At 40.5% G+C, this 239,221-nt stretch overlaps 2 protein-coding genes across 6 annotated transcripts; both read left to right on the plus strand.

The window, feature by feature from the left end:
• Positions 1-8,671: 8,671 nt before the first annotated feature.
• SSBP2 (single stranded DNA binding protein 2) lies at positions 8,672-200,226 on the plus strand. Of its 4 annotated transcripts, none has more exons than XM_055698281.1 (17): positions 8,673-8,879; positions 52,283-52,355; positions 56,605-56,666; positions 58,334-58,418; positions 132,415-132,504; positions 150,703-150,762; positions 154,107-154,173; positions 154,365-154,435; positions 158,047-158,138; positions 164,089-164,137; positions 166,082-166,117; positions 170,760-170,814; positions 173,964-174,034; positions 175,223-175,301; positions 178,343-178,371; positions 183,262-183,360; positions 186,190-200,226. In XM_055698281.1, the coding sequence occupies exons 1-17, from the start codon at positions 8,821-8,823 to the stop codon at positions 186,217-186,219; spliced, it is 1,107 nt and encodes a 368-aa protein (XP_055554256.1). In that variant the 5' UTR covers positions 8,673-8,820; the 3' UTR covers positions 186,220-200,226. The 4 variants fall into 4 exon arrangements, with proteins under 4 accessions (XP_055554258.1, XP_055554256.1, XP_055554259.1 ...); XM_055698282.1 differs by having other exon boundaries at positions 8,678-8,879; positions 158,071-158,138; XM_055698283.1 differs by lacking the exon at positions 132,415-132,504 and having other exon boundaries at positions 8,672-8,879.
• A 4,718-nt stretch (positions 200,227-204,944) lies between these two features.
• ACOT12 (acyl-CoA thioesterase 12) lies at positions 204,945-236,373 on the plus strand. Of its 2 annotated transcripts, XM_055699563.1 has the most exons (15): positions 204,946-205,195; positions 207,836-207,905; positions 212,050-212,110; positions 213,150-213,251; positions 215,465-215,597; positions 217,519-217,669; positions 221,038-221,157; positions 222,531-222,681; positions 224,459-224,514; positions 224,907-224,967; positions 226,450-226,533; positions 231,391-231,524; positions 232,909-233,037; positions 234,147-234,273; positions 235,106-236,373. In XM_055699563.1, exons 1-15 carry the CDS (start codon positions 205,060-205,062, stop codon positions 235,238-235,240), a joined length of 1,650 nt encoding a protein of 549 aa, XP_055555538.1. In that variant the 5' UTR covers positions 204,946-205,059; the 3' UTR covers positions 235,241-236,373. The 2 variants fall into 2 exon arrangements, with proteins under 2 accessions (XP_055555539.1, XP_055555538.1); XM_055699564.1 differs by lacking the exon at positions 213,150-213,251 and having other exon boundaries at positions 204,945-205,195.
• Positions 236,374-239,221: the final 2,848 nt, after the last annotated feature.

A 239,221-nucleotide genomic window follows, 5' to 3' on the forward strand; every position in this document is an offset into this window, starting at 1 on the left:
CTACCGCTACACCTGTGCAACCCAAGGCCTGTAGCTCCAGGCCTACAGCCCACAGTATGCAACCTCATCGGTATAACTTCACAAAATTGCGTTTTGACTAATCCTAAAACCACAAGAAACAAATGCTCTAAATAATCCTGTTGAAGTCGACAGCAGACTGCATATGTCAAACCAACTCAGGAATTATCAGCAACTTCATACTGGGTTCAGCCTTTTTCTGTAACATATTGCTGAGTGTAGTGACCCTGAAAATAAAAGCAATTTTGATTCTGCTAACAGCAGTTTTGATTCTGCTAATGTGATTTCTGGGGTGGGTTTTTTTTTTAGCATAGCACTAAATGCTAAAACTGGCAGCTCAGGCACTACAGCAGTAAAGAATTTACTCACAAATCCCTGCACCCACATCACGCGAGGATAGATCTGCCCATGCAGAGCTTTGTGGAGGATCGGGGTCCAATTTAGCCTCACAGCCACCTATATGCCCGGTTGTCAAGCTGGTTTTCTTCTAGTTATTGGCACATACAGCACAAAGAATCACATTCCTGATGTGACACGTCTCTGAACCAGCAATGGTGACTTTCAGCTGTCCTTCAAATGATTAATAACTGAGCTATGTACCATTTTCTTTTCTTCCCCACACCCCCCCCCCCCCAACTGGGTTGTCTGGTAACATAGTGTTTCAGTCAGATGGCTTAAAGCAGCCAGTTCTAGCCATGCTAACCAAAGAACCACATGCTGTGGGTGTTTACGTGTATGTCACTCATCATTTTAACCCAGTTAAAAGTAGCGATTCCAGTTCTAGAAGTGAAAATAAGTGGCTGTGGGAAGAAGGGATACTGTGTCTGAGCTATTCTATATGAGAGGCAACATGAGTTCAGCCCTTAGCCAGTACCAGAGAAGGCATGTACATAAGCATCTGTGGGTGAGAGCTAGCAAGAGATGTTGTGAAAGCCCCGCTGGTGGTAATAGCATCAGGGAGATCTGAAACCACATAAGACACCAGAGAATGATGTTGTAAGAGCTAATATGGAGGAAACCAGTACTCACAAACACATTTTTTTCCATAGTATGAACTAAGATTCAGGCTCTGTGTGGCTGTGTGCCCTTTACAGATAATTTCCAATACTCTGAATTGCAAGTGTACACAAACTGCCAGCCAGACTACTTAAATGTGCAAGCGACTGTATCATTGTCAGTGAGAGCAATAAACTAATGCAAGTTTTATTCTTACCAAGTTTTATTTCTAAGCTGAACATATTCAGGTTCTTCCTGGCCCCTTCATGGATGAACTGTGGAACATGAGGCTGCAAAGCATCCTCGCTTCCTCTCTAAAGAGAGGAGGAGATTGTGGCTCTCACTGGAAAAAGAAAGTGCAAGGGGGTAGCAGGGCCACAACTTAGGTTTCATGGGAGAATGAGAGTGAGAAAGCAAGGACAGACTGTGCTGCAGGAGTAACTTTGGCAGATTGCGAATTCCTCCAGCTGGTTTCAGCGTACAGCAGTGCCTCTCCCTATCCTGTAGCTCTGTGCTGGAACATGTCCCCAGCACTCTTCAGTGAGCTTCTCCGCATCTCACAGGACAAGTGTCCTTTAGCAGGAAACATTCAGGCAACCAAACACTGCAGAGCAGCGTGGGCTCTGTGTGGTGGTGCAAACGCCATCCAGGAGCACTGCAGAAACACTGGTGAAAGGTATCACAGAGGGAAAGAGAGTGCCCTTGCCAGCAGGAGACCTGGGTGACAAACAGGTTATTAGTAAGTCTTTCTTTGAAACTTAGAATCATAGAAGTCATCAAATACCTCAAGTCGGAAGGGACCCATAAGGATCATCCCTCTCTCCCACTGAGGTATAATTACTTTTATTTCCTCCCAACTGGAAAAGAGGGACAATTAAAGCTTTTGTTTCACATTTGTGACCCATACATTCCTCCTGTCTTCATTTTCAAGTAATGACTTAGGGCTCATCTCACTCACCTGAGCAATTCTCACTCATCTGTATGTCACAGGAATCACAGAATCACAGAGGGGCTGGGGTTGGGAGGGACCTCCGGGGATCACCCAGTCCAACCCCTGCTGAAGCAGGTCACCTACAGCAGGTTGCACAGGATCGCATCCGCAGGTTGGAATGTCCCCAGAGAAGGAGCCTGCACGGCCTCTCTGGGCAGCCTGTGCCAGCGCTCTGCCACCGCCAAGGCAAAGAAGTTCTTCCTCGTATTCAGGTGGAACTGCCTGGGCTGCAGTTTGTGCCCGTTGCCCCTTGTCCTGTCACTGGGCACCGCTGAAAAGAGCCTGGCCCTGTCCTACTGACACTCGCCCTTAAGACATCTGTAGACATCGATGAGATCCCCTCTCGGTCTCCTCCAGGCTACACAGGCCCAGCTCTCTCAGCCTGTCCTCGTAAGGGAGATGCTCTGGCCCCTCATCAGCTTCGTAGCTTCTGCTGGACCCTCTCCAGCAGTTCCATGTCTCTGGTGAACTGGGCAGCCCAGCACTGGGCACACGCTCCAGATGCGGCCTCACCAGGGCGGAGCAGAGGGGGAGGGTCACCTCCCTCCACCTGCTGGCCCCGCTCCTCCTCGTGCCCCCCAGGATCCCACTGGCCACCTTGGCCACACGGGCACACTGCTGGCTCATGGGCAACTTGCTGCCCACCAGCACTCCCGGGTCCTGCTCTGCAGAGCTGCCCCCCGGCAGGTCACCCCCAGCCGGTGCTGGTGCACGGGGCTGTCCCTCCCCAGGAGCAGGATCCCTCACTTGCCCCTGTTGAACATCATGAGGTTCCTCCCCACCCAACTCTCCAGCCCGCCCAGGTCTCGCTGAATGGCAGCGCAGGCCCCTGGTGTGTCAGCTGCTCCTCCAGATCTGTGTCATCAGGAACCTGCCGAGGGTGCCTCTGTCCTTTCACCCAGGTCACCGATGGGCAAGTTGAACAGGGCTGGACCCAGCACTGACCCCTCCAGCCAGGCTCTGTGCTGCTGGTCACAGCCCTCGGAGCTCTGCCATTCAGCCAGCTCAACCCACCTCAGTGTCCACTTGTGTAACTGACATGTCGTGAGCTTACCTACGAGGCTGTTGTGGGAGACAGTATCAAAAGCCTTGCTGAGGTCAAGATAGACAACATCCATCTCATCTACCCAGCCAGTCTTTCCATCATAGAAGGCTATCAGGTTGGTCAGGCATTTCCCCTTGGTGAATCCATGTTGATAACTCCTGATGACCTTCTTTTCCTCCACATGCTTAAGAGACGACCCCCAGGATGCACTGATCCATGACCTTTCTGTTTTCTGTTCTGACAGCTTTCCTATATTCCTACCAAGTGGCCTGTCCCTTTTTCCATATTCTGTAAGCTTCCTTCTTGTGTTTGATGTTTGCCAGGAGCTCCTTCCTCATTCATGCAGGCCTCCTTCCCCCTTTGCTTGATTTCTTACTCATAAGGTTGGATCTGTCTTGAGCTTGGAGGAAGTGATGCTTACATATCAGCCAGTCTCAGAGCTCCCTACCTTCTAGAGCCCTGACCTATGGGATTCCTCCAAGTAAGTCCCTGAAGAGGCCAAAGTTAGCTCTCCTGAAGTCCGGGGTTGCAATCGTATTTATTGCCCTGCTTCCTCCACACAGGATCCTGAACTCCACCATCTCACGGTCACTGCAGCAAAGGTGCCCCCACCCTTCACACCCCCAATCCATCCTTCCCTGGTTTTGAGTGCAAGGTCCAGGAGCACACCTTGCCTCGTTGGCTCCTCCACAACCTGTATCAAGAAGTTATCATCAGTGCTCTGCAGGAGCCTCGTTGGCTGTGCATGCCTAGCTGTATTGGCTTTCCAGCAGGTGTCAGGGTGGTTGAAGTCCTGCATGAGAACCATGTGATCAGGAGGCTACATCCACTTATCTGTGGAAGGCTTCATCGACTTCCTGATCAGGTGGCCTGTAGCAAACACCACGACAGTGTCACCCATGCTGGCCTGCCCCTTAATCCTTACCCATAAGCTCGCAACTTGTTCTGCATCCACCCCCAGGCAGAGCTTGATAGACCCCAGTTGCTCCCTCACATGAAGAGTAACTCCACTGCCTCTCCTTGCTGGCCTGCGTTCCCTAAAAAGTGAATAGCCATCCATGACAGTGTTCCAGTCATGCCAGCTATCCCACCATGTCTCTGTAACTGCAATGAGATCATGGCCCTGTGACCAGAATGAAAATCTGCAGAATGAGGTTCATAGTTAGAAACTCCACAGAAAGATTAAACATCCTACAAAAGAAAGAAGGATTCTTCAGAAAGGCTTCAAAGCTGCCTTTGTCACGTATCTGTTGAAAAAGACCAGACAAAAGCGTCTCTTTCCCATGATATCTTGTCCAAAAAATCTTTCCACCTACACAACAATAACTACGTATAAGTAGAATTAAAATAAGGTAGTACCATTTACTGACTCAATTTCCTGAATAGCTCTTTTGTTAAGAGCTGTGTGAAACCTGCCAGTTAGATTAATTGATGATTTTGAAAACCAAGAGAATGGGCAGAACTATACAGTAGTTGTATGTGTTACTGCAAGTGTAAGAGGAAAATCATGATTCTGTAATATGTTACATTGTTTAAGTAAGTCTTACACAGCCACACAAGTAATGTTTCACTGCAGACATTCTTAATGTTAATCCATAACGTAACTAGCTGCAGTAAGAGAGAGGGGAAAAAAAAAACCCCAAAACCACCCAGTTTGTAGCTATCCTATATCTCAGACAGGGTGATATAACATAACATATGTTTTAAAATGATAAAGACTTCCAAGAATAAGATGCAGTTTCCAGAAAAATATTCATACACGCCCAAACAAAAGCAAAATCCTGTAATAACTGAATAATTGCAGCTTTCTGTATCCAAGAAGTTAAAAAAAAAAAAAATCCAGCCCAAACCAGCCCTTTTCAATGGCTTAGCTGGTCAACACTCATACACAAAGCCCAGTGCTCTTCCCTAAAACCTAAGAATTAATCAGCATTATGTAAGAGATTTTTATAACACTCTAAAAATACATTGTGAATTCCTTTCCAGTGTCGGACTGAGAAGCTTTAAAGTACAGCTACCCCTCATCCCCTTTCTTAACAAAGACTGAATCTTCATTTCTGATATTAGAAACTTAAATTTGTCTCAGTATTTGTACCTCAAATCTCATTAATTACACTATTGGCCTCATGAGATATAACTGCTGCTGCTAAGAGCAGTGGTTGTGGTCAAAATGATTGGAGCAAGGGCACAGATACACAGATATTATACGTGTATAAACACTTTAAGAAAGAATTAATAACACATAAAAAATCATGACTATTTGGATGTTTTCCTGTTAATTTATCCACTTACTAAGGGAACTTTTTGTATCAATGTGATAACCTTTTGTTTCTGTGGTGCTGATAGATAATACACCATGATAGCATTCCTGCAAAGGCAGTTGTAACATTAGCCTGGCAAATCTACAGCAGAGTCCTACAAGTACCCTATTCCTTTTTGTGCTCTATTTTTCATATGCATAATAAATAAGTACTAGCACTATTTCTGTATTTTCCACTGAAGGATCTCTAAGCAAAATTACAAAGTCATCACCTGAATGTTAATGGTAGCTTGGGAACCAGACCTGTAAAGAGAATGAGTTTTAACACTGTTACTGGGAACAGAGCCATCCTGCTCATGTCCAAGTGTCCATCCCTACCCTCTCGAAGTTCATTCCACTCTGCCCCAAATCACAATTTGATCTATGAACATGCAAAGCATTTGCAGTCCTTCAGACGAAAATAAATCACAAGACTGCAAATAAATCACATGAAAAAGAGGAACAAAGCATTTTTGGCTGTTAAAATCTTGTCATGGAATGCATATCCAAAGGACACTACAGCAGTCTTATCGTTGCATTTTTGGGAAACACTTCAGCATTGTCCTTTTCCAGAACACAACTTTCCCCGTACAAGACTGACACAACACTGACATAGCCATCTTCTCAAAATAACCCCCCACCCTTTAAACCACAAAGAAACAAACGAAAACTATTGAGGCAATTTTTCTCAGGGGAGAAAAAGAAGAAAATGCAAAGAAGACTGCCTTGCCCAGGAACGATTCCATCGTTACCAGTTTCAAATGAAAGTCATGCTGACGCTAGGGCTGACGGGTGGCAGCACAAAGCCTTAAACAGGAGACAGTCAACGTATCTGATGATAATGGCTCTTCAACAAGGGCAAGTAAATATCTAGGTTAAAACTGTACTCTGGATTACGATGATCCCTGATACCGTACCAAAGTGTTAACTACTCTCTTCCTTCTGTCAGCAACTCTTTTTTTTAACACATTTTACCCACAACCCAAGTTCTTCTTTGTTCTCTTTCTTGATACCTTCTCTGCTGTTCTTTCTTTGTACGATTTTCTGTTACCCGTGTTCACACTGAATGCAGTCAGTCACATGCCTAGCCTCCACCTGAATTCCATGGTACAAGACACATAAGCATTATTCAGTAGGAATGAGGGCAAAATACCTCCCTCTGGTTCACGCTTCATTAACATGCCCTTCTCAGATTTCTCCCTAGTCTTTACCCCGTTTTACCACCCAAATTCACCCCATGTTGTTCTTGTACTTTGTTTCCTTCTTTTATTCTCACCCATGGTCATTTTCACCTCCTTCGTTTCCTCTGTTAGCTTCTCCTACCCTTCCATTCTCCTCCCTCGTTTTCTCCTGCCATTTCCCACTTTGTTTCTTCTCCCACCATAACCCGCTGTTGCCACCTCGCTTGACGTCCTTCCCCTGGTTTCACTGGCGTAACTTGCAAGCTGGAGCCCCGGTCCTGCCTACAATGTGCAGGCCGGGGTGACTGCTGCCAGCAGGCTGCATGGAAAGCCTAATTTACTTCTTTCATTACCCACGCCAACCACTCTTTCCCACTGACCCGTTAATACAAAAAATATAGCGGGGTGAAAGCCCAAGACAGAGAAGCAACTTTGGCACGAAATGGCTTTTTTGTTGTGGTATGCTTTAATCTGATGAATTATTGCAGCAAATTGCAAAAGTGCACATCCCACACGACCCGCGCCGTGATAGGGAATCGCCTATGTGCAGCTACCAGCACCTCGGACTCTTCAGCCTCTTGTTCCTTCCTGTTGTCTCTGCTACTCTGTTGCTAATTTGTTCCAGTTGTTCATTAATACTCTCTTAATCCTCCCCCAACAATTTCACCTCACCAACCGTTCCCTTCACTCTAGCAGCTCGAAATCCAGAGGATGTTTTTTCCCCTGCAGCTCCAGCAATGATAAACAGATGCTGGTGGTCTATGCCTCATACAACTTTCCTCCTCAAATTTTGCGTGGTGCTTATTGTTCCTGGCCTTTGCCTGCCAACACAATGGGGAGATGGGTATATTTACAACCTGGCTGGACCAAAAAAAGCGCTCCGAGGGCTTGACATTAAACACTAAAAGCTCCCTCGGCTTACACACGTGAGTAGGTTTACAAGATTAGTCATAGGTTTGTAGAGATAAGCAGGTATCAACATCTGCAAAATTCAGGATTAGACTTCAGCAGCAAAAAGAAAAAAAACCAAAATCAGAGACCTGGGTATGGGTACTTTACAAAAAGCAAGTAATAAATGTTCCCGGTGGTTGCTCTCTTCCTATCATCTCTCTAGAGCACAGAATTATTTGCAATGTACCTTTAAAAAAATCAAAGCATTTCCTTGAATTTTCTTTAGACGATCCCCCCCCCCCCCTTAAGCTTTTCTAAGGCACACTGTTTTGGCTCAGGAGATGTTTCCTGCCAGCCCCCAATGGCCAAAGGCTGGCCTCAGCGAGGCCCGCGAGGCCCAGGTCGCCCTCCGGCTCCCCCAGCGCGGCCGTGTCCCCGCCGAGGCGCCCCTCCGCCCGGGGCTGGCCCTCCCGTGACCGGGGAGGCTCTGCCGGCCCTGCCCGGCCCTGCCCTCGCTGGCCCTGCCCGGGGGGAACGGTTTGACCTTCGGCGCTGAGGAAACGGGGCCGCCGGGCGGGTCCCCGCGGGAGGTGCCCGGCTAGGGGTGCGGGGCGCTCGGGGGTCCCCGCGGGCCTGGCGGGTGGCCCTGAGGGGGCACGAGGCGGGGAGCGAGGCTTGGGGTCCGAGGTGACTCGTGTTGGCAGCAGCTGAGGAGAGGGCGCCAGCACGGGCGGGAGGGAGCGGGGCCGCGCTGGGGAGCCGGGAGGGTCCGGGGCGGGCGGCGGCGGGGTGTGTGTGTGTGTGTCGGCGGCCCTCAAACCGCGGGGCAGGGCGAGGGGGCGGCTGCCGCCCGACCCCCCCCCCCCGCGAAGGCAGCGGGACGGCGTGGGGCTAGCAGAGGCTACCGCGCACCGGCTGCGCTCCCGGCCCGCGGGGGACGGTAGCGCGGCTCTGCGCTGCGCGGCCGGCTGAGGGGAGCGGGGCGGGCAGCGGGCAGGCCGCGGGCCGGCTGGCGGCGCCGGCTGCCGAAAGAGTCCGGTCCGCAGTTTGCCGCTCGCCGCCGCGCTCTCCCTCGCCGGCAGCGGCGGCGGGCGGGTGGCGGGCGCTCGGAACAGCCGGTTGTTTAAAATCCTTCTAGAACCGTTTCTAATTCCCCCTTGCGCCGGGGAAGGGAGAGCGCGGGGGGGGCGGGGGGGGAGGAGGAGCCGAGGGGGCGGGGGGGCGAGGAGGGAGCAGCCCGTCGGGGTCTCCGGCTGTCGATCACCGCGCGGGGGGCGTGTCCTCCCGCCCGGCCGGCCAATGGGATGTGTGTGTGGCAGCGTCTCCATGGTGACGGGGCTGTTCCCGGGGAGGCTGTGATGGGTTGACAGGTGCGTGACAGTCGGAGCTCTCTGCAGGCATGTACGGCAAAGGCAAGAGCAACAGCAGCGTCCCGTCCGACAGCCAGGCCAGGGAGAAGTGAGTACAGCCCGCCGGCCCGCGCCGGCGGACCGCGCCTTGCGCGGGCACCGACCCTGCGCGCAAAGTAACTTTCCTGCGGGCGGGCGGTGCGGTGCGGGCGCGGGCGCAGCGGGAGGCCGGCCGGCCGGCGGGACCGAGGGGGCCCGGCGCCGCCCGGGCCGGCGTGAGGGGGGCAGGCGGCCGCGGCCGCGCAGCTCGGGCAGGAGGGGGCCGCGGAGGGGGGTCCCCGCGGCGGGACAGCGGCGGCTGGGCGAGGGGGCCGCGGCGGGCGCCCCCCGCCTGCCTTCCGCGCCCGGTCCTCGGCGGGGGCGGGCGGCCGAGCGGCGCCGGGATGCCCGCTCCCCCCGCCCCCAGTTCGCCCCGGTCCCCGGGGCCCTCCGCGGGGCTCGGCGACGCAGGGTGCCGGGACAACTTGGGTAACAAAGAGCCGCGGCCCGGGGACGGGGGGCACGGGGGCTGCCTCCCGCCGCGTCCCAACTCGTCGCCTCGCAACTTTTCCCCGGGACCGCGCAGCCCGGCGGCCCCGACCCCGCGGCGCATTGTTCTCCGGGGCGCACGGCGGAGGGGGGGCGCCGCGCTCCGGCTCCCGCCCCGCCGAACAAAGGTGGTGCCGGGATGGGCGCTCCCCCCCGCTTTTTTTTTTTTTCGGGTGTGTTTTTGTTTTTTTTAGGGTGTACCGGTGTGCGACGGGGCTCCCTCGCACCCCACGGCCTGGAGCCGGCTGGTGCCGAAACAGCCTGCGAAAACTACTTTTTAATTATTATTATTATTGGTTGCTTCATTATTTGCTCGCGGATAAAATGCCCAGCTGCGCGGCGCGGGGTCCCTTTCATCTCCCGCCGCCCTCCCCGTGTCACCGCGCGGCGGCGGGGCGCGGGCGGGGACCCGCGGCGCGGAGCGGACCCCGCTGCTGCGCGGCGGGGTGCGGAGGGGCGGCGGGCGGGCCGGGGGGCGCCGGGTGCCTCCCTCCCGGGGCCCTGCGCTGCCCTTCGGGCGGGCGGGCGGGAAAGAAGCGGGAGGAAAACGAGTTTTTGGAATGGACGGCGTCTCTTTAAGTTGTGCGGTAGTGGCAGCTTTTTGACGTTACCGAGGCCGGTTTAGCACGGGGAGGAGGCGGCGGCGGCGGCGGTGGAGGGGGAGGACAAGCCCGAGTGAGGGGGAGGAGAGGAGGGAGTGTATCGGGGGTGGCTTCGGGCTGGGGAGGGTCGGGGTAAGGCTGCTGAAGGAGTCCGGAGATGGAGACCTCCGGGCAGAAACCAGGTTTGCACCCATCTGCTGCAAAAAATCACATTGCTCCAGAATCGCATCCAACATCAGCCTCAATACTCCGCGCAGGGCTGATGAGTTTACCTTCAGGCGGTTTGTCTTGAATCTTCACCTAAAAGTTTCTTTTTTTGTTGGGTTTGGGTTTTTGGGTCTTGGGTTCATTTTTTTTTTTCTACAGCAATTTAGAGACTTCCTAATTCCAGAGACTGGCACGCATGCTTCCTGGAACAGCAGCAGGCCAGGCATCTCTGTTGCTACAGAAGAGGGAGATGCTAGGGGAAATCTGAAGTGTTATGTTTGGGAGTTTCACACATAACTTTGCAATGGAAGGGTAGAGGAAGACAGGCAGCATGGACATGGAATGTTAGTTGCTAAGATGGAGTGGGAGACACAACTTGGGCACTAAAATCTAATCAACTTGTGGCACTTCTTACTCCCAGGATAGGAATAATTTAAAAAATAATTGCTTAAGGGGTTAGTGGAAGCACTGTTTGTTTCATTTAGCAAGATTATGGAGTTGAAAGATTTTCTTGTGCTATACAGTAGCTGGTGTTTGTCAGTACACTTGGGGAGTTCCTAAAGGGCACAATGGGATCGCAGTGTGGGACTAAATAAAACAAATCTGTAGGGCTGATGTTTGTTCGATCGGATGAGGATCAGGCTCTTTTAATTCTGCTTTAGCAAAAACTACACAACATGAGCCACACACACAACTGCTGTGGTCCTAGCGCTGAAACTTTAAACTGTTTTCAGTCTTCTTTCATTGTAGCTGATTTTTCTTCTGGCTTTGTGGTGCGATAAAGCACATAATATTTCATGCGGTATGAAAATGCTTAATAATTTTCAGGGCAAGCCTGCCAAATTGACCTATTGCCAAGTAGCAACTGCCCTGCTAAGTAAAGTTATGGGGGGCCTGCTAGATGGTGCTGTTCCATTTAAATACACTTTGTCTCCTGCTCATTATAACTAACAGCTGGAAATTTGAATTCCTCATGTAGAGATAGATTATTTCACTCAAAACACTGAAATGGTTTGTTCTTTTAAATCATGGACTTGACAGATGGGTAACTTCTTGGTTAGTTACAGATAAACACAACTGGGAATTTAGAAACACCAGTCGTCTTATTTTCCCTGCCAGCAATTGTCCTTCGATGAGAAAAAAAAAAAAAAAAAGCAGCCTGAAGTCTCGGTTTATGATGTGGAATACCATTATATAGTCTAAATTCCAGGTTTGTTTGTTTGTTTGTTTTTTTTTAATACATCATTTCAAATTTCCTCTTAGTAGATCGGGTCACATCATTGCCATTTTCATATGCTTTCTTTCTGACATCCAAAAAGCTGTGATTACATTTTTTTTCTCTTTCTTATGACACTGTTTTACAACTATGCAGTGCTTCTCCCAAGGTGATGCATGAATTTTTGTTCAGCTCAAAAAAGTTGCCATCAAATTAAATCTCTAAAAAAATACAGGTCTGACTTCTGCATGCGATTGTGTTAATTTGAAAACCACAGAGAAAATATATACATTTGACTGAAACATTAAGTACTTATTTAATCAAGAAGAGCGGGATTATAATTAGGTTTAATTTGAAAGTTTTTAGAACAGAACATGTAATTTAACTCTGTTGTGTCTCCTCAAGGTTTTAAGTATCTAAAATTTGTAGCCAGTAACTGATCTCTGAAATCCACTTGTAATAATTAAGGAAATAAACTGAGAAAAAAAAATACACTACCTCAGGTTTGGATGGCCTAATTATATGGAACATGTGTCTTCCCCATGAGGGTGTGTGCTAGTGACAGGACTAGGGTGTGAAAATGCGTGTTGTTCAGATGTTGTTTGTAATTAAGGATGTGATATATTTTACAGATCAGTCCAGTGCCAGGTATGTTTGTATCTCACTTTAGTGCTTGCCTTTGATATTTATGTGCTTTGAGGTTATGTAATTTCTATTAAAATGAGTAAGTTTGGCAAGTCATTTGTAGTAGCCCTTGGCGATTTTTCAGTTCCAAAGATGTCATTCGTTTTATTGTCTTTCTCTTTGTCCCTTCTGCCTGACCTTGGGTAAATTATCTGTATTATGTAGTTTAACAACACATACGAAGTGTGGATAGGTGGGTTTGGGAAAAATAATATGTACTTTTATGCCAGAGAAGTACAGTATGGAACAGCTAGGTAAAACGCTGAGAATGAAGGCATATGATAACCTGTGAGATGCAAAGAGGACAAAGAGAGAAAAAAAATCTCAAGTGGTGTCGTGCCCCTTCCTCCAGTTCTATAACAGTTGTGACTTAATTTTGGGTGTAGGCCATTCCCATCGCATAAAGGATGGGAAAGTTGTATCAAACAGCAGCAGTCCCACCACTTGTGCTATTCTGGGGCCAAATAAGGCTCATCTACATTGTAAAAGGAAAAAGACCAAAATTTTCTAAACATCCCCTTTTGTTATCTCTTCACAGCAAATAGGTCTCCCCCCCCAATGCCTTAAAATTGGATTAATTCAGATTAGGAGCTTGAACCTGCTGACATTTCATTGAATGGTGAAACTCTGTGAACTTAATCTCGGAGAAAGAAGGACCAGACTGTACAAATCTTACATAGATTCTCAAACAGGACTTTTATAGTAATTTGCAAGTGGAACTCTATATATAATGTTTTCAGTTAGAAAATATGTGTAGAAAAGTAAGTAAAAAGAATGTACATCCTAAGGAAAACTAAATTTTGAAGGGATTTACTTGTTTTGTGTTCAGTTGTGTTAATCCTTCAATGGTCTTCTAAAGTGGTCTTTTTTGCAAGGTGCCGTTGCCTTGGTGGAGCTCAGCAGACCTGCAGATTTTGCTTAAAAACTAACTGGGTGACTAGGGACTGTGATTTACTGTGATATAAAAGGATGCATGATCAAAATAACAACATAGAAGCAAGCATTAGAGTTAGTTATTGATTATTTTTCAGCTTGGTCTGGGAGAGGATGTAGAGCAAGTGAGAATTCTTGATGGCTGCTGTCATGGTATTCTTACTCCTTTTTTTTTTTTTTTGCATGACCCTAGTTGTAAATGCCACCTAAGTTTGATCTTGGCCAGTTGGTCACATGGAGGAAGATGAGCATTTTTCTTTTCCACTTTGCTGTTGCTTTGAAGAAAGAAGAGGTCTCCTTTGCAGTTTCTTCTCAATTCTGTTTTGGGTGGTTGGCCATTTGGATGTACAGCTCCTTTATATGTGGGTGCATAGACATTTCTTCCCAAAGTTGAAAGTGGAGTGAAATTTATACGTCATTTTCTTGTTGATGCCAATAGGGTTCTCTGTAAACAGGAAAAACTCACCAGTGCTTTCTGTATTTGATTCTGCTGCTGTTTAGGAAAACAGATTTCTGAGGACTTCTGAGGATTTGTGGGTTTCTAGACATATTTGTGAGGGTTTTTTTTGTTAGTTGGTGGGTTTTTTTGTGAGGTTTCGTTTTGGTTGTTGGGGGTTTTTTTTCCAAATTTGGAAAGACAGCATTGCATGAGTTGACATAGTTAAGTTACATTTTTCACTGTAATGTTTGTAAACTACATAAAAATAAAAGGCAGATTAAAATTAATTGGCTTCAGTGATCAATTTGCTGCTTATCCCTGGGAAACGGTGAGCTAGCTTTCCAAGTTTCAGGTGGTGAAAGATACTCTGGTGGTAGTGTAATCCAGCGTGTTTTACAGAATTTAGGTTTAATGTTTATACACTGATTTCATCCATCAGGTGTAACTTGTAAAAGTTGCAGGTGTGCTGCTCTGGGAGTCTATGGACATAACACTTTTTAACCATTCTAGAAGAATATACTTTTTATTAAAGAAGAGCACAGAAGGGAACTTTCTGGAGATAGTAAGTATTTATCAGTATTTATTAATGATCACAGTGCTTCAGGTACTCTCTCATACTGCACAGTTATCTTAGACAGCATACGAAGGTGTTTCAGGTAGTGTATATGCTGCAGTTCAGACCACTAAGAATAACTACTGTTGCAGTGGAGATTTAACAGGCACTGACAGACTGAAGGGTAGGTGTGGTGGACCGTAGAAATGTAACTTCAGTATAGCGGTGCCCTGAAATACATATCAAACTTAAAAGTGTACTGCTTATAGCAGGGGTGTTTGTTTCCATACAGTTAAGGACTTCATTGGACTGACAAGAATCAAGGAAAAAAAGAAGCTTCAGTTTCTGCATTGCTTCCTCTACACAGTTGGTCTGCTCACAAAAGGTTTGAGTGTTTTGTCCTGTGCTTTTTTTTCCTGGATGGTGAGCTTCATGAGGTGTCTGATGCTAGCTTTTGTGGGTTCTGTAGTGCTGAGCAGACTTCTGCTGCTAAAGAGCAAGGACTTCTGGAGCCCACTCAGACCCACTGGGTACAGCAGATGCACTCTTGATGACAATGAGCATCATTCGGGCTTGCCTAAGAGGTAATTAAATCTTGCTGGAGGAGACAGTAGTCAACAGAAACCAGCATATATTAATAATTCATTTTGCTTAAATTATAGGCATATGATAGAGTTACAAGTATTAAAGTAGCCAAACCAGATTTTCTTTGCCAAACTTTCAGTGTTTGGGTGGAAAAATTGTAATGGTGTATGTAAGCCTTGTGCTGGTTTATTTAATTTCTTTGTGTTAAACAGTTCAGCTGAAGTGTTTTGGCTCACTCTGAAAATTAGGCAAAGTAAAAAATGCGTTTTCCAATGTTTCAAAAGTTCTCATAACTTTTACCATGGAAGACCAATAGTACTCCTCTCCTTTGAAACACTTGAAATCTAGTTGAGAAGGGATGAGGGATTTTATTCCAGGGTTGTGTCTTTTTCTATTTGCATGACAAAGCATCTGAATTTAGCCAGGATACAAGCCTTTTCAAAAGGATCAATTTGCATATGCTTAGGGCTTACTAACTGTAATCGCTGAATGTTTCATTTTTGCTGGGAGTGCAGTAGTTACTGGGTTCAGAGGAACGGTCTGGGGAGAAGAAACGGGGCTGGGTGTTGTTGGGAAGGAGAGTGCAAGTACAGGCCGAGCCGTTGGAGCTGCAGTTGTGAGATGCCAGGACACAGAGCTAACAGGGGGTTGGCTCTTGAAGGAGGATGAAGCGGAGTGGAAATGGCCAGTCCAGAGAGATGAGACAAAGAATTGCTCCCTGAAGGGACTGGCATTGGGATCAGAGATCTGGATGGGAGCTGGTGCATCGTGACAAGGAAAATAGACCTGGTGCAAAACAGGGAGCAGAGCCAGGACAGTGATTCCTTCAAGGAGACAGGTCAGGAAGCGGAAGATTTTTGTTAAGTTAGGAGGAACATACTGTCCCTCCAAGTGCTAGAAAATGACCGTTCCTTTGCTGGCAGCAAAGGAATGTGTGAGACCAAGGGATAAAATGATAAAACAAGATAAAATGTACAAACACGTATGAAATACTGGACTTGACTGAAATGGCAGAGAGGTTATGGTAGTCCTAGAATCTGTAGCTCAGATGAGGTGTCGGAACTTTAAGAGGGAAGGGTAGGATTTGCTGTTCAGAAGCAGCTGGAATAGCGTGTCTGTATGTGTCAGAGTGCAATGTCTGGGTGTTGTACTTGCTTTCTCAGTAACATTCTCTTGACTTGGAAAATATGGATATATACTAAGCATTGTTCTTACTTTGTCCTCATCTGCATGTTCACTAATATTTTTTTTTTAACTTCCGGAAAAAAACTCTTGGGTTTTTTATTGTGCAGAATAAAGCATTGTTTTCATAATTAGTAGCTATTTGATAATTTGCTATTTTGCTGCCATACGGTATGTGCCTTATGGCTGCCTTGCTGTTTCATAATACAGCTGTTCCTAGAGAAAGAATGTGTTGTTTCTTTGGTGCCCAGCACCACAGTGTCTGAGTTTCACAAACCTCTAAAAATATGCATCAAGCCACTCCTGCCTGCTTGCCAGTTTTGGAAATGGCAGTAACACAAGAAAGGTAAAAAGCAAAAATACTTGCTGATTATTGGGTGCCCAGTTTGAGCTGTGTAGCCCAGGATTTTTTTTGGAGCATTATACAAACCACTGGTGTGTACATAAAACTTCCACCATCTCTTCTTCCACTCATTTTAAGGATGAGATACCATTTTATCATGTTGGGCATCTGGAAGGTTAGGAACAGAAAATGATTCATCTGCTGTGCAAGGTTTGTTTCAGCTGAGTGGCTTACGACACAGAGCCATCCTGTGGCACACTCAGAGATGGAGGACCTTTTCAGGTGGTCTCAGAAGGACCCATCTACAGCACGGTCCCTGCCACCCCAGAGTCTGCCATCTCCCCGCTACAGCACACAGCATCTGCCTCGGACAGACTGTGATTCAGTCCAGAGCAGGATGGAAACAAGCAGTCCCATCAGTTAGAGAACAGCTGGAGCCTCATTTTCTGGACATCTCTGTTCTTGAGGTCTTGCTGCAGTGTTTCTGTGAAAGCAAATAGCTGAAGCGACTTGTAGAAATGTGGGGGGTTTTTTTTGATTTTTGAGACTACTGTCTCTTTTTTGGAGGTGGAAAATGAACTCAGAAGTTATCCAGGGTGGACAGTTGTGTACTTACTGTAACACTCAGCATGACCTCGAAAGCCTGCTTTTCTTAGGGAGGGAGACTACAAATAAATGATTGTATAATTCAGGGTAGCATTGTAACTGGGTAGTGCCACTCCATGAACCCTCAGAGTGCAGAAGAGGGCACAGTCCTGCACTGCCTAGCATGGTACTCTGTGAGTGCACGTAATTAGCAAGTGCTCAAAACAGTTGCTTTTAAGAGTTTTCTGCAAACCTTTTTTTTGGGCACCAGCAAGAACACAGGTAGGTGATGTTTTTTCACCATAGATGTTTGATAGCTACAACTTCAAGGCTTCCCAGCTGTCTTAGCTGATGAGGGCTACTTGGTTCCTGCTATGTTGGTGTACATATAGGCCTGAAAGGAGTGGTGGTCTGGGTTGAGTTGAAGCTCAAGTTTCTTTTTCTGGTGTGTGCTCAGTTGAGATTGTTTAGTCCAGACTGTTGAAGTAGTGGTCAGGTCATACATAGTTGTTGTTTCAACTCTTAAGAGAAGCTCTTCCTCAGATAGCAAGAAACACATTAATTCAGAAAACTTGATGACCTCTGTGCATTCTTCTGGGCTCTAAAGTATTCCTTCCAGTCCCAGGGAAGTAACAGATGAGAACATAAGATGTTCTTTACTAAGGAACTGGAAGGTGGCAGTAGTCAAGACCATAGCGTCCTAGGTTTTTGCTTTCTTGCTTCATTAAATGCAAAAATCTAAACCACAAAAATAAACTGAAATTTTTTGTCATAGGTCATTTTTTCCTTTCAAACCTTCTGTGATTCTTGCCTCTGGACTCGTTTTTTGTTTTTTCCTTATTAGTAGTGTGTCCAGATCAGAGCATGGAACTGCGCAGAATGAAATAATTACTTCTCTTTTGAGATGATATATACTAATTAGGTTTTATTTATAAAATATTGCTGCTAATATTCCCTAGAACACTTGCCTGGGTTTTGTTGCTCTTGGGTTTTGTTGTTTGTTTTTCGTTATTTTTTTTTTAAGTCATCCATTTTGCAGTCAACATGCCTTCCAGGTTCTTTTTACAATACTGTTGCCTAGCCAATTATTCCCCATTTCATATTCGTGTATTTGATTTCTTATTCCTGAGCATAGTACTCTACATTTGTCTGTATTAAATTTTCTCTTATTTACTGCCCTTATTTTGTTTGTGTCCCCAAAAGGGCTTATAATCTTTCCCAGTTTACCATGTACACTTCCGTATTTCTACATACAACTGATTAATGAAGGTCTTTTAATGGAATTGGCTTAGGATAGCAAGAAATTTCTTGAAACGTTCTCTCATTTTTAGAAATATACTCATAATGACTCTTCCATTTTTTTCACGTGACTACACCATTTTTTTGATTTCGTGAAAGCTAACTGTTTACATACACGTCATATGATAGGCTAAGAATCAAAACTCTTGTATCTTAACTTCTAGTAAGCCATCCGTGTGTTCCTCCTTACCTACTGCACAGTCTCCCTTCCAGGTAAACCAAACAGCTGACAGGGTCTTATTCTTGACAGATAATGTTGACTCTTCCTTATCTTTGTATTCTGAAGGTGTTTATAACTTGTTTCTCAAATTGTTTTCTGTATATTTTTTGATAGTCCAGCTGATGTCTGCATGAATTATATTTTTTTTTAATATGTGTTTCATACATGGTATGGCATGCTAAGATTTTTCGGTTTCTTGAGATTTTTTCTAGTTTTGTTTTCTCCAATACCAGACCAATGTAATATGTGTAGACATGCCAAAGTATTGACTCCTGCTCATCATGTGAGTGGTTGGACAGTCAGACAGGGACGTTGCATGGCTCATTTCTGCTTGCCTGTATCTTGGTTGCTTTTCTGTGCAGTTAAACTAACTTACACTGTTGTGGGAGTTTGAGTTTCAACTGAAGAGCTAAGTTCAGGGCCTCTTTTTTTGTGTTTTTTTTTTCTTTTTTTTTTTTTTTCTCAGCAGCCTAACATCTAGTTTACTGTATATCAACTTGACAAACATCTCACAGTGATGCCCTCCTTATGACTGGTCCCCAGAAGCCTTTCCTCTTCCTCTTCCCTTTGTACCTTCATTCCCAGTGACCAGAGCAGCCTGAGCCTCTTGTGTATGAGTCATCGGCTCCTCCAAACCTCAGTTTGCACACAGTTTTGACCACCCACATCTTGTTTTTAGGAAAATCAGCTTCATTTATCATAGAATCATAGAATCATTTAAGTTGGAAAAGGCCTTTAAGATCATCAAGTCCAACCATTAACCCAGGACTTTCAAGTCCATCACTAAAACATGTCGCTAAGCACCACGCCTGCATGTTTTTTAAACACCTCCAGGGACGGTGACCCCAGCACCTCCCCGGGCAGCCTGTTCCAGGGCCTGACCACCCCTGCAGGGAAGACGTTTCCCCGCTACCCGAGCTAACCCCCCCGTGCAGCTTGGGGCCGTTTCCTCTCGCCCTGTCGCTTGTTCTCCGGGAGCAGCGCCCGACCCCCGCTGCCCGCAGCCCCTGCCAGGCAGCTGTAGGGAGCGACCAGGTCCCCCCTGAGCCCCCTCCTGCCCAGGCTGCCCCCCCCAGCCCCCCAGCCGCCCCCCCAGGCCTGGTGCCCCAGCCCCTGCCCCAGCCCCCTGCCCGTCCCTGGACACGCTCCAGCCCCTCCGCGTCCCTCCTGCAGCGAGGGGCCCAGCCCTGAGCCCAGGGCCCGAGGGGCGGCCGCACCAGTGCCCCGCGCAGGGGGACGGGCACTGCCTGGCCCTGCTGGCCACGCTGCTGCTGACACCGGCCGGGGCGCTGCTGGCCGCCTTGGCCACCTGGGCACGCCGGGGGCTCACGCCCAGCCGGCTGCTGCCCAGCCCCCCCAGGCCCTTTTCCCCCGGCCCTTCCCAGCCCCCTGGCCCAGGCCTGCAGCGCTGCCTGGGGCTGCTGTGACCCAGGGGCAGGGCCCGGCACTCGGCCTCCTCGGGCCTCCTACCGGGGGCCTCGGCCCCTGGGCCCGGCCTGCCCAGCCCCCCCTGCAGAGCCCCCTGCCCCCCGCAGGGCAGCACTGCCCCCAGCCCGGTGCCACCCGCACACGGACCGGGGGGCGCTCGGTCCCCTCGCCCAGCCCGTCGGCACAGACATTACCCAGGGCCGGCCCCAGCACGGAGCCCTGGGGACACCCCCTGTGCCCGGCGCCAGCGGGAGGGGGCTCCAGCCACCGCCGCCCCCTGCGCCCGGCCGCCCCCAGCCCCTCACCCAGCGCAGGGCACCCCCGGCCCGGCCCGGGGCAGCCGGGTTCCCCAGGAGATGCTGTGGGAGATGGTGTCAGAGGCTTTACTAGGGTCCACACAGACGGCATCCACAGCCTTTCCGTCACTGCTGGGCAGGTCGCCTTGTGACGGAAGATCGGGTTTCTCAGTCAGGCCCTGCCTTGCACAACCCCACGCTGGCTGGGCCTGATGCCCCACTTGTCCTGCATGTGCCAGGTGATGGAAATCACGACAATCTGCTCCATAACCTCCCCCGGCACCGAGGTGACAGGGCTAACAGGGCTGTAGGGCCCCAGATCCTCCTTCCAGCCCTCCCTGCAGATGGGTGTCACACTGGCCAACCCCTACCCTGCTGGGACCTCCCCGGTGAGCCAGGGCTGATGATAAATGATGGAGAGTGTTTATTGTGATAAAACAGTCAAAATGTAAATGAGCAGAATGTATAGTGTCCATTTATTCTCTGTGGGGTTTCTCAGAATGCTTGTAGTCTTCAGGCAGGTATACTGGAAGTTTTGGGTTTTAAGTTTCAAGCTGGACTGATGCATTGAAGAGCAGTGACTGACTGGATTTCCTTCAGAGTGACTGATAGCATGCTCTTTCCCCACCTTGTTTCCTTTGCAAATATGGTGTAAAAATCTGGATATCGGAAATCACGCTTCTGATGGCAGGTGCGCTTTGTCAGGTGTGGTTGTGGATTGTGAGAGTTGTCTGGCTCCTCAGTGCTTCCTAGCATTGAATTCACAGGCTGCTTGATCCCATCTTTGTCAGGGTTTTCAGTCTGCCTTTGGGCTTGTGTTTCAGTGTGAAGTTCAGTTGTTCAGGCAGAAGCATTTAACTGGGAGCAGACCATGATATAACCAATACTTTTTGCTAAGTTTGTGTGGTTCTTCTTGACGTACAACCCTTGATGGTAACCCCAAACTCTCGATGGGATTGATCAAGCCTAAATTGCCAATGAAAATGCTGGTTTGCTACTTCAGATTGGCTATTTTGTTTCTTTGCTGTCTTCCATTCCTGAATAAAAGACTGTCTTTGAAAGAGGGAATTTCAATCATGAAGAAGAAATTAATGTAAGAAGGTACTGACTACACAGTGTCACGTGTTTTATATTGACTTTCATTTTATTTTCAGTGCCTTGGACACTTGGGAGAGATTTCACCTTAAAACCAAACCCATATAACTTTTCTAGAAAGAAGCCAGTGTTTTGAAAATGCAGCAGCAATAAATTACCAGTATATGTAAATTCCAGTGCATGCAGTATTTTTTTATGTTGATATTGAAAATGCCTTGTCGCTAGTAGATGCGTTTTTAAATCCATCTAGTGAGTTTGGAAAGTTAAGAATGTTCCACTGTTTGGATAAAGTATTTTTGCGTACTTAGAGGAAGGTAAAATAGTTATATTTTCTGTGGTAATCAATTTAATGCTTATTAAAAAGTTGCAGTGCTAGTCTTGGAAGCTGTTTTTATAGGTTAAAAAAAAATTACAGCAATGTCAGTGGCAGCCTGAGGTAGCCTGTGTTGTCACGTTGGTCTTTCCCTGGGAAGGGCTGTACTTTCTGAAGAAAATACTTGAGTGCAGAAATGGAACTATAATTCCTTAATAAATCTGTTATTCTTGACAGTCTCAGGACAAAATGGATCATATGGCTGACAGGCTGTGTGATTGCGTTGTAAATATTAGTGATTTATGAGGCCAGAAGTAAGGATGCCACCTGATGCTTCTGCTATGGAAGTTGTGGTGCTTTATCAGATCCTTGTAATTGCAACAGCAAGTTTTGATAAACCAAAGCCCCTTTGTTTTCTCTGTGCTAAATGTTTTATTTACTGTTCTTGTTTCCCAACTAATCCTCAAATAGTGGGGCCAGTCTTGGATGGCTCCAATTATTCCTGCTTAGGTCAGCCTTGGAATTGAAGTGGTGGTGGTGAGTTGATAGGTGCTATTTATTGGTTGGGAATGTGGGTGAGTTAATGAAATTTTATCAGGTATCGGGAATAATGAAGCTCCCCTGTCTAGTCTGAAACTTCCCTAGAAGTGAAGGTTACAACTCCCATTGACAGTCTTCTGAACTGTTCTGGCCCTTTAATTATTTATTGTTAAAGCCCTCCTAAATCGGTATATATTGTTTAATCTGCCTTGAAATGTGAATTGCAAGTCAAAGGCCTTTGAGTAATGTAGTGAAAAGTTGTCTGAATTTATTGCATTTTCTCTTAAGTGCTTCCTAAACTTTGGTAAACCAGTTTGGTAGTTTGTTCCAGCAGTCAGTCATCTTTGGTGATGGGCAGCAGAGCTGCCAGTGCCTCCTGCCACCGTTCAGATTAGGGGATGCGCTCCCTTCTGCAAGTCAGAAAGACTTTGATGATGCCACTGTATAGAGTATAATAAATGGAGAGGATGTTCTAAAAACTTAAAGGCATATATTTGTGGCCTGAGGCATTAAGTTTTGTTTTCCTGTGTGTTCATACGCATGTTGTAAGGTAACATAAATGAAAGTTGATTTTCTGGGTTGGAATAGGAAAAGTAAGTGATCAACAAATAAACACTTAAAGCTTGAACACAGGACAGTATGTAAAAGAAAAAAAATCTGGAAAAGATAAAGGAGAGCTTCTAGTCAGAAGATGAAGAGCAGTGAGAAATACAGAAATATGCCACTAGTATATGGTAATATGCTTGACAAGCAGATCTGAAAGGTGCAGCATACTGGTGTATCTGACTTCTGCTGCAGCTCCTCAAATTCAGTGTCACTTTTAATGTTACTGTCTGTACATCTGATTTTTTATAAAAGAAAGATATTTACTCTTACAAGACCAGTATCTGTAGGTGTGTAACTGCAGACCTAGTTCTACATATTTTAAAATCTTTTTACAAATGAAATGAGAGACTATAATGCAGCAAAACACAAAGAAAGCTGTATCTTATGCTTTGAAGATGCAAGACTTAAATTGTCCAGCTGTAGTTGGGGAGCCTATAAAGAATGGATGAAAAAGTAATTTTGAAAGACTTTGCAGGACATCTTAAATAGATGATTAAAACCAAAGTCATACTGGAATGCTGAATGCAGGTATATTAGTATTAATTCTAGTAATTGAGAAAGTTCCTTGTAAATCTTTCACAGTATTCCCCAAACAGCCCTGTAACTCTGTAGTTCATTACTCAAAATTAGAGGAAAAAAAGTTTGGAGTTGCCTTGTGTCAGTCTCCAATTCTGTGTCTCCAATTCTCATTTTTAAAAAAATAAAGGTATAATAGGGGGTTTTTGTGTCATAAAACTATTAAGTTTTTTTTCCCTTGTACAACAATACAACTGAATTGAGCAGTATTTCATTACTGTCTAGTAAAACTCTTACGAAGCACTCCAGAAAGTTGAAAAAGGACTCTGCTTTTAATACTTAGACTGAGGCAAACAAACGTATTGAAAATACATAGTCATGCCTACAGCAGATTGTGGGTGTTCCTGTTCCGTATTCCAGCCTCTCCTGCAAACACTTCTGTCAAGCAGCATTGGCCAAAACCTACTGGCTGTGTCAAGGACTACAGGGAGATTGACAGTGATGCAACAGTTAGTCTTGTTTCTCCCTCTTGAATACCATCTCGATCCTTAGTAAGCTGCACTGGTAAAATACTCAAGACATCACCCAAAGCTAAAAATCTTTGTTTCCTACCTTGTTGGAGCAGCCAGCTTTGCCCATGTCGTGTCAGTGCACGGTTACCCACTAGTTACGGAAGCACACTTACACCAATCTTCATTTTCATGGCTGAAGTGCTTGAAAAGCTGAAGTCCTGTAGCTGGATGTCTTTTGGCATGGTCACAGGCTTTGAAACAAGTTGGGAGTGTTTGTTAAAAGATAGCGTGGGCAAAGCAAAAGAGAAGGTAGCACAGAGGGAATTCCTTGCTAGTGCAAGACTAGGGATGATGAAGTGCAGCAGAGAGAAACCACAAAATTTAGGAACATGTTTTGGTGTTAGTTTCTGTTTAATTTCTTCTTCACAGTGTATACATCCAATAGACAAAACATAATTAGAGGCTCTCTCTGGTATAGTGTATTGTTACAGAGAAGAGCTTTGCCTTGTACAAAGGGTTGTGTACTTAAGTGAGCATGCTCTTCAGCACAAAATTGGATTCTGTTCTACGTGGATTGTGTCACTAATTTGGGATACAAGTGGAAAACTAATAGAGGAAAACGAAGAAACCTAACCTATGACAGTGTCATATATGCCCCAGGATTTCCAACACCTTATTTTGAAGCATTCCAATGGGGCTGTAAAGGGAAACAAGAAACCAGATTAAAGAGACCAGTGGTGTAATTTGGCAAAGTTGTTGCTGTATATTCTGCAGCATCAAAATGGAAATGTTTTCATAATCTTTTTGCCTTTGTGATTCAATTATGGATTTCAGCTAAACTTAAAACCACTTCTATGACAGTTACTTTTTAGCATGCCTGTGACTTTCTTCGAATTTCTGGTTTTCCAGTCCAATAGCATATTTAAAGAATTAACATAACTGAAGAAAGAAGACCATTACATTCTCCCAGTCTGAAATTTAGTGTACTGATTTTCCATATTGCGTTGTGTGTGTTGGTGTGTGTTTGTGTGTATAGGTCTATGTACATATGCAAGCTTGGAAGGCAATCTAATATCTTCGTCCTTAGAATGGGCAGCTGCACGCGTTGAATCACAGAAGCAGGTTGATCACAAAAAGACCCAACAACAAACTATTTTGATTCAAATACGGAATAGAATTAGAAGAGGCATTTTCAGAGTTAATAGACTAACTGCACTCTTGGTCCACTTCCAAGCTGATTCAGTGCCATCCTTATGCTCTTGTCCGGTCTCTTGGTATAGAACATGTACTGTGTCCTACCTATGGCCCGCATATGGTCTGTTGTGTAATAACTGCGGTTACCTCACCAAGGCTGACTTTAGATTCAGCAGTTGTGATTTACTTCTCTTTGGGAGCAATGGCAGGAGTACCAACAACCGGACTTCTTAAAGCAAAGTATTTGTTTAGAGCAGTGTGAAGGAGAGCATCTGAAAACAACAAAAGCAGTCTATGTATGTGGCATTTTTTTCTGCCTAGGAATGTACAACTCCCCTGATGCTTATCTGGTAAAACAAGCTTCTGATTCCTCCAGAAAACTTCCATCGCTCTGTCTCTTTGGATAGTCCCCCAGCAACTGACACAAGATTATCCAAAAAAGATTTTTTTCATGGAATAGAATAGAATTTTTGAATAGAACTTTTGAATAAAAAATTTTTTTCTTCCCTTTTGGCAGCCCAGGTGACCTGAAGAAGAAGCTTTTGTGCCCTAAAGGTTTATGCTTCTTTGTTTTTTGTGCTTTTAAGTTAGCAGCAGATATTTTAGCTAAACATAAACACTTGAAGAGGACAGGCCAGATGTTCCACTTTTTGAAACAATAAAGAATCCATCTTTAAGTATTGAGGTTGTCTTCCTTTTTGCTTCACAGCCGTATGGCTGTTAAGGATCATAAGATTAAAGTGCCGTGTATTCTACACTAATACATGTTGTGCCTGGCTACTCAGAAGTGCCCCTTGGACCAGGTTTCCCATCCCCTCTCCAACCAGCTTTTTTGCATAGGAAAATTATCAGCTTCTCTCTGCGTGTTTTTTCATCCAACACATAAAAGTGAGAAATTAGTTCTATAAATTGTTAGAAAAGATCCTGACATTCAGTGTTGTGATTTAACCTGTGAGTTATGCTTCCTTCAGTGAAGATGCTGAGGTATCCTTACAGAATAGTCACGTTTTTGTTCCTTTATGTTCAAAGTTTCAAATTCAGTAAATTCATTTTCCAACCCACAGATGCTCTGCGTCTTAATATTCTGTATTTGTAATTTATGGTCCGAGAATGTCACTGCCTGAAGTGGCTGGGATATGAGTATTTCCTAGTGGCAGTTTGTAAAATTAAGTACATTTCAGTGATTTGGGCATTCATGTAAGTGATGTCAACTGGTGTCTGCTGGAGGTCAGCAGACTTGCCCTGGTATTCTCTTTCTTTTCTGAGTTTCTGTTTCTCCAAGTAGAGACATTAGTGCATGGAAGCATGCTATCCTTCTGTCAGATGCTGCGTAGAAGGAGGTACTTCAGATGGTTCTAAAAATTGCAGAAGCATTTGAGTGTCTTTAGTGTCATATGACCCAACGTGATGTACAAGTTTCAATTGTGTGATTACAAAACGGTAAGACTGTGATATGCTTTAGCAGGATCATTGCTCTTTATGCAGTTCCTCCAGTGTTTTAAGAATTTTCCATCCCGAGTGAAGTAACGTGATACCATTGTGGATTATTTACTGGTTTAGTTGTCCTGAAAGGTTGCTGTGTTTCTTCTATAGTTGACATGAGCCAATTCTTCTGGCTGCCTCTACTCAGAATTCTGAGTGTGGAAGGCTGTTAAATACAGGTGGATTGTGCTTGCTTTTCAATACCCTGCCTGCTCACAGAAATGAAATAACTGAGTGATATCCATGGGCATACCTGCAAACCCCAAAACAAAGCTGGCTCATCTTGTTCTAGGTTTGCTCATTTGACTACGTCACCATCGTTTTGGAAAATAAATAAGAAATAAAGAATACAGCCCGGGTCTGGAAATCTGATTGGTTAAGAGGTTAATTTGAAGTATCTATAGCCTTTCAGCTCCTGCTGTAGGTGTTAGCAGCCTTCTGGAGGAGCATCCCACTTGAGAGGGAGAGTTAACTTCCGCAGAAGGCTCCAGGAGCAGTCATTTACTCCTTCCGTCATTTACCTTGCTCTGAAGACCTTCGAGTGCCACAGGTCATCCTTCAGGGCAGGAGTACTGTGCTGATTACAAAGTTGTTGCAGTCACCCTTTCACATCAGCACTGGGGGCAGGAACTGTGTGTTTCACTGGGGCAGGGAATTGGTGTTTGCATCCAGGATTTAGGTTGCATCCCCATTCCCCCACCCCGCCACTCCCTCCAGTGTGTACTGTATGTTGATAGGGGTGAGTCACCTCTTTTATTATGTTTTGAATACTTTCCTTCTAGATGTAGTTTACTTTCTGCAGGGAAGGGAAAGAATTTATGCTGTCCTGGTTCCTTATTTTTGTCAGGGCTCTGCAAACAGCTTCCAGCTTGAGGGAGTTCTTGATATTTTTAGCCTGAGATATTTAGCCATTTGAGCCTCTTTACATGTTTTCCCCGATATATATTACCTTTGGGGGTGGTGGTGGTGGTGGATGGATCGTTCTTGTGAGTTAACATATTCATGAGCGTGCTTGCCAAATTGCCTGCACTTATTCCCAGGAATCTAAACTCTTAAGAATTGGGGGGAACTTTGAGTCCTGGTCTGAAGTATTTGTATCAGTGTCATTGCTCCATGCTCTGACTGATGCTGCTGAAGCTATGTTCTCACTGAATCTTTCTCTTCATTTTAGGAGGTGGTGTTTGATATTGAAAAATGTATGGAATTGATGTTCTGCTTAAAACCACTCGAAAGTAAATAAACTAAAAAGAGCAGAGAATTGTAAAGTGGGAACTCGCACTAAGAAATATAAATTCTCTGAAATTGCCTTTGTTCCTCTTTTTTCCAAGTATCTTTTAGGCAGTAGAATCCTCTGTCATATTACTAATGTTGCTGTTTCATTGATTGCCTGGCTTATGGTCTGATGAAGTTCTTTAATATTCCGAATATTGAATTTGCTGGCACATCTTGCGTACGCAGCATTTTCAAGTTTCTGAATAACCTTACCCTTCCATGAAATTTACATGAATGTTACTTTGAAAGAAAATATTAAAAATACTTCGTATTGACCTTTTTGCCTTTAAGAACCACTGTAACCATAATTTCACAGATCCTACTATCATAACTCCCCCCCCCGCCTGCCCCCGCTTTCTTAACACAGTTTCAGACTAAAGATGAAAAGCTGTCTTGTTGCTTTGATGGGGCTGTTTCTTTGTATTGAAAATAATAATCTGTCTGAATAGTAATTCTGTTGGGGTCACTGGACTAATACCTTCTTTAGGCAAATAAGTCATCCAGATTTCCTTGAGAATATTGTTACTGTTAAACTTACTGGTTGTACATTGATTTGCCTTGGTGAAATATAGTGAGTCCAGCAAACACTGCAGAGGTGTCTCTGTAGGACTAGGGAAGTGGGGGTGAGAGGGGCAGATGGTGGAAATCATGCTCAGTTTAAAATGAGAATTAAATGGCATTTCTTGTTGGGTATGAATTGTCTGTACTGCCTTTTTCTCCTTATTCCCTCCAAGATGTTTATTTTTAAGTGGCAATGAGTTACATTACCCTACTCCTATCCACTTAGCTATTATCTGATGCAATTCTGCAGAGCAGGGAGATGACTTTGTGCCGTCGATGCAGAGTCTTTGTCTTGAGTTCTCTGGTTGCCAGTCTGGTCTGTGGCATGTTAGAGCCGCTTGAAAGGCTTGCAGGAACCACCAGGATGTATCTTATTAATTGGGACCAGCTGGATACAAGTACGTATTGGCAAGTCTACAGCAGCCCTGTGCAACCCGTTACAGCAGCTCTTCACCACTCCGCTATTCCTTTAGGGACTTCAAATCTTGCAGTAGTTGTTTGCGAAGCTGAAGCCTTAAGTCTGATGTCTAGTGTGGGTTTTGTTTTGGTTTTGGTCATTGTTTTCATTTTGCCTTTTCGGGTTTTTTGTTTTTTCACTCCTCATTCCCCTGCTCCTCCTCAAGATTGGGCAGTCGCCCCTCTGTAGTTAGATTAAATACCTGTTTGAGAATCCAGTTTAATACATGTGCACCATTTTTTTTGTTTTCGCAAAGCACTTGGAGAAATGTTTCTGCCTGTACTTACTAAGCACTGTGGAGATTTTTCCCTTGATAAGCATAACCTTTTTGGAAACTTACCGTTCTGAATCTGTAAATTGTGGGGCCCTTTAAGGACAGAGGTTCTGTGTTGTACCCCTAGGTATCAGCTGCTTTTTGTGCCTTTTTGCATGGACAGTCTCTATGCACCTTTAAAAATGTAATTTTAGGTAAGCTGCTGTTGTTTTCCTCTGTCATTCTGTCTGCTCCAAGGTGACTGATGCTGCTGAGAAGCTGTGGAGCACTACCACCGCCTCAAGTATGTTGTCTAGTCTGTGTCGGGTCTTCTCAGTGGGACTATCAGTTTAACTATATACTAATCTTAAGCTTTTTGACACTTAGTAAGTATAGTCAAAATGTCATTACTTTCAATTGTTTTGTAACAGGCTAGTATAATTACACTGTTGGCATCTTGGTTGGGAATTTCTTGACTTTTTTTTTTGCAAATCCAGTCCTAATAAGGTTTTTTTTATTTTGCTGACTGAATTTCCTGTGCAACTTCTTTTAAACTGCCATGTGAGTTGCAGGGACCCTAAATAAACTGAGCAGCTGACTCATTATTTTTGCTATTTGTACAACTGCTTTTTCCAATGGTCCTTCTTGAATTGAAAAAGCAATACAGTGAAATACTTGGAGGGAAGGAAGATGTTACACAGAGAAGCAGCACTGAGTGACTTCAGCTCAGTGTACAGGAAGTTTCATAGTCTTGTTTCAAGCTTAGATTTGAGATCTCCTATTGTAAAAAAGACCAGGCCAACTTTCGCTTCGCTTATGAGATCTGACAAGATCACCATCCATGTGATTTCGTTTGTTGTACTCATGGCAGCCCTGGGGAGTGAAATAAGTAGAGCAGGAATGAAGCTGTGCTTCCCTGCACAACACAACAGAGCTCTATAGCAACTTGACCACTACAAAAACCAGCAGAGATTTTAAATAGATAAATAAAGTTTTATGACTGTGTGTATGTATTAATGTGAAGTGCACAAATCACATGCAAGCATCGCCCTAACCCTTTAGCCCATGTAGAATAAATAGGAGATAGTCTCCTATCCTGGTACAGGGCAGGTCAAGCTGAACTCAAGTTTGGGGAACTGGAGTGCTTTATAAAACCAAGTGTCTCCTGTTAATACTCAGTTCCAGACCTGAAATTTAGTCTTGATGTTGTAAAGTTTGCACCTACCTGTATGAAAGTTTCTGTGCCTTGTTCAACTTGAATGAAGTGTAAAAAGCACCCAATGGGGGGCTAATACTCCCTTCTTACCTGCAAATGTGGGAGAATGCATGTGGAAGAGAAAGGCAACAGCTTAAAGGGCTGCCAGTTGGCTGTGAAAAGTTGGTTTAGAATTAATGCACAAATACATGGAATAGAAGCGTTAGAGGAACCTGTTTTCTGTTTAGGGTAGCGTGCTGAATCTTTGAGTTTGAGACTGAAATCACAAACACTAATTTGAGAGTTCAATGACAGGATTTTTTTGTTGTTTGATTGTTTTTGTGTATGTATGTATGTGTTAGCTTGATTTGAGGATGGTGGTACCACTTCAGCACGTTACCATCCATGTTATGTTCAAACCCACCTAAGTTTTATAGGTCATCTAGGCATTTGATGTACCATGTATTAAACATAGCAAACTTCAACAGTGCAGTTGTATCAAGCCTCTAACAGAGATTAGTAACTTCATGAAACAAAAATCACATAGATACTTTTAAACATTTTTTTGGGGAAGGCTTGACACATCTTGAAATGAGAAAGTGGTAACATATTCTCTTACTTTTTCTAATGTTTTAAATGAAGTTCTTTTACAGACTTTTGAGTGGGGAAAAAAAAAGCACCTTGAAAGTTTCCAGACAACGGAAAGGATCATTCTGGTCTGAGGTGAATGACGAGAAATTTCAGCCTCTAGATAAATGCTTGCATTCCCTTATAATTATTTCAGTAATGTCTAAGGATGAATATAAAAAGAAATTATTGTTAGCTCTTGTATTTTGCTTGCAGAATAAATGAAAATACTCTTAATATTTCAAAGTTTTAATGAAACTGTCACTGTAGAGGTGTGATCAAACTTTCATAGAGTAGCAAATGCTGCCTTCCTCTTGAATTTCACGTGAAGTTTTTCACAAGCAAGCAATGGCTTATTTTTCTTAATAGGTAAGATTACTAAAATAGAGGTACTGAGAAAACAGTTGTCTCTGTTTCAGTAAGTGATCCTCCCAATGAAGTTGAGAGATGACAGTGATTTTTTTGCATAGATTTTTAAGTGTTGTGTTGAAAATAACCGAATCAAGTACAAGGTTTGGTTTCCTGAATACTTGCGGTCATTGTGCTGACTGAAACAGTGTTCTGAAGTAGTCATAAGAAAATGTCCAGTTTGTCTAAAAGTTGTAACAGGGCATAAGCAAACACAGGGCTGGGGGATGAGCCCCAGGGCTACTGGAGTACAAACACTGAGCCACCTGCAGCAATGGAGGAGAAGGCTTTATGGACAGGGCATGAGGAGCAGGTCCTTTGGCTTTTGTAGTGCTTGGCACAGGAGTGTGTAAATGATAAAAAGGAGATCAAGGCATAGCAAAACTACCAGCAGGTCTTGAGTGTGCTTGCAAAACACAGAAAACCACTTTCTGCAAAAAAAGGAGCCCTACAGCCAGCACTTTTGAAGGAGCTTGTTCCTGGTGGCCCTTGGCAGGTCTGGAAGGGAGATGAAGTGGGGGATGGCCTGTGAGTTCCCCTTCTCTTTTGGGGGAGCATGGTCACCATACTTTGAACTTGGGCAAGGTGTAAGGGTAAGTGGAGCATGACCGATTGGATCTGGGGGATGCAGTTTGAAAGTGAACTGGCTGTGTGCTGTGTGGTTTACAGTGAGCAGCACCCCCCCGCCCCACCCCCAACCACCCACAGGGTGCTGTCAGAGCACTGACCTATAGGAATAAGGATGGGAATCACTCATCTTTAGTATTTGCTTTCCATGGAGCTGGGCTGTACCATCACCACTTAGTGAGTGTGGCACAAATTGTATCCCCTCCGTCAAAACTGCCACACAAGAAACCTGTGGTCCCGGTGACAACAGCCAGGATTATCTTGCTGTGCGCCAGCGGGGTCTTTGCTCCCTGTGTGTGGAGGTGGGGGTTGTGTGGTGTGGGCTTTGTGAGGAGAGCCTTTCTTTCTATTGTTGGCCATAACAGATCCTGTTGATAAAAACGTTTTTTTGTGATTGTAAGGAGGTCTTGGCAAAAAGCCTAGTAGAAGGTAAACGTCAGAAGCTGAAGGTGAAGGGCCATTCAGAGTTTGCTCACCATCAAATTTCAACACTTCGTGGGGCTTAAATCCAGTCTGATGGCTGATGCCAGTAACAAGCTACTTTGGAAAAAAAAAATATTGTATTAAGAATTACCTTTCTGTTCCATGGCTGTTGCATCTGCAGGGAGAGTTAGGGAAATTGCAGGATTCCCATTGGAAGTATTACATAAAGGCAGGCTCTGTAGGGCCACAGACTTCTTTTACTTTAATCCTAGCAAGAACTTGTGTGTCTCCAACTATTTCCTTCCCACCCTCCACCCCACTCTCGATCCCTCTGCCCCATTTCCGCATTTTTAGGGATAAAGAGAGACTTCATAGTCTGGCAGAAAACACTAGAGATTAATGTGTTTCCAAGTGCATCTCTCCATCTGTTGCAGTTTCTTGACTGATGCAGTTACAGGCTTACCTACCTCTTGTCCCTTACACAGTTTTCAAGGGCATATAATTTTAGGTCTTGGCCCTCTGTCGTTTTCTTTGGGGCACAAGACTTCTGAGTCCCTGGGTTTTAACTTGCAGTCTTTTTACCTTTTATTGTGATTATGACAGCAAGGCTTGAGGTCTCTTGGAGAGCGAGAGCAATGAGGAACCACTGAGTAGCCATCTTCTAAAAAGCAAGGACGTTGCTTAGGTCAGAAGCACTGTGAGAGGAACACATTCCAAAATAATGAGCAGCTTTTAACTATGCTGATCTGCTGGGGTTGTCTTGAGTTTCACTTGGACTTGCTTTATCTCAGGTTTGCTTGTTCAGTTATTATTCCCATACATGCAACTTTTTCCCCATGTATGATTGTTGTATTATAATTTAAGGACAATCTTCAAAGCTAGTCAGAGCTGCATACCTCCAGGGACTGATCTTCAAAGGACTGGATAGCTGCATGATCAAGTGCTGGAAAGTTGTATTCATCACCCTGAAGAGTGCTGAAGACCTTTTTAGTGACTCGGAATTCCACCTGGAATTGGCTTGTTGACCAAGCAATAAAAAGATTACATCACCGGTATGGGTATGATCATCTATGAATACACCAGTGTGCTCTGCATACCTGTGTCTGCTGTATTAGCACTGAATTTGCCTTGGTAGAAGGAGATCAGAAGAGGTCAGCAGAGGATGTTGAGTTCCTTGCCTCCCCAGTGTTGTCATGACGTTAGCGCTGCGTTCTTTCCTGCTGCTGTGAGCTCTGTATCTGCTCTTTGAGTTCCCACCTGGTACTGCTGTCCAGCCGGTTTAGGCTGTCTTGACCTGAGGATCTTAAATGCTTCATAATGTTGTGCGTAATCCTGTGGTTATTTCTCAGTGTCTGTACTTCCCTTGTGGTTTTTTTTACCTGAATGTACATGGGTATTGTCGCCTGTGTTGGTGGTTTTCCTTTTCCCTCTCATATCTTATAAAGCAATCATTAGTCTCTCTTTGTTTATGAACTTCAGACTTTACTCTTCTGTTCCAATTATGTAGCTGTTCCTTTGTCAGCTTCCCTGTGAACTTCATATGGGCAAGAACTTGTTTTTATCTGTTTGCTTTCACATTGAGATGGTACATAGAAGGCAGAATTTAGGTCTGAAAAAGACATTATTTAAGACAGACATGTTTCATATGTACAAAGAGCAGCCTTGTGATTCTTATTTTCTCATTGACTTAAAATAGATGAGTAATCTTGAGCTGCATGAATTAATTTTACACTGCCAGCCTTAGTTTTTGTATTTTATTTTCCCTGGTGCAGTGTCTCTTTCCTGAATGAATCCAGACTGCTGGGAACAAGTTAAGAGGCCATGCTGCATTATTCCTGATATCTGGGTTGTTTGTTTGGGGTTTTTTTTGCATGTGGTCTCACTTGCGGCTGGTTGTTGTTCTTCAATAGAATTTGCTTTCAAAGGTGGGCAGCACAAGTGACACCTGTAGCACCACTGACACGTGGATTTGATGTTCCAACAGTTTGCTTAGGTCGCGTTAGATCTACTAGTGTTTTTCAGAAAGGATGTCTTCTGTAATGAAAATTCCAAGTTTAATAAAAAAAAAACATGCTGCAAGTCTAAGCACCGTTACAAAGCTGTGGTTGATTACTCATTTACTGAGTTGCAGAAAAAAAACAGGGAAGGGAGGTGCAAACAGTGATCTTGAAAACTTAAGAAAGTGTTGTTCCTTGTGTCTTGCTATTAAGCAACTTTTCTTGCATTTTGCTATGCTGTATTTGCTTTAAATTCAATGCCATCCTCATGTAAGAATAACAACATTTATAGTAAAAGCAAGTCAGTGCAGTGCCAGGAGTCACAGAATGCTTTATACATACTAAAACTAATAACTGATTTTAATGCTAAAAATATATAGAATGTCAGCTACTCTGAAAGTGAAGATTGACACTCAGTTAACATACAGTCCTATTTCCAAAGTCTGTGTTTAAAACCTAGAGTGGCAAAATACACAGTTTTCCTAAAATTTTCACTCCCTGTTGAGCAAGCAAGAGATCCTAGGCAGCCTCGCTGAGACAATCCTGTTAAAAAGAGTACTGCTAAGACTGTCCAACCTGTATGTGCCTGGAGAAGTAGCAGCGTGGTTGTGCAGGCTTTCCAGCATCTAGCGTTACCTGCATGTGAGCACCCTGGTGCTGAGCCGCTGGTTCTGGAGATGAGTAGTGCCAATGGCAGGTGACCCAGAGAAGCAGGAAAGATGTCTTGAACAGTGTGGAGGAAAACAAAAGATGGTCATAGTCCAGTGTTGGGGCAATGAGGTGTATGCGAGTGTTATAAATGATACATGGGTACCAACCTGTCATTTTAGCTGCCTACCTGAAATGATGCCAATCACAGAGCTGGAGGGTGGGATATTCAGAAGAATTTGGCATATGGACACGCTTTTGCCAGGAATTTGGTATTAAAATTTGCCTTCGGTTCATTGGTGCTGGAGTACGAAGGCAGCCTGCCTGGATAGCACCTCCTGTCCTCACAAAACTGGGTTGTTAGTTGCCCAAGCTGAAAAAATAAATTTATTCAGTAATTGCATGACAGAGGTATAAAAAGTATCTTTTTATTGTGCCTAAACATGATTCTGGTTTCACTTACAGTGGCATTGTAACCAAGTCACATATGTTTTTGGGAAGTCCACTGCATATTACTGAATTCTGAGATAAATGGTAGGATATGCTATTCGGTTGTATTTCTATATCGTAAAATGTGTATCACTGTTAAGTTCTTTGTAAGAATTTACTTCTTAATGCAGCAGTTAAAATACTGCAGACTCTTTTGGTTGTGGAAGTGAAGGCCAGTCCAGTCATGCTTTATAGTAAGGATACATTTATAAATTGTTTATAGAGGGCTAATAAATAATTAATGTCTGTTATTAAACAGGTTACAGGCATGAAGAGTGTGCATTATATATGGCAGTAAGCACACAGTAGAAGGTGTTAAAAGACAGTGTTTTATCTAACTGCTGCACTAAAATCCGTAACAAATGACCTTTTGTTAAAATCTATATTAAACATTTAGTTTACTTAATAAGGATTTATAAATACTTTATATTTAATACTGAATATAATTCCAGGACTCCAGCCCTCTAGTAGAACTCTGCTGAGGAGGGCATGAAGCAGGGTTGGCTTTCTGAGGTGACAGTGAAATCCAGAGCTGTGAATGTCTGGTGCTGTGCTGACAAGCTGTCTTCTTGTAACACACTAATAAAAGGAAATTAAAAAACTTAATTTGTATGTTTTCTAAGTAGACATAGGACCAAGTTGAGCATCAATAATTTGGAAGATAAAGTAGGGTATTGTAACTTGAGTATATTTTGAGTCAGGTTGAGAGTTAAAAATGGTATTCCTAATGAAAATTAATTTCTGTATTTAAATAGGCAGTTTTGTTTATCTTTGGTTTTAATGCAGCCGGCTGCTGATGAAAATGCAAATCTTGCATTTAATGCAGATTTGTGTATATGTGTGCTCTTTTTTGTGAGATCTATTTCTAATTTTTTTCTTTTATTCGAAGGAGGGAATCTCTTGCAGATAAATTTCAGATTGTACTACGTTAACATGACAGAGATATCATGAAGCTTTTTCTTCCCGTCGTGGGGAAGGTGGCTCTTCTTAGTGCTCCTTCCCAGTCCTTTTTTCCTTAATGATAACTGATTTTTTTTCATTCTGATTAGGTGTAGTCTGTCCTTTCTCTGTTTTGGTCTGTCTCTGCTGAGCGTGAGACAGATCTGAAGGATGTTAAGCCCTTAGACTTTTGGGAAACCCTTTTCTAATGTGTGTTTGGGATGAGGTTTCCTCCAGCCATTTGGTGGAAGAGGAGATTTGAGTCTCTTCCCTGATGTAGTCGCACTGCTGTATCCTCCCTTCTGTAAGCTGATTTTTCTTGTCGCTGGAATGGCTCTGTAGAGAAGCATCATGTGTGATCGAAGAGATGTGTGAAGTCAAGACTCAACTGTGAATGATTGGATTTGTCGTGGAGCAGTAGGATACTGAACAAGCTGTATGTGATGAAGTAAGAGGGAAGATGATGCAAAGGCATTCTTGGGAAACAGTTTATAAAAACGTAGAGATGTTGGTCAGAGGAGGCCCGTGGAGGTCCTGTAGTCCAGTTGTTTTCCTTGAGGTGTGTCCATCATGAACAGATTAGGTCAGCCAGAGCTTTACTTAGCTTGTCTTGAAAACCTCCGATGATGGAAGTTCCTCAACCTCTACAGGTGCTACCCAACCTTTTCCGTTTTGCCTATGTTTACAAACAGTCTGTTTTGCAACCATCATTCTGCTATCATGGTACCACAAAAATACAGTGATTTGTAAGCCCACTGATTTAATCTGTTTGGTGGTTGTTTGTTTTTTTTTTTGTGAGAAGTGAAATTTTGGGGGTTTTTTACTCCCATTTAATTTCAAGGGAACAGTTAACACAGAAACAGGAAAGTTCAGTAATGAATCACAAGTGTTGCCTGTCTTTTCCCTTTAATGCTATTCATTGCAAGTTTAATAGAATTTTCTTCACTCATAGTTTTCTTCACAGTAATTCAGAAATCTGAATTAACGTTTATTTGGAAAAAGCATGTACATGCTGAAAGAGGGTATAGTTTGTTGCATATTCTTAATTTACCATTTGAAAGTTTTATGTAACATAAAATTACAGTTTCGTACTAATTTGATCACTATGCATTGTTAAAGTGAAGTGGTTGTGTCTGAAAAATTCTGATGTGTTCAGCCTTATTTTCCGTGTATAAAACATGAAACAGGGAAGCATAAATTGATTTATTTATGTAAGCTGGTAAAAAGAAATACATAGTTGGTAGAAAGAGTGAAAGAATCTCGCTAGATTTTTTCATCACTTGGTACTTGAAGCAACTTACGCAGTATCTTTGGAGGAGTCTTAAAGCTCCCACTCCTCCCTTTTCCCACCCCTGGTAGTACTAACATCTCATTACAGCTTAGTAGAGATAATGCTGCTAGACTGAAGAAGACACAGTAATAAAAAGAAAAGTAAGTCTCTTTTCCCTTGCTTCTTCAGGTAGTGTTGTTTAGGGTAAGGTTCAGCAAGATAGATCTCCTGCTCTCTGCTATTTGTAACTCATATGCTGAGCAGATTACTGCTTTTTACATTGGAATACTCTCTTTAAGAGTTTCTGGAGTAATTCAAGATGTTATTTATTTTTTCCTGGTAACAAACCTAGAGAATAAAGAAAGGATGATGAAGGTAATAAATGAAGCATAGAATATCTTGCAGTGTGTGTGTGTGAGTGTAGCTTTGTGGCTTGAGATTAGATCTGTTTTAAACCATATAAATAGCTCAAGAAAATTTCAAATAGTGTGTAAACAACATCTTAAATATAAATATTTGCTGAATATTAATATTCATATTCAACTGAGAAATAAAAAACACGTGAAAGTTGTGCAAGTTTTTAATCAACTTTTCTGTGTTCTCAAGCAGTTTGATCAGAAATCTTTAAAATGTCACTGAAGAAATTAAAAATGCTGCTCAGGAACTCGGCAATAGGCAAAGTAGTGTTTACATTAAATAAAGCGTTTTTGAGTACCTTTTAAAGGCTAATCTTTTTTTGCACTATTACTACAGAGAATGTGGTAGGTAAAATGCTTTATCACTGACCATATTTTGGAAGATGTCTTCTGAAACTGTCTTTAACAAACTACCATACCTAAAGTTCTTGTGTAAAGCTCATGAGTTCACGAGTATTTTTAAATTGTAAAGCTTTGAGTCCGTTAAGACATCTTCACTATCTTTTTCCTTTTGGTCACAGACTGACAGTTCTACATACTCCTTTGCTACGCTTGGTATGCCACTGATGGTAGTCCCCAAGGATCTTAGTGTTTTGAATTGTGTTCCCATAACTCCCGTCCGTAGCTGGGGTCAGGTGTGGACTCATTCAGCTATGTTAATAGGTGTGCAGTGTTGGGATCCATCAGTTTATTGAAGCATAAGCCTTGATACTCATTTCTGGAAGCTTAAATTGTTCGGCTGCGAAGAACCCATCTGGATTTGGTAGTGTCCCCCACCCCGTGTCCTGATCACGGCCCCCCCCTTTTCTGTTTTTCTTTCCTCCTCATCTTTGTTTTCCTTCCAGTGCCAGCTCCTGGCATCTTGAAACCTTGTCGATGGCGTGTTGAAGCCCCCCTGTTTGACTGTTTACTGTTCTACCACAGCAATTGCATCTTGGTAGTATGACATTGACTTACATTCTGTATTTACTGACTTGCCTGCCTATGAGGTATCAATGAAGTTAACTTAAAAACTGAATCCAGTATGGGTTATCCTATTCTAGTAATACCTACTTAAAAAACTGAGAAAATGGAATTTTCTATTTTCCAGTGTGAGCCAAATGTGAGATAACCTTTTCTGAATTGAATATGTACTGTACAGAAATAATTTGTAATTGGTAAAAGCATTGCAGCCACTGTGTAGAATTGCACGTGGTAGAACTGCGGTCTATTTTATGCTTATGTCCTTTGTATTTTAATTTAGAAATAAGAAGTGCTTAGCTAGAGATTGTATGAGAAGTTGTTTGCTTTTCCCCCCTGTTTTGATTAAGAGGAAAGACAATACTGTATAAATTTTTCCACTAGACATGAGCAGTCAGTATGGAATCAAATACTTTGGATCCCTTTTGTCCAGTGTCTGGTTTCTTCCTTCCAAAGACCAGCAAGTAGAAGCAATTTTGAGATTTGCTACTGAAGTTTATTTAGACTGCTGGTCAAACATTTGGTTGTATAGCTTCACAGCTGCAGGATTTTACTGTTGCTGGGTATTTTTTTGTTGCTGTTTTTTGTTGGTTGGTTGGGGTTTTTTTTTGGTGGAGCAACTCTTTGTTAGCCAGATTTTCAAATCTCTCCCTTCTGTTGATGAAATTCTATCTGTTTGGAAAGTATTTTCACTATAAAAAAATGAGGGAGGATGTTGAAACTATGGGGTTTTTTATGAGCTGCATTTCAAAAGAAAATATTTTGGTAACTTTCAGTTTGGAGTCTAAGCAAATTATCTGTAAAGTTGTAAAATACATGTATTTGGGTAGCAGGCTATCCTCTGGGCAGTTTGAGAGAGGACTTGAAACTCAGCAAACTTGTCATGCATGAACTGTAGCTTGCGGGTGGGTGCTTGAGCTTATCTGGAGTTGTAGCTGAGTGGAAATGTTGAGTAAGCGGAGGGTCTTGGCTAATCCTTCTTGGCCATGATCCAGTTTGGGGAGCAGCAAGAGACTACCTCCAGCTGTCTGCTCAGCATGTCTGTCGGCCAAGGGGAGGAGTAGCAGGCACATGCTTAAACCCTTCTAGCAGGTTAGCCAGATGTGTGAGAATTTAGCGGACAGGTGTTGCAGGGTTGGCAGCCATATGGCAGTTGGTAGGTTTGATATATCAAATTGTGTGCAGTCGTCCTGTGGGTGAACATGGCAGTGATTTGAGAAGGAGTACTGTACATGAAGTTTTGCAGGACTGGTTTATGTGTACTGCAAATTTCTGTACGTACACTTACACCTGTACATACAAAGACTGTCTTTTGGCTGGGGTGGTTGCTGTTGTTTTGTTTTTCTTATTAGAGAAATGCCTTGAGTTCTTCCACCCCAGTCCCCTGTGCAGAACTTCTCACCCAACGTTACTGTCAGTCTTAAAGCCTGCTGTGATTATTACCAGGGACTAGCATCATAGCTGCCATTTTGGAAGGGAAACTTTATGGTTCAGGCGGATATTTAGTTGCCATCTGCTGGACCCCGAAGTTCGGAAGGGGGAAACTAATAGTATACCCTTGAAAGCTGCTTTTCCTGGCGGCCTCAGCTGTTTGATGTGGCTTGAGCCTGTACCATTCAGTGCACTGTTACGCAGGCAGGCAGCCTTCATGACCTCTGCAAAGAAACTGGCTCAGAAGGAATGAAGGAACTGCATAAAAGTTCATGTCATCGTGTCTTCTGCAGCTCTGGAATCACAAAGCATCCGAAGGCAATGACCCATCCCCCAAAACAAATACAGGAAGCCATTCTGAACTGGGCGAGGAGGGGGATGGGCTTTAGAAAAAGCTTACTTTTTTCCCCCCTTCATACCTGCATTGTCAAGGTGTTCAGGAGTACGGGAGTACACGCTTCAGCTTTTGCAGAGCAGTGGCGTTGGAAAAGTAATACACACTGGCGACCCCATGCTGGCAACCCAACGAACACTGCCTGGTACCAGCAGGCTGGTCACGGCCTCTCTCAGTGCTGCACCAAAAGCCGCCGTGCGTGGGGCACCGCGAGGTGCAGGCACTGGATGCCTCTCTTGGCAGAGGGCAGCGCGATTTACCCCGAGGTAGAGCTCTGCTTTCCCCATGTCTCGCAGTGCTGAATCTTCTATCAGAGAAGGGATTGGGATTTTACTGAAGTAGAATTCATGGGATCTGTTCTTGAGAAACAGAGCCAATGTCATGTTCGTGGCTCATCTGGGCCAAAGAAGTGAAATTTATTGGTGATAAGGATTACTTCTGAGTGGGGTGTAAATCCCTGGGCCCTTTCTTTCTTTTCAAAAGACATTTGACTCTTAAGTTCTTCCAAGTTCAGAAAACATTTTGGCTCATTTCTTAGCACTCTTGAGGCCACGTGCTCCAGCCCTCTCCCTGTAGTACAGCTGTCTGGCTAAGCTGATCTTTAACCTTTTGTTTTCTCCTGCTGTGTGTATTCCTGTTGTACTTAAGTAGTAATGATTGCTTCTGCTGTTTTGTGGAGGTAGAAACAAAGCATGCACCAGGACTTCAGACTTCTCTACCTTCTCAGTGCTTTACACACTTCTTGCATTGAATAGTGGAATTCCCGTTCCTTTGCGGTATAGGCTTCATTCTTGCTGCCTTATTAATGTTCTTGCTCACTGAAACTCATTTGGCACTTTGCCTTTCTGCATTTGTCACTTGTGTGGTTGTCTTGTTCCTTAATACTGTTATGTGCCTTTACTTTCTTCATTGTTGTTGCACCTTTTTCTTGGACCAGTGAGGTTTTTTTGATGCAGCTGGAGTAACCTCTTACAATTTCCTGTCTGTCTTCCATTGATATTTGCCATTGAGTTTTTTAATATAGTCTGAATTACCTGATGTTTGTCTTGCACTTTTTTCCTTCAGGTTATCTTTTTTTGAAGAAACTCTACCAGTTCCCAGAATTTTTGACTTTTGAGGTGTGTTAGCTTTACCCTGATGCTTTCAGAACTACATCTCTCCAGAAGGAAATGTTACCATTTCATAGTCAGTCACATTCATTACTTTCCACCATTACTTTTTAGATAGATACTCTGGGAAATTCATCCTCAATTTTCTCATCACATATGATTCCCGTAAGATTCATGAGGTGACTTGTTATTGCTTGTCTCTTCATCCTTGCTTTCTCCCCTTCCTGCATGAGACCAGTTCTCTGCTTCATGTTTGGTTGTGGTTCCTGGAAGTCTACTGTTTTATTCTTTTGTGCTGATGTTCATTATTTCAGCTTGCCACTGAGATAACCTGCCATCCCCGGAATATTAGTTATACTTAGTCTTTGACTGTTTGGCTCCAGCAGGAAACTTGTGATGAAGTTCAGGAAGGATTCTGTGAGTTAAGTCTGACATGGATTTCATCTAATCCAGCCACTAAACTCACATGTCTTCTCTCCAAAACCTTGAGCCTTTTACAGGAGATCTGTGGGCAGTGGAAAGCGCCACAGCTGTATGCTGCTCACTGAAGCCAGATCCTTCAGCTCTTTGTTCTTTGTGGGTTGCCATATGGCTGTGCCAAAAGTCTGGGCAGGATCAGCTCGATGACCTCCCAGGGAGATGACTGGATTCATGTCTGTTACCAGTTGTCAGCCCCATCAGCTTGTGGGGACATTGATACCCATGCTGCTGTATTCGTTCAGTAACACGCCAGTTTGTGAAACCTGGAAGGGAGGTCTTGGAGCGTCCTGCCAACCTCCAAGTACAGAGTTTGTTCTTAACAGAGTTTAAAAACCTAACAGGAGGAGGCAGTGAGTGGGAAGGAGTGATACAATCTTTATTTGACTAATTATCTGCAACTGGGTTTAACTGTGATGTGCTGTAAAAGAAGGGGAGGTGGGGGCGGGTGGGAATCCGGCTGACATTAATCAGGGCTCTCACAAAGGAAACCAGCAGTGTGAGACCTCCAGCCTGTCAGTGGTACTCATCGGGGTCCTCCTCTTCCACTTGTGCACTTCGTATTTCCACAAGTGAGATTCTAATCTAGTGTCTCACCCTGCAGCCTTGAAGAGAGGACTTTAGGTTTCAGTAGCAGTGATTCCTGGTAATCTTCAATGTTCTGGACCCACCCACTGTATTTAATAAGACATTAAATCTATACTCTGTGGGAAGAGCTGGGAAAGCTGCTATTGAAAACGTGGGTTCGTCTGGGAGCCAAATACTCAGAAATACTGTTTTCTTCATATGAATGAAAATCAAATTACATGATGTTTGATTTGTGGGACAGCTGGGCGTTGCATGTCCAGTCAGTGCGGATCTGAGACAAGTCTAACTCATCCTTGGGGAGCTACAGTCGTGCTTCCCCTTCCTTCTCAGCCTTGTCCTGGTGCTGCTGTGATCAGGGGACGTCTTCCTGCCTCAAGGTAGGCAGCTGCTTTAGGAACAGCTGTAATATTTTAAGATACTATTACTCCACTGCATGGAGCTATTACTACAACAGCGCCATGGTAACCCCTCGCTGGCATCTGTGCAAGGTAAGATGTGGCTGCAGTTGCTGCTGGAGCTGATCAGAGGTGGCCTGGCTGGCCCTGCACTGAGGCAGGCTGCCAGCACCTCCAGTACTCTGTAGTGCATCTCACTGTGGGGTGGAGGCACTTAGACACCTGAAAGACCACCACAAACTGCTGAAGCCGGTAGCACCTCTAACTCTTGTAGCTTGAAAAGGTATCATCTGCCTGTGCTGTAGGTGAGCAGTGCTGAAGCACCAGTTGTACAGCAGCAATATTGTCAGCAGCCTGTGCGTGCTACCAAGGCGCTGGATAGGAGCCAGTCACTGTTTTTCTGTTGGTGTATAAAATACAAATGTCTTTTTTTCTTCATACAAGATTTTAAAACATTTCAGTCAGTGGCGGATTTTGCAAATTAAGTTATCTTTCGAGTACAGTGGGTGACAAGTGGCAAATGGTGAGCAGTGGAACCTGGTGTTTGCAGTGCCCTGGGTCAGTGTCAGCCTGGTTTCTGCTGATACAGGGTTTTAAAGCAACCTTTTGTCATATGTAAAAGGAGTTTGAAGTCTACAAGGAAATGTCGTATACTACCTGCTCATGCTGTGGTATAACTTTATATATAAAAATGCTTTAAAGTTTGCATTTTGCTAAGGACCATGTCTGTGCTACGCTCTACCAGTGACTCTCCGTACAGTAATAGCTCTATGCTGCTAGCTCTGCTTACTGTCAGGGCAGGATGCATTGCATTAAACTCATTAACTATAGCAAATTATAAACCGGGGGAAAAAAATAGGTAAAAACCTGTTAATATCCCATTGGAAGCAGCAGGGAAGACCACGGTTAGCACCTTTATTATCAGGAAGAGGTGGAATCTCATGCATTTTTATGAAAGTCTCTATCTTACACTTTAAAGTGTGTTTTGTCATGAAACTATTTTTTTAGCTGCCGTTTAGTATGTTTTATAGTTATGGTAAGTTGGATAGTTTATATGGTTTAAGCCCAAGAAACTACTTAGAGGTTACCTTAAAAAATACATACATTTTCATAAAATACGAAATTCAAGATTCTAGCTGGCAGAAGGAATTGACAGTGCAGGCAGAGCTGTGTTAGCAAGTCCAGGACTGCCAAAATAAGCATTCCAGCTTCTTGCTGCTCCTGTGTGGCTGCTGTTGCCCTTGGTAGGCTGCTTCAGCTCACTCATCGAGCAGAAAACTGTTCACTTTTTTTGGTTGGGTTAATTTTCTAATCCCTTAGCTGGGAAGGGGAGAAGAAATGAGAGAGTACTTAGAAGAGGATGGGTTTGGTCCCCGGTGTCAGTGGGGTGTTGGGTGAATTCAGCCTTCTTTTTCTGTTTTGTTTGGGAGGGAATTGGCGTATTTCAGTGTAAATAGCTTGCCCTCAATGAGGAGCAAAAAGGACAAAGGCCGCATGAGCAGCAGATTGGCTTTGCATTGGACAACCCTGAGAATTACATGATAAAGGCGTTTTACTGCCTCTGTCTCTGCAGGTCGCCAGAGCACGAAAAGAGCTTGTCTTGCTTCCTCTGTCACCAGGTGCAGGGGATAAAGAAGGGGAGACCATCTTTCAGCCCGCATAGACAGCAAAGAACTGTCTGTAATGTGACTTCAAGGAATGATATATCCAAATGGTTCAGCTTTCTAGGCTGGTGACATCAGGCTGGGGGAGGCAGGAAGGGGGAGAGGCGGCTACAGGAACAGGATCTGTTAAGCAGAGGTAAATGGCACCTGAGCAGGCTGGAGGCATAGAGCACAGGGAAGCTCCATAAACACTGAAAATACAAAGTGAATTAATTTCAGGATGTTTCAGTCTTCATTTGTATTTGTCATTTTCAAATGAAAGTAAGGCAATGAAGATTGCAGCTGCTGATACATTTGTGATATTCATCAGCTTTCACATAGGAATATTGTGGGAATAATGCTGTAGCTCTAGTGGCCCAAGAGAACTAAGGTTTGCAGGAGGGTATATTATTTTGTTACACAAGCAAATATGGCTGCAAAAATACAGACAAACTTTCAGGTGCATAATCCTTACTTCTTTCTTAACCATGGCCTAGGAAGGCTGTGAAATTCTACTGAAAATCTTGTGAAGGAATGTATGTGCAGAACACAGGTGCAAGAAGGACAAAAGTGGGTTTTTTTGTAGGCGGGTTTGTTTGTTTGTTTGTTTTAAAACCTAGAGGTCATCAAGAAAATCTACCTTTTGATGAAGTATTTGGAAATCAGTGGAAATTATCCCATTCAAGATGAAGTCTACTGAAGAGTGTTGTAATTTTGCAGTACTTTGAATCAGTAGTAATTTCTACGAGCTGAGACCCAAGACAAAAATTGGTATGAAATTCAACCAGAGTCAAATGAAAGTAAAGTGGGGAACGCTCTGCAGTGTGATGTGTTAGCACAAACCAAGACATCCTTAGCAGATGAAAATATGTAAAATCATACCGTTAAGTATGGTGGTGCACACCACCACAGCACCTATCTGTGATCTTTTGAAAAAGCTCAGTGGATACTGGATAACTCCTAATGTTTGGTTATATACTGGTGCACAAGTTAACGTGTTGTTGGAAGTAGTTATGCTGGTGCTTGAACTCTACAGGAGGTTTGGAAGTAAGAGCATGTGAAATTAGAACACAAAGAATATGTGAGTTGCAAGTGTACAGATAAACTGAAAAAAAAGCCCTGCCATAATTTCTAAAAGAGGCAAAGGGCACTTAACTGGGTTACCACTGTTTTTAACACTTGAGGCAGTATATATAATCAAGAGGATGGTGACCAGACTTAACAAGGCATACTTGCAGCCAGGCAATCAAGTGGAAGAGAGACCAGAGGTGGGTCTACCTGCCCAGAATCACGGTAGGAGAAGGCTTCTGCTATCTGTAAAACTGGAATAAACAAGGGGAAGGATCAATGTATTCAGAAAGTACCGTTAGCCTAAAAGAAGGCACTGAGGCCACTGTTCATTATAGCACCATGTATAAGGTGCAGATATTTAGGTGCATACAAGGAGAATGTTTTCTGCTGTCTACAGCGAGAGGAAGAAATAAATGGACATGAATCATATTGAATACATACCCTTTATGTTGCCTGTGTTTGCAGGGCTGTGATGGGAGCTCTCAGAAAAGGCAGTGCACATAGCTGAACAAACATAGAGTTATCTCCTTTGGGACATACAGTTTCCGCAGACCATGTTTGGGTTTCATTTAATACCCAGGTATTTCTAAGAAAACTGATCACATTGTTGATAGAATACAGAGCACAAACATTAACAAAGATTATGTTTTGAGCTGGAAAAAACCCAGTAGACTGGCATAAAAAGAGCAGTCTGCTGGCCTCAAGCTAAACAAACCAACATGTAAATTATATGTAGGTGAAGCAGCATGCTCGGGAGAGCTGACGTGCTGTGGGTGCACATGCAGATAAATGTAATGTCGAGGCCGTTGTTAAATGTACCTGCCTAAGCAGATGAAAAAAGCATAGCTAAATTCTTGAGTATAGCTCAGGTTTGATGCTGGATCCGGATTGATCTTCCCAGTTTTCCAGGAAGCTGGGCGGAGGTACGCACCAGTTGCCTCGGCCGAGTTTGGCTTTGCGCACCAAAGCACTTCTGCACCTAGCATGGCCCGTGTGGTCTCTTGTCCCGGTCCTCTCTTACCATGAATAACTGACGGCAGATGGAATTACCTAAATCTCAGATGAGATGTATAGGAAACGATTATATGTATGTACATATGTATATATGAAAAAATGTATTAAAATTTACAGGGGAAAATTATATTAGCTTATAAACATATAAGGGAGGGAGAGAGGGACGGAGGGAGGAATATGACTGTCAGTATGATCAGATAGCAGTCAAAGGGTAGTTCGGCATACATGTCTTTTAAAAATATGAAACTTTCTAAAAAAATAGTTAGCTGTCCTTAGTTGAAACTTAGAAAAACTAGCTCGCCGTCAAGAGCTACAGAGCAGTTTTTAAAATACTGATCTGATTGATGGATTCAAGAAAATTTGTTCAAGAAACTTCAAATTTGAGACGCTTTTAGCTGTTGTATTATATTTAAAATATGGATCCAGCACTACTTTCTCCTGTTCCAGAGAATGAGGTTTATATTTTGGATATTAAATTAGTGAGATTCCTAGGAGTCTCTGGATTTGAAGTGAAGTCTATATACCTTTACGAAACAAACAAACAAAAAAAACGCTGCTTCTCTGTATAGGTCTAAGAAGTGATTCTAGAATACTACAAGTCTCCTGAAACAGAGGAACATTTAGGATCTTTTCTATGGAGCTACTTTTACGTGTTGCTCAGCTGTTTTGCTCTTCTTCGCACAAAGTAAAAATTATGTATGGATATTGATTTACTGGGTTTCGTTGTGTTTTTTAGTTATTATTTAAAAAAACAAAAGTTAACTGGATGGTGTGTCATATGCAGAATTTTCCATACATTAATAGTTTTAAAAAATTGAGTCTTAGCAATCCAAAAATGCTAGATCTATATTGGTGATGCTTAGGTCTGGAACATTCCTGTTATAGGTAATTATTTAAAATTTTTTTTATAGCATCTAGCATCAGATGTTAACAGTATAATATCTGTTGCAGGCAGAGGAGGTGGTAGCATCTAGGGACATTTCTGTGATGTGCAGTCGTTCACCATTGTAGATTTTGTGGCGATGAGGCAGCAATTGCTTATCATAGCGGTAGGCTGACTGTCAGTGCTGCAGAAGGCCGGTACGGTACCCAGACTGTGCGTTGACACGCTGCCAGGGCTGGGGAGCTGCAGGCTCTTGCTCCATCACATTGATTTTACAGCTTTCTGGATAATGGTTATACGCCACTGTACCCACAGTGAAATTACATACATTTTTAGTTATGACATGTGGCTAATAAAACAATGAGAGCAACTGCCCTTCTTCTCAACTGCATGAAGCTGTGTGCAATCGTTGCCTGCTTCTGGCAGGTTTACTGGGCAGCTTTCAAGAGAAAGCAGAAGCAATTCCGTACTGTTCTAAGCCCAGCTTTTGAAGTTCATGGAAGAATGTAACCATCCTCCTTTTGCTCTTTGTCTCCTTAGAAATAACAATAAACCAAACTTGGTACTTGAAGTTCAGACTTAGATGAAGAGACAGAAACTTTCTCAGTACATGTTGTCCTATGTAATGGAACAAAGATACTACTCTTTTACCCTGTATAGACAAGTTGTCTTCTGAAAGACTTTTTGATAATAACTTATCTTTAGAAATATCTGTATAAATAAATATCTGTATAAATACAGGCCTGTGTTCATCTGAGCAGAGATTGAGTACCCTGCATACAGTCAGTGAAGCTTGCTGGGGTTCAGCAGGGAGTGTGACTCAGTACCCAAGCTGCTGTGCACCTGGTGCTTTTGCATTTTCACTGCCTTGAATGGGAAGTTGGGTTAAGATTAATCTTTTGACTTGGAACTGGGGAAGTTTACCACCTCGTTTTCATCAGTGGAGATACTGCTGCAAAGCTTTGGTTGCAATTTCTGATTAAGCTAATTTCGTCTTCCCACCTTAACCTGTAAGAAGTTTGTTTCTACAGCACAGTTAGAGTGATTACTGTTTATTACCTGTTAATATTCTGATAACTGGTTGACTAGAACCACTTAAATGGTTCTTCCTTTGGAGTTCAGTAGATACTTGCAGGATATATGAATGCATTGTCCAATTAGAGCAGAAACTTCTGGCAAAATGCACCAGGTTGGCAAAATGAGCACTGTAGCAGTAAGAGCTAGACAGTAACTTTTTTTTAATTTTTATTTTTATTTTTTCAGATAGAGTTAATATATCACGAGGCCATAGGTGAATGTGTGTTGTAATCATCTTGGTGGGGAGGGGGGAACTCCGGCCTGTGGCATATCTTAACAAAAATCACTTCAGCGCTGTCACAAATTGATTTGAAATATTTCTTCCTCACATTACTGATGGGATGTCAACAAGTATGCAAATGTGAAAATTTGACATATGTCTCCTTGCTGCTTTTACATGGTTTCTCACACCAGTTTAATGAGTAAAAACTGTTGCTTAAAATGCCACTTCAGATCCAAGTCCTTTGGTGTTGAAGACCATCTCAGTATTATCTGCTTAATCTTCCGCTGAGATGTTACGTAGTTTATTAATTTGTTGATTTTACGTACTTGTACTGTAGCCTAATTTTTATCTTATTCTAGTCCTAGGCTGTAGTTAAAGTTTGTGTTATCTGTTAATGCTCCTTGTTATACAGTGTCGCTTCTTTTTTGGGTTTCTTTGCTGTCTTTCCTCAGAGCATCAGTTTCCACTTTTGCTGCAATTAACACAGTAAAACATTAGTATCTTCCTTTTGATCTCTGTGGTAAACGCATTTATTTCTGAATGAAGCTATAATGTTGTTAACTTCTGTGAAGACTTCTTGACAGCGTAATAACTAGGGATGGACTAGTGATTTAGATCTAATAAGACCCAATCAGGTTATTTTGTGTTGTGCCTTCTGTTTCACATCTGTTTGTGGAAGGTGGTCCCAGCTTTCCTGTCACAGAAGCCAGGCAGTCCCCCTGCCAGCATGGTCCTGCTCTTCATTTATCACAGCTGGATCAACTTGGAATCCTAAACCAGGGATTTTTAAATTCTTTTTCTGAAATCTGCCATGTTTACCTCCTCCACTTAATAAACACAGTTGTTGCACCATTTCTTTTCACTGCTAGTATGTTTAGACCAAGATGTAATAACGCATGTCAAAGATTTGGAGATCTTGTTACAGTTTTAATTACACTCAATTAACACATCCCGTGCATTTAAGTCAAAATCTGAGGGTTATCTTTTTCACAGCGTTGAAATATCTTTGTTTTCTTGGACCAGCAAAGACAGGCACAGGGTAGCAATGTTGACTTGTGCTGGAGCATGGCTGTGTGTGCCGTGTTTTGCAGGTAGACTCCACGAGTCCTGGGATGAGACTTACAAATCTGTCTCAATATTAAAGTATTGCGCTGTCAGTTTGAGTATCATGGTGCAGTATTTGCTAAAGCTTTCAATAGATGGCAGACCTATGGAGGTTGTGAGCCTGCAGTAAAATCCTGGGTTTTGTGCTGTTTCACTTTCCTTTGTGGGGCAGAAAGGATATGATCACGCAAATCCCTTTATCTGGACGGCAGGCTTCATGTTTTGATAAGAACAAAAATGGGAATCTTGGAAGACAGATGAGATACTTCAGAGTGTTACTGGGTATTCGAGTCATCTAGGCTGCTGTAAAAAAGTCCTTCCTCTCCGTCTTCTGTGTCTTAGTGTCTTAGATTTTGTCTAAAACCATTTATTGCTTAAAAATCAATGATAGTTGAACTGGGAAGAATTAAGTCAACAAGATGTGACTACTTTTTTTTTTTTTTTTTTTTTTTACGTGTGCAATTGTGCAAAAGCACAACTGATGAGAGGATGAGAGGCTAGGGAGTATGTGGTCCTCTCTTTCTCCACAGTACTTAGAAAGGCACATATCCCTGTGTCCTCTCTGAGCTGCTTTCAATTAAGCGCTGGATCATACTGTGCTCCATTAGAAGAAACAAGTGCTTTCTGCTTAGCACACTGAGCTCTTCGTTTGTTGATATGGCACATTACAAACTAGTAAGTAACTTTTGGAAAATACTGGAATTAAAAAGTGCATACAGCCCTTCTCAAGTTTCAAACTAAAACTAGTCACTTGAATGATGCTTGAATATAAATATTTTTTTTTTAATTTAAGGAAAAAAAGTACATTTTTGCTTTAGAAGTTGGAGAGACAGTCAAGTAGTGTGTATTGCATCTACAAACATCTGGTGCAAACGATTTTTATGGAATGCCAGTCCTAGATTTTAAAATCTCACACTTAATAGGTTATTGTAATAATTACTACTCTGTCAGTGCCATGATGACAGTTATCGTGTCTAATATCGCATAACATTTTGAACAGTAACAGGAAAATAGATATTCTTTGCTTCTACATTTTTGAATATGAATAGTAAAATGTTTCAGGTAAAAATAGTGGTGTATTGCTAAATGCATGCAAATACATTTTACTTCTTAAAAACAGCTAGCAAATTTAAAAGAGGCACAGCCTGACTTTCTTTTCTCTTCTTGAACTGAAATGTTTTATAGACAATTTCCAGGCATTATTATTAAATCATCCTTTTAAATGAGCTTTCATTTTGAAAGACTTGAAACACGCAGACAGGCGGGAGCCTCTCTGGAGAGTCAGCTGAGCAGTAGGAAGTGTTACTTCTTTGTTTTTCTAATTCACATCTTGTCTACGTAGCCTGTATCAATAGGAATTGGTTGTTGTCGCTGCTCCCCTGTTTTGGGAAGTGGAACAGGCCTTCCTAGCCCAAGTTGTGGTGGGTAGTCATTTGGGGAATGAGTCCTCTTTCTGCAGTGAGATCCTTATTCCAGCTCTTTGGACTTGGTTGGAGATGTGCCTGGGTGCTGAAGATCAGGTTTTGGGAAGCTCCTTCGGGAGCTGTGACAGTCGTTTGTAGCTCTGTTGTCATCGGAGCTCCTAGATGCACAAGTCTGAATGAATCTGAAAATCTGTTTGCACTCTGCTTGAGAGATGCGGTTGGACTGCATGCCATGGATGGATGCTGGGATTTTCCAGATGCAGCCCAGAGTCTGCATGTTCTTTGAATAAACACAGGCTATTGTTCAAGTGTGCTAACAACTTGACACATTCCACGTGTAAAAAATACCATCTGGAAAAATAATCAGTGTTGCTTTACAAATATGTTGTATGTACAGTATAGAGTGGGCAAATACAGAGCAGCAGTAGGTCGGTTGTTACCTCACTGGGCACTTGTCCAGATATTTAAAATATTGACATTAAGTAATTTTGGGCTTTAATAATACTCAGTTAATTACTATTTAAACACGTCTGCTCAGATTGACCTACATGTCTAGTTTAAAAATTCTGGTATAGGTAATAGATCTGACATGTTCAGTGTATAGTGGTTTGTGAAGGGCGATAGAGTGCACCTCAAATTTCTAATAATCCTTTGTTTCTGAAGAAGAGGACCAAACAAATGCACAATACTAAATATTGTCATTTCTGTTTATTTTTCAGATTAGCACTGTACGTATATGAATATCTGCTCCATGTAGGAGCACAGAAATCAGCCCAGACATTTTTATCAGAGGTATGTTTCCCCATCCTTTTTTTCCTTACACAACTCTCCAGTGTGTGCAAGTGAAATAAATATACATTGGTCTAGAGTAAACAGCAGTGACAACTGTGACTATCTGTTGATCAGCATATATTTCTGATTCTGTGGAAGCCAGTTTGCCATGTTATTTAACATGCCTTTGCGTAACTATTTTTGCTGTGGTTTGTTATTCCTCTTCTGTGATTTACTGCCACACCGGGGAAAGATTAATCTGTTTTCTGTAATAAATGTGCATGTTAGAGAATGCATCAACGGTACTCTTTTTTGATGACCGTCTAACTTATTGTTGATAACTCCAATTGTGAATTATATACTTTTCCAAAATACACAGTGATCATGTATTTTACATCCTACTGTCATATGCTTGCAGTTCTTGTTTTCTTAAGTACTGCTGATCTCCCTTTGTATTCTCATTATGCTTCTAACCACTTCTTTTCATCTGGCTAATCCATTATGACTACAACCATTTAGGTCCTGTTTCTTAAATGCTTTCAACTGCTAGTGGAATTCTTCCCTATACAAAATAGTTACTGTTTTTCATAGTCTTTGAAAGACTTTGTATACCTCTTTTGCAGATTGAGGTAAATTATGTCTCCTCCACCATTTTACATTACTCTGGGATACAAAAATACCTGCATTCCAAACATATTGAAGTCTTTTGGATTTATTATTGTCTTTAGTCTTTCTTTGATGAGAACATTTAAGATAATTGTAACAGTTGAATAGTGAGCAGAAGTGAGGAAAAAAATAGGCAAGATTTGTACTAGGTAAATTTACTGCTTCAATTGATACTCCCTCCAAAACCTAATAATGTTACTATGCTGGTGATGACATTTTGGAGGTGAGAGAGCAGGGTATGAGAACCCGGAGCATTGTTTGTGATGCTTTAGAAAATTCCCATAGTGGAGATATGGAAAAGGGGTAGAATTGCCATAGTATCAGTTTCTGTTTATACTAAAGTATGTTTTTGACAATTGTTTTTTCTCTTTGGTAAAGCAATGGAAAAATAAGAGAAAATAATGGAGAGTATCATTTCGGCTTTCCCAAAACAGCTGTCATTTTAAATAATACACTGCACAAGATTCATTTTGCTTATTTTGTTTTTATGATAAATTTGTAAAATGAGGAGTTGGCAGCAGTATAACTAGTATGACATTTGGGTTTCTAGAAAACATTCGATATAGGGACTTGAAGCTTAGCTTTTAAAACTAATTCAGTCTTGGGTTACAGAGAAACTCTCCGGTCTGAATGAATGTAATATGAGAATACATAAAATCTTTCAAATTGAGACTCATACTAGCCAAAAGTTGGTAAACTCAGACCAAGGACAAAATAATGACTGTTATGAAGTGTCTGTTACATTTCACACAAAGCCGTGAATTTATTTACCTCATTCATTAGCAGTGCAGAAGGGTAAATACTATGCTGACAGTACTTGTGAATGGTTCTATCTGACACCAGAGGCGTTATCACTGATATGGAGAACCCTGAAAAAAATTGTATGTGGGCAGACAGGTTCAGCTTGAGAAAATGGTACAATAATATGGCTTGGAGGAAATAAACTAAGATACACAAGTTAAATGGCAAGGATAAAAGCACAAACAGCTCTTTACAATGGTAAACCACAAACAGCTGTACCCTGACTCTGTACCCAACGTGAATGAAAACAAGAGAACAGCAGTTGAGAGAAGTGCTAAAAATGTCTTCTGGCAAATTTCTGATCTAATGAAAGTTACAACTGGCTCAAGGCTGTTAAGAAACAACTGCCCTGTCACAGTGAGCTTGTTGTGAGAGTACTTAAGGTGGAGGAAACACCCAGGTTACACAGGAGGAAATTTGTGTTGGTGTGGTTGCTCCTTAAGAAGCATGGCTGTTTGGGTTCAGTACCCTCTCTACAGTTTGGGTGGATTTTGTTAAAGATGAAATAGCTGGGAGTGTAGCTCTAAAACTGCATGCTGGGGTGTAAAAGTAGTAAGCATATGTAGTCTGAGCTATATAGCAGTTAGTGGTATCTATATATGTATAAATGACAAAGGTTAGGAGTCCTTCCTTAAAGATTTGCCAGGGAACATGGCTAAGAGTAATGGGACAAAACTAAGAAAAGGAAAATGCAAGCTTTGGATATCATGGAATCCACTCTGCTACTAAATAACTTAGAGGTGGCTGTCCCAAGTATTGCTATTATTTTTGTAATTCTTTGCGTCTAGTTTGAATTTCACAGAACTGATGCACCAGGCAAAGAGCTGGAGAACCTGTGCTGTGAGGAAAGACTGGAGGAGTTCAGGTTTTTTCTTCCTGGGGAAGAGAAGGCTGGGGGTACTCATCACAGTGTTCCAGTACTTAAAGGGTGGCTATAAAGAAGGCAGAGCTTGCCCCTTTGTAAGGGAAAAAAGGGCTTTTGAAACTTTTCAGAGGTGCTGTGTATTCTTGGTGATAACACGAGTCCTTCCAGGCCATTCCCAGTGCATATGAGGAGCAGTCATGCCTCAGAGGAGTCTATTTGAAGAGTCTGTAATAACTTTGTAGTAGCTTTGGCTTTTATTTATGTTTTTAATTTTTATTAATATTTTTACCTGCTAGCAGTTAAGCAGAAGCTTTTTAAAAGATGCTTTTTGTATCTTAACTACTGTTACATCGTGATGGCGTGGTTAAGCGTCGTGCAGTTGGTTCATTCTGCCAGCTTGACCAGAAGTGATAATGCCTCGAGGTTACCTTTTAAAAATAATTTTTAAATAGCAAAACTATTTTTGAGTAGTTGTATTTGTATAATACATCGAAATTATGCTAGGTTACTTTGTATGGAGTGCGAAGAACATTTTTAGGTGTATGAACTACATAGTCTTCTCCTGCAGGCTATTGACAGAACTTGTACCTGCTTAAATTTTTTAAGAATTGGATGTGGAAATCAAGTTGGATTCAAGAATCAACGTTTTAGTCTCTTTTGGAAAATGCCAGCTTTACCAATGCCTCTGGCAGTATGAACACTGTATCTAACTTTTATAGTAAGCTTTTATGTACTTTTATATATATATCTATCTTTAAATGCCTTTTATATTAAGGCTGTTTAAGCATTTCTCTGAAATAATCCTATTTTTGTCAGCCATTGCTTCTGTCTTAAGAGCAGAATATGGTTTGTGTTTAAACATTTTTATTTTTTTTTTAAACAAAATTGGACAGGAAATAGTGCTGTGTGTAGTTGTAACTGGAGGAATTTGGAGTGCATGCAACGCCCTAGTTTCCACCCAGTTTTAACAGGAGACATTCTTCTGTAGTGTTATGTGGATTTCTGCAGTACCTCCAGTTACTTGCAACAGAGCTCCTTAAGCAGTTACACAGGCTTTATTCTAGTCCAAACTGTTTAATTTTGTAGTTAAGGACAAACTAATGACTGTAGCATTAATAAAACAGTTGTGTGATTGTAGTGAAGATACAATATTAGGGAAGTACTGCAGTGAGACAGAACGCCGTCACTGTGCATTATGTTGTCTAACCGGTGATCAACAAGGAAGGTGTGAAGTAGAGGGTAGGAGTTCTTAAACTCTGCATTTCCTTTGAAAAGAGTGTTAAACAAACCAGGCTTCCTAGGTGGGAAAGAAGCCACAGCCAGTGTGGCTGTTCAGGAGAGGCTGCCATCACAGACAAACCGAGCCAAACCAGCATTACGTTTTCACTGCGTGGTGGGAGACTGGGTTATAACTGATGCTGTTTGTAGTTGCCACATCACCTCTAACAGCAAAGCGCTCCTTGAGGATTATAAAACACGGGCTGGCGTTGGTTGGGAAGGAAGACTGCCACCTGCTGAATCAGTAAAATTAGTTCTGTGTCTCCTCTGTTTCCTTCAGTGCAAATTGGAAACTCTTTTAGATCATTTTAAGGGTACTTCTCAACACTTTGATTTTTTGATCATGCATTTTTGACCTTAAAATAATGCATACCTTAGTGGTGAAGTGATACAAAATATGTCGTTTATAAAATTGTATTCAAAATCTAAAAAAATTAATATTCAAAAACATGTGTTTTTAGAATAAGAAAAGCTTACTTTAAGTACCAGCTATATTAATAGGTTTAATAAAGTAATATGGCCACCAAGATTGATGATGATAAAGCCATTCATAACTACAAAATCTTTTCTTCTCTTTTTGCTGTCTGCATGAATTATGTAACACTCTTTACTCACAATGATCACAAAAATACACTCCTCGTTTTTATTGTTTCGTTTTAGATAAGATGGGAAAAAAACATCACACTGGGGGAGCCCCCAGGATTTTTGCATTCCTGGTGGTGGTAAGTATCGATTTTCTTTTCCTCTTATTTTCTTGACACGTTGATTGCTAGTTCCAGCAGCTGGAAGCAAGAAATTCGGGTGAACATTGTAAAGGGATGTTAGAATGAGGATCAAGAACCATTTTCTTGTTAAGGAATGAAAAAAAGGGAAAATTAGATACAGAAAAAGATACCGATATTAGACACAGGAAAACAAATATTGCATAGTGCATTGATAAGAAGACCCCTCTGAGTGAAGGTGGCCCGCATTTTTTCTTCACCATCTTCCAGTAAACTCTGCATTTAAGAGAACATTCTACATATCTTAAATAATTGCATTTGGAAAAAAACAAACCAGTATGTATAGAGACTATAAATGTGAGCATCCTCAGTCTACAGTTGACATTCTAGTCACAGGAACGGCATGTAAAAGTAATTAGCTGAACTCAGGCTACCAGCCTTTTTGAGAGGCAGCATGCATTAGTATGGGCTTGGTGCTGCAGTGTCTACATTTACACAGTTTCTGTCATCTCAGAAGATGGTAAACATGGGCTTGACTTGTAATTTTTTATGCATGATACCATTTGCTTATATATACTGTTGTGCAGAGACACATTTGTGTGTGTAGAATTCCCAAGGAGAAAGGAGTGCTCGAAGTCATTGCTGTTTAACCGTGGTATTTATTAGTTGTCACGTGAGTTGAATAGATCCACTATGGCTGTTTTTGAAAGAATACAAAATCACAGTGGTTATGTCCGACTGTACGAGAGGAGTACAAGAATTTACAGCTTTTGAAGTCCCATCCTAACCCAGGTGATTTGTACAGCTGCATGGAAGGTGACATATTCTTCAGTGACCCTTCTCACATAGCTTTTAGCTATGTGATGGAAGCCTGGCAAGAAGAACATGTCCCTTGTATCTCTTGATGTCTACATTATCCTTAATTTTGATTGTCTGCAGCAGAGTGCTCAAATAGCCCACAATTCCTGATCATGGTGTGGGACTAAGTTACAAAAGGATTAAGTCTAAAACAATGAAGAAACGCTATGAAACTAACACATTTTATTCTTTTGATTGTTCTAGCATACACATAATTTCATTTCAGAAACTTTGTGTTATAACTCTAGTTGAAATGGGCTGGGGGGAAGGCTGATGGGACTACCATAATATATCCTTTCCATCTTTATAACCCAAGAACGTTCCCGTTCTATCCCACTCTTGGCCACACACCTGTTCCTCTGGGAACTTTTGTTTAAAGCACAGTATTGGACCTTGGAAGAACTCCCAGTTTTCTCTCCAGTTTCTTGTCTTTTCATGATACTATGAATTCATCCCTTTCCATGCTTTGTGGAAGTTAATTGCAGCAGCTGCCAGAGGGATGAGGTTAAATCCAGAGCTTCAGTTATATGCTTTATACTCTTAAACCTTGTATGCTAGACTATTTTCTTGGTCTCTACTACAGTGGTATTAAAGGAATACAGCACTGCTTGCCTCAGAGAGTCACATAGTAGGACTTGATTGCTCATAGATGTTTTAATTCTTTCATAGAGGTGTTTTCATCCCTTGGCAAGGAAGTGATATGTCTGTTTCTGTCTATGAATATAGTGTGTGTGGTGTGCACGCACCATAAAATCTGCATGGGTATTACAATGATTTTCTCACCACCTCTGTAACTTCTTAACTTGCAGTGTATTTTGGGATCTCTACTGTGCAGCTCCAGAAAGACGAGAAACATGTGAACATTCAAGTGAAGCAAAAGCCTTTCATGACTATGTAAGTTTTGTATGTACCACGCTTCCATTAGTTGTATGTATAAATGTGACAGAGAAGCATTCCTGCACTACAGTGGCTCAGAAATGCAGATGTCAGTCATATATAGGTAACCTCTCAGTTTTCTGGGGATGCCCTTAGAATTAGGACTTCCTGATTCTTTGATTACCCAGCACCATATGGATAGCTCCTGAAGGCCGCCGTGAAGATCAAAGAGCTGTCCCTTGTGTTAATGCAAAATGAGGAATGTCCTGTCTCCCCTGCCATGAACACATCAGGCTGGTCACAAAGGTGCAGGGCAGGTGGAAGCACAGATATGTCCCGTCCAAATACCCGTATTCTGTAGGTGCTAAAGAAAAGGCTGTTCAGTAGATGGGATTAATCCCCAGGCTTCTGTCGGGGTGATACTGACTTCAAGTGTGATTGTTCTTCGGATGTTTTTGTATCCTGAAGTAGGTATTTTTCATCAGCATAATAAACAATTAGGCATCATAGAATAAGTTAAATGCAAAATCACCTGGTCCAAGAATATGTCAGCTCCTCTCTATCTGGTGGTTTCATTTTTACTGACAAAATCCTTAGGAGGCTGACCACTCTGAGTTTCTTGTTCCTTTGGGATGTTGATGTACTCTAAAGAGGGAGTGTAACTCTCTCACAATACAACTCTGAAACTGTTGAATGTTTTGCACATCTGTCTTGGAAATACTTTCTAGTTCTACAGAAAAATATTTTTACAGGTAAGATTAAAGTTAGACTGCCATAGCCCAATGTTTTTCAAACACAAATTTGGAAAAACAGAAATGAGTTAGCTAAATGCCCATTTTCCATTTTATGTTGTCATAATCTGATAATGGCTTAGTGTCCTGCAGTATATGAGCTAATGGTGATCTTGCCTTATTTCCAGTTAGTGATTTACATTGTACATGCACCATCAACACAGTTAGAACTGTTCAGCATATTTTACTTAAGAGACCAATGTCACTTTAATACCCTGTTCGTGGTGGTTAGATTAGGAGGCTAACTGGTAAAGGAGCCTGGACAATTTTGCACAGTCATGTCTGAGCTACATTGATCACTAGTCGTAATTAATGAAAACAAAAGTGTGTCAGAGAGAGGAGCAAAGTTATAAGGAAGTTTTCCACCCACAGAGGTGTTAGGGTCAACCAACTTGGTAAAGCATAGTCCTCAAATTAAAAGTGATGTAACTTCCAAGTACAATTGCTGCAATATTTTTTACCTGTTCTGTTTTAAATGTACAATTGTTGAAAAATACAATATTTAGCTGTTGTTTTTAATCCTGGGTTTTAGAACAAGGTTTAATTCCCCACTGAAGGAGAAGCAGTTTTACAGGAATAGTTTATGGCTGTAAGGAATGACATCGGTGAATTAAATTGTGGACATCAGAATTCACAGGATGAGAGTTGACTTCAGTGGGGCCATTGTGCTCTCAAAATATAACGTGTATAGCAAAACCCAAGAATTTGGAACCTGAAAATGTTGTGCTGAAATAATTTTGAAACAAAATGATCAGCAAGAGGAAATTTTAGGTGGAAAAGTACTTGGAAGTCTAAAAAGAAGCGGGTTCCACAATTCTACAAACTCATGAATGAGTTTCATTGATCAGTAAGTTCACTCTTGAGTCTAAATTTTGAGGTATACTAAGAATTTGAGTAGATGAATCAAAATAATGTCAAATAAAAAAATTGTCTTAGTATCACCTTAGCATCACATCTTCTGCAAGTCTTGGAATATTACATGGCCTTATTGCTCCGCTCTGTCTGCTTTGTAATGTGTATTGTCATAATTCAAACAACCTGAGAAAATACTCAAATGAGTTCTGTGTGTGATACAATTTTTTAATTGTCTGAACGTTTTAAGTTACTGGATAAAGTTGTGTTTGAGGAAGGAAAAATAAAATCATGGTAGGCTTCTATATGCACATCAATCTTATGTTAAGACAGGATGAATGCTTATTTTAGAAATAAATTGGTTTATTTCAGAAATTAATTCACCAGGTGTTTCTAAAACCCATTCTCTTGATCTTTTAAGATGACAGGAAAAGCTAGCTTTTGCATTTTTGTCACAGTTGAACTCATCTAATATCTAGCAACTCATGATGCTCCTTAGCATTGTGCTTTTTGGGTAGTAAGACAGTCTACGTCATGATAAGTGCATAATTTTTAAATTTTATATGTACTTGATTATTTCATGAGTGTATTGTATGGTCATATTAAAGAACATGACAAATCATTATAAAATACAGCCAAGCATATTTCACAGCAGAGGAAGATGAATATTTATTAAGTGAAATCCTGACCCATGTTGTGCTTTGCCATTGACTCCAGAGGGGTCAGAATTCCATTGTCAGTGAAGCCCATCAGAAGGCTGGTTGCTGGATTCTGGCTCCTCCACCAGCCTGGAGGGGTCTGGTAAATCAAAACCCTGCTGTCACATTTCGGGTCAAGTAATAGAGCATTTGTAGCTGTACTGTCGTATCTGAAAAGTGTAATTGTAAGTACAAAAAGCACACAAGGCTTGTTTATTAATTCATGTTAGCAATTCAGAATTTTTTATTGGGTTTGTTTTCTACCTGACTAAGAAAAACCATTCTTAGTGAAGGTGCGCATGGTCTGGTTGCACCAGGTGTGTCACCTTTCACACTAAGCAGGCTGTATTAGCTGAACCCGTACCTTGTCTGTCTCTGCTTTTGTGAAGAAAGTTTTAAGAACGTCTGATGGAAGAGGAAAGAACTTGCAGATGATTTAATGATTTGTGAAATATTCTTGCCTCAGTCAACATAGTTTTGAGTCGGTCTGGAACACACACAGGTTGACTCATAAAATGGATACAGAAAGATTTGGGTTTTTAAGTTTTACAGTATCTTAACTGCAGTTGCAAAAATAATACCATTTGATTCCCCCAACCTTCTCAGACAATGCTTTTTTGAGAGATGAGGTGTATTTCATTATTTAGTTTGCCATCATATTTCAACATGTGCTCTGCTGGTTGTTCAGTACAATTAATATCTCTGCCTATGAGTCTTACCCTGTGTGTGTGCCTGTCAGTCTGTGCTGCTGAGTCTGTTCGTGACTACTTGTGCAAAACAGGAAACCCAAATTCTTTTAGGTAACTGTTATTTAAGTTTTCTAATACATATGTATATGTGTGTGTGTCTACAGGTTTCTTTATATAGTAGCATCGCTGTTCTTGCAGAGAAAGGGGTTGAAGGTACTGTTTCATTGTGTTCAGATTGTACTCATACAGCTTCTGATTTTTATCGAGCTAGTGAGAGGAGAAGAATCTTTCATGTCTGACAGCAAGAACATGAAGTGACTGTCAAGGTGGAGGCTGTAACTGGTTGCAGTACTAACAGTGCTCATCTTAACTAAATATCCAGCAAATAGAAGACCAAAGGCCTATTCTGTCTTTAAAAAGATTGCCTGTGCTAATCCTGAGGTTAGGTATTTTCAGCGCCTCTGTATTGTCTAAAAGGGATTCTATTTTTATTTTCTATTGAGATTCACAATTGGAATGTTTTCTTCTGAGTCAACAAGGTTTTGAACTCATTGGGTACATTTATATATAACATATTTCAGGCCTGAAAAGACAGATGCATGTCATGAAAGTTTGTGTGCTGGATCAGGGAGATAGCTTCTGGCCTTGAAGTTTTAACATAAATGATTTAGAATTAGGAATTGTTCACATTTTGGGTAACTCAGGAAACAAAACTTGTGCTCGCTTACCTGGCCTATTAGTATGGCAGGTGTTTTGGTAGTAGTAGCTTAGTCTTCACTGTAGAGTGGTTTTTTCTTTGTTCACATTGTCTTAAGGAGAGCTCTTAATCTCTCTAGGTAAGATCCTGTTTCTCTGGGTTTTGAACTGAGGTCCTCTGTTGAGAGAAGTGGGTTCCAATGTGCATCTTGTTCCTGTCTTTCTACTTCTTCACAAGCTGAAAACATACTGGGTCAAAAAGGAAAATAAAATGTAAACTTTGTGATTCCTCAGAGAGGAATGGATTTTTAGCAGCACCCCTATCAGTGAACTTCTGATTGCCACAAGTGACCGTTCTCCTCTTCCTCAGTCTTGACCATTCATTAACATCTCTCGACCCTGGGCTTGGAGGGGTGGCACCTGAAAAGTCCTTTCTTACAAGATGATTTTTGTACGTAACAGCAAAGATCTTTTTACAGTCTAGAACTTCTGTGCCTCTCTCATCCTCCTTACAATGGAAGTTCTTCCAGGTGGTGTTGGTACAAAGAGGGTGTCCATTAATTTTCACAAGCAGCTATAGTAAAATCTTGATTATTTTCCAGGTGAGGTTTTATTAATGTCTTCTCCACAGCTCCACACTTTTGGTATGCATAAGGGTCTCTTGTTGGTTTTTATGGCTCCCAAAAGAATGCCAGGTAATCTACAGGGTGAGAAAAGGGGCACATTCATTGCCCTGGGGACTGTACAGTCTCATAAGCTGGCATCGTGTTTCCACCTGGCTTGTTAGCATGTTTTAATAGTGAGCTGTATGATGCGGAGCTTAGCTTTACCTGTTGAAGGTTGTTAAATCAGTTCTGTCCAGATCACTCCTTTCAAAGATCACGGTGATATAAATGAAGTATTTCTAGAAGTTATTTGGCATAATGTTTGGACATTAAAGATGACTGATCAATCTCTTGGTGAGTCTTTCATTAGAAAAGTTGGATCTCTGCATTTATCGCTATATTTAATGGTAAAAAAATTACTGCTTTCTTCTCTGGACCCATCTTCCTTCAGCAGAACTAGGAGGCACTTGCCTGCTCTTAGTGCCCCACCCCCCCTGATTTAGCGTTAGCCGTACTCAGAATCTGAGGGGTTATGAATATTTTTACATCTTTTTTGGACTGAAAATTACCATGAAAGGCCCGTAGGAAGATGTTCTCTGAAGGTGTCGTTAAATGTTTGTTGGAAGTGGTCATAAATCTCAAGCCTTATGTTCCTATAGCACAGCGAAGCTGTATTCTGCAACTAGAACTGCTTTATTCATTAAATAAAGCAGTTTCATTAAACTGCCTTTTTTTATTTGCAAAACCCACACAGAAGTGTTCTACGCGCAGATTTTTGTTGATCAAAACACATGGAAACTTATTCTGTTTCAGGGTAACTTTTGAAAATGTGTTTTCTTGTATTTCTCAGGTGGTCTGGTTTATGCCTAACAGCAGTCAACGTCTTTTTCAGGCCTCCTTCTCTGCCTTTTGTGTTATCAGGGATGGAAGAACTTGTTTTAGCTGTTGATTTTCTTGCCTTCCCTAGTTCTTGCTACTGTGATCTTCTGCAGGCAGCCTAGCTCTCGGGCAGCTTGTGCCTTCTAGGGCCTGCCAGGTTCCTTGCCGAAAACTGAATTCTAGGTCTGGTTTCCAGCTGTCTGTTTCTGTGGAGAACGCATGTTAACTCCTTCTGCTGAAAAGAGAAATGGAAACAAAAGCTCCCCGTCATCCCCAGGTGTGGAAGAGCAGGAGATGACAAGTACAGCGGGTGGTGTGGGGGGAGGGATCAGACATAATCTACAAAATACTGAATTCATTGTCACTCCTGGGACAAAAGCCAAATTGTATTGCGATGGGATCATGAGATGTGTGGGTCTGTGAATGAGATGAACATGTTACAGATCTCTGAGCAATTGGTAGCCTTCCTCCAAACCCAGGAGAACCTCTCTATTGCTTTCTTCTCTGTTTTTGAGAGTCTTCATGGTCCCATGGGCTGTCATTAAAGGCAGAGGTTCCCAGGCACAGTTCTGTGGGTAGGTGTGATTTCCTTTGGCTGAGGAGCATATGCAGTACCTTGCATAGTTTGTGCTTGGCTTGCTTTGCTCAGTAATGATCAAGGGCTGTTGTACCTAAAACAAAGCTTCTGGTCTGAGTCGCCTATTAATTCCTTACATGAGTTCTGCAGACTTGTGGAAGGCCCTTTACATATTTACTGGTCATCGCTGTGTCTCTAATTTCGCCTCCAGAATACATTCTTCAGACATGTGATTCTTCCTACTAGAGTAGATACTGCCTGTATCCACATGGAGAATAGGTTATTTCTTAAAACTAACAAAACTTTTTTTAAGTGGCTATAGCATTCTTTCCATAAGAAACATGGAAGTGAAAAGCATCTTCTTCCATACCGCCGTTGTTAAAACAATGTCCTTTGCTTTCTGTGTAAATAGTGTTAATTTTAAAGTATGAATGAAATGCCTTTACTGCTTTTTTCATTCCACAGAGGTCATGTCTCACTTCCCGGTGTTCAGGTATAGGCATAGTAAAATGTATTCTTAAGATAGGAAAGCTAAAAGCAGATGAAGGAATCATAGAGTCATTTAGGTTGGAAAAGACATTTAAGATTATCAAGGCCAACTGTTGAAGTCTGGCATTTACTTTGAAATTCCATATCTGAACACATTAAGTAAATCCATATCATTAAGATTGCACTGGTCTATTTGAAGAACAAAATGAACAATTAATAAGTCACATTTTGTGCAGAAAATTCTGTTAATGTGTTTCAGAAGGGGGTGAGTCCTTGGCTTTCTCATATGTGCAACCAAAAACCTGTAAACCTAAAAACCCTGATAAATGTTTAGAATTGTTATCTTTCAGTTGTCAATTGCGTAGGAACACCAGTATCAAATGAGGTGAATGTCTTCATGGGAGGAAGGTTTGGAGAGGACGGTGTGGCTCACAATCTGAGCGTCTTGTACGATGGTATTGGCAGAATTGTACGCCGGCAAGCTTAACTTTTTCAGTCTCTTCAGCTCCTTAATTTTATTGCTTAGTAGATGTTCTTTAATGCAATTGTGTGGAAAGAATTAATTGAAAGCATGCTCCAGCCCCCAGTCAAAGTAGGTATCGCTTTCTACAAAACTGCATTGACTTGTGTCGGGATTTGGTCCACATATTTATAGATGTATCTCAAAGTGTTGCGCTGTTATCTCCAAGCCTGTGGAAGTGTTTTTGTTTGCACTTCAGAAATTTTCAGACTTGAGAAATTGGTACTTTTCTTGGACTGTAGAGACCTCTTTGGCAGGAAAATACAGATTTATTTTCTTTTTGTTTCTGTTAAGAATTCCCCAACAGAATTCTCATTCTCACATTTTCCATGCATAAGGAAGATGTGGTTGTTTCTGCTCCTACCGTCCTCCTTCATTATTCTTTCCCATAAATTATTGGATAATATAATGATTAGATTTGAACTACTGTGTGTCACAAATGCTAATTTTAAGCTCTGATACAGAAATGTGTTGTTGCTTACAGTCAACATAATTTTTCCTCTTTATAGAGGTAATTTCACAGATAAATTTGTGCTGTGCTTCTCTTTTAATGTGTGGACTAAGCCATTTGTTTCAGAGAGAAGAAGCAACATTTCCTCCCCAAAATTTCAACACTTCTCTTTTGAGTGGAGATTTAATTTTCTCAGAATTTAGAAGTAAAATGGTTAATTAGTTAGAGATAAGTGGAAGCTTCTGACAGTGTAAGGAATGGCATCTCCCTTGAAGGCAGTTTAGCTCCTCTTTCATGGTTCCCAGAGGGAGGCAGTGGACATGTTGAAAGAGAGCCTCTTTTCTAAGAACCGTTTTACGCTTCATTTTCATTGAAAACAATAAGAGATAACAGCCTTTCTAATGAGGGGAGGTTTTCTGGGAATGTTCTGTGCAAAAAATAGTATTTATTCAGAATAGAGCACTAAAAAGATTTATATACACTATATGTAAAACCATGCTAAATTTATGAACTGAGACAAACCTTTGTTTTCTTTCGCTTGGAGGACAGGGAGAATATGTAAAGGTTCAACAAGTTGGCAGAGAAGTCAGTGGTTTAAGAGAGAATGTGGAGTGCACAGGATGAGGTAGAGGTCAGGAGACTAAGAGAGGTAGTTGGAATGTTCAGGCTGCTTTGAAACCTTCCCGAGTAGTTTAGTTTTTACAATACACAGGTAAAATAAGGTTATTAGATTATTTTTTTCTTTATGTTGATAGCTGTACCCTTAAATTACTAGATAATTTTGTCCCTCATAGATGTCTCCATGAGTTCACTTCTCTGTCATCTGAAGTCTAGGGCTTTCTTGATAATTAAAATAAAACCAAGGCACATCTGCTCTAAAGTTGTGACATACATTATTGCCCGGAATAAGGCTCCACTGGAAATTTTTGATCAGTTCAATGGAAATCCCAGGATACTGCATTTTCTTTTCCTGCTTGGTTGTCCTGATGAACAGTTACTAACTTCAGCCATTTCTCACAGTGATGTTGTTAAATGTATCTTAGTGTAAAAATTAATGCAACATTCCTGATGTATTTGGAATAGAATACTGCTGATTAAAATTTTAATTTTCTTTTATTCATCTGCTATAATGGATTATTTGTGCTACTGCAGCAAAAGTTGTATTACAGTTTAACTTTCAAACTTATTTTGGAGTGAACTCAAAATCAAGCTTTCAACGGAGAGAGAATATTTTTTTCTTTTACTAATGGAAGCACTTCCTATGCATATACACATTTCATGATGTGTGTTTTAATAATTTTATATTAAAAAAGTGTAAACTTTGTGGATATTCCCTCAAAAGTTGTAGAAACTTTGCTTATTTTGAATGTATTTTGCTTCTTTAGAATGAGAAGATACACCCTACCATGAGTTTTAAGTAGCATGTATTGAGAAATGTCCTGTTTCTAAACTTTTTTCAGTAGTTGTATTTAAAAACATGATATTTACCACTGTTGACATACTGAAGACCATTCTTATTCTTTGCATAGCATACACAGTACGTTTTTACAGTGCTCCAGAAAGTTATTAAAGGAGGTTAAGTTCTAACTTAGTAACATTGGGAATATTAAATTGATGAACAAATGCTCCGAATTTAGAGTTAAAGATCTCCTGACATTAACACTGATTGTGCATAATGATTTAAATCAATAAAGTACTGAACAAAAATTTGATCAATAGGGAACAAATGTTGGATTGAAGCGTTGCAATAGCCCACTTCCTCTGCACGCTTCTCCTCGCCCTTGGTATTCTTTCTTCTGATGCTTTTCCGTATCAGGATTTTGTCTGTTGTTTATAACGCTAAATGATTTGGGTAACCTTCCATTCAGTGTTTGCATTGAGCAGTTCCAATTTAGCTCGTGAGGTTTCTCTCTGAGCTAATTATGAGAGGGTATTTTGAGAACTCTTGAAAGGTGTGTGCTGCCTTCCATGTGTGCATCTGTATGTACTGATGCGTTTGTCTCTAGAATACAGTGCAGAAGAATACAGTGCAAGCCAGTACTACACTGGTCTAAAGCACTTCTCTCTGACACCAGATTTTGGCTAGATTTGATGCACGTTGCCTAAAAGTATTCTTCTTTAGCCTCATAAAAAGTAAAAGTGAAAGCGAGAGTCTTATTTTTGCACAATATGCCAAACACAGATTTTGTAATAAGCTCGACTGCTCTGTTAATACGTCTGAGTGAGTCATTTCAGACTTGCTTAACACATGCCTGGAAAAACCAAAGACTTACAACTTCCATCTGCTCTCTAATATGATGAAAGATGAATCCTGAAGACCACAAATTGTGGGAGGCATGCAGCTCTTAACAGCTGAACAACAAATGCCTTATGAGAGATGGTGAAAAATGAAGTAATGAGGAGGAGAGGCAGGCAGGCCTCTTGAGGGAACATGGATATCCATGGATGACTAGAACTGTCACATCCAAACATTACACTAAATATGAAATGCACATTATATAACACGAGTCACAGGGAACAGATAATAGTCTTTTTGAATTTCCTACTAAATTAATGCCTTAATATTACAAGCAATTGTGCTAACATGGGTTCTTAAGCTTGCACAGAATGTTTTACTTGACAAGAAATGTGCAGATCTGCATGTTACAATATCTGTTTTGCAAATGAGGTTTTGAAATCTTGTTTCTTGTTTTGAAATCTTTGCATTCTAATTGTGTGAACTTCACCACTGAAAATATGAAAACCTTCAATGTATACAAATAGAGCATTTAATTCTAGTGTGTGGTACTGCAGAAAAAACTATATGTGTATACATGTGTACCTAGAGAGAAATGGAGATTCTGGCATAATCAAGGAGACTCAAAACTAAGCTTGCCTCAAGGTGGAAATCTGCTTTGCGCTTTGGCATCGTGGGCTGTTTATCCTGACCTCTCCTTAACTTAAGTGGAATCTCCATAGGGCTGTCACGGTAACATCCACAAACTAGATCTATGCCAGTTAGTGAGGATACCTGTAACAAAACTGAAATGTAGCAGTCTGTAACACATCAGAGGCTAATTTACTCTGCCAAGCAGGTAGTACTCTGCATAATTTACACCGGAAGAGATGAATGACCTGTCTAGTTTACTCTGACATAGGAGGAGGAAGACAAAGCTCTTTATAAGGTAAGGTGTATGATAAATATTATGTTCTGAGCCATACAGAATCTGGAAAACATTTTCCAGTTGTGCTTTTGGATCCAATTTCCATAAATGTATTACGAAACTTACATTTTAGCCTATGAAATGTGCAAAGTGTTTTAACTATAAAATAGGTAAGGGAGTATAATCCATGAGGTGAGTTTTAATATCTTTTCTGTTTTGAGGGAAGCAGAGATGTATACAGATAGGATATATGCATATATTGGAGAATGATGTTATACTTCATAAATCAATTTCACATGAGTAAGATTTGCAGTGAGATTTGTAAAGGCGGACACTTGAATCCCTGTGGAGCATGACCTCACTGACTTTATCACAGGTCTACACAGATGTTGTGATCTGCCTGTACAGATCTGATGGCAGGATCAGAGACTTCAGCCCTAATCCGGAGAATAATTTCATGGTCAAGTAGCATTTTGTATGTGAATACTGTCATCAAACTCACATATATGTTTCCAGTATCAGGAGCATAGGAAATGGTGTGAATACAGTGGGTCATTCTTGTTTACTGTCCAACTTTAGAGTTATTTCTCAATACAGAAACCAGGTATTAATTTTAGTCTGGTTTTCCCTGCATGTTTGTTTGCAGAGAGACCCTTTTCCAGTTCCCTCTGTTCTGTGAAGAAAACCTCAAAACTGCTGTTTGTAGGGACAAAACTGTTGAAGAGAGGTTCCCCGGACAACTTATATATCACTGCAGAAAGCTTTTTACTTCATCATAGTGGTTAATTTAAGTACTTTGTTTATTTTCCCACTGTTTTAATGGTTTTATGCTATTCTGTGTGCAACAACATGGTGTTTTCTGACTGCCATTGTCAATTGCTTTATTTTTTGTGCTTCAGCTGCTTTCCCCCTGTTGTTATATGGTGGACATGTGTTGGATTGGGGACTGATGGATCACAAGGGTATAGCTCCTACCATTCCTGAGTCAGATCCAGCTGCTGCCTTGCCTTTCACGCATTTAGAACAGTTTACTTCCTGCTAGTTGGATAGTTTAATTCAGCATTTGCAGTAACTGTCCTCCTTCCTTGAAAGATAAAATGAAGTTAAAAATAATCAGCCTCCTACCAGCTGTTCTTTCTCAGGCTGTGTGATGGCCGTCCCTTGAGTGCTTATGGGATCTTCTGGCCTCCTGGGTGCTAGACAGAAAGAAGGTTTCCTCTCATTGTCTGCAGGTAGATCTTTTCCTCCAGCTTTAAGAGGGAAGTTACGGATCTGTCAGCACCTTGGGTTTCTGTATTCCCTTTGTTGGTGGCCTTTCTTGGTGCTTGGCTGTGGTGGTCTCTCGAAGCTGGGCTACTTCCAGTACCTAGCTGAATACTATTAATTCTTGGACAGTTAATATGGTGCATCCTGTGTGCCCCCATGAATATTTAGTCATGGCTTTGATGCAAAGCTTCTTCCTGCTCTGTCAAGTTTGAGGTTTAATCCTATGTCTTTTCAACAGCGAGACATAGGGAGAATTGTTATTTCCTTTTCCTTTTAATAGGAGAAAAGGGAGGTCCTTTACATCCCTGTGTCTTTCCTGGTAATTTGCAGAATTTCTTCTTCCTGGAACAAAATCGGTATTGTTAATCCTTTTTGCAGCACTACAGTATGTGGAGGGTTTTGTTGAAGCTTCAGTTCCCTAAATAGTTTTTCTTAAATTGCACAAGGATCTAAGCTTTCATTATTTTTCAGAAATATCTTTTTTAGTCTGCTTGATTGCTTAGAAAACATGACCTGAGTGAATGATGGAAAATTATTAGGTACCAAAAAAAGATATTTCCCTGGTGAAGTTGACATTGCTTATATTCAGTTTCCTGAAATCCAAATTACCACAAGAATATGGTATAGGAGGTGTATCTAAGAGAGTAATTTCAAAAGAGGTCTTTAATAGGTTTTCGGTGTTCTGCCTTGTTACTAGCTGTCATCTCATAGTGGTAGTTCTAGAAACTTTGTAATTAATAAATGTACATTTTTTATTACCACTAAAACACACAAACAAGTGTAACTTCCAGTTTTCTTACAATATGGTAAATATTATATGAAGTGGAATCTCTAGTTTAAGATTTTTTCAAAAAGCCTATTTTTAGTTACTACTTAAAATTTATTTAAACTTTAGCAGTTCCAGCTGAATTGTCTGTCCAAGGTGTTTCAAGGTGTTTGCTTTGGGATGAACTTTTCCCCGCCCCCCCCCCCCCACCCCCCCCACCCCACCCTTCAGCTGAAATGGCTCTCTGAGGGTTTGTAGAGATACCTCTCAATGGATGGGTAGATAGAGTGGAAGTTTGAACAGTACTGTTCCTTTTGGTGGAACTGTTGCGTTTTGTTGAGGGGGACAAAGGAAGGGGTGAGCTAGCTCAACTACCATGGCCAAAGTAATCTTTGACGATGCAGTGCTTCTGCATACTGGAAGCATTATTAGAGGCTGGCACCACTGTTTTGTAAGTAGCCTAAATATTGTATTTGTAAATACCGTGCTTGCACTCATTGTGCTTCTTTCTCCCTTATCATCCTCTTGTCCTACAAAATGGAATGGGAGAAATGGGCAGCCATCTGTGGAGCGAGGTTCCCACAGAAAAAAAACCCTGTGCATGAGCTTGTAGTTACCGAGAGATTCACTGTGCTTTCAGGCCATTTGTAGGGGAAGAGCAGAGATTTGAGATCCCCAGCGGTTGTTTGAGGAAAGTGGTGGTCACCACTACCCTTCCCATGAAGCTGAGTACAAATGTTTGTCTAGTGTAGTTCTGGGAATGACTGGTTTCTGGAGCTGTACCAAGAAAAACTACAGTCCAAGCACCGAACTGCAGAACCCCTAAAACCTGGCGCTTTTAGGAAGAAAAATGAAAGTTAAACAGCTCCAATCTTGAGTTTGAGAAAAGGGGCTGAGTAGCAGTGACACATCTCTCAAGCTATGTGGTGGTAGAGCAAGGTTTTTCTGTAATGTATTTTTAATTAAATACCTATGTTCAAATATATTGTATTTAAATCCCATGATAAGCACACAAATTATGCTGTCTGGAACCTTCACATCCTTCCAGAAGACCCTCTGCAAACTCTGTTGCAGTCTTTGAAGTGGTTGTCCGTGACAGTTTGGGTTAGTCAATGCTGCTGTGGATCAGACAGCCCTAAGAAACTGTGCATTTACTGTTGAAATAAGCCTGTGACTTAAAAACTACAAAATGATTTGAAGAGGAAAAAAACCCATAACTTGATATGTTTATTTTGTGCTTTCTTCTTAATTTGTCAACTACTACGTAATAAGTCAACTGTAAAAAATAAACAAAAAGGTAGTTCAATGACAGTATGTGCATTGCAGTACACTTCAGTTACCCCAGCTATTCTGTTTTTATGAGCTGCAAGGGATTGATGTTAACAAGGTTCCTGTCTCCTGTACGCGGGGAGTGGGATTTTGTGTAAGTCAGGCCCACGCTGGTTAAAAAACAGTGCTGGCAGAAAGAGCAGGGGATGATTTGTTAATAATGTTAGCTGGAAATGGCCCAGTTGACGTTATTACCATAGAGCCTAGATTTGAATGATGGTTAAAACCTCTGTTTTTGTTACGTGCCTTAAAGATATGTTTAAAGAGAGCAGGAGCAGAAAGAGCTAGTAATTTGGATTCTGATTTTGACAAATTTTAATTAAATCTCAGCTATGTGTGCCTAAAGATTGGTGACAAGTTCTTGCTAATAAAGGTAGTTTGTGTGTGTGTGTTCTTTTTTCCCTCCCTTTTCCCAGTCCATCCTTTTTCCTCCCTTCTCTCTCATTTGTCTCCTCCCCCCCTTATTTTTTGTTTTCATGTTCCTTTTATTTCTTTCTCTCCCCCCTTCCCACTCCCGCCCCCCCCCCCCCCCCCTTCAGAATCTCCGCAGTTTATAGCAGCTTTTACTGAAGTGAGATGAACTACAGGGATGCTCCAGCCATTGTAAATCAGGCTGCCTATTTAAGAGACAGAGTGCATGTATAGGCATTACGATATTTATCCTTTTAAAGCTCGGGGCTTACTGTCTGAAGCTATGGCTCAGTCCATACATCTGTCTGTAGTATATCTTAGTTCTTCACAAATAGGTATTTTTTTGATACAGACGTAATAGGGGATTAACCAAAAGGACTCTGTAAACTGGTCATGTAAGAGACATGGTATACCCTGTCTCTTTCAGGAACTTCTTGGTTTGGAAAAGTTACAGTAAACCTGTTCTTTCTTTAGATTACTCACAGTTTTCACAGAATTTCAGGTTGAGATCAAAGGAAATATTTCAAGAAATAGATCATAAAACATTCACATATTGGATTTCCTATTTATTAATGACAAGAAGCTGTGTCAGAACGTGTGTTCCAACTTTACTAAATGGGCCCTGGCAAATGTTGCAGTTGTTTGGATGCTGCCTTGATAATAGCAGAAACTGAATTATTGTTTCTCTGTGTGTTGTAACAGTTACACACAACCATTACCTAAACATGTATATTATGTCTTCTCCTAGAAGAATAATTCTGTCAGTGAAGATTGCATTTTTTATAGTAACTTATTTGTTTTTGCTGAATAAGCAAACCATGGAGCTATTGAAGCTGCAAAACTAAAATGTGTCCATTTTACATGTTTCTTAAAGTTCCTGCCACACCAGATGTATCCTAAAGCCTCAAGTTTTCCCCATAGTTTTAGTGCTTCTTGCATTTGAGAGTGGTTCCTTAGTGTGAAAGAGAAGGAAGTTTTGAACCTGACACTCCTGATAGCCCTGTGGCTCACCAACTCCAGTAAGCATTTGGCTGCTCTGTAAAAAGATGTTTCCATGCTGTTTAATCGGTATCGCACAAATTGCCAGAGTAAAATGGAGTAGCATAATTGTTGACTGTCTAAACTTGATGATACAGGTTTTAAGTCTTCTATGTGTTTACAATATTTTAGAGTAACTTTTCCAGAATCTTACTATGACTATCTTCCAAGACCGTGTGTGGAGCTGACTCACACAGGCCAGCTCCGTGCTCCAGAGGGACTCAGAGGATCTCCTGAGGAACCAGTTTGGATCCCTCCAGAGCTTCACTAGCGAGGCGTTCACCAGTGTGACATCGGGAGGTCTGCACGCAGAGGAGGGGTTACACAGATTGTCACTATTTATCATGATCAGTTTTCTCTCTTTCTACATGCAGGTTTTGTATTTAAAAAAAAATATTTAAAGAAGCTGGAGGGAAAACTTTAGCAATTTACTATTTAAACGTTTCTGAAATGAAGTTGTTTCTTTGGTTATTACCTATTGTGCCGGGCTGTCCCGGCCGCCCCGCGGTGCCCGGCGCTGCCGGCCGCCGGCGCCCCCCGCGCGGTGCCGGGCAGAGCCCCTGTAACCCCCGGCTGGTGGGGCGAGGCCCGGGCAGGGAGAGCGCTCGGCAGTTCCCTCCCGGCACAGCGGGCTCCGCCGGGGGAAGCCGGGGGCCTTTGGGGCCGGCCACAGCAGGGCAGGGCGGGGAGAGATCCCCCCGGCCCTGACACACACCGTGTGCTGCCCTGCCCCGCGGGGCCCTCCCCGGGCGGGGGGCACGGCCTGCCCGGCCCTGGGCTGCCCGCGGGCTGCCCTGCCCGGCCCTGCCCGGCCCTGCCCTGCCCTGCCGGGGGGGCTCTGCTCCGGGCCGGTCCCCCCCGGCCTCCCCCTGCCCGGCCCTGCCCTGCCCTGCCGGGGGGGCTCTGCTCCGGGCCGGTCCCCCCCGGCCTCCCCCTGCCCGGCCCTGCCCTGCCCTGCCCTGCCGGGGGGGCTCTGCTCCGGGCCGGTCCCCCCCGGCCTCCCCCTGCCCGGCCCGGCCCTGCCCTGCCCTGCCCTGCCGGGGGGGCTCTGCTCCGGGCCGGTCCCCCCCGGCCTCCCCCTGCCCGGCCCTGCCCTGCCCTGCCGGGGGGGCTCTGCTCCGGGCCGGTCCCCCCCGGCCTCCCCCTGCCCGGCCCGGCCCTGCCCTGCCCTGCCGGGGGGGCTCTGCTCCGGGCCGGTCCCCCCCGGCCTCCCCCTGCCCGGCCCTGCCCTGCCCTGCCGGGGGGGCTCTGCTCCGGGCCGGTCCCCCCCGGCCTCCCCCTGCCCGGCCCGGCCCTGCCCTGCCCTGCCGGGGGGGCTCTGCTCCGGGCCGGTCCCCCCCGGCCTCCCCCTGCCCGGCCCTGCCCTGCCCTGCCCTGCCGGGGGGGCTCTGCTCCGGGCCGGTCCCCCCCCGGCCTCCCCCTGCCCGGCCCGGGGGCTGCAGGGCCGCTGCTCTCAGGCAGGCTCTCTGCTCTCTCCCGCAGCTCCGTGGGCCATTTCCCCCCCTCCTCAGCCGCGCTGCCCCCCAGGGGCTCCCGCCGGGGCTGCTGGGCCGGGCCGTGGCCAGCGCCGGGCCCGTCTGGCAGCCGGCGGCCACGGGCTCCACCGGGCACGGGGGCAGCGCCCGCGGCGGGGCCCGGCGGCGCCCGGCAGCCCCGGCACCCCTGTTAGTGTAGACCTGGAGGTGTTTCATGATTTAACCTTTCCTTCTGTGAGCTGCTGAGCACATGGCACAGCTCTTTAACCCCTGAACCCCACTGTGCCGGGGCACTTCTGCAGCTGCTGGGCTGTGTACTGCAGCCTACTCTGCCCTTGACTACTGTCACATTGACAACTTGCTTATTTTTGGCAAGCCAGTCAAATGCCTGCTTGTAGAGCTGTAATTTTTATGTTAGTTTATTGATCAAGCAGCAGGAGGTGGTAGAAATCACCTCTTACATTTAAGCTTATGAAATACAGTGTTTCCAGTAACCTAGGTTCTGTCAACTTCTGATCTCTACATGTGTGGAGAAAGAACATACATTATTTGGAAATACCAGTCCATTAGCAGAGTTTTCTACTAACTTTAGCTTGGTTTAGCTTTTCATTGTATCACTTAAGGGGAAAAAAACCCTAAAATACCTAAATATATGCATGCAAATACATTTTAATATTAAAAAATGTTGAGCAATGCAGCAAGAAAAAGTTTTCATGTGTGTTAGTTTACAAGTAGTTCCAAACTTAACTTTAGCAATCTTATTTCGGGTCCATTTTACTTCCAGGAGATTATAATTTTTCACTGAGATGTCCTTTCCAATGTATGGTGGAGGAATACAAAAGAAGGCTCCGTAATCACAAAAAAGCCAGTATTTTTCCTTTTATTTGTTTTAATAATAAATAGAAAGAGATGGACGAAAGTAAAAAATTAGTCTTGCTTAGTATTGACGTTACTGTGAAAGCAACCAGTGGTAGTGTTTAAGCAAGAAGAGTATTTTGTAAAGCTCAGGAATTTAAGCTGGTAGTTCTGATTTAAGTAACTAGCTCGAGTTATACGAGTTGCTCTTGGTTCCCCCTTCCCTGATTCTAGTGCAATGATTTCCTCTACAGATCAGTGAAAAAAGACTTAAAATAATGCTTTGGAATACAAACATGAAGTGACCACTGTGAGCACTTTCCTTTGTGTGTGCACATAATAAATAAGCCAAGGCACAGATTATTCTTTTCCCTGTGTTTTTCTTGCATATTTAATGATGTTAGAGCTCTGCATTTATCTACCTTTGTTTGAGATCTTAATTTTGACTTCTCTGAAACTGTTTTAAGGTAAGTGTAGGTAATACTTTTATGTTAGCTTTGCAGGGTGCAGACAGATGTCTCATCATTGTGTTGAGTGATGTAACCAACCATTTTTTTCATAAGCCGTCCTAGTATCAGCCAGATGATACCAGCTTGCACAGGCGCAACTGACCTAACTCAGATTGAACCTGTGCACATGGGGCTGTGCACAACAGGGTAAATCCCTTCAGCTTGCTGATTCTGCTTTTGAAATTGTATTTTTGCTTTCTGTACAGCTAGTTGGTATTTTGTAAAAAAATGGTAATAAAAAAAGGACTGAAGTGCTGCTTTTTCAAGCATTCTCAAACGACTGAAAACTGGCTATCAGCCTTGACAAAACATGCAGATTTTCTTGCAAGTCTTTTCTCCTCCTTCCTTTTCTCAACCCACTGTCACCATTCTTCTGGTAATCCTCCAAGTGCTAAGTGATTTTACCTTTTGAATTTTTTCCTCTTCTTTTTATTTCCCTTTTTTTTTTTCCCCTCCTTTTAATTGGAAGTTCTTTTATGTTCCCTTTTGGTTCACAACTGCTATAAGGCAAACGTACAGGCCTGTATATTTTTCACCAGAAGCCTCATGGTGTGTTATGCCTTCCCTCCAAACCTTTTCTGGCATTACTGACTGTTTCAGAAAACAACATCAATTCCTGACATGCCAAGACCTCTGCTTTAATTTTTAATCCTGACCTGACAGTCATTTAGATTCATTGCCTGTAACTGCACTAGAATCAACATATTGCGTATGTTTGATGAACCATAGAATTGGTTCAAGTCTCGTTTCCAGTTACTTGGTTTCTAAATGTACTCTTTTGGGAGCTGAACAGCGCTGCCAGTATTCTTTGTTCTAGGTGCCCAGCAGTTTTCAGCTTCATATTGTTGAGGGGCTTTTGTACTGCGGCAGCTGCCGAAGTTAAACCCTTGTTAAGGAATGGAAGAAATTTAGAAATGGGCCCCATATCCAGTGTCAAACTGTGGAAAATGTTTTTCTTCTCATTTCTATGCTAGTTATAGATGAAGTACAACTGTATTGTTCATTGTTTGTTTTCATCTGTGGAGTTCTTGGTAGCTTTTTAATTAAACAGCAAACCCAAAATTTATATGTGCTGCTTAAAGTAGCTGACTTCCTCCCTGCCCCGTATTTGAGTTCTTCAAGTGTTTGTTTTTTTTTTCTCCTTTTATTTCCGAAGATAGGCAGTAAGCACACACTGTGTCTCTACAGTACATTTTAAATTATTTTTTTTAGCTGCAAGGTAAAATGCTGAATTGTACTGAGTAGTTCAGATACTGCATTACTTTTGTACTGATTTCTGGAACAAAGCTTTCATCTGCTGTTTATTATAAACGCCCTTTTTGCTTGTTAAGTTGTACAATAAATGTGCATGGTCTGGTCTTGAAACAGTGTTCATAACATGAAATCTCATTTGTAAAAATGTTTAAATCTATTGCTGTCTAGCCAACTCCAGTGTCCTGTAGTGTGGCAAAATTATTGGGAATTTCAGGTGGGACTAGGAAGTAAATAAGGATGTAAATTGTTAGGATTTGGTTAATTTGCATGCCTGCTAATTTAATACCACTGTAGTGTGTAGTGGAGATTTGGAGAGTCTGCTGCAAGATCGTTTGAGGATTGGGAGGCTGCAGAAAAGACTGCAGTTTAGACTCCCAGAACAATTGATCAAGATCTAAGATAATCTTTTAAACAGGATGAGTAATGGTATTGTATAGATTTCTCCTTCAAAAAAAAATAGCATTGCTGCACCCAAACTTGAATTTTCAAGGTGATTATTGAAAAAATAATGTTGGAGGTAGTTCTAAAGATCTTTTTCAAAAAATCCCACCCCTACACACCACACACACCCCCTAAGCCCAATATTGGCTTGACTACTAGATTGCACTACAGTAAGATTAGAATTAGATTTTCAAGTTGTCTAAACATAGGTATGTAAATATCTTATGAATGCAGGCATTTTTAATCTGTATGTCTCAAAATGGAGCTGTCTCTAATTTCAGTATTTTAATTGGTGAAAGAATGTCGAGTGTATATCTTTCAGTAGTACATGTGTTAAAAACACACATGTAAATTACATGTTGCAGAATTTGTATTACATTACTGCTCCTAATGATCAGTGAAGGAGGAGGTGTGTATTTTAAGCCTGCAACTGTGTGGTTGATGTGAGCTGGAGCTGCTTGAATGTTGGCTTGCTGGTACATGAAACTGAAGACTGAAAAATCACTAGCCTTGTTGAGAACTTGTTGCAATGAGTACTGGATCAAAACCACTTTGAGGTGAAGGGACCAGTATCCTAAGCATGCAGAAACACCTCATAAGCCTCCGGTTCTGCACAGATGTGCTCTACACCATTGAGAAGCTGGGATTCCCCAAATCAAAGGGTGGATTTCCCGGAGATAATTAATATTTTAAGGTAATTAACATTTCAGCGTTCTGCATGCTCACCCATTATTTCCTCCCGGCCCCAGCCCCCCCGCCCCTCAATCTGAGAGCAAGGCAGAGCCTGTCAAATCCCCTGCAGATTCTGCTCGGCGGGAGCAGACACTGCAGACCCTGACCTCTGTTTGTTCTGCCTCCTGGGTTTGTTCTTCTCTAACCGTGTATTTGAGCGGACCCTTTAGGTAAACTGTGCTGTCCTCATTTTTTTCTCTCCCGTCCCCACCCCCCAACTGCTGGCCCTGGAAGTCTCCCAACATCCGCTTCCTCCAGTCCTGCTCTCATGTAGCACAGTATCTCTACTGGAAATCCTGTGACCAGCCCGACTTCCTTTTGCTACAGATTTATCTCCCTTTTTTTTCCAGCTCTGCCATCTTTGCCACTGAACAGCTTTACACTCGGAGATAAACAGATCCCATACTTGCCATCTCACTTGGCTCTTCTCTGCTTTTGGATCCTTGCTGAAGTCTTGATGTCCATGTATCTCACTGACTTCTTGAAAATAATAATAGTGTAATAATGTAGTGACCTTTTCTTTCCTTTAGTTTGCCTTTCCTTGTTCGGTTTTATTCTGTCATGGATTCAGGAAGGCGTTTTAGCTCTCCTCCTGCTTGTTCCAATGTTTCAGTTCTTTTCTCTTGCATCCTTTGTGTAATTCTTTACCTTTCTCTTCTTAATCTCCATTCCCACCTGATTGTTAACTACAGTTTTTCAGTCCCTCTTATCTTTAAGAACACAAAAAAATCTTGATACTCCTTCCCTTCAGCTACATTACTGTCTGCCACCAGCTTTTCATCTCTCACTGCGTGCGGATGGGGTACCTCTCCTTCAAAGGCATGATAGACCTTCTCAGATCTAGATTTCACCTCTTAAGTTAAAGTGAAGGGGAAGTCTTGAACTGCTCGAGTCGATTCAACTGTCCCACCTTCACTGCCATTAATCACTTGGCTATGTATTCACCTCTTTCATCTCCTGTCTTGCCTGATGCGTTTCAGTGTTTTGAATGGTGGCCTTTCCTCATCCTTTTGCCACCTCTTTCTCCTTTTCACCAGCTCTCTGCTCTTTTTCCTCTTGGTATATTCAACCTTCCTTCAGTTCCAAACACAAACTCAGCTACTAGCTTTACAACTCTATACCTATTTATGCCTTTAAATACATTTTTCCCCCAAATCAATATCCTAGCTTTTCCCTTGCACCTTTCCAAGCGTTTTTTGACTGGAGACTTAAGAGTATCTTCTGTTTCTCTCTGCTGTCTTCTTCTTTCACTGCATGGAGCTGTAGACTTTCTGCTTGGCCCCCAGGCTTTTAAAGTTGGTATCCTCTGCCTTGTCTTTCTTATTATGAACAGATACACTTTGAGATCTGCCCTATTTTCAGTTGCTGTATATATTCTCATTCATGTCTTTCTACACAGCTAAAATTGTCTCTGTGCTTAGCCAGTGTATTGGTTATGGAATTGGGCTTTTCTCTGGCCCTGAAAAACTTGCATTTGCTAACCAGTGTTCATCCAGAATACTTGAGTAAAGATCCTTTTTCTAACTTGCTGCTCACTTTCTGTGCTACGTGCTGTTGGTTGCCAATTCTGATTCTTTTCATTCCTTTCAGAGATCACACTCTTCTGTTACCACTTAGTAATCAAAAGTTCATCACCTACCGTAATACTGGTTTTGCCCTTCCCGCACAGATATTCAGACAGGCACTCCAGTGCTTTCACCTTGTGTTGAAGGGAAGCTCTCTGAATGTCCTCAGACTTAGTCTTGTTACCATTCTTCAGATTATTCCCTAGAACTTCAGTGTGAGACCTGTTTTTTGTTTGCCTGGGATGTTTTTGTTTTTGTTTTTTTGTTTGTTTTTTTTTTTCTCAAGGAAATGTACTGCTGATTTGGTTTGTCTGCTGCCTAGGTGTTGATCAGTATTTTCTCATGTTTTTCTTGAGTTCTCCTGGTTCTCTGTATCCATCTGTTTATAGTCCTAGCTATTATGGCAGCTGAAAAACTAATACTAATAATATTTACCTGACAGTGTAATTATTTTTGTCTTCTCAGGAAGACCAGTTTTGGATTTCTTCAGAAGCAGTCGTGCTTGGAGTTGTATAGGAAGAATATGTTCTCTTTGGGGCAGTGTAGTCCTCTTTATACTTGCGATATAAATAGCAAAAAATGTCTGGTCTTGATGTGACATTATAGAGGACGACTTGACATGCAGTACTTGAACAAACTCTTTTCCCAGAACTTCGAGTCTAATTAGCTTCTGTTCCACATCATCTTCTGAGCTGCTGCCACTGTGTCCCCTGGGAACAAGCTGTACACAGATATCTCAACCTTCCCTACCATCAGAGACAGTCCTTTAAGACACTGTGGAGAGGGACAGGACTTGAAAGACAAAGAGACTTAGGATACATGGTGCCCCAAAAAGCAGAGTAAATAGCAAAGTGCTCCCCATTTCACCATCTGAGTTACTGAGCAAGGCACAATAAATTGTTCCTTTTGTTCACTTTCCTTTGTACTTATAAACTGGCAGATAATTTTTTTAAAAAAGCATATCTGGTTTAATTTAGTAAATTTTTCCTTTTTTTCTACTCAAGCTGAAAGAAGATTTAATTACATCTGAGAAATTTGATACCAGCATCAATTCCAGCATTTGTTCTGAGATGCACCATGACTTGCGCACTCATGTATGTTATCTTGATATCTCCCAATTACAGGGCTAGCAAGGTCAGATTTAGTTGCCAGAAATGTTAGAACAACCTCAAGGTTATTCTGTAGTGATGTGTGGGCAATTTTATTATTAAAAGTTATTTTAGTTAGGTTTTTTTCACATCTGAGCTATTCCCTGCCCGCAAAGTCTTTCTTTAACTATTAAGATATGTCGGATGTAGGTCAGATGTATAAACAACAGAGAAAAACTGATTATAGTAAAGAATGATTTAGGTACGGTCAGGCAGTAATAAGGCAAAACCTTTGGACATGAAATAGCTCTTAATATTTAAACCAGGAGAGTGCATACTGTTTTTCCATTTAGGCAGAAAAAGATGGATTTTCCTGGATATATGTAGCTTCTCTACTTGCAAACGTTGCAAACATTCAGACCTTGCAACTGATAACTTCATAGGTAATAGATGGACGGGGGTGGGGTGGGGTGGGGCGGGATAAGATGTGCAGAAAAAGCTGGCAACCCCAGGAGAGAGATTTTTAGACATTAATATTGCAGCTCCTTAGGCTGGAGAATGAATAAGCCTTATGACCAAAGATGGTGCGTGGAAGATGTATGTGCCAGTAAGTTGGTTTACAATAAATCAGAGGACTCAAGGACATACCCCATTATATCAGTATATTTTTTGAAAAAATACTGAATTCCCAAACAAAAAAATTTCTAGAAGTAGAGGTTTGATCAGTAGTGTCTTTAATAATCCAAACAATGGTTTTGCAAATGAGGTAACAGTGCAATGAAAGCTTAAATTGCAGGGGTGGAAGTAGGCAGCTTCGTGGAGAAGGGGTTGAGAGAATGACACAAACCCAAGTGGAGATGACTTTGAAAATATTGTTGTACTTAATGTAACTTGAGTTTGAACAATTCTAGCTGTTACTTAATATGCTGTTTGTGTTAGGAACTTGCTTACCAATTCACTGCTGTGTGGTATGTGCTTCAGATATGGTAGAAAAATTGGTTTGGAATTTTAGATTAATTTCTGTTTGTGATTTAACCACTTTTCTGGTTTTAATACTGTTAAGTATTTTCAGACTTCTCAGAGAAAGCCTTGTTAGCATCATTAACAATGCTATTACAGAATACAAAGTTACTATTTAGTGTATTAGAGGTTTTTTTCTGAAGTTTATTGCATTTGAATTCAGCAGTCTTCTTTCAGTTCATTCTTTGCAGCTGCAAGTGCCCTGATTATAAATCAGTTCAACCAGTCTTACTCTAGAGGAACAAACTGTCCTTTTGTCCTCTGAGACTTTGCCTGCCACTTTTATACCACTTCCACACAAAGGGAGTGAGGTGATCCTGTGTCTCCCAAGAACGCAAACAAACCCCCAGTCAACCTCGGCCATCGCCCTTCAAACACAACTGCAGCGTGTCCAAAACTTTGCTGTGTCATAAGTGCCGGAAAACCTTAAATCTGGTTAGATTTGTCCTTACTTTCCAGCAAGGATATTGATGGGAAGACTAATACTCCTTACTTAAGAGGAGAAGTTGGAAAAGAGTATTTTTTTAAGCAGTGAAATTCCTCCTCAGGCAAGTCCAAAGATCAAAGAAAAATTTAAAAAAATACCAAACCTAAATGCGAAGAAGCAAGAGCATGTGCATCTCCTCCTCTCTCTCATCTGTAGGAGAAACAGAGTTCTCAGGACTGGATCTGGATAGATCTAAGGAAGAAATTCAGGAAGGATTATTCCCCTAGGGTGTACATGTTTGTTTTCTAAAACAATGATTGAGTTATTTTAATACCCTGGATGTTCATCCTCATGTACAGCACAGGAAAAAAAAGAATAAACAAAGAAGAAAATATTTTCCACTCAGCAGCTTTAAAAAATGTTTTTTTTATCCCTCTCTATGTAGATCTGGAAGACCTTGTCTGAGTAGAGTAGCAACACAGTAATAACAGAAAAATCCTAACTTCTGTATCATTAAAAAAAATAAAATTGTTTTAGTGTAGCTTTAACCTCTTCAGTTAACTATGATACAACCTGAAAGTAAATTCTCTCCCAGAGATTCAGCTAGCAGATAGTTGTGTCTGCAAAAATATTACTACATCTAAGTGATAACTTCCATATCCTCTTTGATGGTAATTTCACACTGAACAGAAGATCTCAAGAAAAGCAATTTACCTTCTTCAGGAAGGGAGATTTGAACGTATGTTTTTATTTTGTTTTCTCTTTTCTCATGACTCCCTGTGCACAGTTGCACTAGCCAGCCTGCTGCAGTCAGTTCTGTGTCCTCCTCGAGGTCAAAGGGACCTCAGTATTTAGAAAATCATCCTGTCATAAGTGGTGCCAAGCCTGACGTGTTCAGAACAGCGAAAGAATCCCAAGCAGAACTTATGTGTGGTTTCTAAATACTCAGCTGGAGACCTATGAACTAAGCAGTAGATGGAAATTGAGCTTTTTACTCCCTTTTTTCCTAAACTGTGAAGGAGCAGACAAACAATTGCAATAGATTCTGTGCTTTCTGTTGAACTTTAAAGGTGGGCACATCTTTCTAGAGGTTGTAAAGAATAAGTAGGATGCTTCCCTGGTCCTTTGTGAGCATCCAACAACATGCACAGCTTAAGGCTTGCCATGTCTGAGAACTAAGTAGTCAAGTGAAAAACAGTGTCAGCAGTCTAATATAAAAGTATGGTCCACTGAATAAACTAAATGATAGATCTCAGGTAAAATCATATTATCACTGTATTTCAGATGAGACATTCTCAGATTTTCCTACTTCTGTGGCCATTTCTAGATACCTCTTTCCTCTGCAAAGGGAAGACCTACCTTCTCTTGCTACACTGGAGAGGGAAATAAACTCCTATGTATTCCTCTAATTACCATTCTACAACAGAAAAAAACAGTGGAGCAGCAACATTTCAGTTACATTAGTAGGACTGAATTGTACTTCTCAGTCTTTAGATAAGGCAGCAGTTAACCTGACTGTAGGGGCAGAGATGAAAATCTCTACGTAATGGTGTATATGCATGTGTAAAAGCTTGTATTTATGAATATTTTTAGAGCAAAGAGATGGGGATATCAAAGAGGTTATCTTATATAAATATGCAGATATATATTAAATGCAGTGTGCAGTCTAACAGTACCAGCTTTGCAAGACTGAAGTAGAATTCTACTTCGGAGAATTCATATTGTTGTTTCTTTTACAGTAGTTAGTTCATTGGGAGGTACATCTGCGTTGAGTTACTGATGATTCACATTCCTTCTGGGATACCTGCGTTACACAAAAATATGTAAAGTCCTCTGTGAAGGTATTCTTGGCATTGCCAGCGATACAATCGTTTCCAGTTTCAAAATCGGTGCCTTTGATGTGTATGTGACCAATTCCCTTTGTAATGCACGATCAGGCCTTTAAGAATCAACAATATATGGATTTCGTATATTACAGTACATGTATTTGTCATGCAGCATACAGAATAAAGAACACAAAGTACAATTGCATTTCTAACACGTATTTAATCAAAGAGTGCAGAAATAAATTTAGACAGTAAAAAAAAGGCAGTGAAAGTTGTCTCTGGTCTTTCCAAGTAGTCTGGGTATAAGAGTTTCATTAAGTTCTATGGCAAAATAGTAAATGTTACAAGCCATAAAGGAGGGTACTCAGCTGTTGCTATGCATCATTTTCTGTTCTTGTGTATGTTGGTGAACTCTTTTTCCATCAATAAACTGCTGGTGAGAGACGTATCAATTACTTGCATCAAGGTATCATGCATACCTGTATTCTGTGTGATGATTATGTGTAATTTTTTTATGGCATTTCATTTTTTCTATGTAAAATCAGCATATTAGCAAAATGTTGTAGAAATACCACAAAAAACTGTTCTTGTTTAACAGAGGAGATAAACATGCGTAACTTCCTGCACACAGGCAATCCAGTTTGACTCCTTTTTTATGACAAGTTATTATGGAGCATTAAACCATTCAGTACACAAAAGACGGAGATAGAGGGAAGACTTCCAGTTACTTCATTTTATTCCTTCACTTCCACTCCAGAAAAAAAAGGATATTCTTGTAGGTAAAAATGTATATATCCACATAGGTGCAGAGTGGGGAGAATTGAGGAAAATGCCGAACTTTTGACGAAGAATTTCTGTTTGAAGATAGTTTGATTTCTCTGCCTCAGTTCGTGATCTGTACATTGGGCATAATTGTCCTTTTCTCAGATTTCTTGTCTCTATTTAAGCTGTAAATTATTTGTGGTAAGAAATCTCTCTTGCTTTTTGTTTATATGATGTCTCCCATAGTAAAATTCTGATTTGGTTGAGTATGCTATTAAAGTGCAAACAATGAACAATAGGTAACAGTAAGCACAGGATGTCATTGCAAATTAAAAAAGCCTTAAAGGAGGCTGAAATTTATTAATGAGGCAAAGATTGCCAGTGTATACAGGATTTTGGCCATATTTCCAGTTGTGGTGTGCATTTCTGTGTGGAAGTGAAAGGAGTTGAAATCACTTGTATAGTGCAAGCAATGCTTATTTTATTCAAGTTTTACTTACTTCTTTACAGACGTTGTTAGCTGGTGGATTTAAAGCCACTAGTTTTCGGTTTTTCATCCCCAACTGAAAGAAACTAAATATGCTGCATAATCAGACATAAATCGGAAAAAAGGATACTGATTTACCAGGAGGAAGAGCTGAAGAGTGTGCAGTCTTGTCTGAATTAATGTAATAACGCAGGACTTCAGTTAGAATTAAAGTAGGTGACTAGCACAAAACTTTTGGTAGGCTTTTTAGCACTTGAAAGAACTTCTTCAGAACAGTTAGTTGGAAAGCCAGCATTATTCTAAATTTAATATTAAATAGTGAACTGAAGTTAATTTAAGGTGGAATGGCTGAGCCACCAATTTAATAGTAATTGCAGTGTAATTAAATTCAGCATCCTAGGGGGAGGTACAGAACCAAAAGGCGACACAGAAGGAGACTAAGCTTTAGAGGAAGTGATTTAAACAACATGACATAGATAGTCAGAAGGACCCTGAGTTTAAAAGGTAAAAGGAAAAAAACCCCAAAAACTAGAGACATGGTGTGGATGTTATTTGGGAGAACACCAGCAGTTTCTTAAAAGTAAAAGGTAAGATGGGACGCTTAACCAGTAAAGTGTAAAATGTTCTTCAAACAAAAACATATAGAAATATGACAAATTTTCATGAGGTAAATGGTAAAGAAAGTCAATTTCAGCAAGAACTGTTCAAGGGAAAAGTAGAAGCATGAGAATGGATTTTGAAGATTATGTGGGCAAAAGTAGGAAACTAATAAAAACAATTTAAGTTTACTAAAAACAGACTGCAAACTAATTAGGAGTGTTGGGAAAGCTAAACTGAGAAATATTGCATTGTTTAAAAATTAGGATTAACCAGTAAAATACTTAGCTGTCATAACGAACTATAACAGTAGGGAAGGGGATCTGGGCCATTCCAGGTGGTTCGGTGGGGACCTCTGTACTGTGTGTTGATGTGTAACTGTGATCCAGAACATCGATGAAGGTAAAATTAAAAGCAGAAGGGAAGACTAAAGGTGTCAGTCTGCCTTCCTGGCTGTCTCAGACCATGAAGTGTCACTCACCCCTTCTGCTGGGTCAAAAGCTGGTGTTACTTCAGAGCAGTGGTCATCAGTTCTTGTCACACCCAGCCTCTCCTGCCTCAGTGACAAGGGAAGGACAAAAAGCGTGAGCCCAGCTTGTGTTCTTAATTGCTCCTGGGCTCTGAAAGGCAACCAACAGAAGCCATTAAGGATGATACTGTGTTATGACTGGTGCCACTGTGCAGGCTTACAGGTGTTGCAAGCACATTGAGGGCAACGCAGTCCTCCCTGGGGCAAAAGAAGGAAAGAAGCAGAGGAAATCAGGCTCCAGCGCACACAAGCTCATTTTTTTTTCTCAAAGTGGAAAAGAGCCCAACTTTTTAAAAAAGCCATGGTTTCACCTTAACAGCTGCCAGCCAGTACTAAGCCCATGACCTTTCCTGGTGAGTGAGTTTAGAGTTTAATAATCCTGACTTGTAGACAATGGCATTTAGCGTTGAATACTTCTCAGTTCTAACAATATAACTTTAACCTCCGGCTGTTGGATATTGTTATGCTCCAGTGAGACTGGTAAACCCTTTATGATCAAAGGTTTTCATGTATGTGAGTGCCTGTATCCACAGACTGAATCATTCTAAACATTTACACAGGTAGTTTTATTTCCTTTCTCAACTCGTGCTTTTCCCAAAACTGTCCTATTCCTGTATTTCGGTTTGGAGATCAAGACGACTGCTTTCTTTGCAGAAGTAGTAACTATGTGAAACAGTGTTATCTGTTTCATAACTAATAAACTTTTTGAAAAATCAAGAGTAAGTGGTTAAAATCAAAGATCTAATCTTGGTTACTAGAGTGTTTTCACCTACTGAGTGGTTACTGATAAGGCATAGCACCAGTCCTTCGGGTTCAGAGGGTTTAAATTTGTGAGCTTAGAGGTGGGACGAGCATTAAGTTCATCGTGAATTATAATGAATGGATTTGGTTGCGAGAGGCTGTGGCTTTATGGGAGTGGCACAATGCAATAATCAGTGTTTTTCTATTAAAACTATAATTATTTTCAAGGCTATTCACAACAAAAGACCTAATGAATAAAATTTAAAAATTATGAAAGTAGAACTGATAAAAGGAAAAGATTTCTCACCATGTACATTTAGGCTCTAGGATGCTTTGCCATTTAAAGTCTGAAAGTTAGAGTTCCAGATGCCAAGAGGTTTGACATTTTGGGAGATAATAGCATCATCCGGAATGGTTGGTATAAAAATATTAGAAAGTTATATTTAAGTCTCGTACTTCAGAGATGAGGCAAACATTCAACATTGGAAAACCAGAATGAAGTACAATGCCACGATCAACTTTCCTCACCTCTGCCTTCAGCTTGCTTTCAAATTTTTTGTCGCCTTTAGAGACAGGATAGGTTCTAGAACGTTCTCATGTCCATTCTGTTTCCCCAGCAGCATTGACTGGTGTGCAGCAAAAGACTAACATCTGGCTAAATACTGGGTTTTTATGATCACAGAGATGTAAGCTTTTTGTCCTATAGTCTGTATTTTGAAGGATTCTCTGTGTCTTGATCCAGCTTTTGAAACAGCACTGCTCAGTTATAAGCAAAGAAAATGTTACTTTAACAGATGTGTCTCTTCTTTCCTCTTCTTCTGTTTTCTCTCTTTTTACAGAAGGAGTTATTTCTCCTTTTCCATATTCTTCGTACTTGCTGCTTGACCCTCTGTCACTGTACACGGGCTGTCGTTTCTTTTATCTCCAGCCAGCTGCATCTCTCCTCATCATAGTCCTGTATCATACCATCGTCATATCCCTCAGATGCATTATCAGGCATCCAATACTTGACAAGTATTTTTTTTGGCTATAGTCTTTCAACCACATTTCTAAGACAATGTCACAAGTACTTTGCTGCTCGATTAATTTTTCAGTACTGAAGAGATTTTTTTTTAAAAAGATCTTGGAGTATGGCACCTAAAAAAATTAACAGATACACTGGAGGGCACGTACGTTTTGTACTTCGATTATTCAAACTTAAAATTCTTTAAAAAAGCTGAATCCACTCAACAGGCATTCTGTTAATGTTATCTAAAAGTGGGTGCATGCTAGCTTTGTGTACTGTGGAAGCAGGACCTACTTCAAGATGTATAACTGCACTTGTTTTGTAACAGTTAAGTTAGTTGGGTTATGATCATTGTAGTTTATTTGTGTGAAAGTGTACTGTTTTCAGACTCTCAGTGTTGTAGGTTTGAATTACCAGATATTCTTTTATAGTACAGCGAGCTCTCACTCATGAGAACGGTCTGTTTCATTTGAAAAAGAGGTACAAAACAATTGAATATATATATAAGATCAAATAATAAATATGGAGTTCAACATCAGATTGGAATAGTGTATTTGGTTTTATTTCTATTATTGGTGTCTTACATATGAGGGCTTATTTGATAGTAAAATCAAATTTATGATAATTGTATGTATAGTTTTATTGAAGCAAATTTTAAAGGAGAATGTTGTTTAATTACATGCTAGTATTCCCCACCATTGCTGTCAATTTACATTACTTTTACTACGGAAATAGTTTTTAAAAGTGGAGGAGTAATTTAATTCTGAAAAACCATTGTGGTGGAAGAATATGCCTGTTTAATTTCAAGATACACATTTATTTTTGTTTTTCCCATGCTATTAGATTTTATTTCATTCAAATATTTCATGGTCACGCCATATCAAGTCCTGTTAAAATGTCAAAATCCTAAAAAATTAATTCTGATCTTTTCTAATAAATAGCTTCTAACCTGCCTATCGTACAATGTTTTATAACATGCATAGAAGTGGCATCTCTCTATGAATTCTGTAGAAAAATATGGAAATCAAATACGAAGTTTCTGCAATGAAGTTACTTTGTGGTTAGTTTCTATTCTGACAGATTTACACTAAGTAAGCAATATAAATAGTTTTGTTCACTTGCTTAATAAGCCTTTTCAGAGCTTTCAGGTTTCTCAAGAATTATAATTGGGAAGATGCTTTCTCTTGAAAATACTGGAAAACTGCGATTTCTGGCTGGCATATGGTGTGTACAGTAAGAAATGGTGCAGAATGTGGGGCGAGGGATACCTCAGAGGTCTGTCAGTGGCAGCAGCATGTGCTCTCAGGAGCTCTCTTTTCCTTTCTCCTTCAAGGGAAGAAAAAGCCAGTACAGAGTTTCAGCATGATGAGTTTGAGTGCAAATGTTAGCTTGACATCTGACAGTAGCACTGCCTGTAACCTGCATACGGGAAGCACATTTCCCTTCTTTCAAAATCAACATTTCTGATACGGCTGTTACAAATTTTCATCCTTCCAGCTTCCTTGTACGTACCCGTATGATAACATCAAGTGGGGTTTGGATCATTCATATTTAATACAGAACCAGCTTTAGCTTGGGATTATGTTTTCTGGGAAGGACTCTAAACAGTTGTTCCAAAGAGTGTATTTGTTATGGGAAATAATTACACAGTGAGCTAGATTTCAAATATTACATGTTACAGAGTTTGGGTTTTTTTAAGCGACAGTAATTTTGGTGTTTGTACACTGGAGGAGTAATTGTTTGGATTGTGAGTGGTGAAGGAGGAGGTTAATTTCCTAAAGACTCTACGTGCAGTTGCTTGATAATGGTGGTGGCTTAGCCTATTAAATTATTAATGGTTTGAGGTTTTGAATATGCTCAGAGTTCAAGTCTGCCTGTGTACACACAACAGGATGCTCTTCTGTGGAGAGCCTCAGCTAACAGAAAGCACGGAAAGGTTCTGATACTGGAGTACGGCCACCTAATTTTAGTGTAAAATTCATTTTTAACGTTCACTGTAGAAAATAAATTTTCTAGTTTTACTGTGATACAATTTTTCATTTAAACCCTTCACTGATGGTTTGCGCCAACAGTTGATATCTCTTAAAACTTACTTTTTATAAAGATAAAGTACGGTATTTTCTGATCAAATTCATTCATTGACATAATGCAGCACTGCACCACATTTTTCTTCACTGTCTGAAGAAGTGTCTGATCATTTCGTTTTTCTATGAAAACATTCATATTTTTGCATTTAAAAATACTGCTCTATATTTTGCACTAGCAGCTTGCTTTGAATGGAAAAGAAAGAGATTTCTAGTCAGGGGAAGGAAATTTTTGTTGTGTTTTTTTTTTTTTTTTTTAAAGGCAATATTAATGCACGGACCCTTTGCATAATTACAGTGTAATATTTAAAGTAACTGCAGGCAGCGTATTCAAGAGTAAGTCTGTTTGAGAGCAGAGGTGAGGTGGTGCCTTGTGAGTGAAGGCGAGAAAGAAAAAGTGCTTGATTACGGTTGATCATTTATGGGAAATTTGACTGTAGAACGTGCTTAAATACATTAGTTCACCAGGATTTTACAGCAGGGATTTTTGCTGTTGCTAATCATTCATACATTGTACAGTAATTCTGATATTTTTTTCTTAAAATAGCAGAAGTAGACATAATTTTGTGTTTTGTGTCTCATCTTCGAGAAAGAAGTAACTATTTAATTAGACTTTATTTTCTGATAATATGTAAAATACATTTAATGTAGAATCAGTTTGTTCATGGGATTTCCAGCATTAGCTGTTACTTCTTTTGTTTTTTTTTTTTTTTTTTTTTTTTAAATTAGAAAATAACATCATAGATTTATATTGAAATTCAAGGACATTCTCTGGCTTTTGGAACCTCACAGTTCTTAAGTGACTCCTGTTCTCTGAAGTGGAATTTTCCACTTTTCTATGTACCTTTATTACACAACTAGAAATCCTTTTGTTCTAAAATACCTTCTACTGACCTGCACCATGAGCAATCATCCTAAAATGACCAGATGCCATCTTTTAGCGTTGTGGATGAAATGTGACGTCAAGATAAATTCCTCTCTATTGTTGAACATGATTGCCTTTTTTTTTTTTTTTTTTTTTTCCTCCCCAGTTTTGTTCAAGTATGATTTGTTCGCTTGGGTCCTTGCAACCGAGCAGAGGTTTTCAGGGATGAAAAATAATCAGCTGTCCTACATACAGGCCTGCTGCGGGTCATGACAATAAGCAAGGAGTTTCAGTCTAAAGTTTCAAGTGTTTCTGATCACTCAATCCAGTCCATATTTTGTTGCATTCTACTTCAGCGGGCATCAGCCAGCTTTTATGCATTTGCCTCTGGTGGGCTGCTCGCCAGGGCAGTAGGCACATCTCATGACCCGTGCCCCTCTGCAACACCTTGATGCAATTAATATGCTGTATGCCTTTAGCAACTGAATGTACACAGATGTAGATCTGAAAAATCTGTACGTGACTGTACATGTTTGTTACATCACGAGTGTTCAAAATTAAGTAGGAGAGGATTTGTGTGCGTTACGTAAATACAAAGATGTAACGACACTTCCTTGAACAATGAAGCCAGGAGATTGGCATCTTCCAGTTCTTAGCCTAAAGATACTTGCGTTGTGCACTCAACCTACAGTTTCAGAGGGAGTGTGATAATAAGGGTTGGGTGCGGGGCTGGGACTTCTGGGGTTCCCTCTCAGCACCTTGTGTTGCCGTTGTTCTGCCCTGTGAACTTTTTCCCCCAAACTTGCTCTGTCTTTTTTGTGCTCCTGTAAAATGGTCTGTGTCTGTTACCGCCTCTAAAGGCGCTTTGAATTTTTACTAGTCTTAAATATGAAAGAACATACATCATTAGCATTATATATATGTTATAGGTAAGCACTGAGGGAAGCAATCTAATTTCAATGCTAACTTGCAAGAAAAAGTGCTTAGGCTGTAATTTGCAAAGAAAACCTTACCTTATTTTTTGTCTCTCAGTCTTTTGTTTCTTCTCTGTTCTGCACTACTGGAACCATGATTTAACATTAATGTTTTGGAAAAGTTCTTCTTCAACCAGGGTAGCTCAGTGTAGCCTGATCAAAGTCAAAGGAAGTATAACAATATTTGCCGTTCTGTTTGCTAGGAATTTATTTGGCGTTATTTTGATCATAAGAGCCTATGACCATATTGCACAAGACTGTTACAAAATAGTGCAGTATATGAACACAGGCATGAACACCTTTAACATTTTTTCCAACGTTTTAGGGAAGTGGCAGATACGGAGGAGATAGAATCACTCATTTTACACTTTACTGCGAAAGTATGGGAGCCAGTACAAACCTTTCTGTTAGTATGATTTTATTTCATTTCATTTTAATTGCTGATTTTGTAATACTGTTTGGGTGAACCTGTTGTCAACCCACTACCAGAAAAGAGGCTCCATGTGGAAGACTTTTAATGTTAATTTTAGTTTCATTTTACACAGATGTTTTTCTTCAAAAGATGTCAAAGTAAACAGAATATACTCCATCTGAACATGCAGCATCTTAAATTGGTTCCACCAGTATTCCTAATGTACATTATGAAAATAGTCATGTTCAGTAAATGGCCGTATAAGCCTAATTAGATCCCCACTACCACTTAACAGCCAAACCTTTTCCCACCTTGCAGTTGTCATACCTGTTTTTCTCCAGTTCTGTTCCAGCTCATATTAATTTTATTTAGACTGAATGGTCAGAGTTTTCAGTGACCCAAGTGGGATCTCACCAATGGCTTCTGAATTAGCAGTGTTTTCCTATGATTACCAAAATTAATTAAAATTTTGCATTTATGTTGGCTTTCATGATCTCGTAATCATTCTTTGTTACTATGTATTTATCTTGCTAGAGATTGATAAATTTGATTCCTTAAAAAAGCACATCTTGTAGGTGTGCTATTCATCTTGAGTTTACACTTGTTAAACTTAATCCCTTTGAGGGTCCTCCTATCCATCTGTTTCCCCACCAGTGACACTCCGCTCCTTCTCTTCGCTACTGAGATTTTTCAACTTCATGAAACTGCCGAATTTTACTGGTGCACTCCTATAAGAACATGATGTCCATAAATGCAGTATGAGCCCATGTATTCACAGAAACAAGCTTTAGACCATGTTTATGCACGTGCACTGTAAACCACAATGCAAAAGTTCCGCTGATTTTCCTGTTTATATTTCTTCATATGCAGACAGTGCTTTTCATAGTGGGAAATAATATGTCACTTCCCACTTCTGCCTGTTCTGTGCTGCCTGTTCTGACTTCCAGTTTCCTTGTGTTTTCAAGTTTTCAAATAAAGGGTTTGTGCAGGTTATCTCTGATGGACCTGACATGGGCTTGACCTTGTTAGGCAGGCTTGGGTAGGAAGAGTTGTGACAATTATTTAACCTTCTTTAATTTTTGTTACTTGGAAAACTTTCTGAGTTACAACTTAAATTTTTGTGAGGTGTAGTGAATAAAAGAGATTGTAATTCTGACAGAGGCAGTGCTTAGGGCTTTCTCTCTACAGGGTCACTGAATCAGCAGCAGTTCTTCACAGCGACTTACTGCTACTCTTCAGCTTTGGGGAGCGGGGCACCACTGTCCTGTGTGACAAAGACAGCAATGCAGTGAAAGGTTCTGGTGGCAGATTGCAGTGAAGATCCTGTTAGAATGTAAATTTTTCTTTTTCTAAAATTGCCACGTTCTTCTCCTTTAGAACTCGTGGACAACTCCTAAGTGTCTCGGTAAATGTTATCCTTTAAAGCATGAGTTGTTCATGTTATTCATAAAATATTTCATTTTATGTACTAGGGGAATCTGAATAGTATGACATTAATAATTACATATGTAGATCTATTGCCAGAAAAAAGTTTATTATTGTGAATTTTAATTCAGTTTTGCCTAATATTTACAGATCAGAACAAAAGAAAAGTGCCATATGTAATTAATTTCTTAATTTTACAAAAATGGTAACATTTGAAGCTTCTGACATCTGTCCATCTGTCTACATGTTCATATTCAACTCTAACCTGTTTTATAGTGTCCAACTACAAGATTTTCACTCTAGATGGATTTTAGCACAAAATCAAGAGATGAAGTCTTTGCCAGGCTGACATTGAAACTTGCACTTATGTCTGTGAGGCCAGAATTTGCAAGGAATTTGTACTGAATTCTTACAGTCCTGTTCTTTTGTAATCTTAAGTCCTTAAACAAAACTAGTAAGATTAGGTTTGGAAGCTCTTTACAATAAATTTTCATGTTGGAGCCATTTAATCAGTTCCTTTCGTTTAAAGATGTAAAAAACTAAAAAAACATAAATGTGCCTTTGAAGATGGTAAAAAGAAAATTCCGCTTAATGCTTGCAGATTGTAGGAGGTGTAATGGCTAGCAAGATCCCAGTGTCAGATCAGCTGCACTGACAATAGTTGTTGGGGAACAGCTGCCAAAAATTGGCATATGGTAGGACAAGAGGAATCATTGCAGAGAATTCAGGCTTCTTGGGAGCATAACCACTGGAGATTTTTGTGTGCATTTGTTTTTTCTGGATAGCTTTTGTTCTTAACTTACACAAACATACAATACCCAGAAATTTTATTTCTTTAGTTTTTGTAAAAGAAAATAAGATACTTTGGTTCAACAGTAAGTTTCCTTAAGAAATCTTATTTATTAATTGTTTGATTTGGAGCTGTAAATCTTAATAGATGTTTTTACCTAGCTGTTTTCTTTCCAGTTAAATTAGATTTTAAGTTCAACTCAGATATACCTTGGATGGAATCAGTGCAGTTGAAGCCTTCTGTTAGTTTCATGAAAAACTTGAAATATATGGATGGGTTTGTTATATTTTGCAGTCTGAAACTGTCTGTCCCCTACCGTTGTGGATTAGTAAGTTTGGTATTTTATTCAAATGGCATTTAGGGAATATTAAAAAAAATAAATCAGAATGATCTTAAACATAATTCTGCTGCTTATTCTGCAGCTGAATTTGAGACTGAGATGCACAGAGTGTGGAAGATACTGTATTTTCAGGAAGGGCATCCTGCCCTGAAGGCTGTTGTGCCTGGGTGATACCTACGACACCATCAGGTGCCCGGTCAGCGGTGGTGGTGCCTCCAGCACACTTTGCAGTTGCTGAAACCGCTGAGCTAGCTCCTGTGCTCTTTTCAGACACTTTGATTTGGGGTGTAGCAGGACTACTGAATGGCTTTTTCCTTGTTTATGTTTTCATGTCAGTTTTTTAAACATTTTAGCTACAGCATTGGAAGTTGCATAGGGCTTTTTAAAAGGACAGCAAATAGCAAAGAAAAAAAGCACTCAACTTTTTGTAGTCTTTAGTTTAGCAGTCGGAAGTAGCTGGTTTTTTCTTAAAAACTGAATAATATTGAATAAACAGAGGGAATTGTTTTTCTGCATTTCATTCATTTTTTACCAGGAGTTTATATGACGGTTCCCAGATTCTTCATTGTACACAGCTGACTCTGCGCTCTTTGCTCATACACTTACCTGTCAACTTAAACTTATTCTTAACTTAAACTTAAATTTAAACTCGATGTATTCACCAAGTTTAAGGTTCTAGTACAATAGATCAATTTCCTCTTCTAATTGAAAAAGAAAAAAACCAAAAACATAAATGCAGTACACAGACTACGCTTCATATACTTTCAGGTAGTATAAATAGTGAAAATGAAATGTGAAAATTATTTGAAAAATCATTTCTGCTAGGTGAATTGACTTAAATAAGGTCTTACTGGAACGTACAAAATACTAGGTGAAGAGAAGGAAAATCTTTTTACAGCTGTGATAAGACACCGGCACAGGTTTCCCAGAGTCCCGGCTGTAGTCAGACTGGTTTGAGCAGAAGGTTGAAGTAGATGACCTCCAGAGGTCTCTTCCAAACTAAATTACTTTGTGATATTATAGGAATCTTAAAACGGGGATATTTCTTCTCACTACCAATAACACTACTAGCACTGCAAGCATTGCTAGAATCAACAATTTTATAGATTTTAAGAATAAGAAGAAAAATAATTGAAAGAAACTGGGGACATGGTTTCAAGCTGTATAGAATTTATGGAAGGAAAAGGAAGTAGTTAGGATTTATTTCCTTAAAAATAAATAAATTAAATGTGGGCCGTTCATGAAATATAGTTTGGACTTAGTAACATTCTAACCTAGGAAAAGATACAACTGGATATTGCGTTTCTTTATTTTACTGTATTTTCTTTACAGGAAAGGCAAGACAGGCTGCTTATAAAGCAAGTATGAGTAAGGGGGTGTATCACTGGATAGATACAGTGCAGACACAGGATAATTTTTATAACTCTTTGGTCAAATTAAATATTATCTTTGTTGCTACATGTAGCCTAAAGAAAAGCAGTCCTGAAGAAGGAGCTGGTATATCAGTTCTCATCGATCACTGTTTCTGTGTAATACGTGAAGATCCATGACTCTGTTCCTTCAAGGAAGATTTATGTGGGAGCTGTCTGAGCTGTCTGCTGAATTCAAGTGACTAAATTGTACGTCCACTTTGCACTGCAGACGCAGAGAGAAAAAAAGGGCATATTCTTTCCCCATCCCTGGCCCTAATTAATTTTATTATGATTTCCTTCTGTGTAATACCTTGAAGGTATTACTTTTAGTGTGCCGCATGCTCTCCTATTCTCTCAGGCTGCCTCACACTGACCAAACTACTGTTTCTGGGCTAACCTGCCTGATATTGAGGGATTTTACGTGATGTGCTTGTCAGGAAAACTCGACTGGGCAGCAGCGAGAGTTTGGAGCAGTAGACCTTGAAGGGGCTATCTGTCCTTAGCCCTGGGATAGCCTGCACAGGAGAGCCACTCAGCAGCAGGATAAATGGTGTTTTTGTCAGGCATCGTTCTTTGTTTCCACACAAATCTGCAATTCTTCTTACTTTGGATAAGCTTGCTAAAGAAGTTTTGGGGAATCATATCTCAGAGAGCTCTCCTGTCTTTTTCTTTGCTGTCTTTGAACCAGTCCTTCATCTTTGACTTCCTTACATTTTATCTTACACATTAAAAACAACTACAGTGCTAAAATTCTGCCTCTGAACACTTCACAGCCAGTTGTTACCAGTTTTCAGTGTAGTGTATGCTCCTAGAAGTAAAGCGTAATATTATACTGAACTGTGTCTATATGAGTGAGAGGTGTGTGTTTATAAATATATATGTATATGAAGTCATGTAAATTTTCAGATTATTTTGTTTTGGCTATATAAGTGTAAAGGTATACAGCATAAAGCATGGTTGGATTAAATGAAAATGTGTGCACACAATCATAAAGTAAGGTTTGATATCAGAATAACAAGTCCTAATTGAGATTGCTGCAGATAATTTGCATTAGTATTTCTTGCTGTCATCACTTACAATCTCCAGCTCTCTAAATTATTCCATTTTAGATATGATGTTCTTTACCAGTGTTCTACACAGTTTTGATTCTTACGTTCAACTTGATGAGAAAAATGTAAAATAATGCTATTATTAAAACACTCAACCATTTCAGCAACTCAAGGTAGCTATTTGTGGACATCTGAACTTTGGCAAAGGCTGCCAAAAGTACTGGGATACCTTGGTTTCATTAAAGATTCCTTGTTATAACAAGATCAGTGATGTTCCATCTACTTAAGTAGCGCATTTTAGCAAAAATTTCAGCCTGTTGTGGGTCTGTAGGATTGTAACCATGAAATTTTCTCCTGTACTCCTGTAGAAGTACAGCTGTTTTATTCAACTTGGAGCAGAGGGATTTTTTAGAGCCTTGGAAGTATATGTATTTGTCAAAATCTTGCATTTAGGTAGAAGCAAAGCTGGAGAATTTTTCCTCCAATTTAAATCCATGGAAATTTAGAGGGAGCTTAAGTGACAGCTTAAGTGACAGCATCTGAATGCTGTTTGCGTGAGCAACAGTCAGGTATTTCTGCATCTGTACTAAGTGTATTAGATCCTGCTTGTCTCCCTTGCTCTGCTGTCTAGCTGGTGAAATCAGGCTGACTCGGTTTACTCTGAGATCATGTTGAAAAAAGGTACTTGCTGAGTTTGATGTGAAATCACCTTGGATATCAGAACATCAAGACCTAAGTGGTTAAAAATATCAGCAGGGACCTGCTTGTTGATGCAATCTTGTAGTCACTTGTGAAGGGAACTATTCCTACCATATTTATCTTGGAACAGAATTATAAATCTTGTAAGTAATCATTTATTACGGAAATAAACCTAAAACAGTGGTTGTAAAGCAAAGTGCTGTAACATGGTGTGCTGAAAAATGTGTCAGTTGCTGCTGCATGTTCTGTTGCTTTAGGTGATGATGTTATTTTCATCATGCTTTGTCTCGAGGCAATACCTTAATTTAAAAATACAGACTTTATAGGTGAGATCAACTTGGATTTTTTTGAACCTCACCAGAGGTGGTAATTTTGAAATAAATGGGTGATAGACAGCACAGGTGTAATTAATTTTAACTTCAGAAGACATAGTCTCCAAGTACCATTGAAACACATTATGCTGCCATTATGACAATAACAAACTTTAATTTATTGTCACTTTAAATTTTGGCCATGTTGTCCAGCAACGCTAAAAGAAATCCTCTTGTGTTTAAAAATATTCAGCAGCAGCTGTTACTCTACCAGTGTGGGAAAAAACCCACAAAGCCCCTGACAAGAAGAGGTTTAGGTGCTGGATTTTGGTTTTAAACGTCTTTTGTTCTCTTTGTTGGATGAAGGTGCAAGAAGATTTAGGGTCAATACTTCTGCAAAACAGTGAAGTTTCAACTTAATGCCATAAAGTGTTTTCGATTATTTCTGGTGACTATCACAGTCAAAGAAAATAAACTGTCTAGGAGTAGCATGAATGAATTTAACTTCATGTCTTCACAATATTTTGCTGTTTGTGCCTGCTGACTCTGCTGGGCTAGCTCATAAATGCTTCCATGAGACTGATTGAAAAGAAAATGGTTTGCAGCTTACATTTGAGAAATGTGCGTTTTGGTCCCTCTTTTTGGTTTCTTGACTGGTTCCCCTTTTTGTGTTATCATACATATATTTCTTACCTCTGCTTCCCAAATCCATCCGTTTTTAACCTGCACTCTTGCAGTGCTGTTCTGTACAGTCCAATGTTCTGCTCGTCCCACAGAAATCTACTTTTATTACAAACCTAAATAGATTACAGTGCAAATCTGCAGCACCAACAATTTTTACTGTTTCAAATTCTTCAGAACTAACCTTTTCTGAATGCTGGCAGTAGCAACATGCTAGGAAGGTGATAAGTGCACTAAGAATTATTTAAACCTGGCAGTTATTGTTGGTCTAGGTGCCCCACCCCGTGTTTAAGTCTCTTGTTCAGTTCAGTTGGCTGTTACACATTTTGAAAGTAAGCCACTTTGAACATTTGGACAATTTGAATTCTGATTCAAATAGATCAAGCCTCAAGCCAATAAATATGCAAGGTTGTATGGCACGGATAAAAACGCTTCCCCTTGGAGTGCAAAGATACAAACTTTCTAAAGATGCCACATTTTTTCATGGGTGAAGGTTTCAGCATACAGAAGAGTTTTATGAGGGCAATAAGAAACATACGTAACTGATCACTGGAAACCACAGATGATCAGAAATTTTTAAGATACTCTAGTTGTGTTGAAGTAGAGGACACCCCCCCCAAAAAAAGATGCAGCAGTTGCAGTCTAAATAATTGCAGCTCAGGTTTTTACAAAATGGTCAGAAATGGCCTGCCATTCGTAAGCTAGCAGCCAGTGAAAGAGCAGAAAGCCCTGCTGTGAAGCATAATAGACTGCCATCCCTTGTGTTATCTCCATGGGTCCCTTGCACTTTCTCCCTCTTCCACCCCCCTGCTTTCCCAGGCATGGGAAACAACTTATTAAAAACATATTTAAGTATTGGGACATCCAGGTTGTAGGGAGCATCACAGCTTTCTGCAAAAATACCTAAGCCTTCTGTAAGTGACCCAGACTGTCTTGTTATGAGGCCCATTATCAGCACAAACTATAACAGGACTTCAGGGGAAAGTCACCTGAAGACCAGGAATGCTTAAAATACTTTGGAATATTGAGTAGAATGATTAACTACTTGAATCAGAAAAAAATGAAAGTGACTAGGTTAAAACAGATGTGGAGAAAAGTAGTTCAAATACATCTTCTACCTCTTCTTCTGGCAGACGAAGAGCCAGGCGAAAGTCCTGATGTCAACCGCCTTTGTTCTCCACTAAGCAATGATTTGTTTTCTGATTGCTTTGTCCTCTTCAGGCACTCTAGAGCTTCTGAGGTGGTGCACAAGAGCGTGCAGTATTTGCAGCAGTACCCCTCCCTCATCTTGTTTCTAAGGAAAGTACCAATTAGTGTGGTAATTTAATTCATCGTGAAAGCCTGCTGTGTGCAGGGAGAAGTAGGAGTTCAATCTTTGTTGCTTTCAAACTGCTAAATAGCAAACGTGATATGGCTGCTTTCAAATGAAACACTTCGTGTGCTGAAGTGAAATCTAGGGAACAAAGGGCAACAGCAAAGGCTTCTGCAAGGGGTATCAGCAGCAGAAAGAAGACTGGAAAAGGTAAGCCCACTGCTGGATTGAGCAGGGGCTCCGATGGCAAAGGACAAGGAAATGGCCGAGATACTGAATGCCGCCTTCACCCTGGTCTTTACTGGTATGACTTGCCTTCAGGAGTCTTCAGCCCCTGATGGCCATGGGAAGGTCTGAAGCAACAAAGACGTGTCCTTGGAGGAGAAGGATCGAGTTAGGGAACATTAGATAAACTAGATATCTGGAAGTCTGTGTGACCTGATGGCGTGCACCCACAAACACAGAGTGAGCTGGCCAATCTCATTGCAAGCCACTCTTCAGAAAGGCCATGGGAATCATGGTGGGTTCCTGAGGACAAGAAGAAAGAAAATGCCTCTCCTGTCTATGGGAAGAACAGTAAGGAGGATCCAGGGAACTACAGGCCAGTCAGCCTCACCTCCATTTCTGGGAAGCTGATGAAGTTGCGTACGCATCTTCTTCGGTCATCGGGATGGTGGGACAGAGTGAACCCTCAGCAACTCAGCAAGTGTTAGATGATACAAAAGCAGTAGGAGTGGTTGATACACCAGAAGGTTGTGTTGCATTCAGAGAAACTTTGACAGACTGGAGAAATGGGCCTTTAGGAATGTGGTGGAGATCAACCAAGGGAAATGAAAAGTCCTAATGGTTGAAGAGGAATTAGCCCAGGCACCAGTACAGGCTGGGGACCAGCTAGCTGGGAGGCAGCTTTGCAAAAAGGACCTGGGGATCCTGGTGGACACCAAGCTGACCATAAGCCAGCAGTGTGCCTTTGCAGTGAAGGCAGCCAACTGCAGCCAGGGAGATGTAGCCAGCAGGCTGAGGAAGGTTATCCTCCTTCTCTGCTCAGCCCTGGTGAGGCATACCTGGTGTGCTGTGTCCAGTTCTGGATTTCCCCAGTACAAGAAAAGCACTTACTGGAGTCAGTCCAGCAGTGGGCTAGCTACGAGGGTGGTTAATAAGGGCTTGAAGCATCTGTTGTACAAGGAGTGGCTGAGGGTGCTGGGACAGGTCTGTCTGGAGAAGAGGCGGCTTAAGGGGATCTTGTCCCGTAGCTGATGGGACTAAAGCAGATGGATCAATACTCTTCTCAGTGGTACCCGGTGAAAGAACAAGAGGCAAGAAGTGTGAACTGAAATACAGGAAATTCTTTGTAAACATAAGAAAGACCTCACTGTAAGGGTGATAAGGTAGCTAAGGTTGCTGAGAGGGGCTGTAGAGACCATCCATGGAGATATTCAAAACCCATCTGGACATGGACCTGCGCAGCCTGCTCTCATTGACCCTGCTGTGAGCCCCAGAGTTGGACTGGGTAATCACCAGATGTTCCTTCCAACCTCAACCATTCCATGATTCTGTGACTTTCTGAACAACTTTAATTCTGCCTTAGTTTAGGTGGCACTGAATTGCCTGTGTGTTACTTTGTCTAAGTAATACTGCCTATTCCGAAGTTCTGTTAGCAGCTTAAGGAAATACTACTCGGTATTGCATGCAGGCAAGTAGTATTGATCAGGGATGCTTGAAAATTTCCTGTTCCACTTCTGCGAAGTGGTGAAAGATTTTCTGTACTCTTCCAATTTAGCAGGCACGGTGTGGTGTGGAAATACAGTTAGCCTGGAACAAAAAAGTGCAGCACAAACCAGCTAGGAAGAAAGCTGAAAATGCAGATGGAGTTGAATGCAGAAGACAGAAAAATAAATATGAGACGAGATGTTTCAACCATTTAATTAAAAATAAGGATAACATCAGAGGAAATACAATGTTTCTAAGTGCCATCAGTACTCCTTTGCTCCAGATAATTTGCTTCTCTTCTTACTCTAATTTTCTTTCGTTCACCACTTACCCTGAGTTTATAGGGAAATGGCACAGTTTTTCAGTCACTGTTAATGTTAACTCTGTAGAAGTTACTTTACAATACTTGACATGGAGTTGTCAAGAGTATTGAATATTGTTGCACAAACAATGATGCTGGGATTTTTTTGGCAGTAGTATAAAATTGATAAGACTATTGTATATTCTCCCAAGAACCTGTTATGGCTGGGCCAGTGAGGTGCATGTAGAAGCTTAAATATCAGCAAGTTGTAGACTCTTATCTCTGTAACAAGTTCTGTGTGCTGATTGTTCAAGTCTTGTTATTAATAAAGAAATAGATTATCCATACGTGATTAATGGTTTTGCATGTCTCAGATTGTGGCTGCATAAATACAGAAAAAATAGGTGAGGTTATCTATCTATTCCTTTTACAAAGGGTTAGAGTAATTTATAACTACTAGGAAGTCCTGAGTTGAAGCGGTGTTTTCCACAGTACTAAGTAAGTTATTTTAATAGCCATGAAAGAGAAACAGATGAAGGATTGGGGTGGGGGGGGTGGGGAGAAAGAGATGTCATTTGTTTAGATACCACCCAAAGAACATCCAGTCTGTGTGCTCAGCAACAACAAACGCGTCATGTTCCATTGGTTTTAGTATACCTCTCAAGTCCTAGGATAGACATTCCCATAAGTGAACTTCACAGACTTCAGAAAACCCAGCAGAAATCTTGAGTAAAACTTTTTCCAGTTTTAAGTTGTTCCAAGACAGGCTTACAAAATTGCAGAATGTTTGAAGGGTCAGATTTTTAATTTGTTACCTTTGAAGCATTGTAGTTTACTTGGGAATGATATATCCTACAGTTTAAAATTTTTATTAGTCTCACAAAAGTCAGCTTTCAACAGCAGACCGTGTCAGGTTTTCATCTTTAAATATATTTGAAATTATATTTCTGTACATGTTCTCACAGAGCATCTAAACTATTATTTAAAGAAAAAGTTAAACCAGTTCCACAAAATATGTCATTACATTTACAACGTCATTTGAGGTTTCTTGAGTGTCTGTAAGAAAGGGAGGAAACTGTGGAACAGAAATCCACCATTATCATTTTTCATTTTGATAGTTACAGTTATGTAAAAAAAAATATTTTACGGAGTGTCTATGTCTAGTGAACAACTTCCATAAATTGTTATTTTTTTCTTGCCTTAGAAGTAGTTCTCATGACCTGACATAAGTTTTAAACTTGACACCTAATTTAGAGGGCGATTTTGAGCGTTGTCCTGGTTTTGGTTGAGGTACTGTTGATTTTCTTCCTAGCAGCTGCCACCGTGCTGTGTTTTGGATCTGGTGTGAGAATAATGTTGGTAACACGCTGATGTTCCAGCTGTGGCTAAGCAGTGCCCACCCCGAGCCAGGGACCGTTCAGGATTCCCGTGCTGCGCCAGCGAGGAGGTGCGCAAGGAGCTGGGAGGGGACACAGCCAGGACAGGTGGCCCCAGCTAGCCAAAGGGGTATTCCCAGACCATAGAATGTCCTGTTCAGAATATAAACCGATCTATCAGCTGGCCGGGAGCTGCCAGTCGCTGCTGCGGGGCTGGCTGGGCATGGGTCAGCGGGTGGTGAGCAGCTGTGCTGTGCATCACTTGGTTTTTTTCCCCTTGAGTTGTAGGCCTCTGTCCCTCTCCTCTTCATTACAATTATTGTTGTTATTGATGATGTTGTTATTATTACTTTTACTTTATTTCGGTTATTAAACTGTTCTTATTTCAGCCCATGGGTTTTACCTTTCTTACGTTCTCCTTCCTATCCCATGGCAGTGGAGTGAGCAAGCTGCTGCATGGTACTTAGTTGCTGTCTGGGGTTAAACCAGAACAACAGCCCATTTTAAATTTGACTGGAAGTACCATGAAGGTGTCATTAAATTTTGTGCTTGTGCAATGAAGTCTTAATGAAATACAGCCTTTAACATAGAATTCCTGTGAACATCCTGTGAACAGGGAACTTTCTCTATAGAAATAAGACTGCTATTAAAGCTCTTCAACTTTTGTTTTATTAAGGTTTTGAACTTAGTGTACCAAATGCATAATAGTCAGTAGTAAATACACATCATTTAGGTCCACAAATTAATTGGAATGATTTATCCATTTGAAAGTGTCAGAAGATTAGCCAAAGGCTAGCATGAACACTCAAGATTCTTCTCAAAATACATTTTGCGATACTCAGTTCTTTGGTGTTCTGTGCCGTCTTCTGTGATTCGCCATTCATTTTCATATTTGCTTGAAGATTCTGTAACTTCAGGTATTAGCAAAACTCATATTGTGAATGTATTTCTTAACATCACATAGTAATTTGTTTAAAAAATCAGGCTGGTTTTAGTTTTGTAGAACAGCAGCCGTGCTTAGCGTGATGCGGGACATGGCAAAGAATTTGTCTCTACGATTAAGGGAAATAGGGATACTAGTATAATTTGCACCTAGCAAAATGTAGCATACCTTTGGGATAGATTGGTTTCCATGACAACATGTTGTTTTGTATTTTTGAGGCCAGAAATGATGGGCAGGAGCTTTTTTATTCAGCAGCGATTAGGTCAATGTTTTGTTTTGGTTAATAAAATAATGCAGCCACATCTGAACATTAAAATAAATGTTAACCCTTTCTGGCTGCACTCACCTGGTAGCCTTACAGGTGTACCTCACTATTGTGAATATCGAAGTGGAAGCAGAAATGTTTTGATATTTTAGAAATCTGATTTAAGAGCAATTGAAAAAGCAGCATTATTTGATTTTCATAAAAACTCATGCGCCAACAAAAAATTATGCCTTATTAGAATGCTCAAAACCTGTTTCTAAATTGCATTATGATTTTGTGAAAGAACTATACTGTGAAAAATCTTGAGTTCACCAAATAACCACATAGAATCATAGAATATCACAAGTTGGAAGGGACCCATAAGGATCATCAAGTCCCTGCTTTCTCCTCCTCAGTGGACTACCAGAACGTAGACGTGGTTTGTGTGCATGCCTTTCTTTAAGCTCTTTTAAAAATCCTGCCTGTGCTGGAGAACCACAGTTATCCTTGTAAATTTCCTGTAAGGCACTGGTTGATGAGAAATGTACCGTCTCCATGAGAAATTCTGTCGATCAGAATCATCACCATAATGGTCTTTGTTTTCGGCCATTAGGGCTGCCAATACAAGGGAAATGCTTATCTTGCATCAGAAGGTTAAATCCTAGAAAACCTGAAATTGTTTGCCTGATGGCCTCCTTTTATTGTGGCTGAAGTGGACAGCTAGATTGGAAGGGCCCAATATTAAGAGGAACTGATTAAGTATTGGCACTTCTTTAGCGCTGATTATCATTCAACTTGAAAATAAATAATATTTTTCCAAGTCTGTGCTCCTCTAATCAATTTTTTCAATACAACAGGTAAGTTCAAGCAGCTTCGGGTACTGCAGTTGCCTTAAAGCACAGTGTGAGCCTGGGCTTTTAATTTCAAAAGTCCTAATGAACCGTATTTATTTTTAATCTTTGCTCATCGACTGAGACCTATCGAAACCTATGAATTGTTTCCACAGCCTTTGAAAAGGAGCATGCACAGATACTGTGTAAAAGGAAAAAAAAAAAAAAAGTAACACAAGACATTGTCCCAAATCCTTTTGATTCAATTGATATATTTCTTCCTGTAGATGTGTAGATGTGAAATTCCCATTGTTGTTAATAAGATTTCTGTACATGTATAGAATGGTGATTAAATTAAGTATTTTCTTACATAGCTGTAAAATAGATTAAGTATAACACTGCAAGTGACCTCATTTGGTGGGAGTAGAATAGTAATTTTATATATCAGTTTAGAGGTGGAGAGCTGCTTTTCTGTATTTCAGAAGACTTCCATCTAATTCAGTTTTGTTAAAGATCCCTCATTTCTACAGCTACAGAAAGTGTACATCACATATACAAGCATGACTCTGCAGAGTGTCATTGTACAAGAGTCCTTGGCACAAACCCCAATATTTTCTTGAGTATTCTGTAGCATTATGAAGGTTCTTCAGATATTGTCAAGGGTTGTATGATTTCAGTTTCTTTTTTTAAAATTTATTTGATTGATAAAGATGTGAATTGCAGATTTGGCTTGAACAAGGTAATGCTTGTTCAAGTGAGAAGAGTATCTTGTGGATTCTGTCTTTGATTTTTGTACTTGTTCCTATACAGCAATTAGCACAGTACCTAAGCTGTGAGGAGTTTGTTGTAACTTAAGTTTCAGCATCACTAAAAGCCCTCATTTCGGTTATTTATCAGGGATTCACGTGTTTCACGTACTTTGCAGGCTTGGAAGAGTAAGTGTAGTAGGTGATAACTGGAAGCTCATTTTTAAAATAATCTAAGAATAATGTTTTCTAATTGCGTTTTTAGCACTTGCTTTGCAACTTCATACCTGTTCAGTTAAAGTTTGAACTTGTCTTTAAATTAAACTGCTAAATTAAGCTTAATAATGAAGAAAAGACACTACTGATGATGTAATAATCTTGGGCACACTTACATTTTTCTTTGTCCTTTGTGTTTTACACCTACAGGAGTTCTTCCTACCTTCCTCTCTTTAGAATTGGTTAAGAACTTTCTATTCCATCTTACTTAGAAGCTTATGTAATCTTCATCTCTCCACAATCCTTTTCTGGAAAATGTTTTTAGTTACTGGCTCATTTCTTTCTTCTGTGTTTAGATTGTCATATCATATCATAACATTGTTGAATTGGAACTTTGCTTGGTAAGATTCTTCTTAACAATGGATGTGTTAGTATTTATTTACTTAATTAATTATTTAACTTGAGCTATTGTTCTTCCTTCAGTTAAGTTTTGGGTTTGGTTTGGTTTTTTTTTTAAGTAACTACAACGAATGGACACTAGCTAATAGCTTGCATCCATAGCAATAGGCACACCTTAGCAGTAGATAGAAGTGTTTCTGGGGTACATTAATTACCTCTCTAGCTAAGAGAGTGTCCGAAGTGACATACAGGTTGGCTTAAACCAAGCTAGTTTTATCTGATTAGCCTTGGTCACTTCATGATTGTATCGGTCTGATTAGAATTGCTGTCATTGGGATATGTTAATGCAGAATATCTGTAAACATTGAAAAATCTGGACTATGAGCTTGTGTAGTATTTTCTAGGGATTTACTCAACCCCAGGTGTGGTGGCTCTACAGTCATGCATGTGTCATACTTGAGTGCTGATACATGCATGGCTTGCAAAATGACAGGCTACCTGACACACACGCTGTACTACTGCCTTCTGGCTTTGCTTGAAGCAAAAGTGTACAGGAAAAAACTGAATTCTTCAGTTTTTTCTGATGACAGGGCCAGGTACCTCCTGGTCATTGAAACATCCCACTGTTCAGCCTTCGAGCCCCGATCACCTTGGTTGTTTTCAGAGTGTGTGGTGAGTGGAGTACCAATGAATTCCTTTGAAAAAGAAATAATGAAAGAACAGGCTCTTTAGGATGCAACAGTAAAATAATCTTTTGTAAACAAGTGGCCTCACCTCTGTTTTCGAGCTTGGATTCAGCTTTCTGAGCTGGACAAGCAGCCCTGGAATGTCTCTGTGAGGCCAACAGGCATGCTTTGTGCTCATGGGTCTATTTGGTATATTTCTATTGAAAGTTTGGTGAAAAATCATGACTTTTCAAAAACTGTGCTTGAATTGTACCTATTACCCAGGGAAACTCTTGAAGTACTATTTTTACTAGCATTTACGAGTTTCTTTTACTAGCATTTATTCTTCTGCATAAGATGAAAGTCAATCATGTAGAATTGATTAAATTTTTTAAGTGTTACCACATGGTGAGTGGAGATACCTTTTCGAAACTATTTTGAAGTCATTGTACAGTGCTTAGTTCATTTTAATGCGTATCTATTGTAACTTGAATGTTAATCACAAATTAATCCAAGATCTTGCTAATTGAGATGAGTTAATATACGTGGACACAAACTGAAATACAGGAAACTCCGTGTAGGCATCACAAAAAAAATCTTTTGCTGTGGTGGTAGTCGGCCACTAGAACAGGTTCCCCAGTGAGACTGTGGAGCCTCCATTCTGGGAGGTGGTCAAAACCTGGCTGGACCCAGTCCTGCTGTAGTCAGTTCTGCTGTGAGCAGAGGCATTGGACTAGACCTAGCAAGAACCCACGTTCTTAAGAGTGTTGTAGAGGTTCATGGGATTGCAGTTGTCATTGTGCACTGGCGATGTTGTCATCTTTGCTAGTTCTTTATGCCCTCTTTTTGAGGTAGCGGCAATCACCTTGAGATACTTCACTATGCGAATTATATGTCGCTATGCATGTTTCACCCTAATTTTCTTGTATGGAAATTGGTAAAAATTGAGCATGACTTCAGTGCTGACTGCCTCCACTGAAGTCGGCTGAAGAGCAACGTGTTCATTTATTCTTCTGTGAGTCTCAGTTGAATTGTGGGTTAGCTGACTGCTTCTCCCAGAAGAAGAGAACAGGTATCTGTAGTGTGATGATCAATCAGAGCCAGGTTTTGGTAAAATCCTGCTTCGTTCTTCTGTCTTTTCATCATAATTCTTGAAGTTTATCCCTTAATCCTCTCAAATGAGGTTACTTCCAAGTTTCTTGAACAAAAATCTGGAGAAGATTCTGTGGGATGTGCAGTCTTTTAATGCTCACAAAGACCTTCAAGTCCTCATTGATTCTGCAGAAAGAACCCTTAAGCGTTGGTGGTGCTCAAACCTAGGAACGGCCACGGTTGTCAGCCTATCCAACTGAAGGTGCCTTTGATGGTGTAAAGATAAATGGTACAGAGATTTTATTCTTTCCCGGAACAAAGATTTCAAGCGAATGTCTTTGAAATGAATATGATCTTTAAAGCTGTCTTGAAACCCAGGAGCCTGTTCTGAAAGGAAATCTCTCTGAACTTGCTACGAAACCACCACAGGCAAGAACTGCTGCTTGGGGGCCTGTGGAGGTCTGTCACAGGCAGATTAACATTTGTTAAAACTAGAAGAAAAGTTACACCAAGATGCGAAGCTGCTGAACCAAAAATGTTTCTCTAAGACAATGCAGAGCTGCTCTTTGGATCTTCCTAAAGTTACCTCCTAACCTCTAACTTCATTTACCTACTTCAGTGAAAACAAATGACGTGGAGGATTGGTTATTCTCTGCTGTCAGGTGCGTCGCATAGGACCTGCGACCTCAGTAACTGAGTGACTTCTAAGTCATAAATAATTTTAGAGAAAGAAGTTCGTTTTTCAACATAACTTAATGTTGAATGAAATTGACTTAAATCCCATTAAGTGAGATTTAGCTGGCACAGAGGTAAGCACTGTGGATGGCCGTAAGTGCACTCTATTCCCTCAAATGGTCGGAAGGTTTTAACTTTTAAAAGTTGCTCTGTTTCTTTGGAAGAATTTTATCTTAAGGGATTCCCCACCCCCAGCCCGCTTTGTTACCAGGCTGTACCAAAAGTCCAGCCTTACACACGTGTATTTACACGGTGAGTGCATTTACTCCACTCTCTCCTCATGTGTCAGCCAGCAATACAGTAATTAGAGGGCTTTCATTTTTCTCCCTGCTGCATAAAGGAGATTTGTTTCTGCCCATGGTATAGGGTGTTCTTTTGTTGTTGTCACTGTGATCTGTAGCATTTTTTAATAAGACGCGTAAGTGATGTCCCACCCTTAACACTTCCTTTCCTGCTGCTGAGGGAAGGAGTTGACAGTTAACACACAAGGCCTCCTCCGTCCCCAGAGAGCTTATATCCTGCATGGTCTACTTTTTTTTGTTTTCTTTTTTTCAAGTACAGGCTGCTGATTTATGTTAAGATGCTCCTCATTGTTATTACTACAGCAAAGAAATGGTTATTTATTTAAATACATAATGGATGTGAGAGGTTGTAGCTGTTAGATGCCATGTAATTATGTGGTGACTTCTCAAGGAAGCTTGGTTTACTGTTTCTGAAAACACGTCAGGAAAGCCTTTAATTTCACTTTGATGATACTTTTGGGGTGGGTTTTTTGTTTGGTTTCTTAAACCTCGGATATCTATTGTTATAATAGCCATTGCTATAAACCTGCAGTAGTCATAACCATTACGTGCCACTGCCTCACAGTATTGTAACGGATTTAGAACAACCCTGTAAAAACAGCATATATTTGTTTTAAATATTAGGATTTTCTGTTTCAGTTGTGTTATTTAAAGTCTTAACTGCAGTAGTTAACCTCAGTTTGGCTCAATTTTTCAGGACTGTTAGATGTCTTAGTTCTGGAAATTCAGTTCAAAAGGTTTTTATTGTGTCATATGAACCTCAAACAGTGATTTAGTGCTACATAAATGCTCTGTTTATGCCTTACATAGCAGTTAAAGTGCTACAGAAGAGGTGGGTCTCCCCCTGAGATGGAGTAAAAAGTATGAGGGGGAAATGAACATAATCTTAAATAATGGTTAAAAATATTTTCTGAGCTGTGATGAAGTCATTGTGCAGTCTTTTCTATCTTCTGAAGTAAAAACAGTGCACTCAGAAATTCAGAAATCCAGAACTGCCAGCTCTGGATTTCAAAATATACAATGGGAATGAAACATTACTATCTTTAGGTTTGGTGTGGGAGGCATTTTTGAATATTCGCATCTTAAATTCAAAGATGTTGAATATCTTAAAGATAAACCGATTACTGTGCCCAGCGCTTTGGGGATCTCCAGGTGAAAAGAAACTTGCTCTTCATATGGATATTAAGTGATAGTGTCAGTACAATACACCAAAAATGAAAAATATTACTGAATTCGAATGGATTTTGAAGCAGTTCTGTTTTTTTATAGCATACTGGAGCAATTTTCTGAACAAAAAGCCTGACAGGGCACTTGAAATGAAAGATAATATAAGGGTGTGAGAGTAATTACTGCTTCATTATTTCATCATTAGGAAGTCTTTTCTAGCAAGAGAGGAAAAAAAAAGATCAAAATAACAAAAAGATCAAAATAAAGTTTTCTTGCTGTCTTTGATGCTCATCTTTAAAATAAATTGTAATTTATCTGTATCTGGAGATGCAGAGTTTATGTTTTGGCTCTACAGTTTGTGTTTGCTCACTGCAGCAGAGAACTGAGTGCTTGGGACTGGGGCTGGCAGGCTCAGAGCATCACCTGCAGGGCAGGTGGAAAGGGCTGTCCCCTGGGGGATACGGTAGTTTTAAGATGCCCGTGCTACTTGAATACCTTGCTAATCTTGGGCTGATCTTCAGTCCCTTTTTCTGGCTTTGCAACATGTTATCAGAAAAACCCACACCCAGCCGGACAAATTGAATGATTTAGTATATATTCATGGTTTGAGGTAATGTTTGTTGGCTTTTAAAGGAAGAAAAGATGGTTGTTGAGGAGTGGGTAATGATTTGGGAGTTTGTGTGATGTTTAGGTTTTGTTTTGCTTAGCTACAACTGAGGAGAAAAGTAGCGGGGAAATGTTCTGTGTATTTGCAGTTTACACTGCTTTAAGGACAATATGCTGGTATCAGAAACCACAGATGCAGAGGCTCTGTTATGTAAGAGGCTGCAAACTGCTAGATCTTTGGCAGGTGATTAATGACAGGCTTTATGAGGAGTGTGAAAAAACATGCTCAGCCAGATGTATATGTGCATAACGTTACAGTATATCATGTTTTGAGTGTTGCAAACATAAGAAAAGCAATCAGTTTTGCGGAAAAAATAAGACAGTTTTTGGTTAATTTAGTGTTAATTCCTTGCAGAGTTATTCTGCTTTTCTGTGGAATTAAGTGCTGAAATGGAATCACTCACTAACATTTCATTTATGGAGAGTAAAGGATGTGAAAGTCTTTATGCATGTATGTATTTTTTATTTCGCTGGTGGTGAGTTATTGATTGTTCCTGTCCACACTGCAGTGTCTGAAGGCATTCTGGTCTGCAGGGCTCCAGCTTAGGTGGGGTCACGGTGAACAAAACCTGGTTAAAACTGACTAGTAGTGCTGGCCTCAGTCCAGCTTGTCTTCCTACCTCATGGAGGAATTATCTTCAATAATTTAAACTTGTTTTGCTGTTCAAAACACTTTTGGAGGTGTGTTCAGCATTGTTGTAGTCAAAGGCTGCTAGTTTCGTCTGGAAGTAATAGCTGTACTTCTTGAACAGGTGAACAAACCGGAAAGAAAGGTTTTCTTTTTTTCTCTTAAATGTTGTACACTAGCATCACTAGTAAAGCGTTTTATCTGCAATGAGTAGCAAAGGAATTTCATCAATACAGAGTAAGTGACACATTTTTGTTGTTTTAAACACAGTGTAGGGACTCATGTGATTTCTCATTAAAAAATAAGATCCTGTAATTAAATCTGGAGACTCAACAGGCACTGTGTCATGTTGGCATATTGCCGTGTCTTAATTTCCCTGGAAGACGAAAAGCCAAGTGTCTCAGCTACTGGTGAAATGTTAAGATCCCAGCGTGAAATGCACTCTAAAATGTCTTAGCGTGATTATGAAATGGTCCCATTTTGTAGTATAAGTACAATAAAATAATGCATGTATTGTAACACTAGGAAGAGGATGTGTAAAATTAAAATTATGTAAGTTAAGCTCTTAATTATTTTGTTTTCTACATTTTAGGTGGTGTTGAAATTAAGTCTCGGCATGTAAAATAATTCTAAGCCAGTCTGTAGATGCAGAAGTTACAGAATACAAATACTGGGAGAAGCAGTGGCGAGCAGTTGCTCTTTCCTCATTAACTTTATCTAATTTTTTCTGATGAGGACTATGTGCTGCTGTGCTTATGGCCCAGAGAGCGTACCACTAGGGGCACTTTTATTCCCCATTCATTTTTGCCTGTAAGAGTTAAGCTCAAAAATGTGGTTAATTTTTTTAGCATCATATTATATCTTAGCAACTAAACTAAATCAGAAGAGAATCGAGGAATTGAGAGGAATGTAAAGAAGGCAAGGAAAGAAGCAATTTATTGAAGAGAAAAAAAAGAAGAGGTGAAAACAGAGTAAGCAGAAAAAGTGGATTGTGAAGGTACTGTCTTGAAAATACTGGAAAGATGATAAGACAGGACACAGTGCCATTGTCCCTACCAAGAGGTCATTGTAGATGACATGAAATGCCATACAACACATGGGCATTTATCCTGGAAACACACCCACAGGTTTCACTGGTGGTCACACTGAGGTAGTCAAAAAAGCCCAACACATGCTGAGTAGCTATAAACTCATATTTTATGTGTTTGTGGTCAAACTATTAATGAAAGGATACTCCTCTACAGGGAAGGCTTCTTCCTCTGAAGATTCTGAACAGGTGCAAAACTTCACTTTTTTGTATTTTTATTTCCTTCAAATGGCACTTGCTTACATTTTTGCAGAATCACCCCTTAAATTACCTACAGTAACTCGATTTTAAAATAACAACAACACAGCAAGAATGAGTTAAAGTAATGAGAGTCCAAAATGCGTTACACAGATTAGCTACATGGAAAACTTGACGATTTTTACTTAAGCCTTAATATAATTTCTTTAACATAGGTCGATGCAAAAATATTTACGTTCTGCTCACTGAAAAAGTTACTGCATTTTTTAAAGCTGAATAATGCTGAACTTTAATAACACAGTAGTGTCAGTCACTGAACCTCCATAAATTTGCTGTTTGGTATTTTGTTTATTTTTCAGCCTGTGGATATTTCCCAGATTGGGAAATCCCTCAGTCTAAAGAACATCCAAAATCCACAAACCAAACCAAACAATAAAAGCCCAGATCTGGGGTTTTATCATGCGGCCCTAAATTCAAAACCGTAAAACAGATGAACGGAGTAACTCACAAGTAAGTGCATGGAAAACATGCCTTACAAGGAGTTGTTCTGTCGCCTGGCGTGTTCTCCCAGAGGAAGTGATGGAAGCATCACTGCTTTTGAGTCATTTAAAAGCAGAATGGACAAAACACCCTGGCACAGACATCATGAGCCAGGGTAATGGTGGCGGTGCGTTAGAGTAGCTGACCTGGTAGTCCTTCTCCATCCAGAAACTCTATGTAGCTTTAATCATACAGCAGGCTCAGCTTCTGGTTGCTTGCATACCGCCGTTCTTTATATTAATGTGCTTCTCCTTTATTCAGGAAGTGTCTAATGGCATTTGGGGGAGGGGAAACTCATTAGCTTCCTTCCTGAGCAATATAATTTTTATTTCCTGTGGTAACAGTGGCCTCAGCCAAAAGCAACAGCCTAAAAAGCGTAGGGGGGAGGGTTGCCTGTGCAAAACATTTTCATCTCTGAGGTGAAGTGTTGGTTACAAGATAGTTTTGAGACCAACAAGCAGTTTTAAAATACGCTTTGCAGATGTATTTTGAACTTTCTGCCCTGCATTGCAATTTTCTTTTTCTTAAATTGTGAGGGTTGAGGTGACTCAGAGCTGTACTAGATGGACCATTTGCCTTTACCTCCCCTGCTGTCAGTGCTAGGCTGCCTTGCCATCTTCCACTCTCCTCCTCTCACCTTTGAAGGCCACTCGAAATAAACCTCCTCCCAGGCTCCAGGTGCGGTTTCTGCAGCTGCTGGTGGGTGAAGGGAACACCTCTGTCGGTTCCTTGCAGATGGGTCTCAACAGCATCCCTTGCCATCAGAGGAGAGCTCTGCAGGTGCTGGCAAAGAGTACCCCAGAACTGGAGTTTTGAACATGCTCCAAGCCTTCCCGCAGGCACACACATCTTCCTCCTCCTGCGCCAGCTATGGCACAACTTAAAAAAGTGGAGCAGCGTACCCTTGCCTCTTGTAATTTTGCCTTGGTGCTTTGTGGCAAAACCACTCTTTTTTTCCAATTTTAAAGCCTTTCTTTCCCCACGCACTCAGAAGCAGAGCGTTTCACAGACGTCACAGGAGCAGGTGCTGATAGAGCTCAGGGCTGTTGAGGATGAGAAGGATTTAACAATGGTCACACCGAGTCAAGCAATAAAATGCGAGCTGTTTTTTTACGGTGCGTTATCAAGTGTGCATATATCATTGTCATGCTAAAATTGCATGCTGTTCTGTGCATAAAGGAGGATTTAAAAAAAAATAATTGGAAGGCTGTATAAATTCATCGCTCTGGCTGATAAAAATTGTGACAATGTTACCTCAGGCTGAGAAGTTAAACATTTTGTCCAGGCTCATATTGCATATATTTAAACCCAGGATTTTGTCACCTCTTCACACAATTACAACTGAGTTTTGGCCTGCTTTTCACTTGGGAAATTGCAAGTTGTTTCATTCAGTCTTAGCTGTAGCTAGACATTCAGTGACCTGAAATAGATGCGCTAAATGTGATTCTTGCTATATATACAGTATGCCATGAACGCAAGCCTATGCAGGAATAACACCAAGATGGGGCCACTAAGAGAAAAAAAATAAACATTTGGTTATCATCCTCCTATACAAACTCTGCACCTTTCTCTTGGATTTCAGGGCTGGAGTAGTAACATTTAATTAGAGGGCAGATGAAATATACCTGAGTAGGAATTAGATATTCCTGCACTTGAAACTTTATTGTATAGTATCTCTTGAACCTGCTTCTTACCAAGTCTTCAAAAAAATCCAGTATTGTTTTCTTTGACCAGCTTATCTGTTTTGACAGTGTTAGGTGTCCATGAATATTTGTGATGTTGTCCTTATTCATACCTTAGTGCTGATATGAAGCGGTTAATAGGATGACAGGAATGAGAAAAAAAAACCCAGGATGATATTTGTTGCTTGCAAGCTGTGAGAAGCACTTTCTGTACACTGTGGGCAGCTTTGAGGAGGTGGTGGTCTTGTTATCCATTTTAAAGAGGTAACAAATAGAGCGCTTAGAGAGCAAGAACAGCCTCTATTGCGCATGATCTTGATTAGCAAAATATCAATGCGAGCAGAAAGCACAAAGAATGAGAAAACAGACCTTTTTTTGAGAAAGCAGACCCTGGAAAGTAGCTGTCATGAAGCGAAGACATGATGGTACACTGCATCGTTGGGGAACGGTACTCATAAGGAAAAGAAATTGTGGTAGCTGTTCATTTTGCATGAATCTGGGGGCATGAGGGGCATCAAGCATGCAGGTTAGCAGGTTTAAACTTTGCTGAAGTGATTTGCAAAAGAACCAATGTAACCGTCCCAGAAATCTGCATCCTGTTCCTTTTGTCAGCCCTTGCTATGTTGAGGCTGCTTGGGTAGATTAAGCAGTTAAATGAAGTACTACTTAATTATCTGCTTTTACCTGACACTCAGTTTTGTCAGCTTTTGTACTAAACACGGGTATCCCTCCCGTGGGACCCTCTGCCTGCAGAAACCTGGTTATTTTTGCGAGATGGGCTGAAGTCCCGGGGGAGTGAAAAGCCTCGAGTTGTTTCTAGGGATTCAGAGACTTGGAAGTGAGGAGGAAGAAGAAATTATGAGATAGATGAACTTTATAAAGTTCTGTGCCTTGGCTGTTGCTCAGAGGAAATCCCAACAAATGCTGCATTTCCCTCGTTCTGTTAACAAAACACCACGTGAATGTAAACCTTGTATCTGGCAGGTCAGCTGCTAACTTTTACAAGTGGGTCTTATTTTGTCAAAATTTCCCCCGTTTAAGATTGAAGGAAGAATGTCAGCTCTCCACCACTTACTGATGTGAATCTTAGCAGCAGATAGCAAGAGCTGTATAATTTCCCGTAAAAAGTCTGTATTGCCACTGCCAGCTTCCCCAACATAATATAAGCTATTTACCTGATGGTGAGGAGCACTGTTTGAGTTCTGGTTTTCTTCAGCAATTCGTAGCTCATATTACCTCCTGGTAGCACAGTACTTTGGACCAGCCAGGTCTCTGTAATTAACCAACGTGGCTGAAGAAATGGTTGGGTTTTCTCTATCAGAGAGCAGAGAAACAGTGTCATAGAAAGAGGTGCTGGAGTCAGGGTGGAGAGGGAAAATGTCTCTGACTGTCATAGATTCAGCAGTTTAGGATGGGGAGAAGGCTTCAGGGTTTTTTTTTGATTCTTATTTTCTCTTGTTACCAGCCTGTACATTGCATAGTATTTGGACTACTGTGGTTTAACCTGAGCTTAAACTAACTTCCAGCAGCTTTACAGACTGGGAGGTGTTAGGTAGGACATGGCTGTCCAGCAGCGCTCCTCCACTTCAGATAATTTTCTTCAATGAACAGAGCTAAACTGGATCGATCTGTACGTCCCTTCCTGCAAGCCTCCCTGTGTTTGCTAAGAGGAGGAAACCAGTTTTTTTATGTGTAGTGGAATACGCGTTACTGCAGCCAGTGACTACTAACATTTATCTCTAGTCTTTCAGGTCAGCGTGGGACTGTGCTGGAGCAAAGGTGACCGTGACAGTTGGGTGTACTCTCACACACTTTGTTATGCAGCTTGGGAAAATGCTTCCTTTTGTTTTGGGTTGGTGTTATGTGACCTGGCTTATTTCTGTAAATGATGGGTTTTATACCTGCTTTACTTCATAAAGGTTCCTTCCCCATACTATGTGCATCTTCAGTGAAGATGTGCGTACCCATAACTCACATTTAAAGCCAATCTGTGTCTATATGCAATCTATGCATGTATAGATGTTCATTGCAGGCAAGGTTGGATAGTACTGTTTTTTATGACAGGTGCCTGACTGTTTCCAGCTGCTTACAATCCTGCCGGTTTGTGAAGGGAATTTTTCATACCACATTCCTGGTTTTAGCTGGTATTTCTTTCCTTTCGTGGGGTGCAATGAAGAATTACATGGTAAAGCAGAAGTTTTGGCAGTCAAATCAGCTGGATTTTTGTCTCTCATTCCCTGTATAGCATACGTATTTAAAATGACACTGTGAATGTTGGCATTTTCCGTGTGAGTGACCCGACAGTTTGCAGGAGGGTGGGACTAGCCCGGTGGGATAGCTGGTTGCACAAGTGGAGGGTGGGCGTGAATCCACATCCCTCCAGGAGAGGAGGCGGATTGACTTCACTCCCCATGTCCCGGGCTTGCTGGCAGCATGGAGGAAGGGCCATGCCAGTGTCTGTCTGGGCACTACTTAAGACCATTAATAACAAAATAAGCAAAAGATGGAAATTTCACAGCTATGTTTAAGATCTGTAGGAGCTAGTTAACCCTAAAGAACACAAGTTCTCAGTATCACCGCTATGGATTTTCACACCACAGGGTATAAAATAATTAGTTCTTGGAGGAGAAGCAACCTGAGACAACCACTTGGGCTTCCCCTGTGTGACTTCACAGTGTGACCTGGGGACCCAGCGAGCTCAGTCACGGCTAAAGCCAGGACTTTTCCCAGCGAGGCTGTTTGTTCCCAGCTGAAGCCCTCAGCAAGCCGTGGGGGTGCGTGCTGGGCGCTCAACAGGTTTGTTTTCTAGTGTGAGGCACTGTGTGTAATTCCCAGAGAAAGGGCAGGATTTAGGGTTTGTATTTTCTGTAACCCATTTGTATTTAACTTTATGATCACTGTGGTTCTGCCTGGCTTCCTCAGTGGGGCAGCAGAAGAACTGCTGGGTTTCAAATGCCATTTATGAGGAGGGTTTTTGTTTTAAGTTTTTGTTTCTGGTTGTGTTTTGTCTTTTTATGGGTTTTTTTTACCCATATCCCCAGTTTAAATAAAAGTCTCGGGCATGTGCATCAGACCACCATTCCAGACAGAAAGTGTCTCAGATACAGGTAACGTGTTTCAGGTGCTGAAGCATTTAGGAGAACGCCTAAAAAGCCTTACGCAGGCAGGTCCCCGCAGGACTGAGCCCTCTGCCTCTGCTGTCCCTTGAGTAAGGATGGATGCCTCTTTCTTGAGTTCTGATACCCCATGGGCTAGCAGGTCAGGCTTGTGTTACTGGTAGACTGCCCAAGATAACTGTTACAGCGAATAATCACCCATATGAAAATGTTAGGTCTTCATAAGCCCAGTACTTAATTCTGTTCCGACACTTAGAGATGTTAACTTTGTGCTCAACAAGTTACATTTATCCAAGGATAGATCCTCAAATGACCAGAGAAAAATTATATACTTTACAGGCTGTCTTTCCCCGAGTTTTAACTTTATCGTATTTTCCTTCAAACTGGCGATGTTTTTCTCAGGCTCAAACACTAAAAACTAAACATTCTGTTTGCATAACTGTTCTTGAAAACCCAAGGTACAGGCATGTCTAAAAAGCCCTGTCTAGTGGGCTGTATTTTGTTGTAAGTGGTGTGCACCATACATTGCATGCAGTGCTTCAGTTAAACTCAAAATGCGTGAATGCACAGAGGATTTTCACAAAGGCGAACCTCAGTCTCGGTGAGGCTGATCTCCCTGCACATCCTTTGTGTAGATGTTGGGGAAAGGTAACGCTCTTCCAGTCTTTTAATTAAATTAATTAAAACCCAAGACACTTCTCTGAGTATCTTGGTCTTTGTGGTGGCTGTGGAGGGAGCCTGCGGGGATGAGTCTCACTGAGCTAGTTGCTCCTGCATGGTAGGGAAGTATTCCTAAAGGCTTCACTCAGTGTCAGATGGAAATTGAGATATTCCAGCATATATCTTTAGTTTTCAGGTGCTTGTAACTTTCCTGGAGATATTTGCCTTGTGATGATGTTTCTGCTTATGGAATTAAGTTAAAGATGTTTAGGGAACAGCTTCACTCTTTAAGAAAAAGAGACATCTCTTTAAAAACATAATAATAATGTGTAGTTATTTGTTTTTTTTTTTAATTGCAGGTCTCTCGGCGTCTTAAAATGAACACATACTTGTTGTGGAATTAAGCATTTGTTTTTCAGCACCTGTGTATACAAGAAATGCCACTGGTTTTGAAGTCATGAAGTGCAGGCTAGAGACTCTATAAAGAAAAACCTGTATTGTGTTATATACCGCTAACTCGACCAACAATGGTGCTAATGTTCAAAAAATCCAGTGGCTGCTTCAGTATGTTTTGTCTATGAAAATGTGCTGTCAATATTGCAATATTGTGAGGTCATGTATTTTCATGTTTTAGGACAGAGTGATAACATTTACAGCACAGCCTTGAGAAAGACAGAGATGTTTCTGTAGTTAGTATTTTAGTAGCGGTTATTAATGAGGAATTTCCTGACATGAAGGTCCAGTTAGGAACACCCAAATACACTATTCCTTGTGCAGAGGAGCAGTTTCACCATGAAGAGATACTGCAGTTCAGCTTCTTCTGAAATCAAATTTATTTTTTTGCGCGTATGCTTGCTTTTCCAGCCAGCTGGAATGTGGAGACAAAAATTCATTTTGGATAGTAAAGGAATTACGGGCTTTCCTTTTGTTTTGTTTTATTTTGTTTGGGGTTTTTTGTTTGTTTGTTTGTTTTCTGAAGGTGTGCATATGTTGCCAGGATTGCTGAATCACTCCCAGGTGACACAGGGATAACCCCAGACTGGTCTACTTGGTATTTCATAATCAAAATTTGGTCGTTAAGCTCACAGCATGTTTGTTCATTTGTGTTTTATAACTTGAAAAAGACACAGAGATGAAGAGAAACTTCAATCTTATTATTATTAAACTGTATTCTTAAAATGGGAGAGCACTTGACCGTTGTGTGGAGTACTGGCATGAGAACTGGAATATGATGCTATCGCAATGTTAAAAGCTTTGGAAACCAAAATTGGTTTAACAAGTAGATTAATTAAATGACCAAAAGACAATGTGCCAACCAGCTTAATTACTAGAGAAAGTTACAGTTTTCTAGTATACTTGTCATACTGGCCTAACTAGCAGAATTGTGCCGAATGTGAGTTTTCTGTGGAACATCCACAGACCAAAATGAAGTGTGTTTGAAGCAGGAAGAAAAGACTAGCAGCGACCAGCCCACTTTGTGCATTATGTCACACAGCTTAAGCACAGTGATCATCTGAGTATTGCTCAAACTCATAGGCGGACTAAGCACTGTTACTTCTAAAAATTAGTTTTAGGTACCTATCATTGATGCAGTTGTAGAGGATGCTGTATGATCGGTCACCATTTAAAATTACTCGGAATAATCATTTCAGGAGCTAGCCGTATTTCACTGTGTGTATTAAAAATCTGCAGCAGTATTTCTCTTTTTTTGCAGTCCTGTTACCAGGACCCCAACAACTGTTGGGGAAAATACTGAGAAAAGATGATAGTTGCAGTTTTAAATGTAGCAATTTTAAACGTAAAAGCAATGCTTCGATCTGGTAAGATAGACCTAAAAATTTGGTTGGACACATGTAACGTGTCACAGTCATGTAAGTAAAGCAATTTCCTCTGACCAGTTTCCTGCTGCCTGCTTTTTAGGAGAAGCGTCTTTGCACATCTTCATCCAAACTCCTGTGATGAGGAAGGCAGTAGGTTAAACGTATGGCCTTCAATGTCAGTTACTCAACAAAGATGTGATCTGGAGGTGCAGCGTAGAAAAAATAGCACATCGAGTATTTTGTGGTTGTTAAGCTAGCAGACCGAAGCAGTCTTGGTCTCCAGGGAATCTGGAGGAGGGGTGTAAGTGTCACTTCTGGAAAGAAGTCATTTCATTGAAATATCACTGCAACTTGGCTTCAAGCTGCAGCAACAACGTTTTGTGTCCTCAAGTGCCTTTAACTTGTCAGCAGCATGGTTATTACTGATGAATCCGATAATACTGTTGCATTTTATCAAAAGCGTGACATAACTCAGCTGGCTAGCCTTTGGTGTGTTGATTTTGTACATAGGTGTATGTTACTTAAATAACACAGGGTTTTGAGTTAGGCTGAAACAATGCCCTTACTTTCCTAGAGGACTGTCTGAAAACATTAATTGAAATACTACTATTTTTTTGTGTCTTTATAAAGACATAGGAAAATCCAAGTATTCAGCTTTTAAGTATGGTTCTGTTCAGTTTTGATAAAGTGGACAGGAATTTGATACTTTATCTCCATATTTAAAACACAAATTATTTTCGCACTTTTTTTTTAAGTGAACATTCTGTTGATACCTATGCATAGTAGTGTTTTTACTACCTACGGTGAATAGTAAAGGTTCTTTTTAAAATAACTTTTCTTTATAATCATACTTCAGAGAAATCTTTGACTAGAAATTGTGTTCTAAATAATCCAAGAAACAGCAGCTAAGAGACAGGACTGAAACACTGTCTTTTGGCAAGAGTCGGAAATTGTTTTATTCATCGATAGCAAAGCATTCCTTAAAAATAATTGCTGCTACCCTTAAGAGTGTACTTCCAACCTTATACCTGCTTTTCAGTACTGTAATAGAATTTCACTATCTCAGCTAAGTAGAACGAAACCCCCCCAGACTGAGCACTGGGATACAGTAAAACAGACTGTAATCCTACTTCAGATACGGGGAAGCTTTGCTTACAGTGAGGTTGTTTTTTGAGTAGGATTATTTCTTGGGGAAGGAGGAACGGATGGAGTCCTGGAGCATACTGTCCTTGTCAGCAGGTTTGCTCTTTGCTGGGCAAACAGGTCTGCTGGTGTAAACTGAGCAAACCAATTCCGCACCCCCACAAAAAAATAATTAATGTCTTTTTTTTTTTTTTTCCTGATAACAGATATACAACTTGGCTGTTAATTTATTATTATATGAAACGATGTATTGTTTATCGCTGATAACAATGTATAAGATGGAGTGAACAGAAATACAGTGCCAGAGTCCAGCTCAAACTGTAAGGAGTTGCAGTTTGAGGAAAACTGAGAAGCTAGAAGGAATAGCACTATGACCACCTACAGTTACACTTCTCAGACTACTGCTGTCCTGTGAATGCCTTCCTGTATACAGAACGGGAAAAAAAAAACGTTTTAGACAAATAGATATCAATGGAACTACACCAAGAATTAATTAGGTCTTGCTATCCAGATCTTTCAAATGGCTTGTTTCTGACAGTATCATGAGTCTACCCTTTTGGGCAAGTCTTAAATTCATTTTACATAAGCCATGGCTGCTCAGCCTAGGGGTTATGGTTCTTTTGTGTACAGCTGAGCATTCAAAGGCCCTGTAACAGCTTACTTAATTTTTTTTTAATTTTTTGGTTCAGAGTGGTGAGTAGTATGCTCTATCCTGGCGAAAATGAGGAGGTTTCTACAGGTTAATCAACATAGTTCCTCTTAATATTTCTTTCTCTGATTTATGGTAGGTAAAACAATAATGAAACACTGTTACAGTAACTAGCTAATGGCTTAGAAATACTTCAGAAGTTACAAGCTATAAAGTGTTTACAAATGGGAATTTGCTTGTGGTGTTACAATATTGGCTACAGTATGTGTGACACTTGAAGCTTTCAATGACCAGAAATTAAACTTATGATGAATATGGTTGGAAATAGTAATCATCCATCATTTTTCTCTCCAGAAAAAAACAAACAAGCAAACAAATAAATTTAAATTCCCTGATTTCAGTAATTTCCTAAATTCATCAATTGAAAAAGTAGTACTGAATATTTATCCTTCATCCTCAGGAAAAAAAAGAGAAAGAACAGTTTTTTAAAGTGTTCTCCTAAAGAGGACAACATAGTTTTATCAAAAATACTCAGTAAAATGTGATAAAACACAATACACAATTTTGCTTTGCTGTGTCTGTTCAGTTAGTTTCTTGTTTGTTTGTAGTAAGCTGGAGAAGGCACGAAATGCTGTGAATTAGAAGGTGTTCTTTAAGATAATAACCAGCAAGTCAGTAATAAGTTGTTAGCTTTTTGGTATGTTACATATACTATGCCTTTATTGGAAAGCAACCAGAAAACTGTGCTTAACTTAATAAAATTGCTTGGAAAAGGAGGGTACGAGAAGGTGACAAAAATAGACAGTTGGCTTTTGGATTATTTTTCTCTCAGTATTGCACTTTTGGTGCATCAGGGACTGGTCACAGCTAAACATCATGGCCCCAATGTCATCTGTTCCGGTTTATTTACAGTTTTCTTAATTGGCATCGCTGGGTGTGATGAATTAAGCAATACTGATTTGGAAAGACATTTGACTTTCATATGAACTTAGTTGTACATTCATCTCAGAGCTATCAACTGACTAGCAGAGTCTTATTTATGCTTAGCATCACTGTGAGCTTTCAGCACGGGTTTCAAGGAGATATCTACCAAAAATCAAACATTTTCTGCTTTTTCTGCCAACAGTATGCTGCTGTCATCAGTGTTTCAAACTTGGTACCAGCAGCGGTTGTGGTTTCCCTGTATTGTCCTCCATATCCATCCTCAGGCATTCACTGTTCAGTTTGTTTAAATTACCTGTGCATTAATGTCATGTGAACATACACAAAACTAACCTGAGATGCTGAACATTTCTGCAGTGGTTTTGATTCAACTGATCATATTCATGTACTCCATGACAGAATATTTTTGTCTGGTTAATGCGTATTTTGGTTGCATATATGAATATATGAATACATTCTGTTAGTACTGACACCATAACTTTAAAAAGACAATTAAATTCATTTAGGTTAGAAAGCTCAGTGATTTTAAAATAAAATAATAATTGGTTTTTAATATTTTAATTTTAAAATAAATCTTAAATTTTTTTAAAAATAATGATTTAAAATAAGATAAAATATTACAGGATCAAAATTATCCTTAACACCACATTAAGTGCCAGTTGTATCTGTATTTCAGTACTTGGAACTTGAGGAGTGAATACATCTTAGTCACGTTAAGGTTTAGACGAAATGTAAAGTGATACTGCATGTATAATACAGCTGTTTCTTGGAATTGCTCTGTAGTAGATGTCTTACGAAAATACCACTCATGATAAAAAATCCTGTATTTCAGAGAAACTGATCTAAGTGTTATTGTTTCTTAAAATGTTGCCAAAATTCTCATGACCTAATTTGTCTCTGAGGCAGGATTCAGAAAGAAGGAAGGAAGCTACAGTATGTCTGGCATTGCTTACATTATTTCAGAGTATGTTAGCAGTTTTTTACTGATTGATACATAAAATCAGATAAAAAATTTTTGAATAATCAAGAGCAAAGCTTTCAGTTGTATCATTTAATTAGAGTTTCAGCAAAAGGAGTATGAGAAGTACGAGTTCCTGCACCATAGAGTACTTCCAGCAAGTGCTGCTTAGGCTTCCGACTTCCGAGATCTGGCATAAACACAAAATTTCTTGGGTGTTTTTGGTTGTCTTTTCCTGACCTTGAACCCAGAAAAACAGTGCATCCAACATGCAGTTGCAGTAATTTGCAGCCAGTTCTGCAGTAGGATGTTTCTGCTCAGACTGTACAGCTTGTAGGACTCACAAGGGCAGTTGGAGCTTTGTTCTTCTTGAATGCTCTGGAGACATATTTGCGCTACAAAATTTTACCAGTATGAAAATTTTCAGGTAATGGTACTGATGCTGCTAATTCACTTCCATGTGCTCGCCCTGGCCTGCCTTTACTGCTGCATTCGTGGTACATCGCACACCCACCATGCATCAAGCTGTGCAGCAAAGAAGTGTGAACCTTCTAGGCAGGCATGGCAGTGCCCCTCCAGGTTCTACCCTAATATCAGGGGCGAAGGGCTGTCTTTCAGAGGCTCTGTCAGCCTGGAAATTACCCATGGAAGCATCAACCAGCTGCTGCTCCCAGCAGTATGTGGAAGGGTCACAACTCAGGGTGACAGTAAAGTGTTCGCAGGCACGCGTTGCTTGCCTGTGCTATATGATGGGAGGTGGTGTGGAGGGTGGGAAAGCACAGTGCATCTGCGCACAGAGTGAGAGGAACATCTTTAAGAAGGGAAAAAGACTTTTTAACTGTTTCAGACTCCCAATAGAAATAATTTCTTCTCAAGAGAGAGACTCAGGCTAGCACACTTGACAGCACGGGCAAGCCTCTCTGCCTTACTAGGTCTATCTCCACACTTCCTTCCAAACCAGAGTTATTAATGCCATTCCTTCATCCTGGCACTGTTGCTGTGCTGTCAATAAAGTGTTGCTCTCTCTTCCTCTTTCATGGCCATTTTAGCATCATTAAATTCTAAGACAGGGGTTTCAACTTGCCTGCATCATCGACACCGGTGCCAGTAGTTCAGTGTCATCTGCAGGCACTACCTTGTCCCTGCCTGCAGGTCAGCAGGGACTTCACTTGTGTGGTCTTCACAGCACAACACACCAGTGAAAGGCTCGTGCTTTGCCACAGAAGACAGAACACAAGGACACTGCCTCCGAATAAGCTGGTAGCAGGAGGGATTAGGTTGATGCTTGATGCAGCTGAAGAAGTGGGTAGCCACCACCCCCAGTAATTCAGCAGGAACTAGGACTGTCCAGCTAACTCAACAGGTTTAGGGCTGATGTAGAGGAGGTTGATGGACGAGACTTGGATGATGAGGGAATTGAGTGGCCAAGAATGGCCATGGATCTCTCATATATGTGAGGTCCAACTTCTCTTACCCATCATCAAGTAGACTTCTAAAAAGTTAGAAATATCCTTTTAGTGTCATGATAAACTTCTTACTTTGGCTAAAAGTAAGGATGTCTTGCCCTAAGTAAAATACCTGAAATTAAATGCCTGGGTTAGTGAATGAGCTGGATGAGGATTTTTGTACACAAAGCCAAGTCCTTTCTTTGTAAAATTATTTGACTGCAAATGGAATTCTTCTATGAGCTTCCATCATAAACCACTTCTTGTGTTAGTCTCAAAAAATGACCCATGTGTTGGAGAATTCTCTCTGGATTTTTATATTTCAGATACTGTGCTAATGGAATAACCTTTTTTGTTTGTTTGTTTTTCATTTACTTTGTGATTTCTTTATTGTGAAAACCAGCCTAAATCATGGCTAGTTGTATTTTTTTTTTAGTATGGTCATCTATTTTCACATTGTCATGAGTAGCTTGGGTATAGCAAAGAATGACCACAATAAGTTTCATTCAAGTACACTATTTTAATTGATAATTTTAAAGAGTTACCATAATACAGTATTTTAGCTACAAAAGCAAATACAGTTTTCCGTTTTTAAGGAGGTAACACTGTACAAAATTATTAGGCAGTTCAGATTTTCCTATTTCATCTTTTCATGAAGAGCAGAGGAAGCAAATTGCAAGTATTTAAAATGTCAAACTAATGGAAGTATAAATGACGAACAACTTGTAATACATGCAAAAAGAAGCTATGGTTTGCTGTGGGACTGTGAAAAAAGAATTGAATAATTCATCAGGATAGAATAAGAAAGAATATTTCAGTGCAGCAGTTGCAGGTTTGTTTATTGATCTACCTGGTATAAGTTCTTAAAACATTAATTGGATAGCACAAACTAGAAAATGTAATATACCTAAAACACCAAAATGATTTCTTTCTGGTTTTGGGACTTTGTTGCCCATCAGGGAAGAAAATCCCAAACAAACAAACATGAAAAAAGAAAAAAAAACCCCAAAACCCACAACAGTATATTACATAATGAAAGATAGTGGTTGAAGTTTCTGTAACACCTAAGACTGGACTATTGCAGAATGCCTGTAACTGCAATATTTTTACAGTTATTAAGAGGTACTTCGAATGTCAGTAAACCTGACCTACTGTTATGGCCACTAAAACGTTGCATTGTTCTGTCCCCCTTCCCACTCAGAAGCACAGAGCAGAGAGAGTTTTGCCCAAATGTCTGTGAACTGCATGGTGTAATCAAGTCTGAAATAATTAGGCCAGTTAAAATCAACACATTGAACACTTCCCTGAAACATCATGGCCCACAATCAAAAAATGGCCAGCATTAGTAAAGGAATTTAATTTTGAGTAGCTAGCCTGAAGCAAAGAGCTAGTTCCTTTCTGGTTGCGACCTTTTTCTCCAGAAACCATGAGAACCAAGACCGAGTAAATCAGTCTGGATCACTTGTTGTGTAATCACCTCCACGAGACCTTGCTTTTCTTCCCCACTCATCATCACAAATGATATCCATCTGATAGCACCGCTCAGATCTTTTGGCCACCCTCAGGGCAGCTCTCTGGAATGGGACTTCAGTCCTTCAGCCTTCAGCAGGCTTTCTGAGGCTGTAGAAGCTCTCCAGCCTCACGTGTTGGCTTCATCTGGCTCCTTTCTTCTTCATCAACAAAGTTGCACAAAACTCATTCCTCCTACAAAGTGGTCACTTTGGGGCCATATCCCCTTTCCAGGAATCGGCAGCACCTCTGAAAACAATGCGTTTCATTACACGTGTGAGGTGGACTGACGGTCATTCATTGCTATGTCTATTGCCTGTGCCCATGTCACCGTTCCGGGAGAGCTCTGTGCGCATCTTTGAGGTTCAACGAGGAACAAAGCTGGGTTCCTCTGGTATCAGGGCTAAGTCAGATTTAAAAATAAGGGGGAAAATACATGTTTTTAAAAAATCCCACAAACCACTATTGAGACAATTATGAAAATGTTATCTTTAGGTATATTTCTTACAAAGCCTTGTTAGGAGGTTTAATGGCTAACTTAGATCTTAACAAATACAATTCTAATCCTTTTTTCCCCCTGTTTTAGAATAATCATTATTTCCTTCTCTCTCTCTCTCTTTTTAAAAATGGTTGAGTATATTTTACCATTGGTCTTTTTTGAAGTAATTTTCAGTGTGGGAAACTGAGCTCAGCAGGGCATGAACTCAGCAGGGGCAGATCCCTGTATCCCTACAGGAGCACTGCATCCTGAGAGGTCGTTCCTCCTCCTCTTACAAGCGTCCTTTCATACCTTGGGGGCTCTGGCAGAGGCTGCAGTTGAGAAGGATATCTGAGATGCATTGAGTGCATTAGGGCACTCTGACATGCATTAATGCCTGGTATAGTTTAATTAATATGAGCAGGAGTGGAGGGAACCTGGAATGGGAGGCTTCTGAGGTCATGTATCAGAGGAAGTGCTGCTTAGCTCCTCTTCCAAGATCTTGCAACTTAACAGTATTTTGCCTGTCTGAATTCATACTGTTGAGATGTGTTTGCCCAGTGACTTATTATGATCTGTTCAGATGCTTTCTTCTGTAGCATCAGCTCCACTGGACGTATTACAGTGCGTATTACACGGGCAGTATAGGTGGACACAGCTAAGGTAGCATAGGGGCAATCAGGAATTAGTGTGCAAGGAGGGATGATACTGTATTAAGTGTCATTGTTATTGGTGCCCTTTTAAAGGGCTACTCCTTCTTAGTCAGAGACTGCAGTGCAGGCTGTTTTGGACATTTTAAGATGCTCAGGCTTTTAACATCATTAATTTTCTTCATCAGTGATGCTACTGTTGTCATTCTTCATCTAGAAAACCTGTACCTATGGAAATAAGATCCAGCATACTTCACTCAAACTGTGTTTGCACCTATTCATGAGTTTACTTGACATTGTTACCCGATGCTCAGTTTAAATAAATCAATTTTGATTAAAAAAAAAAAAAAAAAAAGCTGAAAACATTTTCTTCTGTTTTGCATTGGAAATGCAGATAATCTGGAAGTAATTAGCAGACAGTCACAGAAGCCATGCAAGAGAAAGAAAGGGTAACAAAATTATTTTCTTCTTCAGGAGTTACTTCTGTGCATTCACACCACTTGCTTATTTCCCTCTCTGGGAGGCCAAGAGACTGTGACAGACCTGAGGGGAGCACCTGAGACCTTCCAGGGAGTCGCATGGTTTTGCATGCATTAAGCAGCATCGTACTCCGGTGTCGTGAACTTCAGGCAGTGCCCAAAGAATTGCAGTGGCTAGTGGAGAACCGTCTGTATTTGCTGCAGCTTTAGGGATTGGTTTGGCTGGTTTGTGGTAGCCTCTCACAAGAATATATTATGGTTCAGGAGTGTTTGCTATATCCAGCTGACTTGGCTGGCTTTTTCTATCAATTGCATTTAAAGACTATTTTATTTAACACAGGTCCTGCAGAACAGATCTTTGCATAAATAGTGCCCAAGACCCTTTATTTTACAGTGTTTTCTAGTGAGTCAGAAGTCTTGTGCTCAGTTCTGAGGCCAGCACTTTCTGCAGTCTTTGTATTTTGATGATATGTTTTAGACTTTTGTTTGGAAGGAACACAGAGCCTAGATGCTAAATATGCTACCGCGAGTTGTTCAGAAATTTGATTGTACAGCACAGCTTAAGCCTTTGAAAAATCTGTGGTCATGAACTGAATATTTCCTTTCTGCTTGGTTTAAAAAGGTCAGCCTTTCTTTGTGCCAGTTTTCAGATCTTCCCAGCATTATTCTTAATTTCCTAGGTAGTGTGCCAAACACCTGGAAGTGCAGTTTCCAGATCTGCATCTTTTGGATATCAAGTGTGAGCATACAGGAGAGTGATAAGTTAATAAACATAAGCCATTCGTATTCGGTAGGGCAGATATCGGCAGGTCATTAGTAGGCTGCAAGTGTGGCTCTCGGTACATTGTGTGTGCCTGAGTACTTTTGCAGAAGGTTGTGAGCATTTATAGGTGATTCAGCCTTATGCCCTACAGAAACATATTGCAGGAAGGAAGACTGCTAGAAATTAAAAGTGATTGAGGTTCCAATACATGACAACAATAACAGTTTGGCTTCCCTTTTTGTGATGATCTCCTGCTTGTAAATTGCCAGAAGCAATATTCTTCCCTTGCTTCTTCCAGCTGAAGGATTTGCAAAGGTAACTAACTCCATCCTCTGATTCACTTTTTAGAAATCCATTTCTTCTGTTCTCTTCCAAAGACGTAGCTTGAATTCTTCTGATTTGTCACGGTGGTTGTTTTGGGGGTTGGTAAAATCATAAGCGTTACCAGCAGAACCATGAGCTTGCTTTCTTGTACTGTTTGTAACAGAACCCTGTTTTGAAGCTTGATGTAGTTCTGAAAGAATATTAGAGTCTGCTGAAATTATCTTTAAAGTGCTTGGAAACTGCTGATAAGATGCATAAATTCTTTATGCTGTATGTATATCCTTGCGGATGTGTGAGGGTGTTTATACACATAATACAATAAAAAGTGTGCAAGTTACATTCACATCTGTATATAAATAGACAAACTCAGATGCAGTATTTTTTTAAATCTAGTCAAGATTTATCTAATTGATGCATGTTTGTATATCCATGCAATCTCTAGCATCCTTCCCCTCAACATGCATTTATTATTTTAACAAATCATTATAGTTGTTTAAATGAAGACTAAACACTATACAATTTTAATTTACCTTCAGATGGAACAGTGGCATTATGACATATCCAGAGAATTACTTTCTGCATTTCTGTCAGGTTTTGGGGGTTTTTTTGGTTTGGGTTTTTTTTTTGGAGTTTAATGCCTACCATGCAATGACAAAGGTTTATTCTCCCTTTGTTCTTTTCAGAGTGCTGCAGCAGCTCCCAGTCCAGTGCTAGGAAACATTCCCCCAGGAGATGGCATGCCAGTAGGTCCTGTACCACCGGGTTTTTTTCAGGTATTAAGAAAAATTACGGTTACAGGAATTTTAGGATAGAAAATCCTCCATAATACTGTTTACAAGTCTGTAGAAAAGGTCCTGTTCTAATCTCTGTCTCACTGTATGGTGCTATACTTGAGAGTTTATGTTTTTGCAAAAATGAAGAGGTGGAAAGGAAGGGTTCTCTCTGACTGACAGGTATTTCATTTATGAAATAGTACAGCACAACTCATTTCAGAATTTCAAGGATAAGAAGTGGTGCCAGGTAATGAGTGGAAACTGGAAATGCTTGAACATAATTTTATAAAAATTTCTTGTGATGGTATACACACATTGCATTGAAACTTTAAAGTAATATTGTTGGTCATGTTTAGCTTTGTGGTAAAGCCACAGGCCAGATTTTTAAGGCGTTCAGGTTTCAGTGGGAATTAGACCTAGGCAATTAAGAATATCCCACTGAGCATCTCATTGCACACTGAATATCCCAGCCCTAATGCCTAGGAAAACAAGCCAAGGGTTTAGACCGTGTGTTCCTCCTATTAAGTTCTGTCATAAATGAAACTCACTACCCAGTAAGCAGTTTGGACAGTAACAGTACAGAATACTGTGGTGGAAAACCAGCAGCTTTTAGTGCAAGGCCAGCCTAACAGTTGTAATTCAAGACGAGACTGCTCCTGTGGGCGAGCTTGCATCTCCCCTTCACCAAAGCTGGGCTGTTCTTCTCCACACTGCCAAGCTGCGGCAGTGCAGCAGGAGCAAAAAGTAGCAGCATCTCTAGCATTGAAACAGATCTTCAGGAGGAACAGAGATTTCCACTTTGCATACTTGATCTCACGATGTGAAAGAAACAACCTGTATTTCCAGAACTGTGATGTGGCGAGAACATTGTGATGGGACATTCTGTAAGAACCAAGTACTGAAATCCAGGCAGAGACCAGTGTCTTTCTCTTTCTTCCCTGAGATACATAGACAAAAGAAGCATACTTCATCTGGAAAAACAGAACTTTTTTATTTTATCCAGATGGTTTGTACAAAAATGGCAGGATATCAGCAGTCGTTGTTTACACTGTCTGTAAGTGACAGCGATCTTTCTATGGTCTTCCTCTTCCCACCGAGGGAAAAACTGCCATCTGCAGTACTGGTACCTACATAAGGAAACCCTGAACCTGGCATGAGCGTGTTCGTTCCTTCATCAACTCAAAAACTGAGGTGTGGCTTTTAATACGTGAAGGAAGAGGTAATTGGCATGTGAAGTAGAAAATATCTTACTGTTGCCAGTCACAAAATCCTCAGGAGCTGGCAGAACTGATTAATTATTTTATTTCTGTTTTCGGTTTTTTGAACAGCTGGTTAAGTAGATGTTTTTACAAACAATTTTATCTTAATATTTAATGTTGTATAAATATTTCACTTTTTCCTATTTTAGCTGACCACTCCAGTTCTAATGTCAAAGGAATTAAAGTTTAAACTTACTTTCTTCTATTGTGTTTGAAGACAATTAAGAGGGGGAAGGGACACAGATAGGAGAAGTATGTGAAGTATAGAGGAGAAAGTAGCTATTTTAAAGCTTTTGCATGAGGAGGGTGTGGGAGTTTTGTTTTTAGAAGCGTGAAAAGACTTCTAGCCACTCTAGTTCTTTAAAATTAAAAGAAAGACAAGATGATAGGAAGTTAAGTATGGGTAAACCTTCCTTGTCTGTCAGTGTCTGACTTCACTCTTACTTGAAGCCCCACCAACAGCCTGCTTTTTTTGCAAGGCCTGGGATCAAAAATAAACAGGAAAATCCATTTTCCATGTTACAGTTTGTGACATTAATCAGAGCTACCATCAGTTCAACAGCATGGCCAGTGAGTTGCAGCTTTGCAAGGAGCGTTCCCAGAGCACACAGTTTGGTCTGGACTCCTCCAGACATCACCCTTCGGTTCTCCTTGAAACTGCTGGGTCTGTGCCATCGTGTCTCGCTCTGACGTGGTGGTGCTGAAGCTTAGTTCCTTACAGTTAGTTTTAGCTGATAAGAGATCTGCTTTCCTCAGTCGAATGGCCTTGTCAACAGAACAGACATTTTCCGGGAGATCATTAGTTTTTGCTGTAGTCATCTGCTTAAGAATATACGTAAAGACATAACATGCTAGTTAGCAAATCCAACTGCAAGTTCGATAGCAGGTACATTGATATGGTTGGGAGCAATCCCAGCAAGGGGAGCTAAGCCAGAATCCAGTCAATTACATACCCGTGTGCTGAAACTGCAAGGTGTGTATAAAGCACATAGGTACAGACAGTCCATGAGAATGCGTTGTGTTGCTGAAGTGAGTGTTGTCAAGGAGCAGTTAATATGTGGCTGTAACACCTTCAGACAGACCTGAACCTTACCAATGTCAATTTATCTCAGGACAAGAAAACAACACCGGCAGACATAGCCATGTGTATGAACCTTGAAAACTGGGGAGCATCATCTGCTGCCATAAAAGGCAGGTGAAATGACAAGCAAGACAGAGAAACTCATGATCACACTTGCTTCATAGCTGCTTTCTTTTTATTACTTTCTGTATACTCTTCTGCAGTTCCTCTGATCCCAGTTGGTCACAAGAATAAACCAAATCACAGGAAATACGTTCATCTGTCTTGATCCAAATACTGACGAACTTCGGCCTTTCTATGAACTGCTGGTCTTCTTTCAGTGACGGTTTGGAATTTAGACCACTTCTAGATTAAGAAAGTGAAAATTTCTGGTTTTTAAGAGTCAGAAGCTTATAGTAACAGTGGGAGAATAGTGCTTATATCTTTATTTAGTTCACTAAGACTTTGCACTACAAACACACTGTAATATTTGAGCTTTTTGCAACCTAAAATGTATCTAGAAGATCATCCTGGAATGATAAGGGTGCCTTTTGTTGCTTTCTCAAAATGTTTGGATTGGCCTAAGCTAGAACTGTTGACAGCAGCTACCTCCCAGCTCTGCTTGGCTAACTCAGGATTGCTGGACGATTTAAAGTCATTTCATTTCTCATCAGCCCTGGCTCTTGGCTTTGCAGTGCAGCTCCACTTTGGCACGCAGCACTAACCACCAACTGGGATGTAAGTGAAATGGATGCTCTTGCTGCTGCAATTGCTTCTTATCAGACAGGTCAGGGGAAGGTGACAACCTAGGTGGGGACCGTGCTGGGAACCAGGAAACATCACCTGCGTTCCAGATTTATTGGCACTGCTGACCACTAGCATTGTTTCTGTGACCTTTATTTTTTATAAAAGAAAATAAATACACTTTATTTTTCATAAAAGAAAACAATCCAGTATGCTAGTATAGTACATGGAGGTAGAATACTGTGGGAGAAGCATGGTTTCTCAGACAGTATCTGGTAAAACTCCGCACTTGTGAGATGAGGTTTCCACATATGTGTAGGCCACGAGCACTGATGTTAATTAGCAGTCTCTGGCATTCTACGTCTAGTCCACAAAGGTGGAGCTGTGAAGCCAGCAGTTGAATTTGCCTTGTATCTTTCTCTATACTTGTATTTTTATACTTCAGTTCAGGTGATGGATGGTGATCACTACAGTGCTGACAGGCCAGAATGCCTTACAGTGATACAGTGAAAGGAAGGTGGTAGAGTTGTGCACAACTATTATCATCAACTAAATCATACTATTTTTTAAAAAAGAGAATTGTTTACAGTGTCAAAGGTGAAATTTGAAAAGTCAAGAAAACAGCTTTATGTACAGTTAGAATGTGTCTCAATTTCATCGACTGGTGTGCCTGTATTTTCATGTAACTTTAAATTTCATAGCGATGGTTTTTTGTGTGTGTGTCATTTTCTTTCAGTACATAGAATAGGTGATACTCTGGAAATAAACTGGGTTACGTAGTAACTGAATCTGTTCTTGGTGCACTAGCAGCAAAACTTGAGTGTATGGGACTACGGAAGGAACGAAGACAATAGTTCCTGTTATGCAGGACTCTTAAGCTCCAGATAGGAGAACCTAGTCAGGCTTTAGAGTTGATTTTGTCTCAGGCTGAAATAACCAGTCAAGTGCAGTTCAGTGAGGGTGATGTCTTGCTTCTGGTAAATTGCTTTCTTAAATATGGAGCCTGAGAGAAGGATAATGGTTGGGAATCAGACTCCTAGCCTGGATGCTAAAAAGTGATGTGCAATTCCTTCTAAGTTACCCATGGTTTTCCTGGTTAATGCAAGGTAAGTGATCTCAATTCTCTTTCTTCATGTAAAACGGTATTAGACTCTGTAAGGGTAAGATGGCTGTATACATTCCTGAAATGCTTATCTAACTCCAGTCTGGGTCTTGAACTACGTCAACAATTGCCCATTTTCCCCTCTAGACCACGTCCCATACATGGAGCTACCCTGTGAGGAAGGCATCTAGCTACTACGTTAATAAAATAAAAGTCATTTAGGACATTTTCTATGCCATTTTTTAGTATCAGAGTTACTCTGTTGTTAGTTTCTTCATACAGCCATCCACAGAGGTCAACGTGACCTAGTATTTGTCCCTGCTTTTGGAGTCCTGTCTGATACTGAAATAAATAGTAGGGCAGCCAGATCACTGAATAATACTGTAGTAATTATTTACTTTTGTGTCTAGTTGTTAGAGGGTGCATATAATATCAGCAAAGCTTTACAGGAGGTTCTAAAAAACTCACTTATGGTGAGTTAAATTAATCCGCTTTTGAACAAAGAGGGTTAGGTCAAGAATTTAAAGACTCAGATTTTCACATCCAGTCTTACTTCCAGTTTCTGTCCTGAGGACAGCCAGCATTTTTCTCCACAGTTGGTTCTGTGCAGTATGGAAGTGTTGCTTGTTAAAGCCCTCTTAGATACAGGCAGAACAAGGTCTTCAAAGCGTTCAGTACTAGCCGCACTCCTTGAGAACAGTGAGATTGGCAAAAAATCATGTTTCATACTTGCACATCATGGTGCCGTATGCATTTAGAAAATTAATGACATGAACATTTGGAAATACCATCATGGGAATTTTGAAGCCCCGATATGCTTTTGTTCCACGGCCACACACCAGTGTGCCCATGTGAAGTGTGAGGGTTGTGTTCAGGGGCGAACCGCTACTCTTTGGATAGTGAAGTGCTGGCCCATTTCCATCCATCTCTTCACTGATTTTCAACTGGCTAAAAAATTTGATATACTTTACCTTTGTATTTTTGCAGACTACTTATTTGATCGTTGTGGCCAGTATCAGCTTTAGCAAGCAAATAAACAGAGGCAAGGGGGAGGTTTTAGAGCATGTGTTCACTTGAAGTGTTTTTAATTTTTAAACAGAATGAAAGTATTGTTTTCATATTATTTTATTTGCATTTTAGTTACTGTTCTTTTTTTAACACACCTAAACACAGAGTTGGAAGCGTAGGATGGTTTGGGTTGGAAGGGACCTTTAAGGTCACCTGAGTCTAGCCCCCCTGCAGTGAGCAGGGACATCTTCTGTAGACCAGGTTGCTTGGAAGCGCTGAGGTTCTCATCCAGTGGAATTCATGTTATTTCTCCAAGTTAGCGGCAGCTAGCACTGCTGAATATCTGACCCTAGCCGCTTACTTTTGCACTGCAATTACAGGAAACTTTAAAATGTGTATTTACTCTAACCATAGTTATGTTCATCTCTTTTATTACATGGTTGACAAAAGTTTGCCATGTCTGCATCTGCATAAGGAACCTGTCTGTTTTTTAAAGGCACCCAGGCAGGCAACAGCTTGGGGTTTGTACCTCACTCACCTAAGAGACACTGCGGAATAGGTAATTCAACAAGTGCCAACTGAGATTTGGAGGAAGCAGGTTGTTTGCTGATTGACAGTTCACTTGGTAATTTTTTAAAAAGTTAGATTCTGCACTGACTATACCTTTTCACATATAAGTGCTCTTTCTTTTAAGTGCTTTCCTTTTTTCCCCAGCAAATTTGTTAAAAGCTTACTGCTAAACCTTATTTCAATAGTACATGTATATTGTAACGGCATCGTTCAAGTAGCTTGCTTCATTCACCAATTTGTGATCGTCACATGTAGTTGGAACATCAGGGGAAAAATGTGTCGACACCATGTTTGAAATACAAGTGTTACATATTGCTCTTATATAAAGGGAAAAAAACCCAACCCAGCCCAAACCCAGCCCAGCAATGTAATGTAGGGCTGTCTTGCCATCTAGTGGCAATTGTTCATTCGCCTTTTGGCTCAATCCGTGGTCCTCAGAGGTGGTGGTTTGTGCTTTAGTAGAGCTGACCTAATGCTTTAGGAGAGCATCATTACAGTAAGAGACAGGAGCAAAAAGACCTTTTCCATTTCTTTTCCTGCCTAGCGTTACTCTTTGGTATATAAAAAAGTTTAAAGAGCATGTAGATAGTGAAAATAAGCAAAGTAAGGTAGTGACTTAAAAATCAGTAACGACACGCACCGCTCATGTTTTGAAACAGAAATAGTGAATTACTTGTATATAAAAAGAAAATAGATTGGTAAGATTCTGTGTAAGGCTGTAAAATATCTTTATAATGTACTATTTAAATTTATACTTATATTTACAATATTTGTAGTAAAGTCATGGTATGATACATTTTAAAAAATAGACCTTGTACTATGGATTTGATGAATGCAGCATTTGATCAAAACAGTTAAATCTTTGCTATTTATCCCCAAGGAGACTAGCAAGCAAAATGGTAATTGAGCTGTTTCCCAAGGGGCAGTGTAGAATATCTGCTCCTTTTTAGAAGTTACTTGTTGAAGTCTCCCAAAGAAATACAGATGGCACCTTTACATCTCCTCTGATTCCACAACAGCTGTGGTTGAACCAGTGCATTTGTAGTTCCGCTCAGTCCTTGTGGCTCACTTTAATGTAGCTCATATGTACTAGTACCTTTGAAAATATTACTTTGGCCAGGGATCTGCTGGGTACGTGATGCTCTGCTTCAGCCCCTTCATGCTCGCAGAACATCCTCCCTGATTGCTCATTTGAACAGACATCCAGCAGTAAGGAAGATGTGGAAGGAGAAATCCTCCAGCGTCCCTTTAAAGCCATTTTGGAGTGGCTGTGTTGCTTCTACGAATTGTTCACCCAGGGGTTGTTTTTTGTACAAGGAATGAGGATTCCTAATTCCAGCTGCTAAATTACATGACTAAAACTAGAAGATGCAGGCATCTCTCAGGATGGTCTTTGCAGTACCGTAATACGTATCTATATTGATTCAAAAATGTTTTGTTTCTTTTTAAATCCCTTTGAACTGTTTCAACTTTTGTCTTCCCCTAACACCCACGCAGTTGCCTGGTAGCACCTTTCATTGCTGATCCTCATGTTTTCCTCACTTTTTCAGCATTACCTTGTACTTTTTTTAAGAAGTGTACAAATCATTAAGAACCACCTGGAGCTTGACTGCAAAATTAGCTAGATTTGCTACATGTGTACGCCCATCCTAAATTCCAGTGGGGAAAATGAGATAATTGCAGGTGAAGGAGGGAAAAGTTACAGAATTGGGCCCCGAGCAGAGCAGATACAGAAGCTTGGAAAGCCCCATGGGTCGCTGAAGTATTACGGTGAGTGAATGCACTGTCACCAGCGCTACAAATACAGCTTGTGAGTAAAGCTAGCAGCTTTGGCAGCTTTGGTGGGCCTTGAACAGTGTTCAAAATAGAATTTAAAGGGGATCCCCCCCCCCTCCTTTATATATTTAATGTCAGTAAGAAGAATTTTATTGTACTTTTGGAATCTCTGTTGTTTGTTAAATGCGTCCACCCCAGTATAACAGACTGACACTGGGAATACTCAAGTGCATAAAATTACGCATATGTCTAATTCTTCACAGAATTGGGATCTGTGCATTTTTGTCATTGCCAGGATCATACTGTATTTTAAAATGTTTTAATTTTATACCTTATTTTGACTTTTTAGACTCTATGAAAGGAGATTAGCATCTAGAAAGATCTGTAAGTAGTTTGTGTGTGTTCCTCTCTTTTTTGTTCATTTAAATACCAGGAACAAAGTCAAAATCAAAAAAGATGAAGGTGTCCGACATCTGCTGGCTTTGATAATACTGTCCTGCAGTTGTGGTAATGGTTTTACTGCTCATAACTGTTGGAACAAATTAAAACTGCTCAGCTTGAGTAGCTAAATAAGCTCTGAGCCCACGCTTCCCCAGCCTCCTCTTCTACATCTACATCTCAAGCAGCTGCAGACCCACAGCTAGTTACAGAGTGGTGCAAAGGAAGAGCTGGAATTGGGCACAAGTCGTTTACCTAGGAGGTCTGTTTTGAACTTCATAACCTTACCCTGAAAATTCAGGTTATCTGTGAGAGAAACCTCAGAAATGTAAGGGTACTGACCATACGCCAAAACTGTCAATACATTGCTGCTGAAGTGGTGCTAAAGAGTAGCAGAAGGGTTGTCATTTATATATGATGCTTCCTTTTGCTAAGGTTAATTCAGTTCCTGTCGTAGTCTGACTCTCGCTTTTTACATGAGCCACAGGTGCTTGGGTTTGAAGCCAAAATCCTTGGATGATGATAATGCATGTAGCTTTGAAATAATATATTTATTAAAAATAACAGCAGGAATAACAAGCTCCAGCTTGTCATTGTCAAAGTTGTTCCACAAAATCAATCATATATCATAATCAGGGGTAACTAGGTGGTTTACTAAGTGTTAGAAAATGCTTTCTCAAGCTTAGTGATCTGTGTGTATGATGTTGGAATTCTAAAAGCAAAGTTTATCTTTTAAAAATAGGTGATACTTCTTGATGTCTTAGTTTTAGCTTGTCAGGTTTGAAATACTCTTATTTTCTGTAGTATTTACATTTAATAAAAATTAATGTAAAACCTATTTACCTGGTTTAAAATGCATGTGGGTAATAGCCCTTCTAAAATTCTGTTTCTTTCACAATTTCCATTACATACCGTGTGCAGAACTTAGATGCTTTCTCTCCCACTTGCTAAATCTTCTTGAGCATGAGATAATATTTCCCAGCATGTGAGGCAGATGTAATAACAGTACAATTCCTAAAGATCATTGATTCATTGATCATCTGAATGAGTACTACTTACTTTCTCAAACTTCTGGAGAAGTACCCAGGTATGTGGGTAGATCCTGCTTTTAGCATCACAGAGAACTGCTTAGGACAAAAGGTTTTGTGTTTTGTTTTATTTTGCTTTTTAAGAGGTTTTATTTCTTCATTTTCCTATGCAGAGTGTGCAAGGTATATATTGCAATATTCTGTCATATGGTGGAGTAAGTCCTGTAATTCTTGACCAGGGATGTCAGAAATGCTAGTGTTGTTGTAACTTTTGGCATTTTAGATGTGAAAAGATGGATGTCTGGTGGAAGGCTTTTTGATTATTTTAAAAAATCTTTAGTTTTGCTTTATACTCTAAATTAAATCAAACCTCTTACTGTAGCTGTTTAGAGGTTACTGGAGCGTGTTTGGGCTGCTCTTAGGAAACCATAAATACATACATTATTTTTTCAGGTATCTTCGTGTGAAGCGTAGAGAAGAACTTACTCGTGGAAATAGGTTTGATTATCAGGAAGGGCCAATGCAGAGAGAAATCCAGGCTCAGTGCTGAGAGTCCAACACTATTTTATGTGAAATAGTGTAAGTGGAAACAGGTAGTTTGACTCCTGCTAGTAAACTGCGAGATGTGTAGTGTGTAACCCAAATCTCTGAATTACTTTAGCAAAGTATAAAACAAAGACCTCTAGCATTTTGGTAGCCATTTGGGGGTGAAGGAAGACAAGAAAGGTTTGTACTTAACAGTAAAGTGCAGCTGAATAGGGAAATAATTTTTTGTTAAAAATAGATGATAGCCTGTCTGAGCTTCACAGAGGGTAAGTTACATGTTTGTGCTTATCAGCAGGCTGTGCCAGCACAAGTGTTGTTTTGAGAGCTAATTTAGTTTAGTCCTGGTTAGAATTAAAATGTGTTAATGAAGAGTGTCTTACATGCTGTGGTGACTGTTATGGCCATTGATGTCCGCAAAAAAAACATAGAGGAAATTAAATAAATGCAAGTATATGACTTGTAAACTAACTTCGATTAATTCAATTCACACATATGTTATGGTTCACCGCTGGTATTCTTGAAGAGTACAAAACCCCATTTCAGTGAGAGTGGAAGCACACACACCAGCAGTAGTTGTACAGCACCTCTAAACCATTTTATAAAATACAGGAGTCTTGAGGAGATACACTAATGTTACATCCCAGTCATTTTTCAGTACTGCTACCGTAAGAAAGTGAAATAAAAATATCAGGCAGTCTTATTTCTTACCATTTCAACCACAAATACGTTTTTTTTGACACTCCCTTTAACCAGAAATTGTGTTTGAAAACCAAAAAAGAATGAGTATTAATTTATTTTCAGAGGCAGAATATCTCACTTGGCAATTGATTTCATTTTTTAATGGATGAGAGGAGAACAAAGATTTTTGGTTTCCCTTCTTGTCTTTTAAGTGAATAAATGAAGAGATTCGGTCATTATGAGAATTCCCATCTGGCTTATGACCTTGATGCTGGCAGCTTGGACCCTCTCACAATACCTGCTCTTCAAGTAATAGCACAATTAATTTTAAATAATTTGTCATAGTGTGTACAAATTAATTCTGTTGTTCAGTTTTCAGCTCCTAGTGATAAGTAGTGTTTAGAGTTTGTGCTGGTTATGGTGACTGAATTACCCAAAGCAATTAATACCATTTCAGTCCTTTTCTATACTGAGTGCTAAAACTATGTTTCACCTTGTGTTTTTTAATTTGTGGTGTGCTCTCTTTATTCCCCTAAGAGATGTGCTCCAGTTAGGAGCATCATCTGCCTCTCTGGGTATTGAGATACACACTCTAAGGAGATTGCTCTAAATTTGATAATGCAGGTTACAAAAAAAAAAAAAAAAAAAAAAAAAAAGCTGAAGATCAGTTGTCACTTGGTTTTGTTTGCATCTCAACCCATTAATTTAGAGGTGTTTTTTTGGGAGCCCTGCAGATCACTGCCTGGTGCAAGCAGAACCTGTTCCTCTGCTTTTTTAAGCCATGTGAAATGCGGTAAGCGTGCGGCATGGGCATCCTCTTCCAGGTCTGGATAGAGCTGTTGTTGGAGATGATACTGTCTGTCCATCTGATCTCCACCGTCCACCACTGCCCCCGCAGCGGGGTGGTGCTGCCCCAGGCTGGGGCAGAGGAGAGGTGCGCAGCAGGCAGAGGTGTCCAGGTGAGCACACTTGCTGGTGGCTGGTTGAGCGCGTCTGACACTGTGCTGAAGCCCCTGAGACATGTCAAACACCTTCCCCTCTGTGGGATCTCCTGTAGGACTGCCCATCTTGGGCACATCCCTCCTGGGGCTTCCACACATCACGCTTAGCAGGTCACCCAGCTGCAAACCAGTCAGCCTCGGAGGGTCTGTTTTGGCTGGATGACACCTGGTTGAGCTACTGCCCTGCTTTCTGCACCAGCCTTTATTGTAGGCATTTAAACCAGGTGTGCTTGAAAACGTACTCCTGTCCTGCTTTGACCAGACAAATACATATTTTTCTGAGCTGAAGAGTCCTTTTAGTACACCTAGCTGGGAAGCTGTGAACGTGAAGCCCGACGAGCATTGTTATTTTAAGCAACCCTGACTGAGTAAGGTGGGTTTTTTCATGCCAGGATTCTCCTGTTCAAGCAGTATTAATTCCATTTTATTCTCCTCAGCCCGAGCTTTGTTTACTGGCATTTTTGCTCTTGGTATTTTTACAGTTAGCAGATGTGTGCATGCCCACTAACGGCAGTAATTCTTTGTGCACTACATTTATTTGTTTTCCTGGTGGGGGGTGCTCGTTACCTGAGGTTGCGCTGTCCAGTATAATGAGTCACAGGGTATCACGTACTATGTATGTAATGGAACAGGTACGGACATTTATGGTAAACTCAATCTCATTGGGAATTCAGTCTCAATACGAATTGAAATGTCAGCAATATTCAGGATTAGTTGTTTGACTGTGGATTATTGTATATTTGGTAAACGGCAATTTATGTGGGACGTAGTCAATAAATGTAATGGTATGAGTGAAAAAAGAATTAAAATGTCAGTGCGACACACACACACACACAGAGACCCACACCCCGAAAACTAGTCTGGAAGCAAGGAAATTATATTCCCAGCTTTTGGAAGGGAAATAAATTCAAAGAAAAACAAGATTTGTTGAAATCTGTCATACTTAGTAGAACACCATCTTTTACATGTTTTTATTCCACCAGTATTAAGTACAAGAAAACTAAAACACACCGTGTTCTAGAGTCACCCAAACAGCTAAAAACAGACAGAGTAAGAATTGCAGAACTGGCAGAGAAACATGCCACCTTCTGTGCCTTTATGTCACCAGCTTCCTGGTGGGTATTTTCTGTGAAATCACTTGTCCTGAACACTGGAATCAAAATGATGGCAGTGAGACTACTGTGCTTCAATGTTGCTTCTTCAGAGACTTCCCTACAGAGAAATACATTATCTGCTTGTCCCCTTGTGTTCCCAGGGGTTAAGGAAAATCTTATTTTACAAGCTTTTTACGTTGTTACTACTCGCAAAATTATATTAAACACACAGTTTATAAGATACCCTTTACTCTCCCTGCACACAGTTGGATCCTTTCTTCAGGAATATAACAGAAAGTGCTGGAGTGTGTGGCACCATCATTCAGGTTTTTGCACTTCTTTTTAAGTATTTAAGAATGTGACATGATAGGATGGTATAAGGAAGAGCAGGGAGCTTACAAAATTTAACATTTCACACCTTGATTTTGTTTTGTGTAGTCTCTCATAGTTGTTTGGGGGTTTTTTTGTTCTTTTCCTTTTTTAGTACTTTTCTCCTTTTAGATGGGGGCTATTTTTCACTTTTAAAGTTGATAAATACATATATTCTGTGGTGACTTATACACAAAAGGTTTTTCCTCCCTGGCTTCTTTTTGTCACCCAGTTCAGCAGAAGCTTCTGCTGGTATTCCTTTGGTCTCAGCTGTATGACAGCAGCCTTCCAAGATGCTTTTGTGATACCAAATTACTGAATTTTGTTCCTGAAGGCGGTAATTACAATATACTGATGTTCACAGATGTGTTTAGTTGGCTGTTCTCCAAAAGAAAGAGTTACCAGAATCTTCTCCAGTTGCTGCAGTTTGTGTGACATGATTTCAAATGCTGGTGGCATCTCCATCTAAGTTGTGGTTAAATATGACCTTCTTGCCTGTTACTTTGTTTTCTTCATGTTCTTTTTTTCTTTTGCTGATTTTTGTCTTGGTTTCATTTTTTGTTTTGGGGTTGGGTGTTTTGTGGGGGGTGGGTGGGTGTTTGCTTGGTTGGTTTTGGGGTTTTTTTTGTTGTTGTTTCGGGGTTTTTTTTCTTTTCTTAATACGTTAGTATATGTGCCAGTTCCTGAACTCCATTTGAGAAGTTAATTGTAGCTTAGGGTAGTGCACAATAGTGTTGTTTGCACCTCCTCCTACTCAGTGTAATGTCCGTGTTGTGGATTAGCGGGACTTGAAGGCTGCAGTAGTGACTGGAAACCCTTGAGAGCCATTTCAGCACTTGGAAATTACTGTGGGATGGAGCCATGCTGGTCATACCCTTCTTCCTCAGTCAGATCAGCTTCAAGAGACTGGTTTCCCTTAGACAGGCTTTGCAACGTCCTAACCAAGATCTGGCTCCGAAATGCCAGGTGCATGATTTGGAGAGTACTCTACATCCTTTCGCACAGTGAGGGCTCTAGGAGATAATACCACCTGTCTTCTTCCTACCTGATAGCTGAAGTTACTGCTGCATTATTACATCTTAAATAAGATTTAAAAATTGAACCTATCTTTTGGCATGTTTTTCCAGCTTTATTATTTCTTTCTAAATTTACCCTGTTGTTTGAAGAGTCATGTCTGTAAGCCTTGAGTAGAAGAAGGGCTCTTGCGTTCTGCATTGCCGACAGCCCTCTCCCTCCCTGCTACCTGGGGTAAGCAAGGAAGTACTTGATTCATTGGCATGGCATCTGTCCAGTCCCCCTGCTGAACTCTGAGACCAATCAGGAGTCTGTCGTATCCCAGCTGAAACCAGGACCGGGGATCCATTAAAGCTTTTCAACTATCAAGATGCTGAATTTTGAGTTGACACGAGGCTGAAGGAGCAGGCAGATATGTCTGAGTCTTCAACACGCAGAGAATTTATTTTTTGTCTTCAGAAGGCTGGTGCTACGCCAACCAGTTCAAAACTTGTGGTCACTGTTTTTACTTTAGTGCCCGTATTTTGAACCCATTACTTCTGTGAAGTATGTGTTGCAATATCATTAAGAGAAGGGGAAGAAAAAGTTTCCAAGAAGTTAAGGCAAGAGAGCTACTAATTGTAAGAAATATAAGTCTGTGGTGGTTCCTTCCTAAGCCATGGTCAATTCAACAACTCGAACAATAAAGTAAAACTTAGACTGGAGGGTAAATGTCAGTTGTTCTTATTAATTACAAAGGATGTAGTGAAACAACATGTGACAAAACATGCCTACTGCTTGAGTTCATGTCCTCCAGAATGCCTGGTGCTTAATAATGTGAGTGTGTGAGAGGCTTGGGAAAAAATGCTCCCAATGCGGTGAAAAGCTGTTCATATTTGATTTATTTTCATTTGAACGTTTGACTGAATTTCTTTGTAGTCTTGATACATCTCAGTAGAACTTTTTGTGGATAAACGTGACGTTGGTGCAGAGGGAGAAGTTTAGTAACTGGCACAAAGCCAAGAATATTTATGTTTTTCTTTTTAATGGTAGAATTTTTGTGGTAAAACAAAGTACTAAATATTGGTACAAAAGAGCGTAACATTTTTTAGAGTTGTTCTTGAACATCACTGTCTCACCATTTTCTGCAATGCTATATGGACCTTTATTGATACTCACCAAACATTCGTTGTGCTTCCCAGTTGTTTATATATTTTCCTGCCTATAGAACTGTGCAGTGTTTGTATCCATGTGTCATCAAGAACTATAGGAACTATTTGAAATTTACTAGATGTAGTCATTCATTGCAGTTCCACTTGGGTTCAGATGCTTGAGGAATAGGTTTAAACACTTCCTCAAATATGTGTAAGGGGAATACATAGGTATATAAATATTTACAGTATATAAACCTTCCTGTAAGACAGAGTTGTATCAGAGGGGCTCCTGTAGTTAATGAACTAAGAAGTCAGTTAAGGATAGATGGACTGAGTCTCTTAAGTCTGTTTTGATGCCTGCTTAGGGAACAGTGCCTCAGGAAAAAAAAAATCATGACATATATAATTTCAGAGAAGAATCCTAGACTTACTCTGTGAGGCTTTTATTAAGTAGACTTGAGACCTACCTAGATCCAGACCTTCTGTTGCGGTTTAACCCCAGCAACTAAGCACAACACTGCTGCTTGCTCACTCCCTGTGCCGCCAGTGGGTTGGGGAGGAGAATGTGGAAAAGGTAAAACCTGTGGGTTGAAATAAGAATAGTTTAATACACAGTAAAATATAATAGTAATATAATAATTGTTATAGTGATGAAAAGGAAAAAGAGAGGGATAAAACCCAAGAAACGCAAGTGATGCACAGCACAGCTGCTCACCACCCGCTGACCCATGCCCAGCCAGCCCCGCAGCAGCGACTGGCAGCTCCCGGCCAGCTGATAGATCGGTTTATATTCTGAACAGGACATTCTATGGTCTGGGAATACCCCTTTGGCTAGCTGGGGCCACCTGTCCTGGCTGTGTCCCCTCCCAGCTCCTTGCGCACCTCCTCGCTGGCGCAGCACGGGAATCCTGAACGGTCCCTGGCTCGGGGTGGGCACTGCTTAGCCACAGCTGGAACATCAGCGTGTTACCAACATTATTCTCACACCAGATCCAAAACACAGCACGGTGGCAGCTGCTAGGAAGAAAATCAACAGTACCTCAGCCAAAACCAGGACCTGTCAAAAATCTGAAGCAGCTACTGACCTCAGTGGCACAGCATACCCCAAAATATGGTTTGTAATTGTCAAGCATTAGCAACAATGTGAGTCACATTCTGAAAAGTGAAATTGTGACTTTATGAGAGTAAGCCTCTTTCTCTCCTTTTTGCAGTGAAGTATCTGTTTCGGTTTTTTAAATAAAACATACCCAAAAAAGAGATTTTAGGTATTTTTATAACCTACATAGAGAGGTGAACCCACTGGGAAGATAGAGGACAAGCATGTTTCCATCCTACTTAAAAGGCGCAGATGTTGTGCCAATAACACACTATTATATACTAATATTAGTAGTGTGATTCTACATTAAGATGTGGTTGACTTGAGAGACACTGCTGATTTCCCATTTATGAGCTGTACAGCTGTAAATAAAGTTAAGGTCTCGTTTGCTGAATGAGGTAAGCCAAATCCAAGATACTAACTAGAGTGTGCTGCACTCCGTACAATGCACTTGTCTGACCTTTATGGAAGTTGTTGAAATTCTAATTTCCTTGCACTTTTACTGCTTTACAAGGGCCTGCATGTTTACAGCTTTCACCACATGCACAAGCCTTTTTTTCTTTCTTTCATATCAGATAATCTCGCCAGCAGAGAGTGGGCATGTAGAACCCTCACTCTTACACAGCACAGAATTTCAAATACCTTTTTTATTAAAGTAATATTTTCACAAATGTCATTGAACTTTCTTCTGTAGTTTGCAAACCCTCTGTATTTTAAATTGCTTTATAGTACCTGTTTTGAGTGCATGTTTGTGTCGGTAGCATTATTTCAGTTTTGATCTGATTCTAAGATGCGAAGGGTTCCGTTAATTTTTTTAATGCAAGATCATAGGAATATTTCCATCACTAAGTATTAGTAAAATAATTATAATTCTTTTGCTAGATATTGCTACTATTAATACATGGGTTATGAGCATTGATGATCATTGGCATTTTAGTTTATAATGCAGTGCTGCTGATGGAGCTGAAATGTGCCATTCATTAGTAGAACAGTGATGTTGATCATAGAGTTGTGGTGACCTGCCAGTGGTCCTTAGCTACAGCTGACTAGATGATGCCTATGTACGTATAGTTGGTTTTTTTCCAAGGAGTGGGTTTAAACGTACAGCAGCGCATTCGTCACCAGAGGATGCCGCTGGGAAGTCCTGGCACACTCCTTTCCTTATCTCTTGTTGTCTCCATGGCACTGTCATGAACAGAAGCGAGGTCCTCTTTCACAATATAAAGAATCAGTCTCTTTGTCCCTGTGTTCACAGTCAAAGCATACTTTTAACACTTCATTTTCTTCTGGAGTTACAGGTACTGTTGCTTGACAAAATGAGCCTCTTCATCTGTTTAGTCAGATTTTTGTGCCTTTTTCCTGTAGGCTCACACTTGCCACTAATCCGGCTTTTTTGATTTCTAGATAATTGTCATGCTTTTGGGTGGAATAAGTAGAGATGCTAAATGTATTTTCTGGCACTGCCATTTATTGTAATATTTTATATTTTATATATAACAATATTATTATATAATATTATAATAAATAATATAAATAATAATTATTATATATATTGTAACGGACTGACCTTGTTTGTGAGCTATGAAGTAGTATAGTAGTAGCCAAGAGTCACTAGAACCTCACCAGTTGCAGGATGGTATGAGGGATTTGGGTATAAATTTGGTTTTCAGAGAGGATATTTACTGTGTGAGCATGGAGTTAAATACAGAGGGATGGAAGGAGCGCATCACTGAATTATCCTGGTTAATGGAACCACCAAAGTTTGAAATATTTACAAAAGAAACTTGAAATCTGTGCCCTCACAGGTTAAATTTTGTATTGCATTTTACTGTATTATTTTGAAAAAGTGAATGGGAAGTATTTGTGGATTATTAGGCTGTTACTTTACCTCTTGACTCTCCCAAGAACATTTTTGTTTTCTATTCCAGGGTTTCTGTCTTTCCCCCTTCTTCAGTGGAAACTATGGAAGTGTGATTATGTGATCTGAATGGTTTCACTGTTAATGCATTAAGTTGTTCGTAGTCTTCACGATTACTGTAACAAAGTTTTAAGTAATATCTTTTGACAGATGCATGCACTAAGACTCTATTAAGTTTACGTAGTTGTGCTGAACATTGTGGAATAATACACTAAATGCTCTGTAGAAGTATTTAAGCTGGATATCTGAGGTGTGAGCATGGCACAAGCCACACCTCCAGTGACTCAGTGTGGTGTTTCCATGCCAAGTTGAATTATTTAGCAGTATTTCTTTTTTTTTTTTTTTTTTTTTTTTTTCCCCATAGCCTTTCATGTCCCCTCGGTACCCTGGAGGTCCAAGGCCACCTTTAAGAATACCCAATCAGGTAAGATTTTATCACTGGTGTACCATTGTGGTCCAGGGTAATGGTACAGCGGTGGGAACAGGGAATGTTGCCTTGTTGGCTACCAATAGTTCCAATAACCTGTTGGCTACAAAACTCACTCCAGTCCCTCTCCACCCCATTTTATCTGATCGTTAAATAGTTATTTTTGATTAGGTGTGGCCACGCCACTCCCAGCTTGCTTTACTATGCTTGGTTAGTGTTTACAACTCCAAATTTATTCTGCATCGAGCCCGTTTGCAGAGGGAAGAGTCTGCAGAGCTGCCTTGCGTGGTGCTGCATTGCTTTGAGATGAAGGCAGAATGTCCCCATAACTGTTACACCCTCTGAAGTTTCCTAGCCACATCAAGCAGTTAACTCTGGGAGTGTTTTTAGCTAATTCTATGTAAAATGCATCACTCACTCCTATTCTTGGTTGGATATATGAAGTATGTTTATTTAATAGTAAATAGGGAGATTATTTGTGAGAAATGGATACCATGAAGTGCTCTATGGCTGTTACAGACACTCTGAGGACTTTACAAAAGCATCGAATCCCCAGTTTTCTCTCATCCCCATCAAAGGATTTGCATGCCAGCCTAACAGGAATGAGTAATGAGCTGGTGTTCGTCAGCAGAGACCTTTACTGGCCCATCTGTGAAAAGATGGTTCTGGAAGCAGATAGCATTTGTATTTAAAGTTCTCCGTAGTGCAGATCGAGGAGAAGAAAGTGGTTGTCAGCAGATGAAAAGTTAGAGATAAGCAGACAGAAAAATATCAGTGGAGCACTGAAAGAAAAACTGGGCCGTTTACAATATTGGGAAAGGTTGATAGGGTAGATGAAATGGGGGTTTTTGGTCCATTTTATATCTGTATAACATAATGTCAACAAATTCATCTTCAGCTCTGGCACAATGTTGCCAGAAGGTTTGAAGATTAGATTTTAGTGATCTGGATATATTGGGTGGCAGGGCTTCTTCAGATATTCCTCTACATCAAGCACGGTGATGTTTGGGAGCAGGTTAAGTTACCTGTACCATAGCCACTTCCTCACAAGGGAAATGGGTGACTTAATTAACCTTGCCGAAGTGATCGTCAAGGGACAACGTAAGAGTGCAATGTCATTAGCCTTTCAGTTAAATACTTGCTACAGACATACTGTAACTCAGTACAGAGTATCTTCCTGATGTTTGCACCTTTCAGTAGTATCTTAGCCAAGGACGCAGCACTGTTTGGGTTTCACATATTGCTTTGTTTCCGTTTCTGTGTTTCTGAACACTGTAAATACTGGCAGGTATAAAATGGATGTGATGAGTGCTGCGAAAGCATTGCCAACCTGCAGGTTTAGTTATGGAAGCTTTTTTTTGTTACATTGTGATATTTTCAGTTCAGAGCTGTAACATAATCACATAAGCTGGTGAATTAGAGCTCTTGCAATTCATTTACTTTACGCCTCATTCATAAATTCCTGTTCTTAAGAATACTGCCATTATTTAATACTGCCATTATTTAAGTTACAGATTAAGTGGTCAGTGTGTGGAAGCAATAAGCTATTGTAGTGCAGCTTTAAGGCTGAAATTTTCATTAGAAGTCAGTAAAAAACAGGGTTAAAATTCCCACTGCAACTGTTGGCTCTGTTTCTTAATGTCTTGCGATGGGGGTTTTGTCTCTTAGGCAGGGAAGGGTAACGCAGGGCGTGCATGCACAGCACAGTCTGCGTAAGGGTTACTTACACAGTCACTTAACTGCTATGTAGGCATAGCTGAACTACATCTGGGCTTTGTAGCGAGGAAAGTTAGTACCTGCTAAGGGCCACATGAGTCCCCCTAAGCTGCCTCCGGCACTTGATCATGTCCTGTGAGGTCGAGCCCTGTGAGGGTATTTGATGTTGGCAACGCACGGTGCTGTGCATGTGCACGGGCCTTTCTGGAGAAGTCCTATAGTATGTTACAAAGGAGCCGCAGTTTCTTACGTACTGGTCCGCAGAGTAATGACTGCATCAGCGAAGTCTTCGGCTGCATGTGCTCGCAGCAGCAAATGCCTCTGTGTCATTGCGTGTCACCTGCCATTGCTGGTAGTTCCTGCTTTGCTTTTATTTGAGTCTTCTCCATGCATTTCACATATGGTTCTTCTGTATCGTCCAGACCTCATGCCACTGAAGTACATGTAAAACTCAGATTCAAATGACATTGTCTCAGATTATTTGTTTATTCCGTTGCTCTTGCAGTGCAACACCTTTTGAACTGTATTACCTTTGAGGTAACAATGTGCATGTTAATCATTTATTTCCTACCTCTTGCGGAAACAAACCGTATGATACTTGCAGATAGGTTGCCCTTTGTATGTATCCAAGACTGCTGGAGTATTTCCAGGTCAAGAATATCTTATCCATTCCCACAGTAAGCAATAGCTGTATTGCCTGAGTAGATCTCTTTCGTAACAACAGATTTACTCATTCTGGATGTGTTTTCATTCTGGAAATGTGGTGGTGTTTTGAAGTGCTAAACAGCACCTAGTGGATCAGCTACAAAGGTCCATTCATAAAAACATTTTTTGTAGTTGGCTGAACTATAGGTAGAAGACTATAGAAGTTAGCCTTAAACCTCATTCACTTACTATAAACCCAAAGGGCATATTAATGGGGGGGACATAAAAACAAGGTGTTTGATTTGGACCTAGGGTAAAATAACAACACAATATAGTTTTGTGCTTGAAGGCAAGATTTAGGAGCAAGTTTTCTGACTCTTGTTATCTCCCATAGATAACAATAAGCTTATCTTGGCATTGATGCCCTTCAAGAGTAAGGCAGAGGGGAAGATAAAATGTCCCCCACATCACAGCCCTAATTAACCATACTCTGTGAATGCTGTGTGGTTGGCTCAGTTACGGCTCACTCTCAGAGAGTATCAGTGTCTGCATCCTGACCTCTGCAAGGAAATGTTAAAATAATGGTTAAAAGGGAAAACTATAGCAATACAAGCTGGGGATAAATTGCCACATACCCAAGAAAAAGGTGGTGTTTGAAGGTTAAATAATAGGTAAGCTAAAGTGAAAAAAGTACTGGGGGGTGGAAAAGCAAATTAGGCAATTACATTTTGGAGATTATTTATACATAATTCCACAGAAGTCCAAGACTTTGTCCATGCAAATCCATAGTTAGGATTGTAGGATACGCAAGACTTCAGTTTAGTTAGGCACTTAGGACATTTAGTTAGGGCATTTATGAAACACTTCCACATTACTCTTGACTCAGAATAAACATCTGGAAAATAAAAAATCTGCATTATGTCTTTAACATAAATTTCAAAGCATTATATGCTTTTGACATGTGACTTCTATTCCTGCAGGCACTTGGAGGTGTCCCAGGAAGCCAGCCATTATTGCCTAGCGGGATGGACCCAACACGGCAGCAAGGTGAATGAAATAATTTTTTGGACCATTCAAAAGTACTGTCTTCTCAAACCTGCATCTTTCTTCCTCTGTTTCAAAGCTTCCTGCAGCTTTTCAAGCTTTTTGCTAATTATAAGGAAATGATTTGTTAAAGTTGTTCTAGAAGGTGCTTGTGTACTGCATGGTTTTTATAAGTTACATGATTTTATTTGCAGGGCATCCAAACATGGGTGGGCCAATGCAGAGAATGACTCCTCCGAGAGGAATGGTTCCATTAGGACCTCAGGTACCTTCCACAGATCGATACCCATTTTTATTGATGGGCCTATACTTACACTGTCTTGCTCTGGCTTTCCATCGCTTGAAGATGGCCAGGACTTGTTCTTCTAATCCCATCTGAAAATAAACTTCCTGTTATACAAAAATTAATTCAAAGTTGCAGCTGTACAGAGTTTAAAATGAAAAAAACGGTCATTTCAATTAAGATTTGAAATTAAAAGAAGAATCCCTTAACTTGCTTGTTTCAGAAAAGTTTTTGGTCCTGCAGCCACTGTATGCTGTAACCAAAGTGTGACATTTGTAAGGGAGACCAAGGGTCGAGTAGGTGTTTCCTCATCCTCCCAGCCTAATTGATGATGCTGTTAGGGAGGAAAGGATCAGTAGTTCTAACTTAGGCAAACTCTTTCTACCAAAAATACCCCCCCCCAAAATTCCGTAAAGTTTTTCTTTCATCTGATACTGATCTAAATTTTTGGTGTATGCTAGTGTAAAGTGAGAAGTTCGTGCTGCCATCTCTCCCCCTTGTCAATCACAAGCGTCTCTCCAGCTCCATTGTTGAGGAGTGAAGCGACCTTGAGTTGCAAGAATCAGCCTTTTCCATGGTGCTGACTTGGTCATAATTGTTCACAGGCTCTTTCTTCAAAAATGTGAAAGTATGAGTGGATATTTGTCACTACTACATTTCAGCAGTAAACTAAGGTAGAAAACAAATGAATTCTGATGCATACCTGAAATATGAATCCAAAAGATTATTCTGTATTTTTCAGTTCTCTAAGTGAGCGAAAATTTAGGCGGTGGTGTTTCATACTGGTTTTGCCAGTATTTTGTTTTACAGTGTGCTTGTTGTGCCCACACTTTGCATTTTTACTTCCCCATTTCAGATAATCTCTCTAGTGACTTCTTTGTTCCTTGGACTAGCAACTGAATTTTAAATGATTAAACAGCTTTGCCTTTCAAATCTGTTCATAGCTGTCTTCACAATTTTGGGTCTTCTTGGTAGAAACCAGTTGTGCAGTTCTACACAACATCTGCTGTGTGACCAACAAACCGTTATTAAATATTTTTGTTATTTTTCCTGTAGCACTGAAGTATATTTACCACCTGCCTGTTGGAGGTAGAAAGAGAAGCTCTGCAATGCTGCTGTGTGAGGCTGAGCTGATATTTTATGCAGCACCATTAGTCACACAGCAGGCAAATCTCATGCCACTTTTTGTAAGGATAATTTTTTCCATTTTTGCTGTCTCTTAAAATCCAGTGTTTTTGTAAGATTCTTCTCGCTTGTACTGAACCTCCTTTTAAAATGGGGGGAAATGTTGCTTATCTACACAAAATTTAAGTTCGCAAATCAATCTTTTCTATAAATGGATCATCATCTATCTTTGTATCTGGCATTTAGGATCCTCTCAGAACGCAGTTGTAAAAGCAAATTTGATGAATCTTTCACACCTACTTTTAATGCCCTCATGCTACAGTGCTGTAAAGTTGACTTAGGTGTGCCTGTAGTGGGAGGCTCTGCTGCCTTCCTGCACAGGCAGTTGACTTGGCAGAACGCTTAACGTGCTGATACAGAAGTGCTTACATCCAGTATAGCAAGTATAGCATGCATATGCTTGAAAACTTAGGGAAGATTTACCTCCGTTTTGTATTCTATGATTCTAGGCTGTTTCAAACTGAATAGCACGAAGCAAAAAGCAGTGGGTAGTTGTAAATACTTGAATCTCTGAAAAGCTCCAAAGAATTGATTTCAGGCTGTTTTCCAAGCCGTAGCTGAGCTAGGTGAATGGGGTACTACCTCCAGCCTGCGGCCGCTGCTTCCCCCTGCCCTTCCTATCTGCGCACAAGCCTCCCACACGCTCCCGCGGGCCTTCTGGTCAAGAAGAATTGAGTCATCTCAAATACTTCAGGAAAAAAAAAAAAAAAAGCTCTTGTCTAATACGGCTCATTTTGGCCACCTGATATTAGGGAGCACTTTACTGAACAGCTGAACTGTGAGATGAGCAGTGGCAGTGGTGGCTGTGACTAAAGGGCCGTAAGGAAGGCGTTGGGGCACTAACTTCTGCAGGGAGCCTAGCTGCAGCTGAAGGAACATGTCTATTGCTTGTCTTAATGAAAGTACTTTTATTTTAGGATGAAGGAGTAGATTTGATTAGAATTGGCAGTAATTAGAGGTAGAAGTATGTTTGATTAGGATTCTTCCGGTCCTGCAGGTTTCCACAGAGATCTTTAACCCCGTCCCACACAAATGATTCCTGAATTAAAATAAAGAGGGGAGATACCAGGCAGACAGAATAGGGAGAATGACTCGGTCCTTCGCATCAAAATGGGAAAATGAAATAAAATGGATATGGAACCGCTGTCTTATTGCAGTCAGACTGTGTTCCAGTAGCGCCAGTAGTGCCAGCTGGGGACGTTACTGTGCCAGCCTGCTCTAACCACCCACCAGTTACTGCCCTGCAGCTCTGACAGAGGAGCTCCTCAGGCAAAATCATCTGGGATAACCTAGGTTAAACAGGCGGTGTGAGTTAATCTGCCTGACTTCCACCTGAGCACGCGCACCAGTTGGTCTGCTGGCTGCACACGAAAAGGCAGGAATGAGCAGTGGTAGATGGGCGGCAGCTGTGCGTAATAGTGTCTTCAGATGGCACTGCTGGGTCTGGAAGAGGACAAGTTTGCAACCTCTGGCTCTGTTCTTGCAAACCAGGTACTGATGGGACGCTTTCAGGATTGTTAACGACGAAGAAAATTTTAAGTCCGGGCACAGAACTTCCCTTCCTAATTATATAGATCAGTTCTAGATCAGCTCTAGATAACGGATACTTGGTATCAGTCAAAGAGGAAGAGCACCACACACACGCTTTGAATATCACTGTTGGATTTCTCCCACTGGTGACTTATTGTAACTCAGGCCAATACAGAGAACACCCATGTGCCCAAATCATATAGTTTATGCAGTTTTTAGTATACTGTACATGAAGTAGTGTGTTTATTATTGGAAAATAGGCTGCAACAATGACCTAGTGTTTTTTTTTTTAAATAAATAGTTTCTTGGTCCCCTTCTCCTTGCAATACGCACAGCTCTTCATTTTAAAGAATTCACTGTTATCCATACTTTTGAAATATCAGAAAAATATAGTGGGGTTAACACAGAATAGGGAGTGCATTATGATGTGAGAGAGAATGTTCTTGTATTCCTGTGAATAAGAAGAGGTATAATTTATTCTTTCACACAAATAAATACAATTAAACTTTTGTCATAATGTCAGAGCATAAATTCAGATTTTGTAGGCATTGGGCAATTCATTTGTTGACATCACTATGACATTCATTATCTTATTAAATATTTTTTCATATTAGTTACCATAGACTTATTAGAATTGACTGATTCGAAATGTAATAGTTGTGCTGTATGTTATAAAAGTGATATATGTCTGTGTCTATCTATTGTTGTAATTCTTTCTTCTTGGGGTTAACGATATTACTATTTTAAGTCAACAGTGGAAACACCTGAAAGAATGAATTACATTGGCCTGTCCAGTCAGCAGTTACGTAGGGATATCATTAACCTGCTGTCCTTTCTTTCCCCCTCCTCTTTGGTTTTGTTTTTTTGTTTTGTGGTAGTCTGACCCTTGGTTATCATTGCAGAACTATGGAGGTGCAATGAGACCCCCACTGAATGCTTTAGGTGGCCCGGGGATGCCTGGAATGAACATGTAAGCACAACAGTAAAATCTTATAATATTTAGAAAAATCATTATTTCGTTGTAGAAGTAACATTTGGGATACATAAGACAAGGAGAACATGCTTTGATGAGTAACATGCTTTGATGACTAATAACTGCAGTTTAAGAAAGTGAACCCACAGCACTCTCCTCCTGTACAAATACTTTCTTTCACAGGTCAAAGTTCAAGTACTGGGAATATTTTGTCGGTACAGTCACCAACATATCCTTGTATACATTTTTTTAAAAAATGACATTATTTACATTTGTGTTTTTACTTTATTGCTTAAATATTTTGTAGAGAGTGGTACAAGTATCATTCTTTTCTGCAAAATAAAACCAGTATGTAGAACTATTTATAAAAAAAAGACGTAATTCAAAGAAGAAGAGTTGATGATTCTCTTTCTGTTGCTGTTTTTATTTCCATAACTACATTTATTCCCACTCCAGACAGATAGAAGAACATTACAGATAGGAGTGTAAGGTTTTCAGTGTTTCTATGTATTTCTGGGACTGGATCATTATTTGGTAAAACCTTGTGTAGACTGAGTTCAGTTAAGCTATACTGATTTATTCCAGGCATGGATTTAGTCATGGGAGTGTATTATGCCTTTCGTACCTGTCAAAGGAAAACCTTTTATAAGTGTGTAGAAAAATTTCAGATGTAAATTTAGTCTCTCTAATGTAGGTTAGATTTAAGTTGAGGATTTTAGTATAGCAAGTAGCCAAACATGAGCAGTCTTCTGCAGTTTAGGTCAATCTTTCACTTGCTTGGAGTCGCTTACATGATCAGGTAAGCCTGGAAAAAAAGTAAGATACTCCTTGTATTAGATTTCACTCTTAGGAGATGCGCAGATTTTAAGGGGCTGCTATACTAACCTTTAGCATACCACAGACCAGAGATTACCAAGTCATTCTTGTATCACGGCCCTACCTGTACTGAAGTTAGTACATTTTTTCATAACCAGCATTTTGCAAACTCTGGGATGGTCACAGCGGTCACAGAAGACAGCATGGCAGCCCAGCTATCAAGACACTAGAATGATTTTACAACCTAAAGAAGAGAACATGTGCTTTTCGTACTCCTTTTACACCTTTGTCTTTCAGGACTGAGCTTTCATCAGATTGAGACAGATAACACATTGAAAATTTATATATGCTTGTTTTCATTATATCATAGATACCTGGTTTTACTCTTATTTTTGTAGGTAACATAAATGAGAGATGATAATTTTCATTTCAAGTAAAGAGTTACCAACCTGAAAAAGTAAAAGAGGCACTGAGATAGATAATACCATTTAACAAAAACAACTAATCCACCATATCCTTAATTTCTTAAGATTTCCAGCCATACCTTGAATTCTTGTAGCAAATAAAATAAAATAAAATCTAAAGTTGGGTGTTAACACTATCATAGACATCATATATTGGACTCAAGACAATTCTAGGAACCTTCCCAAGGGTAGGAATTTCTTCTTTTAAATAAATTTGATGTAGGAAAAATATTTAGATATTTGAAAATCAATGACAGTATAATATAAGCACTACAATGTTTGTCCTCAGGAGGAGATTAAAATATAAGAAAAGAAATAACTTTCTAAAATAAAATTATGTAGAAGTGAAATTCAGGATAGATAAGGTGTTTGGAGGCTACTTATCCACATAAATGAAAGTTTAAGTAGGAAAAATAAGAAAACAGGTACCTGGATGACTAAAAGCATTTCTGGTCTGCCAGAAAGAGAGGATGTGGGTTGAAATACTAACATTTCCATATTTCAGCATTTAATAAGCACATTTCATCTTGTGTTGAGCCAGTAAACCTACATAGATCATGTTCTTTTAATTCAGTGATGCAAAAAGTACGTTTGCCTTTGAACTGGTATGTCGTCTTGAAGGGGACACCATGAACTGGAGCCCTTCGCTTGGGAAATTAATGAACTTCGGTACAGTATATGATCCTCTGAAAACAAGACGTGAAGCAGTAATTATGAAGTAGGTAGCCGTAGCTGTCGCCATGTCTCACCAGGCATGTACTGCACTCCTGCACATTCCTTACAAACTCTGCTCCAGTTTGGCTGAAAGTGGGGACAGAATACTCTTTCTTGGTTTTAAACCAGACTTTGTACTGTCCTGTTGCTTATTACAATGCACTTTAAAGGCATAAGGGAGGCCAAAGTGCTAGTACTGGAATATTATGCTATATATAGCATATCCTGCCCCGACCGGTGTTACATGCCGAATCGCAGACCATTGGAGGGAGCTCCATTATTGCATGCCTGTCTAAATATTTTTTTTTGCTACTGTTGAAGTTGTCCTTACACAGAAACCTTAGTGAAGACTCGTCTCACCAGTTACAGCATTTAGGTCAGTCTGAGTGCATCCAAGGATAACTGGCAGGCAGTGGCAACAGGTGGACCCAACTAAATGCTTTCTTCATATTATCTCTTACAATTTATCTAATGCAGTTCTAAGAAATAGCAATGTAAGTCGTTTAGTGTACTTACATTTCTAGGAAACAGGGTAACTATACATAAGGCTGTTGGCTCATAGTAATGTACACTTGTCTTTACATCGCCGTATCTTTTTCTTACATGAAAATTTTTCACCGTTCAAAGCTTTCGGATTTTTGGCAATGTGAAAATACAAAAATATGTACTCTGCAAAAAACAGTTGCCATTTAAAATCCAGCTCTTTCTGCTCAGAAAACACAAAGGGAAGCTCTTTTGGTTAAGAGCAGGATATCTGCCAAATAGAATTTTACATTTTTCTGGATGAAAAAGTGTTCTTTATTGTCAAAAATGGCAGCAGTCAGCTTGAGAGCTCATAGACAGTATTTCAGTCCAGGAGCATATACTCCACAAATGTAGTACTGCTAAATAATTGCTTGCTCAATCATTAACTAACCCCTGTTAGAATACTGTTTGAAACAGCTGATGCATAGCCTATGTTCTTCTACAAAACAACTTTATTTTAGCTGCAAGGTTTTAAGTTGAAACTCAGTGTAGCTGTTTTTAGGAAGACTTTATTTCTCTGTGGGGAAAAAGCCCTCTTTGGAACAAAATGGCAAATTTCAGGGGGCAGTGTAAGGTTTCACTGGCACTTCTTAATGGCCCATGTGACCTGCAGTGCTCGGTCAAGTACTAAGAATAAGTACCTCAGTCACGCCTGAAAAGAAAAATAATGTGAGTTTTTTAACTTCAATTCACAAACTCACATCTAGATGTTTTAATTTCCTGATTGAATATATCTGCCCCTTGGGAAACTGAAATTTCAAACTTTGTTTTTTCAAGTACTAGGATCAATGCTATAAGGCTAGCTTTAAGGATCAAATGCAGCTGTAATTATTCATACCAATAGATATGTCACAAATCACTCTTATTTTGGAATCAGTATGTTCATAATGACGTTTTATGACTCTGTTGATGCTTCCAAAATAAACATTTAATAAAGTGCAGAAAAACTGCTTGCATTGCATTGAAAAAAAATGCAGGTAGCTTTTTTTTTTCATGTCTGTTTTATAAGCCGGTAACGTTTGGCTCCACAAAAACCATATGGCTTTCCAGCAGAATCTGCTGCAGTGTTTTCTGAGTCTATACTTAGCGCTGTCCACGGTTTCCAGTAAATCTGCAAATTCCAACAGCTTTTTAGATGAAAGGTGAGTTTCCCAGCCTCCTGATAAGGCTTGTCTGAATTTCCATGTTGCTGTACCTTAACTCAGTCATGTATCTGAGTCAGCTTTTTGATACCTCTGTAGCTCAGAATTAACCTATAGTGTGGTCACAGCTGTTTTCCATTTGATGCTTTCTGCTAGCAGTATATGTGTTACTGGAAGTCACACAAACAAGTGCAGGATTTTTGGTGAAAACAGACTTCCAGTGTTGTTACAGATATTCTTGATGTCTCTGAAAAAGCAGATCCATTAAACCAAATATGATATATAGGAAAAAGAACAACTTTTTAAAGGGGAAGGGGAGGGCAAGAACATCTTATATTTGACTTCGTAATCGTTGGCAGAGGAGAAATTGCTGAATATTTGATGTGAGGAGCGTGAGTACGCTGTGTCCCTTTGCTTGCTTTGCCTCCCCTCCTCCCGGTGAAGAAGACAGAAAAGACCCTCACTTACATTCCTGTTTTCCAACCTTCCAAAAATAATGTCATTGGAAATAAATCCATTTTCACTTGCTATGTTTCAATCGGTTGTTTGAGCTAATTTCTTTATAGTTTCATCAACAATGTAATAAAAAATAAGACTAAATGTTAAATCCCAACATACCTACTTCGTAGTTTTTAGTTTTGCAAGACTTTGAAATAGAAAACTTCCTGAACTCATTAATAAAGCCTGCTTTCTCCTCTGTATTTAAATCGCTCTCCATGTCTGGTATGCTGTGGTGGGTAATGTTGCTTTTCTAAAGTTAATGAGGCCAAAATGCCATTTTATATGGAGAAGTTTTGTCATCCGCTGTGCCTCTCAGTTGTCAGGGCCTTCAAAAAGTGTTTTTGTCTTATTTATAAAAAAACAGGAGTTCTTAATGCTCCCAGGAATAATTACGGTTATTGAGATGTTGTGACTGTAAACATGAAGATTCTACCTCCCATATGGCTTGGTTCCCTCAGGACTGTTAAAAGATGCAGCCTAACCACCAAACTATTTTTCTGAGCTCAACTAAGAGTGAGAATCTTAAAATAACAGCAAGAGTTGTGAGAAGAATATGCTTTCCTTTTCACCTTTCCCAATTCCCTTCTGCTTTTAGTACCCCTGTGATGCTGTGTTGGAGGTGCCTCTATCAAACAGGTCTTCTCCCTGTGAGATGTTCCTGTCCCTCCTGGTGGGGAGCTGCCACTTAGTCATGCACACACCATTTGGGCCAAGTGTAATGAGAATGTCTGAAAAGTTTGAAATTTCCATTTTGCCTGCTGTATGATAAATTTCATGTTTCTGGGTCTTCTGTGGAGATAATGTAGTCAAGTAGAAAACTTTTTAGATGCATGTCTAAACATATGTTGAAACCTTGTGTATAAAATGTCATGTTTTCAATTTTTAATATGTTATTATTTTTAGTATTAATATTTTTAGTATTAACAGGTTATAGCAACATATTATAAGGTACTAGCATCACTTCCACTAATGAAACCTTACTGTACTTGCAGTATTCTAGATCCAATAAATGCATGCATCCTCAGTTCTCCAGGAAGGAATTTTGGTTTTATGACTGAAATTACACTTCTATTGCAGTACCTTTCTGCCTTTGTCTGTACTGTAAGCAGACTTTTGTGGATTGTGTGCTAATTACTCCAAATATTTTAAAAAAGGTTAGCAGAGTACAAGGAAAAACAGTCTCCATGAGAACTTAAATAATTTGGAAACTTACTTTTCACTCTTTGCAAAACTTCTGTGCCGTATTAAAATGTTGCATCTATGTAACGCAGAGGTGAATTCTGTGTGAACAGAAGGAAAGCACTTCAAGAGACCCAAATTTACAATGTCTTTCAAATTGTTCCATTGGGAATACAAAAGGGGAATATCTGGCACTTCCTAAATTTGTACATGCTTGGGACCGGTGCAAAACAGTGCCATCTCCGCTGCAGCCTCTGGGGAAGGGCTCCTTATGGTGCCATTCTGGCAGGTCCTGTCCTGAAGGGTACAGTGCTACCAGAATGAGTCAGGAACTGAAGTGCCTTAAATGTGAGTGGCAGGGTTGTAATAAGAGAAAAAAAAAATCTTCAATCATCTCATAAACTGAATGAATTATAATGGTAGTGCAATGATGAGAATTTTGCTATAGCACTGTAACTTGATGTAGTTATGGTTTATAAATACACTTTAATTTGTAAAAAGCCATCTCCTTCCTTACTCTGGAAACAGAATATTTTGATATGTTCTGTGAGAGCTGGTCAGAAGATGTGAATTGTTCCGTGTCTCATCTTTCATCTTCTGTTACAGGGGTCCTGGGGGTGGTAGACCTTGGCCAAACCCCACCAATGCCAATTCTGTAAGTAGTTATTTTAAAATATATCAGACATCATCTTATATTTAGGGAAACATTTCTCATCCATATTACAGGACAAAAAATTCCACTTCATTCAAAAAATACAATACTGCATGCTTTATATTTTTTCCTGTAACCCTGACGCAGCGCTTGTACAAGTGCAGAGCACATCTGAAGAGAGAGCTCATTGACCTGTGAATATCCAGCTCTGTTCATAATCACACAACACTTCTGCATCTTTACATCAGTTACAACACTTCCGTAACACAAAGGTTATGCTGGGATATACTTAAAAGACATTCAGCTTCCATCCTGCAAGTAGGACAAGTTAGGTCGATGCTGTCTGGCCAGCAAGCTCTACAGAATTCGCAGCCTGCTAAGTTGCAGCTCAACGTGTACTCACCTATTTTATATAACAGAAGCACATCTTCCACTCTTAACTAGGGAATCTGGAATCAGAGAGTAGTTGCTTGCAAAGCATCAGACGTTTTTATATACTTTCTGTAAAAAGCAGTGCACTCCACTGAATTTCTTTGCAACAACTGCAACATGAGGTAGTGTAGTAGCAGCTTGAAGGAAGAGGAGGTCAGTGAGGCATCCCATGTAAACAACAGCATCTGGTAAACAGACACAAAGGTAAAGTTTTCATTTTCATTCAGTGATCATACATCATTGATACAAAAATGTGTCCCTTTTTAGTGCTGGCAGTTGGTTAAGATGGGTCTGGCTTAACAGATTAGCCTCATTCTTTCTGTTGCTATCAATTTTTGATTTTTTAATTCTATTGATGACAGTTGGGGGGAAAAACTAGCTGAAAATACTTTCTCAGTTTTCTTTTCAATGTACTCAGCTAAAATGGGTGTTAGAGTATTTTTGAACTGATAGTTGAAATAATTTCATTCTATGAAATTAATTGAGAAACCCAGTAATAGACATATTTGTAAAAATGAGTTGGCCGAGAAATTGTCTATAATCATGTAAGATGCTTATGCTACAACATAATTTTGTATTTTGTTGGTACAGTTGCTTAATTCTCTACCCTGTCCTCCTATAATAGCACTGGTCTGTGCTCCTGTAGCGAGAATGATTGGAAAGGCTATCATAAAGAAGAAAACCGGATTATTCACAGGCATCTGGATTTCTCCAGGTGTCTTCTGTAACAAATACCACAATTGAATTTTAAATGAAAACAGAACACTGTCCTTTAAAAAAAAAAAAAAAAAGAATAATGCAAAGAAATAAAACTATATCTTCTAGGTTAAAAGATATAAGACAGTTGCTTTTCCTTTTATAGGCAAGATTTTAATCAAGATTATGTATATATAAGAACATACAAATTCAGTCGATGCCTGGGTGATTCTGAAGTCCTACTGACTGAAATGCATGTGCAGCTTAAGTTTATAAACCTTATAAAGCATATTACTTTGGTAATCTTACAGTTTAACCTTTTACTGTAGCCTGCAGTCTTTACAGACCTTACTGTGGCTCTGCAATAAGAATAAGAAGACTCTTGTAGTAGATGCAAGAACTGGATTTGTACTGGACCTTGTAATTTGGTGTCTTAGAAGAGTGATGCTGGCTGTTAAAAAGGCATGCCTCAATTATTATGAAAAAATGGAGAGCAGATATCAGACCTCAGCCTACAGACATTTAAATACGTGAATTATGTTATTCATATTAATTTCATTAGGGGGGGTTCCAGGGCACAGTAATCTTAAATGGAAATGTTTTTATTTGAAATATTGGGAATTAAATTTGGTAGTGTCTATATTGTTAGTTTTGGACTTTAACATACTTAAAATGTCAAGAAGAGGGGTTTGTTTTGACAACAATAGCATGTCGTAGGAATAAACAAATAAGTGTTAACCTGTAGCTCTACATAAGTGTATGTATGGATTCCATCTCATTGCAGAAGAAATTACAATTTTGTTTCTGTTGACATTACAGATACCTTATTCTTCAGCATCTCCTGGGAACTATGTAGTGAGTACACTTGTCTGTGTTTGTATTTTTTTAAGATTTTTAATATCTTATTAGATGTTACATTTTATTCAGGCAAAGAAATAGCTGTCCAGATGTTAAGAAGAACCCTGTGTATTGGTTGAGACTGATCATCTGATCAGCACTTTGGGGGTTTTTTTGCCATCTACTGTGCATACGTTGATGCTCATTACTAAAATCATTATCAGTCTGGTCAAAATTGCCCTGAGTGCTGTTTATTTCAGCGAACATTTATATAACCTATGCAATATAATGCCTTCAATAATGAAAGACAAAAAACCCCCCAGCTTTCTTGGGAACACCATGTTGTCTGTGAGTTTCTGAACTTCTTTAGAAAAAAAGTGTTTGAAGAATTTAGACCAAGCTTTTATCTCCCCAAAGATATACAAATGGGTCCTTATAACTGACATTATAAAGGAAATACTTAGTTTTATAATTAACTTCTGAAGGCTTGAAAATTCTTTTTTTTTCTTTATAGTCCATTATGGCTTCATTTCACAGACATTGTCTTAATTTATTATGGATTAGTTGGTATTGTTTTTTCTTGGTCTGTACTTTAGAATGAAATAGTTAAAACTTTGTAGTAGGTCCAGCATTAAGCTCTGATTCAAAAGAATACAAAATGCTAACCCTCTCCCTAGCATTTAACAAATACACTTTACCTATCAACGAAATGTTTTTTTGTTGGAGTATATACTGCTGATTTTTGTCTCTGTCCCAAGAGATTAACTGTATGTTTTTAGAGTCTTTATTGTTGTTGTTACTGTTGTACTTAGATTATTTGTACTTCTGATGTACTCTGCTAAGGCATGTTGTTTCATCTGTTTCTATCGCATGTTTAGTGCTGGTGTCACAGGGTAGCGAGGGAGAAATATATATGTCTAGAATGTGTCTGTATATATATGTACATGTATATATGTTTATACATATACACACATGTATATGTTGGATGCCAAATTGCTGTGGGTCGGTCAGGTCTCGGTAGATCTCTGTTTTGATATTCCATGTTTTATCACCTGAAGGTTAGGCAACTGCAAGGTGGTGGCTTTAACCGGCACAAAGGCGGAAGCTATTTCAGAATGTGGAAATAGCAGGTGGTTCACCGTGGGGACAGTACACCAGTATTTTTTGATCTGTTTGTGCTGCCTATGGGTTTCTCTTACTTTTGGTCTTTGTAAGAGGGATGTTGCTGCAGAGCTAGAGCTGAAGGTTGGATTAAAGGATGAGTTTGTTTTGTTTAGACAAAAGCAGTTTCTTTTGTCCTTTATTTAGACAATTATCTGTGAAAAAGTTTATGATTCTCAGAAGTGTCCATAACTGTAGGACTCATTTTGCCACACGTTTAGTGGAAACATTCCAAATCTGCTGATCTCCAAACCAGTTCTTTCAATGCAGAACTTCATAGATTTCCTTATGTTGGGAAGAGGCTGTGTTGGTTTTGCCCTAGACATTAGCAATCAGTTATTCTTGCAGATTTTTAAGATGTTTTTTGAATATTTGACTTCATATTCTTGTCTTTAAAAAGTATGAAATCCTAAGAAACTAGAAAAGGAGATACTATAAAAAAAATATTCTAAAGAAGCAAACCTAAGTAAAATACACATTGTAGTAGTGGACTGTTTTGGTGTACTTGCATCAAAGGTCAGCTAGGATAAACGGCTTGGACAAAGAGGGTATTGCCATATTTCAGTGTATAGATAGGAGAAAGAGTAAAGAGGTGATTTAACCTCTTTCAGTGGCAGTGATGAAACTGATGCTGGAATGGTCCATCTAGCTGGCAACGTTGAAGGGAAATCAAGAGATGTGCAAGAGATGCAAGAATGAAATACACAAAAGATTGAGTTATTGGAGAAGATGCCTGAGCCTCTGATCAGATGTGCTCTGTGAACTGCAGCGGCGCTAGTTGGAAGGGTTGCTGCCTGATTCCTTGTCCTCACTCTCCTGCTGAAGGTTACCATTCCTTCAGGTCTGCCTCCAGAGTTCTTTGGATGAGTTACCCTCTTCGTCCAAAACAACTGAGGTTGACTGAAGCATTTAGAGAACCAGGTCCTTGCTGAAGCACTTCAGTTGACCCAAGATCAGTGGGGGGACACTTGCAGAGGGAGCTCCAAGCTGAGCTTGGCTGAGGCAGCCACTGGCGGAGGATAGTGGTGAAGCAGCTGAGGTGGGCCAGGTGTTGAAATCTTCTTCTGCCAGCATAAATGCCTGTGCAGTGCATGTCTTGGCTGATGCTGAGAGACTAGTCGTGCTTCAGAAAGGCTCACTACATTTTGGAAAAGGAACGCATGAACTCCAGCGGACAAACAGCTAAATAAGCAAAACTGGGGGCAGTGGTTTCCAAGAGAGCAGGTGTCTGGGGACTAGGTGTGGGTTGTAGAGCTCTTCAAGCAGCTTTTTAGCCAAAGGGGTTGTGATCTGGAACTACATGCCCTGAGAGCTTAATCTGGTTAGTTTATCGGACAGTTTTTGAGAAATAATTCCATTACATATTAATATATTCTCAGAGTGAAAAGAGTTGATACCAAGAGGCTTTCTGAGAGAACACAATATACAAACAGTGTAAATGCAAATCTGAAATCAGATGCAGAAGTTAGTAGTGAAGATAAGTAACTTTTCTAATAAATGACCAGGTAGTGGATTCTACACCTCTTCATGTGATGCTGAAAAATACATATTTTTATGCAATCAAAAACGAAATCAAGTTAGTGAGCTTAGTGCACAAGTACTTGGGTAAAAAGTCATAGCCTATGATGCCTAGAGGGTCATCGATGTGACCCAAGGTCCCTTTGAATTTGGAGTCTGTAGCTCTTCAGCAGCAACGGGGAGTTTCTCACTGCTGAGGGCTGAGTACGTCTTTCAGACAGCTTTGGCAAGCCTGACCTAACACATTCATTTCTGATTCAGTTGTGATTTGGGCAGGGCAAAAAGCTTATGTGGCTGCTGGCAGTACGAACTGAAGTTGTGGTTATGCCTGGATTTTTATAAGCTGGTCTGTGGGTTTCATGGCGGAGCAAGCCTTTGTTCTAGCGTGCTTTATAAAAGACTCTACTTGGTGACCTTGCTTAGTTCACAACCAAGGGGAGGCACAAGGTGAAGAACTGGTAGGTGAGCTCTGTAACAAGGGCATGAAGTTATATACATGTTGACTTGACTGCAGGGATGTGCTGCTGCCCCTGGGTACAAGATTTGCTGTTTCATCTACAATTAACGGCAGGTTGATCACCAGGTGGCAGGCAGGGATGCGTCCCCATGCAGGTATTTTACTTGTACAAACCTGCAGAGGAGTGGCGTCAATCAGAATGTTACTGCCTTTGATTGTCTGAAAGTGGTGTTTTCTAGTATGTTATTGCTAAACATTTTGTAAGAAATGTTACTAAGTAGGCCATGGAGAAACAGTGTCTGTTGTTTTAAATCCAAGACTTCTCTGCCTCCTTCCAAAATATCTTGGTGAATTATAGCAAATCTCAGCAAAGAGCTTGTCAGCAGACAGGAACAACCAAACCTTTATATTCAGTGCCACTGGAAAAATATTCCTGTCTGGAACAGTATCTGCTATTTTAAAGTGTAACAAAAGGGATAAAAATACAGTAAGTCATATGGCAATGAAAATAATCATCTGTTGGTAGCAATATGTGTAATTTTTCTATGGGAAGTCAGTATCTATTGACTTCTGTTGGCACAGATATTTTTACCAAACTGGATCTTGGTAGTTTTTCACATTACTTAAAAATATTAGTGGATCTACAAACATGGGAAGCAGGATGTTACAGTTCTGTTCTTAGAAAACAATTTGGGTGTTTAGAATAAAATTCTTAGAAAGATTCTTAAAGAACCTTAAAAAGGTTGTTTAAACAACCAGAGCAGCTTATGTGCAGTTCTTAGTCATAAACAGATCTGTAACACAGAAATACTTAAAACTAACAAAATAGATGTTCCTTGATGGGGTTTTTGGGGTGGTTTTTTTTTTTTCAGTCTTTGGTTTAGCAGTCTAGGCAAGGGATACAGCTGTACCCAGCATTATCCTGACTTTTAAAATCCATTTGTCATTAACTTGAGAAGAAATTCTGTGTACAGATGTTTCTTAAAAAAAATGTAGGCTATTATACAGGCAGAATGAAGATGCCTATGGCAAGTCTGCCTAAAAAAGAAAGCTTTCTGAGGGTGGTTAGGCTCTTCTGTCCCCACAGGACACCCCCTTGTTTTGTGCTTAGGAAACATCGGTTAGCCTGCCATTGACTGTGAACAGAGTACAACAAAACAGCAATGCCAGCTGAAAAAAACAGCGGTCATAAAAGGAGGTTGAGGGAATTAAATATAACTGTCTTAAGCCCTGCTCCAAGTAATTTTCTTGTGTGACTCACAGCATGACACAGAATTACTGACGAATGGATATTCGTGAGTCTGTATACCTACATGCATCAGAAGTCTGTGCCGGAGCTTGGTGACCAATTACCTAGTCTTAGTCTGGGACAAGCTGTTCCACTAGCTTATCAGAAAATGTGCATGTTTTTACCAAATAAGTGACTCATGACATTCGCAAGACTTTTTTTTTTTTACTGTGTTTGTTTTTTACCGTAGTATGTTTTTGCCTTCCATGCTAACTGACATTTTCTACTCCCTCTAGGGTCCTCCAGGAGGTGGAGGGCCACCAGGAACACCTATCATGCCTAGCCCTGCAGGTACTGAAATGTACTCAGAATGACAAAATATAATTATAAGGCATTTTAGGAAGTACACAAATTATTTTTCAGACTTTCATTTTGATAAAGAATCAGGTAATGGTAAATTACTGGGTTTATACTTTCAGTATCATTTTTTTCCATGTGCTTTCCCTTCCTCTCTCTTGCAGCTGTGTTGTAGAAATACAAAGCATTGTATCTCTGCAATTCAGGGCAACTGATTTCTTTGGCTTTTGAGCCCATCTTTTCCTGCACAATCTCAGCAATAGCAAGTTAAAGATGAAAGAAGACACAGTCTTTATTTGCTTTTGCTATCATTCTTTGAAACAATTCCACCAGTTTGGAAATAGATTTCTGAATCTGGTGAAACGTCCCTGTAGTATCCTATGGGATAGACCTGACTAACAGGTGGCTTTGAGTGATGAGCTGCTTCCCGTAGCTGTGTCATCTGACAGCAAGGTCGCGCCGGACCAGCTGTCCTCTGTCTTGCAGTGGAGGAGTATGGCCCCACAGGAGCCACCACCATGTCCTACCGGTGATCTGTTCCCAGAACTTCAGCTGCCCCGTTGTTGCCCTAAGTAACACGGTCTGTGTCTCGCAGCTCAGCCCACATGGCGATTTTGGCCGTGCAAAAGATTAGTCACATTCCTACTAATGTTTGAGGAAACAAGGAGGAGGGTGGGAAGATTCAGGATGGCTAGCTAGCTTCCCAAGGCTTAAAGATGGTCAGCTAGATAGATGTCAGCATTTCCCTCCATTGACGTTCTGCAAAGATTCTGATAGGAAGGTGGAACTGCAGGATGTGGAGAATGCTGTCCTCCCCCATGGATGTCATCAGAATTCCACTAAAATGAAGCTAATTACAACTTGTGTAACCCAGTATTCAATAGCTACTTCTTTTGGCCAGTATCTGCTTTTGTAACTTGCTTTCACCAGCTAACAGGGACCCATTCACTCCAGTGATGTTACAGCATCCTTAGTCCTTATGTCCTAATGTCCTTACGTTGTCCTCTACAGCACAAGAGGGTGGGGAGTTCCCTCACTGGCGAGAACTTCTTGCACCAATATAATACCTTCATTAAATACAATTCCAGGGTTTTAAAAAAATGCAACCTAGGATGAGGTGTGGGGCTTCCTTGTTCCTGTCATTGGTAAAAAAAGTTAATTAATGCAAGCTGGCATTTGAAAGTGAGAATCTTTTAACATAAAGGCTATGGACAGCCTGCACTTTCCCAAGCATCCAGCACGCCGCAGTTACGGCACATCAGGCTGTCTGTGTGCAGCGCAGGTAAAGCTTCTGGTGACGGTGGTTCCCATTTTCAGTTAAAGACTCAAAAGATGTTTTAAGGCCCTGTTTTCTTAAGTACAAAAACACTTAGAAATTGGCCACCTGAGGGTTTTATAAAGGTATTTACTTGCCTCTGAGACAGCCAGGCTCCGAGGGTTCCCATGGCCCACCCAGCCCGCATGTATTTTTACATGAGCCAGCAGAACATGCAGAGAGCCAGGGATGTGTGTTGTGAAAGTGTCTGGTGGTTGAAGAACTTTTTGCCTACCTCACTGAATCTAAAAATGACTTTTCTGTAGGCAAAAAGCTTTTTTTCCCTGTCTTTCTCAAACAGTGTATTTGAATGTTCTAGTGATACACAGTGCTCTGTGTATAATGGAATTATTTACTCACCAAGGTAAATTAACGCTTAGAAAACTGTCTCAGAAAGATCAAGGAATGGACAAAACCTTGATTTTAACTTCCCAGTGTACATAGAAGTACGTTCCTGCGGGAGGCCGGGATGCATTCCCAGTTCCAACACATTTCAGGGATCTGGACTTTCTTGTTTTCACTACTTTTGACTCAAAATTCCCCCGTTACCTGGTCTCGGAAAAGGAATCACAGCTTAGCAGTGTTTTTTCTGTTTGTTGTTAATCTCAAAACTCTGGTTCAAAAAGGTGGTATGGTCTTTTGGAGGCTCTAGGTACAGAGTACTAAGCTTTTTATTGTTTCTGCAGATGCTATAGATGTACTGATTTCCCAGAGTTACTCATATTTTTTTTAAATCATGCCTTCCACTTAGGGATGTATTTAGATTTTCCTTAGGTTGTTCCCCTCTCAGGGAACCTTTTCGTTACACAGCCTATCTCTGTCAAGTTCTCTTGGGAAAGGTTTTTGCCTAATTTGTCTACTATATCTGCTGGGGGGGTGAGTGTGTGTGTGTGTGTGTGTGTGCCTTTCATATGAATATTGATGAAAGGTTGTAAGACATATTGTGTCTTAGCAGTGGGGCTGAGCTGCAGATGAGAACGAATAATTTGTATCCACTAGTATTTCTTAGGCATTAGTTTCTTAAGTTCAATCAGAAGAATTATCTGGGTTCACTCCTGCATTTCAGCTCCAGAGGTGATCTCCCTTGAAGTCCCTGTGAATTGATTGCATGAAAAGGACTGAGGTGCAATATAGCTCTGTCAGTGTCTGGCAAGACCGTGAAACTCTTGGCAGAACTTAGCAGCTTGAAGCACCAGGCTGTGCCAGGATGGTTTTGCTGGTTTGGACTCAGTTTTTTCTGAAGCATTGCTCCGCACTGTACCATGAAGATACATCAGCTAAAGCTGTCCTTAGAGTGAGGATCTTTGCACAATGTTCTGCTGAATAGTTAGATATATCCAAAATCAAACAGACTGACATGGATGAGAATAAAAAGTTTTCACGTGCTATACTAACTTGCAGTCTGTATAACGAGAAGCTGTTCATCATTTATTACAGATGGAAAACAAATTACAGGAAGTATTGATAAGAAAGAAACTCCTGTTTTATAGAGAGTATTGAAGATGAGTGAAGTAATTTGGAACTCCAGGAAGAAGGGTTTATGGAATTAAATAGTTACAGATACTTGATGATTTATAAACCTTTTAATAGTCATGCATAAAACTGGAGTCTAGAAGTAGTCACTTAGGGACCATTGCAATTATTTCTTTTCATAGCTCTGTTGTGTGGTAGCAATAGATAGAAAAGGAATGAAGACTTCCATTATATTGCCACTGTGTATCAGTGATTCAGGCACAGGAATAATATGAACAAAATTACAGGAAATGTATTAGGTGAGCAGTTTTATTGAAAGGTATATATTAGTACTTAAAATAATCTCTTATTACAGATTCAACCAACTCTGGAGACAACATGTACACTTTAATGAATGCAGTGCCACCTGGACCCAACAGACCTAATGTAAATATGAATCTAGTTATTTATTTCTTTGAATTATACAGCCTTTTTTAATCCAAACCCTACATTTCCATCACCTATCATTATAGTAATACTAACTTTTCCATTTTTATGGGTGACAGGGGACGACAGAGTTTGTCACACTAGGGTGCAACAGACTTCTGTGTATAGGACGTCATCTTAGGAGATAGCCCTAAGCATTAGCTCCCACAGCATTCAGACTTCGGTTACAAAATAGTATCTAGCCTTGAAAAGGGAGGAGAAAATTCCTGAAAGTGACCCAGTATAATGTTGCCCTGCCGTTCTGTAAAAAAGCTAAAAGTGATGCTTCTGAGAAGAAACAAACTTCCCTGTTTATCTTAATGGATGTTAAGAATGAAACCTATTGATAACAGTTGTCTCATGTGACTAATGTAGCCTAAATTTTAGCAGTTGTAGAGCTGACAAAAGAATGGATTACTGGGCAGAACTTGTTTCTTCTCTGATCTTTCTGTGTGCCTTCAGTTTTGTTATATTTCTCTGTTTACAACCGTATTTCATTTAATATTGATCCATATTAAGCGCCTGTTTGAAAAAAAAGGCAGGTAGAACTTAAAAATACAGATATTTAGATATGCTAAACCATTACACCGTGAATTTTACAAAATTTTATAATAACATTCATGTCTTTAAGTTTTTGAGAACTAAATTTAAGGGTGGTATCTGAAATCGGCAGCAACTGCTCATGCTACAGAGGTATTGCAGAGTAGTCCAGCTGTCAGTATGGATAAGACGGGGTTTGAAAGCTGTTAATCAATCACTTACATATTGAAAAGCATCATAAATTTACCTGTAAGTTCAGTGGGAGTAGAGCTAAGTCGACACTAGCAGGTTTGAAAGTCATACACAAAGTATTCAAGTAAATAATAAATTTTTCCTAAGTTATATTCCAGCCTCCAGAAGTGAGAGTTTCCAAAAAAAATCATGAAGGCAGCATTGGAAAAGGTGAACAAAAGCAGTGATGTTTTTTGCAGTCTTGACATGAAAGACACTTGACTTGTGCACTCAGAGCTGGGACTGTGCATTTTTTCTTCACTTTTGCTTTTTGGTTTTTTTTTGTTTTTTTTTTCCTGAGAAATACTTTCTTCTCATTAGATTATCCACAGAAAATTGTGCAGTAACACCAGGTTTTAATGTCTCATCCTTTTGTAGTTTCCAATGGGGCCAGGATCAGATGGACCTATGAGTGGACTGGGTGGTATGGATTCACATCATATGAATGGATCATTAGGTAATGATAGTAAATATTACAAACATTGTGAATTTTCAATGACTAGTGCCGTTTTCTACAACTAGTTCTCTGACATATGTGGAAGCCTTTATGTAAAAATCTTTCAAAAACTGAAAAAGCTGTATATACATCAATAAGAAGTATTAAGATACTTTTTAAGCATATGAGTCGGCATACATCATGCACCTCTGGAAGAAAAATGCTATCTTCCATTTATATAAGAGAGTATAGTTTTAATCCAGCTGATGAAAACCAGTATAAAAGCATACCATCACAGTAACATAGAGGTGAAAACCATTATTATTTACATCTCTTGTTCTTTGAAAACCTTGGGAAGGTGTCATTGTGACATGCTGTTGCACATTCTTATCAATTACCTGAGAGTAAGTTTCTGCATATTTTGATGTATATGTTCAGCTGGTTTTATCCCAACATTTTGGTATCCTCATTTGTTCTGTACTTAGCCATGTGTCTGTTAAGTGTGAGTATTATTACTCCATCCCCATTGGAAGCTTGAGACAGGTGCCAACTTTTAATGCACCCAAGAGAACACGAATTTTTATCAGGGCATGCAGAGACAGGAGGAACAGCGTGCTGCCTGACGTCTGACACTATGATTTTTGAAGGGCTCATATTAGAGGAGAAGCCTTGCACAACTCTGCAATACACACACGGCTTTATCTCCTGACTATCCCGGCAAACTCTTTGCTCTTACACTTTGCTGGAAGCGTGATAGACACTTGAAAGGGATTTAAGAAACAAGCCACAGCTAAATAAGTTGCATTTATGCCTTCCTCTTCCATACCCACAAGGTGGATAAATACCTTGTTTTTATTTCTGCTCATACGCTAACGCCAGGCCGGTAGCTCTGAATACAATTCTTGTGTTACACTTCACATCTGCCTGCACCAAACACCATCAGTCACTCAGGAAACGATGCAGGGGGAACCTTGGGCTGCGAAGACTTGAGAGCACACTTCTTCTGTCCCCCAGATCCACCAGCAACGTTCTCTTTTAAATCTGGGAGCTGGCCTGATGCTCGCAAGAGGCACCAGCAACACTGCGCAGAGCAGTAGTTTCCTTTATGGGGAGAAGCTCAGGCAAGCTAGACACAGGTCAGGCGGGCAGAAGCCAAGCTGCCAATGTTGCCCCTTGCTTCTGTCCCCAGAGAAAACCTCTGTGAACCTTCCCAGGCATGGACCAACCTAAAGTCCATACCGTTCAAGTCCGTACCACCATCATGGGTGGAGATCTATCGCTCGTAGCCCGAAAGATGGAGGCTGTGAGACAGCAATTATGAATAGGTATGACAAAAGGAAAAATTCAAAGAGGCTATGACGAGATGAGAAAAAGCATTAAGCCATCAAACCTCATTTAGCAAACACGTTTTGAGTGATTACAATTCAGCAGTAGGCATCTATCTCATAATAGATTTATCTTTTTTCCTAGGAAAGCATGTCCCTAAAATTCCTAGATTATTTTGCATAAGGACACTTTGTGATTTTACAGCCTTTCTTTATTATATATTACAATCCTAAAATGGATTTTTGCTTTAATTAATAATGATGCACATTACATTAGATTCAAATAAATGAAAAACTATGTAAAATCTAATCACATCTTTTCCTCTCACTTTCTATAGCCTGAGAATTATTTCTTAGTTAAAAGAAAAAAATAAATTGAAACAGCTGTGGAAGGATTTTACATGTAACCGGCATTTGGCTAGTTACTTTCTCTAGTGACAGTGATGAAGTGCTTAGTCAAATTAATGATGACTGCTTTATAGGGGTAACTTCATACCTAAGCGGGAACCTGAGTTCTTTAAGGGGAGAAGGGCTGGGAGGCATCTGCTATATTTGTTTCCATGCTGCAGTTGGGAGCTGTATCACATAATCAGATGGATAAACTGGTCCCAGTTGATCTTGAACTTCAACTTCTTTGACCACAAGCGTTCTATTGGATATCTGTTCACAGCTGTGATGGTTAGAAAGAAATCGTTTCCTGACTTCCACCAAAATTTATCCTTTGGGCTATGTATGACAAAGTAATTCTTCATAACATTTACATATCTGATGTATTTATAGAGAGAAATCATATTCCTTCTCAGCCTTAATTTGCCTGGCTAAGTATAGTAAGTTATTTCAGTCTCTCCCACAACTCCATTTTCTTGTTTTTTTCTGATACTCTCCTAATTTTGTATTTGCTACTCGTGTAGAATTTATCTTTCCTGAAAATAGGTGACCAGAACTGTTTACTGTTTGTTGCTGCTAAAAATGCTTTTCTTGATACATCCATCCAAAAGTTTTATTTCCTTTATTCTTGGCTTTTTGTGAGTGAGGGCTACAGCATGTAAAAAAAAAAATATTTTTAATAGTCTTGCACTCATTATATTTAATTTTATTTGGTTTCTGTTACTGTGGTCGCAGGATCGTCTGCTTTCTTCTGGAAGATACTGTCACCATCAGTATTGGTAATGCATCAAAACTTGATGCCACTTCAGCCAATTTCAGCAGTAGGCTTCTGCTTCTGGGAGCAAAGACATTGATGAAACCCCTCCAGCTGACCTTAGAGATAGTAGTGCTCTTTTTTTCCCCAGAAATACCAACTTTGACTAGGTAGCCATGATTTTGCTTTTTTTTCTCATGCTGAAGCAACATTTCCCATTGGTGGGTATACCCCAGATTAACGGTGTTACCCATACACTACCATGGCTAAAACGACAGAGAGGCTGGACATACAGTTTCTTGAGTTGTGCTGGGCTGTCTCGTCCTGAAAGGATGCCATCCAGATAACCGATACAGATCAGAAGTGTGTTCCTTCATTCTTTTCTCATTTTTCGCACCAGGTATCTACACAGAGAAGGGGCTAATCATATTCAATACTGACTGTAATTACTTTTGGTTGTTCTGAAATACTGCTGTTATACTATTTTTACTATTTTTATATAATTATATACATAGTTATATACATTTACTATGGAAAAAATTCTGAGATTGACTTCAGCTCAAAATTAACTGAATGATTGTCTGTTTTAATTTAAGGCTCAGGAGACATGGACAGTATTTCCAAAGTGAGTATCTAACCAAATATTTAGAATTTTTAGAATGTTTCACTGCAAACATATTTTCTTTGTCTCTGTTACAAAGCTTTTTGTTATGTGTCTACATATTCTGCTTGTCAACTCTTTGGAGGCTATGCAGACAGAATATAGTATTAACTGAAGATTTTAAAAAGCATATAATCAATAGGGAGTATAAATACACTTATTCCCTACTGTGTAATAATGTATATTAATGAATGTGATTAATTACATCCAATTCACGATCTGATTGATTATGCTATAATCTTCCATACTGTTAAGACAAGTGAATATAGTTCTAATAATCAATTTTAGTTAAATGTAAATTTGGGGAAAATGTCATTAGGATGTAACATTTATGCAGTGTGTGATTGCTTTTGTCACCTCTGTAAGGCAATGTTAATATCTTAATCATTAGTATAAGTTCCTAAAAGATAGCTTAAGAAGTTGTTTCAGAAGAAGCACGATTTTCACATCACAGCTGTTAAAATAGTTGGAAATGATTGTGAGTTTAAACTGCAGGGGGTTTGCATCTATGAAAATAATCCTGTGGTTGAATGTGTCACTTCTTCCCTCGAAATAAAACTACATAAGTTATCATCCTTAATTTAGAAATTAACGAGCTGATGTGGTATTGATAAAGTGACACACATCTGTCCCCTGCAAAACACTGTTTTGTACTCTGCATCTTCAGATGTAACTGACTGACACTAATACATCAGTGCAGTCATCTCCCTGCACTGTCATACTTTTGATCTGTAAATACAGAAATTGATGAAGAGGTTGTTTCAGTTAAAATTTTGTAACTCATTTGTTTGCAGCGAAGTTCTTAACAGTCTTCCAAGAGGGAAGTATGCGTTTGTTTTGAGCGTGTCAGCCACCAGTGCGTGTCGGTTGCCTCAGGAACCGGTACCACGGTGCTGTCACAAGGTCTGTCCCGCTGCAGGCTTTGCCGTTTCCAGTCTGTCAGAGGCAGGTCTGCCCGTGCTGCAGTCATGCTGGGGACCTTGCTGTAGGTCCCTTCTCGGGAGCTATGAGGAGATGCCAACACGTAGGGAACAAAATGCTTGCCCAAATCCCCATGGATTAACACAGAAGTTTATAGTGTGAATTTGCTGAGCATACACTTCCAAGTGTTCAAAATGCAGGAATCATTCTTCACTTAGTGATACATGTTTTTCTATCCAAAGAGGAGGAGGAGGACCCTGTACAGTTCCCCAGTTTGTGGCCTTCTGGCGGTGTGGTATGGCGGAGAGGTAGCCTGACCAGTGTACTTGGTGTATATCTTGCCTAGAGAGAACCTCAGCAAGATGTGTCCAAGACCACTGCTCCTCCTTTGAGGGAGCAGCATCTATAGCAATCCCATATTTTTATACATTTTTAAGGTCCGTAACATTTTTGGGCTCTGCAGAGAGTAAAATGACGGATTGAAATGACCATGTTGCCTTGTTTGCGCCGTGCTTAGATGTGCAGTGAGGGATTCAGTAAAAGCCTCCAATGAGATAATGAGTGTACAGCACTTTTTAAATCAGTGCCCATACTTTTTGTCAGTATTTTTATTGCAAACTGCAGCATTTTTTAAGGAAAAAAACCCCCCACCAAAATATTTCCATGAGCTTGCCACAGAATTATTTTTAAAAGCCCGTATTCAAATCATTGGCATTAAGTATCTGTGTATGCGCTAATACAAGTATTGGGAGCTCTGAAAACTCAGATCCATAAATTTACTTGGAAGTCTTGTAATTTGTTCACCTTAATAAATAACTCATGGAAATCACATTTGATGCATGTTTATTTTTTTTTAATAACTAAAGGAAAAAGCTGCCAACTGTGGAAGTAACAGAGTTGTCCTGTTACACCATTTTATCTTTTTCTGAGTAGCCCTGCCCAATATTGGTAGCATCACTTCATTGGCAGCAGTAAGCGTTTGGGTAGCACTGGTGATTTTGAGTAGGCAGCGGTACATAATGCTTTTGAAACTTGGATGGAAATGTTCTGCTTCTAAGGAATAGTCGATTCCTGGGGTTGATGCATCTTGCTTTCCAACTTTGTACACGGTTACCAGGATTGTTCTTGCTGAGGCAACAGCCTCCCTGCATACATCACCAGCTAGTCTTGCGGCTGGCTTTTTCACAAGTAGATTTGCAGTGATAGAAGTTGTTCACTGACGTTAACACCATTTTGGGGTGCTTGGTGTTCAGGCACAGGTCTTCAGTGGAGTAAAATGCGTTTTAGGGGATCAGGTTATCAGTTCCCAGGAGCTGTAGAAAATTAATCCAGTCTTGGTAGAATCAGCGCAGCTCACAGCATTCAGAACAACGTTTTCTAGAGAAGATTTTAATTTAATTGACTGAATGGCAAAACATGAAGTTTTTATGAAGTAGATTGAAACAAGGGAAATAAGTGAACTGAAATTATGCATATTAAATAAACATTAATAACCAGTGTTTCTTGCAGTGCCCATGGAATCCGTGCAGGCATGAAAGACATACTTGATTTGGAAAAACTCGGCTAGTGCTACAATGCTAGACCCCATACTGGCCATAAAATCAGCCCAGAGGAGTTGCTATAAAACTGTTTATGTCAGGAATTTGAACCTTTGGGGTGGCATACTGTAGTGATTGCAGAATTTCAAAGCTTTGCGCTACATGGAGTGAGATAAAATAGGGGTAAATCCACAGGAATGAAAAAAAGTGTGGGATCGTCATATAAAATAAATGTGACAAGGCCTTAGTGCTTTTAAAACTTCTATATTTGTAGATTTTAAGGCCAGAAGGGACTGGTGCAGTTCCGTAGTATGAACTCCCATGTAACACAGGCAACAGGACTTCCCTGAATTAATTCCTGCTTAAGGTACGGTAGCTGTGGTTGAACGAAAGCAATAGTTTTCAACCTTTTTCAAGCTGTGGATCCCTAGTATTTCCTATACTAACTTCACTGAACACCAGACTTACTTATCTGATGTTAATCACCTAGTTAGGCTTATAGTTCTCTTTGGTGGACATGTTGTCCAGTGATTTCTGGAGATACGGGGATCACAGTTTCAGAAGCAGTGAACTACTCTCATAAAAGCAAAAGGGCTAAGGCAGGGGTTCTGACCCAACTCTATAAGCTACATTTCAGGTGCTAATAAAAGAGTTACGCTTGCATGTTGCTTTTTATATTTACATTTGATTTTATATTTAATCTGTAAGTGCAAATAAATACACCAGGCTGAACCCGTATGCGTACTTGCCCGTTCAGGCTGTGAACGGTGGTCTTCCTTCAAGGACATACGGTGAAAACATAAATGCAGCCTCTCACTAACCATACAAAATACAAAGCGGACGCTATGTCAGTGGTCAGGCATACCAGTCTGTGAATGTTGTAGCAAGAAAGTAACTTGATTTAAGTTGTGGTATTTGGTGAATCTGAGAACAACAATTTTTGTTCTCCTTGGAGGTGAAGTAAATCGGTGGAGCAGAGGAATATGCTGCAATATTTAAATGATGGGCAGTGGTCAACATGGGACTTCATGATTACAAAGAGGAGCATGCAGAAATATAGTATCAAGGGGAAGCAGAAATCATAGCTATCCCATCTTATTTTCTGTTCAGTGAACACTCCAGCGTGCATCTTTAAAGTGCCAGGGTAGGATAGATAGCCTTTGTAGTTCTGAGGAAAGTGCGAAGGAATTAAGGAGACTTTCTCTTTTTTTAATGTTTGCAATTTTTCATTCAAAGTTTGGCCTATTGCAGATTTAATTAAACTAAATGAAGACTGCATGCAGGTATTTTCAAAGTGCAAAATAACTGGGTTTTTTTAAGAAAAAATATGTATGCTAAGAGATATACCATGTCAGGATTTTAATTAAGTAGGAGTCTTAACAGTGATGGAAAGAGAATTGCTCATGCTGCAGGCATGGTAGGGTACCTTAAGTCAGCTTCGCAAAAACACCTAACTAATTGTAGTGTCTACAATAATTACGTATTAGCTGTCGAATCAGAATAATTTCTGTAACAATTACCTCGTTTCACCCTTTCTTTAAGTAACTGAATCTTGAAAGCATTTTCTAAACATTGGAGAGGTGGTTGTGCACTGCTGTGAAAAAAAGGAATTTATTTTCAGAAGCCTTTGTATTATTATTGTTTGTTAGCATTTCAGTTACACCTAGACACTGAAAAGGCTGTTTAAAATGATGTTGCATTGTGCTCTGTGCAAGCAAATAACAAAAGTAAAGCTCGTCCCGAAAGCGCCTGTGAGCCCAGTCTAGTGGCCAGCTGTTACTGGGAGCCCGTCATCTAAAACTCGTCATCTCTTTTACCCATTAACGCTCCCTATTAGCTGCGTTCAGTGAAGGGGTTTAGCACTTGAGCCACGCTTGTGAACTGCTTGTGAAACTGTATTTTAATAAACTGTGAATGCCATGAACCCCAAGGCACAGGTTTTTGCAGAGGTCTGTGTAGACCAGATCTGTCCATATGTCTACCTTTAAGTACATACTCGTAAATCACATATGTCGAGGCACAAGATCATGAACTTCGCTGAATTTGACCGCATGACTTAATGTAGTGACAGTACCTCATACACCTGTGGCAGGCATTTACAGCTTTTCAACTTCAGTAGCAGAAGATGCAGACTGTAACCTGAAAACAAGGATTACAGGCAAATAATTCTTGCTTCAGGGAAGAAAACACTACCTGACAGGTTAAAATTAGTGACTGAATCATGCAGAACCCTGCAGAGGCTTATTTTCCATCTTTGAAAATCCCACTGCATTGCACAGTACATCTTAGTGCACTGCAGTATCGTTTAAAGCGTGTCCTCGGCACACTTGGTGAAGCTGGGAGAAGAACTGAAATCTTCAACACTTAATCTCTATTTTAAAATCTTATTTGACAGAACTCTCCCAGTAATATGAGCATGAGTAATCAGCCTGGCACTCCCAGGGATGACGGTGAGATGGGCGGAAACTTCCTAAACCCTTTTCAGAGTGAGAGCGTAAGTATTTCTTTACCTGTTTGGGGGGGGGGGGGGTGTGGGGTGATGGTGTCTGTTTTCACTTTGTGAATCTTTATCTCTGTCATTGTTTAAAAAAAACAACGAACAAACAGATATTTAGTGTACTTGTAATGCAGTACTGTAACTTACTTGTTTTTTACTAGGTTCTAAAATTATAGTATTGATTTGACAAAAAAAATGTGCAAAAGACTGCTAGAAGTTGAGCTGAAACTGGAAAATCTGGGATGTGTAGACTTACCGCAGAGACTCTAGAATTTTCTAGATTAAGAGGTCCTTTGTCAATGAAAATTAGATCTGTTGAGCCATAAAAATTACACCACACATACTTGGTAACGCGCAGTGGGCATTTGTGAGGCAATATCCGAGCAGCCTAAGTACATACGGTTGGCAGATGCTTACAGCTGAGTGTGTCAGTGTGTGGTTGCCCAACCTTTGACTCCTAAACTACGTGTTTTGCAGGGAATGTCTTGTAGAGGAGGATTTACATTGAAGTACCGTTAGAGTGCTAGTAGATTGCATGTTGCAAAGATGCAGTGCGCTATTAGAGCCAGAAAAAGCAAAGGTTCCCTCTGGTGTTCATTCTGGGGAAAATGATGCTTTTTATAAATGCAGACTGCTTTTCTTGAGGCCACACAACAGGATATAGAATACGTTACAAAGCAAGACTACAGGACTGTCATACTCATATGCCTGAAGCTGGGTTTCTAAATCCACATTTAGGTTCCTAAATAGGAGTGGCCTGGTTTTTCAGAAGTGCTGAGTGGCTTCAACACTTCTGTGCTTATTGGAAATCAGTGCTGCCAGAAGTGAGTGCAACTTCATTAACTATGCCAGTGGTGAACTTCAGCTTAGAAATTATGATGACTGAACGGTTTCTGTTAGATCAGAAACCAGTCAAATTGCGTGGAAAATTTCATGGGAATCAGATTTTCGGGGTTTTGGGGTTTTCTGCTTCAACTAGTAAAAAGGAAGAGCTTCTGCATGTTAGCTGTTGGTGCCTTCATAAACAGGGCACATGTTCAAATCATGTGGAGTACTTGAGAAAGTTGGTGTGTACAACCCAAAAAGGCTGATATTTCACTATCTGACAAAAAAACCCAGTAACTACGGAACCTCCATGAAATGTGATCTGTGGTCATGGTAATCCTTGACTCTCAATTTGGCATGTGTTGCTTTGTACCGAGGGCAGGCAGTCTGACCAGCAGGCAGGCCAGTTTACCAAACTAGGGTCACGGAAAGAAGGGCATCAGTGGTACTCAAAAGCAAATCATTGTTCTCAGACACTTAGTGGATTCTAGGTGCTCCTAGGTGGTGTTTTCCTACCTGGAAGAACCTGTTTCCTTGTTTTCTCAAGGTTGTTCATAAGACGTAGTACACATCCTAGTCTACTTCAGGGTGTCAGTTCCTCTCTAACACAACTCGCATTGTGGTCCTTGGAAAATGTCTTGCCTTCTGATTCATATTGCGTTGCTTGGCTACTTAGAGTAGGCATTATTGTGAAGTCCTCCCTCAGGCAAATTTGCTGTTCACTGGGAGTTTTGGTTGGGAGTGGGGAATAGCGCTTGGCTAATAATAATTTCAAAATCACAAAACACCTTTACATCATCTTTTGATTCCTTGAAGTGATTAGCCAGGTACTTTGGCTCAGATGCAGGAACTCACTTGAATGGATGCTTCGCTTTAAGCGTTTGAGCTGGTCCCTGGCTGTGGCTAAAAATAAGCCTGATCATACCAGCTTTGCTGGCCCACTGTGGGAATGCTCAGCAGAACATGATAGGAGGAAGCCCTAAAGCAAACAAACCATCAGAGACATGACAATGGACAAAATAGACTTTACCCAGGTAGTCCATGTAGTTTACATGACAGGGAAGACCCGTCCAAAATGCTTTTTCTAATATGCTTGGGCACATCGAAATGTCCAGCTTGAAACTTCAGCTTTGGCAGGATTTTTATTACATAACTTTTTTTGCAAAGACAAATTAATCTTTCTGGTTTTCTTACCAGTTTTCGTAATGCCTATACTTCTTGCATTTGAACATTTCCCTCTACTTAAAAGGTTTTAGGCCAAATTAAGTGTTTTTGCAGTCCACAATTTTCGATTTCAAAACAAATAAAGCATACAGATGCGTACTTCTAGGCATTGTGCTGTCCCATTGATTATCGTAATGAAGTACTGCTAACTTGAGGGCAACTATAGCTTGTATAAGGGCTGTAGTTCAATTTGTGTTACAATAATAATGTAAAGGGGTGATTGAATTTTTGGTTCACATAAAGGAGAATGACCACTGATCCTCGCTTCATTCAGCTTGCTTCCTAAAATCAATAATACAGAATAATACAGGCCAAAAGCCTAGTTTAATTCCAGTCACACGTATCTTTACTTCTTTCCTCCCATAAAATAAGAAAAAGCTCTCCAAAATATTTATGTGGTCCGGCTAACCATGAATGCAGCTGGTCTACTTGAGACGAGCCACCTGCCTAGCAAAATTTCCCCCCAGCAGCCAACACTGACCAGGAAAAGGTGTGGAAGGCATAAGCAAAGTGTTGGTTCATCACACCACCCAGGTAATGCCAAAACAGTCTTTGAAGGAGTTGGCTTTATCAGCATTAGCTGTGGTTTTGCATAGTGAGAGAAGCATAACAGGAGTTGTGACACAGCAAACTGAACTACGGGCTGCTACAGTACAAACTCAAGAGGAGGTGCAAAGAGTATGTTGACATTTGAACTTGTTTCCATGGTCCAGAAGCGGTTATAGTTACCTGGGAGAGGGAAAATGGTTGTTAAAATGTGGATTCCTCTTTTTTCAGTACTCCCCTAGCATGACAATGAGTGTGTGATCCATTAACAAGTGTCGCCATGAAGACCACAGTGAGTTGGCCCTCTTCAGAGAGCTACTGCAGAAGAAAATTATTCGTCCCAGTGTACAGTTTAACAAAAGGATCTCAGACACAATCAGACCCACCATTTTTTTTCTACCATCTCCCCCGTTTTGTCAAGAAAGTGGGTCCCAAACATGATTGAGACAACTGTAAAGAGTGACGTAACAGAACTGCCCAAGATGGAACTGCAAACAATTACTTGTGTATGTACATGTGTGGGTTAATGTTTATGTGTGTGTGTGTGATAAAGAAATACACACATACATACATAGACCTGCAGGACATTGTAAAATATTATCACGTGACATCTTAAGTAGAAGTAGGGACTTTTATTCCATCTTTTTTTTTTTTCCACGTTTACATCTTAATTATTAAAATTTGCTTTCCATCTCCCCTCCTGAACTGTCTTATGTTGCATATATCACTGCTTTATAAGTTATTTTTTAAGGTGAACTCAAATGATAAGTTCTTCTGATTTTGTAAATGTCTGCCATTATGGATAGGAATAAAATTGCTTATAAGAGCTTTCATTAGCTTGTGTTTGATACCAGTTACCCTGTGAATCACAAACTGTACTGTCTCAAGAAATAGAAGAAAGCTCATCTTAATTTTTTGGAGAAATTTAATAATTTTCACCTGATATGGGGATTTTTTTTTAATACTTTGCCTTGAAAAAAAGAAGCACTGAAGGTTATTTTTCTTCTTTAATTGAAGCCTAATATCTGCAATATCTATTTTAAATGGAAGCCTGAATTTGATACAAGCTTCTCAGTTTATATAGAGTACTATAAGGTTACTTAAGTGAGCTCCAATTGCTATAGAATTTAGCAATAAAGTGTCAGGGCTTCTTCTGCCCTTTGAAATGAGTTTTCTATTTAGCATGATCTTCTGTAGGGGTGGTAGTTAGTGGAAATACAGTAGAGTCCTTATCACCAAAACCTTTCCTAACAATTTTTCATTATGTTTCCCATTTTCTGTGATTCTCAACTGAATTGTAACAACGCATGGTCCCAATTATAAACAGTAGTTCCCAAGCCCATTCGGAAAATCAGGTCACCCAGCTACTTGGGTGTGTATTTTTCACCACATCTACCACAGTGAATTCCCCCAGAATTTTCCAGTAAACAGTCTGGGGGTTTTGAGCCAAAATGATGGAGTAAACTTTTTATGACTACTAGCCTTGTGAGGGTCTTCTGTTTTGCCATGAACGGAAGAGCAACAAAGGTCTGGGCCAATTTATAAGAAGGTCAGCTTATTAGACCTGATAGATGGGGATAGAATGGAGAAAAGGCATATGGTCTTAAAGGAAATACTTCTGGAAGCAATCCCATATCTCTTCAGGCAAAGCTCTAAAACCAAGATTAGGGTACATTGAGTTCCTAATGCCTTCCAGCTCCCCCAAGACAACAAAAAGTTTTCAGCTGCATAGTGATCAAAAGGCTGGTGATCGGCAATGTGGACACAAAGTGGCCGAACAAAAAAAAAAAAGCCACTTACATAGGAGGAGCAGTTCTGAGATGTGGTATGTCCATGAAGTCTTGCAAGGCAATTTTTTTTTCATGAACTTGTGACAGAGCAGCATATGTAATGAGCCTGTTGTGATGGTAGCTGCACATAACAGGATATATAAGGAATACTACAATCTCCTAACTGATTTTTATTTACATATATTATATATATAATATATGAAAATAAAAATGTGTTACACTTTTTACTCTCTTGCTAGGGGCATTCAAAGATGAAACTCTTGGAGGCTTAAAATTATGTTATGTTTTGGTAGCATTACTTTTCAGTAATAGTAACTACTTTGTTAGTTGTAAAGATAAACTAGTTAGTCATTATATCGTTTTGTGGACTTTATTCCCAGTGATTATGAAGTGTATGTGTTCATTTGCTTATCTTTGGAAAATTGTTGCTGTCTCAAAAGATGCTAGAAGCCCCTACTATTTCAAAACCCAAAATCAGATGTAGACCTTTCACTGTTGTCACTAATACCACTGGTTTCAGTGGCTATGTCCCTAGTGCACCCCGGCTTCTCCCAGAAGCACTGCATAGTCCAGGTGTCCTTGCAGCCCGTGTTTGACATCTGTATTATCCTTGGTAGCCTTCTAAGAAGGACTTTAGAACTCTTTTTCTGCCCAGTTTCAGTCAGATGATATCACTGCTACTGGACTTAAGACAGGTGGATGTCTGGACTGTGCATCAGGTGCCAAAGTCCATTCACACACCAAGTCAGTGTGCCATCAAGTGAGCTCTTGAACTGTTGGGTGCACCTGGGCTCTGTTCTGTATCTCCAGGGGAAACCCCCATACTGTCCACACTGAGCTGGGGCTCCTGCGGGCAAGCATTGTGTCCGCTGACCATGCAGCAGTTGCCCATGGGGGCATCGCTGGGGGCTCTCTTACAGGACAGAGTATGTGCCGCCACTGAAGCTTCACACTGTGGTAAAATTAAGCAGAATCAGGGCTTAGTGTTAATCAGAGACCTTTTTTTTTTCTTTCTGTGTTTGGCATTATCTGCAATATTTTAGCTTACAGGCACCCGTTAAGGATGAAAGTCTGACCATTAAATTGAACCTGCGCAAAGGAACCCCTTAAATGGAACTGCCAACAGATACTGAATATCATTATCAAAATACGTTCTTCTAATTTATATGCAAGAGCACAACATCCTCTCAGGCACGTCATTTTTCTTCTGTAGTTCTATCAAACTCCCTTCTATACAATCTTTCTTACTGCCAGCATATTTTTGTTTCCCCTTTACATTTCTTTTCCAAAACATTTATGTCATTAAACATTGTTGCATTGATCCTGCAGCGTTAATCTCAGTAGATACATTCCTGGCTTCAAAATGAATGGGACCAGGCCCTGCTTCTCATGGCCTGTCATTCTGTGCCCTAACACTGCAAGCTACATGGTGTGTCCAGCACTTCTCGTACCTATGTAGCCCCACAGACTGGTAGAATAAAAGATGTGCAAGCTTGCAGAATTTTAGATCTGGAAGATCTGCTTGAGTGCTCACTGCATATCATATCATAGAATGGTTTGTGTTGGAAGGGACCTTAAAGATCATCTAGTTCCACCCCCCACCCCACCCCCCATATTGTTAGAATTTTAATCAGATAGAAGGAAACCAAATCATTTTGCTTTCTGTAGGGAATGCTTACATGCATGCATGAGTAAAGTTACTTACACATGCATTGGTGCGATCAGGTGATAATAAGCATACAGAGGTTCTGCAGCTGAACCATCAGAAAACAATCTTACATGCTAAATACTCAACTTAATTCAAAGTATCTCTCCTTTTTTTTAATATGCCTAGAGCTTTTTGCTTCTTCATTTGTTTTCTTTCTTTTCCTTATAAATACTTGCAGGATTTTCATCATATCCAGAGTATTAATGTGGAAAGAAAAACTATTTCCAAGGAGTGACTTTTTACTCCTTTTTTACTCATTAGGTTACGAATGCACTAGATACCTGTGTGTAGTGTAACTGCTGCAACAGCATTATTGATAAGGTCAGAACCTGTCCAGCTGTGGCAGGAATTTTATTTTAAGTGGTGCAGGGTAGTTTTTCCACACTGGGTCTTTATATAGATTCCTCCCTTTCATATAGACATATATAGATCGTGCCTCTGTCAATGGGTCTTTCAGGCAAGGTTAAAGTAATGCTTTTTAAAAGCAGAAGTGATGAAATCTTAGAGTAGCAGAAGTAGTGAGTCTCTCATACTGTGAGAACTCTGGCAAATATCCTGGCCTTGTAGAAATCAGCTGAAATTGAGATTCACTTGTTAATTTCATAGTGAAACCCGTATTTTACCTATGAAAACCTATGAAAAGGAGTATTCGTACCCAGATTTTATCTCCATGCCTAAGTCTTGAATAGACAAGAAAAGGGTTTAGGGCAAGGAGGAAGCCGTATGAGTCACGTGTAAAGCATGTGGCCTGATGTGCATTAAAAAATACCTTGATATTTGCATGTACGGGTTGCATTATTTTCTTAATTGCCCAAGCACGAGGAAGAACTGCAGTTGCACTCCGTGTTACCCCTCTCCACAGTGAGTTTGGTGCATGTAAACAGTGTGGCAATAACCTTGAGTCGAGTCTTTTGACACACCGTATGCTGCCCAGTGACATGAGTGTGCCTCAGCTTGACTCGGAGGCATCTGAGAGTGACGGTCCCCAGATCAGAGGGTCATCCGTCAGCCTGTGGCTGAGGCCACGTTTGCCATTTTTGATTTGGAAGCCTTCTGATTGCAGAGCACAGATCACCAATACATCATGTGTTTAGAGACAGTAACAACTCTCAGACTTAGCAGACTTCCCCCCTTAATACAGGATTAAATGCCCTGTGTCCCAAGACATCCAGCTGTTGCTTTCCCTTGCAATGGGAATATGCAATGAGAAATATGTAGGCTAGTTATTTATTTTAAATAATTCAAATTAGGAAGAGGTGAACAGCATCTTGCTTCTTCATGGACAGCAATTCATGCGTCAGAAGGACAGCTTCTTGAGCTGCCTAAAAATCATTTGAATTTTTCCCTGTTCTGTGGCTAGCAAATGAAATACTGGATGTAAAGATGATTTGGAATTAGATGGGTAATTTAATGAGGGACCAGCTGTTACAGTATTCAGTGTTGAACATTTTGTTCTTTTTTCCCTTTACCAGTCAAAATGAATTTTCAGTTGATACATGCTGCACTGATTTCTATTTCTCAGATCAGTCAATTATTTTTAAGTGTTACCTTCTGTTCCTAGTCAGCTTTGATTCTTTGTTGTTGTGGTGGTTGCTAAATGTGGACTGGATTCTTCAAGATTTGACCCTACACATGTGCACTTGGAGAACGCTTAATAGAGCTTAATGATGTAAAAAAGAAAAGGATCAGTACAGGTAAATTTGGTTTTCTTTTATTCACTCTAAGTGGTGATAAAAGCATGACTTCTGTCCCAAACACGCTTGGGTTTGGCTTGACCCTAAGGATGGGAATCCTGGCAAAGGACACCTTCAAACAAAACCCAAAAAAACTTGCTCATTTCTCTTCGAACTGATCACACTAAGGACCTAATTCAGGATTTAATGATACGAAACAACTATAAAAAATCAGTACACTCAGAAATAAATGAGTTAGATTTAAATTTTGGTCTGTGCAACTTCCTCTACTTTCCAGACGTTATTGGCTCAGTCCTATATGCTGCTGCTCCTGCCAGTTGCCCTGCTGAAACTTTGATGAAACCACTCACATGAGTTCATTATTCTGGCAGCATTTCACCCTGATCTGGGTGAAATATTGAAGTTTATCTGTGGTGTGGCATTATTTGGCAGGTGTATAAACTGAGTACATAGAGAAAATACAGAGGATGTGCTGAAATTACCGAAATGATACTTCAACCTGAAAAACAAGAAAGAAGTCCTTATCTAAAATAGCGCTTTGAGTGCATGCATGCAAATTGTCTGCCAGTGTTGTTATCTTAGAAACAAATTAAAGTGACAAATTTAGAGAAAGTAAATGGATCGTCTGCTCAGCACATTAAAACTCTGATCCTGCAAACACACTCACATTTGTTTGAAATTAAGCTTGCACATAGTTAATTTTAAACAGATGTAAGAATACAAGTAGTATCCTTCAGGAAAGTGGGACTGCTAATATGCTAGAACCATGCTTGATCATGGACAGTCTAGAAGCTCAAATTAAGTCTTTCCTAAACAGACATTAAAGATTTTACCAATGCAGGAGCATGTTTATATATCAATAGTTTCTTATATACAGAAAAGATTTGGCTTTCTTCTGTTTCTTAACTTATTAGACCATTGTTCGTTCACTCCTACATGAGCTATTTTTGTGAACTTGTCCTTCCATCTTGTTTTCAACTGTGCAGCCGTAGTTTTCCTCAACATAGCTAACACCTTTGGAATTTTAGTCCAAACTTCTCTTTAGTCACTCTTCTTCATTTAAGCTTAAAATGTGTAAGAAAGCCTCTCATGTAATGGGAAAACTTGCCATAAAAATGTATAAAGGTTTTCTTGGGTACATGTTTTCACATTTAATAAAAATGCAGTTTTCAGTTATAATTTGAAATGGTCACTTTCTAGCCACTGTTTAATTTCTATGTGGAAAAGAAATCGAGAAAACAAATTACCTTTTTTAATTATTTATTAGAGTTCAGCATCATAAATATTTGCTGAAATTTGTGGTTTTGGGGAAATTGGATCAAAACAAGGTTTACTGCCTAGTTGCTGTGAATAATACAGCTGGACTTTATGTTGAAAGCTCCTTCCACATTGCCAAAAGTGGATTGCTTAACATCTGATACATATGACTTTGTAAGAGCCTAATTGACAAACAGTAATTTCATTTGTCTGTTCCATGTTTTCACTGTATCTCATGGATGAATCAAGGTCCTCCCTAGCTGTGCAGGGTTCTGTGGTTGCATCTTTTAAGAAGAGTAACCAAGCGACCCGGCTTCTTCACAGGGTCTGGTAATGAAGGACTGGGTAATATATCTGCCAAGTGTGCACTCAGAAACAAGGTATTGGTACGCTACCTCGCTGTTCTCTTGAGAACTTGCACAGTTCTTCTTGCAGTTAAGCCTGGGGCTCCCTTAAGATTTTACGATGCCGAGACAAGAAGCTTAATTTCGCTAAGAGAAAATTTTGGCACTTTAGCACTAGTTTTCATAGGGAATCAGCACAAAACATGGGGATTTTGAAACATGATGCATTTTCTCAATACCCTGGGTGCACTAGGAAATAGACCATACAATTTAGAAGTTTGGTCTGTTACAGAGATATATACAGGTCCTCAGATTAGGAGGGAATTATAACAATAACCATGACCAAACCTAGGTTTGTCCCTATACAGTGAAATCATCAGTATTTGCTTTTGAAGTGAAGAATTACTGGTGTGGAACAAGTGCTCCAATCCTTGAGGAGCCCAATTATCCACTGGATGAACTGGATATTTGTAGGTTTTATTTCTGTTGTTTAATCTTCATGTTTTCTTCTCTGTTGTTTGGATTTTCCCATTAAATGTACCATGCCAGATCTTTGCACAAAAATAAGAAGAATTTACTTTGTAAACATATGGAGAGTCATTCACATCTGTAAACAGAGCTCTGCTATAGAGAATTTATTTCATTAGAGGCATTGAGCATAACAACAAATAAGGAGTGGCAGTGCAATATCCTGAGAGCTCTTACTGCTGGAGATTAAGAAGGTTAGCATCTCACAGATTCATGATTTCTAACCATGTCATAAAACAGCTCGAAACAAAAGCTGGTGTTTGCCATGCAGATTGGAAGAAGGTAAAATCCACACAGAGGATGTTTCATTGAGGTAGAAATTTACTAAAGCAATAATTTACTAGGAGAGTTTGAAAAGCATGTTACTGGTAACAAGCTTGTTAGCAGCGGAACTGGTAGCTAGGATTCAGTAGCTGCTCTCTTTTAACGCAGAGGCGCGTCCTGCAGCAGAGAGGTTGGGTTTCTTGATCTACGCAGGTTGTGGACAAGGGACTGTGATACCCACGGGCCACACCTTTTGTTACAGATGGTGCAGGTGCCCTTCCAGTGGATGTCAAAAGTCCATCTCTAGCAGGAGCACAGGGCGTGTCCAACAGTTTAGGGGGAAAGAAAAGCAGTACTTGCTAAATTGTTGTCTGTAAACATGATGTTCAAAAGCAGGTATAAGCTGTTCCCCACTCTGTTTTCATCTTTTTGACTAACTCCTAGTTTTGATTTGATTTACATTTACATTAATGGTTAAGGAAGAGAATACAAGTTCCTAAACTTGGACTGAAGTACAGACATGGAAGAGTGGCATGAGTAAAGTGGAAGTTGGAGCTTTCTGTTAGCTGCCAATCAAGGAAATTTTTGCTGGATTTTTTTAAGGATAAAAAGGGTCCATACAATAAACTTTTTTAGGCTTGTAGTGGCTATTTGGTAAGTGTAAATCACAGTGCTGTATATGCTTAGAGACCAATTCTGAGGACTGTTTTTTTGTTTTTTTTGTGGCAGGTATCCCCTTGCAAAAATGTTGCAGTGCGTCTGTTTTGTGCCTGTTTTGCCTAAAACCACAAAACAAACACAGTTCTTTAATGGATTGCTATACATGCAGCTGGCAGACACTTGTTTCTGGTGGGAAGAGGAGGAAGTTTTGATAGCTGGTGGGTTAGCATATTTATGTGAATTATGTAAAGCATTGGTAAACTATTGTCAACTTTGTTCACATTGCACAAGATACTCTGTGTAGTCTACTGCTGGCATTATAACCTCAGTAATCCATGCATATGCTGTAAATTCCTGTAGGTTTTGTGTAAGAAACCTTGTCACCATTGCTTACTACTGTAAATTCTTGTTTTGAAGCAAGAGGTGGCTTTTGATTGTACAGCCATGTGTGTTCTATACTGCAACAGTACTTGTTCTGTCCTCAAAACTTGCTGTTTACATATAGTTAAAGCTTTGTTAAGCACGCTTAGTGGTTTCAGAATTTATTTCAAACAGCAGATATAGAAGCCATTTACAGGAATATTAAATGTAAGAGAATTCGACCCAGTTCATACCCTTTCTGAGAGCTTGGGGTTGGATTTTAGCAGACAACAGGCAGCTGCAGGTTAGCACATTTTGTGGCTCCGTGCTGGGTATGCAGTGTATGCTTTCCAGCTGCAGGTGCCTGCAAGCCTGAGGGATCAGTCCCTGTGCAGGGAACAGGAGGGAAAGTCTCTCCTCTTGCTGTCCCCTGACAATGACAGGCTGCGAGACCTCAGCAGACCACTCCAGAAGGATGACTGCCAGCCTGCAGGCTTCCTTGCACTAAGTGAGCAAAGACACACTAGCTTTTCCTCTGGTGTCTCTTTTTTCACCCCTAAAACTGCATCAGTGCCAGGACAGAAACCCATCTCTAAGGGTATGCAGGGAGTAAAGCACTGCCTCCGTATTGTGGCCTTGCCCCCGGCTGCCACAGGCTTTATATGAGGCAATGTCTTAAGGAGAATTTAATTCTTTGTCTGTTTATCAAGATAGAAAAATAATCTGAATTCTTTTTTTAGTATTTTGTGATATACCACAAAGACCTGAAAATGCGTGTGCGTGTTCTTTGCCTGTTTCTGACATCAGAAATTCAAGTCCTGTCTGGACTGAAAGACAATGATGGGAAATGTGAAAAAGCTGGGAAAGTTGAAGGGGATTCTTACTTGGATTATTGTAAATTCTGTGTTTTTATTGATAGTTCAAATGACTAGGTTAATCTTTTGAATAAAGGCAGTCTTTGTTAGTGACTTTGCACCTTCACCCTTTAATGTAAGACTTTGAGTACTTGCAATAAATGTTCCTCACACTTCCAAGCCAATCTGTAGATAAATTCCCTGTATTTCTAAGGTCAAAGAATGTTTGTACAGATTACTTCAGCCCTTTATAGAGAACAACAGGGCAATTGCAATTCCATAATCCCAAGTATTTGCAGGTTACATTTAAACCATTAGGCAGGTATATTTTAGACAAAGAATGACTTTCAACATCATAAATGAAACTAATGTCCAAAGCCCTGTCTCTGGAAGTTAAGAAAACCTCAGTAATTTTCCAAACCAGCAAGAATTAAATTTGTCAATACAAATATTAATGTAGAAAATACATTCAAAACTTAATACTGCCTCTGACCTTAAGCATTAATATTGGTGATATTGGGGATCTCACAGATTTTGTGTATTTCAGAACAGCTGTATTTCTTCTCAGCCTGTTCTTCATTTTCATTATCTACAGCTACCACCAAGAGCCAATCCATACCGTACTGAAAGAGTTCCAAAGCATGGAGTTACAAAATTCCCCCAGCATCATAAATAGGCAGACATGTACATGTGTTCTGTTAGGATGAGTCACCACTCCAGCTGCAAACTTCTCTGGACCTTGTGTGTAATTTCTAAAAGCAGTTTCAGGGATGGTTTCAGAAGGGCAGTGGTCTGTATGTTGATGAGAGGTCCAACACGCTGCCTGACAGTGACCTCTTCCCAAATGGTATTGGGTCTTGCTTTGGGGGGATCACAACTATGCCAGCTGCAGCCCTTGGAAGGATCTGTACCACAGATGTCAGACCTGCCCCTGAAGGCTTCCCTTCTTTCAAACTCCTTTTTGAAATATACAGCTGTTTTCCGCAGCTGGTGAAGTGCTGAGAGGTGTGGTGGTGTTAGCTCTGTCGCACCAAAATACAACCCTGTGTGCATTTGTGTATCGAGAAAGCCTCCCCTCAGGGAGTGCTTCTGACAGCCAGTACGCCACAGCTCTGGGAACCTGGTGTTTGGAGAAGCTGCCTCGTAGAAGGACCCAGCAAGGGAAACCAGGTCATAAAATCTGGCCTCACTGTTTTCTCTTTAAAGTTCCTTCAAGACTGGGGAGCTGCCTGGAACGTGTGGGTCACTAACCCCAAAGCACAGCTGGGTTGGTGCCTCAGACAAGGCTGTCACAGGCTGTGCATTGTAACGGGAGGGCTGTACCAGTACTGTACCAGGCCTCTTTCTGCTCCGCACTGTGGCCTGATTCATCCTACCCTAATTTTAGCTGCCTAAAAATTACCAGCCAAGGTCTCTTCCTTGTCAGAGGAGGGACAGAAGGCAGATGCCTCTGGAAGACTGTATTACGGCATTAACTGCCCTTTCCACTGATGAATCCTGCATGCTTTTAAAGGCCTACAATTAGGTGGAATGAATCCAGTCGTTTATTTTAGTTTCACATGCCTGTACACAGAGATGTATTCATTTGAGCCTGGTTTGGGTAAGAATAATACATCTCCTAAGAACCTGAATCTGAGTGGCTTCCAAATGAGGTTCAGAATCCTTCAATCTCAAACACAAGACGTCTGCCCCATAGTTGCTATTTTCTTTGTCTTTACTTTCAGTGTAACTTGAAGTAGCTTGTTTAAACATCTCTAGAAGGTTTACGTCTGCCAAGAAATAAATCCTCACCTTTATTTTCCTAAGTGGGCACTCTCTCTCACTCCTCGCCTGCACTGATTCATTCACTGAAAGCAACACATGGAAGAAACCATTGCAGAGATGAATCAACACCAGCAATAGCATATGCTGCTTTTAAATTCAGCTGTTGGGTTGTAACTAAGATACTAATGTTCATACTTTCTAGGGATGGCTAAGGATTCCTTTCCCGAGAGCTTTAAGGAATAAATCTAGGAGCTCCTAATTTAGGATTGAGAATACAGATAGTAATGGCAGTTTATGGGTTGGTTTTTGGCTTTGTTCGTAAACTTGCAGTAAATGCGTATGATTTCACATGCTGGTTTGGAGATGAGGAAAGTGTCCGGTTTTCAGATAGACCAGATCTTCGCAGACAGCAAATGACTGTGAATTAGCAAAGCCCATTTATAGCTGGATCCACCTCAGGCTTGTACCATACACCTGCCTTATTCTAGTTCAACTTGATATCTTCCTCCATTAACTGCCAATACAAAAGAGTAACAGCAGATGTACAGTCCTGTTGGCGAGCTGAGAAACAGCTGAAGTTTAAAAAATGCAAATGTTGTAACTTTTCACCTTCATGAAGTGTCCGCATTCTCACAGCTGAGCCTGAAACAGTAATTGCCTCTGAAGTTGCCGTGTAACTTCACAACACAAAAGTAGGGTAATTTTTTGTGAGTTTAAAGGGAGCAGTACTGATACATTTGCTTTATTTTCCGAGTTGTGAGTCATTCAGTGTTGACAATAATTTGCATCTTGTGTAGCTATGAATAGAAAAATTGAGAATAGTTTTTTATGATGTGCTAGTACAATCCCTGCTCTGCTGTTCAATATTTTGAGTGCCGAATTTAACCAAAATGTTACCTTCACACATTGTCTTTGCCTCATTTCTGCATGAAAATGGGTGTGAATGTCCAGTTACTGTTCGTGGGTTCCCAGTGAGTTCTGGGCCACAGGGAAAACAGTTGCAGTGAGAAAGCTTGCTGTGGCAGCCACTTACTGACAACTTCTCAGATGCATAAAGCCATTCTGTCTGTTGTCTGACACTCATCCAGTTTTCTCGGTGGATCACCGTGTTCTTGGATGTCTTGAGATGGGTACTGTCAGCCAATGGAGGAGAGCTGGACAAGCTCACCACCCAGGAAGGGTAGAAATATAGCAAGTAATGAGCTGTCTTCTCCAGGAGTCATTTATTTTTAGTGCTTAACTTTCAATTAACGTTTGTATCTTCAGTTATTATTTTACCATTTGGTATCTTGAGTGGTATGAAGAAAAATATATGACTATATATAATTTACAAGAAATATAGGCTTGTATTGTGCCTTTGTAATTCTCTTCAGCTTCAGTATCTATAAGCTACAAGCAGACAAACTTCTTCCCTCTTGTGGGATGTTCTTTACTACATAGTAGCTGATGGCTTCATTAATACTGGCTATTTGAGTCTTCTGGGGCTAATGTTTTATGTTTTCCCAGGTGAAAATGCCATAGTATTCTCACCAGACATAAGCACAATGACATATCGCTGCAGTGCATGCTGTCTCTTAGCTTCTCTCTACACGTGCTTGCATGTTGGAAATGTAGATAGGCTGCTGTATAAATTGCTACATTGATTACACAATACAGGTGTTTTTCTGCATCCCTTTTTTTGCTTGAAACTCCCGTTAACTTGGAAGTTAACAATGGCTTGAAAGGGGGTTTTGGAAGCACAAAGGATGCAGGGAGCAACTTTTCAGTAGTTTACAGGCTGCTGTAAATTCAAGTTTTCTCAGCAAAGAAATGTAGCATTTTAGCAGTAACTTCCTAGTGAAAACACTGAGCGTGCTTATCACTTAAGATTTAAGGAAAAAGTGTCAGACTGTGTAATTGTATCTCATCTGATTTTGACACTTAACCAGTAATATTCAGTGAGGTATGAACCTGTTTTATCTGTGTGTTCATGATATACCAACCAACACAGAACTGAAAGGTGAACAGCCATGTTTTAGTATCATAGCTACACAAGAAATCGCAGTTTCCAAGAGGTTCTGTTTTGATTTTGTTTCTTTATCTCGAATACATTTTCACGACAGAAGTATTTTTCTATGTAGTTACCTGAGGCTTCCTTTCACCAACCAAAAGAGTCTGTAGCCTTCTGCACTGTGAAAGGCAAGCCCTGTGGAGAAACGCGGGCTTTGCACTTGCCCAGCAAATCAGCAGAAATTTCATCCAAGCCATAAAAGCCTCTTACGTTAATCTGTGTTTATGTAATTAAAGCAATTAGGGATAGGAGCTTCAGGAATAACAAGGTCTCTCTATCCTCCATTTTACTCTCTCTCTGTACTTCATAGGGGTTTAAGAGTTCTGTTTTCAAGGCTCAGCTGTATTTCTTTAAACCAGTGCAGTCTAAGCATCATGTGAGATTCAGTTTATGGAGACAGCATTGGAGCGCGGAAGATGTAGTTTTGGTAGCAAAGAGTAATGCATGTCCCTGTGGACATGGACATTTGCAAACAAATCTGATACCGAGAATAAAAAAAAATCAAGATGGTACCAGTACATCAGACTCTGTACTACAGTGGGTTTAGCTTTTGTCAATTGTATTTTATTTTGCAGGAGAGGAGTTGGGGAAGCTCAGATCACATGGGGGATTTTAGAAGTATATCACTCAACAATCATTTTATAAAGTCTAACTTCAAAATGCACTATGATTTATTACAAAAATATATTTTCTTCTGTGTGCCGACATGGTTGTTCCATTTTGTGATAAGTTAAACTCAGCAATTAATTTGTTGCACTGCCTAGCTGCATGAATTCATCCAGTGTACATATGTACCTGTGCAGCATTACTTTGGGTTTTGTATTTGAATTTGCAGTATTGATTATTATTTTTGTATTTTACTTTGCCTCTGTTATTGGAATTGTAGTAAACATAATTTATACATATGATTTTACAACTGTTTTGCAACTGAAAAGTCTTCTTTAAATTGTAAAGTTTTATTGATGGATACTCATTAAAATGGTATAAGAATTATATTAACAATTGTTTTGTGTTTTGATGCTCTCTGTACATAAATATATGTCTATTTATCTGTTTAATGGTGCTTGTGTCTTGCAATTTTGGATACATTTTAGAATAAAGTTTCATTTTACAAGAAGTAGTTGTATTTTCACAAGCTGTGTCAAATAACACCCCACCTTTTATTTCCATGAATAACTAGGGTTATGAAAGAAGCATACACATCTCTGAAACATTTATAACTTCAGGCAGCAATGTTTGTTTCAAGAATATAGAAGTACATAGTCAACAAAGATACACAGCAACATTTTGTAGTTCATTTGCTGCCGTAACTGACATGTGTATTTAAAACATTACCAAAAAGATGCATTTTGGAGGTGTGTCCTACAGCTGCTGATTTCATTGGTAAGAAAAGATTTGTGAAAGGGTTAACTATATCACGATTACCACATTAGTTTGTCATTTTCCAAGGAATGCTAAAGCTCTCCAGTCATGCATGCGCATGTTTAAATACAGAAGGAATTTTGGTGGAAACCCAAAACCCAATTCTAGATTACAGGTTTCTGTGGAATTTCAGTTCTTAATCAGACCTCCTTTGCTACCACCTTGTTCTATGGCATTTCTCAGAATAAATCCTAACTTGGATGAAATGCAGGTCTGGAGCAGTTACGCTATTAGCTGAGTGGGCTCCTAGCTGTCTGTATGCTGTGCGATTGAATAGTACTTCTTGCTAGTGCTAATGGCTTTACTTTACAGAAGATTTATTCAGATCTAATATGGAGCTCATCTTTTATTAATAAAATGCCCTACCTCTTCTGGCACAGTTCCTTTACAGGCATCGTGCTGTGTCTTGTTCTTCACAGCGCTCGTGAGATACCCTGTTGTGCTGCACAAAGCTTTTCCAGTTACATTGCTTCAATTACAAATGCATGTTATTGGGAGATGATAACCTAATATCCATTCTGGGTTTTCTTTTTAAATGTATTTAAAACAGTTCTGCCCCTGTTGTTGGTTTCACTAATTCAGTTCAGCAGGAGAAGCCTCAAGCCATTAAGTGTGAATCATTTATTGACAAAAACTTCTAAAACCTGCATTAGCAAGCAACAGTTCTGAAGGGAAGTCAGTTTCTTAGTTGGTTAACCAAAATTTTAAAGTTGAGCTCACTTTAATTCACTACCAGTTCTCATTTCAAGAGAACAGTTTCACCAAAGTCAGTGACTGAGTGATGTATGAATTTGCCTTTGACCATTTCTTCCTCTTGCCACAGTAGGCATCAATAATGAAAAATCTGTTGGTTCACAAAAATGCCTCCCAGACACTGCTTTCATCACATAATGTTGGTCCAGCTACCTTCATCTGGTGGTCATGCCAGAGGTGCTGGTGTAGGCTACTGTGCCACAGAAGGTACTTCTCAGTTGGGAAACTACTGAAAAGCATAGATGTCCTCTGTGATCTTGGGCCAGGAACCTAACTTCTCTAAACTTTCAGCTGTAAAAGGAGAACAATACTGACCTTGCAGGTGTTTTCTGAGGACAAATACACCAAAGGCTGTAAAATACCCGGTTACTCCAGTGGAGACTGTGTAATAAGCCAAAGGAGTATAAGGGACTGCAGAGAAAGTATTCATCGAATCCAAATGGAAGATGGATATTGGAGTCTGTTACCTCAGCAGACAGGGTCCAAGAAGAGGAGCTGGAGGGCAGGAGAAATGCAGCTTACAAAAGCACAGGCTTGTTTGGGAAAAGGGCATTTTAGGCTGTGAGTTCCCTCACCTCACTCTCCAGGTGTGGCTGCCAAGTGTCCAAAGCAGTGGAAGGATGTGCACTGCTCATTTGGATCCTCAGTGGCCATTCTTGTTCCTGGAGGGCATCTCCAGCTTCCCACGGACATATTTCAAATTAACATCCTTCCCTTTGAAATCAGGAGGTATGTACATCTCTGAGGTGTGTATTTCAAATACCAGCTTACCCTTTCCCTAACGGAGATGAGAGAACTCGCCTCTTCTGTTTCCCTACAACTCCTGCATGCACCCTAAGAGAGGTCTGCTGACCACTCACCCCAAGCATGTGATCTTCCACATTCTTAAGAAAGTTTCAGATGTGAGCAGATTTAGATTTTACTTTTACTTCTCTGTGATACTAACAGCTTTGTAGCTCTTAATCTCACAGCAGAAAACTGTGTTATGGGCCAAACACCTGATCAATGGACTATATTTAATGGAGGTGAAAACTACCTGTGAAGAAAAACCAAGTAAGCATTATCTTGGAGAAATCCTGGTCAACAAGTGTGACAAAGTAAACCTGAAAACAAATTAACAAACTACTGGCTTAGGCAAAACACAAAATTAAATATATATTTTTTTTTATTTTATTTTTTTAAGTGGAAAAATGTTCAGTTCTGTTTAAAGACTGTTCCTTCTAAGATCTAGGATACATGGTGTAAGAAGGAGATACCTGAGATTTTGTCGTCTGGATTGAGCAAACAAGGAAGGAGAAAATACTGGCTGCACACTGTTTACAAATCCTGTTCAGATAGCAAGACTCTGGGATGCCACTGCCACTTCCAAGAGAGTCTGTTTCTTCCCTTCACAGAAACCAGTCAAAGAAGGAAAGAGAAATCAGTACAAACCAGAATAGAAATGAATCTAGGGAACAGCACAACATGCTGATTTTCAGAGCCAGCATGCTCTGGAATGGAACAAGTGTAATGGTACAGCCATCCTGTTGCTTGCTAAGAGTAGGTGACGAAACAGAGATCTTGCTATAGTGCAATGATAGTAACAGACCACATGGGAAGAAAATCCCTGCTGCACTGAGAAACTCTAGCTTGGTGAGTCAGGATGCTTAAAATTCAAAATTTCCTGGTTGTTACGAGTTAAAGCTGAATCTTTAACAATGTTTAAATGAGTGACTATTCATGATATAAATTAATTTATGCATGTTTTTAATAAACATGTGAAAACTGTCATTGTAATAGTGGGTAACATGCTGTAGCTAGAGTATAAAGAGGAAAGCCTACAGAAAAGAATCTTGCTGCTCCTGCTCTCTTGAAAACCATGTTATTTACAACACCCTGGAGTGGGGGACAGCACAGCGTCAAGTTTTATGGTCTATCCTTAAAGACCATTTAGAGGTTGCATACTCTTGCTACGTTGAAGCAACGTTTCCTCCACCACCAGCCCTGCTTCAACAGCTGACAAGTGCAACCAGTGAGCATGGATTGACCTTCCTGACTGTTGCGAATGGGTGGTTTAGGTCACTTGCAGAATCATCAACAAAATTATTCGCAGAATACTTTCAATATGGATTTTTAAAAGTGTGACCTAACAAAAGTTTGATGACAAGGTTCACCTTATCACTTACTACATGGATGAAACTTACAAAGGAAAGTAGGAGTTAGAATTGAGCAAGAATGATTTAGACAGACCGAAGAAGATGCAAATGGGTCAGAGACCCTCCTGTTGAGTCATGAGGTTCAGAGCAGACCCCCTTGCTTTTTAAACTCCTGATAGAGTTTAGGTGTGGCTAGATCCAGTCCTAGTGGCAGACTTGGTCAAGGGTTTGTATCTAAAGTGGATCACAAGATTTTAGCGGCACTTAATCACTAAAATTTACAAAGTGAGTCAATAGGATTTACTACAGTCACAACCATGACTTAATTACGGATTCAAGATGGCAACATTCACCCTATACTTGCCATAGGGTAGATAAATCAGTTCACACAGACACTAAGATAGGTATGGCAAGATGGTAGGCTGTAGTCATCCATAAATTTCCATTCTGGCCGCAATCTGGGTCAGTAATTTTTCAAAGTTCCAGTAACAACGGTACCATTCCACTCGGGCTACGATTCAGGTCAGGAACGTTCCAAGGCCGTCGGGGGGTGACTGATGGTTCCCGCTGCCGTTGCCCACCTTGGCCAGGCGACAGGAGCTCCTGGTGCGGCCAGTGCTGCTCCCCACCTGGGCTGTGCAAGAGCTGCTGGTGCGGCCTGACTGGGTGCAGAGGGCTGAGCCCTCACAGGGCTTCCCGAGACCGCAGGGCAGCCCAGGGGAGGGGGGGACGCCCCACCACACTGACTGATTCAAAATCAGTTGCTCTACGCGTCCTCAGCAGTGCCTATATATTCACAGTATGCAGAGCAGCAATGTCCGGCAGGACCTTGCAAGCCATGTGAGGAGGGGGAGGCAAGAGGAAGAGCCCTCTGTGAGGTCTCCAGTTAAGAACTCCTGAGGGAATACGTGACTGGGGCTGCGGCCACCCAGGTAGGTGTCAAAAGGTCCGTACCCTCAGTGACAGTGGCTCACCAGGCCGTGGCAACTTCCTACGGGGCTCACCAGCCTCTGGAGACTGGAGTGTGTCTTCCCTGGGGGCCCATCTGTCGGGCTGTCACGTTGGTGACAACACGAGAGAGCAAGACTTCAAAACGAAAGAAAGAAAGGAAAGAAGAAAAAGGAAAAAAGTGAGCCAGATTATAAATATTTCAGTGGGAATGCACACACCAAACCCCGTCAGTGGCACCGGCACAGGTTCGCAGTGGCCGCGCCAGCGTGGCGGCTGAGGCCGGGCCCCGAGGCGGCCGCAGGTCCCGGGGCAGCAGCCGCGGGGGCGGGAGCGGGGCAGCCACGGCCCGCAGCCACCCTGCCCGCCCCGCGCCCCGGGCCCCGCTCCCCTCAGCCCGGCGGCTCCTTCCCGCCGCCAGAGGCGGCGATTCCCCACCCCAGCCCCGGGCGATGGGGCGGGACCGGCCCGCCCCGGCTCGGTAGGCAGCGGGCAGGCCGGGCCGGGCGGCGCTGCCTCTCCGTGCCCGCGGGAGCCTCGACCGCCGCTGCCCCCCGCACTGGCGGCGCCATGGCGCGGCGCGGGGCGGCGGCGGGCGGCGATGTCTGCATGTGCCAGACCGTCTTCCCGGCCCACGCCAACCAGCGCGGGGAGCTGAGCGCCGGGCAGCTCCTCAAGTGGATGGACGCCACCGCCTGCCTGGCAGGTAGCGGGGCGGCGGCGGGGCAGGGGGCGGCGGCGGGCGGGGGAGCGTCGCCTCAGGGCGGCAGAGGCGCCTCCACCGCCCTGTGCCCCTACCCCCGGTCCCCTCAGAAACGCGCCTTGAACTCGCCGGCTGTGCCCGGCAGCCTCTCATTCCCCGAAAAGCGGTGGCCCTGTCCCCGTATTTCCTGTGAGGGGCGAGGAGGAGGCGACATTTTGCCCTGGGGAGCCGGGGGAGGGGGCGGCTGGCGGGAAGGCGCAGCCGGGGCAGCGTGCGAGGTGCGGGGGCTCACCCCGGGGCAGCCCCGGGGCTGGGGGCGGCGTCTCTCCGGTGAGCGAAGAGGGGGGTGGCGCGGGCGGTTAGGATGAGGAGAATTTAAAAAAGAGGGCAGGGAAGGGGAAAAAGTGATGGGAGACAGAAATACTGGAAGAAAGAAGAGTACTAATTTAAGAATATTGGCGCATGGGTGGGGAAAAAAACCAACCAACGACCACAAACCCCAGCAGCGTGCAGAGCTACCCTGTGTCTGGTGTCACGCAGCTTGGAAAACTTTTTAAAATCTCCTCAGCGAACTTCTGAAAGCAGAAGCTTCATCTAAAGCCCTAAGAAAACCCAAGGCTCTGCCATCTCTGCTGTCGGTGAACTCCGTTTCCAAGTACAGCTGCATACATTAGCAGTCCATAATGAGCCTTGCAGAGAATAGCGGGTATATTTGGGGAACTCATGTCTGGATGGCGTCTCCATGCAACATGGTGACCGTGGTGCGCTTACTGCGTAGGCGCATGCTGCGCTCAGTGCAGCTTTACGTAACCCACTCTTCCTATATAGAAAGAGTTGGGATGCTGCAGAACTTGCCCCACACAATAACCCAGAAACTACCTAGCATGTAGCAACTTCCCAGTATGATCACATTTTTTTTAAGACTTACTTTAGCACAAAGGACTCATTTGATTTCAGCCGGTCAGTGATTTACCCCTTAACACTGCTTTTTGTCAAGAGACCCTGAACTGATCTCTGCAACCCTTGAACTCGAGTCCGTGCTCTGAAGCGGCAGAACCCTGTTGCTACAATGGTTTGTCTTTGGTCCCTGGACTTTGGTTAAGCTGTGATGATCTTCATCAGCTGCGAATCTGCTACTGGAGGTCACTTTCATGGTTGCTTTTACCTGGTTAGGTTTAGAGCAGCAGCAGTCATTCATGACACAGGGCTAATCCTGCTGCACACAAAGGTTTTTTAACATCTTTCCTCGCTTTGCTTTTTGTGTCACAGCAAACTCAAAATACCAGACAGGGATTTCTTTGGCTTTGCCGTCTTTCTCCTGCATTAGTGCCAGCTGGTACCATTGCAACTGCCAAGGCTTTGCACCTTCCTCATTTCATATCCTGCTGCTTTAGGTGTAATCCACCTGGCTAGCTGCTTCCTCGCTTTTGAGGCTATTTATGACTACCACCATCTTACTCATCACTTTGCATTATCTATCACAGTGGTGACTCCAGCCTCTTACTTGTCAGTGACCTCTTCCCTTTCATCACAGTTTGCTGTTTCTGATAAGTGCCTTCATGTGTTTTACCTTCATATTTTCAAAGGGAGCTCCTCAGATACTGATACAACTTCTGCACCATCCTCTAACTCCTTCAAGTTTTTTCTTGTGATGCTCACTAAAAACACTGGGCTGCTTGGGAGTGAGAACTCCTCCCTGCTGCACAGGGCTGTGTTCTAGGTTTCCTGCTAGTCCTGTTTTTTGCCTCTGTCACTCAGGAAATTTTTGGGAGCAGGGGCTCACTGTGTTTAAACAGCTCCTAGTGTGGTGGTGATCTAGCCTTTGACTTGGAATTCCTGGTTCTACGGTCAAATAAATAATAAATCACGATAACTTGCTTTAAAAAGATAACTATTGGACTATTAATTATTAATAGTAAAGATGATTACTTTCTCCAGATTAACTTTCATAATTAGTACTAATAGGGTGCGTTATTTTTCATAAACGATAGGGAGACAAAGGGGGAGATGAGGAACATTGTTAAAATTCTGTTAAAAATGTTTTACAATAAGTAAATACTTGGGTTTTACTTGTTAAATCTTGTTTGTATTTGTTTTTATTTAAGTCCTGTGTTTTAGTACAGTGCTGAGGACATGTATTTACCTGCTTTCCACTGCCGGGACCATGCTAATAAGCCAGTAAATCTTTCTCTCACGTCTGAGAATCCTCAACTGACATGAAACTTCTACACTGGTTTAACATAGCTGATACTCACAACAGCCTGTTTTGAGGGAGATGGCAGAGATTTCTGTAGACTTCTTAACACTGTGACTCCTTTTGTCCTGCAACACGCTTGTTAGTGCTTTCTTACCAGAATGTTCATTTTTAGAGAAAGACCTTAAACAGAGCTTTTCAAACCGAGCAGGATCATTATTGTCATCTAGTCTCATCTCCTGATGTTACCCTTATTTCATGGTAAATACTAACTTTAATCTTACTTAGATTCTTTTTTTCTAAGGGGTCCACTGCAGACTTGCATTAGGGTGATCAAAAGAGGAACTGGGATCTACTGTGTTTCATTTCTGCCTCTGCACAAGTATATAGGTGAATAGCTTGCGGAAAATGCAATGTGGTAATTGTGTGCCCATGTGTCTCTTTTGAAGCTGAGAAACATGCTGGTGTGTCTTGCGTGACAGCGTCTATGGATGACATACAGTTTGAAGAGGCTGCCAGGTACAAAACCAGCTAACAGTCAAGTGTTTACATTCTAGAGATTCTTATTTGGCAGAGATAAACTGAGGCATTATAAAACCTGAGATAGCAGGCCAATAAACCCCAGGGTCACAGAGTTAAGTCTCAGAATTGCTCTTTTCTATCTGTTGATAGCATGACCCACCTAGAAAACAGATCAAATTCACAGGTCAAAAATAAACTGTAGTTACTTTGACTTGGCAACCTAGACGCCAGGTGAGAAACTGATGAGCCAGTGACCTTTGGCTCTAGTTAAAAGTGAATGCTGCAGGCCATTACTTATCTCTGTTAAATAAGGACTACATACCTATAACAGTTATTGTATTTTTCTATTATTGCAAGTGCTCTTTGGGTTTATATTTTACCATCTTTCTCTTTCAGCTCTTCTAGAAAAATGAGTTCTTGTACCAAAACAGAAGTGATTTGCATTGGTGATCACCAAATGCTGACTGACTCTACGAAATCATACAGGACTTAACTTTTCTTTTAACCATTTTTCATTATCTTTCAAGGGATAAAAAACAATGTAAGAGGAAATAGCACATTTATTCCTAAACCGTGTATTTACAGAAACTTAGAGGCATTACTTTGTAGATTTTGTGTGGTTTTACACCTTGCAATGGGGAAATTAATGAGTGCTTAGGTAAGATGGACCTGGTTACAGAGGCCAATGCGCATGCAGTTGTCTTGACTGTGAACCAAGCAACATTGGCTGTTGGGTGTACAGCTGATGTCAGTTTAAAACTTTGTAGTACACAAGTGTAAAATAAGCATCTGCTTTCACTTCTGAACAGCAAATTTGTAGAGTAGTGACCATTAGGATGAGAGCTATAACCAGTAACAAAGAAGTGAACACAGTCGTACTGAATCTAGAACTCAAAAGAATTTCTTGGTCTCTTTTACAAAATTAGTTTTGAAGTGTTTGTCCTGCCTGCAGTTATTACGTGTTTTTAATTTTGTCCTTAGGAGAAAATCCTGTCTGTGAAAACTGTAATCAGAGCGTCCTACAAGTGAAATCAGGGTAATGTTTTTCTTTCAGGCATAATATTTCAGACTTCAGTAGCTTCAGAGCAATTTTCTCTTTTGTTTTCTGAGAGCAGAACAGAGCCTCTAGAATACAATGAAAATACTTTTCCTTCCAAATTTGTTTCCAAATATGTCTCTAGTTCTCCTTCTACTTGTGGTGCCAGTGTTTCATTTTTAACAAGGATTTAGGGTACAAACCTAGTAACCATGAAGTGTTTTCAGTAATTATTTTTCAGCCTCCGGTCATCTTTAACAACCTGTTTGTAGCTCACTGTGTAATTTTCTAAATTTTTCCAGATCTTGTTGAATATACAAACATCTTGCTTAAATAAGAAAGCTCTTGTATCTCACTGTAGTACATTAAAAAGATGTAAGTTGCCTGCTGTAAGGTTTCATTTACCTAACTCAGGTTATAAAATGTTCTGTAAGGATTAACTCTTCTATGCATATTTCTTTTCAGTTGACATGGAAATTTCCACAAATCTGTGTATGGCAAAACTCAGTTTTATGTCATGATAACAAATAAATCCCTCTTCCTTCTCTTTTAATATGCAGCAGTTCAGTGGTAGTAAGAACATCCAATTTTAAATAACATTTATTTAAATTTTGTTAGTTTGAATCATACTCGGTTCATTCTGATATATTTCAAAAGCTTTCTGCCAGTTACGAGTGGAAGCGTGGTGTTCTGTGGCTTCTGCCCTTAGGTATCTATTTAAATACCCAAGCTGATCATCTCTCTTGGCTTAAATAAATCAGTTTGTCCAAAGTCAGAATATATGATACAATGTAAAGCACGTAATTTTGAAGCAGCTCCTGAAAGTATATCAGAAGACATTTCCCCATCATACTGTCTGACCATCTCAGTTCTGACACCTTTATTTTCTGATATGGCCACGGACCCTGGAGGACACTTTTCTACAATGAAATGTGAGTGCAGCTGTATAGACTGCTTGGAGCACAAGCCAATCAGTCAAAGTATCTGATGTCTGTGAAGTCCAAGCCCACCTTATTGCCGTCCTGGCATCTCAGGCTGAGTGAGATCACATCCAGCTTTGTTCTGTTCCCACCCTGCAGTTTCCTCAAAGGTGGACAGACCCAAATTTACCTCTCTCAACCTCTCTTATGCAATGTTCTCACACAGAGGAAGAGAGGTCACCAGGACAGCGTCACTGACAAAGGTGAAATGAACAATCTTTGTACGCAAGAATAGCACCCTGCCAGTAAGCCTGAGATTGAGACCTCTGCAGCCTCTGCTGGGACCTCATGGACAGTCTGGCATCACGATGTTCTTGACAGAGACCATGACGTCCTCTGCAAACATCTGTAGAGTCTCTGAACTCTCCTTCTTTTGAGGAAAGCCTTGCAATCACTATCAGCATGTGTTGTGTTCAATCATATAGTTTATCTAGTGAATATATTCTGTCTTTTTTCACCTTGTATTTGTCATTACCTCTACTGCCATGTTACTGTAATCCTCTTGGGAGTTTTATGACAGATAAGAGAGTCTTCAGAGGTGTTTCAGAATACTTCTGTCTCTAAGCTTTCTAAAGCCTTTTTATGAGACCATAATGTTAACTTCTTTTCCAAACTTAAAGATAAATAATTGTGTACTGTTCTGAACATTTTCTCCTCTTTGTAAATGAGCTGGTGGTTCTCTTAGCTGTGCAGTTTAGAACTATTACATTGATTGTGCTTTTTCTTTGCAATGGATGATGGAAAGACTTCTGAATACGTTCTTCAAAAGCTAATGAGGGCTGTGTATCTGCAGGTGGTCTTAATTCTCTCCTCTAACATTTTTCTCCTCTGTCTACTCAAAAGCTTCCACTTGTGTTCTTGAATGTGAACAAGAAAAGAGAAAGTTTTTGTGTAGTTGGTGGTTCCTGTCTGATACTGTAAAGAAACAGGTTTCCTCTTCTCCATTCTAGTGTTTGGTAACAATTTATTTGAAGTTCTGGCATTGAGAAGCAATTTAAGAAAAGCCTTACCTTTAAGTGTCAAAACTCTATTAATTAAATTAGGAATAAATGGTAAAGATTTTTTTTTTAATAAACTGGGATCATAACTCTGCCAAATCCTGAGCTGTAAATGCCTGTTTCACAGGTGCTCAAGTGGTCTGAGGTATATTTTGCCGTCTCAGATGTAGCTAGCTGTACTTTGCCTGCTCTGGGACTGATCTTTAGCAGCTGTAAGTCAGTTTTAAATTCCCTGAAGGTAGTGGCTGGATGCCCAGTTGTTTTGGCTGTGGTTCTGACTTACCATGCACATCGTGTCCTTTTACTGCTCTGCTCAGTAAGACAACTGTAGGGGAAACAGCCCTCTTTCCACCCTTTCAGCATTTCTGTGTGTTAAAGCATTAGGGGTTTGAAAACAAGGGTTACTCTTGTTAACAATATATGTATTTTATTTAATATATGCAGGTACTTTAGAAATCCCAGAAAGAAAGAATTTATTTTCTCATTTAAAGTTGATGCTGTGTAGGTAAAAAGAAATAACTGTGTTTAGGTATTCTGTGTAGGTAAATGGGGAAGAGTAGTTGTTCATAGGTATGCTATTAGGACAGAAGTGATGTGCTGCAGCCCTGTTCTTGGCCAAAGCTTGGAATGTGAACTCTTTCCCCATCCTTCAAAGATGTTAAAGAGCAGGTTTTGTCCTGGGGTTATTTCCTGATATGCATGTATCTGTATGCTGGAGAAGGCACATGGAGTATATATTGTGTGGTTTTGCAGCTAGATATACTCAGTGATTTAGTGTAATTCCCAGCAAGATACGCCTTTGAGCTAAAGCAGAATCTAGGCCAAAATTTCTTGGAGGACCTGGGGCCTGGAGCACACTTGATGTCATACAGACACCAGCAAGAGGAGGGAATGCTAGTATTAAGCTTATGCAGTTTTCTGAGTGACTAAAATCACTATTGAGCGTGATTGAAGTCTGGCTGATGAATAACAGAGCCAAAGCTTTTACAGTTCATTTTTAGTACAGTTTGGAAGACAGACTGATTAATGAGATTTGCTTCACTACTATCAGGAATACCTGGAGGAGCAGGTTCAAGCCTTTATTAAGCTGCATGATTATATACCATACGATGCTGTTGTCTTGACAGGGTTGGACAAGTTATTACCATCAAAGCAAAGGTGAACAGAGCATTCAAAACCAGCATGGAGGTAAGAGATCATCACTCTTATTCCTAACAATATTTAAATTAGGAGAGAGGTGGGAGGAGTGGAGGAATGCAACATGGGTCCAGTCTTATTTGCTTCAGAAGGAGCTTTGTGCAGCTATCTGAACAATGACACTGCCTAATGAAATTCTGGTTTCATAATAACTGTTATAGTTGCATGTTTCCTGTAAAATCATCCATGTCAAATTAGAACCTGGACACTGAAGACTTAAAATCTCTGGCAGGTGTAATGGACAGGAGTGGTGTTGATCCAGTCCAAAGCTATTGGCCTCTAAGCAGTCTTAGATCAGAGCTTGGGTCCACCGAATAGGTGGAGTTCTAAGTATTTTTGAAACTTCTGATACCAAAATATTTATCTTAGGTGTATGCATATTCTTACTCTTCATATTGTAACAAGTATGCAATGCATTGCCCATTCACTTGAAATCAGATTTGAGCCTTAAAGGTACTTTTCTCTGCATTGCACCCAAGTCCAATTCTCATTAGTACTAGTCGGAGTGATGTATCTCACAGAGAAAGTATTCCAAAAGGTTCTAAAAAGTAGAAAAAATTTTAAAAAATCAGAAGCTTTGATGCACGTCAGGCCTGTTTCCCAGGATCAAATACAGTGTTTCACCTTCAAGTGTTCCACTGTGTTTTACACCTTTATACAGACTTTTCGCTGACACAGATCTTAGAAACGTTCAGATGGGAACTCCAAACGGCACACAAGTAAATGGAAAGAGATATCCATAAACCTAAATCTAAGTGTCTTTCCAATTTTTTATTTTACCTTACAAGTGATGCTAGACAGACATACACAGTTGTACTAAAAAGCTTTTCAGAGCTCAGCAAATCTTGTGATGTTCTTTTGTGGTCAGAGATATATTAGTGATAGCGGAGTAGGATTCCTACCTTTTTTCTTCTAGGTTTAAAAGATTGGATGTGATTAATTTTATAAATACTGCACCATTTTCTTTCAACTCAGCTGACGATGTAAATACCTTTTTTGTCTTCTTCCTCCACTGCCTCCTTCCTTGTAGGTTGGCATCAAGGTTATAGTACAGGACATTTTGACTAATGTTGAAAAAATTGCGAGTGTGGCATATGCAACATACGTAGCCAAACCACTGGGTGCTGGAAAGGTATTCTTTCTGTTTTCTTCTGTGCTTGAAGTTACTGGGACTGAGTTTCTTTGAAATAATCCAACTTTTCTCCTTGTGAAACACATGAAAATGTTCATACCTGTCTACTCTGCTCAGTAATAGGAAAACGGCATGAAGTCCAGACTTCATCGAGCTATTTTTTTCCCCCATATCTCTGCTCTGAAATTGTTAGGCTTTTTTTATTGTTTCTACTTTCTCTTGCACATTTGCTAGTAATAGAACTGGTGTCTTTGTAAGGGCTGCAATATTGTCAGAAGCAAGCACTAGGAGAGAGATCCCTGTGAGTCTGCACTGTCTCTCTCCTTTTCGGAAACTGATCTATATACTTTGAAATCTGCAAGCATATTGGTGTGGGGCTTCTTTATCCTTCATTTCCCCTTTTGAGGAGGTTATTCAGACATCACTATTCAGATAGAAGACATTATTTTTAAGCTAGCTTCCCATCTAAATTAATTCTTTGCCATTTATGTTAATTAGTTTTCATGCCAATTTTATTTCTTCTCCCCAGTGTTTGGCTCCCTGGAGGCATTTAGAAATCAGTCACGGTACTGTTAGCCTAAACACTGCTGTGCCAAACAGGCACAGTTCTTTTCAACTTCTCATACAAGAAAGGCAAAATATTCCTCAGATCCTCTTAATAAAGTTTTTATGTAATATTCTACAGTGTTGAACATGAGTGACTAAAATCATGTATATGAGTTTCCTGTTTCATTCAATGTGTTATGACAATGCATCTGCCCTTTTAACATCCACTGCAGATTGGCAGAGAACAGTCATCCCATGAGCAATTAATACATCCAATAATTTCTCCTTTCTTTTCTGCAATGATATACTACAGTTTGCAGAAGAAACAAATCAGAACAGTTTTACCAAAATTAAAGTCCGGCTTGTCTGTGAAAGTTTAGTGACTAAATTGATTAACCTGAAAGCACTAATATAGTATAAGCTATTGTTTGATATCATATTCATGGCATCAACCTAGTTACCTTTTGCCCACATTTCCAGGGAGGTTAATTCAGGATTAAATTGGTGATGATTAACTAAAATCAGGCTTAAGGCAGGAATGCCCCAGAGGGAGTCTGAGGCTTCAGTTCAAATTCCATCACAAATTAAAGTCCTGGAGAAATTAAAGAACATTTTCCAAATCCACTTTTCTGAACAACTGTTGCTAAAGTTGTGTAGAGAGCCAGAGTACGTACTCCCCATTTTAATCTTTTGGCTGGGCCTTCTGAAAAAAGGAAGCTCTTGAGAAGGGCCAGAAAGGAAGCGAGGAAACTGCAAGAGGGTTTAAGTGAAGACTCAAAGATTGAAAAATATTAGCAGCAACCACTGCAGGATGTAGAATGTTGAATTTGTCTGTTTGTAGGGCTTCTGCATTATTTTAAGGTTTCTGAGGCCAGACCGTGTAGACAAATCACACAAGTGACTGTTCTGTGGCACCTCTGCAGTATTTATCTAAATGTAATAATATTCTTAAGCCAATACAGGTATGGAGTCAGTTTGTCATTGAACTGACGTACATGGGAATTTGCACTTAGGGGAGAAGAAGGTCTGATCTGGGCAAGAGAAGGGTGCGTGTCTGGGCTCAAGTAGCATTTTGGGTGTAAATCTATAGTCTGAAGCTGCACCAAGCGCTGAGTGTTCATGTGTTCCTCCTCACCCACAGAAAACCAGTGCTTCTTGAAAACTGGTCCTCAGATAGATGAATAGGCTGTGTGACTATGGAGTGAATTGTGAAAGCCAGAGTGGACTATTTGTGTTGGGAGGAGGAGTGGGCTCTGGGAAATGATTTCCTGTAGACTACACCACTGATCAGCACAACTGGATTATTTTTCTGATAGAAAAATTCAATACTCAAGGCTTCGTATTAAGACCTCCTTTTTTTTTTTTTTTCTTTTTTCCCCCCTTTTTCTTCTTTAAATGAGAACTGCCTTAAATTGTGTGTGCTGTCATGGATGTTTGTATTTGGAAGCTAAAAGCACTTTGTCATTGAATTTTAACAAATGATTCTGAAAGGATAATGCAGAATCTCTTGCACTTTTAACTCTGCACTTGTGTGTATTAATAGAACTTGTCATCTTAGTTGATAGCAAAAGGTTGTAGAAAACGCTGATGCCATTTTAAGTTCAAAGTGCACTTTGTTATGATTATGGCATTCAGAACCTTTTTTTTTTTTTTTTTCATTTACATAGATTGAATTAGATCCTGTAAAGCTTCTGTCTACGGAAGACCAATTGGAGCACACCCTGGCTATTGAGAGAAGAAGAATCCGACTGGGCTATGAACAGCTCTTTCAGAACCTAATGCGGGAGAGTAATAAGGAAGGTGATTACTGTTGTCAGCATAGAAGATGAAAAAAATTACTTAGGGGCATCTGGAAGGGAGGAAGAAAGCAGACAAAAGATCTGAGTAGAGCTCCTTGGGATTGTGGTATCACGTAGAGAAGTGTGTGCCAGATTTTTGAGGGTATGTAAGGGAGGTATTCTAATAGAGTGGTATTTCTTTGTCTTTTAGAAATTCCAGATTTAAAAATGCAGGATTGAAGGCCAAGCATGCATTAAATAGATGTGAAATGCAGGCCTTCATGCAGGTTGTATGTGTAAGGTTTAACAGTTTACACAGAACTTTGCAGCACTATAATAAAATCCTATGACACTAGTTGCAATGTAGATAGAAGGATAAAATTCACTCAGGTTTATGGCTGTGTCTTTGCAAGAAAGTGCTAAGAACTATGCTTACGCTGTGAGATCATTCCCAACAAGCAGAAGAAACTTCATTACGTGGAGGTCAAAACAGGTAAAAAGAGATTTAAGCTCCTCATGACCAAATCAGAAAAACTGAGAGGGGAAACAGGTTTTTCTTTATTTCTGATACTTATCTTTGTTCTTAAAGACAGTTGTGCTCAAAAGTTTCTGTGTTCCCCTGCAAAAGAAATTATTCACAACAGTTAAGAAATATGCTGGTATTTGGAAGATCTGAGCCGTAACTCCGTGTATAAACAACAGACGTTATGTGGGTTTACTGAAGAAAGATTAAACCTGTTGTAAATATAAATTCTAGTCTTAACAATTTTATAAGACTGTGTAGAACGGAAGAGACTTGTTTGCTACAAGCAAACAAATTATTTGTCTTCATGGTAACTGTCCCACAGGAGACAGCTTAATACCACGAAAGACAAATCGGAGGTTGATGACTTTTGTTTCCACTGCCTTGTCTGGAAACTTCCTCAAAGGATATCATTGTTAGCACTAATTCACCTCCTTAAAGAGGTGAAACAAGCAAAATAGGGGAAAGAGAGAAGAAAATAGTGCATGTAAATTCTGCCAGTTAACAAAATAGGTAGAAATCATATCCAGAAAGGGAAGTTTGTCTCCTGAATGAATCTTACGCAAAAACTTAAGTAGGTCCAAAGTGCGAGTTAGTCAAATGTGCCCACATAGATATATATATAATCATAAAGTTAGTTAATTATGGCAAAAGTCAAAAGTACAATTCAGGTCAAGTAGCTTCTAGTGCAGATGCCCACTTTGAAAATGACTGCTGTCATCTCATGCTTAAATCTGTTCTTGCAAAGTAGAACTGAAAAAACGGGGATTAGCGTGAGGACGTGTGGCTAAACATTTGAAAGTGGAATTGGAAATGCTCAGATAGTGGAAGGTGGTTACTGATTCAGATCCCATATTTCTCTCTTTTGTGTGTTCTATATTGTCTCTGGTAATCACAAGATTTGTAAGAGATTATGAAATAATCGTGTCATACTCTAACCTTAATTAGACACATTTGCACAGATGCCTATCACTCGTGGTAGTCAAAGTCTATGAAAGGCATTTAAATAAGTGATAAACTGCTATGACAGCATCAGTTAGAGGTCATGCATAGCAACAACCATGAATAATCACAAGCATGTGCTGACGCTGCTGGCTGCTTGCATTCACAGCGAGCCAGGTTTCACCGTAACTGCTTCTGACACAGCTTTAAAGGATATAGTGAGAGCTGAGAAGGATCACTCTGCTGTGATCGACTGTGGGGTGCACCATTCCCCACTTCTTAACGTCTTTTGGAAAGCAGAGCAAATCTTCAGCCTCTTGCTTCCCTTGCAAAGAACAGAGGTCTTCTGCATCTTTCTTTCTTTGGTCTTTTTGTTGTGCCTGGAGAAAATTGCACACTTTAGTAACAGGGGTATTTTCTTCTTGGTTATCAGTTACTAGTTGAAATTATTTATTAATACATTGCTGCCGTATTTCAGTTATCTTTGAAGAGGAAGGTGCAGTTTCAACTGACCTTACTTATGTACAGAGTATTGAGCTTGTCCAGCCTCCTCATGCTAACCATCATGGAAACACTTTTGGTGGCCAGATCATGGCTTGGATGGAAGCAGTGGCAAGTATTTCAGCAAGGTACTTTTCTACATCATAGTCTTTGCATATGGTTGTAAATGGATGTAATTTTAATATTATATCACAGGGATTTATTTTATGAAAAAAACAGACCCAAGCCTTTGTGACTTCTTCCTTCTCGGATTGAAGGAGGCTTTTGAACTATTTATGTGGTACAGTTCCCACAGTACCCCACACCACTGTGGGAGTCAAATATTATTCTTCTGTTACACATGCACACCCTAAGGCAAAAGAAGCTGTTATCCTCCTGAGAATCTCTGCAGAAAGTCAGCATTGGACATAGGAATAGAAACTTGGCCTCCCCATAGTTGGTGCAGTGTTTTAAAAGCATAGTTGTTAAGTCAGGATAAAACTGATACTGACCCTGTATCAATTGATATCCAAAAATGAACAGCCTTCTAAATCTTAGTCTGCAGTTCCTTATGCTAGAAGAAAGAATAAGTCAGAGAAGAAGGATCAAAAGAAACAGATCCTGTGTTGTTGGTGTGCACACAGAATGGATGTATAATCATCATCAAGTCACAACTTTTCAGAGTCCCACATACTATGGGTTGTAATATTTTTAGCAGTTTAAAGGGCTCTGACATCTTCAGGTAATAACTATATAAGTAGTTTTGTGACACTGTCTAGTGCTGCTTCTTACTGTGGCCTAGAGATAAACTCATTTAATTTCTCTTCCCCTGAAATTAAGCCGTTGTTTTTCTCCCTCCTTGTTCTTGGACGCTGTACAAAGCTTCTTTGTAAGCAACACTTGAGTTTCATTTTGAATTCTCCTTACATACCAAGTGACCTAATTCACTGCAGGGATGTTAGTAATGTTTTTTTGCCTTTTAACTTTAATAATTAAATGACTTCTCCATTAATTATTCATATAGTTTTGATTTGTAGCCAGTAGTTGTACTGATAACAACAGATTTTTCTTTAGAGGTTGGATAAACAGCTTGTTTTAGTAACATTAGAATGCACTGACCTTACCCTGGTGTGTCATTTCATTGGCTTCAAAGGGATTGTTTCAGATTTTTGCCATAATATTGTCCACAATATTTACCTGTTTTCATTTCATAAATTTTACCTAGTGAGAGTCACATTTAGGTTTAAAAGGAGAAGGAAAATATCAGCAAACCAAGTACTGTAAAAACTGAGAGGTAATAGATGTCAAACATGATTTGTCGTATTGAAATTTTCAGAAATAATAGCTGTTGACAGAGGCTTGTGGAAAACAGAGATTTTGTAGTTTATGCATGAGAAATAGCTAGTCTCGCTACAAACCTTTTGTGAGGTGAATCACAATTAAACCTGACCTTCGAAGGTGCCAGTTAAGAGTTGCTACCTTACAGACCACAAACTCTGATGGAGGAACTGAAGAGGAGGGCTAACCCTCGACAAATGATTCTCTAAGGGCATTTTAAAGGTTACTCACCCTCCTTCTCCCCTCTCCCTTTCCCACCCCCACTTACTTGGCTGGACAGTAAATGAAAATCTTGCAGATAGCAATAAAGCCATTTGAATATGAATAACATTATTTTGATCTGTACCTTCTTACTTCTTACACTTGCAAGTAAAAGCATTCAGGGCATAGTTTTCCAGGAAAAATGGAATATTTAGGCCATATTTCTGTTTTGTTCCTCTTATTTCAATACTCCTGTATTTGCATCTTTATAGTGAACATTGCAAATAACATCACCATTTAACATTTTAGATCAGAAGAGCAAATTATTCTTAATGAAATTACAAAGTCATTTGAATATATTAGTCTGTTAAAAAGATGTACCAGTCAATTAATTAGCTACAGATAATTGTGTGCATTTAACAATACTGGTACATTAGTTTGCGGAGTGCAGCCGAGTTAAAATCTAGGAACACTGCAAAGCTGTATTTCCAAGTTGAAAAACTGCACAATGAAAAATCTGTTCCCAGATGTGTATATGTGATTCTTAGTGAGGAGTTTCGCACACATGCATGCGGAGAGAGAATGTCTTTTCAAAGTCTAAAAATAAATGGCATTATTGTATATTGTTCCCTATTCATGTGATGCACAGAGATTCCAGTAAAGAGTCGGGGGTTGACTATGTTTAGAACTGCTGAAGAAACCTGATTTTTGCCCACTACAGAGAGCTTGCAAACTAGATCCCAATTCCACAAACCCTTAAGCTGTATCTGGACTGCAGGGTTCTTTTTTCTGGAATATCTGTGAAGGTCAGAGAAGTGATGAGTTGTTGAAAGTCCCTAGCGTAGAAGATACAGTATTGCAAAACTTTTCCTTCAGCAGTATAACTGGGTTTGATCAGGTATATATCTGTTTGTCCACTGTACTGGTCCAAAGAGCAGCTTTGCTAGCACACTCATGGGAGGGCTACTTGCCTGTCATGATCTTCTGCACTAGACCTGCAAAGTTTTACCAGAGTGGCTACAGCCTGTTTCCCTAGCAGTTCAAAGAGATCCAGTAGGACAACCCAGCTGTACCTGACTATATGTAATTGAGCACAGTGCAGGATCAGGTCTGAAATAAGAAAAGACAGCTGAGGTGACACACTATGCAATTTGAAGAACAAAAGGAACAGAATTACTAAGATTTGTGTGTTTGTAATACACTGTTGTGCCCTTTGAAATACAGACAACAGTTCTGTGTTTCTGAATTCATGTCATTAGTTCAACATTGTTCTATCCCTTTGTATGTGCAAAGATGAGTTTCCCAGCTCAGCACCAGTAGTGAACTGCACATAATTTAGTAAAACAGAGCAAATTAAAAAAAAAAAAACAACCAAAAACCCAAATCTAACTGTGCATTTGGAAATTATATTAAGATTTTTATTTCATAGAACGCTAGCAGAAAACATCTGACAAACAAGCAAAAAAATACAAATATTAAAAAGACTAGATAGACTGACATTGCTTTGCTTGAACACTGTTTTTGGTGCTCAACATTTCTGCTCAGGTTTCTTTTCATTGTTTAAAAGACTTTATGATCTGGCGTTTTTATGTACTGAGCAATATCCTACTCCCCAAGTGATCATACAGAGATGAATGAAACTCTGTGAAGTAAGTGGTTACTCTGTAGGTAAGGGATTCATGGTCTGGCTCCAAAAGAAAGTAATACCAAACAGCAATAATTAATTACTTGGTGTTTGTAAAGTGTGTTGAGAATGAAACAGCATGACATAGGTGATATTATTATGACTGAGGATTGAATTAATATGCTCTTGGAGCTGAACATAGTAACTGTATTTCAGTGGGTTATGGAATAAGTTGGTGTGACAGAGTGATCTTCTAGGTTGTGCAAACCTTATTGCTCTAAATCACTACTCGCTTCAAGCCTAAGGAGGTTCTTTAACACCTTTGCTTTCCTTCTCTCTTGCTTTCTTTTTCAGCCGCCTTTGTCGTTCATATCCCATCTTGAAATCAGTCAATATGTTTAAATTCTGGGGACCATCCGTCGTGGGTGACCGCCTTGTCTTCAATGCAATTGTGAACAATACATTTCAGAATAGGTAAAGCTCTTCATCTGCTTGTCTTCCCTGACTTCCAGGGAGTTCTGGATAGTTCTAGCTGTCAGTAGGATTTGTGGTATTGAATGATGATTTTTCAGCTGGAGTTTTGAGGAAGATGTCTGTATCTATAACTATCTGTCTATATGTGCTTTTGTTTTACTTTTCTCAGGGAAAGTTTTAAGAAAAAAATATTCTCTGATTTTCACTTTCTATTTTAAGATCATTTGTAATCAAATCCCAGTCGTGCAAACTCAAATTATAAATATCACTCTGAAGTTCAGGGATTTTGAAGGGGTGAATTCATCCTATAGCTTTGATTCTTCAGAATACTCCAGCTTGCTGTCAGGGTCTTCCTGGCTTGGCATGGGTTGACAGATCTGGGTTCTATTTATTGCTCTTTACTGGCAAAATTCATGCTTTGTTTATTTCTTCCCAGTATTCATTTGGGTGTATGCAGAGGTGAGGCTTTGCCAGTTGCATTTTGGGATAAATGGCTACAGCCCATGCTGAAATTTTACCTTTAGTTGAGTATATGGTCACTGTATGCATGAAACATAGCTCTAAACATGCTGAACATGTGCTCCTGGAATTCCACGGTGTGCCTGTTGACCAGTCTTGCACAGATTCTGCCTGCTAATAGTTACTCTCTCTTTCCCTTTTCTATGCATCTGCTGTCTCCTCTGCAGTTTTAGGGCTACTGTTGTGTTTGCCTCACAGAGAACGGCTCTTGTCTGACCTTTGCCAAAGGGGTAGCACCACTCTGCTAGGCTATTTCCTCATGCACAGGAACTGCGCTTTGGATCAACAGACCCTCTGGTTATGCCAGGGGTGTGACGCAACTTAGATGGAGCGCTGTTCCAGCAGGCGGACATAGTCAGAAGTTGCAAGAAGTATAGCAAGACAAACCACAAGAAGGCAGAAGCTAAAGTAATTCCTTTTCCAAATTTTGTACACGGGACAAAAGCTATCCTGGCATTGCTCTTCTGTAGCTGTTTTCTTTGTAGGTGTATTTGGTCTGCGCAGAGTGCTAGCAGGGCATGTATTACCTTCATACTATGCTTCTGCTGCATGTCAAAGCAGTATCATCCTGTTCACTTTTGCTGTCCTCACAGTATGCTTTACTGGTGCTCGTATATTGCTACTTAGCTCAATTTTTGCTCTTTTTGTTAATGCTATTTAACTAGGGCCACCTTTTATTTTATTTCTGAAATGTGTCTGTTCAGACTGAGCAATTTATTTTGTATGGCACAGAAGGTATTTGAGTCAGACTTCCTGCACATAGGAAGGTATACGGCAACTCTTTTTAGTATGTCTCAGGGCTGCTTCTGTATCGCTTGTAGTAGCTCAATAATTAATTTAAACTTTTATTTCAGTGTGGAGGTTGGTGTCCGTGTTGAGGCTTATAACTGTGAAGAATGGATCAAGGACCAAGCACGGCATATTAACAGCGCGTTTCTCATTTTTAACACTGTAAATGACAAAGGAGAGCTGCTCACCTTCCCCAGAATAAAACCTACTACAAAGGTCAGCTCTCATCCTCAGGAGTAGGATGAATGCATACATGAGTTTATGTGGTCCAACCCAGAACACTGCATGTCACACATCCAGCCACTATAACCTTGCTGGGAAAGCAAGGACTAAGCAGGACACTGAAATGCATCTTCTTGCAGAAGAGAAAAACTCTTAACTGAAATGTTTGCCTTTGAGAGATTTGCCATTGTTAACTTCAGCCATCCAAATCTGAGAGGTGTAGTGGAAGGTACTAATCATTAGAAATTCTGTAGTGATTTGATGGACAGGGAAGAAGAATTTGCTTTTTGCAGATTTTTTCACCTGTCTATGTCCATCTTGTGTAATCTCCACTGACTGTAGATGAAACTTCGAAGTGTTCAGTGAACAAAGTTATATTTATAAGCCCTTAATGGAGATAAGAAATAGAGTTAATAAACACGTCTGTAGGAATCAAATCCCATGATGTGGGTGGGCTTTCCAGTTCCTTTGATGTGGAGAACTCTGCAGGTGTTTCCCTGAAAGTGATGCATGAAACAGAGCAGTTTGAATACTATTATTGATTATTTGCTGTGATGTCACCTGTCATTAACATTAATGACGAGATTTTTAGAGAGCCAGCATATAAAGAAATGAAACAAATATTTAACATCAGGGAACTTATGTTTTATAAGATGGCGACAAGTAGATCAAGGTGTCCTATCTGCTAGCTGAGGCAGTAAGGTTCACTGCTGCCCATTTCAGGCCGTTCCTAGGGGAAAAACTGACTATTCCTCTTGAAAAAGAAAAAAAAAAGAAAAAAAAGGAAAAAAAAACCCCCAAACCATAGCAGCTTAGCTCCTGTCAGAAAAACAGTGCTTCCCTTAAAGACCTGCCTAGAGAGGCATCTGCAAGCTAAGCATGAAGACAAGAACATGTATACCCATTCCTTCAGAGTAAAGCAAATGTATCTGGGAAAACTAGTATATGTTCAAGGTAGTTCAAACTTTCTGTGGCCATTTGATTGAAAGTGACAGCTGCTATGGCAGTGCTCTACAAAGCAGGCAAGACATGTCTTTAAAAAATATTAGGTAGTCCTTGGTTTCAAGAAGGCTGAGGTGCACTAATCTGGAGATTCTTCTTATTCTAGAAGCTACATGTCAGCTTTTAAAAGCTGAGGAAGCTTTTCCAAAGTGGCATGTCCTTCAAGATTACAAGCCCTATTGACCTTTAATACAGTGTGGTGTGATGTATGCTCTAGGGTCACTTCTGGGTTTCAAAAAATTCACCCTGGCAGAGTAATAATAAGGGAAGAGAAAGACTTGCCAGCTTGAAAGGCAGATCATCTCTGTTTGCACAGTGCTTGCTCTGTGCCCTAGATCCATGTGCACTAAAACAGGAATTCTTCCATGCTTCCTTCATGCTTTGAACCTCAGATGATGATGAATTTGATTAGTAGTTTATTTGGTGGCTGTCACATTTAGAAATAGTAGAATGTGTGTGGTGCACTGCCCAGCTGCCACTGGTTTAGGACCAAAAAGAGAGGAATATGCTCCTGTGATACAATTTTCTTATCAGATTGTTTTTGCAAACTTAAAGGAATATTGTCACGTCAAAAGTAAACCACTGACTCAGGTTAATCTGGGGAAAGGCCAATGTACAGAGTAAAATTCTTTATTTATTTGTAATACACCTCTGGCATTTGTCCATCTGTAATGGACAATGGACAAAAGAAATAATTTTTAGTTTTCTTTTTTTAGACTGTGTTCTAAAATAATTGGATGCATTACTGTCTGGTTTACTTTTTATAAAGGATGGTTTGAGGCGATATCATGGAGCTATTGCCCGAAGGAGAATTCGATTAACCAGGTATTGTTGGGTTACAATGAGAACGTGGTTTTGAAAACTGAATTTTTAATATATCCTCTAAAAAAGTGATCATTTGTTAAGTAGTCAAAAGTCTCCTCAAACATAACAGTTATGTTGGTTAACTTCGCAAGTAATTTTGCCTGAGTTGCATTGAAATTATTGGAGGCTATTTGTCTCAAAAATACTTTGTTTTGTAGATTGGTTTGTTTCCCTCTCTTTCTTGGAAGAAAAAGGAGTTGTTGCAAACCTGCCTTGCAACAAAAAATGGATTAAATTCCTGTAAAGTATTTAGAAGACACTTGAGCCTATAAAAGTTATTTGGTTTAGCACATATAGAAGAAAGTGTGAAGAACCAATTCATGCTATTATTCTTCTTTTTAATTTTGTTCTAGAAAATGCATGCTGTCCGCTAAACAAGACAAACCTTCTGATCCCTGGGAGAGAAGCAACCAGGTAATCCGTAGACCATGTCCTATTATTTACTTGCATAAAATAGTGTATTTGTACTCTTTTGGGATGTGTAAAAGAGTTGTACAGGCTATATCCTTTTCCAAAGTGGACATTCTGCACTTAAGTGTTATGATAGTTATGGAAGAATGGATAAATATGTAATAAAATGAATGTGGGGTTTTTTCTCCTGAAAAAAAGACAGTAGATTCTTCACTATTGATTTAAGAATAAGTTTCAAACAAAAACTTAAAAGACAGACTCTTTTAGCAAGTGGTCCCTTAAGCAGCTGAGCTATAAAGTCTCCTGCAGATTTATATCCCAGTGTCCCCAGTTTTTTAAAAAGCTGAATACTGCTATAGAGGAATCGGGGGTGTGTGGTGGTGGTGGTGGTGGGTTTTTGTCCTTTATCCAGCCACTGACTTTCTCAAAAATTGCTGTGAGGAGACCATTTAGTAAGTGCTAGAAGTGTGGGGTAAGACGTGGCAATATCAACAGACAGATGAACCGTGAAATAGTGTAAACTTTGTTTCTATGGGAAAGAGAGGCGAAAACATACGTTTGTTCCTAAATACGCTGCATCAAGTGGTATGTGTTTCTGGTTGGGATGTGCTAGGCCATAGAATGTGCCTGTGTCGTGTAATGAATAGTGGTGAATCTGAATTTAGATGGATTTATAGACACCCTAAATTTTGTTCCAGTGTGATTTTTTTGTGGTTAAATTTTCCTTGCATTTAAGATCTCAGTGGCTCCCAGAAATTTTACTGGGTCTTTTCCCGTTGCTTGAAAAAATAAATGAGAATTTTAATGCAGGAAGTGATTTGCTGTTAACAGTGGCATCTTCATTGAAGCAGCATTTCTTTCATGCAAAACAATAAATATAAATATGCACACCATGATAAAAATGGCTTAAAGATTTATTTAATATTAGATTAAAACCTGTCAATAAAGACTAAGGCTGTATTCTCTTTATACAGTGGTTAAATGAGAACTCTATCCACTGTAGTCAAGCATAAATAATGGATAAATTTGCACTTTCTCTGCTCTGACCCTGCTGTGTAAGGCAATTGCCAAGATAGACCACAGCTTGATAGCGATGAAGAGGTTAATTTTCTAGTAGATTTCCATTATTTAGGAGGAAGCTGAACAAAACTGTTAATTTAGTGGTCTGAGAGGTTACCTGTATTATCTGTTGTGGTCACAGTTCTTCCGCGCTCCTTTATAATTGGAGAAGCTGAAAGTAATATTTAGTTGTTGTTTAATTAGGGTTGTTTTGCTGACAACCATGTGAGCACGTAATCTAGCTGTTGAAAGCATTTAATTCAGAGATTACTGGACTGTGTTTTCTGGAAGGAAAACACTTATGGAAAAATACACAATGTTTTAGCGGTTGAGAGGTAATAATAGCAAAAGAGCATCCCATTTCTGCAGTGTTTCATGAAATGTACCTTTACCCCTTTGTTTTCAGAAATGTATCTTATGTTTCAGGCATATGTGAGTTACAGCAATATAGCTGCACTGACACACCTGGCAGCAAAACCTGGATGGGAAATAACCCGTACACTGGATGATGTAAGTGCATATTTGTGGAACAGCTACACAGCCACTTAAGTTATGTTTCACCATAAGAGATGGGTGCAGAAAAGCAGTGTTTTACATCTGTAAATAAATACATTGGCTTGACAGTGTTGGTTTTAGTGTGGCTAGGGCTGAAAACCGAAACTCCGAGGGTCTCCCTGAAATGCTGCAAATCAATCTCTGATTGTCCAGAGTGCTGTGCAACCTGGAAGTTCCATGGTGGAGTTCCAAGATGGTCTGAATGGCTGGTGAACATAGGACTTGGGATCCCAAAAGGACAGGCTTGCCAGCAACTCAGCAGTTGAGCTTGTTAAGCAACACACAGGAGAGTGTTAAAAGAGAAACTTGTACCTCATTTCTGTGAGGTGTTTTCTTTGCCACAACTAACGCGTTTCTGTGGTTTTGCTGAATTGTTTGATTCCAGCAAAACACCAAACTCGGATGTCTTTATTTAGGCGGTACTGTTGATGATCCGTGGTGCGTCAAACATCACTGCGGTAAGCAAAAATGTGCATGGCAGTCTTAATATACTGTTTTTACCAGCTTTGCAGCATGGGAGATGTTTCCCAAGTAGCAGTGATTATCTTGTGGTGGTTCTAAGTGGGCCCTGCCAGCCGGCAGGTGGCAGCAATTTATATGCATTATTTTTCAGTCTCTGTCTTCTTAGAAAACCAGTTGATTCTTTTTTATGTATGTTTTTCCTTTCAGACATTTTCCTTTCTGCCCTTTTTCTATTAAAAAATAAAAAAGCCTGAAAGCAAAGCACCTTTCTGTTCATCGATCAGTGCTACTATAAGCTCAAAACCTTAAGGCTTGTGTAAGCCAGTTTTATGATAGGAAGATGTTGCTAAGAAAACCAATAGCAAGATCATTTAGCTGGGAAAACTCAGTTTTAACCTAGTTGCAGTGCATGTGTTCCAAACTATGGAGAGATATCTCTTAATGTTTGGTTTCTAAAACACAGTTAGTGACTGGCAGATTACTTTAAGATCATGTAGATTGAGAGATGTTTGGGGACAAGAAAAGGCTGTTACTTTTAGTAACTAATCTTTCAGTCTGACTTCCTGCATGTCACAGGCTATGAAAATTCACTTACTGATTCTTGCATCTAATCAGTAAGCTACTTGAGTAAGAGCATATATCAATCATAGGGAAATCCAGTGACAGCAAGTCTGCCAGTTCCAGGTGTAGGTTGTTCCAGTGGTTAATAACTTTCAGTAAACACTGTTGTGCCAAATAAATGACAGACAGCACTCACAGTGGAAAAAGCAAGCCTGAACAATCAAACTGAAACATTGAACATTACTTTCAAGCCTCTGCTAAGACTGTATTAATATCCATATGAAACTTCCTTTCTGCATCCACCGGCACTGCCACAATCTCAGTTTCTTTCTTTACCCTAAATGCTGGAAACCTGTAACAGAACCAGCGCCAAATGTTGTGAAGAAATTACTTCATACAAAAAACCCAAAACCAATCCACATCATGGATGACATTTTAAAACAGCATGATACTATTTCTCTCTCTCAGCAAGCCACCAGGTACATTCTAGTATTACTGGAGTCTGGAACTTTCTCCGCTTTTTGGATATCTTAAAATCATCTTGATAGTAATATCTGCTTCTAAGCCACTTAGACAATACCTGGTGGAAAACAGTAAGTAGCTGTTTTTTAGCTGTTCTTTCATCTAATTTCATCTTAAATCCAGCAAAATCTCGGGCAGGGTATAGAATGCAGATCACACTGATGTTGTCAATGGGTGGAGGATAGCCATCCATTCCCATTGTTATGGAAATTTCTGTAGAATTTGGCATTGCAATCATTAGATGTTCCTCGAAGAAGTGGCAGGGATCCAGGGTAGTACACAGGATTGTGTGCTGCTTCAATTGTTGTGTACCACTTACGCAGTTAGTAAGTCTTCTTTCTTATTTAGCATTTACTTGCAGGCATGAGGTAGGCTGCTGACCAAGTGTGGATGCCAACAGTAGGCAGAGGGCACGCCTGTCTCCATGTGTGACTGTGTGCTTACCTCTAATTTAATGCACTAGGGGAATTAGATTTGCTCTTTGGTAAAGAAACCGAGAGTGAAACTGATCTTGGACTTTACCTATATAGCTCCTCCAGTCAAATTTAGATATGTGCTCAAATCCCTAAGTGGTATAGATGCAGCTCCAAGAAGGCTTTCTGCCAGCTCCAGTTAATAAAGTTTACTATCTTGACAAATATTCGTTTGTTTCACCTGTCACTGTTTCATGCTCACTTTTGTCACTTTTGCAAACATGAGCACAAGGGAGTATCCCTTAAGAAACTGTATCTAGCTCAGAACGTTACGTCATCTTTCCTTAAGCACTGCAGGCCAGCACACGCACATCATACCAGTCTTCTGTTCTCTGTGCACATGCACCAGCTCTTAACCCTTGTGCTTAGGGTACACAGCAGCATAGACACAGAACAGCTACGTAGCCTTCTCTGACAGACATGGGTAGCAGCATCTTCAGTCAAACAGATCTCTCCAGTGCTCATGAAATGGTTTCTTGGGAGAAACTGAAGGAACAAGTAGTAGGAATCAGGTGGTGCTGATCAGTGCTCTGCCTGAAAGCAGTTGTACTATGGGAAAGGAGACCGTCAAAGACATTAGACTGAACTGCATTTTGGGATGAAATATTCTAGTAGGTAGGTTTTGCAAAGCAGCATGTGCTTCTCTATATGCAGAGAATTTGTTCCCTTTTCCCTGGAACTAGAATGACCCCAAGCTGACTGACAGATTTTGAAGGTAGTAAGTGGCACTGTGAGCTCTTTGACATAGAGCCACAAGGCTTGCAGGCCTACAGTAATAACCTAGCCTTGCCAGTGTCCACTTAGCAGAGAGATGATTTGACAGCTGCACCTCCTACTTTGTTTTGTGATTTTTCAAGTCCAGAAGACTCCTAAGACACCATGATTTCTTTTCTATGCCTTACAGCAATATTGATCCATGCATCCTGAAGCTGGTTTCTGAAGCTTTTAGGCCTTTTGTTTTACGCCAAACTTTACTTCAGCAAGATGCTTACTGCATTAAGTTGGCGGTTCTCCCTATTCCAAAACATGAAAATATGAAAGTATACAAAGTTTGTTTTGTCGCACAAATGCGCTGTTAACCAAAAGATTGTTAATTTTCGATATAGCAAAAAAAAAAAAAAAAAAAAAGAGCAACAGAGGTGATGAAGCTTACAAATTTTGTATCACTTAAAAATAAATTCTGTTAAAACTTTCTAGGATTTGAGAAGCGATTTAGCACATCAGATTAAAAGTTGGGAATAAATTCTACTAATTCTAAGCACTCTCTTCTACCCATTTACTTCCATTATATAGGGTTTATGAACACGAACAAGCCCTTCTTTTGCAAGGATTGTGTGTACATTGTTATATACAGGTTATTCCTTTTGAATTCTCTGTGTTAGCATTTAGGCCTATGACTAGAAATAGACCCAAAATAATCAAGACAAGATACTGCAAACGTGGGACAAGAGAGGTAAAAGTAGTAGTTTTGAAACAGTTTTTCAGTATGTTCTGCGTATAACTTTTCAGTATAACTCTGCGTGCTCTGCTTCATAGTAAAGAATAGGGGAGGAAAAAAACCTATAGAAATCTTGGATAGGGAAACGTTGAGTCATATTAGGGGAAGGTGGCATAGGCCAGCTGGTTTGCATGGACAAAGGGAGCTGAAGTAGTTGAACACTGCTAACTACTAATTAAAGACAAGCTACTGGACTGCATGGGTTGGAAAGGTGGATCAAGGAAGTAACCCATATATCATCCAAAATCATGCCTCTTAAATCTTAGAAAGTGCTTTTGTGAAAGTCTGGTCCCCTTTGGATGTCTCTAGATAAGCTCTCCAAAGCTGCAATGTGCAGGATTGCTGTATTTGTTCCAAAATACTTATGGCAGGGAGAGAAGTTGCTTGTTTTGTGTTATTTTGATAGTCTCACACATAGTGCAAGGACACTCGTCTCATCTAGTGCGGCCTCACTCCAGCTTGCTGCTGCTCACTAGTGTCACATTCAATGGATTCTAGTCTGTAGTTTCCAGTTTCTGGAAAGCTTTAAGTAGACATCACCTTTAGATACTTTACATAAACCTACCTCAATAAAGTGTCTTCCACTCCTTACTAATAAATTGTATGTTACCTTTACTTCTTGTCCTGTATTTATGCCATATTTCTGTAACTCAACCAGTTGGAAGGGCTGGGTTAAGAAAATGGTAGAATTCTGGACTGCTGCTGACCTGCCCAGGTTTAAAAAGTCCAGTCTCCTGTCACCAATCACTGATGCCAAATTCACAAAAAGAATTGTATGAGGTCCTCACATTGCTCCACCAGCTTTCAGAGTTAGTGAACTGAGCCCTCTGTGAGGAGACTTTCCGTAGCAAGGCTGAGAAGAGGCTTTTACCTTCATTCCCAAGTGGATCTTCTGTTGTTTGTGAAACTGATGACATCTACATGGTCCTGACAGAAGAAAAATACATTGAAATAACTCAGTTTTTTCCAAGGCAACTTCGGTATGAAGGGTATTTAAAGACCATATATGCATAGCATGAGAAAGAATTTATACTGGCCTGTAGTTCATTCAGTTCCACTTGCAAGCTAATTCAGCTGTTCTAACCAGGTGTAATTAAAACTGTGTGAAATCACAATTTTACATTGTGTATTTTCATGTAAAACTAATCTTCAATACTCATCTGCCTTTCATCTATCAGATACAGTGTCATAGGTACTCCTGAGGAAATCTGCTTAAGTCCTATACATGGAACGCTTGTGTTAAAATATTTATAGTAATCATTCTTTGGTTTTAATATGTTTTTCACTTTTTTTCAGATAAAAATATGGACTCATGAGGAGGGTGATATGCTGTCACTCAAAGTTGAAATGCAAGTGAAGATACCGTCACATCTAGCTTTCTCCCTTTTGTCTGACTTCAGATTCCGCCAACAATGGGACAAACATTTCTTGTAAGAACTTACGGTTCTTTGAGACTGTTCGAATCCACTGACAACTAACCTTTTCTGATACAAGTATTTTTTGAGATGTTGGCACTTTTCTATGTAATTAAGAAGAAATTCCTGTAACAAGTTGACATTAAATATTCTTTAGTTAAAGTATTGGGTATTTGTACCTTAAAAATAAAAATTTACTTCTTCTTAGTCTGATTTTGCCCAATTGCCCTGGACAGTCAAAAGAGAGAGCTGGGACAGAGGTTGCCCTTTTCTAAAAGGAACACAATTTCATGCCTGAACATACGTGTGTTAAAAGGTTTCACTTCATTAAGTTGTATATAACTTGAGTTGGATATATTGTGCATGCTCTCTGTAAGATGTAAGGCAAAGCTGTGGACTCCTTCACGTTTGTATTGATTAGGGCACTGATGCTTAGCTTCATCATACAGTCAAAGTAAGAAATCAAGAAATGGGGTTCCTCAGAATGCATATTTAAGAAAAATAACATCTTATAAAGTGTATCTGAATTAGAATGGGTTTCAGAATTGCTGTAAAAGGTGTTTCAGAGTTCTTTTTATTGACCCTATGTGATGTAGAATAATGACTAGAGACAACTGAATTGATATGATACTGATTTGATTTGATGAATATACTCTTAAAGGAGCAGCTTTTTTCAGTTAGTCATTCTATCCTGAAGGATTTTTATCAGAGGGTGAAAGTGGAAGCTTAAGGATATTTGAAAATTTACAATCTGTGCTGAATTTTTGGCTTGTAACAAATCAAATCTGAAGAAATACTATGTTGATTTCCCATATCTACAGCCAGAAATCTCAGCTTTCTTATGACTACCATGAAGCCTGATTAGCTGGTCAAATGGAATACTGGCTCAGCTGTGCTTATTGCTGAGGCAGTATAGGAAAAAAAATGAGGTTTTTTGTAGTGGAAACTCAGAGAGACCAATCAGTACTTCAAGACAGTGAAAGACTGTGCCCTACCCAGGTGGTCCCATCTGAATGAAGTAGAACACAACTTCAAATAAAATGTTTACTGGCTGTCTCTCCTATACTATGCCAGGTGGACAACGTTTGGTCATTGAGCAAGCTTGCAAGTTAATGTCATTCCAAACAGGAATTGACAGTATGCAGAACATAGGCTTTTAAGCACCTCCACCAGCACCTTGCAGCACCTCTTTAACAATTCTGTGGGACAGAAAAGTCATGTCAGATGAGGTGATGCAGAAAACCTGTTTTTCACTCTGCGTTCCTCTCTCTTCCTTGCTGCGTGAACATGAAAATTTTAACCTTGATGTTAGGATGGTATATATGTTTGTACTGTATTTCGTTAAGAGATGCTGTTGCAGACAGCAGGGTCTGTATGTGTGTGTTAAATGTATTTACAGAACTTGTGAGGTCCTACAGGCTGTGAATGAAGATGAGAAAATATATTATGTTACATCTCCACCCATCACTGGCCATAAACCCAGAGACTATGTGATTCTTGTATCTCAAAGGCAACCCTGTAAGCCAAGGTGAGTATGCAATTTCAAGTCTTAACTGTGATCACTTTGGAGCCACAGGTTTGAGTACTGTTGACCTTTATCTGGGCCTGTCATGGGTGAAAAAGATTATATTTTATTTTGTAAGAAATTACAAATATAGCTATAACGTAGCTATATTATAATAGCTACGTTAATGCCTGAGTTTGTACAATCGGATCTGTTTTGCAATGTGAAAGTGCAACGAAGAAAATTCAGAGGATCACAAATTGGTAACGTAGTCCAGCATTGCTTCTTTGATAGTGACTCTTAGGGAGTGAGCTATCATTAGGGAAAACAGGCCAGAATTCCAGGCAGGCAATTTGGAAAAACATGTGTCCCAGAAGGCCTGTCTGTGCTGAAGCACATAACTGGGGGTTTGTTTCTTTGTTTTAAATGACTTTGTAATCCCATTTAATGTAATTCAAGGAAGTGTTTGGCCTTTCTTGAAACCTCGGTGTGACACATTTATTGTATCTGTAAATTTTGCTGCTGAATTTCGTTTAAAATGTCCCTTGATCAGTTTAACATACACTGATTTTTTTTCCATTAGATTTCCTTTTGTTCTTGCATAATGAAACACGGATAAATGGGACCATTTGGTGTATCTTATCATTCATTATTTTCAGCTTAATTTCTTACATTCAGTAATTCATGTTAACAGAACACTGCTTGTAAAAGGCAGTATTATGTACTGTGCTTGCTTTCCCTCCACCTCACCCCCCACCCCCCCCCCATCTGGTAACTGAATGATGTTTACATGTGCTGGGGCCACACTGTAAATCCTCTTAGTAAGAGTTGCTCCTAGGCACTGGTTCCGTAAACATGGGCTGTGGAGAGCGGGATAAATTAAAATAAAGGTGTTGTCTGTGGATGATTGTTCTGTGGCTTTCCACAGAAGTCCCCTTGACTGGAGTCTGCGATAAAGCCTTAATGTGACTCAAGAGAGCTGAATCTTTTAACCTGCATCTGTAAACACAGAGGAGCTTGTTTGCCTTCATATGAAAATGACGTTTGGTATAGCTTGTGCATACTCTGTAGTCATTTACATGTATCTTTTTTAATAGTTGAAGAAATGTTTGATTCTTCCCCTTGTCCTGCAGTGAACCCTACATAGTAGCCGTTAAGTCAGTTACCCTCACATCTATGCCACCTTCTGAAGAATACTGCAGAAGTGAAATCCTTTGTGCCGGATTCCAGATCTACAGTGACAGCAACAGCTCCTGTACAGTGAGTAGTTCTGCAGACCTCAGCTGTGTCTCCTTTCCTGCAGTATTACATGTGTGTATAATCTCATTTGAGCTGACAGTCTAGAACAGTAACAGCAATACAACAGAAGAATGAGTCAGTTTCCCCAGAGTTCAGCGTGGTTATAAAGACATTCTTTATTCCACAAAGTGGAAACTTGCCTGACTTTGGCTGATCTGAATGTTAGGAATGAAATCTAAACTAAGCACAGGAGATGACCAGGCATATCCAGAGAGTAATTAATTAAGTCTTAAAATATTGTTCTAGAAAGTGTGCATTAAAATAGTCTCTGGTAGTGTCCATCTCTTTTCACTGACTACAGTGGAAGTCCAAGGAATTCTCTCAGACTAAATGTTTAACTTTCTTATGTCAGAAATTATACAATCTGAATCCCATCTCTGGGACCAATGGCAATGTTCCTCTTTTGTTCTTTTCTGTGGGAAGGCTGTAGCTTTTTCATTAAAGAAAATATATTTCTGACAACAGTCAGCAGCTCTCAGTGTCTTGGATTCTTTTTTCAGGCAACAGCTTTGTTCATAAAGCACGTACATTTAACAGGTTACACATAATGTTTCTTGCTGCACTGCTGTGTACATTTGCCTACAGATGCTCAAGGACCTGGCAGTTGTGAGGGCACTGAAATCACTAAAGTACTGTAAAAAAGGCATGCTCTTTTTGCTAATTATTGCCTTCAGTTTGAGCAGCACTATGTGATTCTGTTTGCATCCATAAATACTCATCTAGGCTTTGCAAAAAAGTGGCTGAGTATTGCAATCCATAGGCTTTTATGTTTCATTTATTTTTTATTAAACAGGTGTGTTACTTCAATCAAGTGACATCAGGTGTTATGCCGTATTTAGCTGCAAATCTTACTGGCTCATCAAAATCCATTGAAGACACTGCTTTGGAATGTATAAAGTTCTTGGAGCTGAAAGACAGCAAGTGCTGAAGTTAAAAACAGATTTCTGAAGAGACCTCTAAAGATTATCAAGCAGTACTGGTTTATATTCCTGCATGTACGTTGATCGTTTTTCTACAGGTTAGTTACTTTGGATCATGTAGTTGATACTGGGCTTGATCCTGAGAATATCTAGTACAAGCATTTTCTATCAAATTAAGATTAGGCTTTAGGTTCTAAATTCAGTTTTTAATTTTAGAAAAATTAAGGGACAGATTCTGCTTTTGATTGCATTAATGGATTTCATATAAGTGGAGGCGGAACTTGGCCAAGTAGAACTGTATCTCATGAGACCATTTCACTATTTTAATGTTATATCGCACGTAATGCCATCCAGTCAGTTTTAAATCAGTAAATACCATCCCGTGTAACTTAAAGAGATGTGGTGCTACTAAGTAGCTTATCCAGTGCTCTGACCTGGTTGTCCAGGTTCTTGCATACCTACTAAATAATAAATTGATTACACCCCACATAAGTTAGTGTTTGCTCATTGTATTGGGTCTGCCTGAGCCCCACAGCAGCCCTCACAGCGCTGTGCTTTGTATTGGTGGCTAGAAAGGTGGTGACAGCACACCAGTGTTTTGGCCGCTGCTGAGGAGCACTGGCACAGCACCCAGGCTGGCTCTTCAGCATTCCCCCCCTCACCTGGGGTGAGCCAGATCTTGGGAGGGGACACAGCCAGGACAGCTGACCCAAAGTGACCAAAGGGATATTTCAAACAATATGGTGTCTGCTCAGATATAAAAGCCAAGAGAAAGGGGGAGGAAGGCGGGGCATTTGTTACGTAGAATGCTTGTCTTCTGGAGCAACCACTGCTTGTACTGACACCGTGCCTCTTGGGAAGTGGCTGAACATCGCCTACTGATGGAAAGTAGAGAGTAACATCTTTTGTTTTCCTTCGTTTCCATGCGTGTGACTTTTCCTGTTGCTTCATTAAATGGCCTTTATCTTGACCCACAAGCTTTTCATCTTATTTTCTTCCCCCCCCAGTTCTGCTGAGAAGGGGAGTGATAGAGCGGCTTGGTGGGCACCTGGCATCCACCACACTGATGTTTGTACATTATCTGTTAATACTTGTCGTTTATCTGTGACTTCCAATAAATTACTGTTTCTGAGGTTGCAAATCCTGTATTATGGTATCTCTGAAATGACTCGAGATACTGTTCCAGAAAGACTGCTTTGTAGTGATGATGGGGACTCTTGGCCTCCTACAGAAGTGCTGTAACCTTCCAGCTGGCAAGCTCTATGCAAGACTGTTCTGCTAGGGGTGAATAAATGCAGAACAGTAAGGCTCTTGGATCCACTCCCTCACAGATGAAAAGGGAGAATATTTTCAAAGGTTTTATTGTGGTGGGTCTGCTTTGTTTTCTGCTCTTATTTTTGCTCAAAAGAGCCTTGTTCAGAAAAGCGAGTATGATCATCAGCAGTTGGATCATAACATGAACATGGGGGTATTAAGAGAATCAAAGCATGTGAACCACAGCAGTGCCATTTTATCTTGCTGTAGTCTCCCAATTAGCAGAGCAAGAGCTCTAGGGGTCTTCTCCAGTTCCCACTTGAACACATCTTCAGTTTAACCTATAACCGAATCAAAGCTTTTATCAGCCATTTACAGGTTACAGCAGGCCAGCACATTTTGCATATGGCATGTCTGCCATGTGCAGCAGAAGAGGAACCAAAGGGAGTGCTGGAAGCCCTCTGGGTGTACTAGCACCATGAGTCACCTGGCCTCTCAGCAAGACTAGTTTAGCTTGGGTACAGTCTTGAACCAAAACATTAGTGAATACAGCTGCTGTTTGCTATGCCTAGCGAAGGCTGGCCACCGTATGGCACACAACACAGGGATATCTTTGGACTACTAATTAAGTAAAGCAGGTCCAGGTCTTTGGCTATGGAGGACAGACTAGATCTAGCTCCTGATTTTGGTTCGTCATTTTTATCACACGGGTAAGGTGCGATTCAGTCCAGGGAGTGAGACTCACAGCCTCAAGGCAGCCCCCTCCAGAGCATGCAAACCACCGAGGTTGTGCTTGCCTCCTGGCTTGGCTGGTAGTGGAAGGGTCCAGACCCCCTCTGTGGACCAGGAGCTCAGCTCTCCTGAGTCCTGCCCACGCCTGTTTGCAGATGATGGCAGACAAGCGCTTGAGTGGGTGTGTTAAGTCTCTGTGGTCCCAATTTTTAGTGAACAGAGACACCTAATGTTGAGCTCTGAACACCGCATTAGTGAGAAAGAGCCCGAACGCTGCCTGTGCCAAGCATTTCACACCAGCTATTCGGGTGGCTGCCTGTGCAGCGCAGAGTATAACTTGCCTTTTAGAGACACTTAGACACGGAGCTCAGCTGTGGGGCTACTGCAGGGGCTATCTGGAGAACATTATTTGGCGTTTTTGAATGATTAGCTTTCTGCTGAGCTCATGCCTGCATGAGCAGATCTGCCCTCTGCCCCTGTGCTGGTTTTGGCTGGAATGGATAGAATTCATGGTCTTTATAGTAGCTGGTCTGGGGCTGTGCCTTGCATTTGTGCTGGAAATAGCGTTGGTGATTCAGGGATGTTTCTGTTACCGCTGAGCAGCACCTACAGAGAACCAAGGCCTTTTCTGCCTCTCACCCCACCCCACCAGCAAGGAGCTGGGAGGGGACAGAGCCAGGACAGCACCTGGACAGCTGACCCCAGCCGACCAAAGGGATATGCCATACCATATAGCAGCATGCTCAGCATGTAAAGCTGGAGGAAGAAGGAAGGGGGGGGCGGGACGGACACCCAGCATTTGTCTTCCCATGTCACTGTTACATGATGGAGCCCTGCTGTCCTGGGGATGATGCTGATGGGAAGCAATGAATGAATTCCTTGTTTTACTTGGCTTGCATACGTGGCTTCTGCTTTACCTATTAAACTGTCATTGTCTCGTGACGAGTTTTCTCACTTCTACCCTTGCAATCTTCTCCCCATCCCACCATGGAGGGAGCAAGCAAGTGGCTGCATGGGGCTGAGCTGCTGGCCCAGGTTACACCACAGCAGCCCCCCACACCAGGACCTTGGCCGTTGTAGTGCAAAGCACTGTAAAGCTGGGCCATGCTCCAGATGCAGCCATCACATGTCTTTGGGGGTGTATGGGGAAAGGTCTTTTTGACACAGAGCAAGGATTGTATTTACCAGCCTCTGTGCAACTTAAGATTCAGGTTTCTGGCACACAAACTACTCTGCTGAAACTCCAGTTATTCGCCCAGCTTCTGAAATGTGTGGGTACAGTGCACCTTTACATGCAGCACCTCTTACAGGTGCTGTTCAAATAGCTTTCAACTACACATCCCTTTGTGAAATAATGTAAAAAGAGGTAAGTGGGTACATTTAACAAGTTGTTTTGTCCAAAAGTCCCTGTAGATTGCTAACCAGTGCAGCTATGAGAGTAGCGCAAGGATTTCAGTGCCTGCCTCATTTTCCTCAGCAGTCACTGAAGCAGAGGACAAGAGGGAGGCATACGTGCTTCCACCCCCATGCAAGCACATGTGCAATTACCTGAAAACAGCTGCTGCCTTTACACTGTAATTCTCACAGAGACTGTACTCTCCAATTGTCCACGTTTGAAGAAGTCCATTTTTTCCCCTCAGAGGACAACAGAGCAGTTGTCACGTGTAGGAGCCCAGCAAGTGTTTCCATAGCGCAAGACGGATCAAAGCCACAGGTACAAAACACAAGGTTGCCTTACCCAGCGGTGGTTGTTAGGCTCACTGACCTTCAGAGGAGCACTAGAAGGAGGATGAAGAGAAGGCTGGGCTCAGAAGCTCGGCAAGCTGGATGCTAGCATGCCCTGCTTCTGCTCCACTTTGAGAACAAAGGTTAATCCACCGCTTCTTGTGGGACTTCTTTTGCCACAACCGCCATCTCAGTTGTCCTGGTTTCACAGTCCCTTTCACCAAGCAGAAGTGACAGTGATCAGCTGTGGGATTAACGAATTTCCTTTTTCTCCAACT

This window comes from Falco cherrug, chromosome Z (assembly GCF_023634085.1).
Source record: "Falco cherrug isolate bFalChe1 chromosome Z, bFalChe1.pri, whole genome shotgun sequence".
In the NCBI taxonomy this organism is placed as follows: domain Eukaryota; kingdom Metazoa; phylum Chordata; class Aves; order Falconiformes; family Falconidae; genus Falco; species Falco cherrug.

Coding starts and splice junctions, on each gene's coding strand:
- ACOT12 (XM_055699563.1), top strand. CDS start 205,060: ATGGCGCGGCGCGGGGCGGCGGCGGGCGGCGATGTCTGCATGTGCCAG. Junction 213,252..215,464: donor AACCACTGGGTGCTGGAAAG/GTATTCTTTCTG, acceptor TCATTTACATAG/ATTGAATTAGATCCTGTAAA. Junction 231,525..232,908: donor CAATGGGACAAACATTTCTT/GTAAGAACTTAC, acceptor ATGTATTTACAG/AACTTGTGAGGTCCTACAGG.
- SSBP2 (XM_055698281.1), top strand. CDS start 8,821: ATGTACGGCAAAGGCAAGAGCAACAGCAGCGTCCCGTCCGACAGCCAG. Junction 52,356..56,604: donor CCCAGACATTTTTATCAGAG/GTATGTTTCCCC, acceptor GTTTCGTTTTAG/ATAAGATGGGAAAAAAACAT. Junction 56,667..58,333: donor TTTTTGCATTCCTGGTGGTG/GTAAGTATCGAT, acceptor CTTAACTTGCAG/TGTATTTTGGGATCTCTACT.